The sequence below is a fragment of the Natrix helvetica genome (genome assembly GCF_964273705.1).
Source record: "Natrix helvetica genome assembly, chromosome: 1".
Taxonomy (NCBI): domain Eukaryota; kingdom Metazoa; phylum Chordata; class Lepidosauria; order Squamata; family Natricidae; genus Natrix; species Natrix helvetica.
In genome coordinates, this window is record NC_138548.1 from 125,829,125 (window position 1) to 126,117,482 (window position 288,358).

Here is a 288,358-nt window from a genome sequence, read left to right on the forward strand (position 1 = left end):
AGACTAACATCAAAGAAATGGTGGAATAGAATCGCCAAAGAAAGGATGCAAAAGAAGGGTGCAGAATGAAATGCAAATGGCAAAAATTAAAATATTTTTAAATTTATTTTAAATAATTAAATAGAATTGTTAAATTGTCCCGCAGTGAATTGTCCACCAGCAAGTTGGCCATGGCAAGTTGGCCATGAATGTGGCGAATTGGCCGTGGCAAATTGTCCCATTCTGTCCATAGGTTGTTTCTGGTTGCTGCTGGCCATGAGGGCAGAACTGGGCTTCCTGCCATTCCCACGCAGTTGAGAACAAGTTGTCAGGGTTCCAAATGGCATCCTCTATGAAATAATAGCTTGAGGCAAGAAGTTCCTCAAAACACCAATTTACTAGAAGAGCCATGTTGGCACATCTGGGAAAACCCAAATCTGAAAGCTTCCAGATTTTCCCCACCCTGTTGAAAGTTCAAGACCCTGCCGCAACACCCACAAGCCCATCAAATGGTCCAATCAGTTACTGCTGTGGAAGATTCCTCCCATCCACATCTGACCAGGTGCAGGGATAAGGTGACCTTGACTTCCTGAGAAGAAATGTTATTATGGCTACACATCTCCCAAGCTCCATACCACCCCCCGTCCCAGTTTCCCATAGTAACTATGTTTGAATATGTGGCAGGCTTGAGGCCCTATCCCCCAATGGCTTCCAAGCCTGACACAAGTATTGCTTGGCTTTGATTAATCCCTCCCACTTCAGCCGAGCCTTCCCCTAACCCTAACTTGTAACTTGTGGAATAGGCTATGTCTGGATCCAGTAATCCAATGGTCTTTCAAAAGAGTGCTAAACCTATGATCAAAAATAGCTTGACTGGCAGGTCCTGTGCATGGCCAGCAGTTAGTTCAGCAATTTGACAGGTATCGAAGCAGGCCATTTCAAGTGCCCTTGCCAGTCTTAACCTGCTCCACGTTGGCAGAAACACTTGGTGTGAGAAAAAATGAAGCCGTGCAATGCACCAATCGCTTCCTTTAATTCATTCCACATTTAAGCAGTAAGGATAGCATCGGTTGCAGCCCTTATTCCTGAGTCAATATAGAACGTTCAATTGGGGCAGCAAATTTATGTAGCTCCAGGACTGGTGGATTGCACTCTAACTCAGCCATCTGGCTGTTCCCTTATATTTCATGATTATACGAGGGATGATGAGAATCAATAACACTGCTTGTTCAGGGGTGAGAAGGAAAGCGAGCAGTGCAGAATTTAGCGATGTTCTCTGCTCCTGTATAGCTTGCTATACACAAAAATAAATAATGCAATATATCAAAATTTGAAAGGCGTTTTATCCATTCTTCCCTTGATTTAATCAATGTCCATTTCAGTTCCTCCTTTGTAATGACTCTGCATTCGTCTAGCTCAGGAATGCGCAATCAAGAGGCTGTGGGCTATTTATGTGGGACCCAAAGCCCCCTGATATGTTCTCTGTCCTCAATGAATTGAAGTGAAATGTCCTGCTCTTTGGGGGTGGAGGGGTAAATCTAAAAAACAAAGACAACCCCCCCCCACACACACACATTCTCAATCATTTGAAAATGCCAGTTTTGTGACATTGTGGCCTCACAAACCCCCATAGTTTGACTGCTTTAGAAAGTACTATAGCACACACACATGGTGGCCTGCTCTCTTGTAATTTCAAGAGCAGCAAGGTCATATATAGCTATAATATGCTTCATGCACAACATACAATATCTTTGAAAAGTGCCTTCCTTATGAAGACCTTCAGCCATAAGGAATTTTGATGAAAACACAGATGAGGGGCCTAACAGGCCTGGAATCAAATTCTTAGTCATGGCACTTACAAGGTTATGTAAAGAGAGTGCTGGCTCCCCGCCTAATTTATTCCACTGAATTGAGGAGAAACGCGTAGCTCTATATTCTAAAGCTTCTTTTGAGCTGAACATCACTCGTGGGGATTTTATAAGACACCCAAGTAAATGTCTTCGCCACAAGATGTAAAATGGCTTGCCATGTCTTCTAGGAAAATTATTTTCCAGTTTCTATCTAGACTACAGTCTTCAGATTTCCTAATGGTCTCCCATTCCAGGGTTGGCTTCAGTTTTATCTTTCCAAAATCACCTCAGTCACTTTATAACGTAAGGTAATGTAGCTTCTCCCCTCCCCCCCCCCAGGGCTTCTTGTGTCCAACACAGCTGATCGTGGGTTAAAAAAAAATTACAAGTTTGTGTATTTATGTTGCAGGGGGTGGGGAGGATGGGGTTTAATTTGATGTTATTTGAAATCTGTACGGATGTCTCTATTATTTCACGTATTTATTTTTGTTTATAAAGCATGTAGGAGAAAACAAGTATAAGCAGGAATATAACAAATAAACATATAACTATAAGCAGGTATACGTATAAACATGAGAAATGAATACAAATAGATGGGAACAGTAGGACAGGGACGGTAGGCACGCTGGTGCGCTTATGCACGCCCCTTTACAGACCTCTTAGGAATAGAGTGAGGTCCTCAATAGACAGTTTAAGGTTGAAGCTGTGAGGGTTTGAGGATGTAACAACGGAGTCAGTTAGAGCATTCCAGGCGTTGACCACTCTGTTGCTGAAGTCGTATTTTCTGCAATCGTGTTTGGAGCGGTTTACCTTGAGTTTGTATCTATTGTTTGCCTGTGCATTATTGAGGTTGAAGTTGAAGTAGTCCTTGACAGGTAGGACGTTGTAGCAGACAATTTTGTGTACTAAGCTTAGGTCAGACTGTAGGCGGCGTAGTTCTAGGTCAGTGGTGGGCAACCCGCGGCTCGGGAGCCACATGCGGCTCTTTACACCCTTTAATGCGGCTCTTCTGTGTGCCGGGTGCCCGCTCCCCTCCCTCCTCTCGGGCTTCGGAGGGAAGCTTCTGCAAAAGCCCGGGCGAGTGACAACCAATTTTGGTCCTATGACTGCAGAATGCTGCAAAATACCATAAATGCAGGCCAGTTGTTGAGTGTTTCAAATGTGATTGGAACACTCAACAAGGTGACCACAGTGTGTGTGTGTGTGTGTGTGTGTGTGTGAGTGAGTGAGTGAGTGAGTGAGTGAGAAAGACGAACAGAGAGAGGAAGAGAGAGGGAGTGAGGGAGGGAGGGAATCAGAGAGAGACTGACAGACAGACACACACACAGACAGAGAGAGACAGAGAGGGAGAGGGAGGGAGAGACAGATAGACAGACAGAGAGACACACACAGAGTGAGTGATTAAGTGAATGAGTGAGAGACAGACACACCCACATACACAGAGTGACAGAGAGAGAGGAAGGGAGGGGAGAGAGACAGAGGGAGAGACAGAGACAGACACACACACACACACAGTGAGTGAGAGACAGACAGACACACACACACACGGAGAGTGACAGAGATGGGGGAGGGAGGGAGAGAGAGACAAAGAGCCAGAGAGAGAGAGAGAGAGAAAAAGAAAAAAAGAAAGTGGGAAAGAGAGATGAAATTAAAAACAACAACATACAAACCTGACTTACTCAAACTATCCAAGGAAATGCAAGGCCCATGTTCACATTAGTGGTTGTGACTTTGTCAGTCAATGTCAGGATGTAATTTTCTCTACATTGTAAGGCAAATTTTATGGAATTTAACGTTATCGATAAATAATATCGTTCTAAAGTTTTTGTTTTATTAGTTGTGTTATTTGTATCCTCCCGACCTATGTGGATACTTGCATGCAGAATATTCTCAATAAAAACTTATTGAAACTAAAAACAGTGTACCATCCTATGTATTTTCGGTTTTAAAAATGTGGCTCTCAAATTTCAATCGTGGTTTTGGCGAGATTTGGCTCAGTTGAAAAAAAAGGTTGCCCACCACTGTTCTAGGTTGTCCAAGCCCAAACTTTCAAGCCTGGTGGCATAAGGTAGAGTGGAGGACTCTTCTCATAAAATACCTCTGGACCTGCTCAATTGTATTAATGTCCCGTTATTCCAGGCAGATGAGCTGTATTCAAGAATTGGTCTGGCAAAGGTTTTGTATGCCCTGGTTAGCAGAGATTTATTCGCTATTGGTTTAAACGTTTATAGAATTCTATACCATATTTCTATTTTCTATGCAAAGCAAGAAGGGGGGGAAAGAGGACCCCGGGTTTGTTTTTAAAATAATATCACAAGCATTCCCTCTCTGGAATGGCTTTGGGGGGTGGGGGGAGACACTGTAGACAAGGATGGCTTCTCCTCAGTATCTCTTCCCTTCTCTGCTTTTCATCCGGTATGAACTGAGCAGCTGGAAGTATCAACACCGCAATACCTGGCGACAAAAACGTAACGCTGGCTCGTGGCGGAAGGACGTGGGAGGGGAAGGTCCTTGGGGGCCCTTTTCTTGCCTCCTCTCCCCGTCGCCTGCGGCTCAGCCTCGCGGCGATGTGTCTCCACCGCACAAGAGGCGCCGCCGCCGCCGCCGCCGCCGCGTCAGTGGGCTTCCTTGTTTTCAGCGGGCTTCCATTTCTTCTAAGCCCTTTCTCAACTCTCCTCTTTTCCCTCCCAGTTGTTTGCCCAGCCCTGCGGGGCGGCCTCCCCTCAACAGCCGGGAAATCAGGCGGTTCAGACGGCGGCGCCTGGCGGACAACTAGTCGGATTAAGGAGTCCTGCGTAGTTCGGAGCCCCGCCGGAAGGGACGCCGTGAGCAAAGCGCGCACTTGGGCGCTTTTAACGTTGGAAAGCCTTCCTCCGTCTCAAGCGATTCCCCCGAAGGACGCGCTACTCTGCTGGGGAAGCCGTCGGAGAAGTAACAGCCTGGCAATTTTCTGTTAGCTTTTATATGCGGGTCAGCCTCTCCCCTCTTTCTCTGTCCTCACCTTTTCCTTGAGATGCAAAGCGCACACACACACACAAACCGCACCCCCACTGCCTGGCAATCCTGCTTTGTGGTCTCTGTAAGGTCTCGATCTCTGTGCAACTGGAAAGGCTGACTCAGTCGCCCACCTCTTATTCCTAGATCTGGGCACTTCTGGTGACCTAGTCAAAACTTCTGCAGTGCACCCTTTCCAGTCGTCCCCTCTCCTCCCCCCCCCCCCCCATTGCAATAATCCTCGACTTGGGTCCCAACTGGCACTTGCAATGCACAAAATCTCCCAGGGAGCATAGCTTGTCCAGCAGGCAGAGACGGATGCCCCCTGCCTGCTGTCATGGCAACCAGCCTCTGTCAGCATCCGGGGTCAGTGCAGGCCCATTGTCCTGGTGATCAACTCTGGTAAGCTATTGCTGGCAGAAGATCCGCCCGCAAGCACTCCATCTGCATCAGGAGCGTTATACCAGGCTTTTAGGTAGCCAAATCAAAGAGCTGCCCGCCCGCCCCCCTCCACCACTCTTTGCTCCAGGGAAGGTGTTCTGCAGAGGCTAGAAAAGCTGGGACATACCACTCCCTGGTGAGACCTCTGCATTTGGCTGAGCTGTTCTGGGAAGGGATTCCCAGCCCCTCATGAGCAGGTTCCCAAAGGGTTAACTCATCTGCACTCTGTGCCAAGCGCCAACCAGGAATCCCACTTTTATAGGCTGAATTGGGCTTGGGAACTCTTATTTGTGAGCAAGCCGTGAGCGCCCCAATTATTCCTGGGGAGATAAACGTAGTGGCTGGCGCCTCATTGACATTCCCCAGCCTAGGCAGTTTTAGATTGGAGTTTGCTGGCGCAATGTACGGTAATATTGATAAAAGAAAGCAGCTGGGAGACACAGCAGCCACTGCACTCCAAGCTATGTAAACACATGCACAGACACAACGCAGCCACATGGATTAAGTCATGCACATATATCCATGTCTATTGCTTAGTGCAAATGGACTCGCACATCGGCCTTTTTTTTTTTTTTTTGCATACGTTTAGCTGAATCACGAGGAGCAGAGTGTATGTATCCGTGTGGTGGGCAAATGGCAAAACATTTAGGATGCAAATGTCATCTGCGAACACCTGAGAGTGGGATTTGCAGGATGACATTCCATAGAGGGGTTATTATGCTTAGCTGTGAATGTCACTGGAGATGTAGTGCGAACAATCTATCCCAGACAGGGAAGCCCAACACTTCACAGATACTGTGCGCATGTGTGAAAGCTTACCAAATCAGTACTATTATAAGTGTAGGCGCTGGGGGCAGAAATTTAAAATCCCCAATTTTCAAAAGTGATATGATTAAACTTCTCAAGAGCATGGGTGCATGGTAGGAGATGGTGTATGAACACAAAAGGGTGAATTCCTCCAATCTCTGAAATGGCAGGCAGGACTCACTTGCGCGAATGGTAAATTGCAGTGGTGGGATTTAATTTTTTTTACTACCGGTTCTGTGGGCGTGGCTTGATGGGCAGGGTGTGGCTTGGTGGGCATGGCAGGGGAAGGATACTGTAAAATCCCCATTTCCTCCAGATCAGCTGGGACTCAGAGGCAGAGAGTAGATGGGGATGGGACTAGTCAGAGGTGGTATTTACCGGTTCTCCAAACTATTCAAAATTTCCACTACCGGTTCTTCAGAACTGGTCAGAACCTGCTTGATTCCCTCCTCTGACCCCCTTCTTGCCACAGCCACCAATGCCTCCGTTCCACCCTCCTGTCACAGAGAGAGCCAAGAGGCTGGTTTGATTTGCTGTGATTGGAAAGCACCAAATAATTTTATCAGTGGTGACCTGTGAGCCCCTGGCATCTCCTCCTTACGGTTATATTTTGGCCCCACCATCAATCTGGGTAAAGTCAGCCCCATGGGTGGGAGGCCAAGGCCCAGGATTACGCAGAGGTAGGAGTGACTTTTCAAGGGGCTGCTTATTTCAAGGAGACAAAGACGAAGTCCACAATGGGGGATCAACGGACTGTGCTATTCTGCCTTCCAGAGAGCCACTTCTATTCATTAGTATGGCAAGCAAGGAGGAGCGGTTGAACTAAAGGACTAAGGAAACTAACTTTCCCTTCCTGAAAGATGCAGTCCTCAGACAAGGTACTCAGCCTGGACTATGGGGAACCCGCTGCTTCTCCATACCTTCTGTCCCAGTTAGTGTTGGCCCAGGCAGCCTCCAGGGGCCAGCTATTGGATTCTGTTCTGCTTTGCTGAGTACAGCCCATTGATCCAGTAGTAATTAAAGTTGCTCCAAACTCCTGCTCACATTCAACTTTCTGCAGTTGTTGGGGTGTGTGCAAAAAGGCACCTATGGGGGACGGAGTGGAGGGAGAAAGCCGATCCTGAGTTTCCTTGGATCTGCAGGAAGCGTGACTTAACTCTATTCCTGCAACCCTTCCACAGTTCTTGGATCATCATTTCCAGAACGCTGCCTTTACGTCTGCGGATTTTATTCCAGATGGAAGGCTTTGGGAACCTCTTCCCTATCTGGAAGAGGTCAGCATGGTTGCTTATGTTCCTTGAAACCCCAGGAACTGGGATAGATCCCCCTGCCCTGCACCCGGGTCGGATTCACATGTTATATAGCCGTGATGGTGAACCTATGGCACATGTGCCTGAAGTGGCATGTGGAGCCATGTCGCCTGGTCTTCCGTTTTCCGGTTTGAGCATGCGTGCCATCCAGCTGATCAGCACATGTGCATGCATAGCAGTAACTGCAAGACTTTCTGGTCGGCACTCATTTGCATGCCAGAAACCAGAAGTTCATTTTCCCGCAAGCACAGGCCCCCTGAACAGCTCCTCTTCCTGGTTGCGGCCCAGACGAGCATGTGCGTGCACGCGAAGCGTGTATGCAAAGCGTGTGCACACGGGAGAAGTGCTCCCTTTTCGGCACTCAGTGCCAAAAAGGTTCGCCATCCCTGCTATATAGTCACAAACATGCTGGAAGTAGGATCAAAATCACTTCTGGATCCTTACGCAGATTTACCAGCCTGCAAAGTGTTTTGTGATTATTACAACCGCAACCTCCCTCCCTCCCTCCCTCCCCTGAGCAGCTTATGGCTGTAAATGTTTACCTTCACAATAACCCTGTGAGGTTGGTTTGAAAAGGACTGATTTGCTGTGCCCGGGGCAAGCTGGCTTCCTATCTGAGAGCTGTTGCCAACTGCACAGCCATGAAAAAAAGCCACCTATTTCAGGAAAACCCTGTTCTCTGATGCGGCCATTGCTTCTGCTGTTTCATATGAATGCCCCCATAGGGAAACCTGCCCCACATGGAGCAGCTACGAAAGACAGCAACACGGAGCACCAGCTAAAAAAAAGAGGTGGCTTTTGACAAAAGGAACAAAGATGTCATGAATTCCATTCTAATAAGCGTTAAGAAGAGTAAGAGTTCTCCTGGAACAAAAACAAGCTGACAAGGAAGTGTCATGGATGGGGAACAGTTTGAGGAGAACCTCATCCAAAATTCTCCCAAGAGCCCTTGGCTGACATCATAATTTGGAGTGAGTCACTGCATCCTTAAGGCTTGCGAGGTGAAGTGTTTTCCCAAACAGGAGAATTGAGGCCAATTGAGAGGGATACAAACCAAGAGCAGGCAAGGGATCCACGCCTGAGGGATCAGGGGGTGGGGTCTCAAAGGGGCATTGGGTCTGTGTTAGGTGGGCAGTATGGAATTGCTCTTCGTTGAAAGAGGAAAGGAGCCACCATGAGTTATTACCTGTTTTGCATTGGGATAGATTCCCCACTTTAGAGCAAGTGATGAGATTAGTCCTCTCTAAATTGCACAGAACCCACTTTGTATTCCTTTCTATTGTGGTCAAGACAGGTGATGTTTCTATCCCCCCCTTTTTTATATATATAGTTACTCTTCTTTTAGAGTAAGGGGGATTGAAACGAGAAGCGTCCTGGCAGAGTAGAGCAAGGGGAATCCGAGGAAGGTGAATGAAACTCGGAAGGGTCATACCGCACCATCGTCAATATATACCCATCCTGTTCTACTGTCCCTTCCTGCAACCACTTGTCATGCAGAGGGATGCCTGTCCCAGAGATGCCAGCCTCAGTGGGGGCAGCACGCACCGTTTCTGTGTGGCAGCCAAGACAGCACTCAGCTCCAAGGACAACATCTCCTCCAGACACAAAGCAAGGGCGTTTGTCTCCTTGCCTTCCATGGTGGAACCTCCTTCCACAGGCCAGCCCTCTGCTAGGAGATCCTGGGGTTGGCCTAGATTTCCTCCCCTCTAATTCAGCAAAGTGTCCTTTGTGCCATACGCTGCTTTTCCAGGCCAAGCAGGAGCTTGAGGACTTTCCCTTCCGTTGGTCAGAGCAATGTTTCTCAACCTTGGCAACTCTTAAGATGTGAAGACTTTAACTCCCAGAATTCATGCTGGCTGGGGAATTTTGGGAGTTGAAGTACGTACATCCATCTTCAAGTTGCTACGGTTGAGAGATACTGAGAGAGAGCGAAGGAGGGAGAGACGGAGGGAGACAGGGATGGGTTGCTGCTGGTTTTACTACCAGTTTGCAACCCGTGCGCAATGCATGCGCGCATTGTTCAATGTCAATTGTTCTTCACGCATGCACAGAACAATTTACAGTGAACTGCGCACGTGCAGTCACTAAAAAACAAAATGGCTGCAGCCCAGAAGCAGAGAGGGAACCGGTTCGGAGGCGTGGCAGGCCTGGGTCACTGCCGGTTCTGCGACCCAGGCCTGAATTCCACTACCGGTTTGGCTGAACCTGGCCAAACCAGGAGCACCCCACCTCTGGAGGGAGGGAAGGAGAAAAAGAGGGGCAGGGAGAGATGGAGGGAGGAACATATAGAGGGAAGGAGAGAAAGACAGTGGGAGGGAGAGAGAGAGAGGGCTTACAGAAAAATGGGAATTTTGAGGCTGGTAGAGGGTGTTCTCAACAGCTGGAAGACTGCAGGAAGCTTGTAATGACACAGCCCCATGGTTAGATAGGAATCAATTCATTGTTTGAACCCGTTTTGTGTGTGGATGCAGTTAAAGGTGGGATTGGAGCAAACCATTCCCACTGTCACCCTGGAGTACCTATTCCTTCTCCCCACCTCAGATTGTTCCAATAAAAGTGTTGAGGCATCAAGGTACATTCTGATCATTCTGTTTTCCTCCATGGCAATTAATACCAGGCAACTACTATCATTGTGTGGCTTTGAGCTCACAATCGCTAGCAGAGAGTCCAAATGGAGAAATACAGCCATTTAGGTCTTCTTAATCATCATCATAATAATAATAATATATTTATTTCTTAGCCGCACCCTCTCCCGAAGGACTCGGGGCGGCGTACAATGAAACATATGAAATAAATATGTGGACAAAACAAACATATAACAGAGACATATACCGAGACACACACAAGGAGGAGGTCGGCTGATAAATAAAAACAATTAAAATACAGTATTTAAAAACCCCTAGATAATTAAATATAATTAAAATACCCAGTTAAAAACCCGTCAGGAGCGATATGGTTAGATCAAAGTTGAGCCAGGCCAGCTGCTTGGAATAGGTGGGTCTTAAGCTTAATACGAAAGGAGCGGAGGTCAGAGGTATTCCTAATATCCGGAGGGAGGTCATTCCACAGGGCTGGGCCCGCCACAGAGAAGGCTCTACTCCTAGGCGCCGCCCCGCGACACTGTCTAGTGGACGGCACCTGGAGGAGGCCCTCTCTGTGCGAGCGAATTGGTCGCAGGGATGTATGGGGCAGAATACGATCCCGCAAGTAACTAGGTCCTGAGCCATAATCATCTTGATTGTACAACAAGGCTGGTTAAAAGTGTGTTAAGGAAGAACTAATCTGTACTGGGAATTTGAGGGTGTGCCTGTGGAAGATTCTGCTTCTATGGTTCACTCTCAAATAATGTGTCCTAAGAATGTTACATTGTCATATAAATCAGGGACCAAGGAGAAAAAAAAATAGCATGCGGGGTATCTGGGACAAGGGGTAGCGAGAGGGAGAGACAATGCACACAAGAGAAGCAGGTTGGTTGTGTTGTGCCATTGTGTAAGTAAAATTCAATACTCAACAGAAAATCAAATGTTTAGCGAGTTGGCTAATAAAAATCTCGATATGGCGACAGTGCCCTCTGCTGGCAAATTGTAACACTGCCAGTTCAAACCCAGTTTAGAAACCCATCTGGTACATAAAAGCAAAGATAGAAAAGAAGCAAAATGAGTTAGATGGGAAAGCATTTGCCTGTGAATTTAATAGAATGGAATAAAATTCTTCTGATAAGCACAAAAGAAATTGCTGAAAACAAAGGAACGGGCAAGTATTGTTAAATCGCTGCTGAAAAGCGTAGATTAGCCCGAAAATTAGACATGGGGGTGGAGATGGGAGCTGCTTCTCAGATGAATTAATTCCTTTTTGTATCTCTTAAACAGATCTTTCCCCTCCCGTTTTCTTCCCTTTCCATTTACCAATTCCCTTCGCCTCCCAGTCTTGTTTTCACCTTTCTCTTTCCATCACTTTACAGTGCAGCTTTCATTTTTCTCCCTGCATCTCCTCCTGGATGGGTGTCCCCCCCCCCTCCTTCAAGTGGTGTGTAAGCCACAGTGTTTGGTTGGCATATGGAGATGGGAATCAGTTGATTATGAAAATTGGATGTTTTGCTTTGTAGGGAATTGGTTTTAATTCGTTCATTCTTTTCTCCCCTTTTTACAGTATAGTCAGGCAAGAACACATACATAGAATACAAGCATTTCCTGCTACTCTAAATCTCATGGCACAGCGGATTCCCCCCCACCCCCACTCGCTGTTTGCTTACCTTTGCAGATGCTCGGTAGCAGGCTCCGTCCACCCACCTTAAAGGTAAGTGGATTTCACCCCTGATACATACATATATACTTTCTATAGAATAGCTGATTTCAATTAAAGGTGGTAACTTTTAGTTGGTAAAGTGGGGGAGAGCTGGCCCTTGCTCACAAGGGAGGAATGTTTGATAGATCAAAAGATCAACTTTCCATCTACTCTTCCTTTGTTGGAGGTGTCTTCCAGATAAATTTACTCAAAGGTAAATTGAAAGAGCTGAGTGCTGACCCAATTATACCACCAATAATTGTTTAAACGTCGCTTTAGTTTTTTTTTTTTTAATTTAACTGTTCAAACATCAAGACAAAACTCTTAAGATTCATCTTTTATTGCTTCATTGGTATTTAATAGAGTTGAAAATGGCTTCATCTGAAAAACTGACATCACAAGAAAGAGCTTTGAAATATCTTACATGTAAGGATAAATTTGTTCGAAATTGGTCATATTTATTGAATGAAGGATATTTTTCTTAATGAATTACCTTCCTCTGCACAATTCAAAAGAAAAAATATATACTGTAATAGGATTTTTTAAAAAATGTATCCTTATGATCATATAAGTGTGTATGTGAAAGGGACCTGCAACCTGAAGCTACTTATGAACCACCGCAATCCCTTTGCTTCTGAAAAGGAATATTACTTTTTTTAAAAAATCTCTTCTGAAGAATGAATTCCCCCCCCCCCCCCAAAATCCCAGAAGGCACGTCAACCACCTTGTCGGGGGAAAGCACTTTTACCAATTCAGGTATAATGCTTTCCCAAGCCCCTTCCTGTATTTAATTTTTCAGAATTTCATACTTTAATTGCTTTTCAATAAGTGTCGGTTAACCTGACATGATAGTCTGTAGAACATATCCAACTCTCCAGTTTTAGGATTCCTTGACAAGCATCATCCGATAAAAGAAAAAGAAGCTTTAGAAAGTAGCTGAAAGTTATATGGATTTTCTTCTTTCACCATACTTCTTTGTTGAAGTTCAGAAATGTTCCTTCCTTCTTTCCTCACACTCCAGAAGATGGCACTATAAGGCAGGGGTGGGCTGCTCCCGGTTCTCCCGATCCTCTAGTGAAGATTACACGTGGTTTGACGAACCCCCAAATCCCACTCCTGGCTGGCCCCGCCCACCCTGCCCCTCCCAGGAGTCTCCATGCGGCCCGTTTTGAATGCCATGTAAATGGAGGGACCATGCAGAAGCTCACGGAGGGCAAAAAATGGACCTCCTGGAGGCTCCGGAAGGCCGGAAATGGGCCTGTTTCCAGTCTCCAGAAAGCCTCTGGAGTCAGGAGGAGGCCGTTTTTGCCATCGCAGGAAAGCCTCCGGAGCTCGGGGAGGGCAAAAAACGAGCCTCCTGGAAGGCTGCAAACGGACCCATTTCTGGTTTCCAGAGGATCTCTGGAGTATGGGGGAGGCCGTTTTCACCCTCTCGGAGGCTCGAGAAAAACATCCGGAGCCTGGGGAGGGCAAAATCGTCCCCTCCACCATGGTGCAGAAGGCCGACTAGGCCATGCCCACACCCATCCAGCAACTGGGCAGAGAACCCGGTGCTAAAGTTTTTGAAGCGCCCACCCCTGCTATAAGGCCAGAATTTAAGCCTTCCATATTGTTGGCAGTGAGTGAAGATTCACCCCAGGGGTGGGTTGCTGACAGTATTACTGCCGGTTCGGTGCTTGGTGCACATGCACAGTTGCCCATAAATAGATCTGCACATGCGTAGAACATTTAAAAATGGGGGGGGGGAACCATGCTGCAGCGACCGGGGAACCAGTTTGGTGGCATGGCAGGCCTAGGTCGCTGCCGGTTCCGGCAACCCAGGCCGGCAAACCACTACCGGTTGGGTTGAATCCATAGGAACCCACCTCTGATTCACTCACAGATTAGGTTAGTCAAACTGTTCTCTTCTGTACTGTTTATATTGAGAAAGATAAATTTGCTCCTTTTTATGTATTAGACTTCCGATGCTGTTAGCAACTTCTGGAAATTTTGAAAGTCGAGAGTGCAGTTTTTCGTAGCAGATACACAGTGCTGGAAGTTTCCCATCCTTGCTAGCTTTTTCCTCTTGGCCATAGCAAAGCAGTTCAATTATGTAGCAATATGTCATGTTATGCCATTCAGTTCCCAGTACCGAGACAATGTCAGGAGACAAGACACTGACTCAGAACTGGACTGATGGTTTCTTGCAACATAAATGTAATTTTCTTGAGCTATATTTACACCCACACACCCACAAGGGGGGATCCAAGGAAAGGAAGAAGAAATCTGTCTATCTGCTTGGAATAATCCTCTCTTCAAAATCATGCATTGCTGCCACTGATCCTATCTCACACTATTTCCCCCAAAATAAGACCTCCTTGGATAATAAGCCCAATTGGGCTTTTGAGCGTATGTGCTAAAATGAGCCCTCCCCCCAAAAAGAGCCCTCCCCAAAAATATTGCCACACAGCAATAGCCATGAGGTGTCCACGCTCGCTGCCTCCTACACCTCAAAAATAATAAGACCACCCCGAAAATAAGGACAAGTGCTTATTTCGGGGGGGTCAAAAGAAAATAAAACCCTGTCTTATTTTGGGGGAAACATAGTAGATTCCTACAATTCCCCTATCCCATCCACAAATCAACAATATCCCTCCCCCCATCAACAATTTTGAAATGGTTGATTATGTAAGGGGGTGGCAAATGCCCAGACCTTTGTGTGGTTTGTGGCCAAAGATTTCCATTTTTGTTTCATCATTTTAAAGTGTTTTTATTTCAAAATGTATCAGCCTTACCAAGGTATATTTTAGACCAGGGGTGTCCAAACTTGGCAACTTTAAGACTTGTGGACTTCAACTCCCAGAATTCCCCAGCTGGCTGGGGAATTCTGGGAGTTGAAGTCCACAAGTCTTAAAGTTGCCAAGTTTGGACACCCCTGTTTTAGACAATGACTGTTAGGGATGAGGTTGGAGAAAAAGTTTCCTTCTGAAAATTTTTCCATGCAGATCACCGTGGTAGAAGCTAATAACCTGTAGGCAACTACTCCATTGCTAGCTTTTCAGCGGGTTGTTCCTGTGATTTATGAGTTCTATTTTTGCTGATATAATCAGTTTGGGGGCAATTCTGGTAGAGGTTTTTCTCAGTCTTCAATCTATTGTCCCAAAGTCAGTGAAGAAACTGAAGCTGCAAAGAGGCTGGGTGTTTTAGCAAAACAAGTATTTTAACCGCACCTCCAAATCAACCATGAAGTACAAGAAAGATAGATAAGTGTACGCAAGGGGAACTAAGAATCCCAAAGGAGCTTTTCTCGAAAGGCAGCTGGACTTTGCTTTTCCTTGAAGACGTTTCGCTTCCAAGAAGCTTCTTCAGTTCTGGCTAAGGATAACTCAAAATCTTCATAGGACCTAAGAATATTTCTGATCTAGGCAATTTCTTCAAGGAAGAGTTGGAAAAAACCCAATAGCAAGACTAGAATGACTCTTGCCTAGAAATACAAATCGTTTGGAAATTATTGTGGTTTATGCCAAAGGGAAGTGGTGACCGACAAAGTGTTGCAACTTCTGTAGCTGCCGAATTCATTTTATGCTAAATGCACAAAAAGCATCAAGTATGCATTCAAGTTTACAGAAAAGTATTGAAATTAATTACGCACAGTGGAAAAGTTGTGTGAGCTTCTGTCCACTTAGGGAGTCACTGAAATATACAAATCAATAAGGGGTACCTAAATTTTACATACAGTGGTGTGTATTTGTGTGTGTGTGTGTGTGTGTGTGTAAAACTCATGTCCATTTCAGAAGCTGCCCTCTTTCCCCCCCCCCCACCAGTGGAAAGAAGCGAGTGGATGAAACTACAGTTGTTGGCAATTTTCCTTCCCTTATTCTTCTACCCTCTTTCTAGGTTTTGTTTTCCCAGAAAGCAAAGATGAGGCTGTTGGTTTTATTGGAAGACTATTATTATTCGTTGATTTTATTTTGCTCAGCTTCTCTGCAAATGCCTATGCTAGTTTTTCTTCTTCTTCAGGATGCTGGCAAATTGCCCCATCTTGATGGATTCTGGAATGAGCCATGGACTTAACTCTCTGTAAATATTCCTGGGGCCGGAGTGCAGCTTTTCTCTTTATTAATGGACATGGCCAATTCTAAACACAGTAGCTGAACCTTTTCCCTCCTCCCCACCACCCGCTCCCATTGCACGGTGCAGAATTTATCAACCCTGCATTTCATTATGCACTCTCCCACTGTTATAAGATCCCCATGGAACTCCTTACAATCTGCTTTAGATTTAACTATGTTGAATAATTTATCATCTGCAAATTTTGCTACATCCCTGCTCAATCCCTTTTTCCAAGTCATTAATGAATGTGTTAAAAAAGCGCAGGTCCCATTATAGATCTCCGAGGCTCCCTATGGTTTATCTCTCTCGGCTGTGCAAATTGACCATTTATGCCTTGCTTTCTATTTCCTATAATTCAGCCACTTGCTTATCCACAAAAGGATGTCTCGCTTATGCCAGAACGACTTAACCTGATGCAGGGGCCTCTGATGGCGGACTTTACAGCCTGATTTATGAAAAGTCTAATTATACACATCTTTGCCCATGTATTTACTGACGTTTCTCTCAAGCTTTCAGCAAAGTTCTGAGCCGCGTTCACCTCATTTCAACTCTGCACTTTCCTCCCTTGCTAGATTTTGCACCTGGAATCGGTTTATATCGGTTTATTAAAAAAAAAATTGCTATTCCCTCCAGCGTTGGCCTACCCAGATAAGGCTTGGCCTGATTATCAGAAGCACCCAGAGAGCCTGGTGGGCACAACAAGCCATTGGCCACGTGGTCAGAGCTCAGAGCAGAGAAAGACTTGCCCACCCCAGCTCAATCCCTGGCATTTTATTTCTTTAATTCCTCCCCTCCCTGAGCCTTAGCGGTGTGTTAAGTACTTTATAATCCCCCTCCCCTCCAGTTTCGCAGTCCAGCATTTGATAGAAGCCTGCGTTTTAGGGAAGATAAAATTCACAATTCCATTAGCAGGGCAGAAGTGTCGAAGGATTAAAACAGGCCAGCTGTCGAATGCAACAGGGGTGGGCACTCCTGAGATGATAGGAAAGGGTTGGGGAGGGTCCAAAGCCAAACTCACAACCAAGGACCCAAGGGCTCTGTCTGGGCAACGGGTGCAAGTAGGTCAACAGCTGCATTAGTCATTTCTGTCAAAATGCCTCTATCAGAAATAAATGGAGAGGTGTTTGTTCCAGATTCAAAGGCCTCAAGCAACATAGCCATAATGTTATCAATTGCACCCTTCCTACACATGCCAACAACCACCCTCCAAAGCAATTACCCTGCATTACACCCTTGGGCTTAAGAGTGCAACTGACCCAAACTTGCCCAGTAATTTCTATGCAACTTGAAACTGTGTTTCCCCAGTGTCTGTCCAACCACTTCACCACTGCTAGTTCAATTTAGGCATTTGGCTTATTCCTTCTTATATATTCAATTATTATATTGGATGACCCGTGAACAATTCTCATCAGAATATGGATAAGATAGGTTTGCATATCACGTGCATGGTGTTATTAGTGACAGGAATCATTTAGAAAGGGGTTCTGAGCAATGTTTTCAGGGGAAATAATGGCTGGCATACGAAGTAGAGCTTCACGTGAAGTGTTAATACCACTTTATAATGCCTTGGTAAGGCCACACTTGGAATACTGCATTCAGTTCTGGTCGCCACAATGTAAAAAAGATGTGGAGACTCTAGAAAGAGTGCAGAGAAGAGCAACAAAGATGATTAGGGAACTGGAGACTAAAACATATGAAGAATGGTTGCAGGAACTGGGTATGTTTAGCTTAAGAGAAAGAGGGACTAGGGGAGACATGATAGCAGTGTTCCAATATCTCAGGGGTTGCCACAAAGAAGAGGGAGTCAAACTATTCTCCAAGGCACCTGAGGGTAGAACAAGAAGCAATGGGTGGAAACTAATCAAGGAGAGAAGCAACTTAGAACTGAGGAGAAATTTCCTGACAGTTAGAACAATTAATCGTGGAACAGCTTGCCTCCAGAAGTTGTCAATGCCCCAACACTGGAAGTCTTTAAGAAGGTGTTGGATAGCTATTTGTCTGAAACGGTATAGGGTTTCCTGCCTAGGCAGGGGGTTGGACTAGAAGACCTCCAAGGTCCCTTCCAACTCTACTATTGTATTGTATTGTATTGATGATTGTGGCTATAAAGTGGAGCCGATGGGTAGATCATCTCCTTCGACCTTTTCTGGTCAAGATCTCACAAGCTGAACTTCACTAAGGAGAGGGTAGGGGGGTCCTGGAGCATGGGAAAACCAGGAGCCAAGGGAATATCGATTCTCAAAGGTGCTTCTTCAAGAGGCAACTGGTTTTTCTGGTTTTTCTTTGAAGATGTTTTGCTTCTCATTGAAGAGCAGAAGATGATTTTTAGATGAGAAGCAAAATGTCTTCAGAGAAAAACCAGAAAGTCCAGTCTTAAAGCATCTTTGAGACAACCATGGATGACTGAGAATCTCCATAGACATTGAGCCAAGGGAATTTGTCACATTTGCTCCATTCACAATCAGAGGCTTTCAAAGGGCATCAAGTTTGCATTTCTTTTGCTAATTGCTTTCAGAAATCGGTTACTGATTCTCTAAACAAGTTAGATACTTTCAAAATCACAAGGCTGAAAAACTGAAACACGGCTTGTATCATTCTTAACATGAGAAAATGAAACTATCTTCATAAGTTTTAAGAATTTTTAAAATAAACCACAAAAATGAAGATAAGGTTTTTGCTATAAAAAGTTTTAAGCCGACTAAAGGCGGGGAAAAATTAAATATTTGATTTTGAATATTAAGACTTTGAAATTAATTTTTAAAACAAAAAAAATCATTTTATATGGGAAAGAAAAAATGAGTTTTGATATTGGAGACATAACATGGTAAAAAGTTTGTAGGAATTGCATCAGGACCTTTAATCAATAATGTTATATGTTCTTAGGAACAGTTTGTTCCCAGAAGAAACTGTTACAGAAAGATTTACAGCAACATTTATCTGAGAGCAACATGAACAAAATTTTGTCATTACACATACAAAAAAAAAATTGGACGTGACTTTAAAAATTAATAGGAAATAAACATGCCAATCCCAAAGAGCAATTGGAAAAAAATCTTCTTACTAGACTTATAGCAGTGGCTTTTTAAAATTTTTGGGAAAAAATAAAGACAAGGATAAATAATCTGAACGGACTAAAGCATAAGATTATTTTACGCAAATGGAAGGAACAGAAACTTGGTTTATTTGATCAGGGTTAAATTGGGATGTTACTTGGGGTTAGCTTTTTTTTTAACTTGACATTTGGATTGGAAAGATGTTGTATATTGGATTTGCTTACAATTGACATGGTGCTTAGGCCTTTTTCCCTGTAATTATATTTAATCTGATAGTGTTTAAATTGCTTTGTAATTGTCCTTTTACTTAAGAGATCTTGTGAGCTTGTTCTTCTTAAAGGAGAATTTGTCCCTCTTTGCTATGTTAAATATCAATCTTTTGTTCACAATAGGATTCTGGGACCACTTTATACCTTTTAAATGTGCATCTGCTTACAGTTAAGATTTGAGATATGGTGAGATTTATACTTGTTAATTAATGTTATTACTTTAGGGCCATTTGGATTTTCTTTACTAATACCCAGATTGGAGATGTTACTTATTAGATTTACGAATAATTTACAGTTATGAAATGAAGCATTTTGTATCTGCTAATTAAGAGGAGGTGAAGAGGTAATGAAATTTTATTTATATTTGTCATGATGAGAGTGGGAAATCACTTTTTAAGGGGATTTTTTCACCTTTTATTCTATTTTTTTTCTTTTCCTTTTTAGTTTGTATTATTTTTTACTATTTAAAAAAAACCTCTTAATAAAATAATTTTTAAAAATGTTTTGAGGGTCACATTCCATTTTGATGAGACCAAAGTTAAAGTAGCTAAGTAATGTAGGTGTTATGTGTATAGATGCAGCCTGAAATAATCAACAGCATTATTTGCATCTCAAATTGAGGGCCTCTCAATGTCTACTCAGAAGCCAAGGCAGCCACAAATCTCTGCAAACATATTCACAAGTCTTACTAGTTTCCTTGTGACTTCTGGTGAAGCAAGTTATAACCTCTTTATAGAAAGTAAAGCAAAAAAAAATAATCCTCAATAAATTATAGCCCACCAGTCTCTGCGGCATTCCTTCCACAATTTTTCCATCCAGTACAAAACCATCTAGCACAGTGGTTATAATGCAGCTCTGCAGGCTACTTCTGCTGCCTGCCAGTTGCCTGTAGTTTGGGAGTTCGAATCTCACCAGGCTCAAGTTTGACTCAGATTGTTGGGGGCAATATGCTGACTCTGTAAACTGCTTAGAGAGGGCTGTAGAGCACTATGAAGCGGCATATAAGTTTAAGTGCTATTGCTATCTATGATAGAGATCCCCAAACTTTTGGGCACCGGGAACCGATTCCATGGAGATTTTTCTGTGGACCAGAGGTGGCATGGTTTCATGTGCATCCCACAGATGGGGCTTCGCATGTTTGTGCAGACCGGGTTTTGGCATGCCATGGACCGGTACCAGTCCATGGACCGGGGGATGGGGATCCCTGATCTATAAAGCTAAGTTTGAAGATATTACTGTTCAAACGATACCATCTGTTTAGAGGTTAATCCAATTAAGTTGGATTATTATCACATAAGGATTTCTGCTTTCTTAAACAGAATTAAACAACATGAGCGGAATCAAGACAGCGCTGATTATATTTACAACTCTGATGCAGCTCCTGAAAAAAATAATAATAAAAGCATCCTTCACCACCATCTCCCCTTCTTGACAACTGGCTCCACAACAAAGCATCATCGGGAATAACACATTGATAATGTGTGACTAATGCTGCAGGCATCAAAGCCTTCCCCGGGATTGCTGGGCTCATTTACCAATCGGCCTATTCCGTTTCTAGTCATTACTTAAGCTCTGAGGCCTCTGAGGCAAATAGAAAGCAAACAGGAGCCTCATTCGAGTTCAGCCTGACTCCATCATGGGCTCCAGACAGCAGAAACTGCATTCCTTATGGGATGTTTCTTAACATCCCAATCTAAGCTCCACAGGCACCTTCATGTCCAAGGACTAACCAGACCAGACCTTGCTGTTGTGCCCTGCCAGCGGCCAGGAGAGTCGGACAGTGAGGAGGTTGGGGAGGAGCATGGGCCAGACCTGGAGGCTGGGGAAGCTCGGACGAAGGTTCTGCATTGGAGGCAGAGATGGGGCCAAGGCCATCTGACAGTGATCAGCTGCCTACGGAGCTAGACAGCAGTGAGGCAGAGGAACAGCTGAAGCCTGTTCCCAGTGTGTGCATGCACAGAGCTGCCAGAAGAAAAGAACAACTCAGAAATCAGGGTAAACTTGGGAGCAAAGCCACAGGTGAAAGGTGATTGGCCCCTCCCATAGGAAATAAAAGAGGAGCGAAAGGGGAGTGGGCTTTTGCAGGAAACAATTTGTTCGTTCGGTCGTTAGATTCGTTTCAGGAGTATGAAGATCTGTCCGTGAATCTCAGAGACTCTGTGCCCAGTCTTTCCTTGCACAGCATCTCATTTGGAAAATATTTATATGGCAGCTTTCCGAGATAGATAAGGTCCGTAGTCATAAATATTCCTTTGAAAGACTGTTTGCCAGGCCTTGCTGAATGTGAATGAGAGGAATTCACGCTCGCTTAATAAAAGGGGGTTTGTCGGGACCAGGACTCCGCCTCGTGCTTTTTGGGGAAGCCTATGTCAGAATACTTGCTTAGCTTCAGAGCCCAAATGAAACCAGAGAGGTATTGCTGGCTGCCAAGTTAGTTAACTCTAAACTGCAGACTGGAGGAGGGGAGCAATGAAAGATTACAGGAAGCAATTAGCTAAAGTTGCCAATTTACCATTATCGGGTTCCCTTTGCCATTAACCAACGACAAAGAAAATCATGCTTCCAGTAGCAGGAGAAAGATAAATCCTCTCTTGATAAATGGGTATCCAATGAACACGCCAGGGGGCTCCCTGGTGGGACTCACAGAAAAACCAGCTGGAGATGGATCAGCACAAACCTGTTCAAGGGACAGGTATTGATTTCAGCTGTTTGGGACACAGGATTCTGTAGGGAAAGGAGTTTACAGGGACTCAAAAAAGCCAGCCAATGTTTGGTTAGATTTAACCCAGAAAGCCTTGGAGGGTACAGGGTTAAACTAACCTCCCCCGTCTCACCACTGAACATGATGAGAGTTAAGCCAAGGGTGACCATTCATTCATATTCTCACTGCTAGCACAGAGATGATAACACACAGAATCCTTGCAAAAACAGGGTTTTTCCAGGCATGTTTGTTTCAACTTTCCTGCTTACAACATGGATGACACAGGGTGGGGAGGAAAGAGAGATAAATTTCTCCCAACCTGCTATGTTTTTCAAAGGACATTTTTCCTCCAAATAATAATAAAGAAGCATTGTTTTTGCAAACTCGGTTCTTTTATGGAAAGGTAAAACTGATGGGTAAGGCCTTCTTTCTCCAGAGAAACGAAAGAGAAGTTGGACACCAAATGAATCTAACTGCAATGTAGAAACTTCCTGTGTTGGGAGTCCCCATCGGCTCTTTCCCAAAAGCCTCTGAATAGTAGCAGTGGCAACACTGAAGCTTCAAAATGGCCAGGTCAGCTTCAGGGTTGCTGTGGATGTATTACTTGGACCTCTGACAAGCAGCTTTTGCTCCAGGCCTTATGGGAAGCCATTCCATTCACTGGGATGAGGCAATATACCCAAACCTTTCCACAATATATGTTTTATTATTGGTGATTTCTTACCAACACTTTCTCGTTCGTTTCAAGGTTTCAATTTGCTGCCTGTTGTACACAAACAACCAGCAATTTCCTTAGTGAGCAAGTACACAAGGCAGTGCCAGAGGGAGAAAGGGGACACTACATGGAAGGGAAGGGAGAATGACAGGCCTTTTTGCCATGTGAGCTGCAGGAATGGAGATCTTTGGACTGATGGGATTTAACTGGAGGATGAACAAAGGCATCCGGGGGCCACAGAAGCCTTCAGAGAAGCGTCCTCTCAGCTACAGGTCTTTCTCTGTCAACAGCCTTTAGTGAGGTAAAGTTCGGGCAGGCCTCTTCCTTGGAGATGTTTACTGGCAGTCAAGTCAGGGAAGAGGGGGCAACTCATCTTCTTCCAGCCCTAGAAAGAGGCTCATATTCCCATTCCCTGAAAAAACCCAGAAGGACATTGCAGACGGTACCAAAACCATAGATCTTGGCCTACCCAGATTGGATGAGGCTTGAGAAGGATGTCCGATGGTCACAAATTACATTATTATGACTTTCTTGAACTTTCTGTCCGGAAGTCACCAGAGGTGAATTCATGGCTTGTTAAAGAATGATCTGATTCTTGAAGCTGCGGCTGAGTTCCTTGTGAGGAAGCACGATGGAGTTCAGGATGACCACTTCGGCAGGAATGGTCACATTGCACCCTGTTTGGGGGGGGGGGGGGGCAAAAAGGATCAGCTGAGGAAGCAGGCTGGGGAGGAGTTGTAATCCCACAGGGGATTCCTGCTTAAAAAGGCAGGAAGGTCCCAACTGTTTCTTGGGGAAGGGAGCAACCGGATACAAAACTTACCCAGAATAGTAATGGATGGAGTCAGGCGGCCATCTCGAAAGAGCGTCTCGCTGTCGATCTTTGCATAGGGATCATTTGGGTTGGGATCACTGGGGGTGCCCTCCACACGAGCCCAGCGTCCAATCGTGCTGTCCCAGCCAACAATGCTGTTCAGCACACAGGTATGGTCCTGTGGGAAAGAGAGTCGGGCATTCTATGGGGGGTCAGCCACATGTTGCCCTGGAGCTGCCAAAATTCAGGTCTCCCACAAATCAGGAGCACCAAAGCCCCTGCCTGCCATTTCTTTCCTTTTTGAAAGAACCGCAAATAGCTGAAGCTTCCCAGAAAAGGCTACAGCGCACAAAATTTCAGTGAACTTGTAGAAGAAAGGACATTCAAAATGGGCACCTTCCCAACATTTGGGACATTTTAAAAATTAAATGAATTTTAATTTAAAATCAATGCCTTATGTTACTGAACCACAGACTTTTGGCTAGGTCCAATACAGATTATCCTTGGATGCTGAAAAAAAGCAGTGCAGGGAAACAACCCTCCAACAATTCAGAGTTCATGCATTTAAAGGGAACTGGGCAAAAAGGACAGAAGCCACAGGGGAAGAAAAAGGAGGAAAGACTTAGTTCATTGATACATCTGCAGTCATCAGGCAGCTGGGAAGCAATTCAATCTTTATGAACATTACCCCCACCACCACCACCTGGGCAAGAGATATTGCCTAGAAAGTGGGGTAGCAGACATTTTAAGGGCTTCAGTTCTGCATCTGATCGGGAGAATTTCAGCCCACAGAACTTGGGCCACAAGTACACAGCCCCACAGGAGATTTAATAATCTGTTAGCTTTGAGTTAGCTGCTTTGTTCATTCAGTATAGTACCATATAAACATTTGCAGCGCAGCAGCACCACCTGCTGGGCACTAGAAAAAAATATGAAAAGCAAATACTCCAGATCTGTGATGGCAGGCAGAGTCCAGCTGGTCTTCAGGTCTCTGCCACGCATGCATGTGGGGAGGTGCATGTGGGAGACACGAACATACATGTGGGGGAGGCAGGGTGCATGCGTGGGGGAGGAGAGTGTTGCTCGCATTGCATTTTGGAGCCTTGCCCAGTGCCCCCAGGACCCATTTTGCGCCTGGAAGGCCTCTGTGCACCAACCTGGAAGCCAAAAATGGGCAGGGGAGCAAGACGCATGCTTGGGGGATCACAGGGTGGGGTGGGGGGGTGGGGTCACAGGCACATTGCATTATGGGTGAGGGCGCACTTTTGGCACGCGACAACAAAAAGGTTCGCCATCACAGCTCTACATGCATGAATGGGAGAACTTGCCACGGCCAACTCAATGTGGCCACCTCACCACAGCCAACTTGCCATGGGACAATTCGCCACAGGACAATTTATATCAGTGTATCTCTTGTCCTGCAGTGAGTTGTCCCGGCTGTGGTGAGTTGGCTGCAGCAAATTGTCATAGACCCCTCTAGATGACTTGTTAGGGAAACCTGTTAGAGATAACACTAAATCCCAATGTAACATCCCCATGTGATACAAGGCAAGACTATCCTTGTGTGTGACTGCATTAATGTCCCAGGGGTTGTGTAGGTTGTGATTCATTCCTCATTTGTTCGTAGAGTAAGATTTCTCTCTTCATTATATGTTGTTCTAATCTAGAACCACTTGTAGGTTGGACCAAGAAATAGGAACCAACCAAAAGTCATCCAGCAGGTTTTATGGCTGATTGAGATTTGAACTATGGTCTCCATTTATTCCAGGCCATATTTTCAATGCTGTATTATATTGGTTCTATGAGGCCTGTCCAATTATGATGGATTCCACCAACTCCAGGCAACATTGCTTATGGTTAGGAATGGCGACGGGTGCAGCCAATACAGATAGTCCTTGCTTAGTGACATTAATGAAGACCAGGAATTGCATTACTAAGTGAGGTAGTCATGAGATGCAGTGTCATATGATCATGCCAGCCTATGAAAGCAGTTGTTGCAGTCCCAAAAGCCATTATTAGGCAAATCCCGTGCAGTTGCAACATCCCAAGGTCATGTGGTCACCATTTGCGACTTCCCACCAGCTCCCCCATTGACTTTGTTTGTCAGACACCAGCAGTGAAGGACCCAAATGGCAAAAAATGACTGTGGGATGATGTGAACACTGTAGCTGCGAGCCAGTCTAACAATCATGTTTAACTGTGGGAATGCTGTGATAATAGCAACTATGAAGGCGGTCGTAAGTACCCCTTACCTAATGCCATTGGTTGCTGAACAAGCGAATGTTAAAGCAGCAGTATCAGGTGTGTAGTAGTCTGAGCAAACCTGTGACCAAGAATCTGGTGCTATGCCTCTTATTTATTTATTAAATTTTTATGCCTCCCACCTCCCCTATAAGGTGACTCTGGGCAGCTTTTAAGTAACAGACCAGAAGAAAAATAATTAAACCATTAAAACCACATAGATGAAGATTACAAAAACTACACTAACACCAGAACTGAGAGACGGACGGGAGAAAAATGCTCCGGAGGCTTTTTTGTTGAGCCACCCTCAATGCCTCCAGATGGAAGCATCTAGGCAGCACCTCAAAGCAGAAGGCTCCAGCGCTCGGAGCACCATTTCACTCAAACCTCTAATAACATCTAAGTGGGAGATGATGGATTATCTTTCCCCCATTTCTTAAACAGGAGGCCTGGAGAGGAAATGAAAGAGGGGAAATGAAATTGCATCGTTTCAGAGAAGACAGGGGCTTGGTTTAATAATAAATATGCCTTTCTATTTTATTGTGTTTCATGTGACCCAATATCTAGAGAACCACAGAAGAATGCTCACTAATATGTTTTTTTAAAGTATCTTTGGGACAACCCTTCTATAATTAGTGAAGACATGCCTATAAGTAAAATAAGAAGTAGACTGAGGAGTTAAAGGTAAAGGTTCTCCTCGCACATATGTGCTAGTCGTTCCCGACTCTAGGGGGTGGTGCTTATCTCCATCTCAAAGCCGAAGAGCCAGCGCTGTCCGAAGACATCTCTGTGGTAATGTGGCCGGCATGAGTAAATGCCGAACGCTGTTACCTTCCCACCAAAGGTGGTTCCTCTTTTTCTACTTGCATTTTTACATGCTTTCAAACTGCTAGGCTGGCAGAAGCTGGGACAAATAACGGGAGCTCATTCGGGAGCGTTAGGGATTCGAACCACTGAACTGCCGACCATTCTGATCATCTTAGTCACTGAGCCACCGTGTCCAATGACTGAGGGGTTGCCGTACGCTAAATAAACAAATGAAGGATAAGGATTTAATTTTCCATGGATGAAATGCCATTATTTAAATTGCAGGAAGTTTATGGGATGCCCAGCCACAAAGATATAAAACGACTGCATATTTATACTCCTAAAAAATGCAAGTCATGTAGGTACTAGGCTATGGCCTACGGGATTTTCAGAAAACACCTTACCTGGAGAGAGGCCCCATGCAGAATGATGGATTCACGCACTCGGACTCCAGCACCGATGGTCACGCCTTTCCCGATGGAGACATTAGGACCCAGCTACAGGGGAAAGCCAAGGGAGAGACACCCATGTCACTAACCCGGCAGGCGAGAGTCCCTCCTTAACCCACAGCTTTCTTTTGTCCTCAGGGGCAAAGAACGGGGGGGGGGGGGTGCAGATGTAACAGGCTCTAAAACCTGGCCCTACCCCACACATGCTAAAGCGAGGGTGGTGAGGGGGACTCCTTTTAAGGTATCTCTATAAGCTCTCCCTCCCACCCTTTTAAACCAGTGATTTCTACCAGGGCTGGGGTAGGAGGAGTCCTGATGGCGCAGTAGTTGAAATGCAGTATTGTGGGCAAACTCTGCCCACAGCCTGGAGTTCAATTCTGACCAGCTGAAGGTTGATCGAGGTTGGCAGAATGAGGACCCGGATTGTTGGGAGTAATACGGCAAATAATGCTTGAATTGTAAACCACCCAGAGAGGGCGGTAAAGTGCTATGAGGCGTTTTACATCAGGGGGGTCAAACTCAAGGGCTGCGGGCCAGATGTGGCCCATGGGGGGTGCTTAGATCTGGCCCGTGGGGCTGCCCTGGAAACAGCAAAGGAATGGCCCGCAGTGCCTCTGCCAATGTTAAAGGAGCTGGCCCTCCCGATCTCCATTTTAATTGGCAGAGGGTTGCGGGAGACTGTTGCAGCTGGAAACAGAGCTCGGGAGCCCACTTTTTGTGGCAGAGCACTCGGTCCATCACAGGTGCCCCTGACCCAAATGATGTCAAGCTGACCATGCGCCCCCTAACCACCACCACCACCACCCCCGTGGTCAAAAACAACCCTGATGCAGCCCTCAATGAAATAGAATTTGACACCTCAGGTTTACACAGTAAGTATAAATGCTACCACTACTGCTATTTTTAAAACCCTACATATTATTATCGGGAAGGAGAAAGGGTGGGTGAAGGAAAGACCAGCCATTATTCTCCCTGTCAGTCTTTTGAGGTAATCCAGACAAGAAACCTAAACCATGAATACTAATAGTATTGCTATCATGGATCTTGCCAGTCTGAAAGCACTTCACACCTTTCCCTGCCTTTACTTTCCAGAGAACTAGGGAAGGTCCATTCTGAGGCGCTTTCTCTGCCCCTAATCCTTCTGTGAGATGAGGTAGCTTTGGTCTGATTTTGTCTACGCTCCTCTTCCTCCTGTCTGCCAAGGTTATTCTCGCAGCCCATTACTGCCAAGGTTATTATCACAACACCCTCAAAATCCCCTCACAGCATCCTTCCCTTCATACTGCAATTAAGTTCAAGGTGAAAAAAAAAACTACCGCATTTTTCAGAGTATAAGACGCACCTTTTTCCCCTCAAAAAAAGAGGCTGAAAATCTGGGTGCATCTTATACACTGAATACAGCATTTTTTTGCCTCCCGAAGGCCCCCCTTCACCAAAATGGCCATGCAGAGCCTGTAGAAGGCTTCCAGAAAGCTCCTGGGGGCGGGGGGGGGGGCAGAAATGAGTGGAAAAAAGTCCTTTTTTGCCCCCCCAGCCCCCAGCAGCATTCTATAAGCTTCCTAAAGGCTATCCACGCCCTTTTTTTGACACAAAACGGGCCCTTTTTGGAAGGTTTGCAAAGTGCAAAAACATTTTTTTCCTCTTCAAAACCTTGCTGTGTCTTATACTCCGGTGCATTTTATACTCTGAAAAATATGGTAGTTTGTTTATACAGATGCAAGTATACACAGGTGTAAATAACCTATTTGTGCACACGGAACCCTATAGCCCTGGCTCTGGCCCTACTCATTCCCACCAAGACATTGTGGCACTGGGTCCTCGTTCTTTTGTGGGAAGCAGCAGGCATCCCCCAGCCCACAGACTTACCACAGCAGTGGCATCCACCGAGGCCGTTGGATGAATATAGACATTCCCTGCATGGAAAAGAAGCAGCAATTACTTTCGTTCTCCTTTCTCCTCTAGGAGTCATTTCCACTCCTGCTTTACAATATGGGCTTCCAGCTCTAGCACTGAGTTACTTTCTGATCCCTGGACACCCTCCGCCACCTCACACTGAATGCCTTTCCCCACGCAGGGCTCAGCTGCTAAAATCACTACTTCAAACTGGCCAAACTTGTGGCAAAGCAAGAAAGGTTCTTGCCAGAATGTTGGAGATGATGGAACCAAATATACGGGGAAAACAAGACAATCCCCCAACTTAGGGAAAATCACCTTCAAAAACATTTCAACATTGCAGCAGTTGATGGCTGAAACGGCAAAACTGATTAAAGAAAAGAACATACCGTATTTTTCGGACTATAAGACGCAACGGAGTATATAACCAAGATTTTGAAGAGGTAAATTTTTTAAAAAAGTTTTTGCACTCTGCAGGCCTCCCAAACCCTCTGCACTCCCCATTTTTTTGTGAAAAACGGGGCATGCAGAGAGTTTGAGATGCCTGCAAAGTGCTCCTAGGGGCTGGGTAGGGCAAAAATGAGCAAAAAAACGGCCCATTTTTTGCTCCTTTTTGCCCTCTTCAACCCCCAGGAGCACTTTGCAGGCCTCCCAAAACCCATGGCTGTCCATTTTTGTGAAAAATGGGCGGGGTTTCGGGAGACCAAAAATGCTGTATTCAGTGTATAAGATGCACCCAGATTTTCAGCCTCTTTTTTGGGAGAAAAAGTTGTGTCTTATACTCCGAAAAATACGGTAAGTACTTTTGTTTCCACATGAAGACTGCTTCTGAACTTTGTGCTTGATGTAGAAAAGAATGAAACTCTGACTTCTGGTTTTACCGATTAGCCTGATAGATCTTTATAGAAATGGCTTGTTCATATTATTATGAAAAAGCAAAATGCTGTGATTTGATGTTAATGCCTTATTTTGCTGTAACAGAGAGAGTTGGAAGTATTTTTTCTTTCTTTTTTCTTCTTATCTTTCCTCACTTCTCCTTCCCCTTTCTCTCCTCATTACTTTCCTATTTACCTTGCATTTTGCATTTTACCATACTTTATAACTCAATAAAAATGTTAGTAGGAAAAAAAACATTTCATCCAAATAATCCAATGTCGCATTAATGAAACCCTGTCTGATCCCCCAGGAGCCAAAGAAAATATGCCAGACATTTTAGAGTCCTGGGACAGATGTGAGAGCCTAAGAAACTGATCTGCTATTATGGTTTGTCCAGCAAGACATCTACACCAGGGCCTCCCCAATCCCTGGTCTGTGGACAGGCACCGGACCATGGCATGCCAGCAACTGGTCCACACAAACAAGCGAAGGCCCATCCATGGGATGCAAGCAGCACACAAAATCACACACCCCTCCAGTCCCTGGAAAAACCTTTCTTCATGGTCCATGGTGCCCAAATGGCTGGGGGCCACTGATCTACAGGACTGATGGAGCTGGATGCGATGACAGCATTTCCCCCATGACAACACAAAGAATGTGCCTTATTCCTGCCCATAAAATGTACTGCCTTACAATGTAACATGGAAGGAGGAGATACCTCGGATGCTGGGCCCATCGGGTTGGTTCTGGGCAAGTCTCTCCGGATGACACTGGCTGTAGCAGCTCAGATAGAGACGATTGGCATAGATGGCAGAGCTGGCAAAGAGAATGTGGGATTTATTAGGTTTGGCCCCCAACCTTCAAGCAGCATACTTAACCTCTTATCACCTGCCTCTTGGGAGACGAAACAAGAAATCAAACGGCTCTCAACCGTTTCTTTTGGGAATCATAAACAATATGATAAGGGGATAATTTACTTAACAATATGTATTATTACGGCAGCAAGAACGGTCTTTGCCCAAAACTGGAAAAACAGGGAAATTCCACAAGAAGAAGTAATTAGGAAAATTCTGACTTGTGCTGAAATGGATAAATTGACTTGGGAATTGAAGAACAAAGATGAATCAGAATATGGACAAATTTTATCAATGGTTGGAACAAAAAAAGGAAAGGCCCAAAATAAGCAATGACTAAGATTTATAGAATGGAGATTAGAATTATGTACGAAACTATAATAGTGAAAATGTATAAGATAAAAACAAAGCAACGTGGTTGGAAAGACAATATTTTTATATTTGTAAATACTGAATAGACCAAATTATTTATAAGCATGGTAGTTATAATGTATAACTTTGTATTATAAAGTATGTATGGCAAAGACTTCACCAGGACGGTTACACTGTGCCAACGTTTTCGTTTGTGTTCAATAAAAAATATTTTTTTAAAAAAATGGGTCTCAACAGGAACACACACATGCACACACACACACAGAGAGAGAGAGAGAGAGAGAGAGACTTCGTAGATGAGCTTCTATCAGGCACAGTATCCATATTTACACCAAAAAATTCAGACTTACTTTCTTTTTTGCTACGGTCCTGCCATCTGTCTGACAAGCCACAGGTCTAAACCTGATGGATGCTAACCTACGAAATCAAGGCTTGTTAAAGTGATGCACACACCTCAATTCATTTGGATGCTCTTCTTTTTTCTAGAGTAGACTTAGAGAAAGAAGAAGCAGGGCAGAGATTTACAAGGGCTCTACAGCCGATGAAACAAAAGGCAAGGAGAGGAAATGAACAGCCAGGCCCAGGGTCCCTCATCTGCTCTGACTTGCCTGTTGGCTACTTCAAGAGAAGGGGAACAGTTTCTCTTACCACGGCAACCCATATTTTTCACGGCGCCTTTGGAAGTCTCTCCCCCATTTGCATTATCTGCATAATTGCTCAAGGAAGAAACAGCCAAGTTTTATAAAACACAACGTTGTAAAAAGACAGCGGAGTCAACCCTCGGCATGCTCATAGATACACTCAACTCCAATTTGCAACCACTGCCTGTCCACCTCACGTGCCACTGAGCAGAGGGAACCCTGGATTGAGAACTACAACTAGGGCCACAATTTCTGTTGCTGGGCAAGGCGGTCGTTAGGTAAGTCTCACCCAATTTTACAACTTTTTTTGGGGGGGGGTCATAGTTGTTAAGCAAATTACTCACTGCAAATGTTAATTGAATCATGCAGTTGTTAGGCAAATCCAGCTTCCCTCGTTGGCTTTGCCTGTTGGAAGCCAGTTGGGCAAGGTCACACATGGAAAACACGTGAGCCCAGAACACGGCAACCATGGTAAATACACGCCCGTTGCCAGGCGCCTGAATTCCGATCATGTGAGGGTAGGGATACTGGGATGGTTATAAATGCAGAGACCGGGTTACGTCACTTTTTTCAGGACCATGGTAACTTCAAATGGTTGCTAAATGAATGGTTATACGTTGAGAATGACCTCCATGAATCTGCAACCTATTTGTGTGTCAAATAAAGCCCCTCGCTCTCCCTTACCCAGCAGATTTGATCTGGCTCCAGAACCCTTCCGTTTTGTAGGCAAAGAGGCGTCCCTGCCCAGCAAGGGCCGTAAAGATGTCTTGCTCCAGTCGGATGGCCTCAGCCCTCTGCCAACCGTTTGTGTTCTCCTCTCTGTGGGAATGAAACAAAGACAAGCTGAGGGGCAGCGTATTTGCTTCCGAGAGACAGACAGACAGAGAGAGACAGAGAGACAGACAGAGAGAGAGACAGAGACAGAGAGAACATATCAAGAGCTGGGGTGGCACAGTGGTTAGAGTGCAGTACTGCAGGCTACTTCTGCTGATCACAGGCTGCCAGCAGTTTGGCAGTTCGAATCTCACCAGGCTCAAGGTTGACTCAGCCTTCCATCCTTCCAATGTTGGCAAAATGAGGAGCCAGATTGTTTGGGGGGGCAATAGGCTGACTCTGTAAACTGGTTAGAGAGGGCTGTAAAAACACTGTGAAGCGGCATATAAGTCTAAGTGCTATTGCTATATCCAACTAGGAAATGAAGCTCTCAAGCCGTAGGAAGAATGAATATGGGAGCAGCACAACTTCCTCCAGCAATTGGGAAACTGAAAAAAAAACTAGCTCTCTATCTAATGTCTAAATTCTGTAGAGGAAATAAAAGGAACATCAATGGCTCTTGAAAAAGGCACATGCAGCAGGATGAAAGGGAGAGATGGAGACTTACCCAAGGTATGAATACCTGCATGAGGGCAAAGGTTGGCAGGAGGAGGAGATGAACAGAAAGAAAAAGAGAGATGGTAGATGAGTGACCTGCCACTATCCAGAGCAGGAAGGACCCAAACACAACGCTGGGAAAGACACACTCACAAGAGCAACTCCTGCTGGTTACGTTGGAAGACTTCCCCAATGTGATGGAAGATGGCTGGGGTAAATAGGTAGATGCCACAGTTGATGAGCTCGCTCACAAAAGTGCTGGGCTTCTCCACATAGTGTAAGACCTGGAAAAGAAAAGGGGGACGTAGGTGGAAGTGACAAGAGCAGAGGTCGGCAACCTTAAACAATCAAAGAGATACAAACGTCCTAACCAGAAGCCCCCGTTCAATTCTAGAGCTGACCAGAAGTCCGGTTCCCTATAGGGTCTCCTCTTAGGGCGTCGTCGTTTCCCCTCTACTTGTCCTAACCGAAAGCCCTATCAATTGTGATCGGCGACAGGGAGCGGCAGCAGAGGGAGCTGCAGCAGAGGGATGAAAGAGCCACATGCGGCTCGAGAGCCGCAGGTTGCTGACCCCTGGACAAGAGCCTTGCCAATGTTCTACGGTGCTGAAAAAGGGAAACCTGAGGGGAAATCTAGCAGGCAGAAGGGCAGGACTCACAGAAAGGCCTTCTCTTTTCGGCTCACTAGTGGGTCCTGCCTCCTTCCCAGACCGCCCCCTCCCCCTTCCGCCTTGCTTCATACCTTCATACCTCGTGTGTGTCAGCATTTGCCACAATACAGCCATAGTTCAGCGACTGCTTCCTATTGGCCTGCAGGAAACAAGATTGCCATGGATGCACTGAGGGGACAGAAAGACTTGAAGCTTCAAAAGAGGATCTTAAGAAGGGTCCAGGCTCTCCTGCCTGGTGCCCCGGGATTCCCCAGGTAACTGACCCTCTGTTTCCCAACTACTCCTTCATGACTGACCCAGTTTGGGAAGGCAGGACTGTCTCCTACCGTGGTGCCCAGCATGAGGAAGCTGTCGGGACTGCCACGCTGACGATGGAAGGCAAGCATCTCTTCGAGAGGGAATTCAGAGCAGACATCAGCATTGAGCACAAAGAAGGCTGCAGGGCTACCTGAAAGGATTTGGTCACGGAAGTGGTAGATACCTCCACCTGTGCCAAGTGCTGCGTATTCCTGGAGATACCTACAGAAATTAGAAATTCGCCTTATTAGATGGCCTTTTGCAGCCTCTCACTTCCAAATAGTGGAAGCTTATAGACCAGTGTTGGCTAACCTTTTCGGCACCGAGTGACGAAACAGGAGTGTGCAGGTGTGTGTGTGTGTGTGTGCTGGATACCGGAAGAGCAGCTTCCTGGTGCACATGCGCAGGAGTGCCATGAACCGGAAGAGCAGTTCCCTGGTGTGCATGGCGCACTGGGAAGCCAAGCTTCCGGTTTCCGGCGTGCACATGCACGCCGATCACATGTTTTTCCGGTTTCTGGCACTCATGCATGTGTGAAGACCAGCTGGCCAACGTGCATGCGCATGGCAGAAACCAGAAACTAAGTTTCCCAGCATGCGCATGCACACCAGGGAGCTGCTTTTTCATTTCCCAGCGCTCCTGCGTGCGTGAAGATCAACTGGCCAGAACGCTGCAATCTAGAAGAGCAACGGGCGACAGCTGGTGCGCCTGGAGAGATGGCTCTGCATGCCACTTCTAGCACGCATGCCAAAGGTTCACCATCACGGTTATAGACTGTCTAATAATGGAAGCTGATAGACTCTCGCCTTTTTCTTTCAGGTAGCCTTTCCGGTACTACATCTACTTCATCCAACATGAGGCACAGTCCTCAGTCCTTAGGGGAAAATTACACATGGATGCAGCCAAGGGAATGGAAAACTTGGAATCAACAGATAAAACAGAATTCAGAATTCCCGGGAGTGACAGGAGGTCTGGCCTAGCATAAGGGTTGGAAGGCCCTAAGAGAAGAAAGATTGAATTACAGCCCAGATGTTTGCAAAGGTGATAACAATGTCCCAATGTATTGGGCTTCCCTCCTCCTCCATGTTTTATTTATTGTATTTATATAACATTCCATTTCCATCCAGCAGCGTGTGCTCCGAGTGCAGTTATTTTTAAATCATAATCCACATATTTGTTGCAGTATTCATCACAATAACATTGATAATATAATAATATAATAACAATAATACTAACAATAATAAAACTCTCTGCATCAATATTTCCTCTTTTTATGTCTCCTCTTTTCTGACTTCTGTTTCTGTTGTCTAGCCATTGATAAAATGCATCCCATATCAAAAAATATTAGAATGCACAGAAATGGACAGATTAACACTTACTATTAAGGGCTTTTTTGGGGGGGGGGGGGAAGGTCAGACTATGCAGTACCAGTGCCTGCGGGACAGATAGCATTGGGGCTGCTTTCACATTTTTTCTTACAATAATCACTGGACACTCACCTGATAGGGATTTTGAACTCTTGCTGGGCAGACACCAGGAAGTGGTTGAGTGCCTCATTGGGTTGATAGAAGCCAATCAGAAGAATCTCCTTCATGTTAGGCACCTGTTAGAAATGGGAGGAAAAGCATTAGGCATAGCTGACTTCCTTTTCTTGCTTGCTTCATTACCGGACTATGATTAAGGTAAGGCAACAGGTGCCGCCCTGCCCTTCCAAAATTTAATCTGAATAACCTCCTTACCTTAGTGCATGCCTCGATGTGATGCTGTATCATGGGTACACCTGCCACTGGGAATAAGGGCTTGGGCACTTCAAAGGACAAGGGCCGGAATCGGGTCCCTGCAAAAAGCAAGACAATTACAGAATCAGGAGCCAACCATCTGCAGAATTTGCCCCTCCTTTTGGTCTGGCAACCTTCTGCCAGAAGCCAGGAACAGACAGTAAAGCACAAAACGGATTACAAAGTGTTATAAGGTGTCGTTGCTAAAACAACAACAACAACAACATGCATCTTTTAGCCAGCCCTGATAAAAGCATGGACAGGGTTGTGGAAATCAGTTCTGCACTCCACAAATCGTCCAGCCTTTTAGGGAGCCCATTAACCAAGGGGAGCCTATCCAGCCACAACTGTGAAGAAGGGTTGAAGTAGATGGGGACGTTTAGCCTGGCACCAGTGGTGTATTAACCATTAAGCAGACTAAGCACCTGCTTAGGGCACCAGGCCCAAAGGGGGCACCACAAAGTTGAGAAAGAAAGAAAAAAAAAACAATGAAGATTTGTACAGTATGTACAAAGGAGGGGGGGCATCAAGATTTGCCAGTGCTTAGGGCACCAGTGAGCCTTAATCCACCACTGCCTGACACAGAGAAGGTTTGGGAGAGACATTACAGCCATCTGAAGGGAGGGTCCTTGCGAAGAAGAGACCCAGCTGCTCTGGACAGGAGGAAAAACAGGGGTTAGTGGGGGGGGGGGGAATACTCTTACATGTAAAAGCTGTTGGCTAAAGGAACACATCAAACCCGCACTTTGTAGGCTCGCTTTTTGGGGGGGGGGGATTTTTTTCACTGGTAACACTATACTGCTAACTAGGGCATACAAAACCTTTGCTAGACCAAGCCTTGAATACTGCTCACCTGCCTGTAATCCACACTGTATATCGGACATTAATACAATAGAGAGGGTCCAGAGGTATTTCACAAGAAGAGTACTTAACTCATTGGTTCGCAATAAAATACCTTACACCACCAGGCTTGAAGTTTTAGGCCTGGACAACCTCAAGCTACGCCGCCTACGTTCGGACCTAAGCACAGTACACAAAATTGCCTGCTACAACGTCCTACCTGTCAACCCACTACTTCAACCGCAATAAATACATGGGCAAACAATAGATACAACCTCAAAGCAAACCGCTCCAAAGTCAATTGTAGAAAATACAACTTCAGCAATAGAGTGGTCAATGCCTGGAATGCGTTTCTTAAGAGGTCCATAAAGGGGGGGGGGGGTGTATAAGCGCTCCAGCGGCTGCCTACCGTCCCTGTCCTACTGTCCCCACTGATATGTAGCCATTTTATGTGTTCATGGCCATGTTATGCTTATTTATATCCATCTATTGGTCCCAATCTCATGCGATAATGTCCATGTCTATACTAACACCTGCTACCTTGTACATGTTGACAAATACATAACAATAAATAAGTAAGTAAATAAATCGCGGACTGGCTTTTCTTTCGGCAAATGGGCTGCCCTGCCGCCTCCAGTCCGAATGGGCATCAGCTTCCGGGAGAAGTCGAGAGGTATCAGCTCACCTTTCTGGGGACCCCCGATTAGGATCACGGCTTTCAGCATGGTCCACTTAGGAGTCTAGGCAGTGGGGAAGACGGTATCAGCTGGGCTCCTCGGCACTATCCTTAGGGCACGAAAGATCCCCGAGGCGAGATCTCCTCTCCGCTGGGACACGGCCTTCTGCTTCCGAGCACGTGAGAACGCCACGTCAGCGGTTCCACCTCTTCGTGGATCTAAGAGGATTTGCAGCCTTAAAGCCGCAGGAGAAGAGCTGCGGGGAGGAAGAATCGGGATTCTCCCGCAGAAATGCCCGGAAAGCTCAAAACACCCGCATCTTTTCCCGTTCGTTGCCGCATCCCGACTTTGCATTCATGTCCCCGCGAAGTTCCGAGGCCCGAAATTCCTGCCACGACTCCAGATGGCCCAAAATGCAGTGCGGGCACCGGCTTCGTTCCCACTACTAGCCGTTTTCGGGTTTAATTTCCTTTGGCCTCGACTCCTGGAGACTCAAGAAACAATAACACGGGACTAATTAGGTTTTGCCTGTTTCTGATTTCTAATCTAGCCTGTAGATTTGGGGCTTGTCAGTGATTCCCCCATCCCAAACATGTATCAGGAATGACCCTACTTAAAATGTTTTGGGCTCAGCCAAGATAGGGTAGATGATGCACCTGCTGTAGATTCCCGTTCAAGAGGACTTATCGGTTGACATGGATCAAAGATTGACAATGTCGATTTCGGGCAGATTTATTTATTTATAATATATAATAACAGTTGGAAGGGACCTTGGAGGTCTTCTAGTCCAACCCCCTGCTTAGGCAGGAAACCTTATACCACTTCAGACAAATGGTTATCCAACATCTTAAAAACTTCCAGTGCTGGAGCATTCACAACTTCTGGAGACAAATTGTTCCGTTGATTAATTGTTCTGACTGTCAGGAAGTTTCTCCTCAGTTCTAAGTTGCTTCTCTCCTTGATTACTTTCCACCCATTGCTTCTTGTTCTACCCTCAGGTGCTTTGGAGAATAGTTTGACTCCTTCTTCTTTGTGGCAACCCCTGAGATATTTGAATATTGCTATCATGTCACCCCTAGTCCTCCTTTTCATTAAATTAGACATACCCAATGTTTTATCTTTTAGCCTCCAGTTCAATTTTGTTGCTCTTCTCTGCACTCTTTCTAGAGTCTCCACATCCTTTTTATATCATGGTGATCAAAACTGTACGCAGTATTCCAAGTGTGGTCTTACCAAGTGGTATTAACACTTCATGTGATCTTGATCCTATCCCTCTGTTGATGCAGCCTAGAACTGTGTTGACTTTTTTGGCAGCTGCTTATATTTCCTTTATATCACGCCTTTATTATTTCTACAAGTAACTAAAAGCCACGAAGTTATCTACTGCTCCTTCCTCCTCCTATTTTCCCCACAACAACAACCCTATTAGGTGAGTTGGGCTGAAAGAGAATGATGGGCCCAAAGCCAGATTCCTAATGAGGCTGATTTCTATTGCTGAACTGGGGAGCATAATTTTTCAGCTTTCCAGTCATTAGAAAGACAGAATAGTTTGGGGGAAAGAAGCGAGGCCTGCAGCAATTCCAGGGTCTGCTGTGTCCTTTTTATAGGGTGTTTGTTGCCAAACTCTTTCACACACACACACACAGGCCCATAATCTGTCCATCAGCATCCGAAGGACATTTTCAGTTGTCTATTGTTCTTGGGCTACCTCACTTCATCCCTGATTTTTCCCAGTCTTTTACGGCTTGGAATGGTGGTGAAATATTCCGGTTTCAGTGGGCTTACAGTATTTCATGAACTGTTTGTAAGATTTCACACCCAGAAAATAGCATTTAATGGATATTGTAAGGTATCTGGCGTGTCCTGCAAGACAGATCATGTGATGTCAAGAATCACGAAGAAAGAACTTGCAAAAGGACAAGGAACAAATGTGCCATTTTGCCTAACCTGAAATGTCAGAAATAAATTCAAGGTTCTGAGGCTAGAACCATCTTTAAAACCCACCTTTAGCCTTTTCCCCAACTGATTTCTCTTCAAGACTTGGCAGGGCTTATCTGTCCATTGGATGGTAACATAACCTGAAGCGTGTCATGAACATTAACTCCCATTCTGCTAAGAGTCCTATAAAGCTCTAGGAATGTTAGAGAGTTGCTAAGTGTTTTCAGATGAGACTTTTATTATGCAATTATCACTCTGCAAAATCAGAATTTTTTGAGGTGGGTGGAGAAGGGTGTATGTTCTTAGTTCTGTGCTCCTCCACAGGAAACTTTTTAAGTAGGGAAAGCAGGAGTAGCTTTGCTGTGTCTTTGAATTAACAACATTAAGAAACTATCTGTCAGGAAATCTGCTTCCGGATGCAATTCAAGATCCTGTTTATCACCTTTAAAACTCTACATGGCTTGGGGCCAGGTTATTTGAAGGACCGATTGCCTCTTCCCTATTGCATCTATATAGGCAGGGCATATCACGGATCCCATAGAATAGGGATTGTCATTTGATGGCACCATAAAAAAGAGCCTTCTCAGTGGTGCCCCCTTCATTATGAAACATCATCCCCCCACCCCCAAGATATGGTTGTTCCCCACCTTCCTGCTTTTCTTTAAAAGCCCTAAAAACATGATTTTGTCAGCAGGCCTGGAAACCACTGATGGAGATGATCAAATAGCTGGTTTGATTGTATTGTTGCTGTCATGGGGATGGGTGGGTGGGTTATTTTTAATGAGCTCATATTATATACATTTTGATATCAATGCGTTTAATTAATAAATAAATGAACTGTTTGAAAACAAACTTTGTCAAAGAGCACACATAACTTGATTTGGAAGGAATGGAGATCATCTGCTCCGCTTCCCCTCATTTGTGTCCTATCATGTGGACAAGGTGACGAGGAAAATTTGGAGACTGAAACAATCCCCAATATGGTCAGGAAGAGTTATTTATATCTCCAGAACAGCTGACTGAAAAGGGATCCTGCAATGTTTCTGAGAACCGGCAGGAGGCAACATTGCCAAGAAAAAGGAGGTGGGTAGACTCTTGGCATCCAGAAGGTGCTTTCTTCATTGAGAAGTCCCAAATGCGCTTGGTCTTCAGGAACCTGCTGTAATCCACAGCCTGTGCCCTAGATATGCTAGGGCTGCAACTCCCACCATCCCCAGCAAATATATACAAAGCGCACAGGTTGGGAAAGTCACAGAATATGGACTCGGAAGAACTGCAAAACCTTCTGATGAATGTGTTAGCTTGCTTCTCCACAATGCAAGTTGAAACCTCAGCTAGTAATTTCATGGGCAACCATGGTGCCTTTATGCCAGGGGTGTCCAAACTTGACAACTTTAAGACTTGTGGACTTCAAAGAGTTAATTCAAAGAGTTGAAGTCCACAAGTCTTAAAGTTGCCAAGTTTGGACACCCCTGCTTTATGCAAAGTGTATTCATCCTAATTGTCTTTGATTCCTACAATACACTTAAGTCGCAAAACCCTGGTTTTCAAACCACACTGGGTTGAGACATTACATAAAGCCAAGTCAAACCATTTCATAGCTCAGTGCAGCATGGAATACCGATCCCAGCTATTAGCAGGAGAACGGATCCAACCAAAAGGCCGAGGAAGCATACCAGTTCTTATCCATGGCAAAAGTTATGTCAGAAAAAGAGGGAAAAGTTAGGTTGCCTCAGCCTTCCCTCCTTCCGAGGTGGGTAAAATGAGGACCCAGATTGTTGGGGGCAATATGCTGACTCTGTAAACCACTTGGAGAGGGCTGTAAAAGCACTACGAAGCGGTGTATAAGCCTAAGTGCTATTGCTGTTGCTAAAACACTGCATCAACACTGGAACAGCTAATGATGACTTTAAGTCGCATGCGGTGTAGACGGGGGCTGAGGCAAAAGTTTTGAGGAAACATTTAACGATAATAATAATAATAACTCGATAGGCGGCCAAAAATGCCAAATTCAGTAATACCTGGCTGACTTTGCGATAAATCATCATAAAAACTCTCAAAACAGTATAGAGTCATTTGGTTTTATTTAGTTTGTCAAGCAAGAAAATGGGCCTGGAAGAATCTGGAGGCTTCTGGGATGGCTGACTGCCTTGACATCACTGGGGAAAGACCCCTAGTGTGTAGTCTCTGCCCTACCCCTTTTGTGCCCCCACCTAGATGGCTTTTCAGTGAACATTGCTTATGTCATATTGATGGCAAAGCTACTGATAAGCTGATAGTCCTGCCTGTCCAAGAAATGGATGGATCCCTGGAGCAGAGTAGTGGAGGAGTTATTCTTGCCAGCAAGTCAAGGAAAAGTTGTGCCCTCATGGAAGCTGTCCTGTGTGAGTGAGAGACCCAAAGCAGCAGTGAGAGAAGTAGCTGGGCCCTGGGGTATTGCAGGGGAACAGAATATCCATATTGCTCCAGTTTGTTTGTTTTTAATTGCATTCCCCAGCTGTGAAAGCTGGGTGCAGGAGAGTTTCTTTTGGGGTGGGTCAGACCGTGGGGAGACGAGAGCTCAATTCACATCAAGGCGTGCAAAGGACTGATCCATGCCCAAGCTGTTCTCCACAAAGATCTCATACTTCCCAGCATCAGCTGGAGTCACTTTCTTGATAGTGAGAGTTGTTGAGTCACTGCCAATGTTATAGTACACTCTGCAGAGGAAGGAAAGGGAATCAGAACCCAGGAACCCATTTTAAGGCCTATAATAGAAAGAAGTTTTTTCCTGACTTTATCAGCTTCCTACTAGGGCAGTGATGGCTAACCTTTTTTTCATCGAGTGCCGAAAGTGCGCATGCACCCATAATGTAATGCACGTGTGATCTCCCCATGAGCCCCGCCCCGTGCATGCAGGCACGACACGTACATGCGTGGCAGAGACCCGAAAACCAGCTGGCCGGTGGGAGGAGCACGCGCATGCACGGTGGAGCTGAGCTGGGCAATGGCTCGTGTGCCTGCAGAGAGGGCTCTGAGTGCCACCTGTGGCACATGTGCTATTGGTTTGCCATCACAGTATTAGGTAATCAGCAGTTATCTGGACTAGGTTGCCTCCTCCTTCATGCCCTGTCAATGCAAAAGATCCTAATCAAAGGGTAACAGGCTTTTTTAAACCGGACAATCAGTAGAGAAAAAACTGGAGAAAGAGGAGGAATAATAATTATACTGTTGGATGTTGCACACTATACACTGTACTGTAAGCATTTAAGCATCATCTATGCTTTTTCTCTGTGCCTAAAAGTTACCAGCAAGGGCTTGCTTGTATGATCAAGGAAGAAAGATCAGAAATTCTTATTATATCTTTGTTCTAACTCAGTTACCTCCGATCTGAGGCTACTCATCTAATGCCAAGGCTGAGCTTCACTCACCGATCATCCTCTTCAATATCCTTTCCATCCTTGGCCCAGCCGACATCGGGGGCTGGCTCCCCAATGATGTGAGCTGTCAAATTGACTGTGCTGCCTTTCTTGGCTTTTAAACTGTCTGGGCCTTTCTCTATCTTGGCAGGTACTGCAAGAGAAAAAACAAACAGGTAGGATCAGAGCTGGGCCCTTCCACCAGGCATTTTCTGCCTGGAGAGGACCTATTCTGGGACAAAGCACCCTAATGTGATGTGAGTCTTCTTCCACTTGTTGGCATTGCTCTTCCTGTAATGGTTGTTACTGCTGAGTAAACCCAATTTAGCATCTGCAGATGTTTTTAGGGATTATATATTGCAAAAAGAGCTGCCATAGCCACTTCTCGGTGCATCAGAAAAGATTTCTGCGTACTTCCAGCTAATTTAAGTATTTCCTCTCTCTCTTCCTAACATAGGCTGTAGGGACAGAAAGGGTGATTATTCATTTGCTGCCTGTGTAGTCTTCCTTTAAAAACAATTTAACTTGCATTCTAAAAGTGTAAAATAATCCAAGTATTCAATTAAAAAAAAACCCTCTATGAATTCATTCTATCTAAAATCGAAGAAAATGGAACTGCTATAAAATACAAAATTTGTTGAATGGTGCTTCTATTTCTAATCTTTTCTGATAAATTGTTAAAAGGAAAAAAGGAAGAAAAGAGGTGTTAGCCGATAATTAACATAATGCAATATTTTTTAAATGCCTCTGTGACATTACTGAATAAGCTATTGTCAATTCGCATTAAGACCCACCTGAAAGGAAATCTGAGATTATTGGGATTGTGAAAAGTGACTCTGCTAAATTTGTCCTGGAGCAAAAGAGTCCCACTTTAGAGCATGGCTAACCTTTTCTATGTAAAAATGCAAGTAGAAATGCAAGTAGAAAAATAGGAACCACCTTTGGTGGGAAGATAACAGCGTTCCATGAGCTTTTGATGTTTTGTCATGCTGGCCACATGACCACGGAGATATCTTTGGACAGCGCTGGCTTTTGGGCTTTGAAACGGAGATGAACACCGCCCCCTAGAGTTGGGAACGACTAGCACATATGTGCGAGGGGAACCTTTACCTTTACTTTAACCTTTTCTAAAGATAAGGCAGGACAGGAATCCTGCTCTGGATCAGTGAAGGATCAGTGATGTAAGGAAGATACTGTATGTTAACTTGGTTAAACAAATAGTATGATTATTATTGTTGTTATCAATATTAATATAATTGATATTAATGCAATGGATATTGTGGTAAACACTCTGATTATTTCCTAAAATGATTTGTACCCAGACAACAAACACACTGTTCAATGGAAATTGGAATTTTTGTATGCTATAAAATAAAATAAAAACTTATTATAAAAAAAGGAGTTCTGCTCTCTGGATTGCTGCTCTAAATGTTCTTCAAGATACTTCCTAACCATGAGAACAATTGATCAGTGGAATGATTTGGCTCCAGAAGTTGTAAGTGCTCCATCACTGGAGGTTTTTAAGAAGAGATTAGACAAGCCACTTGTCTGGAGTGGTGGAAGGGCTCCTGCTTGAGAAAGTGGGGGCGGGGGGGGGGGTTGGATTAGAAGACTTTCAGAGTCCCTTCCAACCCTGTTCTGACACAACGGAGGGCAAGTAAATGACAGTAGTAAATCCTATTTCCATTTTTTTCTAGAATATTTTAGGACAGACCTAAATTATCTCGGGGCACTCTGCAGACTTGAATTAGTCTGCAGCTATTTTAAGGTATTTGGCTGCTTATAAAGATGGATGGTGCAGTCTTTTTGCCTAGTTCTATTTCTTCTCTCTATTCCTCTATCTGTTCTTCCAATCATTGCAACAGACAGATGCATGATTATGGAACAACTATTCTTCGGGCATATAGTTAGAAACTCTAGTATCTAGAATTTAGGATACCTTCTTGAGATTATTACTCCATTTTGTTTGCTCATATTCTTTTCCTTAGTAATAGAAAATTCCCATTGAATGGTCGAGGTATCCACCAAGGAGCTTTTGAGGTTTCGGGTTCAATGCAATAGAGGAAGAAACACTGGGGTTAGTTACCTTCTCTTCTTGTGTAGCATCTGGGCAACTTTTAGCCATGTAGTGCTCAAAGTACTGTATTTTTGGAGTATAAGACACACCAAGATTTTGAAGAGGTAAATTTTTAAAAAAAGTTTTTCGCATTCTGCAGATCTTCCAAACCCTCTGCACACCTCATTTTTGTGAAAAACTGGGCATGCAGAGAGTTTGAGAGGCCTGCAAAGTGCTCCTGGGTATTGGGGGGGGAAATGACTTTGCCAAAAAAAAGGGGGGGGCATGCGTAGCCTTTAGGAGGCTTGTAGAGTACTCCTGGGAACAGGGAGGGGGGAACGAGCAAAAAAAATCCAATTTTTCACTCATTTTTGCTCTCCCCAGCCCCAGGAGCACTCTACAAGCCTCCTAAAGGCTATGCACTTCTATTTTTGTGAAGGTTTTGGGAGTCCAAAAATGCTGTATTCAGTGTGTAAGACGCACCCAGATTTTCACCCTCTTTTTTGGAGGGAAAAGGTGCGACTTATACTCCGAAAAATACGGGTATGACCACTCAGCAGTTTCTTCACTTAATGCAGAGTTGGAGAAGTAGGATATTGCAGTATCTGAACTATTCTGAGAATTCAACACCAAAATCTCCCACTGCTTGACCTGCATCTCCACAGGACCACAAATAGCTAGACAAACAGCGCCACTTTATTAGAGGGAAGGAAGGGAGGGAAGAAAGGAAAGCAGACGGGCTCTGCCTTGGCAGAGGCAGGGTAGGGTTAGAAGCATTTGGCTTTTTGCATTAGACAGACCTGGCCTATGAATAGAAAATGGGTAGGGCTACAACTTGAAGCAGTGAAGCAGACAGAGCAACCTTTCCCAGTCAAGGGTGCCAAAGTGAGAACACTCTCTTAGAGAAGAAACTCACTAGAATGTCTTCATTGCCCAGGGGATACATGGCTCTATGTTTAGCAGGGAATGTGGGAAGAGGGTCGCATTACCTTCTATGAGGAGCCGAGCTGAGTCAAAGCACTCTCCAAAGGGATTCTTCACAGCGATGGTGTACTTGCCCAGGTCAGGAAGGGCTGCATCACGCACCACCAGCGCCACAATGTCAGGATCCTCAAAGACATAGCGGTACTTGGGCCCGTCCTTGAGTTCCAAACCATCTTTGGACCAGCGGATAAAGGGGTCAGGGAAGGCACTGATGCGACATTCTAACTTGGCTGCACTGCCTTCTATCAGCATCACATCTTTGAGGTTCTGTAGTACCCGTGGAGGGCCTTTGTCTTTCAGTTCCTTGCGAGACCTGAGAGTGGGGAAGAGGAACAGCAGGCATGCAGAACTTTGCCCCCAATCTTATAGCTCCATTGCCCCCCCAATCCAATGGTCTCAGAATGAGTTAAGATTGCATCTCTTAGAATTCCCACGTAGCATGAGCATCTGCTCTGTTGCCCTGGGAATTCTGGGAGTGGTAGTCTCAACAGAGCTAAAGAGTAACCATGACAACGAAAACTTGTTATCATGAATTGTGCAGTAGCAAACTGACATGAAGCAAGATCTGCAAAAGAGGCAAATGGTAACAGTTCCTGGGCAAAATCAAATTATGTGGACATTTTTTAAAAATATTGGGATATTTGAAGGGGGTGAATTGAACACTTAAACTTCCATTTGTTTCTGCACTTAAAAATTAGCATTATTAAGCTGCAGTTAATTGAGCAACATTATTTTGACAGCAAATGCTTTAGGTATAAAAGGTCAAAACCTGACTAATTATAATTCCTCTTGTTAGATACCCGTTCTTCTCTGTTCCAGAGAACTAACTCTAATAAAATTATGGGTGTAAATATTATTAATGAAGATTAGTTTAAATGATGCTCGAGCTCGAGCTTACTCTTGAAATGAAATAGCCCACTTTGTTTATTTCCTATAAACAATTCTAAGCCTATAAGAGTATTCAACAGTTATGTTGGGGGCTTAATTGCAAACAACTAAAACACTGGATTGTGCAAAGGGATTGTGTGTGTGATGATAAGAACTAATCCTAAGGCTCCATCAAGGTTCTGTATTATAAATATTCAGTCTAAATGCTGAAGCACAGGAAAAACTCTTCGAGGAAACAAAGTCTGTGTAATCTTCTCTCGGTGTGACCTCTTTGTAACCTGAAAAATTTAGGATCTTTATGTTTCTTAAGTCCTAGTTTTTGGAAAATACACTGAATTGGATTCCTATCAGAGTATGTCCTTCATGTCATATCTCTAGCACCAGTCATAACATCATAGAATGGAAGAATTGAAAAGGGTCTTGGAAATAATCCGCTTTAACCCTTTGCTCATAGCAGGAATTGAGGGTATTTGTTGTGATGACTCTTATTCTCTTAAAAGTCTTCTTTTTTACCACTTCTCTAACAACCCTTCCCTGTCCATTTCATCACCACCATTTCTTTATACTACTTCAAGATCCAGTCACCTCTTACTGTAAATTTTCCCAATTACTTCTATCTTTGTCACATACTCTCTTTTTCCTAGCTGAATCATTGAGGATAATATATTCAGCTTCCCATACTGCATATATACCAAAGATACTTTCCCAAAACATCAAGAGATATACCAATATATCAATCTAAATTTCCCTTTCCTGTGTCTTGTATTTGCTGATCTTCTTTTCCAAATGACTTTTTGAGACCAAAAGTATAATCCATACAAAGTAGTAAATTATATATATATTTAAAAACCCTTAATAATAGCATATAAAAGCAAGATGAACCCAGTTTCCTCACAAAGAGCTCACGGACATAAACGTCTTTCTCCAGTGTCTGAAAGACTACAGAATAAGCAATGGTGTAAGCAATAGGCTGGAATGCTTCACATCTGGAATGCCTCATCAGAGAAGATTCTCCTTTTGGTTATAAAATGCTAGACGAGGAACGCCAAATTACAAGTTAACATAGAGGCAGGCTAAGGTAGAGGCAAAGAGTCCCAAACTTTGGAGAACGATGACATTAAGAAGCAGCACCAATCCTGCCCTGGAATTGTTTCTTCATTTCTAAAATATGTATGTAGCACACACTAACCCAGAAAGGTTGCTGTAATTTTTAGGTGTGTGTGTGTAGTGTGTGTGTGTGTGAGAGAGAGAGAGAGAGAGAGAGGGAGGGAGGGAGGGAGGGAGGGAGGGAGAGAGAGAGAGAGAGAGAGAGAGAGAGAGAGAGAGAGAGAGAGAGAGAGAGAGATCAAAGTCCTCCCAGACAGTCTTTCAAGAAACCCTTTCCTCACATTGTCATCCTTCCACTGGCTGACCTCCTCACCTGTGCCCACGATAAGAGGACTGGATGCGAATAGCGGCATTCTGCACCTGAGGATCATTAATGTCCAGAGAGCATCCTGGTGGGGGAGGGGCTGCTGCTTTCTTGGGTGCAGTTTTTGACATCTGCAGTGCAAAGGGAAGAGGAGGAGGAATGACAGGTTAACAGGGGAGAGAAAAGTCCCATTGCCAAATGGTACAAACTCCAGCCCTCTCTTTGCTTCCATCACCACTGACTGGTGATGGAAGCACAGACTCCTTCTGACTGTCAGGGGAGGACATTACATTTCCAAGTATGTATCCCCACCCCCCATAGACTGCCAAGAAATTTCAATGGGTGCTCCCCTCCCACATCCAAAATCTTCAAAGTATTCTGGCCAAACTGAAGTGACCTTCCAGGTTAGAGAGCTTCCTTTTGACATTCATGCTACACACTAGTCACAGGTTTGCATGAGGCAAGGCTGCTAAAGGTCCCATCCATCTCCTGGCCATCACAAGGGAAAAGTTTCCCTTTGAAGCAAGGAAGAAAACACTTCCAGGTAGATGGATAAGGCAGAGCTCCACCCCGGCCCCCGATTGCAGAGGAAGGTTCTCAAGTAGAGTAATGTTTGGGGGGGAGGGTCATTAAGTTGGGGCAGAAGCCCTAATATCCTATTCTTTTTCCACAAAAAAAGTTGGAATCTCTTACCGTCAATTCTACCACTGCAGCTCTACTGGGATGGAAAAGGCCACAAGCCTCTCATCCCACTCAAATTTATATCTCTGGAGGGGAGATCTCAAGTCTGTCCATGCCCCCAACTGCATTCCTACCCAGGCATCTCCTTCTTTGGCTGGGGTGGGGGGTGGCAAGTGTGCCCCCTGCTCAGAGGGGAATCTTGGCACGCCCTTATATAGTCTGCTGCCAGGTACCTGTGAGAATTGGGGCCGCGCTGATTGCAACCCAGTGCTGTGTAATCAGATTGACCAGCCCAGAGAGACTGGAGCAGCTGAACCATTCCTGCCTTTTGCTGAGAGACAGAGAAGGGGAGTGGCAGACGGACACATATGCACCCTCTCCGGGTTGCTACCAATATGTGCTGCTGTTTGGAGGACCAAAAACACTGGACAGGAGAGAGCACCAGGTACTAGGATCAAGGGGTAGTCAAACAGCTTGTAAGAGTCGAGAGATCTACTCCAATGCACATATTTGGTCAGGAAAAGTGATTGACGTGTGGCTTTCACAGATAAAATGGATGCAAACCTCCATTCATCACACTGAACTATGGAATGGGACAACTCACCACAGCCTACTTTCCGTGGCCAACTTGCCATGGTCCACTTGCCATGGGACAATTCACTACAGGACAATTAAACAATTCGATATAATTATTTGAAATAGTTAAAAAATAATTTTTGTCATTCATATTTTATTTTGTCCCTCCTTCGGCATTCTTTCTTTAATGATTCTATTCCACCATTTCTTCTATATTAGTGTAACTCTTGTCTCCCGGGGAGTTTTCCCCGTGGCAAGTGGGCTGCAGCGAGTGGTAGTAACTGTGTTATTGCAACCAGTGGTGGGATTCACTTACCTTGGCTATCGGTTCGCAAATGTGAGCACTCCCAAATTGGTAGTTGAAATTTTCTATTAAAAAAAAAGGTCCGACGATCGGCTGTGTGACAATCAGCTATGCCGTGCAATCGTCTGAACTTTTTAAAAACTTTTTTTAACGTTTAGCTTAAAAAATGCTTTAAAAAGTTTTTAAAAGTCCCGACGATCAGCTGTGCCGCACAATTGTCGGACCTTTTAAAAACCTTTTAAAGCATTTTTAATGCTTTCTCCTAAAAAGGCAATTAAAAAATGCTTAAAAAGTAAAAAAGAAATTTGGCCACGGCCACCCAGTCACATGATTCCCCCGCCAAGCCACACCCACAGAACCGGTGGGGAAAAATTTTGAATGTCACCACTGATTGCATCCAGTTTTGGTTGCTACAATATAAAAAGATGTTGAGATTCTGGAAAGAGTGCAGAGAAGAGCAACATGATTAGGCTAAAACATATGAAGAGCAGTTGCAGGAATTGGGTGTCCAGTTTAATGAAAAGAAGGGCTGGGGCAACATGATAGCAATGTTCCGATATCTCAGGGGTTGCCACAAAGAAGAGGGAGTCAAGCAATTCTCCAAAGCACTTGAGGGCAGAACAAGAAGCAATGGATGGAAACTAATCAAGGAGAGAACCAACCTAGAACTGAGAAGAAATTTCCCGATAGAACAATTAATCAATGGAACGACTTGCCTCCAGAAGTTGTGAATGCTTCTCCAACACCGGAAGTTTTTATGAAGAGATTGGACAACCATTAGTCTGAAATGTTATAGGATTTCCTGCTTGAACAGAGGGTTGGATTAGAAGATCTCCAAGGTCCCTTCCAAATCTCTATTATTCTCTTAATTGTGGTATTGTACATGTGCTGTGTATTTGGCACCATTTACTTCATTTGCAGTCACACGTTCTGTACCAGTTGAAGTTTTCAAGCACTCTTCGAGGGTGGCTCCATGTAAAACATGTTGCAGTAATATAAGCAGGAAGTTACAAGGGCCTGGATGACGACGAAGAGGGCTTCCTGGTCCAGGAATGGATGCACCTTCTATACCACCTGAAGCTGTGCAAAGGCTCTCCTAGCTACAATTACCACCTATGCTTTGAGTAGGAGGTATGAGAATAGGAGACCCCCAGATTATATACTAGAGCTGTATACACAAGTTGTGCTACTCCATCCAGACTTAGAGACAGAAATACCTTGTCTTCAAAGGTCCAAATACCCACAGCTGCTCAGTCTTGCTAGGGTTGAGTTGGAGCCTGTTTTGCCCCATTTAGACCTGAGCAACCACCAGACACTGGGATAGGATATCCACAGCATCGCTCAAGGGGCCTGGACTAAAGATATAAAGCTGTATGTCATTCCCATTTTTAAAAAAATCAAAAGGGCTGAGTCTGCACATCAGATTAAAAAAATTTAGCCAAAGGTAAAACTAAGCAAGCTTAGCCTTCTATGCAAATGCATCCACTATAGTTTAAAAAAAACAGCTTGGTTAATTTTGTTGTGTGACATGCAGCCAACATGTTAAAAAACTAACATCTATTTTGCCATCAAGTGACATATCGAAAAACAGACACCAAAGGTGCCTTTCGAAAGATAAGTAAATTATGAAACCATATTTATTTATCTAACTTTATTAATACAACTATACTGTGGTTAGGGTATGTGTATTTTCATTGATTCATCATTCATTCATTCCAGGATATTTTAGGATGAGATGTTCCTGAGCAGTGAGTCTACTGACTTATCTACACATTTCCAGCCCTCTCCTATCTTACTATCATCACAGTTAAGAGAACACTCCATTGTCAGTCCACCGTAGAAAGGGATTATAATCCAAGAAATCCAAGGTCATTTTAAATGTATTGGCTTTTAAGATGTTAAAACACTCCGCTGAAGTTCTTTCAACATGTTTAATATGATTACTGAATTAACCATTGTGGGAGTTTCACAGCATGTTGAACTGCAGTATAAACATACAAGTTGAGTTCAACCAATTTACAAAAGCAGAAAACAAAAGAAAAACAGAAGACTAACCAACCTGAGCATGTTGCATGCAATCTCAACCATTTGATCAACTGATTCACATAAGCTTCTTATGCAAGCCCTGCCCATGCTACAACAGATGAATGAAGCGGTTCTTCAGAAATAACCACTGTATCAGCTATGAGGAATTAATTCAGGGGAGGTTTAATTACAAAGATGAAATACTTTGACTTGTTTAAGAAAACTTCACTAGTTTGCAGTTTCAGTATAGCTTGTCTGATACTTTCCGGTATGTTAGTTGGTTTAAAAGTAAACATAAAGGACGTACAATAGTTCAAATGTTTTAAAGGTGTTTGAGAAGGGCTGAGTGTACCAGATTTCCAGAATGGAATCTGAGCCACATTCCATCTGTCATTGCAGATACAGCTTCAAGGACTTGGAAGGCTACCTCTGACTTACTCATGTGAGTGGGAGGGTGGGCATGGATGTCATAATGAGTTTGAGTTTTGAGTCATCTGGTTAATACTGAACTTTCCTCATTAGCAATTCTTAATATTGCAATAAAGAGAGCTCCTAGCATAATAATGCATTGCCCTGCTTTCTTTGCTCTCGTCTGCTTTGCTACTTTGTTTTGTGGTACAGAAAGCAACAGGATAATGTTAAGGAAATGATGGCCTGAGAGGGAGATTGGACCGGATCAAGAACATATGACTAAAATCGGGAACTCCATACTCTTCTCCTTTAGTGTAAACTAGCCAATAGCCCGGGGTTGCCCTGGTATTTATTTATAGCGGGAAAATGTCCGGACCAAATGTAATTTCTAATGTTGGATTTCCCCCTTACCAGAGGGAGCCCCCTTATGGAGTACTGTGAAGCCATTACCATGGCAACTCCACTGTGCTGTACAGTAGAAGCCATTTTATGGCAGTGCGGTAGAAGCACAACAGGCTGCAACTTAACAGAACACACACCCTGAGGGGTGTTAGGGGTGTCCTACCCCCGCAGTATTTTTCTTCAGAGAGTAAGTCATCTGTGTACCAAGTTTGGTTGAAATTGCTCAAGACATTCCAGAGTTATGCTGGAACACACACACACACACACACACACACTTATCTATCTATCTATCTATCTATCTATCTATCTATCTATCTATCTATCTATCTATCATCTATCTATCTATATTTGTGTTGTATTTGTACTGATAAATAAATAAAGGGAGACTAGTATAGATCTATTTCGAGCTAATTAGCTCTCATTTATCAGTACAAATACAACACAAATATAAAAAGGCAACATTAAAAATAAAAACATGGTCTTCTGTGATGAGCCGAAGGACAGAAAGAGGGAGTAGTGACCTTCCTCCCATATTTAGGCATACCAGGGGTTGTAACACAAATACATATATATATACATATACATATACATATATACATACATACATACACACACACACGTACGTACGTATGTATGTATGTATATAGTAGATAGATAACCAGGGTCTTAAATGGGAACTTAAGGCCCAGGTCTGTCTGGAGTACTGTAAAGATCAACCTTGAGCATTTCCACATGCTAAGTGTGAAATCTCTAATACTGTGATGGAATGTGCACTGGAGAACCAGTGCAGGCAAGTCTCGGCAGCCCAGAATTTTCCCCAGAGAGGAGACCGTATCTTCCCTCAGAGAGAAGCCTGAATTAAAAGATTTCATAGTTCAGAGCTGAATGGGGAGGGGAAGCTGAATGGGTTCAGGTTAGGCACCCCTAGAATCTCAGCATGTATCTGGTAGGTTGGAGGATTATAGCTTGAGTTTGGCAGGACTCTGTCCATTAAGTGTAAAAGATTGGATTTTGCTGTGTTATCTGTGAGCTTGTGGTCCAATCCTATTCCTTATTTGTCTGTTTGGTCTCAGCACAGAACCTACCGTAATTTCAAAAGCCCTTCTTCCATATGAGCCAACCAGGATAGGGTCATCATGATTCCTCCCATAAGAAGAACCTCATACAAAATTGGTTAATTGTTGAAATGTGTAACAAACGAATTGCCAACTGTGTTGTTTCCACCTATTCTGCAAAGGTGGGCCTAAAGAACCCCTTACCTATGCCTGAGCTCAAAGGCAAGGATCATTGAGTTCCTTCAATCCAATTTAATTTAAACTAGAACTTCTGAAAACTTCAGACTTGTGGATAAATGTGTATCCCTAACAGTGGTGAGATTCAAAATTTTTACTACCAGTTCTGTGGGCGTGGCTTGGTGGGCGTGGCAGGGGAAGGATACACAAAATCTCCATTCCCTCCCCACTCTGAGGCCAGCCAGAGGTGGCATTTGCCGGTTCTCCAAACTACTCAAAATTTCTGCTACCGGTTCTCCAGAACCTGCTGTATTTCACCCCTGATCCCTAGGAAGCCTGAAGATATTTGCCTACTCGGAATCATGGAAGGAGACCACAAGGACTGAGCCAAACCTTGCAGTTGTGTAACTACATCATTCTAGAGTGAGATCCTTTTGCCCGTGGGTGAGGTTCGGCAAGTTCAGGGGAAGGAGAAGGGTGAGGATTAAAGCACTGCAGTGAGGAACGAGTATGTTTGACAGGCTATGATATGGGGATTATTGGTACTTTCACACTGGCAATAGAGAATTTGAAAACCAGGAGACCATTAGAAAGTGTGTAAAACCATGTTTAGTAGTAGTAAATTAATCTAAATTTAATAAGTGGTTAAGAACAAATGAGGAATTATAGGCTGCCTTCATCCCCTGAACACATACCATTACCACTGCCACCCACTCCTCATCCACACCCACACCCACACACCCACGTATCACCATCGCCAGCACCTTCTACTTATGGTGGCAAACAAGATTTTCAAGGATCAGCTGAAGTTTTTCATAACATGGTAAAAGACATCAATTTTGATTCTTTTTGTAAGTCCAGCATTACTTATGGACCATCTTTTTTGGAAGGTGCCTCCTAACTTCCACACTGCAGACACGAAAATGTGTTTTGCTTCCTTCCTCCCCATAAGACCCAGTGCGAGTTTGTGTGTGCATTTTTATGTACTTAAAGTACCATTTGTATTTATGAATTTAAAGTTAATTTAATACTATAGCCTTTTGGTTAATTATTTGATTATGCATCCTGAGAAAATGTGATGATTGCATTATTTTTCTAAATTTCTATCTGAAAGGGAAATAATGCATATCAGACCAAAAATAGTTCCAAGGCAACTCCACTTTTTTCTTTCTTTTTATGACCCTTTAATGCCTTTATTCTGGGTGGAGTGAGGGCAACTGAATGTTTACTGGCTGGATGCCCTTCCTGATGCCTAAGATGGGGTTCATGTTCACAGCAGATATTTTTTTCTTGGTGCCCTAGAGGAGAGAAACATCCGCCACTGGCTAGGATTGAACTCTCAACCTTCCAGGTGGGAGATAAGCATCTTCACCTCTAAGCCACTGCTCCACTCAGCAACTCCACTCATATTTTTAGATAAATTCAAACAGATTCCAAGGGATCTCTATTGACATTCATCCTTGTCATTAATAGAACACCCAAATTAACCAGCTCAATCTTTTTACTAAAATACAAAATATATACCTTTCTTTTGTAAGTCCCATGAATCACATCAAGCCATTGAAATTATTCTCTGCCTTTATTTTTACTGGTGAACTGCTTCCACACAAGGCATTTATTGCAGATTTCCCCTTGTTCACTCACCCTTCGGGAAGGAATTCAAACATCTGTAACTTTTTCATGTTTTCCCACTATTGTTTCCACTTTTCTTTCAAGAAAAGGACTAGCACAATCTCAAAAAGTATATGTATCCTTTTTTTTTTTGGAGGCCTAGTTCCAGTTTGTGTAATAGGGTATTGGAAAAACTGTACCCTTTACATTTCAGCATACTTTTAATAAAAATTGTGTGGTACACATCCATTTGTAAACCTTAATATTTTAAAATTAGTGCCAAAATGCATTTCCAATGATATATTTTAAAAATGTTAAAATATCACTACAATACTAATTTTAAAAAGAAAAATCTTTCCAAACCTTTTTTGACACATAAGAAGCACTTAGCACTAATAAACAATTTCTTTGAATTTAAAAAAAAGGTTACTAGGATACCCCCATCCCCACGATTGCTTGGGTGAATATACTTCCCCCCCTTTCCATCTATGACATTTATGCCGTAGCTTTGGATCGACATTAAAAAATAGTGAGATGAGTTTACAGGAAGACTGCAATATCCATAACAACATGGAAAGTCATGTGTGGTTCCATTTATAGTTGCAGCAGAAGAACAGTGATTGATTTGTGATAAATCATCCATCTGGAAGAGACTTGCTGTTTTTGCTTTTCCTGTGCAAGAGGGAAAACGTGTATCATCTCCGCATTTAAAATACATTGGACAGGGTGAGAAATGAACTTGGGGGGAAATCAGAGGCATGGATTTACATACCCAAGGCAGGACAGGATAGTTGGATTTATGCAGTATGATGCTTGGGTTCAATTTTCTCTTCTACTCAACTGTCAACGTCTGATTTCCACTGTCCTACCAAATTTAGGTTTGTTAGCTCCTCTCTACCCCAATACACCAGAGATGGTAGAACCTGTAGATTCTAGTGCTCAGAATGGCTTCCATCCTTTTCAGCAGGACCTGAAAGGTTGATTGCTATGGATACTATACAGGCCAGGCAGGGTAGAAAAGGAACAGTCTGCATCTTCATTCCCTCTTGGGAAGGGAGACAGGTATTAATATTCTCCTGACTGTGTGAGTGGCTTCATTAGTGAATTTCTACCACCGCAGAGATACAGTCAGCCACCGTCACCACAGCAAGGCTAACAAGGAAAGGGCTGGGAAGAGCACAGAGGCCATTCCGTTTCTTTCCTCGGCCATAAAACTGACACACCATTTTGTACATCCTGAGAAAGCCGACTGCAAAAGAAAGAAAAAAAGCAGCATAAAAGTGGAAGCTCTCCACCTGTTTGACCAGGTGTTTTGCAGGGCTCAAGAAGATGCACTTTGGCAAAAGAGCATGAAGGAAAGAGTCTTGTGTAAATGTAAATACTTTGAGGAGGTGGGTGTTGTGTAGAAAGCGTGTACTTGATTCATGAAAGTGGGCAGGAAGACGAAGTGTCTCCTGCACAAGTTCTGAAAGGGGGTGGGGGTGGGGGAAGGATTATACCAGGGGTGTCATAACTTGGGAACTTTAAGACTTGTGGACTTCAACTCCCAGAATTCTGGGAGTTGAAGTCCACAAGTCTTAAAGTTCCCAAGTTTGGACACCCCTGGATTATACTTTTCAGAAAAGCGTGTGCAAAATGCAAGGAGAGATTATGGCGAAATTGTGAAGGTTTGAAGAGGAAAGATCTTCTAATGGGCGTCTTAAAACCAGCGTTTCCCAACTTTGGCAACTTTAAGATGTGTGGATTTCCACTCCCAGAATCCCCCAGCCAGCTTTCATTGGGTTGTTGTAAAATCCTAAGACCATAAAGTTGGAAGAGGCCAACGAAGCCCTTGAATTCAACCCTGATGCGTGGAGAAACACAAATTAAAGTCTCCCTATCAAACAGATGCGGACTTAATACATGCCCCGCTTCCCTATTTCATGTCTTGGAAACCCAAACACCCATCACGATGACCACAGACTATTCCACAACTGCACCGCGCATCGGTTACACAGGCGGGGGGGCACAGTTTCTCCTTCTTGTTGTGCCTTCGCACAAACCTAACTCTAGCAGGGCTGACCCCTCTTTTTCTCAGTTCAGGTTACTCTGTAAAACAAAAGAATGGGCCACTCCACAGAGCTATGTGCCAGGCAACTGAAGCCATCCATTGGGCACAATGCAGAAAAAAAAGCCCTCTGAATCTTCCAGGGAACTTTCTTCCGACGAGGAGAGGTCCCCGGCTTTTGCGTCTTCAAAGCCCCTCTCAGATTTCCCAGAGCACCTCACCTCTTTGTGAACCCAACCCCACAGTCGCAAGCCTTGTCACCAAGCCCTGTTTCATTCCCTCTAAACCGGCTTGCCCCGCTGTGAGGATTGTGGGAGAAGGGGAAGATCAGCAGCCAGCGCCGATGACTCTTTTTCATCCATGAGGTATATCAACCAGTCCCACCCTGGCTGGGAGGACAGGTACTTGGCCCATTACGCCCCCTGCTGGAATGTTTTGTGGCTCCTCCGGCAGGGCAGGCGGCTAGGGCACGTGGCTGCTAGCGCCATGGTAGGAGCGCAATAAGACCTTGTGCTTGGTAGCCACTTCATTGCGCCGACGCTGGTGCTCCACCAAGAACTCTTTCAGGCGACTCGTGGTGAAAGTGAGGGTCTGACGCCGTAACTTCATGAGATAGGCATCCTGGAGCCACGGATTGGCAAAGCAATCCTTGAGAGTCGGGCGGCTCCTGCCAAGAGATAAGACGATTAGAAGGAGCTTTCGGGAGCCCTTGTTATAGTCCGCGTGGAAGTAAAACCCCAGACTGAAAGTCAGCGGAATGTAAAATGCACAGGATTCCACCAATGCAGACTCCTGGCTCTTTGTCTAGTTCTGCATTACAGGTGGCCCACGACTTACAACCGTTCATTTAGTGACTGTTCAAAGTTACAATGGCACTGAAGAAACCTGACTTATGACGGTTTTTCACACTTACGATGGTTACAGCATCCCCATGGCCACGTGATCAAAATTCAGATGCTTGGCAACTGACTCAAAATTTATGACGGGGGGGGGGTCACCTTTTTGTGACCTTCTCATGTGTGAAGTCAATGGGGAAACCAGATTCACTAAACAACTGTTAAGATTAACGTAACCTCTTTTGTGGTTTCACTTAACAACTGTGGCAAGAAAGGTCGTAAAATGAGGCAAATTCACTTAAGAAATGTTTTGCTTCGCAACAGAGATATTGGGCTCAGTTACAGTAGTAAGTTGAGGACTTCCTGTGTTTGTTGCTGCAGCTCTCCAGAGTTTCAAACCAGAACTTTTCTCAGCCTTACCTGGAGATAATCTCAGCCTGCACTTGACACCGGATTTGTATAAATTATGCGCTCTGATATTGAACCCAAACAGGATACAGCCAGAATTTGCAACAGAAATAAGGCACGACTAACGCAATTTCAACATCTTGCTCCTCTAAAAACCATATCGCCCCCTTTCCACAAAAGTACTGGTGAAACATACACAGGATAGATTTTATTTTTAGGAAGGATGTTTAGAACGATGCTATTGATCACATCGGATGACCGTTCCAATATTTGCCATGGATGACCCTGACCCTAGTGGATTTCTGTAAGGTGCTAAAGATCAGGTCTCCCTTTAAGCATTTGGACTGGGGACACTGTTGATTGGTTTGCCTGCTGCTTGTCTCTTTGCTATTGATTTGTAAGATGGACAGATTTAGCTGGACCTCTGAGACCTGATAGATTAGTTATTGCTATAGTTTCTTTCTTTTTTAAAAAAAAATGCATTGGATTCTTTATTGGCTTGGTGATCAATTCATTGTTAGCTGCCTAAGGCCCAGTAGCAAGATGGGCAGCCATAGGTCAGGGATCTGCAACCTTAAACACTCAAAGAGCCATTTGGACCTGTTTCCCACAGAAAACAAAACACTGGGAGCCACAAAGTCTGGGTCGGCATGGCCAACTCGATATCACTGTCTCCCATCCAGTCACATGACACCCTCCACCAGCCATGCCTACCCAGGTTTTGTGGCTCCAGGTGTTTTCTTTTCTATGGGAAACAGGTATCTCTCTCTCTCTCCCCTCCTATCTCTCTCTTTCTCCCTCTCTCTCTATCTCCCTCTCCCTCCCTCTAGAGCCACAGATTGCTGACACCCGGTTTAGGTATGCAAACAAACAAACAAATAAACATTTGCTTCCTCTTGCAATCCTCTTGCTTCCTCAAGCAAGGCCCTGTAAATATCCTAAAGCTTCTGGTGCATTTATAATCTTCACACTATAACACTATGATGATGCTATGAGGAGTTTGCAATCAAGATGCGCTTCAGATGCCGCTCAACTATGGTGACAAAATCTATGCTGCTCTCGGTTTCTGTCATTTTCTTTCTCCACCATTCACTCACCATGGATGAGCAGAGAGGACCTTGCGGATGAAAAGTGCAGCACTCTGGGAGACATTAGGGTAGAGCTTGAAGGCATCATAACGCCCTGCGAGGATCCTGCTCTCTGTCTCCAAAGTATCTGCTTCAAAGAACGGTGAGCGACCACTGAGCCTGATGGGAACAATTGAGAATAGAAGGAATGGACAACATAAATGACCCGTTTGTCTATGGAACTAACATTCCCCAGTGAGGTACCACTTTGTGAGCATGGTTATTACAGGTTTATACATAAGAAGGATGTGTCTTTAAAACTTTACAGAGCATATTGCTTGTATCCTTACAATTTATATTGATATTGATTGTTTCTTGATTGCTTATTTATACCCTATGGCTATCATTAAGTGCTGTACTTTATGATTCTTGACGAATGTATCTTGTCTTTTTATGTACACTGAGAGCATAGGCACCAAAGACAAATTCCTTGTGTGTCCAATCACACTTGGCCAATAAAGAATTCTATCTATTGGCCAGGTCAGCAGAATATCAAGGAACCAGGACTATGGGCTCCAATTGGAGATGGATATATATATACCAGTGTATGTATGTATGTATGTATGTATGTATGTGTGTGTGTGTGTGTGTGTGTGTGTGTGTGTATGTATATGTATGTATATGTATAAATATATATATTTGCATGGAATTAATCAGAGGAAGATCTTTAATTCTACTTGACACACTCAATCCCCTGCCACCACTCATTTCATCCATACTTACATAATATACGTGAGGACTCCTATGCCCCAGATGTCAGCTGCTGAGCCAGTAGGATCCCCTTTCACCATTTCTGGAGCTGCATAGAAAAGAAAGAACAATTTCTTTCTTCTTTGCAGATGACACGCAGTGCCAATACTGTGCCCAGAAGAGCCTTCACTTAACATACTGAAGAAACCCATCAGCTTACTTGGGTCACATCTCAGTGCTTCCCTAGTATACCTCAAGTGGCAAACAAAGCTGGGTGTAATAAACAGCTTTACAGCTGGAGCTGAGAATACAAAGAGTTAGATCTGCAAGCTTACTATTGCCATGTTGCCTTAGTGCAACAAGAGGGAAGATGTGAGTCTCCTGGATAAGAAATCTTAAAGCCAATCCATGATTATGGAGTGGAGGAGAGGAAGAAAGTTCAGAGCAAACATATTTGGTCCAACCCATCAGAGACAGAATAAAAAGGAATATGGACTATAACCTAGTAAAATATGATCACAAGAAGGCTGATATTCCGCTGATTATTCATTTATTTATTTTTTATTTATATACTGCCTTTTGTACAGGAGCTCCGGCTGGTGCGTGTAGGGTTCGTTCTTCCCCATTTTCTTCACAAGGAGTAAACCTGTTTAATAGTTGAAGTGAGAGACAGAAGGAGCAACTGCCCAAAGTCATCCAGCGAGCCTATATAACTGAAAGTGGACTTGAACCAGGATCTCCCTACTCCTAGTCCAGCACTTAACCATTACACCATACTGGCTTTTGGTTATTTGTTGCCATATGTTGCAAGCTGCCCAAGAGTTGCATGACAGTGAGATGAGCAGCATATACATTAAATAAATAAATAAATAAATAAATAATTCAAAAAAGAAATGTAAGTTGTATGAGTGAATTGTGGGATTTTTGCATGTCTTGAGATCTTTAGTTATGGGAAGATATCTAAAACCTTAGCAGGAGGCTATTTGCTTGGCAGCACAAGGAAAGTCCTTCCTCCACCTCCCAAACTTAACTATGCAGAAGATGGGGCCAACTTAGAGTTAGGGTCTCACCAAAGGCTCAGTAGCTAACTTTTGCAGTTCTTTCCTTCCTGCTCTGCTTTCAGTCTCCTTAGCAATCTGATTGTCTGCAACTCCATTCAATTACCTACATTTCTAGATCAATCTAGGCATCTCAAAGGTTTATTTCACATCGTGCCTCTTCCACAAGCAATTTGCTTCCCTTATCCCCTTGCTTATATAATACAAATAAATATAAAAAAAATAATGCAGGCTCACCCATGTACTCTAAAGTGCCAAGACGGCGCCCTAGCTGTCGCAAAACCATTGGATTGTACGTCTGGGCACTACCAAAGTCAATAATTTTTATTGAGTTTGTGGTGGAAACAATGATGTTCTCAGGTTTCAGGTCAAGGTGAATGATATGTCGTCCATGAAGATATTCTAGACCTTGAAGGATCTGCGTTATATACCCCACCACATCATCCTCTGAGTATCGGAACCTGCAGGCATAGAAATGAAATTAAAGGGATGGTTGGGAATTCGAAACTCAATTCCAGATGTATGTCCTAGTATAATTATACCATACTCCCAATTTGAAAACAATTAGCCCTTACATAAGCACATGGGAGAATTTTTTCCCCAGCCTTCATCCACCCTTCAAGTGCATTGAGAGTACAGCTCCTAGAATTCCCAATCTGTGGCAACATTATGGCAATAATGTTGTTTGCCAATTGCCATAATGTTGTTCAATCACGGTCATCGTATTACAATATAATTGGTCATCATCATTATATTATGTAATTATTTTAAAATAAATGTAAAGCTTCTTCCTGCCTTACTGAAGCGAGATTTCCATTTTTCAAATTATGACCATGCTAGTATTCTGGAAAGCTATGGCAAATCTAGAGAGCATACTAAAAAGCAGAAACATCACCCTGCCAACGAAAGTGTGTATAGTCACAGCTATGGTTTTATCAGTGCAATGTATGGCTGTGAAAGTTGGACCACAAGGAATGCTGAGCGCCAAAGAATTGAGACCTTTGAACTATGGTGCTGGAGAAGACTCCTGCGAGTCCCTTGGACAGCAAGGTGATCAAACCGGTCAGTCCTAGAGGAGATCAACCCTTTTTAAGGTTGCTCTTTAGAAGGCCATATCCTGAAGATGAAACTCAAATACTTTGGCCACCAAATGAGAAGGAAGGACTCACTGGAGAAGAGCCTGATGCTAGGAAAGATTGAGGGCAAAAGAAGAAGGGACGACAGAGAATGAGTTGGCTGGATGGAGTCTCCAAAGCAGTAGGCGTGAGCTTAAATAGACTCCAGAGGATGGTAGAGGACAGGAAGGCCTGGCAGAATGTTTTCCATGGGGTCGTGATGATTCAGACACGACTTCGCAAATAACAACAACAACAAAGTATTCTGCTTGAACATCAGTTTAACCAATTTATGTTTACATGTTTAGATCAAGCAGGAATGTTCCCTTTTTGTTCTTGCAATTCAGCGGCTGATATAGTAAGCACCTTATTTAATTGCCTGCTTTGAAAAAATGATAATCTCCATTATCAATTTCTCTGCTTATTAAATCCAGTTCAGGCTACAAAGGATTCATCGCGAACAACCAACATGTTATGACCATATTGTTTCGAAGCTCTTTAACCTTGGCCTGGTAATATTTCCTTATGGAATTCTCTACTTGCTGTCCAAATCCTACAGGTTCCTGTTTGCCTGTCTTGGACACAAAGCTTTTCTAACAATCCAAAGTCTCATTGTCAGCATTAGCACTCCCAACAAACCTGTCAACAAGATGGAAGAGGATCTCTTTCCCAGTGCAATATTCTGCTATCAGCACCAGGTAGCGAGGAGTAATATAGGCTTCATGGAGGGTCATGATGCGTTCATGGTGAAGGCCCTTAAGGATCTCATACTCCTGTAGAACATTTTGCTTGCCTTCTGTCTCATAGGGTACAATTTTGGCCATAAAACGCTTGCCTGTGGCATTCTCCTTACATTCCCGGATCACTCCAAAACGGCCTCTGCACAGAAACATATGATATGCATTTAGTGCATGGCTGGATGCTGTTTAGTGCAAGCTAGGTCTACCTTCACATGCAAAATACATCAGTTGGCCCCCTAGCACCGCTCTCCAAAATGTTTAGAAATCTGGCCCCAAATTGTTGGAAGTGTAAAAAAACACCAGGCACCTTTTATCATATGTGGTGGACATGCAATGAGGCCAAAAGATATTGGAAAATGATTCAATCATGGTTGGAACAAATAGTGGGAGACCAAATTTTGTTTAAACCAGAAATTTTTCTCCTAGGCATAATACTGAAAGGGTTTAAGAAAAATGTACTCTATCTAATTATACATGTACTAACTGCGGCGCGCAAAACTTTTGCACAGTATTGGAAAAAAGAAAATGCACCATCAGAGCTAGATATAACCAGAAAAGTGTTGGACTGTGCGGAAGCAGATAGGCTCACTCCTGAATTTAAAAATAAAGGGGAATCATAATATTTTGAAGTCTGGAACATATTTTATGATTGGTATAAGTCAAGGTGAGAAGACTGGAACAAACTGTATATATTGTGATTGGACAGAAGGATAGATAATGCACTAAGTAGTCTGATAGTGAATGGTTGAGACTAATTGTGTATAATGTGAATGTAGGGTCACTTCGACTCCACGGTACTGCATTGCTTTAAATGTAAAAATAATAAAAATGTATTTCAAAATAAATCAGTCGGACGTCCAGAGCCATTCCTTGTAAAAACGTGGTGAATTGGTATTGACTAGCTTTACTTACAAACTTGCAAACTGCCATTACAACTTGCTAGAGAAACAAGAAGGGTGAATTATGTATCCTGGTCCTCACACTTCTTTTTGAGGTCCCAATGTGTGCAATCCCACATAACCCATTAAAGAGGTGGAGGTAAATATTCTGGATATTATAAAGGATAATACAAAACAGGGAACAGGAAATGCAAATCTTTTTTCTCACTTCTACAAGAACCGTCTGAGGTTGTTTTGAGCTTTACTGCTCAAGACCAAGGTTGAAAATGCTTAGTTAAAGAAAAGGGTGTGCAATGTCCAGCCTATCATGTGAACTCCTTGCAAACTGATGTTTGTAATACAGAACTGTAGGTCAATAATCCCTACAGATCTTGAGAGATTAGCAACAGATTTCACATGGTCCCTCACAAGCTCCCTGACGGCTTGGGAGTTGTAGTCTTATAGATATTCCTAATGAGGAAACTATATATACTTGTCCTTAACAAGTGTGAGAATCTCTTCAAGTACCTGAAAGGATGTCAGAAAGATGTTCTTCCTTCCTAAAATGTAGGGTATGAAATTATGACAAATTATGCAATAGCAGGGGACGTGGTGGCTCAGTGGCTAGGACGCTGAGCTTGTCAATCAGAAAGGTCGGCAATTCAAGCTGTTCGAATCCCTAGCGCCGCATAACGGAGTGAGCTCCCGTTACTTGTCCCAGTTTCTGCCAACCTAGCAGTTCGAAAGCACATGAAAATGCAAGTAGAAAAATAGGGACTCCCTTTGGTGGGAAGGTAACAGCGTTCTGTGCACCTTCGGTGTTTAGTCATGCCGCCATATGACCATGGAAATGTCTTCGGACAGCGCTGGCTCTTCGGCTTTGAAACTGAGATGAGCACTGCCCCCTAGAGTCGGGAACGACTAGCACACATATGTGCCAGGGGAACCCTTACCTTTACCTATGAAATAGCAAATTCCCACTGGCTGTTAAGAAAAATGGGTAAAACAATTCATCAGTGAACCCAATTACCCATTGAGGGATTGAGTTTCCCTTTGCTAGCTTTGTTCCAGAAGAAGCTGGATAACATATGTCAGATACTTTAATCTAGATTCTTGCATTTACTAAGGGACATGATGAACCAAATTATCCCTGGACTAATCCATGAAACAAACAATAGAGTTCAGTTCATTGTATTGCAATGATTTGGGAGCTACAAGATCTATTCAACTCAATCGGCCCCAATTTGCCATGGTACAAAACCCTCTGTTATAATTTACCGCAGTTTGAAGCTGCACAGTACCATCTAAAACATCATATTGCAAAAATAACTCTATGAAAGATTTCAGTCTCAACTTCTGGTATCTCTGGCCAAAAAGCTCCAGGGGAAAGGAAAAATGTCATCTTATGAGCCTATTGGACAGCTCACGTTCACGTGGAATACTGGGCGAAATGGCCCAAGGTATGATTCAGTACAAGGCAGCTTTGTTATTGATGTGAATAGCTTACCTCGCTTTCTCATCCAAGAAGGTGTAAGGTTTTTGAGGAACTCCTTGGCGCAATGCAGATTCATCTTTTGAAGTAAGACTACCTCGGGTTCCACTACTAGTATCCTTACTGGAGGAAAGGTTCCGCTTTAGAAAACGTGTGTGTGAAGGCATTTCCTCTGTGGTGGGGGTGACTGAGGGGCTGGGGGCATCATCTGTTGTGACAGGTGGTCTTGGTGGGATGGAAACAAAAGAGGTGGCAACATATGACGCGGTTTTAGGAGTGATGGTCCCTGGCGAGTCCACTGTGGAAGTTGGAAATGCAGGCTGGACTGAGGAGAACTTGGAGAGAGAAGAATCAGGGGATGATGTTGGGGCAAGCAAACCCTTGGCGGTAGTTGAGACGTTATGGGTGGGGAGGGAAGATGTTGTCCTGGAAGGCTTTAATGTTGATTCTGGGAAAGGAACTTTTGTCATGGATGGACCTTCCAAAAAGGAGGAATCCTGGGAAGATGGAAGGAGGGCTTTAATTGGGAGCTTTTCTTTCTCTGAAGCCATAGATGCCTCCTCACTGGCTTGAATCTCTTGTGGCACAGGTGGAACCTGTCCTAAAACTGGCTCGGGGGTCGACAGAAGACCTGTGCTTTTCATAATTGGTTGGGGAGTCTGATCAGGAAGTGTCTGAGTAGATCTGGTAGAAGCTGTTCTATTCCTCTTGGCAGAAAGAACTGAATGGGAAGCTGTGGGTTCTGAATGGGAGGAAAGAAAAAAGAAAAACAAAAGTGAAAGATTGTAGGCTCACTTTCCATCCAAACGTCAGTGAGAATGCCAAGTTCCTCTCCAAAATAGGAATGCCAACAGTGATAGAATGAGGTGAAGGAAGGAATGCTGCAGTGGTGGGATTCAAAAATGTTTTACTACTGGTTCTGTGGGGATGGCTTGGTGGGTGTGGCTTTGCTTGGTGGGCGTGGCAGGGGAAGGATACTATGAAATCCCCATTTCCTCCCGATCAGCTGGGACTCAAGAGGCAGAGAGTAGATGGGGGCGGGACCAGTCAGAGGTGGTATTCACCGCTTCTCTGAACTATCTCTCAAAATTTCCGCTACTGGTTCTTCAGAACTGGTCAGAACCTTCTGAATACCACCTCTGGAATGTTCTCTGTATTAAAGACAGATAACGTGCATTTTGCTACCATGGGATGGACTTATGGTCAGTTGAAGGCATAATCCAGAATGTGGAACCTATATGACAAGCACTAGCCATACAAGATAGAACAGGGGGTTGACTGTTATAAGAAAACAAGCTTGATGAGATACCACCAAACAACCTCTACTGGTATCTCTTTTGCCTCCTGCTTTCTGAATTACCCACAGAAGGACGTCTCAAGAACTGTATCACCATGAAGGGGCGTTAGGTGGGGGAGGGGATTAAGCCTAAAGACATGAATAGAAAGCAAAGGTATTGCCACCCTGCAGCGAGATAGGCAGCAAGCAAAAAATAATGTAACCTAACATGATTTAATATGAGCCTTTCCTCCTTCTCACCTGCACCCTCAATGAATACTTTCCCCGAAGGGTTGCTGTACGGGCCTTGTCCAGCTTTGTTGGCACAGGCAACACGGAACTTGATGGTGTTTCCAACAGGAAGATCTGTTGCATTGAAGTAGCAGTCAGCAATGCCTGAGTTAATTGTTTTCCAATCATGTTCTCCTGAGGGAGAGAGAAAAGGGATATATATATATATAACACAAATACATACCTATTTCCCTGGCCTAGCTGATGAAGACAGCCTGTGGCTTAGTGGCAATTACATCGGCCTAATATGCAATACAGCCCTGGTTCGATTCCCAGTAAGGGTATGGCTAGCTGATGAGACCTAAATAGGTTGAAATAGATCTATACTAGTCTTCCTTTATTTATTTATCAGCACAAATACAACATACATACATACATACATACATACATACATACACACATACATACATACATACATACATACATACATAAAACAAAGCAGATCCCATGAATGGTCTTGACTGTCATGTTTCATGCCACCTTAAGGATCTCAATTATTTTCAATCTCATAAAATTTCCTTTGCAAATTTAATGCAAATATGAGCTGGGTACATATATCGGTGATCGAATGAAAGTGAAAACAAGAAAATTTTTCAAGTCTCAGAAACTTCCTCATTCCATTTAGATGGATTTGTTTTTGGCCACTGGTCAAAATCTGGTCTAGATACTTGGACTTAGTCCATTGAATCAGAGATAGCAATGGCAATGGCACTTAGATTTATATACCGCTCCACAGTGCTTTTTACAGCCCTCTCTAAACAGTTTACAGAGTCAGCATATTTCTCCCAACAATCTGGTTCCCCTTTTTACCCACCTCGGAAGGATGGAAGGCTGAATCAACCTTGAGCCTGGTGAGATTTGAACTGCCAAATTGTAGGCAGCCGGCAGTCAGCAGAAGTAGCCTGCAATACTGCACTCTAACCACTGTACTACTGCGGCTCATAACCCACAACCCCAGAGTTCTTTCTGTCACCAAATGTCAGAAGCACGGTTGCTAAAAATGGACAGCTTGGTTTTCTCCCAGTCCAAAGCAGGAAACACCTAAGCTGCAATGTAACAGGCAGTTAACTGATATTTTGATTTAAACTGCAAGGAACCACATCCCCCAAATGCAGAAAACCCACCCCTTCCAATATATGACCATTTTGTATCACTGCTCTTTTCACTGTGGCTTCCCACTCCCCTTCCCCAAAATGGTGCGAATATCAGCCACGAAAGAGTTGCACAACAGATGAGTTTTACTGAACGCAAAGAGCTAGAGAAGGGAGACCAGGAAACTCATCCTCTCTTCTTTGTGTTGTATTACCGGTAAAGAAGAGAAAAATCAGAGTAGACAGGAGGGGGCAAGCAATTAAGTAACAGAGTCATTAGAAAGAGACAGAATTCTTTAAATAAAATGCAAGAATCCTCCCAGGTAGAGAACAGCTGCTCTTGAGAATGTCTGCAGCGGGGACATTTTGCCACATCCAATAGGTGCATACCATCTATCTTGCATTCCAGTGTGTATGTGCCGCCAGGCGCCTGAGTGTCTGCTGGCCTCCACAGCACCAGGACTGTGTTCCTGTACTTTTGAGGAATTTCTGGAGTGCCTGGTCTCCCAGGAAGACCTGTTCCAAATGGGTTTTAAAAAAGAGAATGGACTGAGCAACATGAAACAGCAACCGTATATACGGCAGAGATATCAATATTGATTCGGGGTGGGTGGGTGGGTGGTGTGGTTAGAAAACCTTTGTTTACTCTTACGTGCCACAGCAATGGTGCAGGAGCTAGTTGCAGTGCCCAAGGCATTTGTAGCATTGCATTCATACAGGCCTGCGTCCTTCTTGGAGACTTTGGAAATGGTAAGCAGTTGACGGCCATCTTTACATGCCACAATATTAAGAACTCCCTCTGAAACCAGGGTACGTTTATCTGTGGGAGACAGAAAATGACCATTGTCTTACCTGAAGGGTCCTTTTCAGGGCGCTGCAACGGAGAGTCCAAAGAAGGGTTAAACACAGCCAATCTGCCCAGAACTGAATTGAAACTTTAAGCCACGCCTCTGGTGCCGACTCTCCCCAGATTTATTCAATGAAGACGTGGAACAGTTGCGCGCTGAAACTTCAACTGGAAGTCTAATATGGAACAAGTCAAAAATAGTCCAACAACAATAACAGAAACAACAAACAACACTGTGACTTCACAAACACCAGCGGAGAATAGACCCCAGGGCGGGGTGGACTCTCCGTTGCAGCGCCCTGAAAAGGACCCTTCAGGTAAGACAATGGTCATTTTCCAGGGCGCTGCTCTGGAGAGTCCAAAGAAGGGACATGCCCAAGCTAACTGTCACTAGGGCGGGAAGGCTCAGCCATCAGGGTCGCTCCGCTGGTATGGATGCCCTGAAGAACACGCCTCCCAAAGGCCCCTTCCGCCGATGCAAAACTGTCCAGTTTGTAATTTCGGACAAATGGAGACAGAGGAGTCCAGGTGGCCGCCTTGCAGATCTCTTCAATCGGTGCCTGTGTAGACCAGGCAGCTGTGGTGGCGGCGCTTCTAGTCGAATGTGCTGTGATATTGCGAGGCACAGGAACGGACTGTAAAACGTGGGCAAGAGCAATGCAGGCTCGCAGCCATCCGCCGATGGTAGATGAAGAGACCTTCTTGCCTTGAGAAGCTGGTTGAAAGGAGACGAATAGAGATTCGGATTTCCGAAAACTGGCCGTGCGCTTGATGTATCTGCGAATAGTCCTGCGCACATCCAGCATGTGCCAGCGCTTTTCCCTCGGGTGCCGAGGATGCGGACAAAAATCCGGAAGGACCACCTCCTGCGCCCGATGAAACCAGGAATTGACCTTCGGGATGAAGGAAGGGTCCAGCCTCAGGATTACTCTGTCGTTACGAATGAGACACAAGTCCTCTCTGACTGACAAGGCAGCCAGTTCCGATATGCGACGAGCAGACGTGATAGCGACCAGAAAAACCGTCTTGAATGTGAGGTGTCTGAGACTGGCCGTCTTAATGGGCTCAAACGGGGGCCCGATGAGGGACCGCAACACTACACTGAGATCCCAAGATGGGTATCTGTGGACCACTGGGGGTCTCAGGTTGGTCGCTCCCCTGAGGAAACTGCGGATGGTCGGATTCCGGCCAAGAGATGCGTAGCCCTCAACTGAGAGGATGGTTGACAGGGCTGCTGCCTGGCGCCTCAGGGTGTTAGGTGCCAGGCCCTTGTCCAAACCTTCCTGCAGGAAGTCCAGGATGACAGGAACCGAAGCAAGGGGCGCAGGCGTACCATGAGCCGTGCACCAGCTGGCGAAGGATTTCCAAGTGGCGTCGTAGATGCGCGTCGTGGACTGCCGTCGTGACGCTTGGATGGTGCCAATCACCTTGTCTGACAACTTGCCTCTGCTTAGGAGATCCCTCTCAAGTGCCAGACGGCCAGCTGCAGCCACTGGGGTTCTGGATGTTGAAGGGCCCCCTGGCTGAGAGAGATGTCCTGTGGAGGAATCCGCCACGGTGGTGTGATCGAAAGACTCACCAAGTCTGCAAACCAGGTTCTCCTGGGCCAGTACGGTGCTACCAGCAGCACCTCCGCCTCCTCTGCTAGGATCTTCCTGATGACTCTGGGAAGAAGAGGTAGCGGGGGAAAAGCGTAAAGCAGACCTTTCGGCCACGGGCCGTGCAGCACGTTGACTCCTTCCGCCCTCAGGTCGTGGAACCTTGTGAAGAACCGCGGAAGATGCGCGTTGGCCGCGGTGGCGAACAGGTCCACCAGCGGGAGGCCGAACCTCTGGACAGTTGCTGGAACAGCAACGGATGTAGACGCCACTCCGAGTGGTCGACTGTGGATCTGCTCAGCCAGTCCGCCTGGGTGTTGCTCGTGCCCGAGATGTGCTCCGCCTGAAGAGAAAGGAGATACCTCTCCGCCCATCGACCCAAGAGCTCCGCCTCCTTCATCAGGGATCTGGAGCGCGTTCCCCCGTCGATTGATGTGCGCCTTGGTGGCGACATTGTCTGTCATGATGCGCACGTGGTGGCCCTGAACGGTGCTCTGGAAGCGCTTCAGCGCAAGCCTGACTGCCCTCAGCTCCAGCCAGTTGATGCTGTGAGCGGCTTCGGAAGGGGACCACCTGCCCTGTGCGAGCTGGTTGTGGCAGTGGGCCCCCCAACCGAACAGGCTGGCATCCGTTGTGATGGTGAGCCTGACTGGCTCCTTGAATGGCGACCCCTTTAACAGGGCCGGAGACAACCACCACTTAGAGACCGACGTACCTCTGCTGGAACTGGAATCAGTCTTGTTGAGCTGCTTTCGTTTGTTCTTTGATATGGGAGCAGGAGCCACTGAAGGGGACGGGAGTGAAGTCTCGCCCAAGGCACGATTGACAGGCACGAGATCATCTTGCCGAGGAGCTGTGAGAGCTGAACCACCTTGACTAGACGTGACTGCTGCACCTGAACGACCATCTCCCGAAGGCTGGCCACCCTTTCCGGGGACAGGGATACTGTGCCCGAGGTGGTGTCGATGACGGCCCCTAGATGCTTCAGTCTGGTCGTGGGAACGAGATGACTTTTTTCCAGGTTGATGGTGAACCCGTGGTCCCGGAGGTAATGGAGGCCCGCGTAAGAGAACCTCAGGAACTTGCGGTGGGCTTTGCGGATAGGGATGTGGAGGTAGGCCTCTTTGAGGTCTATGGACGTTAGTATATCGCCTGGCCTGATGCCCCCAAGATGGACTGGAGGGACTGCATCTTGAACCTGCGATATGTCACGTGGTGATTGAACCTCTTTAGATCTAATATCCCCCTCCACCCTCCTGAGTTTTTGGGGACCAGAAACAGGATGGAGTAAAACCCTCTTCCTTCCTGGCCTGCTGGGACAGGTTCTATGGCCCTGATCTCCTTGAGGTGCCTTATCTCCTGTTCCATGAGGGATCTTTTGACTAACCCTGAGGGAACTGGACACCGGATGAAGTGGCGGGGAGGGGGGGACCAGAATTCTAAAGTGAGACCCATGCGGACCGTTTGAAGAACCCACTGGTCCGACGTGGTCTGCTCCCATTTGGCGTGGAACAACTGCAACCGCCCTCCTATGGGAGCTGACCTGTGATGGTCATTTATACCTCCTAAAGGGTCGGGAGCCGGAGCCCCCCCGAAATGGCCGCTTGGAGAAGGGCTGCTGGCGACCTCTGTCTCGAAAGGACTGACGGTCCTGAGACCGCTCACCCTGCTGGGGATACGCCCGATGATAGGGGGTGGAGCTGGTGGAGGGCTCATTGTTCCGAAAGGCCTGCCTCCTGTAAGAGCCAGGACCTTTACGATCAGGCTTTTTGGTGACTGATGGCATCACTTTCTTTTTGTCCTTGTTTTCCACAAGGACTGGATCAAGGACCTCACCAAACAGCTTGTCCCCTTTAAAGGGGGCAGTAACAAGCTTCCATTTGGAGCGCATATCCACATTCCAGTGCCTAAGCCACAGGAGGCGTCTGGAAGTAACATTAGACGCTAGGGCACGCGAGGCAAACTTAGCAGCATTCAGAGTGGCATCAGCAGCGTACTCTGTGGCTGCCATGATTTTATTGATATCCTGCCTGACTTTAACGTCCTTGGCAGGTATCTTCCTCAACAACTGCCTCAGCCACAGGAGAGCCGCCCTGGAGAAAAAGGAGGCTGAAGCGGAGGACTTAATGGCCCATGCAGCTGCCTGATGGGTCTTGTGACAAGCAGTTTCGGTTCTCTTGTCCTCAGCCTTGAGCCCCTCCAACAGGTCAGGAGGGAGCACAGAAGAGGAGGTAAGAGCCGCTACAGGGGGATCGATAGGAGGGAGCTTGAGCAGCTCCTCCAGGCTGGCATCCACCGTATATAGCTTCTTGTCATGGCTGCTGGGGGTAGCCATGGTAGCTGGCTGCGCCCACTGTCTTTGAACTAAATTGAGGAACATCTTGGGTACAGGAACTATTTCCTGGACCGAAATGGGTTCCTCAAAGAGATCCCCAGATAGATCATCAGGGTCTACAACCACCTGAGCTGGGGGGGTGGACCCCATGTGAGTTGAGATCTTAGCCTTATCTAAAATGGTTTTGAAATTATCCAAATTAAATAAGCCTGAAAAGGCCGGCTTTTTGGCGGGGCTTGCCTCATCCCCAGAGAATTCAGCTTCCTGCCTAGGAAGAAATTCCTCTTCTTCCTCCCAGTCTGACTCATCGGAGGCCACTGAAGAATGCAGGGACGGAGGTGGAAGGCTAGGAGTCATCTCTCTGGAATCCTCCTGGGGTTGCAAATGGTGGGTCTTGCGAGTGCGCTTGCCACCTTTTCGCATGCCTGCCTCAATGCCAGGGGAAATGGCCCTGTTAATTATTTCCTGCATTTCAGTGGATAGGTTAGGCCCTTGGTCCTCAATGGGGCGAACCCTTTGAGTGGGCCCGGGGATCGGCTGTTGAGGGGCTAAGGGCCCCATTGGAGCTGGTCCCTCATCCATATCAGAGGGACAGGCAAAGAGATCAGCCTGATCAGCCATGGAATGGCCTGGAGAAGTTGCCATGGCCAAGGAATCCCCTTCCTCTTCACTATCAGAAATGGGGCCTCCCTGGGCTGGAGGAATTTCCCTGGAGGGCTCCCCAGGAGACACCGAAAGGGAAGATTGGGCCTGCTGTTGGGCTTTGGAAACCTGTTTTTCTAAGGCCTTCTGTCGCCTTAATGCATCTTTGTCTAGGCCTGAGCCCTGCTTGGGGCCATGCCTGGAGTAAGGCTTATTCCCTCTAATGGCCTCCCTGGCAGCTTTCCCGGCCTGTCTTACAGGGGCTCTGGAAGAGACACCCTCAGAAGCCTCAGGGGCCTGATCTGCCATGGTAACAATCACTGGTTGGGGCAGTAGGGGGATGGGAAAACCACCACTCACCACCTCCAGAAAGCCCACCGCAGCACGATGCTCCTGAGGAGACAGAGAAACTGCAAGGCCTGAAGTAGCTTGGAATCTTTTAGGCGCGAGCAGAATTCGCTCCCAGCGCCTGCAGGAGAGTAAGGGAGGCGACCCAGAAGGCCACGATCCCACGCCGCTATCACTTGCTTGGATTGGGGCCCAGGTCGCCGGTCACACCGGCCAAGTCTGACTCCACGCGGCTCCTGCAAAGAGCCAGGCACCAGGCAGCTGCGGCAAAAAACTTTTAAAAGTAAAGCCGGAAGATTGCGCAATCCAAAATGGCGGCCGGAACTCACCGGAGCTCTGCGCGCCAAATTTAAAGAGGGAAGAAGCCAAAATGGCTGCCCTGGGAGCCCACGCAGCAATTTGACTTGCTAGAAGCACAAATTGCAACGGAGGGCTTCCAGTGGGAATCGGCCCCCAGTAGGGGTGCCCCAACAGCGCTGGCGTCGGCACTCCGACCCACGTGCTTCCCCCAACAGCTGCCTGTGGCTTCTAGGAGCCAGAGCAAAGCCCCGGACTCCAGGAGAGCCGAAAGGGTGAGAAAAACCCAATTAAAAAGGGAAAAAAACAAACTTAAATTTAAACTCACCAGCCTGCTCTAAAAATCCTTAAATATGCTGTTTTAAAAAATTATTCTTCCTCTGGAGAGTCCAAGGAATCAATCTTAGAACTGGAGAAAATCTTAAAGCGTCTACTGGGCTAGCTGAATTGAAAAAATCTGGGGAGAGTCGGCACCAGAGGCGTGGCTTAAAGTTTCAATTCAGTTCTGGGCAGATTGGCTGTGTTTAACCCTTCTTTGGACTCTCCAGAGCAGCGCCCTGGAAAATAGTCAGTTCAACCAAACTAGGGACTTTGAGGATTCTGTCTGCTCTTCATCAGATTTTCAAATGTACGCTCCATTGCTATTGCTTCCCACATCCGATAACAATGCATCCAAACATATACCATATTTTTCGGAATATAAGATGTATAAGACGCACCAAGGTTTGGAAGAGGCAAATTTAAAAAAAAAGTTTTTGCACTCTGCAAACCTCCCAAAAAACGGACTGTTTTTTGCTCATTTCTGCCCTCCCCAGCCCCCAGGAGCTCTCTGAAAGCCTCCTACAAGCTATGCATGGCCATTTTGGTGAAGGAGACGGGCTTTCGGGAGGCAAAAAATGCTGTATTCAGTGTATAAGACGCACCCAAATTTTCAGCCTCTTTTTTGAGGAAAAAAGGTGCGTCTTATACTCCGAAAAATACGTTAAGTTTGATACAAAGCTAAACCATGTCCCTCTCCATGCCCCTCTCCATGCCCTTCAACGTCTGGTTCTGAGTTTCCCAGGTGGATTTCTCTAACACTGAGTGACTATACAAGTGGCTTTACAGGACAGGCTTAACACGGTCATTTGTAGTTCAGAATCAGTCCTCAAAGAACCCAGAGTTAAATTGGCTAGTTTGCATCATGTGAACTCAAAAGTCTGGTTGATTGAGTTGATTCTCCTGCCCACCCACAGATTTAGAAGCCTTGTGGCCTTATAAGAATGGAGTGTTTCTTTTTAAAATGTATTTCTTTAGTTGCCTTTTAAAAAATCCCATATATGCACACGTTTAATCACATATAGGTGCATGCACCCACACAGAGGGTTATAAAATTACAGGGAGGGAGGGAGGGTACATTATAAATAGCATAAAAGAGACAAGGACATTGGCCAAGATGACTGTTATCCATATAACAAAGGCTATTTGCATTCCACTGGCGGTGTGCTACATCACAGAGAAAACCAGGGCTGACGGAGGCTGAATTAGTCGTCTCATGTAAACACACCCAGAAAGTCGGATTTAACAGAAAGGACTTATTTTTCTTGATGCAATTTAATTCTGGATTCCAACTCTTTGTAGCCATTGGGATGGCAGTTCAGGCCAAAGATTTAAGACTTCTGCCATAAAATTCTAATTGAGCCACTTCAGCTCTCCCCCCTACAGTTGTGCCCCCTTTCTGATAAATTTTAATTCAATGATGAAATTCCAAAGCTGAATATTTACTAAACTCGGCCAGCACTGCTATCGCTTGCAGCCACCACAGCCAATGGCTGAGCTTGCAGACAATGATGGGAGTACAAATGTGTACTCCCACACATTTGGAGAACACTTGACTGAAGATAATCCTTTCAAGGCAAGTCAGAATGAATCAGGTTCCCCCTTTCTTGAACTTGGGATCTGGGGAGCTCCTTGGCCTATCGCAGCCCGCATGCAGGATACGTCTCAGGGTTCCAAGTAATATACCCATAGCAAACAGAACTCCGGGACAAGCAGGTTCCTCGAAGAACAGGTTTATGGGACATATCATATTGGCACAGACTGGTGAAAACCGACTCTAAAGGTTCCCATGGTTTTCACCTAATTAAAAGTTTCCCCCCTTTCCCAAACAATCAGTCACATGGTCCAATCAAGGTGCTGTCCGGTTGCTTGGAAACTTCACTCATCCTCTCTTCCGCCTCCTCTGGCAATGTCCTTGGTTCCCAGGGGAAACTATTTTGTTTTGGCTACAAAGTCCAGCTATCTCTACTCCCCCCCCCTCCCTATCCTTCAGCACCATTGCTGCAACGTTGAAGCCTCCAAGATGGCCTCAGTCAGGCCAACTTCAGAGTGGACAATATGTGCCTCTCCTTGTGGTGCAGAACTTACCTTTCATCCACAGAATGCAAGGGGCAGGGCTGGCGGCAGGAAGGCAGCAAAGTTGCACTGCCTCTCCCTCCAACAATACCTGGTCCTTTAATTTTATGTGGAAGACAGGAGGGAAGTCTGGTAGGAAAACAGATAAAAGGTATTCATTGGAAACAGGCTGTGAAATACCACCTGGTTGCTACTAAAGGACTTGGCAGGAAACTAATTCTTATTACTGGGATAGGAATAATTCCCTCTAGTGAAAGCAGGTCATTTCACAATCCTCAACCTCTTTCTTGACCTCCTTCCTGAACTGCAGCCATAAAACCTAAGTGGCAAATCATACAAAATTGCAACGCAGCTTTCCGCCAATGTCTGATGGGAAAAACTGAAGTGGCCAACTCTGTTGGGGATGACTTAGTGCACCTAAAATAGCTAGAAAAAGGACAAAACAGAACAGAAACAGTAACAAAAATAGCCTTAAAGTTGGGAGGAAGAAAAGAAGGACAAAAATGGCTCCGTCCCCTTACGTGACATCTGAAATGTCCTTACCCCATCTCTCCTCCTGTGAAAATAATGTTATCATAATTATAATGTTTTATTAAAGTGCAGGTCCCTGTTGCAAGCAAACAAAGAAAAAGACCACCCCTGCTATACAACTTCAGGTGATGAAAGACATGGGGGGAAAATACCTGAACCTGGAGCCTTCAGTATTGCGGGGCTTCTTGCAACTGTGAAAACTTCCTAACACAGCAAAATAGGAGTGAGCTCATCAGGAGCGCTCTCTCCCTGACATCAAAAGGATGCAAACATACCCGATTCACTAAGCATGTAAGGTTGACTGACAATAACAACACCTTCTCCTCTCAGGCTGGCAGGGAGGTTGGGCTGAGAGGCCACCTTGTCCTTCTTGGTACGGGATAAACTCCAGCGTTCCCAACGAGAGCTGCGGCGTTGGCCATCACTGGAAACTGCAGGGGCAACAAACATGAGCTGGCTCTTTCTTGATCAGAACAACAGAATTAACCTGGATTCCCTTCTGATGAATCTGCGAAATCGTGGCTTACTCACACGTGCTACATATGCTCTACTTCCCCATAGCCATGCTTTATTCTTTTGTATATCCAGCTCTTCACTCTTACCCTTCAGCTCAGAGGGATCTGGCTTCCCTAAATTCATAACACAGGAGATGCTACTTAGAATTCTCCTTGGGATGTCAGTCTCTCTCCTGGGCTTTTACTTAATTGCATGTTGTGGCCATCAGTCCCAAAGAACAGAAAGCCTGGGAAATGCCAGTACTTTCTCGTATTTTTCTTATTGTGAATTGTGCCCTCCCAAATCTTTTGGGGACTGTATAATCCTTGATTATATTTTGTGCTGGTTGGAACTTTTGGGGTAGAGTGCAAAACATTTGGAGGACTCATGATGGTCTATCGAACTCCAGATGGCAAAACAAAACAAAACATCTATGCAAGTCAGATGAAGGCTTATCACACGGCGTTTGCATAGTATGCTGAAAGTGTCAGTGTTAACCATGGCTAGTTTTTTTGTAGACCAACAACCATGAGAACTTATGGTTTAGAGTATTATGTGAACGCCCAAAATAGTTATTTCAGCAATCATGCTTAGGATAGTGTGCAAGGTTATATATGGCCAGGGAATATTTCAATGGGGTCACAAAAAATGCCCAAACTTGCAAAGTTAACATGTTGCTTACGTTGTTCTTCCCTACTAGATCTTCAGGAATAAAGATTATTTGAATATGGTGAAGGATGTGAATCCTATCAAATGCATCTTACAAAATGTAGAATGCAGCAGCAAGAGCCCTTGGATATAAGCCTGCCTGCCCATAAGTTCAATTTGAAATCTGTCAGTGTATATTCATGAACTGGAATAAGACATGGTAACAAGGTCAGCCAATGAATAGACATGGCAACTGGGTCAGCCAATGGGGACTGTTTGGAAACTGAAACAGTATTTGCTGGAGACAGTTAGGAATCTGGGCATGGCTTAGTGCTATGCAGCTCTGAACCTGTGCAAAAGCCCAAACTAGTCTGAGCTCTGAAACTGTTCTCTCCTCTGCTTGTGTTTGCTTGTACTCTACCATGTTGGAAGAACCAGCCATTGGTATTGTATCAGTGGTGGGTTCTGGATCCCGTCGCAACCGGTACGCTGTGACGGGGTCAGACGTTCACCTCAGGCACGCCATCGCCCTGCGATGCCGCAGCTGCTCAGCGAGATGTACGCTGTGCGCGCATATGCAATTGTCCCATTTCCCTCGAAAAAGAGGTAAGGAACAGCGGGTGGGCCCACCGAAACACCATTCTGGTATGGTGGCCACTGCTGCCAGCTGCCACCAGTACACCCGTACCGGGCCGTACCGCCCGTATCCCACCACTGTATTGTATAGGATTTATGTGTTATTAAGTATATAAAGAGAAGTTAATGAATCCTGCTGCATCAGGTACCTGTGTATGCTTTCTGGATTTGATTTCTGCAACAAACTCTGACACAATCTTTCCCTTCCCATCCCAGGTAATGATTTGTAGCTCACCATTGCCTGTAGACGACTCAGACTGGAACGATTCTGTGGAGGGGACCTTGGCAGACTGGGCTGCCAACTGGTTCTGTGGGATGCCCACCTGACACAGGTTTTCACCCTCAGAGGTTGCACGGCGTATCTGAGAGAGAAAGGGAGCTCTCTTCTCAAGCTGCCGGACACGGTCACCAGTAGCAACCGGCTGGTCGTCATCAGCCTGTTGCTGTGAGTGGCTACGTAGATGTGTGGAGAGGCGGCCTACTTTACTTCCAATCTTCCGGCGTACGGCCATGATGGGGCTTTCACTGGAGCCAGACTTGGATTGCTGGCCCTCTGTGTCCTTTTTGTCCTTGGAAGCCAAGCCCCATGAAGGTCTGCGCCCCTGGCCCATACACCCCGTGTCCTCCTCCTTGAGCTTCTTTCTCTCAGCAGGGGGAGTGCGACGCAGGCGCATCGACATTCTGCGGATGAAGCCTCCTTCCTTCTCCACTTCATGCAGGTCCTGTACTGAACGAGAGCGTGCGCCTAGCTGCTTGGGAGCCGGAGACTTGCAAAATTCTAGCGGAGCCCCTACTGGTCCTGGCCGATAAATGCCTTCTTCATGCACCAGGGGCTTGGCCAGGTGTCGCTCCTCAGATCTGGAGATTAGCTTGTAGCCTCTGCTGAAGGAGCCTTCCCTGCCTCTCTTGAATTTGGCTTCAAAGACTTCTTCAGAGTCAATGTCCGCAATATGCTCGGATAAGGAGGAGGGAAGCTCTTTCTCTTTGCTGGGGACCACAGCAGAGGGTGGCATTTCTGTGGGGGATTGCTGAGGCACGCCTTCAGGAGCAGCAATGGAAGGTTCAGTGGTCTCTTCCTGAGGGCTTTGGGAAGATTCACCAGCCAAAGACTTCATGACATCAGCATAAGCAGAATGTTTTGGAGCAGAGCTGCCGGGGATGGGTGAGATTTGCCTGGATGGTATTGATTCCCGTTTGGAGCTCATGGCTTTCCCAGCCACTGGAGCATCAGGTTTGGCAAATCTGGCTGATGGCTTCTCCTCAGATTGTCTGGGGATAGGTCTTCTCAGGCTAGACCTAGTGAGGGATTTAGTTCCTACCTCCATCTCAAGGCTGGATACTTTGGAGACAGCTTCATGTGGTGTGTGAGGCCGGGACTCATTCAGTGCTGAGAGGGATGGGGTCTCTTTTAATTTCTGAGTCTCTGCCTGGACCAAGGGGATTTCCAATGGTGCCCCAGAACGCCGGTGCAGGATGACAGGCTCCCCATCACCCTGGCTGAAGGAGCTACTTTTTTGGAGGAGACGCCCCTCTGGGGGCAAATGCTGTGGGGCTGTCTCACTAGAGGCTGCACGCACCATCTTATGCCCTGGGGACAGCTGTTTTTCTAACCGGGGAGGCCTCGGGACCTTCTTCTCAAGGCCAAGGGTCTCCAACAAGGGCCCCCGCAAGCCACTCAGTTTGCCGTCCACAGGACTGCCTCGCAGTAAGCGCTGGCGCATGAGCTCCAGGCGCTGAGCATATTCTTCCTCGGGGAGGCCACCTTTCCTATGATACAATGTTCCAGGGCTGGGGCTGCGACGGGGCAGCTCCATGGAGGAAGCTTTGGTCAAGATTGGACGCGAGGGGGACTCAGCTTCATCTGAGGGAAGGTTGAGCAAAAGGGCACTATCTGCAGAACTGCCTCGGCGCAATCCCGCCTTCTGTGAGGCTTTGTCAGAAGCATCTGGAGACTCCAGGCTGGAGCCTTTCTTCAGTGCCCTCCTTTTCTCTGGCCTTTTCTGGGCATCACTGGTCTCCTCTTCAAAAGAGCCCAGTGCTTCAGCCTCCGTGGAACGTTTTTGGGGCAACTTGCTCTTATGCTTCCTCACGGATGACTCTACATCTTCCTTTCTCTTGGTTCCTCTCTGCTCTTCATCCTGCCAATCCATGGATGTATCCTCCTCCGTCAGAGCCCCATCTGGACCCACGGACTCCTCCTCTGTGGGAATCTCAGTCAGGGACATCCGGGAACCGGAAAATTCAGGCTGATGGGGCATGGGAATATAGGGCAGCTCTTCAGGGTCATCAGAATCCGAAGAAGAGGATAGGACTGATGTTTCCTTTAGGAGACGTGGCACAGCAATAGATAAGTGTGTGGATGTGTCCTCTAGAAGCTCAGGGATAGGTCGTGGCACCATGTTACACTTGTAGCTAATTTGGGAGCGCTGTGTAAAAAACAGTATAGGAAGGACAAAAAGATTGAATGAGCTGGAACTCAGGCAAAAATATATAAATCTTCCACCTCTTTGGTTGCTGTGCCTCTCCAGTAATAGTATCCCCTATCCTGTTTCGTACAGACTAAGCAGGTAAAATATTTGCTAGGCTAAAATATTTTATCAAGACCCATTTAACTAGAATAAGCTGCCCATTCTTAAAACAACACAATTTTGGTTAGCCTTGGAAAACGTAAACATGTCTCTTACAAACATGTAACACCACGTTTGTACTTTTTGTGCATTAATCGTTTCTAAAGATGTCCATGAAAAACAAATAAGTGTAACACAAAATAGACAGTAAAAAGTACGTGACTTATCAACATTCCTTGTCACCAGAAGTTAGATTTGCAGCTAAAGATCATTGACCAGCTAATAGTGCAGTTCTGTATTTTGATCTTTGCTAGTTAGCTATCCACTGACTTTTCTATTGTTTTATAGTCTTTTATATCAAATTTAGCTACTTTTTGTATATATCACCCTGAATGCTGTCACTACGTATTTTAAAGATAAATAAAATATAATTCAGAATTTTGTTTTGTTATATAGGTACATATAATTAAGAATACTGCTTTGTTTTGTTTATTCCTACAATATCAGTTGGGTATGAGTGCTAGGTGAGAAGAAAAGTGGCTTTTTGCCTCTGCAATGCCAGGCATTACTAATAAATTCGTAAATCAGCACAAATATTACAAAGCATTGCAATTTACTGGGATTTCTCTGTTTTCCCATTTCTCTGTATGAAGTTTTCTAAAGTACAGCATGGAGTTTAGAAATGGAATTCATCTTTTTCTTGAGGAGCAGCTGTGAGCTGTTGGGATTATGCCTGGTAGAACTTCTCTTCTTATTCATTCCTCACCGGGCTTTTTTGGTTGAGAAAAATGGCAGGCTCCAGTTAAACAACCAAAGAACTACCACCACATTGCTAGGAGGTATTTACCTGCCACTTCCTGCGAGATATGAACAGTTTGAGATGATCTGTGCTGATACTCTTGCCCTTGGCCAGTGTCTGGAAGAGAAAATGGGTAGTACAGAGTGAAGCAAATGGACACAGTGAGTTTTGTTCTCAGTATTTATGGGAGAAGCCGAAACCTGCTGGGCTTCTGATAGAGATAGAGATAGAGATAGAGATAGAGATAGATAGATAGATAGATAGATAGATAGATAGATAGATAGATAGATAGATAGATAGATAGATAGATAGATAGATAGATAGAGACACAGAGAGAGAGACATAGAGAGGCACCCCTCAAAACCCTAAATGGGCTTCCAGGTCTTTCCTAAGAGGCAGATTATAGTAGTAGGACTTACCTTGAACCAGGGATGTTCCAGGGTCTGCTCTGCATTAGGCCTCCTATTTGGAAAAGGTAAGAAGAATTAATGTGCAGATTAAGTGTCATTCATCAGTACAGGGGAATGACATCGTTGGAGCTAGACCCATTCCAGCCAATAAGATTATTTTCTTCCCAATTTGATCACCCCCAGCTAAATATTTTGTTTTGTTTTGTTTTACCAAAAGGAGAATGTCTTCTTGTACAACTTTTCAGGAAGGGGAAGAAATGGCTTTAATTCTCACGGGAATGTGACTTCATTTAATTGCATATGGTATAACCCCGGTTAATGCATTATTCTAAATGTCGTGACATTGTTTGCTAAAATAATAAGGAAAACTCTGTAAAATGTTACAACGGCACTGAAAAAAGCGACTTATGGCTGTGTGTGTGTGTATAAAATTTGTTATGGGTGACCAAGCAAATTGTAGTGAAAATTATCAGTTGTCAGTAAAACTGCTTTCTTCAGGATCTTAACTCTCAAATGTTTGTAATGTATGTCCAGATTTTGTTTTCACCCTATTCAGAGCTTTTTTGTGGCTTTGGGAGAAGTTTGTTTTCTATCCGTCTATTAGTATGGGGAAGTGATGCAACTTACAACCTACACACACACACACACACACACACACCACCACCACCACCACCACGTTCCTTGCAGCAACTGTTACTTACAGGCGATCGTTAACCAGCACTTTGATAACAAAGCCCTTGGCCTCCCTGGTCAGTCCTGTGAACATGCTCTCCTCAAAGGCCACGTTGTAGTTGCGGATGTTCATGAGTGTGGTCTTGTCATTTTCACCCACAAACGGGGAGATCCCTGTGAGACTAGGAGAGGGAACAGTCAGCAAACCTCAGCAGGCACTCAAACGTCATTTGTGGGATAAAGTCTGGGGCTTCCTTATCTGCTCAATGTATACAGGAAACAGTGGGGCCAATGAATTGGAGTAGCTTTTCAAGGTTTCCCCAAGCATGAAAACACTCTAAAGAGAAATGAATGCCAGGCCAGACTATAATTAGATTAACAAACAAAACCCCAATCTTGCTCACTGTGCCACTTATTCACTATTGTATGGGAGGTGGAAACGTTCTGAGTCTTGGATTATCTCTCCAAACTTACCATAAATAGGTCATGACTCCCACAGGCCTGCAAAGAGAGATGACAGAGAAAATTTCACTGCTTTGCCGGATCATCTAGTAATGGCATCTATACCTGGAAAATCTTAAAAAAGCTGATCAATATAAACTCAGAAGCCCTGGGATTTGAGTCCCTGTTTTTTTTTTTAAAAAAATGGTTTGACGGGGGGAAAAATACCCAACTCTTAATTCAAACAAGCACACTCTAGCATGGTGAAGAATGCTGTGTAGCATGATCTAATTCCACAATCTAGTCTCATATTCCCCAAGGCAGTTTTAGTTCTGACATAAAAACCTGATTTATGTCACCCCGAAGGCCAAGTTATGAATGCTGTATAATCTGTGGAATTGAGCCAGCTTGGCATTTTCTCCCAGCTGGCTCATCTTCATGAAGCTAGCAATCCTAGGCAGAGATACAAAAACGTTGCCCTAAGCAGTCATTGCCCTAGAACCATTTCTGAGCTGTAGTTGTTTTCCAATATCTTAAAGCCTCTAGATGATGCTCTTTAAGTCCCTTCTCCCTATCTATATTCAGGGATGCCCACAAAAATAAACATCACAGTGTGTAGTTGCCCCAATTTACCAGACATCGGTGACCACGGACACAGGACTCTGGCTGACAATCTCGGGACCAACAAATTCAGGGGTGCCATATTTGCAATACTGCGGTTCATCTGGAGTCAGTTCTTGGGCATTGCCAAAGTCACAGATTCTCACCTGATCACTGCCAGGTTCAGCCAGCAGTAGGTTTTCAGGCTACGGAGGAAAAACAAAATGGAAATAGTTTACAATTTTAAAATAACATTCGTGTCAAAACCAGACTTTGGATTCCTGTTAGCTGACCAGAGATTGCCACAGTTACTTCCTTCTCCAGAGGATTATCTACAGCTTTCCTTCTGTGCATTATTTATCCCATGGACACTGATAAAAATGCATTTCTTAGACCTATAGCCAATGTTACTGTAGGTATTTACTAGAAAAAGGAAAACTATTTTGTTTTTATCCTCACCACCTGATTAATCTCTATTTCTGATCAAAATTGGAGAAAGTGATAGAAATTATCACTGATTTTGTTTCTCCCATATCTTCCTTATAGGAGGTTTTAATGCCAAACATTCTTTTACTAGAAAATCTCAGAAACTCCCTTATTAAACAACTTTTCATTTTTCCTCAGTATGTTGAACAATCTGAGCTCCTGCAATCTGACAAAAATGCTTTTGAACTATTCGTTTTCCATGCTTCAGGGCTAATTAACAGTTTCAAATCCACACTACCATTTCCATTTCTGGTATCCCAAAAATCTGATAATGGGAAAGAAAAAGCCCAAAACTGTGAATTGTGCCATAGGCAAGAAAACCTGGAAAAAAAAACAGGAGAAAAGGCCTTAGTTTCTTTCCTAAAAGAAAACTATTTATGATTGGCTATGTTTATATGTCAACCATTTGTGTGACTAATTCTAAAATCTGTTCCTGAAATTCCAAATGTGTAACATTAGCCCAAAATGTTGGTGTGCGTCTTTCTCTACTAGTTGTATTCAACCTTCATGAATTCTGTTTTTTCCCCACAGAATGCCTTCAATTTTTGCTAGTAAATACAAATTAATGGCAACTTGCCACAGAAGGTATAATTCCTATGACAGTTGAAATACTATTACTATGTTAACCTATCTTAGAAACATTTATAGGAAGAAAAAAATGGGGCATGGGTGAATAACATGGTGATGCCATTTCAGTGCTATCATTCATCAGAAAGCAGCCAAACTGGCAAAGGAAAATACATACTTCAATTCTTCCTACATATCAATTTAGCTTTTATCTGCAAACTTTAGCAATATAATTTGAGGCAATGGTTCATAAAAGTGGTTGCCATCTTGAAATGATAGGAGTACTGCAATGCCCCTGTTCCCAAAGGCCCACCTTCTTCTGTTTGATAGTCATGAGGTAAAATTTTAATGAGGTTTATTTTAAAAGCAAAAGCTTGCACAACAGCAGGTAATTTGATTACTTCTTCAATTTTTTTCCAGCCATTCAAGACCTGTTCTTTTTGCTTCTATTCAAATTACAATTCCTACCAAGCACTGTGTTCAGTCTTATTAAAAGGATAGGCCAGGGGTGTGGAATTTGTAGTCCTCTCTGCTTAATTTAAGACACCTCTGCTAAGAATCAGCTCATACATCTAGCAGTAGGAGTAATCTGTTGCTTCCCTGCTAACCCATAAGAGGAGATGAAAAAGCTCCAAAGGAAAAGCATATCATAAAATGAACAAAATGAATTAAACCACCTAGTTTGTGCCCCCTCAAATCCTCTCATCTAAGGCAATATAGCCCTAGAAATAAGGAGAGAGAGAAAAAACAGAAAACCATCATTTTGATTTATGCACAATTATTTTTTCAAAGGCAAAGTCTCATCATTAGCTTTGAAACCTTTGTTCTCAGAAAACAAGTTAACATTAACTTCTATTGGCTTTTATTTCCTATGCTGATCACAACTTTTTTACAGATCATTCACTAGCCTAGTATTCCTCAACTTTAAGATATGTGGACTTCAACTCCCAGAATTCCCCAGCCACAGTTCTGAAGTTAAGAAACACTGTCGGACAAGTGGCATGTCCCCAGCTAAAAGTAAATCCAGCCTACTTCTTCCTTTCACTAAACAATAAAGAGTAAGAGAAGCCACCCAAATCAAAAGCTTAGGGACGCAATAAGCTTTTCCAGATACTTCTGTGCAACTGAATTATTTATGGACTTGCCATGCCATGCATGGCTATTAGATTATAGTTAGCATCATGGCACCCTAGGGCATGTCCCTTTTGACATAAAGTTTCTCTGTGTGTAGTCAAAGGTGCTAGCCAACATAAGATTTAGCTGGCAATTTCCACTGCCTCTGCAGAGAGGAGAACTGCATTCACTGAATGAATGCAGTGAATATTTAGCCAGCCAGAGAATTATACTTTCATGCCAAAATAGGCTAAACATTCAGAAAACCAAGTAAGGCTTCAAGCATGCTGGAACAGACTCACCTTAATGTCAAGATGCAAGATGCCATTGCGGTGCAGGTAACAAATTCCCTCCAGGATCTGCCTCATGTAGCAGCGGATCTGGAGGGAGAATTGAAAAGACAAAAAACCAATGGCATTAGAAGTGTCCATGCAATCAAGTGTAACTCCATGTTCACTATCAAGCAAGCCGGTGCTTCCCCTTCCTATCCCTCACCCATCCAATACTTTGTGCTGAGACTGGTGCTGAGTTTACTTTGGTGGCCTAGCTGAAACCCTTTCCTGGAGGAGGAGGAGGAGGAGGAGGAGGAGGAGGAGGAGGAGGAGGAGGAGGAGGAGGAGGAGGAGAGGAATGAGGTGTTGCTTTTCCCCAGCTTTCTGCATTATTATCCTTTTGCAGGGATGTCAAACTGGTGGCCCACGGGCCAGATGCATCATACGCAGGCCACGCCCACCCCAGCAAAGGGGGAAACCGTCATGATACATCACGTGATGCAGTGGAGAAATTCATTTTTTAAACTACTGGTTCTGTGGGAGGGGCTTGGTGGGTGTGGCAGGAGAAGGTTACTGCAAAATCTCCATTCTCACCCCACTCCAGGGGAAGGTTACTGGAAAATCTCCATTCCCTCCCCACTCCAGGGGAAGGATATTGCAAAATCTCCATCCCTAACCCACTCCAAGGGAAGGATACTGCAAAATCTCCATTCCCACCTCACTCCAGGGGAAGGATACTGCAAAATCTCCATTGCCACCCTGCTCCAGGGAAAGGATACTGGAAAAACTCCATTCCCACCTCACTCCAAGGGAAGGATACTGCAAAATCTCCATTGCCACCCTGCTCCAGGGAAAGGATACTGCAAAATCTCCATTCCCACCCTGCTCCAGGGGAAGGATACTGCAAAATCTCCATTCCCACCCCACTCCAGAGGAGGGATACTGCAAAATCTCCATTCCTACCCCGTTCTGGGGACAGCCAAAGGTGGCATTTGCCGGTTCTCCAAACTACTCAAAATTTCCGCTACTGGTTCTCCAGAACCTGTCAGAACCTGCTAGATTTCACCCCTGGAAACATGATGCTGTGAGTTTGACACCCGTGTCCTTTTGGATAACCTGCCTGCAATTGGAGCAGGAACACTGTTCTAGTTTTGGTTTATCTGGAGAGACCTTTCCAAAATCCAATGCCAATGGAGTGCTCCTCTCCCCAAAATTCAAAATGAGGTGTCATCAGTAATACTAAATATCTCCATCTCTAAATTTCCATTCATAGGATGTAATTCATATGAAGTCACCAAAAGTTAAACTATTGTTGGGGATTAGTCAGAGGCAAATAACAAGCAAACTGCAATAACAATCCTCAATCATGACAAGGCAGAGGTTATGGTGGCGGGAACTTCATCCGGCATGAGAGATGGTATCACAATCCCTCTCATCACATTCATAATTTTGACAGAGAGAGAATGTGGGACTCAGCTGTGCCGAGATAGCCCAAATGCTTAATGCTTAAGTTCTAGTCACACTTCTTTTGGTATTTTGCAATATATACTATCAGTTTTAAGAGACAGTTTGGTGTAGTGTTTAAAGGAAGTGGATTAGAAAGCAGCGGATTGGCTGACTTTAGGCCAGCCACTACTTCCTCAGTCCTGGGAAGGGGGAATGGCAAATCACTTTGAAAAATATTGCTGCAAATTGCATAGACATGTCCAGGCAGTCACTAGAAGTCAAGACTAAATTGAGGGAGGGAGGGAGGGAGGGAGGGAACAAAAATTCCAAGGGTTTTTTATCTATTCCCAAACCCTAAGAGCTAAGTGACTCTGGATACTTAAAAGCCACATCAAAATTAAGATCCCTCTTGGGCTCTTGACCAGATCTTTCTGGCACTGAAAGTAGAGCAGGTGGTGTTCAGAAATTGGATCTTCTCTAAACTACATGCGTTATAGTGATATATCAAGTATTTTCTTTGTTCTCTCTTTTTTGCACAAGATAAAACATCTTTTTAAATGTACTAATGGATGGTTACTATAGATCTATTAATCCTGAATATATTCTGACACAGGAAGATTATCTGCATGATTTGTGTTGTGATTTGGCACAAAAGGCTCTTTTGCATTTTCAATTTACTGCAAACTACCTGGGATGCTTTATTGGCAAAGACTGTGGTGATTTGTTTTTTTAATTAATAAATCCCATGACAGTGAACAGGTAGAAAAGCTTAGGAGAATCTATATTGATTATCTGAGCTGGCACTTACTTCAGATTCGCTCACAGAGGACTTCCTCGCAATGCGCTCAAGCAGTTCGTCTCCAGTGCAGCTAAAGCATCCATTAAAGAAAACAGTAGGTTTTAAAAGTCAGTGTGGATGATTTTAAAAGTACTGTGGATGATGTATTTGCTGTGTGGACTGTACACCGCCCCGAGTCCATTTTGGGAGAGGGGGCGGTCTAGAAGTGCAAAGAAAGAAAGAAATAATAATAATAGTGACCCGTTTCCCTTGGCAATATCCTAAATTATAGATGCTTAAAAATGTCAGGACCAGCGAAAGCCTATCCAGGAGTTCTCCACATACTCTTACCTAAATGATACCAAAACAGTCAACCTTGAATTTCAACCTTGAAATCCTCAGCAGGCACTCAAACGTCATTTGTGGGATGAAGTCTGGGGCTTCCTTGTCTGCTCAATGTATACAGGAAACAATTCTAGAGTGGGGCCAATGAACTGGAGTAGCTTTTCAAGGTTTCTTAGAAGAGAATAACAGAGTGGGAAGGGATCTTGTAGGTCATCTAGTTCAACCCCTTGCTCAAGCAGGAGACCTTATATCAATTCTTGATAAATGCAGTCCATTCGCTCCTTGAAAGCTTCCAGTAATGAAGCTCCCACAACTTCCGAAGGCAAGCTGTTCCATTGGTTGATTGTTCTCACTGTCAGAAGATTTCTCCTTATTTCTAGGTTGAATCTTGCCTTGATCAGCTTTCATCCATTATTCCTCATCTGGCCTTCAGATGCTTCGGAAAATAGCTTGACCACTTCCTCTCTGTGGCAGCCCCTCAAATATTGGAACACTGCTATCATGCCACCCCTGGTCCTTCCCTTCACTAGACGAGCCATGCCCAGTTTTTGCAACCGTTCTTCATATGTTTTAGCCCCCAGCCCCCTCATCATCCTTGTTGCTCTTCTCTGCACTTTTTCTAGAGTCTCAACATCTCTTTTGTAGTGTTGTGACCAAAGCTGGACGCAGTATTCTAGGTGTAGTCTTACTAAGGTAAGGTTTCCCCAAGCCATAATCAAAGAGAAATGAATGCCAGGCCAGACTATAATCAGATTAACAAGAAAAACCCCCCAAAGAAAGTAAGAGATAACAGAAGGAAATATTCCTTCTTAGCAAAAAAATTATACAATAAGGGGGTCTGGTTTAGGTGGCTGTTACCAGAAGGCATGTTGATTTTCTGGGAGGGCAGTAGAATTAGAATCAACACAGTAGTGGAAGCAGAGGCTTTCACTAAAAAACACAGTGCTCTCTTAGGTGAAATGGGGGATGTTACACAAGAAACAAAGGAGGGAGGGGCTGAGGCTCTGCCAGTGGACGGGGGGGGGGAGGATGGGACAACTAGAAGACTCAGATCACAAGTGATTTGAAACATTATTGCAATTATTGTTACAATGTACCTTTATGGAAGTGATACAAAACAAAATGATTGAAACATACTGATGATTTTGTGTTAAACTCAAAACTGCTAATACCTATGTAGATGTTGATATTTTTCTATTTTTGTTTGTAAAAGTTGTGAGACCTGGGAGGGCTTCTCCCCACCGCACGATGTAGCTGTCAAAATGTTCTATAACCTTTTAACCCTTTTTCCCTGTAAAACTTTTAAAATCAATAAAATTTGAACAATAAAAAAGAAAAACCCCAATCTTGCTCATTGTGGCCTCAAAACAGGCTATTGCCCAGATCATTGCACTGCCTACACGGCCTTACAACTGAAAGAGGATACAGCTCAGTAACGATGATGAGGGCATTCCTCTTCTCAAAGGCATCATGGAAGTACACAATACGTTCATGGTCCAACTGAGCTAAAATGCCCAGCTCACGACGGGCTGATTTTTTGGCTTTGGCCCGGCATGGGATGAACTTCGCAGCAAAAGCCAAGCCGGTGCTTTTCTGGGTCACTCGCCGAACGTATGAGAAGGCTCCCCTAGAAAACAGGACATCGTGAAACATCAGGCAACTTTATTCCTTCTTGCTGTGCTCATTTTTACCAAGCCCTGTCACTCTACGTCTGGCTCCAGGCCAAGGAAGGGGAAGATAAAGTGAAAAGATGGGGGAGTCGAGCAAAAGGTTATGTTCAACTTAGATGGAGATTTGATACAGAAATGAGGAGCATTGCTTAGAAGAGAACAAAATCCAGGTTATCCAGCCCTTACTAAGACGCTTCTGAAAGATTTCACGTAAATATTTTTCTCTCCAACGTGTCACATTCATTAATATGTCACATTGATTGATAGCTCTGCCATCCACTGTTTTATGTCTTTAGAATGATTTGGAAGGAGGGGGGTTGTTGGCACCCCCTAAGCTTTGGAGCCCTAGGCCAGTGCCTACTTGGCTTTAGCCTAAACCTGTCTCCATCTCCATCCCTATTTAAAAAAAGTCCCAACCCAACTAGTCACAGTTGCTGCCTGTCTTATCTTCCTCGTTTTCATTCCCTCTTTCTCTCACCTGCAGATCTCCTCATGGGCATCATAATAGTCAGCAAGACGGCGGGCTGTGTGTGACTCTTCTTCTGCTCGTGCAGCATCCGAATCTGGTATGGCTGAAAATCAATAAGACATCAAAGTGGTAAAGGAGAGATATGCAAGAGATCTGTCATCAGTCACTCTGCAGGTAAAACTAAGATATTTAGGTGTTTCCACATAAACCTAATCATCTGCCCTTAATAAAAACAATCGGAACTTTTGCCTTCCAAATTCCAGTCTTGAGCATCTAATTTCAATAAGTGACCTCAAAAACATTGGGACTGATTAAAGCAGCAAAAAGCGTAGACTTTCCTGATATCTACCATGGTCCAGGAGCAACTGGGAAACAAAGCTGTTTGCCTATTCTTGGTGTCCAGGGCTTCCAACGATGCTCATCCCTATTAGTATCACATACCTGCATGAACCACAAGTTCAGCCTTGCAAGACACTTCTCCAGCCAGGTTGCGTGCAGTACATGTGTAGACTCCACTGTCCTGCTCTGTTGTGTTCAGCACAACTAAAGAGCATTCACTTTCCTCATATACGAAGCTCAGGTGGTTACTTTCAGTCAGGAGCACCTGATTCTAATGGAGATAGATTTGGGAGACAAAGGACTTGTAAAAAAAACAGTCTGGAACAGAGGATCTCCAACCTTGGCAACTTTAAGCCTGGGGGACTTCAATTCCCAGAATTCTCCAGCCAGCTTTAGAAGCCAACCATATACCAGACCTACAGGACACGGGAGGGGCCGGAGCTCTGCTGGCGGGGGGAGAAGGGGCAATACCAAGAAAACTCAGATCACAAAAATGAGCAAGAAAATCTGCTTGATATAAATTGATTGAAATCATTTGAAGATAAAAGTTTATATGCTGACAAAATATTATTTAGTATTAAATTAATCTATGTATAAGTGGAAATTATGAGCACGGAGGGAGGGGACACCTCCTACATATTGTGACTGCCAAAATTTGTAACTTATTCCACCACGCCTTTCCTTTTTATTTTTTAAAAAACCAATAAAACTTTGTTTAAAAAAAAAAGAAGCCAACCAAATAATACTTCCTCTGTATTGGTATTTTGACAGGGCAGGTGATGAAATAGCTCAGCCTGGCTGTTAACAAAAAAAAAAAACTATGCCAATCCAAAAAAAAAAAATCTGGAATGAACTAAGATGAATGCATCTAAGATCATCTGGGAAGGAAACAGGCCCTGCCAGTTAACATTGAGAGGCATCATCAAGAACTTCTTAAAATCTGAGAACATTCTGCAGGTATTCTTAACCCAAAAAATCTTCTCAAAATTGGATACATATTCACCTTGTACCACATAATATCTGGAATTGGTTTGCCTTCTACTACCACTGCGAACTGTGGTGTTTCACCTATTCGAACTTCGATATCTTCCATGATTGATTCAAAACGTGGTGCCTCTGGAAACAGGAAAAAAAAACATACTCAGCTGGACCAGGGAGAAGTTTGCCAGAAAGATTCTCACTCCTTTCCATGGGGAGTATTGTCCTGCAATGTGTGAAAGTTCAGGGCTTTACTAACCAATAGGACCAGGAATCTCTCATAGTTGGTGACTCTGTACTTGTGACGTGAGTTTGTAGGGTGTGCATGCCATAACCCTACTTATGCACTACACAATAGTTTGAAAAGCAGCCCTCTCCTAATAACTTGATTAAAAACGGTCATGGGACAGTCTTCAGATGGAATGAAGTGGGATGATCTCCCATACCTGCCAGCTCCACGCTGATGAAGCCATGATCATATCCATGCTGGTTGCTCACCTCGCAGGTTATTTCCCCCACATCTCCCCTTCCCACCCGGAGGAATCGCAAGGTGTGCTGATCATCATCAGGCATGCTCATCTCACAGTTGGGATCACCATCCTTGAGCACTATGCCAGCCCTGGGAGGAAGAAGGAAGAAGAAGAGTTTTTGGTAGAAAGCAACTGTGTTCAACATGTATCCTGTTTTTCAGCCTCTTCCATAAGCAGCAGGCTTCCACCAATGTCCCTTGGTGGACAAATATCACCACTTGACTTTAGGCTGTGGAACCTAATTGTAACTTCTCCTTTCACATGTTCCAAAACACACAGGGTTTCCAATCATCTTGGAAAGCCCATCTAATTAATTCCACAACTAACTTGGTCCATATTCCGGGAGAAACGCTGCACAATAGCTTCACAGCATTTCTCTGGAGCTGTAGGATGGTGTTACTTCCAAAAGTCTTGCCTTATGCTGTCTCCTCTCCTTCAATTTATACTCTTTGTCCAGAAGCCAAGGGGGACACAGTACCTTGACTGGGGGAATGCGGACCCCTACTTCTGTGCCAAACAGAGTAGTGACAGTGGTGGGCTTTTCCCGCCTCCTTCCCATAAAAAGCTAACAAAAAATGTAAAAACAGATTATGGGATGCAACTAGCTCCACTTTTTTGGCACTCCACCTTTGGCTAAATAAAGTGCTGGCTGCTACATGAAGGGGAAGGAGAAGGAGAAGGGGGTGGGGGGGACAATTGCTAAGCATTTTACAGCAACCTCAAGTTGATAACTATAGCAAGGAGGCAAACATCAACATGGAAGAGGCTTGAAGCTTCGTATGTATGGAAGCTCAGCAGTAAGAACACAATTCACGATTCTTCTATATTTTAAGAACCTAAAAAGTATCTTCCCTTGGATCTTTGCCTCCCTTCTGCAAAGATGCTTAACAGTTTTTCTGTCATCTCTAGCAGCTTCTGAGCCTCCTGCACACTCACCTGGGCAACTGTGAAGTAGACTTAAAATATATTGGGCGGCTGACTTACCTCCTCCAGGTGACAGCAGCCTCAACGTGGTTGAGAGTTATAGTGATGGAAACCGACTGTGCCTCTACTGCAAACACCACATCTGGCTTGTCCAAGATTATAGGGGCCTCTGCCATATACGGACCTGGGAACACAACCCATCACATTAGAGCCCCCAGCACAGATCCAAGAAATTCTACACAATCACCGCAGGGAGAGATTTCATGCTTCTCAATTTGCTGGGGTACATTTCCTTGAACTGTATATTAAATGAAGTTCATCTACGATACCACTTCCATATACACGTAGTCCTTGACGTACGACCACAACTGAGCCAAAAATTCTGTTACAGAGTGAGACATTTGTCATGTGAGTTTTGACTCATTTTACGACCTTTCTTGCCTCGGTTATTAAGTGAATCACTGCAGTTGGTAAGTTAGTAACCTTGTTGTTAAATGAACCTGCCTTCCCCATTGATTTTGCTTGTCAGAAAGTCACAAAATCTGATCGCGTGACCGAGGAATGCCAAGCATCCGAATTTTGAACATATGACCATGGGTATGCTACAGTGGTCAAAAGTCACTTTCCTCAGTGCTATTGTAACTTTGAACAGTCACTAAATGAACTATTATAAGTCAATAGCATTCCCTTTTCTTAGCCACTGGGCCTGAATCACCTTTCTTAGATCAGATTGTACCAAAGGCATTCTTAAATAGCATCTCAGCCAAATGCTGCAATGGGTAGACTTCTTTCCATTCTTATATAAAACTTGTATTGCATGAAGAATGTTCTTCACAACTTTTCCCAATAGGACACGTTCCAGATGTGTTGGGGACACTGGCTAGGAATTCTGGGAAGTGTAGTCTGACACATTTGAAGGACACCACTTGGAATCACTGGTTTTAGCAAACGTTTTTAAAAGATCCATTTGAAAAACAATATTATTGTGACAGGATTTTAGAAACAATGGTTTACTACTAAAAAGGTCCTGCTTATAATGCTGACCACTCCTCTTGATAATTTAATATTCAACTACCAATAGGAATACATTTCACAAATAGAAATAATTTAACATCCATCTTCCCTGGTAGGAAAGAAAACTTTCTATCTTGAAACAGACAGTTGGATCAACCCCAAAGCAAGCCAGACATAAATTATTCTTTTGCTTATGGTGGTTACAGATTTAGAGCCTCCAGTGACTTATAATTTTTCCTATAAAACCAAGGCTTTTGGAGCGGCAAGTGTTCTCAAAAAATCTGAGGGCTGTCATCAACTTCATATTGCAACAAAAGAACAGCGAGCAAGTTTCTCTGAAGAAGGCGTCCACAGCCTTTTGTATGAAATCCTGCTTGTTGGTTTGTTTGTTTATTGGATTTATATGCCGCCCTACTCCCAAAGGACTCAGGGCGGCATACAACATTTAAAAAAAAACACGTATTACAAAAGTTAAACAGGAAATTAAATAAAGTATCCAAAAACAAACCCAATTAATATTAACAATAAAATTTTAAAAAATAAATTAAAATTAATTAAATTAATCATATATTTTATTCTGTTCAGGCCAGGCCGGCTTGCTGGAAAAGCCAACTTTTTAGGGCACGTCGGAAGGACCAGAGGTCGGGGATTATGCGAAGCTCCGGGGGGCAGCTCATTCCAGAGGGAAGGCACTCCCACAGAGAAGGCTCTCCCCCTGGGGGTCGCTAGCCGACACTGCCTGGCCGACAGCACCCTGAGGAGGCCAACTCTGTAGGATTGCACTGGACGGTGGAAGGCTACCAGTGGCAGTAGGTGGTCTCACAAGTACCCTGGGCCTAAGCCATGGAGCGCTTTAAAGATCATAATTAACACCTTGAATCGCACCCGGAAAACAACTGGCAACCAGTGCAGGCCGCCTAAAAGGGGTGTAACATGGGAGCACCTAGGTACCCCCATGACAACCCGCGTGGCCGCATTCTGGACCAGCTGAAGCCTCCGGGTGCTCTTCAAGGGCAGCCCCATGTAGAGAGCGTTACAGTACAGGCAAGAAAGGACGAGGGCATGAATGATTGTGCACAGAGCACCCCGATCCAGGAAGGGGCGCAACTGATAAAATCCCCCCCTGGTGACGGCCATCAGGTGTTCTTCTAAACTAAGCCGCATGTCCAGGGGGACTCCCAGATTGCGGGCCCTCTCTGAGGGGGCTAAAATTTCTCCCCCTATCATCAAAGATGGAACAAAATGCACAAATCAGGATGACGGAAACCACAGCCACTGTCTTGGAGGGATTGAGCTTGAGCCTGTTCCTCCCCATCCAGATCCGCACAGCCTCCAGGCATCAGGACATTACGTCGAGGGCATCGTTTGGGTGGTTTGGGGTAGAGATGAAAAGTTGGGTATCATCAGCATATTGATGATACCGTACCCCAAAATCACGGATGATCTCGCCCAGCGGTTTCATATATATGTTGAACAGGAGGGGTGAGAGAACCGACCCCTGGGGCACCCCACAAGTGACGCGCCTTGGGGTCGCTCCCTGTCCTCCAGTCAACACGAACTGCAACCGATCCGACAGGTAGGAGGAGAACCACCGTAAAACGGTCCCCCACCACTCCCAACCCCCCGAGTTGTTGCAGTAGGATACCATGGTCGATGGTATCGAAAACTGCCGAGAGGTCTAATAGGACCAGGACAGAGGAGCAGCCCCTGTCCCAGGCCACCAGAGATCATCAACCAATGCAACCAATGCCATCTCCGTGCTATACCCGGGCCTGAAACCCGACTGAAACGGATCCAGGTAGGCAGCTTCATCCAGGTACAAAGCAAAGGTTGGAGATTGGACGATAGTTGGCTAAAGAAGCTGGGCCCAGGGAAGGCTTCTTAAGGAGGGGCCTCACCACTGCCTCCTTCAAGGCGGTGGGAAAGAACCCCTCTCTCAGTGAAGTGTTGGTAATCGCCTGGAGCCACCCTCGTGTCACCTCCCGGAAAGCCGAAACTAACCAAGAGGGACATGGGTCCAGCACACAAGTAGCAGCACTGAGTCTCCCCATAATCCTGTCCATGCCCTAAGGGGTTACACGGTCAAACTCATCCCAGATAGTCTCCACAAGATTCATCCCTGTCAACTTGCCCGAATCTACCCAGTCAGAGTCCAAGCCTGTCTGGATCTGAGCGATTTTATCCTGCAGATACTGAACAAATTCTTCAGCCCTACCCTGCAAGGGGTCTTTCCCAGTTCCTTGGTTAAGTAAGGAGCGGGTCACCCTAAACAGGGCGGCTGGGCAGTTATCTGCAGACGCGATAAGAGTAGAAAAATGTTGCCATTTTGCCGCTTTTATTGCCACTACGTAGGATTTAATATGAATTCTTACTAGTGTTCAATCAGATTTGGACCGGCTGGCCCTCCAGCCACTCTCTAGGTGTCTTTTCCAGTGTTTCATCTCCCAGAGCTCCTCGGTAAACCAAGGAGCTACCCGGGATCGACACCGGGTTAGAAGCCACAAAGGCACAACAGGATCCAAGGCCCCAGTGGCCGCCCTATCCCAGGCTTCCACTAGGGCTTCGGTCAAGCTGTGAGCAAGGGATTCAGGAAAAGTCCCAAGCTCAATCAGGAACTTTTCAAGGTCCATCAGGCGCCTGGGGCGGAACCATCTAGTTAGTTCCGCCTCCCTGCAGCGAGGGGTAGCAGTATGGAAGTCAAGCCTGATGAGGAAATGACCAGACCATGACAAGAATTGGATAGAAATATCCCCTAAATCTAGATCATTCATCCACTGCCCAGAGACAAAAATCAGGTCGAGGGTGTGTCCCCTGTTATGGGTGGGGTCTTGAATTAACTGAGTTAGGTCCATAGCCATCATGGAAGCCATGAACTCCCGAGCTGACTCGGATGTCTCGCCAATGGAAGGCAGATTGAAATCCCCCAGGATTATAAGCCTGGGGAAATCAACCACCAATCCAGCTAACATATCCAGCAGCTCCGGCAGGGCCGATGAAACGTAGCAGGGAGACAGATACGTAACAAAAAGGCCCACCTGAACTCCAAGGCCCCATTTCACAAAAAGGGGCTCACACCCGCCTATCTGAGGCACAGTGACCTCCTGAAGTCCGAAACTTTCCCTAATAACCACCGCCACCCTCCCGCCCCTGCCCTGGGCTCTCGGCTGGTGAAACCCCCGGAAGCCTGGTGGGCATAATTCACTAAGGGGAACACCCCCCTCATGGCCCAACCAGGTCTCCGTAATGCATGCCAGGTCTGCTCTACTCTCTTGTATGAGGTCATAAATGAGGGGAGCCTTATGTACCACGGACCTGGCGTTAAGCGACACCAGCTGGAGACCAGGGTCCTGTGATCCCGAGCACCAGGGGTGCGAGAAGGGCGATGAGGGTCGGAACGCGCGGTCGCTCTTAAACAGCGAACCCACGTACCCTGAACATAATTTGGCCCTTGGCCCCCACCCTATCTGCCTCTCCCACAAACAGTAGAGATGGTGAACCCCCCAATGGAATGGCTTAATGTCTCCCCCGGAATCCCAGGTAACTGAATTCTTTTGAACTGGAACAACCATGGTCTAAGAAAAAATGAAGAAGTAGGAACATACATTTTTCTTCCATTGTTATAAATGCCTTTGATCCTCCTGAATCTAAAGAGACATTTTTGGGTAATCATTAGAGTGTCAGGCAAGGAGTTGATTCCCGAGTTCAAATTTCCCTCCTAGCCATCGATACATAATTTACCCTTAGTTTTAATTGTGCGAACAGATGAGATGACACCTCTTCCTCCTCCCAATTCCATTCTTGACTACCTCTTCCCCTTCTCCTTCCTCTCCCCACCATTTTGGCTCTCTTCCCACAGATTCACTGTGTGGCAGAAAAAGAACAATTTCCTTTTGCCAAGCAGTTCCATTTTTTTTTAAAAAAAACTTGAGCTCCCCTGTTATTTCAGCACGGACCATGTATCATTGGATTGTTTTCTTTGGTTTCCTTTTTGAAGTTGGGCTGATTCCTGCCTGTGTGTGTGTGATTTTTAAAGGCTGCACTTCTGGGAAAAGGGTCAGGATTTGAGAAAAGGAGTAGTGGTAGGAGAAGAGGTGACTGGTGGTACTTTGTTTTTGTTCGTTGCATTTTGTTAGCTCAGCTGCCTTTGCTTCTACGAGAAGGCAGGAGTACTTTTAGTAGGATTTTACTCTCTCATGAAAAATAGCCATTTCCTTGCCTTTTATTCTTTGGGTGCCTTACCGTGATCTAGGAGCTGCACTGGTTCTGTGGGTGGAGAAGGCTTGCTGTTAGCCTTAGCCGTTGCTGTGAGTACACGGAACATATAGAAAATGTTTTTTTTTAGAGCCAGAATGGTATGGCTGGTTTGATGCAAGCCTGTAGTAACAACAGTCCAGTGGCTGGACCCCAGGATCTGCTGCTGGAGAATATAGGTGACAGAGGCAGGGTCTAAGAATAGAGGAAGGAAAATGCCAATAAGCTGTGACTCTAAGTGAGAGCATTCTGGACTAGATCACAGGAACACACAAGAGAGATCAACATTTTGTGAGTAGGAACCTGCCACGGTCTGCAATACGGCAGTCCATGAGAGAAACTATACAATGCATATTCTGTATAAAGTGTTTCCCTTCCCCCTAATGAGCAGCCTTGGATCATTATGAACCCTGGCTGAAATCCAACATTTCCTGGATATATTAATGGTATACCCAGTTGGTGTCGGTGGTGTGGAAATAGCTAAGTCTGGGTTCTAGCCATTAATCATTCTGTGTGTTGTTTCTTTTTGTACTTTTCCAGTTAAGCAAGGTGACAGGAACTTTATCTAGTGCAGTGCTGCTATACATAAAAGAAGAGCAATGCTTTCTTGGCTGCCTTATATGCATTCCTCTTAATCATTCTAAGCAGGGAGTTTGTTCTTTCCTTAAAGCATCCTTACACAAGGCAGACATTTTCTACTCCGATTCCCAGAATCCTTTTCCTGATCAACCAGAGACCATTCACATACCATTAATATATCCAGGAAGCTTGGTTTATTTGAAAAAATTGAAGACTCACCTGTTCCGATTAGCGGGCCTGGCATAATTACAACTGTTCCTCCTGGTAAACGTACTATTAACTGGTTATTTTAGGGGTATTGTTTTTAATTTAATTTGTGTGTGTCTTAGGGGTTTTAAAATTATATTTATATATACTGGCTAACTGTACAGTTCTTTTAATTCTATTTTTAACCTCCTCCACATTTAACTGTACATATTTAATTCTTCTATTTATTGTATTCTGATATATTTTTGCATGGACTGTACACCGCCCCGAGTCCCTTTTGGGAGAGGGGGCGGTCTAGAAGCACAGTAAAATAAATAAATAAATAAATAAAATTTATTTTTCTTCCCATCAGTATCTATTCCTTGGCATTTCTTTACATTGAACTGTTTTTGTTATTTTGGTGGGCATTTCTCAAGTGTAGAAAAATTCTTCAAACATTGTTTACAATCCTGCTTTGATTTTATTATGCTGAATGGTTTTGTTCCATTAGCAAACCTGACTGCCCTGCTACTCACTTCTAATTTGAGATCATTTCTAAGCAAATCATATAGCTAGCAACATATACCCTGGGAGGAATCCACCACTCCTTATATGCCCTGACTGCTGCTGAATCTGTGATGAACCTTACAAAATGCTTTTTGTAAGTCCAAATTCACAGGATCTGTTGTATCACCCTTGCCCATAAATTTCTTGAAAGGTTCCTGTTTAGCAAAGTCATATCAGCACTGGATGGTATTTGCTCTCCAAAATCATGCCTTCTGCAAGGTAAAATTTAATTTAATTTAATTTAATTTAATTTAATTTAATTTGTTAGCCGCTCCCTCTCCACAAGGGACTCGGGGCGACGTACAATAAAAACATACATAAATACATATAAACATACACATACACACATACACATACATATACATACACGGAGGAGGTAACAATTACATATATCACAATAATAATAATAATAATAATAATAATAAAATTAACCATTTAAAAATACCCCAAATAAAATTACAAATTTAAAAGGACTGTCAGGAGGAGAGGATAAACTACGGTTGAGCCAGGCCAGATAATTGAAAAAGGTGGGTCTTGAGCTTTACACGGAAGGAGCGGAGATCGGAAGTAATCCTGATGTCAAGGGGGAGGTCATTCCACAGGGCTGGGCCCATCACAGAGAAGGCCCTGTTCCTGGGCGTCGCCCCCCGACACTGTTTAGCGGACGGCACCCGGAGAAGTCCCTCTCTGTGTGAGCGGATTGGTCGTAGGGATGTATGGGGCAGGATGCGATCCCGCAAGTAACTAGGTCCTGTGCCATGGAGCGCTTTGAAGATCGTAATCAAAACCTTGAAACGCACCCGGTAGACTACAGGAAGCCAGTGCAGCTCGCACAGGAGAGGTGTTACATGGGAGTACCTAGTCCTCCCCATAATTACCCGCGCGGCCGCATTCTGGACCAACTGCAGTCTCCGAGTGCATCTCAAGGGAAGCCCCATGTAGAGAGCATTGCAGTAGTCCAGGCGAGACGTCACCAGTGCATGGGTGACTGTGCGTAAGGCATCCCGGTCCAATAAGGGACGCAATTGGCGCACCAGGCGAACCTGGTGGAACGCCCCCCTTGCCACGGCTGTTACATGGTCATCCATGGACAGCCGGGCATCCAGGAGGACGCCCAAATTGCGCGCCCGCTCCATGGGGGCCAGTTGCTCGCCCCCGATGGCCAGAGATGGAAGCAACTGGTTGAACTGGGGAGCCGGAAGCCACAGCCACTCCGTCTTGGAGGGGTTGAGTTTGAGTCGGTTGTCACCCATCCAGACCCGTACGGCTTCCAAGCACCGGGACATCATTTCGACGGCCTCGTTGGGGTGGTTCGGGGTGGAAATGTATAGCTGAGTGTCATCAGCATACAGATGGTATCCCACCCCAAAGCCACGGATGATCTCGCCCAGCGGTTTCATATATGTGTTGAACAGGAGTGGCGAGAGAACCGACCCCTGTGGCACCCCACAAGTGAGGGGGCTCAGGGTCGATCTCTGCTCTTCTGCCAACACACGTTGCGTCCGGCCGGAGAGGTAGGAGCCGAACCACCGTAAAACGGTGCCCCTAACTCCCACCCCCTCCAGCCGGCGCAACAGGATACCATGGTCGATGGTATCGAAAGCCGCCGAGAGATCCAATAGGACCAGGATAGAGGAACAACCCCTATCTCTGGCCCTCCAGAGATCATCAACCAACGCGACCAAGGCCGTCTCCGTGCTGTGCCCGGGTCGGAAGCCGGACTGGCGCGGGTCTAGATAATCATTCTCATCCAGGTGACGTGGAAACTGTTGGGCCACCACACTCTCTACAACCTTCGCTAAGAAGGGAAGGTTGGAGACCGGACGATAATTAGCTAGCTCCGTTGGGTCCAGGGAAGGCTTCTTGAGTAAGGGTCTCACAACCACCTCTTTTAAGGCGGCCGGCAGAGACCCCTCGCCCAACGAAGCATTCACTAAGCCCAGGAGCTAGTCGCGTGTAACCTCCCAGGATGCCAGTACAAGCCAGGAGGGACACGGGTCCAATAAACATGTGGTAGGTCGCAGACGTCCATGTAACCTGTCCAAATCCTCGATGGCAACCGAGTCAAACTCCTCCCAGGATGGTCTCTCAAGACTCGCCTCTGGCGTCTCCACTGGACCACTGAAAGGGACCCATTCCCTCCGGATTTGAGCGACTTTATCCTGCAGATATTTCCCAAATTCCTCTGCCCTGCCCTGTAGGGGGGCTTCCCGCGGCCTCTGAAACAGAAGGGAGCGGGTCACCCGGAACAGGGCGGCAGGACGGTTATCTGCGGACGCAATAAGAGCGGCACAATGTCGACGTTTGGCCGCTCTTAATGCCACAAGGTACGTCCTAAGGTAGGTTCGTACCTGTGTTCGGTCAAATTCGGAGCGGGAGGATCTCCAACGACTCTCTAGGCGTCTCTTGTGGTGTTTCATCACCCTTAGCTCCTCAGTAAACCAAGGGGCCAGGGTGGTTCGTTGCCGCAGGAGAGGCCGCAAAGGCGCCACTCGGTCTAGGGCCCCGGCAGTCGCACTGTACCATGCGGCTACCAGGTCCTCTACCCGGGGGCGGGTCAGGTCTACAGGAGGTGGCCCAAGCTCAGTCTGGAACTTATCTGGTTCCATCAGGCGCTTGGGGCGGAACCATCTAATGCCTTCCGGTTCCGCCTCCCCGCAGCGGGGGGTAGCACCAGGGAAGTCAAGTCGGAGAAGTGAGTGATCTGACCATGACAGGGGAGTGATAGTTAAATCCCCTATTCCCAGATCACTCATCCACTGGCCGGAGACAAAAACAAGGTCCAGCGTGTGGCCTCCTTCGTGTGTAGGGCCCTGAATTAATTGAGTCAGGTCCATGGCTGTCATGGAAGCCATGAACTCCCGAACTCCCTCGGATGCTTCTCCCATCGACGGCAGGTTGAAATCCCCCATCACTAAAAGTTTGGGGGTCTCAACCGCCACCGATGCGATCAGCTCGAGGAGTTCGGGCAGGGCCGCTGATGTATAGCGAGGAGCCAGGTATACTATCAGCAGGCCCAACTGCCTCCCTGGGCCCCATCTCACGACAAGGGACTCACACCCGGATGTCTGCGGCACAGTGAACTCTCTCGGCTCTAGGTCTTCCCGGATAATCACTGCTACCCCACCGCCCCTTCCCTGGGCCCGAGGCTGGTGAAATGCTCGATAACCTGGTGGGCACATTTCCACGAGGGGTAGACCTCCCTCGTGGCCCAACCAGGTCTCAGTTATTCCTGCGAGGTCCGGCTCCCCCTCCAGAATCAGATCATTGATGAGGGGGGCCTTGTTGACAATGGACCTTGCATTGCATAACAACAGCCTCAGGCCCTGGGTCTGTAGATCCTGACCACCTAGTATGCGGGGGTTGGTACAAGCGACCGGGTATGACCAAAAACCACGGTCTCCCAACCGACTACGTGTTCTTAATCTGTCCTCGCACCTGCCCGTCCCCACGACCGTTGGTATCAAAGAGCCCTGTATTGGAATGCTGTCTTCCCTCTCCTCCCCCACTCCGCTCCCTCCTCTCTCGACCACACCTATTCGCCTGGCTCTACCATCACTCCTGACCTGATCCACCCCCCCCAACCCTGGAACCCCTTAAAATTTTTAAAAAACATTTTACTAAAAAACCCCTAATCCCCCGCTTCCTCCACCTCTCTGGGTTAATAGTCTAATTAACAAGATTTTACCTTGCAGAAAGCATGATTTTGGAAAGCAAAAACCACTCAGTGCTGATATGGACATAATTGCCAATTTCGTGCTGCTGAGTGATGCCTTTTCCCTATCAGCAGGACCCAGGTTGAGTGGGATGCAATAGAAACTTCAATGGCAGCTATCAATTAGAGGGGACTTTGTCACAAAGACCACCCCATATTGTGCACACAAATGCCCAAGAACAACCCGGTTTCTGCGGCATGTGCTATGGCCTGCCTTTGAAAACCCATTAAACTCTAGAACAGTAGAATCTGGGGGTAAAAATTTCCCTTTGCATCCCTGTTGCCTTCCTGTCCTTGCCTACCAATAGCTGAATCCAGCCACTTTGGCGCATTCCAGTTCAGTGTGACACCTCTGCCAGTGACAGCTGCTATGGTTGGTGGACCATCAGGAGGTGTGGGTACCACATCTGTAAAAGACAAACATAGGGAAAGGGAAAAATAGGGCTTTACCTCTGGTCTTCCTCCCTTTCATCAGCTATATCAAGAATTATGTTGTTTTATTGTTAAGTCACTTTATTGTGTCCAAGTACTGTATATTAGGTGATTTTCTACACATACCAATCAAGAAATAGAGGACTAGGCAGAATCTCATGTGCTATAGGAAAATAATCTCTGCGAGGGTTACAGACCAGGAGGAGGACATGTCCTTTTTATGCTCATGTCCACTCAGCAGGCATAGCCTTAAAACCAAACAGATGTAGCCTAACACACCTGGAATGCTTAAGCAGAAGTTTGTCAAAAATGAATAGGAACCTCTTCCCATACCCCAGCTTCTTTCCTTACCTGTGACATAGAGGTGAGCATAGCAGGTGGCTTTGCCCACTTTGTTGGCAATAACACTTTTATACACTCCAGCATGGGCATGATTGACAGAGTTGAAGACCAAACGGTGTACATCCTTATCTGCAAAGAGGAAAGACAGATGAAGAGGTGAAGGGTGGGAAAAGGGCAAGGGCACAAGATGAGATCACTATTTTTAGGAGCAGGGAGCCAACAAAACAGCTACAGAGAGACTGTAGGAAAATACTGCTGAGGAAATAGTATGGAGAATATAACGGGCAAACTGGCAAGAAATGAGTATTTCCAGGGCTATTTTAAGATCATTCTTCCTTACAAATTTGGAAGGTGAACCACAGAGTCAGGTGATAACAGAGCTGTGAGTTAACTTACTCTGCCAGCTAGCCCATATCCAATCCTGAAGCAAGTTGTAGCAGTAACAAACCCAGATAATGAATTTTGAATGCCATGAATAGGAGCAAATATATATATATATTTTAGGACACTTCCATATTCATCAACACTTCAATTCTTCATCCCTCAAAAGTAGCTTCAACCTCACCTGTGGTCATTTTCATTGGTTTGGCATTTCTTAATATTTTCAAAACACCATTAACTGGGCAATATTCCCACCAACTGACCAATCAGAGAATAGCATTCATCAGTTCTTCAACCCCCTCCCATCTGGTTTTATTTTCTGTTGTATACAGTTTGGCTTGAGTTTGGCAGTCCCCAGCCAACATGTGTAAAGCTGACTAGAACTTTCCTTCCTATTGCTGCACATGACTGAAGTGCAACTAAATTTGACAAACTAGACCAGTGTTTTTCAACCTTGGCAACTTGAAGATGCATGGACTTCAACTCCCAGAATTCCCCAGTACAATTTTTATATGATGAGTGGCATTTTGGTAACATAGTAAATTTCTATTAGGAGAAAAAGCATAGCATATGCAAGAGTGTGACCAACTTGGAAAGCTAGAGGACTAAATGTTACTATGGCATTTTGGTAACATAGTAAATTTCTATTAGGAGAAAAAGCATAGCATATGCAAGAGTGTGACCAACTTGGAAAGCTAGAGGACTAAATGTTAAAGAATTAATTACTCAATTAATTGATGAACTAGAAGGAAGGAAAATAGATATTTGCTATATCTGTGAAATAAGAGAAATAAGAAGGATGTAATAGATATGAATGAATCGATATGAATCTTGTTCAAAGGAATTGACGGATATATACGGAAGAAAGTTAAGGCATAGATTATGAATGAAAGAGCTAAATTATATCAGGTGACATGAACTGATATCACCTAATGTTGAGGAGATGCATAGAAAAATAGGAATTCATAGGTTAGGGATAATTGTTTGTTAAACTCTAGTGAACAGTGATAATTAAAGGTGTGCAATATTTAGATCCAAGTAGATCAGGTTGATTTGAATCTAGCATGGACATCCTAACCGCTCTAAATGCGCTAAAGGAGTCAATTCTTTCACTAGGTTTACAAAGGAACCACATGGGACCAGGAACATATATTTGAATTAAGGAACTGATGACAAGATGGTGACTGTCACCACCTCTTTACTGCCTTCTAACTCAGAAGGTGACCTTGGCAAGTACTCAAGAGATGTGTTGAGACTATCACAGAAGCCAATTGCAAAAGTCACTGAGGGAGAACCCCAGCTCCCAAATGCTGCATACAATCTGGTCCAGCGCCAGCATTTTCTCAAAGGCCACCCATGTCCACGCAGAATTGGATCAAGTGTCATCCTCCTCAAATTTGCCTGCAATCCCTTAAGGGATACAACTCACAGTTTGAGGACAAGGAGCAAGAACGTACACAAAAATTACAGGCGTATTAGTTTATGAAGTATGCTTAGGAAAATGTTTGCTTGAAAAGGTATATAAGAGGTGACAATCTGCAAATCTGGGAAGTGGAGTGAGGCTTTATGCCAGGCAACAAATGTGTAGGCTCTATTTTTGTTGTTCAGCAAATCATAGATAAATAGAGGAATGTGTGGAAGAAAGTTTATTCTACCTTTGTCAATTTGGAGAAAAACTATGATAACATAAATATAGACATGAATATGGCCTATACAACTATGGAGTTGATGATGGGGTGCTATCTGTGGAAAGTGGAAACATATCATATAAATGGAATATTTAGTGAATAGATCAATAATGAGCAGGAAGTAAAACTTGGCTGTTTGTCACCCTTTGACTATTTAATGGATTTATGGATGATTCTTTAAGAAATGCTTAGGATTGTCATTAGAGATGCCTTGGTTTGGGATGTGAAGCTATGTATTTTTGGATGCAGATGATACCATGTGGTTGGTATCAGTGAATGAATCAGTGAACTCAAGTGATTTGCAGTGAATGGTAAGTAGATTGTATGATGCAGCAAATAATATGGATTTGAAAATTGAGATGGGGCGACACCGAGAAAAACCAGATCACAGAAATGAATAAGAAAAATTGCTTGACATAAGTTGACCGAATATATTAATTGAACCTATATGCTGACTATATGTAACAATTTAGTAATGAAATTCTTTGCAAATGTATACTTTGAGTATGGAGGGAGACAGGTATACAAGGCAACACATTGCAACCATCAAAATTTGTATTTACCCATTACCTTTTTCCTTGTAAAACTTTAAAAAAACCAATAAAACGTTGTTAATTTTTTTTTTTTTACCAAATAACAAGGAAACTATGTTGGCAGGAAAGTGGAATACCTAATTTGCAAATTACAGCTAAATGGCAATATATTAAGTAAGTAGATGACTTTGCATAACAAGATAGAATATTTATTAAAGGAGGGATTTTATGACTTGCAAATGCTAGTTAAAATGTAGTAGAATGGAGTTTGTTGCAAGAAATGAATTTATTTAAACTTATATCAAATATAGACTACCACCCATCTCACCGACTCAGTACAGTGTATAATTAAAAACATAAAAACCATGTAAAAATATTATATTTCAATAGGAGGAGGTTAAAACAAGAATAGTATACGTAATTAAAATGAAAAAGGGAAGGGAAGGGCATTCAAGATGCTAACCAACCCCAAGGTTGCATTATGTTGAAAGAAGCAAAAAAAAAAAGGCTGTTTTTAAGAACTTGCTTCTGCCCATTTTAGGTAAAGAAGTAGGGTGTCTTAGAAAAACATAAATGTAAATTGAATGCAGGGGGGCTGAGTACTGAAGACAGTGTATGTGTAGAGAAAGAAGGGGATAGAGTCAAGAATTCCAGTGAATATGGAATACAGTTGAATGTCTATACTTGGTGTGACAGGCAGCCTGAATGAAGAGCAGATGTATTTATGAATGACGGGTGAATGGGTCAAGAGGAAGAAGGCTGAGAAAGTTATAATTGGATAAAGCTGATGAGATCCTATAAAAGGGAGAGGTTAGAAATTTAAAGTAAAAAAAAAAATCACCATATGAACTTGCAGATGGATATATCTGTTCACTCAGTCCAGAGTGCACAGGAAAAAATGGTGGTATGAAGAAAGAAGGAACTGCTATATAAGGCTAATTGCTATTGCTACTGCTTGTTCATTCACACCCAACCAGCTGGCAAGGAAGCAAGCAGGCAGTAGAGCTCAGGGCTAATAATAGACAGAAAGTCTGATGGCTATTGCTGATAAAGATGGCAGGGCCCTTGGAAGGTTACTTGCCCAAGGACCTCCCCAAAACTTGGAACTGACCCTATTTCGTATAGGAATTCCCATGTGTGCAAGAAAACCTGCAGGGTGGAACATACACTGTGTCATTCGGCGGTCCTCGGAGCTCTCGATGCGCCGCCCATTGTGGAACCAGGTAATGGTTGGATAAGGAAGACCAGCCACTTGACACTCTAGCACAGCTTCTTTGGATTCCACCACATCCAGATCATGCAGCGGTCGCAAGAAATCCGGCATGGTGAAGCGTTCAACTTCACCCTCCCCCTGTTCTGGTTCTTCAGGGATCGATGGCATCTTTTCTAGCTTGGAACTGCAAGAGAAAGGAAGAAGAGAAATCTGGCATTGGGGTTCTGGCATATTTCTCTGATGCTTACATATAAATAAAAACTTTCAATGGAAAAATCTCTACAGCAATGGTACAGTCTGCCTATGGAGGAACTGGTTCTCCATTCTGGGAGGCATTTAAGAAGAGGCTGGGTAGCCACCTCTTATGGATGTTTTTAATAGTTCCACTATAGACCAGGGCTATCAAACTCACAGCCCCCGGGCCGGATGCGTCACGTACTGGCTACGCCCACACCTGGTTTAGCAAAGGGGGGGGGGAAGTCCCAATACATCACATGATGCTACCGTGACACCGTGAGTTTGACACCCATGCTATGGAGGGTTAGATAAGGCGATCCTTGTCTAGTGAAAGAGTCTGTTGCTGAAAGAGGAAAAATCCTTTTTGTGAAATGAACTTGACATTTCATTTAAGAGTATAGGCTGACAATGCTTAAGCTTTTTACTCTGAGGCCTTTTTTCCCTTTTGGTTCACCTTTTTGGACAAAAAGGGTCATGCCACAGATTTCCAATTCTGTGGCTTCGCATACAGGTGTAATGTTTCTTTTTCCCTTTTGAGCAAAGAGAAAACTACCTCCTGTGGACCAGCCACAACTATGTCTCAGAGAAACAAACATGGAAAAGGCAAATATCTATTTCTAAAATACATCACATAAAAAAAGAAGAAAAAGCACAGGGAAATCTGTTGCAAATATTCCCCGAGGAGAAAAAGTATGAAAAGAAATTGAAAGACTTTTCATGGTTAATGGAAACTCAAGCAATCCCAAAGGGACTGAGTTCAAGGCAAGTAAATGTGGGTTATGATATTATTGCATGGAAAATATGCTGGATCGATCCTGTCTTTTAAATGGAGTATAAAGGCCTTGCTTTTATCCCAACCTCTGGGTTAGACGCAGGACGTGTGTTCTGTTGGATATGTTGGTTCTCTGGTTATCACCTTTTTTATTTGCTTTGTTATATTGTAAGTTTTTATCTTGTATGCTGTCCAGAATTACTGTGGATTGGGTAGCTCTATAAATATGATTTATAAACAAATGCATTTTATCCTGTTTGACTATGTGGGGATGGACTAGGGAGCATGAATCCACAACTGATTTGTTTCGCAATGTATGCATAAAGATAGACAGAATTACAAGAAAAATCAACCAGGTTTGGGATTATGTATTAATGTATATTAGGAGATTAATAGGAAAATCTTTAAGTGTTAAAAGATGTTAATGTAACGTTGAATTCTGTAGCACAGCTGTGGAATTTGACCGTTTATCAAAAATCGTGGTTATATTGAGCAATGAAGGGGGACGATAGCAAAAATAACTGTATATTAAGAAATTGGAAAAGTGATATTATTCTAGATGTCAAGGAATGGTTGCAGGAACTGTGTCATCTATCTGTTTTGGAAACGGCAACATTTTCTACCAAAAGATGCAGCAATATGTGATATTATGGTAGAAATTTTGTCATATTTTACAATAGCATCTTGCATCAGCTATATTATTAGTGAATTCATTGGTTAATAAGTGATGATTGATAAATATAAATTATAAGATAGACCTTTTTTCCCTCTCAGTTTGTATCTTTAATTTTTTTACAGTTTTTTTTTTTTAAAAATTGTACAGTTATTGTTTGTTACAAAAAACCAAGAAAAACCAAACTGGTAAAATCAGTGTTGCTGTTCCTCTCAAGCAACTCTTTTTAAACAAAAGGAAATTATAGTATTGTAAGATAGGAAAAATTAGTTAACATCTCCATATTTTCCTTGAGCAACATATAACATATACTGTAGCTTGTGAAGTTTTCAATGGCCACAGGAGAGCTTTCAATTGCATCCAGTAATATATTACAGGGATCCTATGATACCAAAATGATTTCAGACTATGGTCCACATTGGAAAGGGGAACCGTTGAACCCTTGTCAATGAAAAACATTCGTTTTTAATACAAGATAAGGGGGATTGCACAAGCTAGATTAATTTTTTTGATTGCCTGACTAATACTTTCCATTATCCAGGATACCTTAAAAACCTTTGTTTTTAAGCAGTGGCAAGGACATTCTTGGAGACAACGGGTTCACTCTTCAGGGCTTTTTTTATATTACATGTAATTGGTTCAATTGGCCTTAATAGAAAATGTCTCTATTTTGTCTTGATAATGTCCCTGGCCTCAAGCAAGCTAATTATAGTTTGCTGATGCATCAGAAGTTCTGTGCTCTGAAGCATCTATAAAACCTGGAACTGGAAAACAGGAAGGGAATCCTCTGAGAAAGCTTGTAAAACCCACAAAGCTGGTTGGTTCCCACAACTTCTGTCTGTCTGTCTTAGGGTTTATGTGTGCATTTAAAAGCTACACACAGTATTTTAAGGCAAGCAGCTAGGCCATGTTGAAGTCCATCTTCCGGAATTGCACATGAGACTGTGTTAATCAGAACAGTAGCCAAATCTGGTTCCCAGATTTGAGTGCAGAGTGAGTCCCAGATTTTAAACTGTATTTTCAAGAGTTGCTATTAATTCTCTCATGGGCATGAAGAGAAAGAAAAAGTCCATCATTGGTTTTATACTTGTCAAGACAGCAGCCTATTTTAATGCATGAGCTTTCCTTTGGGTTCATTGGCTAATGGAAAGGCAGAGATGGAGCAAAAATATCACTGGGTCAAAATCGAAGCCCAGCAAAATAAAATACACCCATCTTTTTACCTAAGAGGATTTAAAATAACCAAAGAGAGTTAGAGCCCCATGACTGGGGATCAGGTCATAAATGCATTGCCATAACTAAGGATGCTTAGCTGACTTTCTGGCAATGTCACGGCTGTACGGCATATTCAATTGTACAAAAGTCTCTAGGATCTTCATTGGATGTTTCCATAACCAATCCCCACTCAGCCCTTTTTCCTCCTCCTCCTCCTCCTCCTCCTCCTCCTCCTCCTCCTCCTCCTCCTCCTCCTCCTCCTCCTCCTCCCACTCACATCTGGGAGCTAGCTGCTGGCCGCGGTTCCTCCACATACAGCTCTGCGGTGCACTCAGCTCGGCCGTGCTCGTTGCTGGCACTCACCCCGTACTGACCCTCATCCTCGGAGCTCACATGCAGGATGACCAGAGAGTGAAGTCCCGCATCTTGCTGTATACGCATGTTTTCCCCCTCTTGTACAGGCTGGCCTACATCAGACACATGACAGTCAGAGTCTGACACAGAAAGGAGTAGAAGACACAAAGGGGTACCAATTTATATGGAAGTTAAACAACCTAGCATTCAGGGCCCATGGGGGAAGAGGCGATAATAACATATAGCTCTCTAGGTCTTAAGGCCATAATTAAGATCGCTGGCAGAATACACTAAAAAGAATCTTCTTGTTCCCTTTCCATAATCTTGAGGGATAGAGAGAGAGAGATTAAAACTTTTTGGCATGGCAGCAACCATATTTTTCCTGCAACTACTGTCATCGTCAGCGACTGAACATGTTCTCATTACCAACCGGTAGATTAACAGGTCACTTACCACCCCAGAATAGAAGCCAAGCTCTGTTGAGAAATGGCTATGCCGAAAGGCCACTGCAAAGAAACATGTTAACAGTGAAGGGAAGGCTGCAAGATGTGGATATGGGTAGTGTGGACACCTTTCACCTCAGTAGATTTTGGTGGGATTCGGGCTCAATGATGTCTGAAGCCAGGGCATTTTTCCCCCCATTGGTTGTTAACAGATACATCACTAGGAGACCAAATACTGATTTCTGATGTGGCAATTTATTGCAAGTCTGGCTATAGATATATCCACAACCTTTTGAAAGAGAATAAGATTTAGAATCTGTGGCCTTCTGCCTCTTTACCACCAAGCCTGGACCAAGTAAGTGGACAACCATCCATGTATGTTGATCCTCCCTCCATAGCCATGTTGCCTGATCTTAGAGCATCTTGTAAGCCGGTCTCTCTGAAGAGATGGGGGAGAGAATTACCAAAGCGGGTCCAAACGATGGTTGGCGGGGGTTCCCCACTGATCTTGCAGTCAAGCCGTGCCGTTCGTCCTTCCACCACAGCTACAGTTTCCAGTTTGCGGGTGAAAAGGGGATGGCGTGAAGGCCACACTGTTAGTTTGGCACTGCAGGTCAGCTCATCTGCAAAGCACAGTGGACAGTCAGCAAAGTATCCACAGGAATTTATCTTTTCCTTGCCTTTAAAAGCTTGGGAACCTAGCAAGACTATAGGGCAAAGAAAGCAGCTTGCCCTATAGTCTCATAATATATGAATAAGCATGGAAAGATATTAGGGGAGGGAAGGAGAAAAGAGCCAGTTTGGTGGAGTGGTGAAGGTGCTGAACACAATGAGTTTTAGTCCCATATTAGGCATGAAATCCAGCTGGGTAACTCTGGGCCAGCCTCTCTCTCTCAGTCCAACTCAACTCACAGGATTTTGTTGTGGAGAAAAAGAGGAAGAGAAAGGAGTATTATGTATGTTCCAGGGGTGGGTTCTGGCATGTGCACGCACATGTGCAGTACGATTAAAATTGTTCTGTGTATGCGCAGAACTGAAAAAGAAGATGGCATTGCCTATGGCGTCACCCGGGGAACCAGTTCGGGGGCGTGGCAGGCCTGGGTCACTGCCGGTTCCAGCAAACCCAGATCGCCAAATCACTACCGGTTCAGCCAAACCGGGGCGAACCAGTAGGAACTCACCACTAGTCTGTTCATCGTCTTGAGTTATTCGTAAAAAAATAGGAAAGGCAAGTTTTTTAAAAAAAACCTCTCCAAAAGGTAATAATAACCAGAAAATGAAATTAAATTGCTTTTACTTTTTCTGTACCCTTCTTAAATGCTGTTCCTGCCTCTGAATCCCAAATTCTTCTTGGAAATGGAATTCTAAAGATTGGCATTTGGCTATGGATCCACTCTTGTACTTGAAGTTGCTATTTTGCTGACACATGAAATGAAATATCTGATAAATGTTGGCATGGCAGATTCAGTGGTGAGTTACAGGCGGTATGCCCCGGTATGGGCGTAAGAGAGCCAGCCCGGAGCACCGGACACCGTTCCGGTACGGTGCTCCGGAGGGCCCACCCACCCGCCCGCCCGAGCTCCTTACCTGTGTTTTAAAGCTGCTGCGCTGCTGCGCACATGCATGGCGCATACAGCGCCTGCATGACGCGGAGCAGCTGGAGCGTCGCGGAAGTGCTAAGACGTGTGCGCGTGTCCATGAGGACGCCGCCGGCCCCATTCCAACTGTACCAGTTGGAATAGAATTTGAAACCCACCACTGGGCAGATTGTTGGTGAGGCCAGACTAGAACTAATTTCATGGCAAACCTGCTTGGAACATTTCTCCCAATTCAGAGCCACTGTGCTTCCATTCCTACAGAAACAGAATCCATTCATCTTGATCGTATTAGACAGGCTTAAAGTTTTCCAGATCCCTTCCAGCTTTCTGCTTTACAATATTTTTCCTCTCGGTCTGGGAGTCAAATGTAAATAAAGTGTAAATTTTATCCCTGTAAGAATGTTACAGCTACCACTACCAAAGCAAGCTGGTTTATTTAAATAATTTCATAATATTACTTCAACAAGGAATCCCTAACTCAATGTATGTATACCTAGGGTGGTCTGCATAAAAGAATGTTACAATAAAAACCAACCTACTATAAAGCTGCCATAGCTTGTCACAAGGGTGAAGGAATTTTGAATAGGGTTTTTAGTATTTGCCCTTTTTTCTCATGCTGTACTGCTCCAATAACCTGGGAAACATATTTGACCAGGGACAAACTCAGGTCAAAAGCATGGAATATAGTATCTTTTTCAACTTCTATTTTGAACTTCCTTTAAAATCTAGGCTCCCTTCAGTTTGAAAAGCTCTGCAATCACATTTCTGCAATACATTAAGCAGTTTCCTAAGAAGTAATTTAGATGCTATTTTTTGGTATTTTGTTTTATTATTGATCTGAATTTGTGTGATTGTGCCAGGTGTCAGACTAGAAAACATGTGTAGATGCGCTTTTCAGTGGTGACCTCCATGTTTACCTCTCCTTCCCAAAGGAATATACATCTGATTCCAGTCTTGTTTTCAATCTGTTTAATTGTTTGGGCTGTTTAGCTAAGTTACATGTTTTATACTGTTGCTTTAGTTCAAGAACAAATTATCTGCGCATGTACATTTTAGCATACTTGAGTGTAAGTTGTCTGATGATGATTTCAGCTTCTAAAAAGCGGAATAATAATTTTTAAAAAACAAAAATAAGCAAGAGTGCAAAACTGTTTCCAAATAATGTTCTTTCACTCCAACATTTTCCAATTTTTGGAAATAGTTGCCAGAAATATACACTTTGAGCTCTATTACATAGAGCTTCTAATCATGATGTTCTGCCTACTTTTTGCTTCCCAACTGATTTACTGCCAGGAAGGAGAGATACCTAGCTAGAGGGAAGGACATTGGCATCTTGCATATGTAGATGTGTTGATTTTTAGCTAGATTTGGGCATGGGTGCCTCAGAAGACGAAAATACAGTCAGTACAGAATCTACAGTCCAGAGGTGGGTTGCTAATTTGTTTACTACCGGTTCAGGTGTGCTCCCATGCGTGCGCGAGCAACGCTACTGCGCATGCACAGAAGTGTCTGGGCAGAGCCTCCCACCGCCACTACTACAAGGCTGATCCAGGCTGAACCGGCAGCAACTCACCTCTGCTACAAATTCTGATAATGGCAGCACCTGATTGGTTTTAGTTATTTAAAAAAAACCCAGGCAATATTATACCTGGATAGCAGACCACTACAACATCCCAGGGTTGTCAACTAGAATGGGAAGTTGATGAAAGATCCTGGAAGGAGACGGCAAGCTACTTCCACACTAAGAAAACTATTGACATGCTCGCGGAATCACTAGGACTTAAGCACAACTCAAAGGGGATACTGCTTTATCTTCAGCGTACGCCAGTGGACTACAAAAGCCAAATGATTTCTTCTGCAAACATGTGCTCAGGAATTTTAGCTTCAAAAATAATAATCTAAACCTCAATTGATAAATTTAGTTCTGGCTGTGGGTATCCTTTCACTCTTCTCTTTTCTCAGTTTAACCCATTTTTCATTGTGTAAACAAATGCCAAATGACAATATTGTCTGTATTGCAAAGATGGAGAATGTAGGGCTTTCAAGCTGTTGCTAAGCTGTTCCCAGCTCCAATTCCCGCCCTTTGCAGTACAACATTTCACAATGTACCCTGTCAACATCCATCAAAATACAGCTCAAACATTGTAAGAAAAATGGAATTATAGTCCAGCATTACTGGAGGGGGTGTGGCTTTTTTTTTTTTTACCAAACTGCTCTGCATCTTTCCTAAATCTGCTGATTGAGCTTCTCTCTTTGCTCATTCTCACAAGCTGATGCTTTTCTCCAGCTCCTGGCAGAGACAGGCTACTTATTGGCATTCCAAAGGTGATGGGTAATATCTGTGGTTGGGTGTTTGAAACCATCACTGTTGCCACCCAGGAGGAAGCGTGACAGAAAGGGGAGATAAACAGACCAGCCCGGCTTGTTCTTATGCTTTTAATGGGGATTTGAAGTGGAAAAATCAGCATTCATACTTTTTAAAAATAAAATAAACTATCAGACAGATGGAAAAAAAGAGGTTTAGTGACTTGATGAGAAGTTAGCACCTCAACCATCCAAGTGTTCTATCTATGGCTTATTTTAGGGATAGGATTAATATCTCAAGGTTACAGGGTTCTTGGGCCTTTGCTTAATGTGTTATGTGGATACAACCACTGATTTGTAAACTATGATTTATGACTTACAATAATTATGTATCGAAGAGGCGTAACCTCAGTTATTTATTGCGTGAACCCAGTCAATAATGGCTTAACAAATCAAGATTAAGTCAGTGCGTGAACCCAGATCCTTTCACCTATGTCTTCTTCACCTCTGCTTGTACAGCATTTCTACCATCCTTACCTTTAGCTGTGCTTAACTTGCATGTGTAGATACCACTATCATCTTCATGCACAGAGGTAAGCAGCAGCTTGCACTTGCGCCCGTCAAAATGCATCTTGCACTGGAGCAGGGCAGGCTGCAGAAGGCGCCCCCGCCACAGCCAGTCCACATCCACATCCGATGGGCCAGCAACCAGGCATTCGAAGATCGCTGCATCCCCAGCCCCCACCACCACGTCCTGCAGCGGGGTCAGCACTGCCAGGGAGTGTGTCTCAGGGTGCACTGGGAAGGAGGAGGGAACAGGAAGAGGAAATGGAAAAAGAGAGAAAGAGACGTGTCTCTGAGCAATGGGAAAAAACGGGACAGGATGCAAAGAATAAGGTGTGGAAAGCATGCAATGGATATGTTTATGGTTAAACTAAATTGTCATATTGCTACAACCTGTTTGATTTGCGAAGTTAAGGCTTGGATTATGCTACCCTAGCTGGCAACTGTTACACACTGTTCTCATAAAGAAGTTAAATGCAAACGTCAATTTCAGAATTATTCTCTGGCCTCAGCTGCAGATAATTCACTTTCCCCATTTCCAGGAATTCTGAATGTCTGTCCTTCAAAATCATAAAGAAGGCAGAAATCTGTGTTCCTGCATTCTCCCAAGGTAGGGAAAACAACTGTCATCCCCCCACCCCTTTGCAGATGACCTTAGATGTTCAAAATGCAAAGGAACAGAAAGCATGTGTAACCCACAGGCCCTTTTCTTTCTATATCTTAAATATCAAAGCAACCACTCCATTCAGTGTTTGAACAGAAAAATCCAACTATCATATAGGATTCCTGCAACCTGGTCCAATAGCTCTATCTACCTCACAAAAGGAAAATGTTATCAAGTTTTCCAGTGAAGCCCTTCCTGAGCCAAGAGGAAATAGCTAACTTGCCCATTTCAAAACTGGAAGTTTTAGAGCAAAACAGAGCAACATTTAATTTATGTATGTACTCTGTTTCCAATATCTCAGTTAAACACTGTAAACCAGGCTCATTTTTCCTTTCTACAAATGAACAGATTGTACAGCTGTGGATAAACAGCAGTTATTTATTTAGATCAATATTTCTATCCCACCCTTCAGATGCAAACAGACTAGTTAGAGTGGCTTTCTCCTAGTATAGCTAGCAACTCATTAACCACTGCAATAGAACATGAATGGAGACAAAGCAGTCATAATCCAAAGCAAACTCGATCTGAATGGGAAACCATGATGGGGTATGAAGAACACAAAAGCATGATATGAAATAAGAAGGGGACATGGGGAGAGGGGAACAAGGATCTGTGCTAAGAACAAACCACACAGTACTTTTACCAAACAAACAGACTTTATTTCATCTACAAAAAGAGGATTCTCTATAGCCCAGCTTCTGTGAGATACTCTCAGAATGGGAGAAGAATGATGGTAAGAGACAGCATCCTTGGCCTCCATTGAAGATGCCTGGAGACCAACATCTAATGGCCTCCCATTGTTTCCAAAACCCCTCTTCATTCTACACAGTTCTGGCCAAGGGGAGGAGGGGATCTTTCCTGGTCACTTTATGTTTCCCAGAGGTCGTGGTTGGATAAAGTGGCCTTCTAACTGAGAGGTCTTGGAATTGAGGCATAACAATGTCCAGATGTGGCCTGTTCATTACAAAGCTACCCCATTTTAACGTGTTGGCTCCATGGATGAGCAGAAGCCTCATAAGAGACCAGCAAGGGAGAGGACAAGCTAGCATTCTGCTCTAAGCCCCCAGGAGGAGGAGTGGGCAAAGGCAGAGGAGGCAAGGAGACATGGACATATGAAGGAAACAGCACCACACACTGGCCACAGTGTAGGTCAGACAGCAGTGAAGGCCAGAATGGGCACTGCACACCATCAGCACCTGGATGGGGAATGCCTGGTAAGCAGGCATGCTGTCCACTTTTGAGATTCTGTGCCTAGCACAAAACATATGGAGATCCATCTGGATGAAAGCTTCCTGCCCAAACACTAAGGAGGTGCCACAGATTAATTCAGCTCGTGTAGCTATAGGGAGCTCAGAACTGCTCAGACAGCTAAAGGGAGTCCCCAACTACTTTCCCACCCGCTGTGTCCCATTCCCCTAGCAGCAACCAGGCTCTGCGTCCAAGGTGAGTCTCAGCGCTGGCCATCCAGAAGCCAAGCCTTGCCAGCCTGGTTTGTTCAGTCGTGCCGGGAGTAGAGGCAACTGCCCAGGTTGTCTGGCTAGAGTGGCCCAGGGGCCAGGAGTACCTTAGCTCACTCTCCCTGTACAGACAAAAACACAGTCAGCAAGCGAAGGATTAGTGTAGCATGATGGACATAAAAGCAAAGCACAGACAAATTCATACATGCTCAGTCTAAGCAAAAGATGTTCACCACGGCACAAATACATTTGTAGCTACTGGCTGACAAAAGCAAATGAGTCAACACAAAGCAATTGCACACATAAACTCTCACACCTATCTCACAGTATCATCTTGTCCATAAAAATCAACCCCAAACTGAAGCTGGGCAGAACACCCAATTCCCCTTTTACTAGCTTGGAAAACATGTCATCTAGAAACTCTCTGCAGATCCAAATAGTGGGTCCAGTAAGCACACTTGTAAGGAAGCCTGCTTCTATTTTCTCAAGAGTGATGCAATGAATCAAAGCAAAGAGCTAACTGTTACTTAGGAAAAGGAGACAGCAAGAAAACAGATTAAACTACACCAGGACATCCTCAAAGGGCAGCAGCTATTTTAATGCAGAAGCAGTGATTATTTAGTTATATTTCTACCCCACATTTTTAATGGCTCCAAAATGGAGATAGTGCAAACACCAAATTTTCTTAATTGCTAGAAGAATGTCGATCCAGCTACTTCCTAAACAAAATATAGGATCGGGCAACTGAAACCAACTTTTTTTTTTACTACAAGCTACATGAAGAGACAGACTTATGGTTCCTATGCATCACCCATTACATCCAATTTGGGGCTCCCAGCTCCCTTGCCTGATGATGATGATGATGATGATGATGATGCTTTATGAGAAAGGTGGAAACATACTGGAGCATCTAATTCCTGATGAGTATTAACTGGAAGGAAAGAAGCAAACCCAACACCCATGTTTTAAATAACAATAAATAAGTTAAAAAGGGGAAAAAATCCTGCCACTTTGTGGGAAAATATGGTGGGGATATATAGTCAGGCAGATTATTATGTACCCCACTTCTTGTTGCAAGTGGAACTCACTGGTGGCTGATGTAGAAGGTATTACCAAAACTGGCAATTATAGCAATGTAGTTACGGTACATTATAGAAAGCCAGTTTGGTGTAGACGTTAAGGCGCCAGACTAGAACTGGGAGACTATGAGTTCTAGTCCTGCCTCTCTCAGCAAGCAACGGCAAACCACTCCTGAAATCTTGCCAATAAAACTGCAGGAATTATCCAGGCAGTTGCCAGAAATCAAAAACTGACTCAAAGGCACATACCCAAATGTTACTTTATGTGCAACATAGATAGAAATTGACCTATGAATAACATAATTCTTGCTTCAATTTTTCCTTTCGGTGGCAAGCACAAACTCTTATGAAAAGAAGAAGAAGCTAGTACCTCTTGGACTTCCAAGGGGATGAGGATGACCCTGACCAATCTGCAAGGCTGTTGTGAAGATTACCAAAAGCTATTCTATCAAAGACCCTGAATATTCAAAACCGTTTTATAAATGCAATTAATTCTGTACTCCTGAGTGTTTTCTTTTTTTCACGTGTTCCCCATCGTTGCCCCTCAAGATGGCTTTAGCCAATAGCCATGAAGCAGCTACTGATGGCTAGAGAGATAATACCAAGATTATGCAAGCATGTTTACATCAGGGGAGCAGGATGGTTGATGAGTGGAAGGAAGAAGCAGACATGCAGGTGGGATCTCTTAGATCATCACATGACTGGCAAAGCATTACTGTAATTCTCATGCTCTGGAAGCTTCCAAAGATACCTTGTATATCAAGCTTGGCTTCGCACTGTCTGGTGCCATATTCATTTATGGCCTTGCAGGCATAATAGCCAGCATCTGTGCATTCCACCATGCGGATATGGAGGCAGAATGATCCATCCTCTTCTTCCATAGCAGAAATGCGCCGTCCATATTTTACGGGATGCCTGTTCTTCAACCTACAGTTCAGAACAGAAAGTCTCTATGTTTGCAGCGCTTAACATTTCACCCATCTTCAAGAGGTAATTCGCACACTTGTTTCTCCACTCCTGCATCCCCCAGAAAAATACTGCATATGCTCGTTCTGCCGTTACCCCTGGTATGTTACAGGGCAGTCCAAGCTAGGAGATTAGACATCCATTTCTTTCTATTTCTTCTAGACAATATATCTCAGATCTGAGACCAATATTTCAAAAAAACAGGGATAGGGTACCATTTGTGCCCCATCTGGTAGCAGTCCAATTTCACATATTTCTAGGAGCACAAAGCATTCACACCCTTTCCATCCACCTACTGCATCTGACAAAAAAAAAAAAAAACCAGAGCAAAAGAGAAGGACTTCATTATGCTTCCATTATAAGCAACAGTGGAAAATGTGTGGCTTCTTTCAAGTGGGAAGAATACAGATCAGATACCTGTCTTTCACTGTTGCTCGCAGTGGAAATGCAACAAATTTGAATGCTAAAATGTCTTTTTTGTGGCATTTTAGTACCATTGCTGAATTTTACTAACAACAGGGATCCACGATTGCACTTTCTCAGGCATTTCCACCATGCAGATATAAATTAACCTTTCCCGTTTTGATTTAGTGCCTTCTGAAAATGAAAAACCAATAATGCAATTCTACAAACCTTTTAAAATATCATGTCAACTGACACATTGTATAGCGGTTAATTAGATGTGGAACACTGATGGATAGGATGGGAGAGGGAAAAAAGTACAAAGGTTGCTTGGCTAAATGCCTGAAGGCAGCTGTTATTTTGCAAGACTGGAGCAACTCCCATCGCTGCCATCTTACCCATTAAGAATAGTGTCTGGAAGACAGGACAGGAATACTTTTAAAACCATACGGAAACATATGACCCACTTACCAGTGGACAATGGGTTTGGGCTCTCCTTGCACCTGAATGCGCAGGACCACATCTTGTCCTTCCAGTACCATCTGGTCATTTAGTGCTATCTACAAAAAAGAGCACAATTGACAAGGGGAGTTCAAAAACTTACTCCCTTCCGTCTTTCTGCTGGAATATAAGAGACCATCACTTGTTCCTTGTCACATGCAGCAAAAAGACCCAGATTCTATTCCACTCACAATCTAGAGGTGTATTGCTTACACCCTTGGACCTATCTATCCAGGTAGGTCAAAGCTGCCGGCTTCTTTTCTTTACTGTCATGTCATTCTCTCACCTCACCTCAAAACATGGTGCAGCCTTGAAGTTAATGTCTGCAGGTGCTGCAGTTGGGTCAATCTCAGAGCGGGGCTGTACTCTCATAACAGGATGGTGTTGAGGGGTGACCGACTCAGGGAACTCTTCCAAAGGGCTCAGGTACTCTTCATCTGAGGTGACAGGGCTGCTGACTTCACGGCGGGGCATCAATCGGCTGTGGATCTCTGCGGGACCTGGACAATCAGAAGAACGTAATAGTACAGATTGGGCAGAGCCCAGCAAAGTGGGAGAAAGGAGAAAACATAGCCAAGCTAACAGAAGGCAACTGAGTCAGCCACATATAACAAGCAAATCTAACTTCGTAAATGACATCCCAAAGTATTATCCCCCAACCCCCACCATCTCACAGTTCTGAGAATTACGGTATCTGTCTGCCTTATTTTATCTTATGATTTAATTTAACTGTATGTTAGGATTTATGATGATTGTATTTTATGATTATGACCACGACATATCAATTGTTGCTTGTATGTATCCAGAGGCAAATTACTTGTGTGTCCAATCACACTTGGCCAATGAAAAATTATATTTTAAAGAATTATATTACTAAAACGTGGAAACACGGACAAAGCAAAGGAGGGACTATTCATCTGCCTGGACTCTTTTTTGAAGTAACTAGAGTAATAATGTTCCCATAACAAAACAGGAATTCATCATATCAAGGATGATTACTTGCTTATAACATCTTTTATGATTAATCAGAAAGGGCAAACCACACATTGTCTTATTATATAAAAAGTAAAATTATACGCCTCCATAATTCTCTATTTTACTATGTGAGATACAACTATATTGTCAACTCTTCCCTTGTTAATTTCCCTACTTGACTATTACCAGAGAATGGTAATGGAGAGAAAGTCAGGAAGACAGCCACAGTATAATATAACAATTCCTCTTAACACAAACATTGGCCTGAAGAGCCTAAGCTAGATTGGCTTTGTTGCTTTTACTTTGTCCCTTTTCTAGGATATTAGACGCCAGGTGTTTTGCCTCTATTCAAGCCCAATGGCAATATTTCCTTTTCTTTGTTCTGAACTATTCCACTGGGTTTTAGGATGCAGTTAGGTATGCTGTAAGAAAAGTGCCCACCTTCAAGCATCCCCACAGGCCATTGTGCTACCACAAAAAACATTACCTCAACAAGACTACTTTCATTTCTACTAAAAGGAATATAGTGGTTGACGTGAAGCAGAACAACAAACTCAGAAACATTATACGATATGCAATCCTCCCAAGGCCTGGATATTTCATAGCTGAGATGCTCGCACGTTGAAATGCTACCCCAACTGGAAAAGTAATCCAACCCACATATGTACAAAAATCGTATTTCAGAGGAAAAGTTAATGCTAAACAGCCTCTCCTAAATATACCAGCATTTCACAAACAGGTAGGATTTTTTTTTTTGCTAGAATATGGCAGTACATTTAAACATGTAATTTCCTCCATGTTGATCCTTAAGTGATTATTCTAACATTTCCTAGTAAGACCTTTGTGTGAAGTGATAAAGACCTTATGCGGATTTCATCCACATCACTTCAAATTTATCATTTAAAAAAAACATCCAGACTCTCATCCAATTACTGACAGGACAGAGTGCTAGTTAACAATCAGGCAGTCTCCTCAACAGGTCAAGCTTCCTCAGCCTGACTTAATTTAATCAGCAGCTGTGAGGACTACCAAGTATTGGGAGAAAGACCAATGTCCTAAATTCCCCCAAGCAATGTATTCAGGGAAGTGCACAATACTATTGTCCATTTTTACACATCACTTCAGATTTCCCACCAGCAGAGTTGACTCACACTCAGTAGCCAACTGCAGCCAACTTCAAGGACATGGCAATAAGTAGTTTTTTAAAAGATCTTTTTATCGCGCCTTTATTATTTTTTATGAATAACTCATTGTGGCAAACATACTTAGTGCTTCTTTATCCTCCTGTTTTTTCCCACAACAACATTATAAAATGTTGGGCTCAAAGACAGTGACTGGCCCAAGGTCATCCATCTGGCTTTCAGGCTAAGGCAGTACCAGAACTCACTGTCTCCTGGTTTCTAGGCCAGCACCTTAATCATTACACCAAACTGATTTTATTTTTTAATGTATACAAAATAAATCAGATATCAGCTTACGTAAAGTATAGGAATCAAATATGTGTATATGTCTGGAGAGAGCGAGAGGTGTCAGAGACAGGGTTTACAATTTAAAGCATAAATTCTGTCTTTTTCCCTGCCTTTTTTATTGTATTTTAGCTGCTCTTTTCTCAACCCAGGCGGCCAACATCCACAACAGTCTCTTATCTAGCCATAGTTCAGGCCTTGTTGGTGTCAGTCCTTATGCATGGGTATAAAATGAGAAACAACTTCTACTGTAAATCTGATGTGGCTAAAACATCGTGTGAGAACATCATCCTTTCAAGAGCTACCTGTATGAGTTAATCAACAAAATCTAATACGATAAAATTACGATTTGGCATAAAGCAGCAGACATTTAGAACAAATGCATAAAAATATGTAATTCTCTGAATTATAGAACTTTCACTCTGCAAGAAGCAACATAAGCATTGTCAACAACACCTTCTGGTAAAATATTTTGAAAGATACTACAGCCAACGCTTTCAGAGGCTCTCATTATTCATGGCTGGGTGGTGGAAGGAATTATAGCCAAACCGTATCAGCAAAGAAAAAGATATCAGCCAAGAATAGGGCACTCCAATCTTGGATACTAACATTATCTGTTCATGCTGGCACCAGTATTTTTGGCGTGTTGTCCCTGAAAAGGGCCAAGGTGACATTAATAGTATGGACAATAAAAGCTTGTACTGCACTGGTAGGACAGAGGGGGATAGTTCTGATCCAGAACTTGATGGGAGAATTCAGTGTAATGGATACAGTTGGAGGCATCAAACCAGGAGAAAGCAGAGTATCGTGATACTCCGTGGCAATACTATCCAATGCTGCCCTATAAAACCAATAGGGAATTATTTAAAACAAAATATTATTTATAGGGACAGAGGAACAAGGAGCAATGTACTGATTCTACCTAAGATCCAAAACTATATGACTTCTTCTCAACTCTTTTATTAAAACTGACTAGAAATCAGAGCATTTTCCTCAGAGGAGGATTACCCCCTTGCAACCTGGAGAAGCTGTGCTGTTTATTTCCTCCCTCCCCGACTCATTACCACAAGGTAAAAATATTAGGCTGCAAATCTCTCACAATTTGATGTACTCCAGCAGCAGGTGAAGATAATCAGTTCACAAAGCATACTAAACGCTAAACTTCAGATAAAGAAGAAACCACGATGCAACTAATATGCCTTGCTCACAAAAAGGATATTTTGGCTTAACATAACAGCCATGTTTAAACAGCAATATACTAAAGTAACAGATTATGAGTCAAAACCCTATAGCCTACTGTAACTATGTTGTATTCTGGATAGAATATACTGCCGTATTATTGAAGGCTTTGGTAATCCACTACGGTTGTTTTTTGCTTATAGGAGATGCGTTTCGCTATCACACATTACTCATTTTCCCCTTCATCCAGATGAACACAAAGGTGTACTGAAAACAAAACAGACTTTCCTTCGGTCCTTCCCGCGATTTCCTAAATCCACTTTCGGTGAATAAATTCCAACTCCAATTTAAGCTCATGACTGCAACGCTGTGCAAACATACCTGAAGTTAAACGCCATTTAACCCAGCGGGCCTTGCTTTTGCGCAAAAGAGCACAGGATTGCGCTGCGGCAAGAGAATCGAAAAGAGACGGCGCGTCCCTCCTGCGCCTGCCCTGCCCGCAGCAAGCGGACTCTCGCAGACATCGCCGGCTGTGCGCTCGCTTTGAATTGAATCCCCGCTACGAGCTGAAGCCCCGGCTCTCTTTATAGGCGATCTCCTCCACGAGGGGAGAAACGGATCCGGCTAACAGGGTGGAGGAGAGACGCCAGAGCCGGGCCAGCCGTCAGCGCGCAACCCCTTCCCTTCGCTCTTCAGCCGAAGGCGGCGTCCGATCTTCAGGCAACCAGCCCAGCCCCGCCGGTCCCCTCTCTCACATTTCAGACCAATCCATGGAGGGGCTGAGTTGCATCCTTTCACAAAGTTTACTCGCACGTGTCCAGAAACCGCAACTCTCCGCCCCGGACTGTAGAATTGGCGGGCCAGGAGCGATAAAGACGCGAAGGCCGAAGAGGCAGCGATTCCCCCGCCCCTCCCGATCCCTCCACCTCTGCTCCGTTGGAGCCGGTCGTCTCTTCCTTCCCTCTTCCGAGCCTGCTGGCAGTTCGTCAGACAGGCTGGCCTAAACCGAGCCTTGTAGGGTAAAGGCAGCCTCATGCTTCGTTATTCAGCAGGAGCAGAAATGCTGGCCTAAGCGCCCCCATCCAGGACACTGAGAAAACAAGCCTGACGCTGCTTCTCACATGCTGATGTGGGAATATGAACCTCTTAACTCCTCTGGCCTTAAGGCACTGGCCTGGCTGCAGCCTCCAGGGCAGTCTGGCTGCTCTGGCACCTTCCCCCCTCTCTGCCCTTACCTGGCCGCACGGTTAAGATGGCGCTGCAGCAGGTCTCAGCCACCTCGTTGGTTGCACAGACGGTATAGAGGCCGGCATCAGTCATGCGGGCACTCCTAACCAGCAGAGTGTGGCGTTCGCCCTCTGCTTTGATGGGACGAGTGGTGCTGCTCCGAAAGGGGACGCCATCTTTTCGCCAAGACACTGCAGAAAAGACCCATAGTGAGCAGAGATGTGATATAAGTGAAATCTAAGGATTATTCTGCATTTGTCAAACAGTATTAATTGCCTAAGGAATTGTAGGTTATGAAATCGCACATCGTTCTGCCTTCTCTGTATTTCATCAAGAGACAGCCTATATGTTTATCTATATATCTTTTTCCTAGAACAGGGGTCAGCAGCTAGCAGCTCTGGAGCCGCATGTGGCTCTTTCATCCCTCTGCTGCAGCTCCCTATCGCTCAAAATATGTGTCACAACCGCCAATGTGTGACACCCGCCAACACGCAATTTATTAAGCTTTTCGACCCCCGGTAGGTTTTGGGTCTCCCGGTGTTTTTTTTAATGTAGGAAATGGATCCAAATGGCTCTAGAACATTTCCGTGTCTTCGTGAAGGTAGTGTCAACAGAACATACAGTATAATTTTTATTGAGGGCGTAGATTTAGTGGAGGACTGTGGAAAGCTGAAATTGATTGAGGCAAGTGGAAAAGTAGGAATGATCAAAACATGAAACAGGTTCATGGAATATAAAACATGTTTTTAATCCATTTTTCGTAAGTTGATTATGTTCCTCAACCCAACATCTGCAATTCACTGCTGAATTTAATTTTAATAGCTATCGACAACTGCAGCTTATTGCTGCCAGATAAGTAACCCTTACACAGGTTTGGGTATACACCTCTCTCAGCAAATTACTTTTTATAAGGATAATGCTCTTTTGAAATAATAATTGTAATACATTTTCATTTTGAGGAAAAGCTAAGCATTCCAGAAGTGAAACCCAACAGACAAAGTCTAGTATTTTCCATATGTAAGGTGAAGCAGTATGGGATATATCTTGGAAATAGCTCAGAAATATAGGTAAAATAAAATCAGAAAAGCGAAGAACTTGGTCAGATCACCTTGAGCTGTGTTCTTGAGCAGGATCTTTATCAATGCAAATGGGACAATATTATGTATATAAAAATCACAATTGAATTAATAGAGTATTACTTATACCTGTGGAAACAGACAACTTGGCAAGGGACAATCAGAGATCTAGGAGTAGATACTCCTCCAGCCTCCACAGATTCATAATTTGCTCTTGCGTGTGGTACCCTATGCATTTACCTTGTGGAGAAGGGTTGCCCGTGACGATGCATTTGAACAGCACCTCAGTCCCAGCTATGACGACTGCATCATGGATTGGGATTTCAAAGATGGGAGCCTCCAGGGGATCTTCACCAGCTGAGATGTAGGAATCATCAGAAGATTCTGTACAAGATGATGGAGAAACAGTGGTTACTAGAAGATCTGCAAGGAGGAGGGCTAGGAGTCCAAAGACAGATTTTGCACTCCCCTTGCATGAGAAATGTGTGAAGCTATAGCATCTTTTCACAATAAGGAAGATAAGGGACTGCTTCCAAAAATAATATCCTGAGGGAATCCTTACTTTGGCTGGCATAGATGCTCAAAGCCCTTAATCTTCTTCACTATGTCTCCTGTTTTTGAATCATAATTCTTGATAGGATGCTACCCTGCTGTAATCACTAAGTCCCCAAAAGCAATAAAGTTGGCTTATCACATTCTAAGTTACATATCACTTTTTAATTAGGCGGAAGGGCATACAAATCATTTTCAGTGATATATATTAATGTATAAAATAGAGTGGAAGGCCAAGAAAATGATTCAGTCTAGAAATATAAAATTACTGATCTATAATATTGTTACCGTATTTCTTGAAGCCAATTCTCCTGATTTGGACAATATGCTTGGCTATTGCTTCACAGTGGCAACCACCTCTATACTGTACAGCAGTGGTCCCCAACCTTTGCAGCTTGGTGGCCTGGCTGCGGGGAGAGAGGACAACTGGGCTACCAGAGCGGCGGTCTGGCATGCAGGTGCATGCAGTCCTTGTGCAAGTGGTAGGCCAGTGCACATGTGCATGTGTGCCTGCCAGTCCGGCACTCAGGCAAGTTGAGCTGCTCAGCCATTCATGTGGCCCAATTTCTATTAGACTATGACCCAATAGTGGGCCACAGCCCAGGGTTTGGTACCCCTGTTGTACAATCCTCCCCCGTCCCCGCTTTTGCTTCCAGTCCTCCACACAATTGTGTTCTGATTCAGAGCTCTTTAGTCCTCTTACAATTTGGAGCAGTGTTCAACAATTTCTACTGTTTTCCTAAATCTGAATTATAATTAGCAATAACAGTGAATAACTAAAAGAACGTAGCATGATGCAAACTTTCTCACCTTCACTCACACAAGATAATCAAGAACCTTAGCAGCAAAACACTCTTTTTTAAAACAAACAGCTGAAGTGCAGTTGGACTCAAGCTTAACATAGGCAGCTAAAAACAAGGGAATAATGTTTAAGGATGCAAATCTATATAAAGAACCCAAAGAGGTGGACAGATGGGAAAATGAAAAAATGAGGAAGAGAAGAGATGAGAACAAGTGTGTCCTCAGCGTTTACTAATTATTTTCGCAAGTGCATCCGTGGAGCTTAGGATGCAATAAACTCAGGGCCTCTTTATGTTGTATGGGATGATGAACCATAGGAAAACTATTTCTGCATGACTTTGTCAGGTTGTTTCCCAACAGACCCACAAAACTTACTCTTATTCCCTACCTGGTTCTGGTGATATTTGTCGGGACCGTCGGCCTTTGCCTCTGCTCCGCGTACTCTTCCCTTCTTGAGGTTGCAGCATATTGTCCTTTTTTTCTACCACTTTCCCAATCTTTCTGTCGAATTCTCTACTTGTACCATGGATCCCTGTCTTGCTTCTGTCTGGGCCAGTTTCTGTCTTGGCCCAGGGTAGAGAATGTCCATCCTGTCCTGATTCCCGTTTCCGGCCATGTGAGGCTTCGCTTAGACCCTTCGATTCATAGCTGACTTTTGCTGCATTCAGAGGGCCTTTATCCATGTTTTCCTGGCTATTTAAATCTGATACCTGCAGCAAGTTTTTCTGTCCCTCTGGAGCAGCACGGGAGAGGGGACACTGCTCCACTTTGTGCCGGAGATCTTGGCCATTCAGTTCCGGTTCCTTTTGACCTCTGTTCTGTTCTCCCGTCTCCTCAGTCATGGCTGCATTCCTTGACAAAATCTTTTGGGTTTTTTTGGGCTCATCCCTGGGTCCCACTAATCCCACACTGGACAGAACCAGTTGCTGTACACCATGTGCATTTTCTGTAGCTGGGAAAGCTTTCGTTGGTTTACGTTTCCGTGGTGGTGGAACCTTGGGGAGAGATGAGTCAATGGAGGTAATTGCAGCGGGTGACTTGAACAATTCTTGGGATCGCCGCAGCTGCTGTTGAGACACGGTGCGTTTGATGCGCCCCAATTCTGCAGTGAATTTTTGTTCCAAGTCATGCACATGACTGGAGAAACGGCCACGCTCATCCAAAGAGGCTGCTTTCTGATGGAAGATACGACGCCGAGAAAATACGTCTCCGAGTTCTGAACGAGTATCGTCTTGAAGGTCTTCATGAGAGCCAGCTGAGAGGAAGGGACTGGCATCTTCAAAACCAGCCTGGTCAAAAGAACGTGACTTGCGTAAGGGTTGCCATGTGTGGCCTACAAAAGGATTATCATTCTGCTCCACACTTTTCCTCCGCTCTTCAAAAAATTTGAGCTTGTCAACAATCTTGGAGCCTGACCTTGGCAGTTTGGGAGATGGGCGAAGGACGGACACACGGCTGGAAGCCTCGCTCAGTGGTGTCTGGGGCCGCGACTCTCCTGTGCCAACCTGAGAGTAGCCAGATGATTTGGGGTGCTTCAATTTCTCATCAAGTTCCTCAGATGCCGTGTCTTGGAATTCATTGGGCATCAAGAGTTTTCTGCGAGGAACCACAAGTAGTGTGGTACCATGGCTGGTTCCAGGTGGCTGGACTGGGCATTGCCCTGCTCGAGGGGTTACTGGGCGTTGGGGAATATCTGTGTTGGTTTTGCTGCTGCTGTTGGCATCATCCCTTCGATATCCACCATGGGGGAGGTTGCTGCAGTTGGAAAATAAGATAAGGTAAAGTTTGCTAAGGGAGGAGATCCTGCAGAAATCAAGGGAAGTGAGCAAAAAGGATCAGATAACTTATAGGAACAATGAACTGTGATCATGAGGATCAGGCCTTGCAATGACATCGGAGTTCAAATTACCTAGAAAGAGAAAAAGGGCAAGGAAATTGTCATTTCGTTGAGAAGAAAAACAGCTGTGACTGTATCTTACCTGAATACATTAGCTTGAACTGAAATCTTAGTTCTTTGAGAGTTTGTTTTTTACAGCATCAATGTGGCTTTGGAGTAATTTAAATATTAAATTTTTGCAGTGCTTCAGATTCAATTCTGTAAAGCTGATTTGGTGCACAGGAAGAAGTGAATCCAGCACCTGTCTGCAACTCTTTAAAAGAACTCTCTTTTCCTGACTTTTGTGATTCCATAAAAGAATGCAATCGATTTAACAAATTGCAGGCAGTTGTTATGCCTGTACCCATACCCACATCTTTTTGGAAATGACTAACTAGCACTGCACAGGCCTAATAAGTATGTATAAAAAGGGACACACTTATCTGACTTCTTCTATATCATGTAGTTTAGCCAGCTATGTGAGTCTCCGAGGTCTATTCCTTCCATATTTAACATCCTTTAAATTGTATGAAATGTTGATAGGTTTTGTTTCCTAACCAAGTCTTTGTTTCCCTTTGAGCAATATAATTCTATGATTAATCCAGGGAGATTCCATCTGTCAATCTTATTTGCTAAATGCAATGCATCCAGTTAGTACCCATGTTTGAATATATATATATATATATATATATATATATATATATATATATATATATATATATATATATATATATATATATATATATATATATATATTTGTGTTACAACACAATTGTGTTGTTTTCAACACAAATATAAAAATACAACACACACACACACACACACACACACACACACACACACACACACACACACATATATATATATATATATATATATATATATATATATATATATATATATATATATATATATTCGTAGATTTTCACGGGTGTAGGTATGCTGGTTTTGTTGTATTCGGGTCTTTTCCCGTGTAAGGTTGAGATTGTCTTTGCAACGTTTTGGCTTAAGCCCACGCTTGAAGATGGCAGGCACGTACGTAAGTAAATCAGTTCAGTGGTGATATATCAAATTATTGGGGGTAGGGCTGAGTTGAGTTTTCTGGAAAGAGGGGAAATCCCTTGCATGGCCAGAAAGTAAACAGAAGGGAGGAGAATACATAGCTGCATCCTTTTCAAACATGGTTTTTCCTACAGACACAGTTAATTCAATGGTACGTCCAAAAAGACATTCATTCCAATGTCATTTTAAGCTGTTCCAAGAAATGTGGCTACATTCAGATATGCACACAAGAGACACACAAACAAGGACAATGGTTTGTGTGTATGTGATATTATAGGCTTTGTTTCACTTTGTTACTGCAGGCAGGCACTGTTGATGATAAGCACAAGGAAAAGGTGGGAAAAGCAACCTTAAGAAGGAAGAAGTGGCAAATAAAGGAATCTTTAAGCAACACTTGTTCTTCTAGAATCTAGATACATAACATAGTTCTTAGTTCTACTCACAATTAGACTCTATGTTTTCACTGCTTTTCAATTCATCAGCTTTACTGTCATTTTCAGAACCCACCAAATCTCGTTTTTCATTTTTAAGGCAAATAGCTGGCTGCTTAGTTTTAAAAAAAAATTATAACAGAGCAATGATGAATAGAATCTGTGGGCTGCGCATGCTAATAGCTCAGAAGTTAGAAGGAATCTTGAGAGGAAGAAATTTGGCCATCTTAGCCAAAACCCTTGATTTTGCTTCCTTGCCTTGCTACTTTTCTGACGTCATATAGAAAGGGTTTACCTATTTTATGTATTTGTACCTTACCTTTATTATCTTTACAAATAACTCAGGATGGCAGACATATCCAATACACCTTCCTCCTTCTATTTCCCTCCAAAACAATGGCCCTGTGAGGTGGGTTGGGTTGAGAGAGGGACTGGTCCAAAGTCACCCAGCTGGCTTTCATGGATAAGGTGGGACTTTGAATGGTCACTAAACAAACCGTTGTAAACCGAGGGCTACCCATATAACTCCTTCCATTCACCTCCATTAAGCCAGAACAGAAGAAGGTTCTTGGGTGAGAAGCGAAATGTCTTGAGGGTAAAACCAAGAAAGTCCATTTGCCTTTTGAAAAAGCACTTTTGGTGCAATGTACATAGGAGGCTGGCCTGCCGTGATAGTCATAATTTGGGGAACAAAAGTCTTCCTAAATAGGAACTCCTTGGGTAGCGAATGCCATCTCTTCTCCTAGTTGTGTAACATTCCAGTTTACGTCTTTCAAGGAAATGTTTCTTTATGCTTGATTTGAATATTTCATCCTATCACACAGGGAGAATAATCCATGTGAACTGTGGGAGACATTATGTGGCTCATTTGATGCCAGCTGCAAAGCACAGGGAATTTGCTGCAAGCTATCAAGAGCCCAGGCAGCTGGTCACCCTTAGAAAAACAGGATTAGCCTTCTCCTGGTACTTCAGAAATATTTGTTTGTCCATTCCTGTATTTGCCGGGCAGAGTAGCTGCATGCTGAAAGCCCAAAAAAGTTCATATCTCTCCACAATGCAATGGGAAAAGTGTGTGTGTGTTTTCTTACAAAGTTCTCTGCCCTTCCTCTCCCATATCAACCTCTCTATTGAAGTGCGATTTTGCCAGATATAAACTACAAAATCTATAAACATAGATTTATAATTCCCTTTATTTGCAGTGTCTTGGATATATGCTCAAAATCAGATGGAGTGTAAGGCTGATGAATTCTATAAAATGATTTGATCATGGATGAGAGGGCTAACCCTGTTACTAAAACCTGGTTAAGCATGTGGGGTGGATGCGGGGATGCTTGCAAGACTGTATTCATGTCTCCTGTAGACTACCCTGGTTTAAAAGTATCTCTAGGAGATGAAATAATACATGAGATATGTAGAACATTGCTGGTGGAAAACGAAGAGCGAATGCACTCCAACATAGGAGAGAGTATTTATTAGGAATTATTTTGTGGCAATAAGAGCAACAAAGAGGCCTTACTTCCCTTATTGCATCCACAGGTAGCCATCTAAGGGCCCTGTTGCAAGTGATCAGGTCCTTTGTAGAAAGGGGCCAGGAGGACCTCTTTGGGACTGTTGTGAGAATTATTCTAAGCAGCTGTTGGATAAAGTCACTTGGCTTTTGCTTTGAGTTGGACTCAAGCTGGGGGATCCTATGGGAATGACTTAGGCTCGTCTTTGCTTAGTTATCTGGGCAGAATATCAGCCAGTTGGTCCCGAAGAAGTAGATGGGAGCCTGGTAATTCTGACCTCTGCCCCCTGTGTCCTGAACTAATGACCCTCCAGGTTGATCAAGGCCTCCTGAAAGACGACATGAGACTGGGTCCAAGTGGTGTTTAATGTCACTTTGAGGATAGGAGGGGGGAGGGGTATGTGTATTCTGCCTATTTGAAAAAGATGGTGATTCAACTCCTCGAGATGTCAGCTTTGAACCCAATTGCATTGGACAACCTTTATTCAGTCTCTCATTGTCTCTTTTTAAGGTTATTGAGAAGCTTCTTTTTTATTTTCATGCAGGATCCAACCTGGGTCATTCACTGCAGAGGTGGATTTCTACCGGTTCGCACCGGTTCAGGTGAACCGGTAGTGGTAATTTGGCCTGGGTCGCAGAACCAGCAGCGATTCAGGCTGGCCACGCCTTCGAACCGGTTCCCCAGTCTCCACTGCCATTGCCGGCATGCTTTTTATTAGTTTTTCATGGTCTTCACAACAATTGTCAACAATTGACAATGAACTGCGCACACGCGTGCAACAAAGTGAACCAGTACCAATGCCAGTAGGAACCCACCCCTGATTCACTGGGACCAGAGGTTTAATTCTCCAAATTTTCAGACTCGTGCTGGAGCCCATCTTCTTTATTTCATGTTTTTTAATAATTGTATATCTATTATTGTATATTTCAGGATGGCCACAAAGGATTATGTCAGATAATACGGGAAGCCATATAAAAATGTTCTAATGAAATAAATAAAATCTGAGTCTGAATGACCAAGAACTGGGAAAGATCAGTGACAGATGTTATCCAAAGCATCAGTGCTAATGCTATGCAATTCCAGAATCGTGACTACTATATTTCAAACATTTTAATATTAAATAAGAGAAATGCATAGCAAATGATATCTCTTTTTGTTTCTTTTTCTATTTGTAGTGTTTTATTTCCCAACAAATATAATTTGATTTCATGCCTGATTTTGGTTGGGAATTCTGACTTATCCTACATTGTATTTTCCTGGTAAAGTAATTTGGTGACTTCTGAAGTTTTGGACTTCCATAGACCTCAGCCAATATGTCCCATGATCTCAAATCATAATATTTGCAATTCAAAATACTTCCTGGGTCCCAATCTGCTATCCTTAATCCAGATATTTTAGGGAAAGCAGAGGAAAACACAAAATGAAGCTTTAATCCTGATGAAATGTGTAGTTTTCTCTGATCTGATATCCATTTTCTATAGATATTGACAAGTTGAAAACCTGAAAATAATAAGTGCCTAGTGGTAGCAGATCTGCAGCTAAACACCCCTTGAGTGAGAATTCACTTATTTCTTTTTCTTGCATTATCCTCTCTAAATTAACTTATGATCAACCCAATTTAAACATAAATTCCACTGAAATGTGGGATATTTAAACTTAATTTTCATATGACCTACAAGTAACATATGTGCCCTTAATATGGGCTAGGATACAAATTTGTGCCTATTATCAGGCATTTCAAGATTAAAGCAGTTTACCACGCTTGGATTCAAACCAGAATATAGCACCACAGTTTTATAGATATCTCTAATAAATATAGTCTTTGGATGTTTTTTTTTCTTTTCAGACTGGAAGTTTGATGATAATAATAATATGATAATAATGCAGGAACTAAACTACAAAAGCAAAGGAAGAGAGCCAGGGTGGGATTGCTAGGGGAGATGACAGGCTTGGGTGGGTGGGTAGGGATGGTAATATCTACCTGTGTAATTTTATTTTTTGGTCCCACAGCTACAATCTTTAAGAGTGATAGTAGGATTGTAGGGGTAAAGAAAGAGACTGCAACAAAGGAGGCAGTAGCGGAATACATGATATCAGAGTATGGGAGGCCTCAATGGATTGAGAGTGCAGTCAGGGCTGTGAAAGAAAGGTGCTATGAAGTGGGGCGGGTGGGATTGGGGTTAGGATGAAGGGGCTCAGGAGGGATTTAGTGGTGCATAATTGGGGATTATGACTGGGGATTAGGGAAAATGATGGTCCCAGCACAATGGCCCCTGCACCCCACTCCATGGCCCCGTGGCTACTTACACGTGCAGGGAGAGGACACGGCCCCGGTACAGGCTGAAGGCACTGCCGTAGGGGTCGCTCCCCAGAGACAGGCTGTCCTCGGTCCCCGGGGCCACACCAATCAGCTCCGCCCGTGATGCCCGTACCAGCGGCTCCACCCCCAGGTGCCGGGCCTCGGCAGGTGCTTGCCTTGGAATGCTGGGGTGTAGGTAAGGTCCTCTTGCTGGGGGCCCAGCCTCTGGATCCTTTTCCAGTACTGTGGTCTGGCTCTCTGACCAGCTGGCCTGCTCATCTGGGTGGCACAGACCTGGCGCCGAGGTCGGCGTTGTCTTCATGGAGGCATCCACCAGAGTGTCCGACTCCCCTGCCAGAAAGACAATCAAGACCTGATCAAAGGGGGCGGGAACTGCCTTTCCTCTGAGGAACAATGCAGCTTTGGGCTAGAATTGGGAAGCCTCGAGAGTCATGGATGGAGGGCCGGAACTGGGACTGCCTTGCACTGATTGACAGGACTGCAAGAATTAGGAAATGAGTGCTTGTTTTCCCCAGAAGAACTTGTAATGTTTCATGATTTCACACTGGTTGCTTTGTTCAGAATACATATTATTTTCCAGCGGAAAGCAGCGCCGGTGCAAAGCTAAGCCCCTGGCATTAAAATAAGTATTATTTTAATGATTGAGAAACACTGATCTCAAAACAGGTGAGAAGAGCATGAAAGTATCTCAGGAAACAAAGTGCTGAGAACAACAGAGTAACAGCTGCGCTGAAGGTTGGCTAGAGATCAGAAGGGAGGAAGCTCATGCAGAGGACCCAAGACATTCCAAACACCTCTGCATTTCATCCCCACATTAATGGGTGTAAAGCAAAGTTCCCCAACCTTTCCAGCTTCGCCAACTGGCATATGGTTCAGTTCCAAGCGGGGAGAAAAACACTGGAAACATGGAGGCTGATTGGAAAGATAGTTTATTGATGAACAGGACCACAGGGGTTTGAGGTCCTGGTGTAGTTGGAGCACATGGAGTGGAGAATAAGAGTTATTTATAGCCTCTCTTGGGCCTTGCCCTTGAGCTTCCTGTTCCTGTAGCAAGAGCATGTATTCTATTGGTTGTTGTAGTCAGACTCCCATGTGGCCATGTGGCCGTTTGTCTGAATCAAGTTTGAAGCCTGCTGGTTGATGAAGAGGCTTGTGTTCTGAAAGGGTGTTGGGCCATTCCTATTGTATTTCAATGTCTTTTCTGGTTTGGATCTTGAGTGAGGGCTGATCCTACCATTCTACCTAAGTCTGCCTTTGTTCAAAATACCCTGTCTTGAATGGCTTACCAAATCTGCATTTCTAAAAGCTGGCCTCGGCTTAGGATCTGCTTGGGGGAGGGAACTGTGATTCGGAGTTTCTGTCTCCCTTAAGATTTCTATTTCTCTTTTAGGGGAAACATAACATTCTGCCTTTTTAATATTTCCTAAAACATTTCATTCTTCTAGGAGAGGGATGGGTGCTACCTTTCTACACATGCAAGCCTGCCGCTCGGGTAAATGGAGCATGTGTGCATGTGCTTGTTGGCTGCTCAGGCAAATGGGGATGCACCAGGGGTGGGTTCCTGCCACTTCTAAGCTCTTCTATAGAAGAGGTTCCACAAATCTACAGTGCCGTTTAGAACCGGTTCCAGCTCCCCTCCCCTCCGCACCATACCTGCCCTGCCCATCACTCACTGATTGGCTGGCTCACCAATCGCCCCTCCCACCTCTAAGAGTCCTATCTAAACCTTAAAGTCTTAAAGCTGTCAGGTTTGAACATCCCTGGAGTTTTTTTTCTAAAGGGTTAGGGGTGCAAGGGTCTTGACAATTGATAATTGTCAAGACCCTTGACAATTTTAAGACTTGCACACTTCATTGCCAGAGTTCCTGAGCCAACATGACTGGGAGGAGGAATTCTGGGAGTTGAAGTCCACAAGTCTTAAAGCTGTCAAGTTTGAACACCCCTGGGTTTTTTTTTCCTAAAGGGTTAGGGGTGCAAGGGTCTTGTAACTTGACAGCTTTAAGACTTGTGTGCTTCAAATGCCAGAGTTTCTGAGCCAACATTTTGGTTGCTAAGCCAGAGCGTTGTTAAGTGAGTTTCACCACATTTTACAAGTTGGCCACGCCCACCCAGTCAAATGACTGTCAAGCCACTCCCACTCAGTCACATGGCTGGCAAGACACCTCCCACAAAGCAGGCCGCACCTACAGAAGAGGTTCTAAAAAGTTTTGAAACCCACCACTGGGATGCATGCAACACATGCTCGCTCGGCACTTCTGCAGCCCGCTTCCAAACAGCTCAAGGCCCAGTCATAGGCTGCCACCCCGGGGCTGGGGACCCCTGGTGTAAAGCATATATTTATATTTATGCCTTATATATATTTTGTTGGATGTGAAAATATTTTTTTTTAATCAGTGCAGATAATTATGACTTAACCTATTCCTTCATGGATTGGGGGTGAAATAAGGACAATGTTGCGGGACCAAAGGAAAGACCTGGTAGGGCACCAGAGGTGATCTTCTGCCAATTCACCCTGGTTTGGGCGAACAGGTAGCGGCGGCAGCGGGAGGCTCTGCCCACCCACCCAGACATTATGGACGCTCTGTGCATGCACAGAAGCACTGCCTGTAAGCGAAGGAAGCGCTCACACATGCAAGCGAAACGAGTGTATGCACGCACATGCTCCCAGTTCCAAACCAGTAGCAAAGGTAAGAGAAAACCATTACTGGAGGGCACGCTTGTGTTGTGAACCCACTACTAGTTTCCTTACTGAGAGTACCTTACCAACACTATCTATTTTGGATAAGTACAGAGTTGAATTCAGCAGGGAGGAATCTTTAGTCCTCATATAAATAACACCCTACCAGGCCCTGAGGATTATTTTGCTCGATATCCAAGTTTTTAAATGGCACAGGGATGGTGAAGAGAATGGCAGACCTCTCTTATAACTGATTACGGCTCAGTAAAAAGAGTATTGAGAGCACAGAAAATGCCATCTTCAAAATATTTCAGGGGGGACTGATCCAAAAAGAGGGACAGATGGGCTTGCCCATTAATTCGTTTAGAAAAATTCCATTATCATGGAGTTGCTACTGAGAACATTTGCATTATTTTGATCTTTGAATGCATAACCAAAGGCATTTAAGACTTTAAAGAAATGAATCTATCATGCTGCATTAAAAAGCAGCAGGAAATGTGCTTGTCAAAAGATATTCTTAACAAGTCATTTCTGGTTGATTAGCCCTTGCTTAGGATGACACCCTATAGAAATATGTGCTCTGGTTTCCAAATCTCAGAGCAAAGCCCTTGTGCGATTTTATTTGTTAATGCTATTAGTGAGGGAGCGCTCTCTCTCTCTCTCTCTCTCTCTCTCTCTCTCTCTCTCTCTCTCTCTCTCTCTCTCTCTCTCTCTCTCTCTCTCTCTCTCTCTCCCCTCTCCCCCTCTCCCCCTCTCTCCCTCTCTTTCTTTCTCTCTCCGTGACCAGCCAAACAAGAATTAAGGCTCCATTTCTTGGCTGTACTGATTTATTATAATTTGTTCAACTGCTGTATATATTTATTTTTCTACTGTTTTTAAGTGTTTTCATTTTTTAAAAATTGTTCGCTACCCCAGAGTCCCTGAGTTGAGATTGTCAACAATAGAAAAATAATTGATTAATGAGCTCTGCAAAATAATAACAGCAGAAAGATCCCCTGAAGATGTACTGGGGATGTGCAATTTTGAATTTCTGAATGTAGATAAGAACATAGATAAGGGTAAAGGGGACTATTTCTACAATAGAATATTTGTTCACCTAAACCATGACTTCTCCTCCATTGGCAATTGCTTTCCAGAAACTCAGGTAGAAATTCTCTTCCATTCTTTGGTATTTAATCTTTTTGAATAAAAAATGTTAGGAAGCAAAAGGGGAATCTTCTCCATGCAATGACACGTTCAGTTACTGGCTGTGGTCCTTCTTGTTGATCAAAGTCACAACAGTTGCTCAGTTGCATCGTTTACTTATACGTTTTATATCACCTCTCTTTATCCAGAACAGTTTGATGCCTGATGCTTGATTTTCCAGTTTTAGAAAACCACAAAGTCTGCAGGGACAACAGTACTGTTACTTTCCTTAAAATAATGAATGAGCTCATTCACTCAGTTGTATAGATATACAGTATCTAGAAGAACACTGAATTAGCAGCTAAGTTTAATACCTGAGTGATGGTCTCAATCCTTGATAATAAACCAGATTCTATCTATGTAACCTTGTACCTGAAAATGGCATGCTGGAGCAGGTTAGAAATGTGCATGTTCTAAAGATAATATTTTCCAATAGATGACAATCCAAACTCTCAAAAACCCACAAGCAGATCGTGATCATTTTATTTCCCATGAACTTATATAATTCCTTTTTTCATAATTAAAAACTCCCTATATCAACATTTCTTCCTTCTATCAATCCTGAAATCACTATTGGATGATTCTGGGTTTCCCTATATTATAAAAATGAGGGAATTATCATTTTTTTTCACATTTCAAAAAGTTCCTCACCTTTCAAACAAATCAAAGAGACTGCCTTAATTAATTCACTAAAAAGGGGAGCGGGAAATTTATCTAATAGTTTTCAACCTTCTCTATTTATGCCAGATTAGCATTAAATATACTTTTCTGACATTGATGTTGTTCCTGTTTCCTTGATCTTGCCCAGATCAACGGGTTTGACAGTTGGCTTAATTCTGTGGGGTTTGATAATTGGCTTAATTCAAAATTGAAGTCTGGTTAAAAACACATTCCTCTCTGGGATGTGTAATGATCTTTCTAATACTCTTTCTCCTTGTTATTCTGGAGAGGATGTTTCAGAGGCATATGAAATAAGGACATTCTGCAGGGAATGAAAAGAAACTGTACTGTGATCAATGGTGGGTTTCAAAATTTTTTAGAACCTCTTCTGTAGGTGTGGCCTACTTTGTGGGGGTGGCTTGCTGGCCATGTGACCGGATGGGAGTGGCTTGCCAGCCATGTGACTGGGTGGGCATGGCCAACTTGTAAAATGTGGTGAAACTCACTTAACAATGCTCTTGCTTAGCAACCAAAATGTTGGCTCAGAAACTCTGGCATTTGAAGCATGCAAGTCTTAAAGCTGTCAAGTTACAAGACCCTTGCACCCCTAACCCTTTAGAAAAAAAAAACCCCAGGGGTGTTCAAACTTGACAGCTTTAAGACTTGTGGACTTCAACTTCCAGAATTCCTCCTCTCGCTCTTCATCTTGATGATGTGCAGACAGGCGGGGGGAGGGAGCTAGAACCGGTTCTAAACGGCACTGTAGATTTCTGGAACCTCTTCTATAGAAGAGGTTAGAACTGGCAGGAACCCGCCCCTGACTGTGATCTTCCCCTTTGATTTCTGAAGAAAATCCATAAATGCTGTTATAAAATCACTTTATTTATTAAAGTTCTGTGTTGGTTACTATGCCTTGGCTCTTAGGGAAGATGCTGCCAAGCCAGTAGTCTCACAGGGAAGCAGTAACTCTCATTAGTGACCATCAAGAGGCTGAACAGAGACCTATTGTCAAAGAAACTCAGATACTACAGACAAAGGTAGGCAGGAATATCCTTTTTGCCAGTTGTGGACAAGTCAAATAAGTATGGTTTCTCTGTGTAGACACTGTGCAGCCTGTAATTTATGTTTAAGGTTCCATCTCCTTGAAGTTCAAAAAAAATATTCTAGACAAGAAATGGAAATTTGGATGGAGACCAGAGATTCCCAGAGCTGCATACAGAACTGTAACCTCCATTTTTTGTGTGATTGTAGCTGATGAAAATAGGTGTCAATGTCTCATTTCATTTTGAAGTGGGAATCACATCAACACTGTGATACAAATCATAAGGGAACAATACAGGAAAGTTGCGGGCTGGAATTACTGTGGCATTGTGTGTCAGGCAGCTTGGGACATCAGCACAATTTTCTTCAGGGGGTTCAGATATACTTTTAGTTCTGCTCATAATATTTTGCAACTCCCTGCCTGGCTTCTGCTCACCTGTAGGGGAGCTGTAGGTTGTCTCATCCTGGAGATGGCTGCGTTGGGTCACCTGTGTACTGCTGGCATCATCTTCTCCCGGCTCCGAGTCTAAGCAAGAGAAAGTACAAGGTGAACAGAGGACCTTGCTGGAGAAGTTGTTGCATATCTTTATCCTGGGTACTCAATCAGATTTATCAGAACTAGACAAGACAGCTATGAAGAAAGTCCATGGGACTCAGATGTCCTTGATAAGACTTTGAAAGTCCAGCTTTTAGCACTTTGAAAAATGAGAGGAAAAGACAAATTTCTAACTCTGCATATAATATACATGACAAACATTAATTTGAAAAATCCAAGCATATATCTTAGATTTCATAACACTTTTTTTGCTTCTTTTAAATAATTGATTTAGGATTTGAAAGGTAACAGTTCTTAGGTATCCAGCCTTTGATTAGGCATACAAAACATTTAATGTAAATCAGATAGATATACATATTCATATAGACATGATACCCCCACACGGACATACAGTAAATGTCGAAACAAGCATGGAATAAAAGACAAACATTCTTTCTTGTTTAGATGGGAAAACAGCACCAAATATATCCTTTTCAGAAAGCATCTGCTATTTAAGATGTGTAAAAGTCTGTATTAAACAATCCAGCAGGAATACCTGAAGATAGACAGATATACAGAAATGGATATAAGGGCAAATAGATGGAGATCATTGCAAAGTGATTTTTTTTTATTTACAGTGCACTGCCAATGATAAAAGACATTTTGGTGGCAAGCTTCCTTCTTAGTTGTTGTAGGAATGTTAATGTTAAATTATCCCATAATTTCTCATCTTAATTCTCCTCAAAAGTTCTGATATCAATCCAACAAGCTCAACTAAAACTATTTTGGACTCTAGTGGTCACAGCTGAAATGTTGGCAGCAAAAAATGTCTGCCTTTATTAAAGAATGTCCAGCTAAATATTGGGAAGCTGACAGAAATGTCAAAATGAATGGAGTGTGTTCAATTAAGAATTAGCAGTCTACATTAATTGAATTAAATTGTCCCCTTCATTGATTTTTATGTAGGGAAGACACATTTTCAAGGCCAATTATACATAACCGTTTTTCATTATTATAAATGGAACCTTCATGTTATTTATTTCGATTGTCTTTTCTATTTTCTCCAAGAGTTTTGATGAAGTATTGAGTAGCATCAGAAGGGAAAGTCATTCTGGGAAACAAACCCTACGTAAAATAGTACCAGGTAGTTCAGTACTCAGAATCTGATTTGGAAAGTTCAAAACTGCCTCCGGAAAGGTTTGGGGTTTTTTTTTTTTTAAGAAAGGAGAAAATAGCATCATTTTCCATTTGTAAATGTTCCATGTCTGCTTCGTCATCGAATGATTTACCTGAATGAGGGAAAGACAGGATAGGTGCAACACTTTTGGAATGTAGTGGCAGGAGCTTGTCATCTCAATGTACCTACCAGGAATTGACCTCAGTTATTTTCACTGTGGCATTTCCATTTTTATTTTAAATTTGCCCTTTTTGAATTATCATCCAAAAACAGGGAAATGGGTTTAGAACATGAATGGTGGACTTACAGTTCATGCTCCAACTCTCAACAACTTGCCCCTCTATTAGGGTCTTTGTATCTCAGATTGACTAGGGCTGTAATGGCAAACCTAGGGCATGCGTGCCCGAAGTGGCACATGCAGCCATGTTGCTTGGCACACGTGGCATCAACATTTCCTCTTCCTGCATGCGCACTGATCAGCTGACCTTCATGCATGTGGCAGTGTCAGAAACTTGGAAGAGCTGGTCTTCCGTTTTCCGGCGTGAGCATGCATGCTGGCCAGGTAATCGTCATGCACGCCATTAACTGAAAGACTAACTGGCTGGTGTGCATATGTACGCCGGAAACTGGAACTTCATTTTCCGGTGTGTGCATGACCACTGGGCAACTCCTCTTCTGGATCGTGTCCCAGACGAGCGTGCACGCATGTGCGTGCTCCCTTTTCAGCACTCAGTGCCAAAAAGATTCAGCATCACTTGACTAGAGAGTGAAACTAGAAAATTAAACTGCAAAGAACGCAGGAGACCTTCTCTCCTTGGCAAATATCCTCAGAAGATAGTGTGGAATGAGCATCTCCTGCAGAACTCCAAAACAATGTATGCGCACTAAACAAAATTCAAGACTCCAAAACAGGTAAAAGCAGCAGGAAGGAAGTTTTTAGAAGAAAATCTATAGCAAGAGAAGGCTTAGTCATTTCCTTTCTTCCTGCCTCTGTTCAGATCCAAATCATTACCTTTTCAAGGTTTTTCACAAGGTCAGAAAGCTACTGTGGTCCAGATTAGATATTGCGTAACATTTCACTTCTGGAATAAACTGAATCAGAGGACCAGCTGATGATTTAAAAGGCAGTTTTCCCTGCTATTTTTCAGTTCAGGTCCACACCAAAGTTCTTACCTCCATATCAGAGGATGGAGAAAAATAAGGGCCATACACATTTTCCATACAATGATTTTTGGGTTTGTTTTGTTTCGGGGATAGAAAAATAAGGAGTAGGAACTGGATGAAGTTCTCTCCAACCAATTTTCCTCCAATTCATTGGATCTTTTGTGATATTTTTTTTAATTTCATAAAAAAGGCCAGAGGAAAATGACCCGGAACATATATTACTTGCTCTTTAGACAAGCAGCAATTTCAGAAAACATAAGACCATAAAAAACCCTGGTGGGTCTGGGCAACAATCAGCCCAGCCCAGCCTGCTGTGTCACATGCTGCAGTCCACCAGATGAACAAGGGAAGCTCATAAAGCAGCACAGGAAAGGAGCAGCTGTCCTCCACTGTTCTTTATGCTATGACACGATTAGCAAGGTGAAAGAGTGTATTTGTTGTTTTTTAGACATGGAATTTGCAATTTTTTTTCAGAGGTTATGTGCCACATTTTCACTGACCTGATTCTGGGATCCCTTCCTTGATCAGTGCATGTCGGTTGTATTAATATATGTGAATGTGGAAAATAATTCAGGAGGTGGAGTAACACACTTTTCTTTCTACTTTCTTGGACTAAACTGCGTTTGCTGCTTTGATAGCTACTAACCCAGATAGAGAGATATTTTTGGAGTCTCAGAATCCCCCTTTGATTTTATCACCCTGAACTGTTTTATATGAAGAGCAAATCTGGCCTCTTCGCAGCTTACTCTTGATTCCTAATTTGTTTCTACACAAACTAAAAAAGTAAGGATCCCAACTCTAATTCCAGATTAATTCCACATTTTTCCACCTTGAAAATTATCTATTTAATGCTACTCAGTGCTTTCTGTTCTCTAGTCAGTAACCGATACATAAAAACCACTGTCCCCCTATACTGAATTTGTTCAGAAGCCTTTATGAGGGGCTTTGTCAAAGTCTAACTATATACCTATTAAATAATGCCATTCTTGTTGATTTCACCCTCCTCTCCATCTCAAAAAATCTAGAAGGTTATTAGGGAGATTCAGTGCATTCTTTAAAGGCATTTCCTTTCCAAGTTCAAGTTGGGAAAGAAAAGACCACTGCAGATTTCCAGAGAAGGGCCAGAAGAATTATTAAAATGTTGGACTCCAAAGTTGAAAAACATATGCAGCTGAGTAAACAGCAGTGTCTTGGTATCCCTTTTTTACACAATACTTTTGTATTGTATAAAAATACATTTGTCTGGAAATTGCAGATTTCCTCTGTGTCTTTAAAGAGCAATGAGAAGTCACAATGGGAAAGTTTAAATGATAACTGATAGGCAAGGTGGCAGCTGATTGCTCATCAGCCCCAGAAGCCCCAGGAGTAAACAGTAGTCAGATCAAGAACTGAGCAATTATGATACATAAAACAAAGAATTGGAAGAAAAAATATGTGTCAAGTTGTTCCTTCAACCATTTCCTCTCAAAACCTGATTTTTGTTGATAAAAGAAGATTAAAAAGAATGCCACATGCTTTGGCCTCACTGGCTGCAATTGCACAAGCTGCTTTGCCCATGGTTTATACAACCAAGCATTCATTTGGAACCATAAGCTACCTATATGAGCTGTATCTTTATAATACACTAAGTAAAAATGTAGTTATGTAATTTGCAATTAAGAGTATCATGCAAACATAGCATTCATTCATCAGAATCATCAACCTTAAATGATGAAAACTTTTAATGAGGAATTGATGCCAAAAGGGTTGGCTGCATATTTACATATACAGTATATTATCATAGATTCTTCAGCATAAGAATCTTCCTCTCCACACGCCAAAGAATGCATTCAAAACATAATAAAATACTATAAAATGGCAAATTAGGAAAACAGCATGGTTCCTACCGTAACTTTGCTTTCTGCAGGAGCGGAAAACTTCGCTTCCATAGGGGCAGCAAGAAAGAGAGACACACATCAATGAAGTGCGATTGCCAAACCAGCCCAAGCTTAGAGTATCCCAAAATATTAGGGAATGCAACATATACAGTATGTTGTGTAAACCTCAAAGAAATCTCTAATGCAATACGCAGGGAACATTATTAGACCAGCAATGCATATAAATATAACAGAGAAAGCTCGGATGTGCAAAACCCCAGACATGTATTCATATAAGAGAACATGTCTGAAAAATAGAATTTAACAGCTATGCTAATTTCAGAGAAAGGAAAACAAAGAAGCTGACCATCCAAAAAGCATACACTGAAAGAAGGGGAAGTTTGAAAGACATGTCCCTAAGAATTGAATGAGTGCTTTAGAACGCCTATTCAAATGTACCTATACAAATTGCATATTATTGCCTCCCTCACACCATTTCCACCTCTCCCACAGGCTACACCTTCCCTTCTCAAGAAAGTGGCATGCAGATAAAGTAAATAGCACTCTTGAAGAGGTGCTGGCCTCCACATTACGTGACTAATGGAATATTTTATGTGCCGACTCAGAAATAAGTTTCACTGATTCAGTAAGACTCTTTGCAAATGCGGATAGGACGACAGCCTAATAAACTTATTAGGTCAAGCCAGATTTCTCCTGTAGTATTTCATTTTCAAAACTGGCCAAGCATACGCTATGATGAAATTCATAGGGAGAGCATGAAGGTGAGAAGCAGCCTCTGTATGTGATCCCTAACATTGATAATGTAAATTGCACTGATTCTGATGACGTGGGTTTTATTTTTAGTCATTATAGCTAATAACTATATAGCTCTCCAGATCTCTCCCTCTTTGAAATTGTCTAACCTAGAAGTGAAAATATTTGGCTCTCCAGGCAAGTTTTAGGGAACAGTGATGTACCTACAGGATTCCGCATTCCCAATTTTGTCTAAAAGTTGAATATGGAAGCTAATGTCATTCTACATAGAAATAAAAAGCAATCCTTTTGCTCATAAGGGGACACAACACACATACAGTCCAATTTCTATAGTATGGAAATATCTTTATTAAGACTCAGATTCTGGAGAGCTCAGAGGGTTGTTCACTATTTTATTACATTTGGAATGGTCCTATTAGACCAGTGTTTTCCTAATTGTGATCCGTGAAACTCTTGGGTCCTACTGAAGCTGAACACATGCTCCTATTCATCCCAGATACATTTGCTTCCTGAAGCATCACTATACCATGCCACAAACTAACACATAGTTTAATTCAATTAATTAATTAATTAACCCATGGATTAACCAATGGATTTATTCACACATCCTAAACTATAAAGTGATTACCCATAGATTGTTTGGACTGAGGTGAAAATGGGGTTTGCCTTCTTTTTGCAAACACAACCAATGCAGGTTGCTAAGGGGAGATATTTCACAGCCTTCAAGCCCATCTAGAGTCTTCCTAGTCAATCTCTTCCATTAAGAAAGACAGGTGTTAAGAAGAAGAGAGGCCCTGTACTTATAATGGTGATGTGGTAACTACAAGTGACATGATGCATCGTGTCCACACAGTCATGTAAAGGTGCAAAGCTGCACCTTCTTTTGCATTTGGCCCCTGGCCACCCTTCTGTTTTCCTCATCCACCCCAAAAGGGACCGAAGGGCAGAAGTAATACAACGCACCATGCGTGAAGCGTCCAAAACGCCGTGAGTGACCGCTTTTCTGCAAAGGAAAAAGAAGAAACAGGTGGAATTACCTCAGGATGGGCAGAACAAGTCGTAGAGATACGCTGGAAGTAAAGTGACATAGAAAGGCTCACACACAAAAATAGCCTATTCCCAATGAGAGACAAATTCAAGTATGAGGGCAACTTCAGGAAAAGATCAACCAGTCAGATAGTTCTGTTTCTAACGTATATCACTTCCCAGCAGGGTCCCTTCCACATAACAAGTAGAGCCACTCTCTAGGCCTGGGTGAAGCCTCCTTAGGCCTCCATCTTGATGCACCAGCCTTGTCCAGCTGAGAGCTGGCCTCCGTTGGAATTCCCTCATCCTCATCATTCCAGTCCACTCAGCAGAGTCATCCCAAATTCAGGAAGCGTGAATTTCCACCCAAGTCCTTATCCTCTCTATCCTTTTATCTTTCCAGGCACCATAATAGGCACTCTGCACGCACAACATCAGGCTTCTCCTGGTAAAAATCACCCTCTCTCTCCAATTGCCAGGAAGTCCTCCAAGAGATCTCCATGCAGGAAGCAAGAGTGCCAGGCTTCCTGTGGAAAAGAATTTCAGCCCTGACTAGCAACTCCACAGGACTGCACAAAGGACAAACCATGGGCGCTTTCCATCAGGAAAAAGGGAAGATTTTGTAATTCAGGAATAGTGATGGAACAGCACGTATGTGCTTGTAAACACATATTCATATGCACACACGTGGAGCAGCTCAGGCACAAAGCCACCCACTCCCCAGCTTTCCTGCTGTTCCATCTTCCAGCAAATCTGCTCACTAACTTGATTTTCCCATGATACTAATGCTGAGGTGAAATACTCTGGGCAACGGTGAATAAAATAGAAGTGACAACATCAATCAGTGAGACGTGAGAAATAGGACACTGATGTCACAGAGAATGGAACATCCACACAGACAACTTGCACCATCCACACAGACAACTTGCACCAATTACAATGGCTAATTTTTTCTCTTTTGCACTGGAGTCCCTTGGATTTGAAATTGTAGGAGGAGAGCTCTGTTAGTCTATGGTGACAAAAAAAAAAACAAAAAAAAAACCCAGGAGCTCAGTAGTTGTCCAACTAACACATTTTATTAATAATCTCACCCAAAAAAGTGGAGACAAGCTCCTGATTTATTGGGTTAGAGAAAATCTCCCATTCCTGAAACTCCAACCCTAAGAATGAACTGCTCCCAGGACGCAGATGCAATGTCTGATCAGCTCTGCTTGGATTTGTATTCTGGTCAAGCCAGTTTGCCCCCACTGTGACTGGTGCTGGCTGGCAGCCCATATGCCTCGCCAGGAAGATATATGAACAGACAAGCTCTGGTGCTGATGGATAATTCCTCCATCAAGAAATGAAAATGTAATCAACAGCCATTAACAGGTATCTGGCTAGCATCCCCATAAGTCAGGCACATGGCAGGCAGCACAGTCTGGCTTCAAGATTACAAACGATACTGCTTGCAATCCAAATACTGGAACATTAGAAAACAAGGCATCATCTGGATAACAAAATTAAATCCATTACATGGTAAACAGTTGCCCAAAAATAAAGGCTATTTATCATATTCCAGAGAGCCTGCTCAACTAAGGCAATAGTAAAATGAAATAAAGCAGGGGGAAATTGGCTTGATGGGGCAACAAGAATGGTGTCATCCTCACCAAAGACAGAAGTGCTTCAGGTTACCTTAAGGCAAACGCAGAACTGGCGAGAATCTTCCCAGGATTGTGAACCTTGGACATATCTACTAGCAGCAACCACATATCTCTTTGGAAAGCGACAATGAACTCAAGTAATATCATTTCATTGTTTTGCCTAGCAGTATGTGTCAATCCCTTTTCTTCATGATGGTTTGGGGATGCCATCCTTCTCAGCATTTCTTGAGATTAACAGCACCTCAGCCTTGTCTGGCTATAGACTGCTTCTGTTCCCGGATCCCCCCTCCCAAAACTCCAGATAAAAAGATCTACCCATCATAGGACGTCTAGGGGGAAGCTCTTAAGACCAAGGCAAACAGTCACTCCTGGGGCCCTTGCTTCCCCAGCGCTCCTCTGAAGAGGACTAAGATGATAGAGCAGCCAAGGAGCTCAGAAAGGGAAGGCTAACAATCAAACGAAGGCAAAGTGGGGGCGGGCGGGCAGTCAACTCCCGACGGCGCCTGTTTGCCTGTTCGATCCCCGTTTCAGGAGCAACAGGGAGCGACCCCTCCGCCCGGCTTGGAGGCCCCCGAGTGACGTCGACGCCACGAGAAGCCGCGCTCCAGCCAGGTATTGACGCACGGGACCTGATGACGCAGGTGCTCAGCCTCCGTAACCCCCGGGCTTTGGGCTGGAGCGGGACGGCCTGCCCTGCCTCCTCCGCTTTGGGCATCTGAGGTGGAAGAGCCGGGTCCCCTCGCCAAGATTCCGGCTTGTTTCCACGCTTTCCAGACCCAGATTGCCACCACCCCAGATTGCCACCCCACCCCGCCTGCCTAGCAGTGGCGCTTCTGGCGGATGGGCAGAGCGCTACAGTCCATTCCCTGGCACAAACACACGCATACACGCGGCACGCACCATGTTGTGGCGAATCCCACCCGTCAGAGCGGCAGCGGAGAGGCAAAACCAGCAGGGGAAGCGGCGAGCATCGCACCTTGGGAACCGGCCGGGGTGGCTGGTTTGGATGTCTGCCTGCCTGGGGGTCCGGAGCTTTTCCCCGGGGACAGGCACCTCCTATGACCTCTGCCTAAAAGCCCCCGGGACCCTTGGTCGACTCCTCAGGGACCCGCCCCTCCCTCTCCCCTGGGTGAGATTCGTTACCTGGAGACGTTTCTTCACCCAGATCTTCTTCATCTCCCCCAACTCGTGCGCCCTGGGCGTCCCCGTCCCCTCCCCGCCCCAAGATCAGCGCGATGCGGCCACCACGCGGCTAGAGGGCCCGGAGCGAGCGGGCGGCTGGGGAAGAAGGCGCATCCTTCGCACGATCGGCGGACCCGAGCTCGGTCCTTTGCCTCCCCGCCTCCCCGCTCGCGGAAGGGCCAGCCAGCCCGGAGCCTCGCCCGCCGAGACAATGACAGCGCAGGCGAAGAGGTGGGGTGCCGAGAAGAAGGAGGGGCCGGAGGGAGGGCTTGGAAGGAGGAGCCGGGGTGGAGAGGTTAGAAGGGGTGATGGTTGCCTCTCCCCTCGCCGGCAAGGTACTCCTTCGGAGCCATCCGCGGTCTTTTCCCCTTCTTGGAAGGCGAGAGTGGGAGGGAAGTGGTCTCGTGATACCTGCGCAAGGGATCCAGCGGGCAACAGCACCGAACTGACCTTGTTGTGCGCCCGCCTCTTCCAAAGCTCACCTGAGGAAGCTGGACTACCAGAACCATAATAAAGGCATCTCCAGATTTGGAGGCAATATATAGCCTTTCCCTGAATACTTTGGACGAAAGAGGGGGGAAGGAAAACTGTTTAGGAGCATCTCACAGAGGCTTTAACCATTGTTAGGAAACTGTAGTTCCAAAGGATCTGGGGTAGAAGTCAACTCAGGCGTTGGGAAAGGGAAAGGAGAGGGGAAGTTGTGGTTTTCAGTCTTGAGAAAATAAAAAGGATGAGAAAGAGACTCAGTAGTAGGAGAAATAGGGCAAGTTTTGGACAGAATCTCTTGCTCCTTTCCTGGCCACCAAAAACAACCTTGTTTGTCCGCAAACAACCTTGAAGACATTCTACATAATACAGCTGTCCTATATTCATGGAATTGAGTTTTTGAGTAATGCTAGTTTGTAGAACCTGCACCTGTAAATTTATCTGCTATTGGGGGAAACTTTTTGGGCTGAGATTTTATTGATAGTAGCAGGCAAAAGGAAAAATAAAGGGGGAAAGGGGGAAAAACCTGGGCAGACTTTCAAAGTTCTGTTATTTTATCTGATTACAATAAAAAGTATTTTCATTAAAGAAAGCCATGACATAAGTTGATAGTGTAGACATGACCAGAGCATTAGGATCAAGTCATCCTAACAAAAGGTGAAGAAGACTGGGGTGATCAGCCTTCTCTTCTCTTCCATGAAAAGAAAACAGTTTATGGGAATTTCTTTTTGTATCAGAAACTTAGTTTGCACTGCACACTCTTGTAAGTTGGCTAGCGTGAACATCCCCAAAATAACTTTTAACCCCAAAGTAACTTTTAACTAGAAAGTAACAAGCTAAGTCAATTGCTCACATATGAAAACATACTCAAGAAGTTATACACCATGGTTCCTGCCTTCAGATTAAAACAGCATTATCATAACCAAATATAGTATAAATGAGATGCTGATGACAAATAATTGAGGGGAAAGACTAATATAAAACAGACCCAGCAAAGAATATATGAGTCAGGAATGTTATGTAAGTACAGACAAAGAATCTATCTTTGTGGGAGAGAGAAACTGAGGCTTAACTCGTACACATTTGTAGAGGACATAAATATATTTGTTTGGATAGCAGTCTTTGATGCACTCATACCAGCCTCCCAGAGGGTAAAAGGAATTTATTATTTTACAAAGTACATAAAGTGTTCTTATATTAAATCAATCCAGGATCTGGCCACTTGGCTTAAGTCAGCTATAATGTGAACTATCATCCAAGTTACCATCTAAGGTTAAAGATGGTAACTTTACAATCAGTTAAAGTCATACAAATCCCAACACTGGAAGTCTTTAAGAAGAAGTTGGATAGCGTTTGTCTGAAACGGTATAGGGTTTCCTGCCTAAGCAGGGGGTTGGACTAGAAGACCTCCAAGGTCCCTTCCAAGTCTGCTTTGTATTGTATTGCAATTCTAAATATCTGCTTTATTGCTTTCTTTCTGTTCTATCACAGGTATTTCTTGTACATTGTACTATTATAAATCTTGACTATCTTTATTACATAAGTAACTATTCTCACAGCCACCCTCATGCATATTCACGTAAAAATTACAGTAAGTCCTCTGGATTTAAATGGGCTTCATTCCTAATTAAGTATATCAATGATTTAGGTTCCTACAATTAGCAAGAGAAAAATCTGCCAGTGGCTCATTATTTAACATGGTTATGTTTTTATAATCGTGGCAGAAAGAGCCAATGATTTGGGATTTCTATCTTAGGTGCCAAAATAATGCAGTTGGCCTTCAGTGAAGGGAGCGCAGGACACACTATTTGCTGCTCTGCCTTGCAAAATATAATGGGCTGGTTTTCATAAGCTTGCCATCTTAAGGCACACTAAGAGCCACAGAATTACTTACGTGGAATGTTATTGAGGCGAAATGATCAGCAACTCTTCCTCTGTAATATTTTTACGAAGGAACATAGGCACCAAACCAAATTAAGCATATTGGAGTCCTCCTGAAATAATGAACTCTTAACTACCATACAGTATTTCCCAATCAGCTTGCTGGACATAATGCTTGTTGATTATCATTTAAACCAGATAGGCAAAGGTAAAGTTCATGCATATAGTAAATGATGCCAGCAGATGGGGCATTTAAAGTAATTTATTTATGTCCCAATGTTGCTTTTTCCAAAAGGCAACTAGACTTTTTTGGGGTGTTTTTTTTTCTTTGAAAATGTTTCACTTCTCATCCAAGAGGCTTCTTCAATTCAATGGAAGAAACTTCTTGGATGAGAAGTGAAGCGTTTTCAAAGAAAAACACAAAGAAAGTCTAGCTGCCTTTTGGAAAAAGCAGCTTTGGGATAACCATGACCGGGATGATTGAGAATCTCCATAGATAATTCATTCAGAGGTCCAAAACAGGTGACAAACTCAAGAGGCCTCTAGATGCCAGTGTTTCTTCTTAGAAAGATACCAATATGTCGGAATGGGCTTTACACAGAATCAAAAGAGGCTTCAGTTTAAAGGGAAGTTTTTATTATTTTGGTCATGAATGCAGTGGACCTCTAAACCTTCCAAAAGTTACTACATCCACTCAGTGCTACCTCTCTGTATTAATTGAATTTTTTTTTCTGAGATGACAGAGATAACAGCAATGACCTGATTGCTTTGGGAAAGAGGTGATGGATTGTAGTGCATCTACAGTGGGATGTAGTGATCCCAAAGGTGCTTTTTTTTAAAAAGGCAATTGGATTTTCTTGGTTTTTCCTTGAAGATGTTTCATTTCTCACCCAGAACTGAAGAAGCTTCTTGGATGAAAAGTGAAACATCTTCAAGGAAAAACCAAGAAAGTCCAGTTGCCTTTTGAAAAAAAAGCACCCTTGGGACAACCATGACCTGAATGATTGAGAATCTCCATAGATATTTGGGATGTAGTGGGTTTTTCATTCTGAGGAGCCTTGATGGTGTCCATCAGTCATTAATTTTATTTGGAGTACGCTACTTCATACAAGATGGATTCGGACATTAAGACAATCATAGCATGGCTTATTTTTAAGTTAAAGTGACACACGAAAGCAGCCATTTTGGTCTGTAAATCATTCATGTATTAATTTAATGTGTGAACCTAGTCAGATTCAGCTTATCCAACAAACCATAGCTTAGCACAAAGTATGTGTCCAATCACAGATTTCACAATAAGGTTGCAACAAATGGAATATATGCTCACCCACACAGACGTACACACACATTATAGATATCCATATCTATATGATTAAATATATAGAAACCTACCTTATATGGGAGTCATCTCTAAAGGAAAAATCAGGAAGTGTCAGATTGTGAAGGTTACATAAATTGGATTTGAGAGAAGTCCCCCCACTCACTCTCCCCCCCCCCCACTCCGAATAGGTCATCTTTATTACTGTTTCATTTCAGGATGGTGTCCTGATAGCCCCATACAGGACTGATTGTAAGAGTGGCCACTGCTCTGTTGTGAGAAGTATTTTAAATGGGAGAAATAGTGACAAACAGAAATCAGGCACGTTAGCCGTCTGTGGTCTTGTTTACAGAAAACTTCTCAAAGTCAATCACTTCACAGTCCATCACTTTTTGTAACAGCGTAACAAATTGACTTGATAAGAAAAATGTATCCATGCAGGCTGAAAAGCTTTCAGAGGCACTCCCATAAGACATTTTTTATACCCCCCCCCCCCCGAGAAATGTGGGTTAGACAAAACAGCCATCAGCCGAGTGCTCAGCTGGTTGAAAACAGCACTTCTCCAGCCTGTGTTAAGAGGATAATGGCAATCAATATTTATCTAGTCCCAATCGTTTCTCCTCATAATACTCCATGTTCATTCAAGCAACGCGTCAGAGTCAAGCAACATCACCTCTTCCTTGCATTACTCAGCACTCATGAAGGAAAAGAGGAATATTCTCATTGGACATTTGTTTTTCTCCCCCTGTGGTCAAGTTCATTTCCAAGTGCCTACAGAGACATGTTGTTTTCTTGACTACAATATGGGTTTCCTTGTTTCTTCTACAGATTTTTGTATCCCCATCTAGCCCACGATGCTGGGATGTTATAATGGTTTGATAAATAAAATAACAGCCATACATTTTACAAACTTTACTTTGGTAGTTGTAGAGGAAACAGCTTTTTGGTGTCAGACTTCCATGAGAATTCATTCACCAGCTTAATCTTGGATAAGTGAATTCCCATGTATTTTACATCCATAGTTGGTCTTGTTTAGTGGCTGCCTTGTTTAGCAACCATTTGCAATTATGACTGTGATGAAAAAGTAACCAATCCTTGCATTTACAACCTTCACAAATCTGTAGAGCAAAGGAAAGCTGAACTAAGATCATAAGCACAGTTGCAATAGCAACCGCTTCATTTAACAACTCAGTTGCCAGACCCAATTGTGGTTGCTAAACAAGGATTACCTGTATTTATCTCATGCCCTGGGGCAATCAAATATTTCTCTATTACAGAATACGATATAATTATACAATATCATTATTCACAGTGCACTTAAAAACAGCATTAACATCAACTCCCTCCACCAATGGAAACCATAAACAAATAACAAATAAACCATATAAGAAGTAAAAGGTGGTGCAGTACTCAGCTTATGGGAATGCCCTCCAAAATAACCCTATTTTTAATGTTTCCAGGATGGCCACTTGTAATGGGCTGTGAGAATAACCTTGGAAGACAGGACAGGTTTTGCTTTTCTGCCTGGACCACCTCAATGAGCTGATATCACTAGAGATTGCTCTAACCTGATCCCTGTGGAGAGCCTATTCCAAAACATTGACTATGCCATAGGGCAGCATATTTACACTGTGTTTGTGCTACGACTTGATAAAACTTAGCTTTTCCTCCAGTGAAGCAGCAGAGCCGTCTTTTCTCCTCTGGAGAAGGTTTTGGGGTGTGCAAGAGAGGCAATACTGAGAAGACAATGGAAAGATGGGAACTGGCATTGGATGTAGCCGGCAATTATTTTTGTAATTTATGTCCCCCGGGTTCGCACGTGCATTTGCATATGTGCAATCTGGAGACAAAATGTACCTATCTGAGGAAGGGGCTGAAATTCCCACAGGATCAGCTCACAAAGTTTCTTGTCCTAGGAGGTGTATTAATTAAAGTAACAAGTCTGGGATGACAGTAATAATCAAGAACAGTTGCTGTGAAGGATCGTTTATCTTAAGCTTCGGAGAGAGTTTCAGATAAGTAGCCTTTTCATTCCATGCCACCAGTCCCCTGTTCATAGTTTCTCCCTATATTCTCTGTTCATACCCAGCTGGGAATAACCCTTCATACCTCAGGTATCAGGTGCTGATCCACGAATGCTGACACTATTTTAAAAGCATGTTTAGTCTTTAGGTACTAAGAACTGGTGAGGGGCAGAGGTTATAGTTTCATTGGTACCAGGGAGACTTATGTTGAAGTCCAGCCAGGGGTGAAATTCAGCAGATTCTGACAGGTTCTGGAGAACCGGTAGCAGACATTTTGAATAGCTCAAAGAACCGGCAAATACCATCTCTGGCTGGTCCCAGAGTGGGGTGGGAATAGGGATTTTGCAATATCCTTCTCCCAGGAGTGGGGAGTGGAGGGGGATTTTGCAGTATCCTTCCCCTGCCACGCCCACCAAGCCACAGAACTGGTAGTAAAAAATTTTTGAATTTCACCACTGAGTCCAGCCACATGACATTCACCCAAATGACAAGAAATAACCATGATTTCTTGGCTTAATTTATCTCACAAAGCAAGAACTGGAAAGGGAAGTGTAATGCCTGTCACCTTGAGACTCTGGAGAAAAAGAGGGATAGAGATTTAATCAATCAATCGTATTATTTAAGCAACACCTAACATTCCCCCCCCCCAAATAGGGACCATTATTTATTGGGGCGAAAACAGGAGTTAAGGACTCAAGGAATATGATTTTCTTCTATTCAGAGAAATTAGCTCGTTTTTTCCCTAAATTGACAGCAATTTTAAGGGACTTCAAATAGAATGAACCTCTAGTATGTTCAAATATGAGCCTTCGCAATAATGATGCTCTCAAGATCCTTTGGGGCTGCTGTTTCAACTTCTTATTGTAGAGCCAGCATGAGGCTGATTTCCTTATTATATGTTCTTGGGAAAAGGCTTGGCTTACCTGGGGCCTATTTTTCCTACTTGGCTCTTGTGAGAAAGATCTGTCAGGCAGCGACTATGAAGCCCTAAGAAACCACCAGTTGTAGAATCAAGCCACCATCAATTGAAACTCGATAGTTCTCTTTGGCCCTCTGGCTTCCTGTTCATTAGCCTGATTACAAGACTTATTCGAGATGGGCTTCCCTATAGCGCAACCTTATTAGGATTTCATGACCTTTCAGGGCCCATCGCAGAAAAGGGTAAAGTTTTCACCATCGTAAAAAAAACCAACAGCATAATATAATAGGGGAGCTACATTAATGGTGTGGGATTGGAGGAGATGGCCTCTACATATTTTCTACCAGCTATTTTATAGGTATATAACAGGGGTCCCCAAACTTGGCCCCTTTAAAACTTGTGGACTTCAACTCCCAGAATTCTCCAGCCAGGCTGGCTGGAGAATTCTGGGAGTTGAAGTCCACAAGTCTTAAAGGGGCAAAGTTTGAAGACCTCTGGTATATAATATCAATTACATGTGAGCCAGAATTTGGTACTTTAAACCTATCTCTCTAAATATACCAAACTGACTTCAGGCAATGGCATTTCCCATCATGATATCTTTCAGGTTTCTATCAATTCTTCCTTGGCTTTACATATATTTAAAGCCCAGAGAGAATGGACCAAACATGAAAGGTTTCAGGTTCTCATTCCAAAGTTCATGAAACATTTGAGATTCATTCTTATCTCATTGTCAAGTTTTGGGGTGAGAACATCGAACTGTCTTTCAAAAACGGATTACAGTGGCAAGCTGTGCTAATGCAGAAGAGTACTGGTAAGATTGCTCTTTGCCATCTTTAGCCTTCTGCCGGATGATCTGTACCTCAGCTAACTTTGCCCCTTTTTCCATGGAGACAGAAATATATTTTGAGACAATACACTGGAGTGCAGTTTACCAACCATGTTTTTTTTTTAGGAATGTCTATGATACAAACCTTGGGGGAACAATAAGAGAGAAGCCACAAACTGGGATAATGATGGTATCATGGAGCAGGAGCTTACCAGCACAAATTACCAGGTAGTTACAGTATAAATTTAATTCTGTTCATATTTTGAAATTCCCTGCTTTCTTCTGCTGATTTGTAAAGATGCTACGGTTCATGTCTCATCCTGGATATGGGGAGACCCAGAGCAAAATTGACTTTGGGGGCTGGCACTGCGTTATCGGGATGTTGGCTCCTCATTTAATTTATTTAAAATTATGATAATGTTTAAACCATTAGTCAAGTGGGCAAAGAGCCTTGTGGATGCCACATTCTTTGCAGACAGGCTGGTGCCAGCAGCAACACAATCCATGATGATGCCAAAGTAATAAATCAGATGATGACATCATTATGCAAATGTTGCAGTTACATTGTGACTCAGATATCTAAGTCATGGCATTTGTAAATGTCATTACGCATATGTTGTCCTTTGCCCCCTCACTGTGATTGCCCATAATTGGTGCCTATAACACCATACCACTTAAACCTGCCATATTCCTTCATCAAAAGAAACATGCGCAGAACGTTGCCTCACATATTCTCTTGTTTGTGTGACTAATGCTAGGCTACAGGTGAAGCATTTTACAGTACACTACATGCATAATTATATGAAGATAAACTAAAGAATAGGTGTGTTTCTTCATCTCAGGGAAAGTAATGAAGAACCCCCCCCCCCACGGTGCATCAACATTTGTCAACAGATGAAGCTAGAAACAGCTTGTTGTCCTGCTGATTTTACATGAACGAAGACATAAGTTGCCAGCTGAAGTCGTTTACTTTTTCTCCTGGCAGAAGCTCCTGAAATAGATGCATCTAAGACAGGATTTCTCCCGAGCGCTCGATCTCTATATCCCATGCCTGCTACTCTATTTCTTGACTGCCATGCAAGAATCAACAGCATTGATTGTTGGGCCAAAAGGGAGCCTGAAACAAAACTGAACAATCCTAACTCCAATGTAGCTCCCTTAGCAATGACTTTCAGAGGCACACGCAAAAAGACAAGGTTCTATGACAGGATGGAGAATCATTTCATTCCCAGGGACCAACTCAATTCCCTAGTCCCCATGGCAATGGTGCTTAGAATAAAAGACACCCTCTGTCTGCTTCTTCCCTTTTCTTTCCCGTACCCAAATGCATCCTTTCCATTGTCTTTTTTATTTTTTTCTCAGTCTTCCCCCACTTGCGCCCGCATACCTTCTTTGCCTTCTTTGCTTCAGAGCTGCCAACCCTCTTCCTGTTTCATTATTAATTAAGCCAGTGGTTCTCAACCTTCCCAATGCCGCAACCCTTTAATACAGTTCCTCATGTTATGGTGACCCCCGCAACCATAAAATTGGTGTCTCGGTTCCTAAGACCATTGAAAATATGTGTTTTCCGATAGTCTTAGGCGACCCCCGTGAAAGGGTCGTTCGACCCCCAAAGGGGTCCTGACCCACAGGTTGAGAACCACTGAATTAAGCCATCTGGGACTGAAAGGAATTAGACTTCACCAATATCAAGATGGTCACTCGTTCTGCAGGCATCTCCTTGGTTTTGAGGCATGTTTTTCCATGCCTCACCTTTATGGCCAGGGAATGAATTTGGGAGCTCTGCCAACCTGGTTGCACAGTGCCTCCTGGTGGCCAGTGTAGCTGACAATGCCACTCAAGGTATAAAAAAATAGAGCAATTCCACTCCTTCCAACAGGGAGTGTGTGGGAAGTCAAGTAAAATCCCGAGCATGGTGTAATGCAATATCCATACTGATCCTTTCAAAGAACTTAAGATAGTGTTTCTCTGCCTTGGGCACTTGAAGGTGTGTGGACTTCAACTCCCAGAATTCCCCAGCCCCAACTGGAGTTGAAGTTGCCAAATTTGAGAAACATGGCTTAAACTGTTATAAGCAGCAGCAGCTCCATCAGAGGTAATTCAAACTACTTCACAAAGCACCACAAGTGATCAAAGGCGTGTCCTTCTCCCTACCACTTTCAATCATGCCCACGTCATTCTGATTTTCTTTTCATCTTTCGAACAATGTTATTAATTTTAAGTGTGCAATTAAGTGCTCTGCCTGTATTACATTATGCCAGTGGGAGTACTAATTCAGGTCTAACTGCTTTAAAGACCGTTCCCCATTGCTGAGTTAAAGTGCTAACTACCCATCCTTGGGTTGGCAGAAAACCTTGCTAGCATGAAATTTGCTTCTCCTATTGTCAGTCTCTACCCTGCAGTTACTGTGTCCTTTCTGAATCATTGCCAAAAGATGCTGTTCTGATTTTGCACTTGCAACATATGACAACCAGAGCAATTTGTTGACTTGTCTAGCTTGGCTGTCCTCAGCTTCTGCATTTCACCAAGTAGGAGGAAAAATCTGACAATCAGAGCACTGCAGAAACAATGGGTAGAGTTTGACTACTAACTCACTGGCGCATCAAAATCCTTTCTTCCAGTCCTTGAGGTCGCAAAAAGGATGCTAGCATAATTTGCATTGCCCATCTTGGAGATCTCTACCGCCAAAGAGAGTGGTGACATCCTTACCGTTTTATTTTGCCCAAGTTTGGAAAAGCAATTGATGGATTATGCTGACTTGTCAAATGTCACTAGCCAGCGAGAAAAGCATTCACCAATCACTTTTCTTCATTTGGGAGTCAGAGGGGCTGAAGAACAGACACATTTTGATACATGGCCAGACCAGTAGATTTAATCACCTTGTTTTGATGGATGTGGATGCAGCTCAGTTCCAGAATGTAGCCCCCCCCCTTCCATTCAGTCATGTTCAATTCCGAGAGAATGCCTGGATGAGTCCCTGTAAGATTTTCAACAAGGTTTTTCAGAAATGATTTACCATTGCCTCCTTCCTAGGGATGAGAGAAAGTGACTGGCTGAAGGTCATCCAGCTGGCTTCATACGCTAGGGCAGGGGCATCAAACTCAAGGGCCATGGGCTGGATCAGGCCCACGGGGTGCTTAGATCTGGCCCATGGGGCCGCCCTGGAAACAGCAAAGGATTGGCCTACAGTGCCTCTGCCAGATAAAAGGAGCTTCGTTTTTGCTGGCAGAGGGTTGCAGGAAGCCATCGCAGCTGAAAACAGAGCTCAAGAGCCCATTTTTGCTGACATCACATGAGTGATGTCGAGCTGACCACACCCAACCTGGTCATGCCCACCCCAGCCCCCTGAGGTTAAACACAACCCTGAATGAAATCGAGTTTGATACCCCTGAGCTAGGAGATCTACTTCTCCGTGATGCCTTTAACCACTACACCAAACTGGCTGTGTAGAGCTATTCTAGAACAGTGCTAAATCCGAGTTTGAAAGTTACTGAAAAACTGGTTGGCATGAGTGACAGTTGCAAGTTGAAATGTGAAGGATCATTGAGTGGGGTGGGTGAAGCGCTGCTTAGTATATTTCAGTGGTCAAAAAATCCAGGCTGCTTTAAAAAAAAAGTAATAAAAGACAGGAATGAAAGAGTATAATAATGAGAAATCCGATGATGGGGATATGCATGCTCTGTTCCCTTCCCCTTTGGTGTTGGCATGGAAATAATTCAGAATGGATTTCAACTTTGGGGAGGGGGAGAACTTTTTCTCTGGTTAATTTCTCTGCTTGGTTAACACACAAGCACTTACAATTGCAAGAACCATTGTAATCACGTGATTTTCCACTTAGTGACTGCAGTGGCTTGTCCCAACGATGGTCGCTAAAGAAGGATGACATATAAACCCATTTTGCCACCTTTTTGAAAAGCAAAAAATATAATATGTAAAAAACATATACAAATATATGTTTCTTTGCAGAACAGGCTTTTGCAAAGAGATTTCCAAGAGATTGTTAGTTACTCCTGGTTTGCAAAAGAAAGGCTATTTTTTGTTTTTCAAAAAGGTGGCAAACATGGGTTTATATGTCATCCTTCTTTAGCGACCATTGTTGGGACAAGCCACTGCAGTCACTAAGTGGAAAATCACATGATTACAATGGTTCTTACAATTTTACACAGGACAACACATACAAACTGGTGATAATGGCAAATACATGGCTGAGAGAGAGAGGCGGCAAAAGTCATAAATGTGGGCATAGGTTGTAAAGTTACTTTTTCTTCAACCCATAACTGCAAATGGTTGCTGTCCAAGGAAATCACTAAGTAAGGACTACCTGTATAAGAATCCCAAATAACACATTACAATGTTCAATCATTAGACCTGCAGATATTTCCAGAAAAACCAAATATTTGCTTTCTTCCTCTAAGCTGAAATGTTCATTTTGGCCAGTGCTAAATGAGCAGCTAGGAGAGATGGTGCCCAAATCAGCCTAAAATAGCCAATAAAAGCGAGACAGATTCTAATTCATCACCGCCATAACCATTGAAATGTTTAGATTGTGTCCATGGAAAGATTTGTATCAGGAGAAGGAGGAAATACTGCTTTTAAGTTTAAAAAGCTGAGAAGACTAATATATGCGGCCTCTATGATTGGCTGGGGGATGAAATGAGGTATCAGGACAGGAGGTCCTTTGAGAAAAGTTTTTGGTGCATCTTTAGGCCATAGTTAGAGGGATGTGAGAAAGAGCCCTCTTATTCCCTTATTCTATGACTCATTTTGTCATATGTTGAGATACATGCAAACATTCATATGTACGTACATATTCAGAGTCACAAGGGGAGCCGAGTCACAACATAGCACTTTTAATTTGGATTTATTTCCTCTTTCTTTTATTTACAAGTAACCAAATTCTATATTCCTCTCTTTGAGTAGCAACAGTGAGATTGATTGGTCACATCATTCTATTGCTTGGCTATTTCAACCTCATGAAAAATTGATAACAATCACATATAACCCAATACCGTACTACCAGCTGAGCAATCTAGTGCTATTATGCAATTCTGATAGACCATCAGCACAGCACATCCCTTTGGGGAGACAACAGCAGAAGGAGACCCTATGAGGTTGACCAAGCAAGAGAAGTGAAGATAGAGATATCAACCTGACCTGCTCTGATCCCACCTACACCTGCCGCACAACTTTGTCTACTGTAACAAGTGGCAAGACCCAGCAGATTTTACACACCTCTCAGCAGCTGTTGGATCTGTCAGCTTAAGCAGGACAAAAGTATTTGAATATTAGTACAGCTAATAACCCTTAAGGTTGTCTCACTCTGGACCTAGGGAGTGAGATGAAAGCAGAAAAAATAGCAATAGCATTTATATACTGCTTATATACTGCTTCATAGTGCTTTACATAGCCCACTCTAAGTGGTTTATTGAGTCAGCATATTGCTCCCAACTGGGTCCTCATTTTACTGACTTTGGAAGGATGGAAGGCTGAGTCAACCTTGAGCCTGTCAAGATCAAACTGCTAGTAGTTGGCAGAATTAGCCTGCAATACTACATTCTAACCACTGTGCCACCATGTTGCTAAGGCAAATTCTGGGTTAGTTGCAAAGAAGAGAGATGCTCTCATAGCTTCTGCCCCAAACAGTTGCCAAAGGCTCATAATATGGCCAATTTGAATATTTAGCGTAATCAAATGACAAAGGGTTCTTTTGTGGAAGGAGTAGCTGGAGGTGGTGAATTCGCACTTTTGAATATTCTTCCAACTAAAATATTCTCAGTCTGCATACTCATAACATTAACATTCAAAGGGAAAGTTTTGATTTAGCGTTCTCACACATTTGCTTTTTTAGTGTGTAGTAGTTCCCCTGACCCTTGGAAAGAACATTTAAATATATACATACACATCTATAATTGTACCATCTGGAAAACAAGATTCGCTATTTTTGTTATTCTTTTTAGTATGAAGCAATTAGTACATGAAAACAAAATAAAATACTAACTGCGTACAAGGATCTTCCATTTGATGAACATTCCAATTAGTGCTTCCCATTCTCTCCTGGTTGTTGATCATGTTTTAAAAAAAATCTCTAATGCTTTTCTGGTTGTTCCTTTCAGCCAGGAAGAAGCATCTGTGCTGTGGAACCTTCTTGGCCCCTGGCGGGCTCCCTGGTGTCTCTGAGTTTATGATTTTTTAAACCATGTTCTTTTAAATAAAACATCCCCACCACCAGCAAAACAGGAAACTCACATGCTGCAAAGGAAAATGGTATCCTCCTTAATTCAGAGAAGATACTATGGACATACACATACTGTGCACATCCTTATAAAGATGTGGGCAGTTGCACTTCAGTGCTTTGTGTAGAAATCTCCTTCCATGTCTAAGGAGAAAGTGTGGTGTACAGAGCACCAAATCTTGAAGAAGTGAGAGTGGAGGAAGAACAATCTCACAGATTTGCCTAATGCTAAATGGTGGACCAACCACACTCAATGTGTAGTCCTCAATGCAACCAGTATGCAGTGGAGTAACCCAAGGCTGTGTCTTAGGACCATCAATATCTTCATCAATGATTTGGATGAGGGGATAGATGGGGAACTCATCAAATCTGCAGATGACACCAACCTGACAGGAATAGTCAATACTCCAGAAGAGAAGCTCAAGATACAGAAGGATCTTGATAGACTTGAACATTGGGTGCTATCGAACAAAATGAAATTCAATGGTGAAAAAAGCAAGGTTCTACATTTACACAAGAAAACCCAAATGGACAGGTATAGGATAGGTGGCACCTGGTTCAATAGTAGTAACTGTTGTGAGAGAGATTTTGGAGTCCTAGTGGACAATCACTTAAATATGATTTCTGCTGCAGCTGCCAAAAAAGCCAATGCAGTCCTAGGCTGCATTAACAGAGGGACAGAATCAAGATCGCGTGAAGTGTTAGTACCAGTTTACAATGTCTTGGTAAGATCAGCACTTGGAATACTGTTCTGTTCTGCTGCTTTGTGTCTGGCCGCATTCTCCATAGCAGCCATTTTTTAAACAGGCAGGTTTTCTATTCCCCACCATGGGAGCCATTTGTGAAAGTAGCCATGACACATCCTTAACATTCCAAATAAGTGTTGTGACTCAAAAGGTTGCCTAATTTTGCCTCAGCATTCTAGTTTTTTCACTTAATGGAGCTTACACACACACAAACACACATACCACACACACACACACACACACACACACACACTTCTTTCCAGCCTGTGCTTCTGCTGATGGCCTTCACCATCACCAGGATGGAGAGGGAAGATGTCACTTGGTCTAACAAAGCCAAATGACAGACCCACAGCAATCCTTTCCGACTTTCCGAGATTTCATTGGAGTTGTTCTCAGAACTGTACAAATAATGAACTATAAGAATTAGAAACATAATTTAGGATTTAAAAAAAAGAGAGAGAGCAGAGAGTTTTATGCTCAGCTTCATGATTTGTTGATGGGCTAGGTCAGGGGTGTCAAACTCAAGGCCTGGGAGCTGGATCCAGCCTGCGGGGTACTTAGATCTGGCCTGCGGAGTCACCTTAGAAACAGCGATGGACTGGCCCGCGGTGCCAGCAAAAATGGGCTCCGGGCTTCATTTTTGGCTGTCATGGCCTCCTGCAACCCTCTGCCAGTGAAAACGTGTGCGGCCCTCCTGAGCTCCGATTTCCCTGGCAGAGGGTTGCAGGAGGCTGTGGCAGCCGAAAAAGCCTGTTTTCACTGGCAGAGCGCTCGGGCCACCACCAGCGCCCCGACAAGAGAGACCTCGAGCTGGCCATGCCCACCTTGGCCACGCCCACCCCAGCCCTCTGAGGTCAAACACAACCCTGATGCAGCCCTCAGTGAAATCGAGTTTGACACCCTTGGCCTGGATTCATTTCTGACTGTAGGTATTAACATATGCTGCGATGGAGGAGGAAAAGAAGTAGTGATTCTGAGTAAACATCTTGATTCTGTTTACATTTTACATCTGCACATTGGAATTGGAGAAATTTGCAGTAGTGTTTGGTATACTGACCCTGAGTTTTCTAAGCTGCTGCCATTTCTGCCATTTTGTACCTGGGTTTGAAAGCAAATCAGGAAGGCTGCTTGCAAAATCCTGCTCCTTTCCCAAAGGGTTGAGTTTTACGCATTGCTTCAAAAGTGCAACAACGCAGACAATACCAAGGTCGTCATGCTTGCAGGTGTTCTGTGCTTTGAGCTTATTCAAAGAAGCGCAGAAGCCCAAAAGAATCAGGAGTATCCTTTTCGAAGGTTGGAGTTTATTTCGGTTCTGACATATGTATCTCCGGGAGGCTGGGACTATCAGAACAAGAAGCCCTAATTCCAGGGGTGTCCAAACTTGGGAACTTTAAGACTTGTGGACTTCAACTCCCAGAATTCCCCAGCTAGCCATGCTGGCTGGGGAATTCTGGGAGTTGAAGTCCACAAGTCTTAAAGTTCCCAAGTTTGGACACCCCTGCCTAATTCTTTTCTCCTTGGCAGAGAGAACGACTTGGCCTTCTTCTGCTACTTCTGACAAAAGAAGCATCAAAACTTTCTATTATAAGTAGCCTCTGACTTACAACCATTCATTTAGTAACCTTTCAAAGTTACAGTGGCCATGAAAAAAAAAAAAAGATTCAGGCACATGGCAACTGACTTATATTTATGACAGTTTCAGGGTCCCAGTATCATGTCATCCCCTTTTGCGACCTTCTAACAAGCAAAGTCAACGGGGAAGCCAGATTCATTTAACAGTGTGTTACTAACTTAACAACCATGGCAAGTAATGTTGTAAAATGGGCCAAAATTCACCTAGTAACTGTTTCTGCTTACCAGCAGAAATGTTGGGCTCATTTGTAGTCGTAAGTTGAAAACCACCTGTATTTAAGTATTTGAGGGGATAGGCGTTTTCCCCATAATTGCTGAGTAGCTCTTGCAAAGTGCAGTGCAAATGCCATAGCTATCAGTGGCTTCTTCTGTGTTCCAAGATTGAGTGCAACCTCATTTGTCCAAAAGCACTGAATGTGGGACACCCCCCCCCCCAGCCCTAAGGCTTCCAGGGCAAACCCCCATCCTCTGGATCGAGCACAGACCTCTTTTCACGTGTCAATAATACAGATTTGGGTTATTTCTATTTTTTGTCATTCCCTCTCTTGATAGAGGAGATTAGGATCAGGGGTGGGTTGCGGCTGATGTTGCTGCCAGTTCTCTTCGCGCGTGTCTTTGCGCAGTTTAGTTTAGTTTAGTTTAGTTTATTAGACTTCTAGACCGCCCCCTCTCCCCGAAGGGACTCGGGGCGGTGTACAGGTACCAAATTAAAACCATACAATCGATAATAAATATAATTAAAATCGGATTAAATACTAGACCCCTGTACAAGTTTATAAAAATTAAAAACTTAACCTTAAAACCAAACCGTAAAATTTAAAAATACAAACCGAGGTGGGAAAGCTGGAATTAGGCCAGGCCGGCTAGATGAAACAGGTGGGTTTTGAGCTTCTGGCGGAAGGAGCAGAGGTCCGTGGTCGTTCTAATGTCAGGGGGAAGGTCATTCCAGAGGGTCGACTATGAATTGTTCTGTGCATGCACAGAACATGAAAAAATGACTTTAAAAAAAGCTGGCAACGGCAGCAGCGACCAGGGAACCGGTTGGGGGGCATGGCCAGCCTGCCATTCCTACCATTTCGGTGACCCAGTCCCAATTTCCACTACCAGTTTCCCCTGAACTGGTGCGAATTGGTAGCAACCCACTTCTGATTAGAATACTTTTCTTACTGTTGCTACCTGCCAGGTTCTTCCAGATGTAGACGGATGGAGAGACAGCTCTTCCCCCTACGACTGGAAGTATTGAAATGATGGCAAGAGCCAGGGAAGATCACAGTCAAGGGCAAGGAGGGTAGCGGAGAGGGCAGCCAGACATTTTCTCAGACAGGGCGCTTAGAGAAAAGCCAAGATGCCTGAAGACCCAGTACAATGTTGCAATGTAAGCTCTATATTTATTCTCCTTGTGGACCTGATACTTGCTCTCCGCCTGATGTGTAACACAAGACCTGATGGCCCTGCTAGAATCTAAGAGACTGGCACATTCCGTGGCAAAAATAACCACCCAAATCCAAGTGAGAGGCTGACTGACTGGACAGCTGTGCCCGGCAGAATCCTCAGAGGGAAATTGGGACCCACAGGGCCTTTGGCTACCACCTCATTCAGAGGGCAACTCTTCACCTTTCCTGCCTATGGTTGGCCACGCCGGAGGAGTCTCCTCAGGGACACCACCAAAAGATCTCCATTTTGTCCCTTATGCCCCAGGACTATTATAGAAAATCTTTAATCAAACCTCTGTAAACCTACCATGCATTGATGTACTTGTCCTCCCCTTCGGAGTTCTGGAAAACAAACTCATACTCTCTTTCTTGTGACAGTCCTTCAAAATTGAATGTCTCCCCTTAGCCTTTTCTATTTTAGGCCAAACATACCCAGTTCCTTTAACCATTAATTCTTCATAGGATCTACCTTTCAAGTTCTTCACTATCTTTTTAACTCTTCTCTTCACTTTTTCCTGTTCTTCAGCATCCTTGTGGCAATCAGAAGTGGACATAGGGTTCCAGATGTATTCTGAATGGAACTATCCATTCCTGTGACCACAATGCTAGTGTTTAATAAAAATATAATGATCCCAACTTACTAGCCCAGGAGAGTTCCCTGAGATACTCCATTAGATTCCTCCTTCCATGCCGACAAAGAATCATTGAGGACCTCATGTTGGGTATGCTCAGCCAGCTGGAAATCCATCTACTTGTGGGGTTATCCATCCCACATTGTTCCATTTTATTAAGAAAAGGACTATGGGCAGCCTTACTGAAATCTAAATACAACACATCCATAGCATTCCCTTGGTCTATAAACTTAGCTACTCTGTTTTTAAAAATGCACTAAGATTTGTTTGGCATAACAAGTTTTTAATAAGCTTACGCTGTAGTCTAGCGGTCACTTTGTTCCTCTGTAGGTATTTTTAAATCCACTATTTGATTTTCTTTCCCAATATTTTTCCAAGCACTGGTGATAAACTGGCAGATCTCTAGTTTTTATAGACCATTTTTTCAAAGATTGCAACATTAGGTCTTCGCCGGTCTTCTGGCACTTCCTATGTTCTTTAAAAGTTGCAGTCAATGGTTGTGAGATCACGCTCTCCTTTCCTTTAGAACCTGGGACATAATTCATATGTTGCTAGATATTCAAATCTATTCAAAACAGCTAGGTGTTCCCTTCTCATTTCTTTATCTGCATTATCTTCTATCCCTCACAGTGTGGCCACAGGTTGGATCACTCTTTCCTGATACAAATAGAGATACAAAATAGGAAAGCAATTCAGACTTTTCTGTGTTGCTCAGCACCATCTCACCATCTTTTCCAATTAACTGGTCCTTGATTTTCCACTTGTTCTACATTAGGGGTGTCAAACTCAAGGCCCGGGGACCAGATGTGGCCCGTGGGGTACTTAGAGCTGGCCCACGGGGCTGTCCTGGAAACAGCGAAGGACCGGACCAAGCACTCTTCCAGTGAAAATGGGCTCCCAAGTTCCATATTTGGCTGCTACAGCTCCTGCAACCCTCTGCCAGTAAAAACAGAGGGTTGCAGGAGGCCATGGCAGCCGAAAACAGAGCTCAGGAGCCCATTCTCGCTGGCAGAGCGCTCGGGCCACCACAGGCGCCCCCGATAGGTCAAGCTGGCCCCACCCACCCTGGCCCCGCCCACCCTGGTCCCCTGAGGTCAAATACAAACCTGATGCAGCCCTCAATGAAATCAAGTTTAACATCCCTGTTCTACGCTAATGCTAAGAAGGCTTTTGTTACTGTTGTTATTTATGGTGTTCATTGCAAACTTCAACTCATTCTGAGCTTTAACTTTCATGATGTGATAGATTCAGCTATTCTTGGATATTCTGCTTTTCTCATATGCTCCTCCTTCCTTTTTAAAAATATGTCCTTTTTGTTTCTCAGCTTATCAGAGAGTTGTTTGTGCAACAGTACTGGTTTAATTTGTGGGCTCCCGTTTTTCTTTCTCTTTAATACGATGTGTCTTAATTAACACATTTTTCAGAATTACCCAATCCTTGTAAACTTTGTTTTTCCTTCATAAAATCTATGTTTTCCCTTGGCTTACTGAAGTCAGTTGCCTTGAACTTCCTTCAGTTCTCCCTGCCTATAATATGGTGATTTCCAGCTAGTATGGCCACTGTTCCTCAAGGTCTCTGCAAATTCCATGTCCTCAATCTGTTAGTAAGGATTAAGTCCAATATAGCTGATCTCTTAATTCCTCCTCCATCTTTTGAATGATAAAATTCTCTGCAAGGCATGTCAAGAACCTGTTAGACTTCTCTCTTGCTACACAGTTTGATTTCCAGCTGATGACATCATGAATGTCCATATATAAAATGGTGCACAGACACACACCTTGTCTTTTTCTGATTTTTCCCCCTTTTAAGTAGATTATATTGTTCTGATACTATATTCCAGTCTTGAATTCCATCCCACACGCTTTGACCGACAATGTCATATTTCCCCCTTAGATTAGGATTTGAAGTTTTTTCTGTTAGCGCCCCCATGCTTTGGACATTAGTGTATAAGCATGATTGCCCTTCAGCATGGTTTTCCAAGTTTGCCTACTGCATTTCCTGGGGTATTTCCAAGCATCCCTTCTTTTCTTGTTTGGCTTAGTTTTGAGTGTGGTGCTACATATCGGTCTCCCTGTCCTGCCCTTTCAGATTAGTTTTAATACCCACCAAACAGACTGAACAAAAGAATTATACCAAAATTAAACAAAAAAAAATTAAACCCAAACCATTTTGACCCTTTGAATAATAATTTAATTTGCTAATTGCATAGGCTCATTTTGACTTATTGATTTGTATATATATATATATATATATATATATATATATATATATATATATATATATATATATATATATATATGTATATATATACACATTATTACGCTCATTTTTGCACTGTAGTATAAAAGATTTATGACAAGCATGGAATTCTCCCATTTTATCTTCATATCAAACCTATGAGGCAGATAGATTGAGAAAGTTCATTCTGGTACAGCTTTGAAATATTACTGGAAGACAGTATTATAATGACACTCTTTTCATTATTTCTCTACCACTGCATTTACAAATTAAATTTTCATAGATGGGCAACTAGATCAATCGGTAACCCAATTTCTTTGAAAGAAAAGATGAAATGTTACATGCATTTAGCCTAGATAAAATTAAAATGAGACACACTGACTATTTTTGAATATTTGTAGAGCTGTTGTACTGCAAATCATGTCTAAAAACTAATGTACTTTTTTGCTCAGAAAGTCAGAACAGGGGGGCATGTTAACAGAGAAAAGCATTGAACATTGCACAGAACTTTCTACACGTTGTTTGATAATGGAACAAGCTACATTTTGCAGATTTTATTTAGTTAAAATATGTGTATGGCTGTCCATCTTGAGAACACAATTCTGAGAGTTTCACAACACTACACCCCCTCCCCCAAATTAAAACAATAAAACCAAAAACAGAACCTGGAGCTTCAGACATCCTCCATGGATGCATCCTACAGAACAATCCATATGCTCCTAGTTATCCCAGAACTTTGGGGGAAGACCCAACTCCACTTGAAGGCTGAAAGATTAGAGAATCTCTTGCTGGATCCTAGGGAAAAGTGTTGATGAGACTTTCTAATGTCTCAAAAGATGTTGACAGAGAAAGAGTACAGAGAAGAACAACAAAGATGATTAGGGGACTAGACGCTAAAACATATTAAAAATGGTAGATGATGTTTAGTTTAATAAACTTTAAGAGAAGAACTAGGGGGGACATGATAGCAATGTTCCAATATCTAAGAGGTTGCCACAAAGAAGAGGGGAGGAGGGGGAAACTTATTCTGCAAAGCACCTGAAGGTAGGACAAGAAATTATGATGGAAATTAATCGAGCAATGAACAAACCTAAAACTAAGGAGAAATTTCCTGACAGTTAGAACAATTGATCAGTGGAACGACTTATCTCCAGTGGTTGTGAATGCTTCAACACTGGCAATTTTTAAGAAAAGATTGGACAAACATTTGTCTGAAATGGTATAGGGCAGCGATGGTGAACCTTTTTTGGCGTGCCACAAGTGGGGGGAGCGCAGGGGGGTCGTGTGCGGGCATGCCGCACCCATAATGCAATGTGCGACCCCCCCCCAGTGCGCATGCACGCACAACAGGTGCTCGCTCCCATTTTTACATGCTTTTTTCGCCCTCCCCAGGCTCCAGAGGCTTTATAGGAGCCTGGGGAGGGCGAAAAGAGCCTCCCCCGCCCCGCCCCCCGGAGGCTTCAGGGATCGTCCGGAGGCTTCCCTGAAGCCTTCGGAACGCTTGAAATGACCCTCCGAGCAAACTGGAAGTGATGCCTACGGACGGTCCCTGAAGCCTCCGGAGGGCCTGGGGAGGACACGGGATGGGGGAGGCTCTTTTTGCCCTCCCCAGGCTCCTATAAAGCCTCTGGAGCCTGGGGAGGGTGAAAAATGGCTTTTAAAAATGGTGAACTCAGCTGGCCAGCTGACAGGGCAGCGCCTCGCGTGCCCTGACAAATGGCTCCGCGTGCCACCTGTGGCACGCGTGCCATAGGTTCACCATCACTGGTATAGGGTTTCCTGCCTGAGTAGGGGATTGGACTAGAAGACCACCAAGGTCCCTTCTAACTCTGTTATTCTGTTGTTCTGGGTGTTGCACAGGACAGGGGTTGCTACAGGAAAGCCATGCTTCTTGGGTGTAATCACTAGATGGTGACTAGTAAGGGAAGACTCTGCCCATTCTATCCAATCTGGTGGGGTGGGCAGATACCCTCAGGAGGATGTGGTCCTGCACATAACTTCACCACAGACCATGCTGGACTTTAAAGATGATAGCCAACACTTTGAATTTCACCCAGAAGGAAGCTGGGAGCCAGTGCAGGTCATGCAACAGCCAGGGGTGCCAAACACTGCATGTACAAACACATGCATTCTGGATAGTCTTCCTAATGGTCTCCCAAGTGGTTGCTGTATCTCTTGGAGCTCCTCAGTACACAATAGTACTCTATGAGATCTGTAGCCATAGAGAGGCATCGTGGATACAATGGGTCCAAAGCTTCTGCTACATGCTCATTCCAAGCCATGTCAAGGGCCTTGGCTGAATTGTTCACCAGAGTTTTGAGGGAAACCTGGAGGTACCTTCACATTAGCCATCAGGTTCTCTCCCACACCAATCGTCAGCATCTTTTTTGCATCTCTGTGTGGTACCTCACTTTTCTTTGCTTGAGTCAGCCTGTGCTCTCTCTCTCCTTAAGTTGGCAGATGCCCACGAGGAGAGTGTAGAGAATCACAGATGATATATATCCCTGACTAGCTACTTCTTGAAAACATCTGGTCAATGGGGGAAAAGGTTGGCAAGATGAAATGGTGCTTTATCGCACACCAGGAGGGAAGAAAATTCCTGTTGGGAAGGGGACAATGTTGGTGCCCTGCCAATGTAAACACCTGTCTTTCACTCTGCAGGAAATGTTGCAACATTTCCTCTGGAATATTATTGAATCAAAACATGGCTCAGTTTCTAAAGCCCACAGAAAAGGCACAGTATAGGAGCACATTGTAAACCTGGAGGATGGCACTGTGAATAGAAAGGTCAGCTGCTCCTACGTGGGACTCAGAAATATTTAAGTGGAGAATTGACAGTCAGTTATCAGAGATGTTCCATCCTGCAGTGCTGATTCTGCCTTGAACAGGGATTGGATGGACTCCAAGATCCCTCCCAACTACGGTACATTTTTAATAAAAAAAATTTTATAGATACGGATGACATACTGTGTTTATCCATAAGGAAGACAACCATGAATTTAAAATGAACCTTCTTCAAATGGAAGATTAGTCAGAAAGAAATTATCTGCCTCCAGTATGGCATTCTCACAATCCTAAAATGATCTTCTCATTTTTAAAACTAAATGATTATTTTTCTTTCAAGTAAGTTATTAGTAGAAATATCCACAGATGGAGTTTGAATTATTGCAGATACTTGGCCTTAATAAATTTGCTAATGTTGGTTTCTGAGATCACGTATACCAATGTGAGTTTATAGCAGAGATATTAGTCACACAAAATGCACCATATTAAACAATGAAAAATGATACGATAGGTAAAAAGATAAGGAATGAGAATCTAAGAGTTGGAAAACAGTCTCCATGGTGAAATATCTAGTTTCTAGGTCAAAGAGACAGATAAAAGAAAGCCTAATCTTAATCTGTTGCCTGTTAAGCAGTTCCATAAGAATTAAAATATTATTCGATCAGCCCTGGATCCTAGCCTATAATATTATAAGAAATACTAAAGAACACACATTTCACCATACATTCTCTTACTACATAACAGTCATAATAAAACCACATATTTCTAGGATTACTGTAGATGATAGAATTTACTGGGCAAACGGTATTATCTATAAACAATTTTATCCACACACACACACAAAATGGGTAAGAGTATCGGCATCAAACACTTTCCTTTCTTCCTAATTATACCTATTTTTCCATTTTTTTCAAACAAATGCATATAAAACTTCCTCACATTCTTGTACAAGAATGCTGAGCACATATGCCAGCATGCCCACGCATAGACATATTTTACTCACACACGGCATACACATTTATCGAAACCCACAGTTCTATTACACGAGGCTTCTTGATGGGAGTCGAGTCAACATTTCATCATGCCTTTCTGGTCTTAATTATTTGCTTATAATTTGGAAGGTTTTCTTTAGTTCAGCCAAGGCAGCTGTTAGCCCTTGCAAAGCCCAAAGCCAAATTCTTAATTGCTAGTTCCTTGCCTATCTATAAGGGAAGCCGAGGAAGCAGAGAGCATTATAGCTAGTCCTCTAGTCCTCGCCTTGCAACCACAATAGAGGCCAATTTTTTTCATTGCTAATCAAGACAGCTGCTAAATGAGTTTTGCCCCATTTTACAACTTTTCTTGCTACAGTTGTTAAGTAAATTGCAATTGCTAGTGACATGGTTGTTAAGTGAATCTGGCTTCCCCCGTTGACTTTGCTTGTCAGAAGATAACAAAAGGTGATCACATGATCCTGGGGCACTGCAATCATTATAAATACATGCCAGTTGCCAAGTGTCTGAATTTTGATCATGTGGCCATGGGGATGCTGCAACAGTTGGAAGTGTGAAAAATGCTCATTTTTTTCAGTGCCATTGCAGCTGTGAATGTCACTAAATCAATGGTTGTACATTAAGGATTATCTGTTTGGTTTCAGATTTGTGCAGTGTGACAGCTACAGCTATCTTCATCTACCAATTTCTCATGTTAGGTACCAGCTTCCATCTGAGAGTCACTGGCATAAATCTTTGCCCACATACCAAGGAAAGGTCAGGAGGTAGCACAATGCCACTGACAGATAAGTGATCAGGTGCCCACAGTTATCTTCCGGCATGTATTATAAATACAGAAATGCCCCGTTTCCTATTCTTCTTCTATAGATAAACAGATGAGTAGAGTTTAAGATTACAAACTTGGTTTAAGATTTTTGGAAATCTGAAATCTTGTCTTTGTTGAATTAAGAAAAACCTCCAAACTAGTTAAATAGAAATTTAGAAAGCATGGCAAGATTTCATGGATAATCCCCAGAAATGTTATCAACTGATTGGTGAGGTTGTAATTCACTCCCCAAGAGGATTTGAAGAGATTTCATAATTAAAATCTAGATAAATTTATTACTCCCATAACTAATTGTAATGATGGAATCTAACAATCTTTTCGATAGACTGATTGTGATAAATATATATATAATCTATTTAGGGAGTATATTTTTCACATATAATAGTCATGCATTTGAAATCAAGAGATTTTGCTTAATCCATTACAAATTAGTGACTGTATTTGTACAATATTTGAACTTTGGTTCAAGCTATTTGGTTATTTCATTGCTCAATGTATTGTATGAACACAAACAAGGGTTAAATTAATAAACTGGTTAAACTGCGTGAATACTATAAATCCAATTGGTTTAGAGGGAATTCCTGAGATAGATTTGAGTAATTTGGAATTAACAGACTGGTTTACTATTTTGTAGTATTAAATATACCATGCAGGTTTCTAGTAACTATTTCCAGAAAGAGAATAAAGATGCTCTGTCAATAGGTATTTTGAATTAGAATACATCAACCCTTCCAAAGTCCCAAGATACTTCCTGATGTCCTCCCAATATTCTGATAAGCATCATGCCGGCCAGTGTTTTTCAACCCTGGCAACTTTAAGATCTATGAACTTCAATTGCCAAAATCTGCTATCATGCTGGCTGGGGAATTCTGGGAATTGAAGTTCACACCTCTTAAAGTTGGCAAGATTGAGAAACACTGCTCTTCCCAGTAGGGCGCGGAGTAAGTAATAAGTTAAATCCTGTTAAAATCTCAGATCAAGAGCAGAGCTGAACAGCTTAATAGTGAAATCTGAGGTCTTAGTGTATTTTTTGTGAAAATATACTATCTTTTGGTCAAGCAACTTTACTGGATTTTTGGCCTGAATACTACATTCCATTAAACCATAATATATCGTCCCTAGACCAACTTAAATCCAAAAACACTAGGCAATTCCTGGAAGGTTGGCTTTCAGACAAGTCAGCCATCAATAAACACAAAGAAATAAATCACTTTTATAGACCTTTCAAAGGAGACATAAAAAATAAGAAGGAACAAAAAACTAGAACACATTCTCACAGAACCAACAGATAAGTAATACCAAACAAAACAGAAAATAATACCCTAATCAAGGAACTACCAAGGGAAAAAACTACACTCCCATCAGCACTGGTAAACTACAGTATATAAGCAAGAAGAAATCTTATATTCGATAACACTGATGATGTTACATAGTTAGGTAATGATGAGCAAACATGTTCAGAGAACATCAAGGCTCCACAACTATAACATGGTAGGATTTTTGTCTTAATGTATCACCTAAACCATGTGCCTTATTCGTGTTTACGGTGGTATTTTCTTTTGCTATTTTTTTTAAACATGAAGTAGGGCAGTCTTGTTTCTCCACATGCAAAAACCTTTGGCCTCACTCCATCACCTAGACCTAAAAACAGTGTAACCATTAGTCTGTTCTGTTACCCTCAGTCTCCAATAGAGGTTTGTTTTGTAATGTATTTCTGGCAGTCTTTCAACAACAATTTTAAGAGCATCAAGTTGGCTGGTTCCCTGCTGCAGAAGAGAAAAAATTGCAAGGCTCTGCAAAGTCTCAGAAGGCCTGGATCAATTCTGGGCAACATTTCCCCACTTCTGCTGCTGCAGCAACAAACATCTGCATTTAGAAGTATCGTGAACATCACCTGGCTGCAAAAATGACAACATGTTCTCCTTCTTTTTACTGTTTGTTCTCCTTTTAAACAAAATAAATATATATATTTGCAGCTGGGTAGGTTCTCCTCATAGTAACCACTCAGAAGTTTTACAAATGGACTTTTAACATGTACGAAAAACAAGGAGGGGTTGGCAGCCCCCCTTTTGTGCTGCATGGGAGTGAGAAGAATTTTGTTACTAATATTGTAGGAACTGCAGCCGTTGGAAATAGTGGTTGGTTGTCACTTTTTGTATTTTCCTGTCAGCTGGAGGGAATGCCTCAGGGCCTATGGTGTCCTGTGCTTGTTCTCAGCAGTTCTAACTTACTCAAAGACCAGATGTTCAGAGAAGCGGCTTTGAATTATCTTTGAGGGACTGTGGTAGTGTTGCATGACATAGAACTGCATATGTTACAAGTGCAAATAATTTTGATTTATCCATGGGCCAGAAATGCAGCCTCCATTTCAAGATTGCCATTGCTGCTTCAGAAATGGTACAGTACTGCCTCAGGCTTAAAGGGGAGTGTTGTTTCTCTCACAGGATGTATTCTTGGCTCACCTCACCTCACTGTTCCTGGGGCTCCATCTGTGCTGATAAGAGTTTTACCAGCATGTGAGCATTAGGCATCTGGAAGGCAGCAGAGGCAGCCAAGGCAAACTCAGAAGCAAGAGACAATATTAAATTAAATGCTTAAAGTAGGATCTCACATTTTAAAATTATGTGTTTTAAAGCCGTAATGGAGGGGGTTATTTTTTTTTATCAGAGCAGCAAAAGACAGACTGACAGATGTTCCTTTAGATCCCATCTTTAAATCACTTAACTCTGATGTGAAAAAACCCCTTGCATTTGCAATTGTGTGTGTGTGTGTGTGTGTATGTATGTATGTGTATTATGTGTGTGTGTATACACACACACACACACACACACACACACACACTATATTGCAAAAAGTATTCACTCACCCATCCAAATAATCAGAATCAGGTGTTCCAATCACTTCCATTGCCACAGGTGTATAAACTCTCGTATCTAGGCATGCAGACTGTTTTTACAAACATTGGTGAAAGAATGGTCGCTTTCAGGAGCTCAGTGAATTCCAGCATGGAACTGTGATAGGATGCCACCAGTGCAACAAATCCAGTCGTGAAATTTCCTTGCTCCTAAATATTCCACAGTCAACTGTCAGCTGTATTATAAGAACGTGGAAGTGTTTGGGAACGACAGCAACTCAGCCACGAAGTGGTAGGCCACGTAAACTCATCCAACATCAGTGTGTGACCTCACAAATGCGCTTCTGGAAGAATGGTCAAAAATTCCCATAAACACACTCCCGAACCTTGTGGACAGCCTTCCCAGAAGAGTTGAAGCTGTTATAGCTGCAAAGGGTGGACTGATGTCATATTGAACCCTATGGATTAGGAATGGGATGTCACTTACATTAAGTTCATATGCGAGTAAAGGCAGGTGAGCAAATACTTTTGGCAATATAATGTGTATGTATGTATGTATGTATGTATGTATGTATGTATGTATGTATGTATGTATGTATATTGTGAATGTCTATGTGTTTGCTTTATCCCTTGCTTACAGCAAGTAGAAATCTGCAGGATTTATTATGTTGGCAGCTGTCCACAATGTGGCAACTGTCCAATTATATATTCTTCATTTATGATTCTGGAGCTACTGGAGGCAGGCAAATTGCTGAACTCCAGAGTTGTGCTCTAAAAATTCTCTCTCCCTTTCCTTCATTGCTGTACCTGAAAAATCCAGATGGAGAAAGTGATTCTTCCCACTTCGTACACACAGACACCCACCCACAGATAGAGAGACAGAGAGAGAGGGAGGGAGGGAGGGAGGGAGGGAGAGGGACGCATGCACACAGAGAGAGAGAGCTTATAGAACAATGGCAAGAATATAAGGAAGCAACTGATATGTGGTATGGAAATTCTGCATCCTGCCCAGAAATATGACCATTCTTAATTATAGGATAACAAAATCATCTATTTTTCCATGAACAGGTACATTGGAAACGACTGTGGTCCTGAGTGCAGAATTAAGGAAACATGCATGGAAAGTCCTTCCTGCCACTCTTCTTCAACTAAGCCAGTGAAGAGTGAAGGTTGAGAGGACTCAGTCCGGAACTAGGTATTTCTGCGGTGTTTTCTATTGGGATGGTACTTCAATGAATAGATCCAATGGCTAGGTACCAAGTTGGAGGGCAAAAATAAAAGTCAGGTGAGTCCTTAAAAAAAAAGAAAAAGCAGAGAGGCAAAATGAGGACATCAGTGATTGCTGGTATAGCCACAGAAACTCAGCAAGTAGAAATAGATCAGTGAGAGGTTCAGTACACATATACAAAAGATAGAAAGGGCTTAAAAATATTGATATAACAAAATAATCCTGCTCACAATTCCATTAAGATGAATAGGTGTGGAGCACTATAATAGCATGAAAGGCCTCCCACAATGTACTTTCCACCCCAAGCAAGATAATTAGGAAACTGGAGGCTAAAACATATGAAGAACAGTTGCAGGAATTGGGTATGTCTAGTTTAATGAAAAGAAGGACTAGGGGAGACATGATAGCAGTGTTCCAATATCTCAGAGGCTGCCACAAAGAAGAGGGAGTCAAGCTATTCTCCAAAGCATCTGAAGGCAGGACAAGAAACAATGAATGGAAACTAAATAAAGAGCGACCCAACCTAAAACTAAGGAGAAATTTCCTGACAGAACAATTAATCAGTGGAACGACTTGCCTGTGGAAGTTGTGGGTGCTCCATCATTAGAGGTTCTTAAGGGATCGGACGGCCTGAAATGGTAGGGTCTCCTGTTTGAACAGGTAATTGGACTAGAAGACCTCCAAAGTCTGTTCCAACTGTGACATTCTGTTAATTCTGTTAACCATCTTAGATTACCAAATTATAGAAATAAATTATAGTTATGGGCTAAATGAGCCAATGTGTAATCTACATTGTGAACCTTCTGTCTATTTTGGGCAGGCTATTAACTAGAATAGTCTGCAGAGAAGAGTTTTCATCTAAATGAAAAAGAATTAAATTTGAACAATGAAAATCTCCTCTTTCTCCTATTGTCATATTTAAAAAACTGCAATATGGATACTAACCATACAGGTAAGTCACGTTAGTTTTGCTGCGATAATGCAGCTGAATTGCATGTGGGAAGTCCCATTTTCAATCTGATGTTATCACAAGATTTAAAAAAAATCTGTGATGAGAAAGGCTTTGCTCCTTATCTGGAGACTCACTGTCAACCAGAGAAAATCATAACGGGTTGGCCTGACAATGAGCCTGTTCATTTAAGTATGTGCAAAATTTAATGTTCCAGGAATTCTGGAATATTCCATTCCTCCTCCAGATCATCCAATCCAGCTGTTCTGGGTTGATTTCTTCAGCTGAATAACTTAATTCTGTGAATCCAAAGTATTCCAGGTGAAATAAGCCTACTTTAACCCTGGACCATATCTGTAATGCCAGTTCTAATTCAATGGATTAATTTCTGAAAAAAACTGCTGGACTACCTCAGGACAGCTGAATTGGCAAGGTCTGGAGGAGGAAGAGAATGTCCCAAGTCCTCCAGAACATTCCATTCCCACAACATAATTTTTGCACATCCTCATGGTTGTCTATAAGGCATCTTTCTATAATCACTAAACTACTGCCCCTCCAAAATGTAATAAGCTATTTATAAGAACTGATGAGTAACTGAAATGGTTTAGTTACTGTAAAATATTAGAAAAAATAAATATTAAATACATGGCCTCTGTAAATATTGTGCCCTTATTCAGTATGTGTGAATGAGGTCAGGGTCCCTGACTATCAATAAAGCAGATACTGAGTTGACTAAAGTCACAGGGCACTTCCAAACTGCCCTAGTTTCTTTACAATCCTACTAAAGCTTTTTGAAGGCAACCAACAACCATCTGCACTGCTGCTGATTTTCAAATGTTGGAAATGAGATCACCACTGCTCTTTCCAGTTGACCAATAAGAAAGTGCAAAACACATCTTTAGTTAGTGCCCCCTTTCTATCTGTTCTTTTAAAAAGTTTACATGGTATGTGTTTATCTAATTTTTCCATTACTCTTCAAAGACGTAACAGCAATGTCTATGAAAGAGGTGGGGGCAAGACTAGATTCAGCCCAAGGCAAGGCAAAAGTCCTTGCCAAAGAGGAAAAAGGTCCCCCATCACCTCAGAAGAGTATTTCAAACAGATTTTCTTCAGTGCAATTACAGAGACATCACAGCTAAGCCAGAAATAAATGAGTTTGGTGGCTGAAACAGAAGAGGATGTATTAGGGCCAATTTGGCAGATCTTAAATGATGCTTGTAAGACTAGCCTATGAAGATCAGAAAAACTATAAAGCATGAGAGTTTGAGGGTCACCCTTTCCAATTCAAGTTCAGAGATAGTTCTGGAGTAGTATAAAGATCCCATATGGAAATGGCCTTTTCCCCTTCACAAGGCCACAGTTCTTCCTCCTCTTGGCCCTAATTTGTTCACATCTTGTTGCCTTCTTTGTGCTATATAACTACCATATACTGTATATAATTATATATTATACAACTATAATACTGATAGCAGTGAGGACAATTAAAAAGTGGAACACCTTGCCTTCAGAAACCGTGGGCGCTCCATAACTGGAGGTTTTTTAGAAGAGTCTAGAGCAGTCACTTATCTGAGATGGTATAGGTTCTCCTGCTTGAGCAGGGGGATGGACTAGAAGACCTCCCAGGTCCCTTCCAGGTCTATTACATTCTAAAAAAATCATCTGGAGCTTATTTAACCTTCATTTCCAGTGAATACATAATCTGGATTATGTATATATAATTATGAATTTTGGGATGATATTTATAACACTACATATTATAAAAATTATGCTGAATCTTTTCCCATAAAATAAATTGCTCACAACGAAAGGTTGCACAAGAATTTCCATCATGGGACCCATGGATACCAAGCCCACCTCTGAGGATTTCCATGGTGCCTGGCATGCCACTGTCCTTAGCACCGTGTTATTTGTGTAAGTCAAAACGAACAGGAGAATAAATGCATGCATCGCAGAACACAAGAACGCAGTAAGAAAAAAAGAAAAAAAGTCCTCCCTTTTCCAACACCTTAAAGCTACAGGACATGAAATTAATTTTGAAGGAACCAAATTAATCTCCAAAACTGAACACTTCAACAAGAGAATAATTATGGAAGCTATCGAAATAGAGAAACACCCCCACAACATGAATAAACGTGATGATACCTCCCGCCTACCAGACATCTGGAAACCAGCCCTAGTCAACAAACGAGCCCCACCCACCACCCAGGCCGTTACAACACAAACAACAAAGGACACACAGCCAGCACCAATCAGCACCAATCTACCAATCATGATACAACCACACAGCCAATCAATCCACTTACTGAAAGAAAACCAGCACTCCACACACACCCCACCAAGATTTATAGAAAGACGGCAGCTCCGACCACGCTTTAAGCCGAAAACACCAGCCTGAAGATGGCGAGTGAGACCTCGCCGAAACGTTGCCAAGACAATCTCAATCTTATATATTTATAGTGATTTTTTAAAATGCAAAGTTAGAAGGGTTTCTTTTTCTTATTTTTTAAAAATCTGTCTTTTGTTTCTTATGAATGTGGAAGATAGTTGTCTTTTATTTGAGAAAAAAAGAGTTTATTGCTAATAATAGTGAACAGATTGGTAAATTCTAACACAAAGTATTGCGGCTTTCGCTCTTCCTTGGGTTACCAAAGAAATATTCTCTTTTCCCAACGGGACAAGCCTGCCCAACTTGCGCCAGCAGAAGAGGCCTGCTATGGATCCCGTCTGCTAAGGAATTAAAGCAAGCAGGGTCAAGGCCTTCTCCACTGTGGCCCCATCGCTCTGGAGCATTCTACTTCCAGAGAAGAGAACGCCTCCCTCCCCCTCCATTTTGGTCTTCTGGAAGGGTATGAAAACATGGCTTTGCCAGTTGGCCTGAGGCCCTGAGTGGGGCTTTCACTGCTGGAGGTGGCTGATGGGAATAAGAAGCCCTCATTCCTGTCCCGTCTGTCTCTTATCTCACTTAGTTGCAGTCTTACTACAGTTTTAATAATATTTTATTCTGTATAGCTTTCATCTTTTCATTATTTTTTTAATTGCTTTATCTTGTAAGCCAGCCGGAGTCACATTGTAGGGAGGATGGGTGACATAAAAAATTAATAAAAAAGGTAAATAAATATTAATAGCTAGGAATTAATAGTTTATTCATAGCCATTACTATTAATGAGATTGTTGCAGAAAATGACAGGCTTTAGACTTCTCAGGATACAGGAAGAGTTTATTTGGCAGCCAGGTTCAGAAACGTTAGCCCATGGCTAACATTGCAAATTCTGAACAACCTTCATTATTGAAGCACGCATTCTTATACATTCTCTAAGACAGCGTAACACGGAAACACTTAACTCATTTCTTATTAGTTACCTTGAGGAAAAAGCCTTATAAGGAGATGGGGGGTCTTACTTCTCCTTTTGTTACAGGTATGGACTGCGTGTCATTAACGAACTTTAATTGAACCTTGTGGTTTTGGACTTTTGTCATAGGGACGTTTGCTGGAACATGTTGTGGTTGAAGGCTGATGACATTTCCCTGTCCCTTTAAGCAAGCTTCTAACTGTCCCTTTTATGCCACGTCTTCATTCTTATATTTTAATCCAATTTTATTCTACTTTAAGATAATAGCTGAAGGTTGTATTTTTCACAGATTAGGTTTCCTCTGGGTTGTGAGGAATAGTGTGCAATAGCAGCTACTTATTTTGTCTCTGTTGAAGGGGCATCAGAGGATCCTAGGCTGAAAATGAATTTGCCGTGCCAGACTAAATGTTCCTGATTTAGAAAGTAATTGTTACACTTGGATAAATGATGTGCTTCTGCGCAATCAATGAACCTTCAGGATCACCTCTGTGTTATCAGTGTAAGCCAGGTTTCTGCCTGTAGTCAGAAGAATAACATTACTTTTGCACTGAATAGTTTTTCTAAATAAAGTAGGCTGGCATGAGACAGAAAATTATTCCAACCCCAGGAATTTTTTTAAGGTAAAACACACCACCACACTAGTTAAAACAAGGCCTCCTCATTTCACACTCCCCCAGAGTTGAAGGGTCTTAAGAAATGTCATTTACATATGAAGTTATGAGAAAATGTGTAAGCCATATCAAGAAATGTTTTCGAAATTCATCTCACCACTGAGTATTCTGGAGCTTTGAATATAGATTGCTGGAGTAGGTACTGTATGTTAGTACAGAGAATTACTTTTATATTCAGGCACCCACCCAAAATTTTCAGTTGCCAGGCGACCGAGGAATCAATTAACTTCTTCACGGAGCACTTATTCAGCTCTTGCAGAACAGTGATTCTCCACAGAATCAGTGTTTGGGGCTGTTTGGTATTTCCCTGACTGACAGATGTTTAATAGAGTTTGGGAAGACCAAATAGGAAGACGAGAGGAACCTCTTGAATGACGGGAGGAGTGGCAGGAGGGCACTTCATCATCTCCATGATCCTTTACAAATGGATTCAAACCATGGATCCTCCAGAATAGGACCACGACATTTGAGCTACAAAAATGCAAAAGACCACTAGCGACCGTCACATGGTTGGAGACATTATCTGGTAGTCAAAACAGCTAGCGTAGTCCTCTGCTAAAGGTCAAGAAAGCCCAGACTATTAAGCATGACTTGATGATTTGAACCTGTGGAGTTATGTTCTCTTCTGTACACATTGAGGTGCCAAACTCAATTTCATTGAGGGGCGCATCAGGGTTATGTTTGACCTCAGGGTGGATGTGGCCAGGGTGAGCATAGCCAGCTCGACATCACTCATATTGGGAGCGCCTGTGGTGCAGTGGTGGGTTGCCAATTTTTTTACTACCAGCTCGGGCGTGCTCCCACGCGTGCTCGCATGCGCAACACTTCTGCACATGCATAGAAGCGTCCGGGCGGATGGGCAGAGCCTCCTGCCACCGCTACTACTGGTTCGCCCAATCCAGGCCAAACTGGGAGCAACCCACCTCTGCTGTGGTTGCCTGAGAGCTCTTCCAGCCAAAAAGGGGTCCCAAGCTCTGTTTTAAGCTGCAATGGCCTCCTGCAACCCTCTGCCAGCAAAAACGGAGCTTGGGAGCTCCTGAGCTCCATTTTTGCTGGCAGAGGCACTGCGGGCTGGTCCGCTATTTCCAGGTGGCTCCGTGAGCCAGATCTAAGCACCCTACGGGTCACATCCGGCCCCCAGGTCTTCAGTTTGACATCCCTGGTATAGATCAAGGAGAAGGAGAAATTATGAATTCCCCTGAAAAGGCACTTGGCTCTTTCTACATGAATTAATTTCCTACATAGCTAGCACTGCACATGGCAAGAAGCTGTGTAGGCATTGCCATATGTGAGTGTGTTTTTCAGAATAATCTATGTTGCAGTGGCCATGGGGTTTGGGGCTATTGCCTACGCACTTTGCAAAACAGAAAGCTGAGCCTTTGTTTCCATGTGTGGTGTTGTAGAGAAGCAATTTCCTTCACAGATGCAATCTCCTAAATAAAGCAAGCCGTGTGTGAAGCGGTAGCTATTAGTTAGGGTACTGTATTAAATAGAAAATACACAAAACCAAATTGGGAGTTCCAGTGGCCTTCTATAATCTGTCTTAATGGCTTGGGGTGTTTAATGAAGATGCTGGGATCAGCATAAAAGAAATGTCAGTCAAGAAACCATGGAGAGGTAGCAATAAGACTGGGAAGAAGCAATAGCACTTAGACTTATGTAATGCTTCACAGTGCTTCACAGCCCTCTCTAAGCAGTTTACAGAGTCAGCCTATTGCCCCCAACAATCTGGGTCTTCGTTTTACCCAGCCTTGGAAGGATGAGAGGCTGAGTAAATCTTGAGCCGCTCAGAATCAAACTGCCAAACTGCAGGCAGCCAGCAATCAGCAGAAGTAGCCCGCAGTACTGAATTCTAACCACTGCACCACCATGGCTCTCACCACTAGCCTTCGCAACCCAAAAGCAGAAAGTGAGTCTGTTAGTCTATTCACTCCTACCTGGCCAAGCAGGAACACAATTTGCTGAGCAGCCTCACCTCCTCCACTCTTCATTCCGCAAACGTCACCTAATAATCTTACCTAGGAATGAAGGATTCCCTGGGCAAGGTGGGTGTAGATACATCATTAGCATTACAGCTCCACAAGGTAATTATAGTTCTAATGAGGACAATAGAGTAAGGCATAGAGGACAGATTAATATCGCTGAATTTTATCTTTCATCTCTCTCTCCAGTGAGTTCTCAAGTTCTTATCTGAGCATTAGTTTATCTGAACTGTCCACTGATCTGACGTAGCTTTCCTCTGAAATAAAAAGGCTACTATGTGAGCCAAGGAGGGCCAGTTTAGTGTAGTGATAAGGCTGGAAACCGGGAGACCATGAATTCTACTCCTATCTTAGGCATGGACCTAGCTGGGTGACCTTGGGCTAGTCACTCTCTCCGGGGGTGGTTTCCGGCTGTTGCTTGATGCGCGTTACATGCGCATGTGCAGTGCTAAAAAAACCCAAGATGGCGGCATCTATGGCAGCGCAGAGAGAACCAGTTCGGGGGCGTGGCAGGCCGAGTTACTACCTACTCGGCAGAACCGGTCCGAACCAGTAGGAACCCACCTCTGACTCTCTCCCACCCTTAGGAAAAAGACAATGCAAACCGCTTCCAAACTATCTTGTCAAGAAAATCGTAGGACTTATCTAGGTAATCTTTAGGGGTCAGTACTGGCAACAGGGAGGAGGAGGAGGAGGAGGAGTATAGGAGGGAATAGGGTGCAAGGTGGATAGAGGATAAACCTGAAAGCAGTATGTTTACTTCTGCTCCTTATATTCTTCCATTTTCTGTGTAGCTGACTTTGAAGATTCTTGTTCTTAAGGTCTGCTGTGAATACTGATCCAGATATTCTATGTACACCGATCCCCTCACTGTTTCTCTGGAGGCCTTAATGAGCATTGTGCATGAATAAGTAGCAAGACGGATTGCACAGCCTCTCATAATAATAGCCAAAGCCCAACAGGTAAGCATTACACCCATAAAGGCCAGTTGATTTTGTTTTCAGTGAACTGTGATGTGAACTTGCTGCTCCTAACGTTACAACTGTCCTGTCCATCAACCTTGTTGTCTCGAAGCCCTTCCAATTCCATTCAGTACCCCGCTCAACTGTTTTGAGACTGTTTGGGCAATTGGAAGGCTACAAGGCTACAACGGGACAAATTTGCATGCAGGGAACCAGCAGCCAATCAGCCCTAAAGGGTTTTTTCCCCCTGTAGTAGCTAAGGACGAAGGAGTGCCACTCAATCACTCCTTGCCCGCCATGCAGAAATTGATTGCATTGTACTGTTGACCTGGCTTATCCTTTTCCTCTCATTTGACAAATCAAAGAAAAGAAATGCATGCCATTCATACCGTTGCCTGCTTCCAATCTTCTTAAGCCTGCAGATACTGGCATGCCAGGATTACCACATGTTTGGTTCCTTTATCCTAGTGTTTCTCAACTTCGGCAACTATAAGATGGTTGGATGTCAGCTCCTAGAATCCCCCAAGCCAGCATGCTGGCTGGAGAATTCTGAGAGTTGAAGCCCACCCATCTTAAAGTTGCTAAGGTTGAGAAATACTCCTATTGCCAGATTAGCCAACGCAAGCACATGGTAGGCAGAGAATGTCTAGGACAGTGATGGCGAACCTTTTTTGGCTCGCGTGCCACAAGTGGGGGGAGCGCACGGGGGTCGTATGCGGGCATGCCACACCCACAATGCAACGCGCGACCGCCCCAGTGCGCATGCGCGCACAACGTGAGACACCCCCCCATTTTTACATGCTTTTTTCGCCCTCCCCAGGCTCCAGGGGCTTTATAGGAGCCTGGGGAGAGCGAAAGGAGCCTCCCCCGACCCCCCGGAGGCCCTCCGGAGGCTTCAGGGACCGTCTGGAGGCTTCCCTGAAGCCTTCGGAGCCCTTAAAACCACCCTCCGAGCAAACTGGAAGTGACTTCTGGGTTGCTCGGAGGATGGTTTTAAGCGCTCCGAAGGCGTCAGGGAAACCTCCGGACGGTCCCTGAAGCCTCCGGGGGCGGGGGAGGCTCTTTTCGCCCTCCCCAGGCTCCTATAAAGCCTCTGGAGCCTGGGGAAGGCGAAAAATAGCTTTTAAAAAGGTGAACTCAGTTGGCCAGCCCGCGCATGCGCGCTGGCCAGCAGACAGGGCAGCGCCTCATGTGCCCTGACAAATGGCTCCGCGTGCCACTTGTGGCACGCGTGCCATAGGTTCGCCATCACTGGTCTAGGACTCTCTTCTATCCCCTCAAGTTCAGGAGAAGGAAACCCCAGACAGCATAGAGCAAGATCAGAATGTCATCTTTTCCATTATTATATCTGTGGTGTCCTTGGCACATTCTGGGTTTGACTGCACAAGCAAACGGCCAAGCTCAGAGAGCACCAAGGAGCCCACGAGGACCCCACAGTTCAACCCTGAGCTACAAATATTCTCTTCTGTTAATTACAGCATCATACAGGGATGGGGAGAAAAATCAACACAATCCCTTGTTGACTCTTCATTTCTATCTGGAAGCCCCTGTAGCCTTTTGTTTACCAGAACCAAAGCAAACAGAGAGCAGTGCTATCACCTTAACTTTTGCCTCTTCATTTGCAGATTAGTCACTGGCAAAAGAAAAATCACACTCACAAAATTAATCCAAGAGCAATTTTCACACTAGAAAGTAAAAAGTACAAAATCCAGAAACTTCTGTCTCCATGGGTAGCAGAACAGACTTCAGAGAAATAAACATTTCTTGTCATATAAACACGCATGCATGCACGGTATTTGTATCATGCATGCCACATGTCACACTTTAAGGTTCATTACAGAAGTTTTTTTTTTGAACAGTGAGAGATATTACTTGCTTTCTAATGTACTCAGTATGTTAATTCCATGTTCTTGACTTACTTTCTGTCAGGTTGCCAGAGGGCTACTGTGTCTTAAGGGCAATGCCTTCTTACATTATTTCACCAGTTGGAGCATTTGAATCATCCTAAACACTAGAGCTACCACATCTGAACTGCAAAAATACAGATGAAGACTAAATGGCAACAATGAAAGTATATAACTTGGATGCCATCTAATGGTTGTTCAGATTTTTACAGGTTTTAGTCATACTGACAACTTTTTTATGAATCAAGAGTTCAGCAACACTGCACTCTTGTCCCAAATCCACAATCGTGTTAATGAAATGGTCTCATGCTTCTTCTACCAACGTGAAAAGGACAGGGATTGCATCTTGGTTCATATTTTCTATTGGTGCACTGTAACTCCACATGCTTCATAACATAATTCTTTCACTCTGTTCCAAGCAGTATCCATATCACCTCTCTTACTTCCATTCTGCATTCATTCCATTGAGAGAACGATCAATCTTTTACTAATTTTTTTAAATACAGGACTCATTTTTTCTTCTTCCTGTGATTGTTCTGTTTCCCTGTATGACCACTGCAAGTCTGTAAAGCAAAGGGGAGTTGAAGTAAGACGTTATTTCACTTAGCAATTCTTTGCTTTACGACTGAGTTGCTGGTCCCAACTGTGGTTGCTGTCACAGGCACACAAGAAAGGAATGGGGCATGTGTTGCAACAGCCCAACACAACTTCCATCATTTGGACAAAAGGCTCCAATCCTGCAGATTCCCAAATCTGTGTTGCCGAAATAACGGCACCATTGTTTGTGCTGAAAGACAAGAGCATCAGTGAAGCAGGATAAATGCCTAATGAAAAGTTATGATTGTAAAGCAGATCTTTTTGGATCGTTTTAAGAGTGAGACTTGAGAAAAATGAAAGAAATTGCAGTGAAAAAGACCTGTCATAAAACATTTTATTCTCCAAGGCACCTGAGGGTAGAACAAGAAGCAATGCGTGGAAACTAATCAAGGAGAGAAGCAACTTAGAACTGAAGAGAAACTTCCTGACAGAACAATTAATCAGTGGAACAGCTTGCCTCCAGAAGTTGTGAATACCCCAACACTGGAAGTCTTTAAGAAGATGTTGGATAGCCATCTGTCTGAAACGGTATAGGGTTTCCTGTCTAGGCAGGGGGTTGGACTAGAAGACCTCCAAGGTCCCTTCCAACTCTGCTATTGTATTGTATTGTATTTTCATCATTGCCATAATTGAGAACGATTGTTGAATGAGGCCGTTGCTAGACAAGGCCTAACTGTATACAAATGGGGCACAACCTTCTTTTCATCATTGATCCCTTGGCCCCTTGACCCCACAGATATCTCTATCAAGAAATCTGGGGGGCAGGGATGGAATACACGCTTCCCACCAAACAACAAAGAAAGTATAGCTACCGTGATTGGCTACTACACCATACATTCATGAGACAGGATCATATATTAAATTCATGGAAGACGCAAGACACAGCTGAAGAGTTATAAGGCTCTTCCTTTTCTAACAGGACTTCCATTAGGCTGGGCTGCAGAATCTGGAGGGCCTTAAGAGGGGTCACTGAGAGAAGAATTTCCTATCTCTTTCCTGCCATCTGCTGACCGTCTGAATTTCTGCAGCCTGGATCTGGTAGTCCTTATAATGTGAACAATCTTTCTCTCTGTAGTGGAAACAATTGAGTACACTGGGCTTTCTGTAGATTACGGGCATTATATTATACATGTGGTGGTGTTTACGATAGATGTTCATGGAATGAGAACTTTCAGATTCTGATTAGATGGCCATCTGTGCATGATTGTTCTGTCCTCCAGGTTTTGGACAAATATGTGCAAATAAAAGTAGGGTTTGAGACGCCACCTGCAATATTAAACTTCCCACAAACATACAGCAATGATGATTTGAACTTTACTTATTTTAAAGTTCTGAGACAACCTGAGAATGTCCAGACCTTACAATATTTATCTTCGCAAATATTAAACATAGATTAGATTTGTAAGACCCTCATCTAGATAAGCTCATAATATCCTTGTCAGAAACAGCCTTCTGAGACCTATTGGCTGTGTTCACACAACATAAAATGCCTTGTTAATACATTAAGCCTAGCTGTGGTTCAGCACATCATGCAAATGTGGCCCCTGGAATTGGCAGGGTTTTCCAACAGGGTTGTGAACCCATATAGGATATGACCTTCATCTGCTTGACTACATGACTGTCCGTTCCATTTTGGAAAAAGAAATGCCGCCGTGTGATTCTCTGGTTCATTGGACCATCCTCAGAGAAATACAATCTTGAGTGGGTGCTAAATCCAAATGCATTACCACACGTATTGTAGATTTATCTCTGGAAAGGAATGGAGTACACACTAAGGGGGCCAACTTGGAGCAGCTTCACCAAGCAGGTCAAACACTAGACTGATTTAATTTGAAAGAGTTGCTCTGTCTTGGGAGACGTTTCAGCCTAAATGTCTTCTCTTTTTTTATGTGTGGAAATATGTTTGCTTCTATTTAGTTACTGATTCAAAGAAACAGGAACTCCCTCTGGCTGTCAGTCTCATAATCTAGCACTAGTTTGGCAGGCGACTGTCAAAGCTGTAATGCAGGATACTAGAGCCTCTCCGCCGCAGCTCATTGGACCATGCTGATTTAAGAGTGACTTCCACTTTACAATGTGTCCCTTTGAACAGAAGCCTCCACCATATTGTGCACAATGACAAACACACTTGGAGTACTGTAGGTAGGACTAAGGCGGTTGGTGAGCTGGTAGCAGTTTCTATCACGCCCTCAGCACCGAGAAGAACCAGATCATACAAAAGCTATGTGGGAAGAGGGGATGATTCAGTTGACAAAGTGAGTAAAAGCAGCCTTTCCAGGAGTGTGCTGGCCGGACAGGAGGCGGTTTAATTTCCTGAAAGGGCTCAGGTTGCAAATGTTAATGATTGCCCTAACTTGGGAAAGAGGGAAGAATGGGACCGGCCCACTACCCCACATAGTTGCACATTTGCTGGGCCACAAAAAGAGATGCTTTGCTATCCCCTACAAAGAGCCATAGAGGCGCAGAGGTTAGAATGCAATATTGCAGGCTAATCTGCCCACTGCCGGGAGTTCGATTCTCATTGGCTCACAATTGACTCAGCCTTCCATCCTTTCGAAGTCAATAAAATGAGGACCCAGATTGTTGGGGGCAATATGCTGCAAATGGTAAACTGCTTAGAGATGGCTGTAAAGCACCAAAGTGATACCGGTATATAAATCTAAGAGCTCCGTGCTATTATGTAATTCCCATCCTGTTTCTAAGAGCTCCAACAGCCTCACCAAGCCTTCCCTAACTTCAGAATGGAGAGGTCTCCCTGGCCCACTTTAGCTTTCAAGGGGTTTTACCCTAATGCTAATAAGCAACTGTGGTTCTGTAGATGGGGGTGTTATTCCCCTCTTACTTGTTAACGTTTCATTCTTATTCTCTAATAAAAGACAAGGGGTGAGATTAAGGGTACAGGTTCTCAGGATGATAAATCTTCCTCTGAATTAAGACCAGGAAAGGCATTCATTCAGGCTTCCCTTTTCCTCCCAGTTCTGTTCATTCCACAAGATCCAATGACTGGGAAGGACCAGGCTTAGTTAATGGCAGGTGTTCAGCGTCTACAGAAGTTCCCCGTTCCTGTCCTACACTGTGACCCAGAGGGCTGTTCAGTTTATGCCAGGGATGGATTTCTAAAAGAAAGAAATACAGGAGCTAAGTCCTGTAGGACCAAACTCCCTGCAACAGGAAACCTGATTCATTGGGAGAAGCCATATTTACTTATCAATAAGGGTGATGAATTTGATACACAATCAGGCACCCAGTTATCATCTTACCAGCCTGGCACTGGATTACAGACCCTGCCCTTTTGCAGTGCTGCTAAATATGACTCCGATGTGTTAGGGCTGAAGAATTGGGTCTCTTGGGAAAGCAGGGCTGATTATTTCCCCTTGGGAAGCTTAGTGGTCATTGTTAACGCAGCAACTGTTCTGCCCAGGTAGGGCTCAAGCATGCAGTCCCACAAGAAACCACCCTCCTCCCACTTTATCCATACCTTCCATATCGGTGACTGTCACGGTGGCTGTGCTGACGGCTTCACCATGCTTGTTCTTGGCCACACAGCTGTAGATTCCAGCATCAGCCACCTTGCTGTTGAAGATTTGGAGGCTGCCATAGTCTTCCTCTTCTTCTTCTTCCCCTTTGACCTTCTTCTTGATGGAAGCAAGAGGTTCCTTCTCCTTGTACCAGGTCAGGCGCGGCCGGGGGTTGCCGGTCACGGCCACCTTCAGCAGGAAGTCATGGCCGATGCTAACAGCTGTGTCTTTCAGCTCCTGCAGAAAAATCGGAGCCGCGGGGCCTCCTTGCTCCGCCGTGACTTTGGCTCTCTTAGGAGGGATGGCAGGGCTTGGAGGAGCTCTGCCGGGCACCCGTCCTGTCTGCTCAGCTTCTTCTGTGCCATGGATGAAAATATTCTGCTCCTGAGCTTTCTGCATGGTTTAGGGCCTCACTGACTTTTGCACGGTCTTCGGTTGCAAGTGATGTTGCATAAGACACCCCCACCCACCCCCAACCTAGGACTCTGCAATCTCTCAGCCAGATAGGGCCCTGCGCAGCCCCCCGGGCAGCTGTTTCCCTTCCTTGATGTTCACCCTCTCTGTGTGAGACCCCCCAATTGCTGGGCATCTGCCAGGGGGCACTGACGCTGCTCCAGGTGCCTGCCCACCCAGCCGGACAAGTCCCAGAAGGTTCCTTTGCTGCCAGGCAGGGGGTTATTTTTAGGATGGTCTCAGGTTGCAGCCAGCCCATCTCAATACACTGAGAGAGCTAGACTCTTTGCAGAGGGCACAATCCTCTCCATTCACACAACACCCCTGCCCTCATTCTGGAACTCCTAACATCTTTACTGTCTTTTTACGGTCCCACTGCTCCTCATTCCACTGAATTACACCCCCTCCCTTTTAGAGGAAGGGAAATCCACAAGGAAAAATCCTCCAGCCCCCATTTAGTTCCTCCCTCCCTCTCTTCCTCCCAAGCAGCAGCTGTTTTCTGACATGTCACATTCCTTGACCGAAGCTGAGAAGAGCCAAGTATATGACTGGAGTGGCTCAGCTTCTCTAGCAAAGATAAAAGTGGGTGGATACAGTTTGCCAAATTGGGACATAGGGGGCCTCTTTGGGCCAGCCCTCCCTTTCCTCATTTCTAGACAATTCACGCTGGGCACACTTCAAATGGAGGATGGAGATAAAATGCTCCCTTCTATGACCCCAGTGGGAATATTTGAAGAAATGATCCTTTCCCAAATTCTAAACAAAGCCCATTTCCCCCTCTATATCACTTTAAAAAAAAAAAAACATCCCACATTTTGTAAGAGGAGTTGCAGGCAGTGTGCATAGTGCTCTCTCCTATTTTTCCCCTGTGGGTTGAAGATGTTGGAAGTTATCACCCAGCCCTCTCCCAGAAAAATGAAATATCCTAGGAAATATTGAAAAGGCAGAATATTTCTCTGGATGTGAAAAGAAACATGTTTCGAAAAGACAAGGTAACTCTCCCCGCAGCTTCCTGCCCCCACCTTTTGTCCATGAGTCATTAAAGGCCAAGCTAGTCCACTTCACATAATAAAAGACTTCTCCCCTTCACCTCCATGGGGAAGGTAATAAAGGCATGGTAATATAACTGACCACATGGCATCTGAACTCAACGAAACCTGGATTTAAAACAGCCTAGAGGATTGCCCCTGCATGGGCCCATATGAGTCTGAAACCAATCAGAATACATTTCTTACACAGTAACAGGAAACAGAGAGGTGGGACCGAACAGATTATAAAAAGCCTTGCAACTCCTTCTTCTTCCCTTTTCTTCTTCATCACCCAACACCTGGAAGCATGTGATCACCTTTTTCCCCAGGACCTCCAGCCATGCGGTCCTGTCCTCCATTAAACCATCTTTGTAAGCAGCCTCCATGCCTCCAGTGTATTTTTCCCCACTTGGGGGCGAACCCAGAAGGACATTTCTTCCAACAAAGAGATACAGATTGTGTGTGTGTCTGTGCACGCCAGGGGTGGGTTCCTGCCAGTTCTAACCTCTTCTATAGAAGAGGTTCCACAAATCTACCGTGCCGTTTAGAACTGGTTCCCGCTCCCTCAAGATGAAGCGCGAGAGGAGGAATTCTGGGAGTTGAAGTCCACAAGTCTTAAAGCTGTCAAGTTTGAACACCCCTGGGGTTTTTTTCTAAAGGGTTCGGGGTGCAAGGGTCTTGTAACTTGACAGCTTTAAGACTTGCATGCTTCAAATGCCAGAGTTTTTGAGCCAACACTTTGGTTGCTAAGCAAGCGCATTGTTAAGTGAGTTTCACCACATTTTACAAGTTGACCACACCCACCTGGTCACATGGCTGGCAAGCCACTCTCACCTGGTAACATGGCTGGCAAGCCATTCCCACCCAGTCACATGGCCGGCAAGCCACTCCCACAAAGCAGGCCACACTTACAGAAGAGATTCTAAAATTTTTTGAAACCCACCACTGGTGCATGCGCAGGGGTGGGTGGAGAGAGAGAGAGCATAAAACCTGTGTCTCCTTATTCCCAGGCCTTAATCTCGTGATGGCTAATCTTTTCATCACCGAGTGCTGAAAGTACGCACACACCCATAATGTAATGTGCTTGCAACACCCCCGCGTGCCCTGCCCCCACACATGCACACATGACCCTCCACATGTGCCCTGCCCCCATGCATTCACACGTGACCCCCCATACACCCACCCCAACCCTCCCACATGCATGTTTGACCCCCCTGAATGTATGTGCGACCCAGCATGTGCACCACTCCCCCTGCATGTGCGCGGCAGAGACCCAAAAACCAGCTGGCCAGTGGGAGGCGCGCATGCATGCGCAGTAGAGATGAGCGGGGGCAAAGGCTCGCGTGTCTGCAGAAAGGGCTCTGTGTGCCACTTTTGGCATGCATGCCATAGGTTCGCCAACACGGCCTTAACCGCTACACATCACACTGGCTGTCACACACAGTTGTGTCAAATATTCTCCAAGATCCATAGGGTGAAGTGAAGAAGATCTAGGGGCTTTAGGCTGAAAGAGAAGTATGATCCGAGGCATGCAGGGTCATGCAGGGCAAATGGAACATTGAGAATCCTGCCAACTAGACTTCTAGGCAGCAGAGGTCCATGCGTTCTGGTGACGAGACAGGCAGGATGGAAAGGTCTGAAGCCAAAGGTATAAAGGTGGCCTTGGCTCCATATTTGTGTAGAGGAGAGGAGAAGATAGGAAAGGGACCAGGGGTGGGTTGCGGCTGGCATTACTACCGGTTTGGTGTGTGCACAAATTTTGCGTGCGCATTTGCACATAGATAGGTTTGTGCATGCGCAAAAAGTTTTTAAAAATGAAAAAAATGTGCAATGAAAATTGTTCTGCGCATGCGCAGAAACAAAAATCAAGATGGCGCCGCCATAGGAGAACCGATTCGGGGCGTGGTAGCCTGGGTCCCTGCCGGTTCTAGTGACCCAAGCCGCCAAAAAACTAGCGGTTTGGCCGAACCGGTACGAACCGGTAGGAACCCATCACTGAAAGGGACCACCATCCCCTCCATCCGTCACCCAGGAAGAAATGCATGGGGACAGAGGGATGCAAAACCCCAGTTGGCCGTGAAGCACTAATTGTAGCTCTTTGGAGCAGCAGCAAACATATAATATGTAAAGAAAGCTAGCAAGATCGGGGAGAGATGGCTAGTTTGGAAGATTCCAAGCTAGTGGAACTGGAGAAAAAGATAAACACAGTATGATGAGAAAAGTTGTCTGCTAGAACTGGCTGAAAAAATATTGGCTTCAAACTAAATCGGACAAGATGCTCATATCACACAAGGATGAGTTGTATGAATCCTGGCATGATGACACAACAACTAATTTCCAGTCCTGGGCTTTGTGCTCTGCACGCCTTAGAACCGAGAGACTTATGAATTACTCAGGGGGGAAAAAACATTTTGACATTATCCATTAAAAGACAAACCAACAGGAATTACAGCCTGGAGAACGGTTGCTTTACCAGTATATCATGAGATTTGAATGATGCTGCCACCTCCTGGAGAGGATAAATTTTGCTTTTCAAGTGGCTGAACAGAGCTGTGAAAAGCTTACAATACTCAAGCATTGTACACAGACGAGGAAGCAGGCAAGTTGGTGAAATAGATGACAAACCATAGTCAGTGCACTAATATTAAAACCTCTGCATTGGTCTTCAGTTTGGATCCTAGGCACAACATTAGATTTATGCATCATAAAAGGTGCATGTAAAGTTTCCCCTGTTCAGTGAGATCCGACTCCAGGAGATCAATGCCCATCTCCATTTCCTAGCCAAGGGAGACAGTGTTGTCCAAAGACACTTCTTTGGTCAAGTGGCCAGCCTGACTGTATGCCAAGGCACATGGAACACTGTTACCTTCCCACCAAAGTGGTACCTATTTATCAGTGGTGGGTTGCCAATTTTTTTACTAGAGGTTTGGGTGTGCTAACGCAATGCTTCTGTGCATGCGTCCGGCCGGGTGGGTGGAGCCTCCCACCACCGCTACTACTGGTTTGCCAGATCCGGGTCAAACCAGGAGCAACCCACCTCTGCTTTTAACCTACTCACATTTGCATTCTTTTGCTGGGTGGTCAGGCCTTGGGGCAAAGGTGGGAATTCACCTGATTATACTATGCTCATGCCTTGAACCCAGGCTGTCAGCTTTCCAACTGACAAGCTCAGCATCTTTAACTGCTGAGCCAGTTAAAGGCTTAGCAGAACCCGGTTCAATTCCAAGTGGGGAAAAAGACACTGGATTCATGGAAGCTGCTTGGAAAGAAGGTTTATTGATGAACAGGATCGCATGGCTTGAGATCCTGGGCAAAAAGGGAAGAGATCCTGAGAGAGCCTGGGTTTTATGCTGTTGGAAGAAAATGTCTTTCTGGTTTCAGCTCCAAGAGGGGGAAAAGACACTGGAGACATGGAAGCTGCTTGGAAAGATGGTTTAATGGTGGACAGGATCACATGGCCTGAGTCCTGAAAAGAAAAGCTGATCACATCCTTCAAGATGTTGGGTGAAGAAGAAGAGAGAGAAAACAAGGGGCTTGCTGGGTTTTTTATACTCTGTTCAGCCCCACCTCTCTGTTTCCTGTACCTGTGTAAGAAATGTATTCTGATTGGTTGCCAGACTCCCATGGGGCCATGCAGTGGCAACTCTGTAGGCTGGCTTGAGTCCACGTTTGGTTGAGCATTGCTTTTTCCCAGGTGCCCTGTGGTGGGATGGGTAAAGAGCTAATACTAGCATGCCTTGATCCCATCACCCTGGAGCTGAAGGGGGAGATCTTTGTTATGTAGAATAGACTGCCTAAAAACATGTTTCTCCATTTCTGATCCAGGGAAATATAGTATTCTGCCTTTTCAATATTTCCCAGGATATTTCAGTTTTCTAGCAGAGGGGTGGGTTTTAACTTCCTACAATGCCCTCTGTTGGGTTTTGAATTTGAGCTTGTGTTTTGATTGATTGTCAGACTCCCATGGGGCCATGCAGGGGCACCTCTGTGGGCTGTCATGAGCCTTACTGGGTGATGATGTAATGAATTCCTACTATGGCTCTGCCTGAAGGAGGTAGTTCTTTGTTATGTAGAATAGGCTGACCCAGGCCTTAATGGCCCATTGACAAGGGTGTGCGTGTATTTTTGCTTCCCTTTTAGGGGAAATTTAAACAAGCCTGATCTGGTTTGCTGATGGCATTACCATGTAGTGCCAACCTGGCTATTTTGTTTTTAAATCATGGTTTATGGCTTAATGTGCAGTATTGTGCAATGCCAGTTTATTTAGAAAAGTATGCTTGAATAAAATGTAATGCATGAAATCAAGCAATACATGCAAAATACTTTCAAGGCTCTCTATTAATTCTAATATTGCTACATCTTGTCCAAGAAGATGGTGCAGTAAAATTTTTTTAAAAACAACAAAGCAGAAGAAAACTAAGGAAAAATATAAAGACATCCATTTCCTTTACTTTAGTTATGTGGGTTTACATGAAATCCTTCTTAAATTAAAAATGCCTTTGCAAAAAAATAATAATCACCTAATCCCATTTTTAAAGAGGTTTTTTTTTTTTGTGCCTTCATGTCAGAACTCGCCTGAATTATCCTGCAGTTTTCTTGGCAAGATTTCAGAAGTGACTTGCCATTGCCTCCATCCTAGGGCTGAGGGGGAGTGACTGGCTCAAAATCACCTGACTGTTTTGTGCCTAAGGCAGGACTGGAATGCATAGTCTCCCCATTTCTAGTCTGGTACCTTACACCTTATTCCAAACTGATGAATCCCGTAGCAAATTAAATAAACAAACCGAGAATACAGCTACCAAAACTCTACTTCCAAAATCCAGACAACCACTAGATGGCAAAATGATATTTTCGTTGGATTAATGACATGGTTACAGTCACATGGCTATCTGCGGAAGTCAGGCATCGTATCTGTCCAGAAGTCAAAATAGCCATGCAGGACAGTGGCCTGCAAATAGAGGGGACAGGACGTGATGACTGTATCCGATAGGAGCTGGGCAGCCCCCTACTTCTGACTCATTTTCTTCCATCAGGTTGCAGAACACCAGACGTCATTCATGAAACAAGGCTTATGTTAGGTGGCAACCACCTTCCCATCTAAATCAGCTAACCATGAAGGTAGCCAGTCTCAGATATGGCTTGGGAATGAAATCAGGACAGAGCCAAGAGCATAACCTCTTAAAATATAATTAGCAAAATACCTTCATGCTACAGTTAGAGGGAACTGTACAAGAGTTAAAAGATCTTATTTGTATAGGTCCTTATCAGCAGGGACGTGCGGTCATGGGAGGCAGGGGAGGCAGAGCCTCACCGCTCTCATCATGAAAAAAAAAGGGAAAAGGGAAAAGGTGCTGAGGAGCCTCGGGGAATGGGACTGCAGGTGTGCAGGACAGAGGGAGGTGCAGGAGGCTCCTCTAGCCTCAGCCTCCCTCCTGCACACGTGGTCCCATTCCCCGCCTTTGCCGCGGTCCCCTTCATGTTGACTCAGGAAGGCGGGGAATGGGACCACGTGTGCAGGACAGAAGGAGGTGCAGGAGGCTCCTCTAGCCTCAGCCTCCCTCCTGCACATGTGGTCCCATTCCCCGCCTTCTGTCGGGTTCTGACGCCGGAGATCATGTTCCAAGGTGAATGCGCATGCACGAGCGGCTACCTTCCTCGCACTGAACAATGGCAGGTTTACGGGAAGTTGCTCGCGAAAGCAGAAAGTGCGACCGACTTTTCGGACCGTCGGCTACTGTTTCCCTGCCAGCTCGCTCGTGAAAGGACCCTGGAAGCTGAGTCGTGGCCGGCGCCTTGTTAAGAATTCCCCACCTTCCTGATGACATCACCAGCCTCACCAGCCATAAACCTCACCACACATCACTGCTTATCAGTGTTGGGTTCCGGGCGGTATGGCCTGGTATGGGTGTACCGGTGGCAGCTGGGAGGAGTGGCCAGCGTATCGGAACGGTGTTTCAGTGGACCCATCCGCCCACCCGCATTCCTTATCTCTATTTGAGGGAAACAGGCCAATTGCGTACCCGCGCACAGCATACGGCCCCTGTGCGACCTCGCCAAGCAGCTGGGGCTTCGCAGGGCGGTGGCACGCGCGTGCATGTGCAGCACGTGTGCCTGAAATGGATGTCCGGCCCCGTCACTGCGTACCGGTTGCAACAGGATCCAGAATCCACTACTGGCCCTTGTATATCATTTATGGGTAATCTCAGAGTCTCAGAGTCTCATGAGGTAGTAGGCACTTCCTAAACAATGTGGATAAAGACACAATTTCTAAAATGGTGATTTGGGGCAGATTTAGTGTGACTGTGCACAACTAGAGCACTGGGAAGTGTTGATTGTGCTAAAGCGGACTTACATGTGACAGGAAAACAAAGCTGCAATCTCTTTGGGTTTATATGGGATGTTTCTGAAGAATAAGAGGATGTAAGTCTACTGTAGAGAACTGCCATTTAGATACCACTTGATGTCTCTTTCATAGCTGCAGAGCAAAGAGCAGAACTTTTAAGTGTCCCTTCTCCTGTCCTTGGCACCATTAAGAGGCTGGGTTTTGAAGCCAGTGCCAAGCAGAATCTGTACAGGAGGCCCTTCCATAAATGAGGGACTGTGGTGGAAGCACATTTCCAAAATGCAGCTGTGGACAGAGTAGAGTGAACAGGAGGGTGCCTGGAGTAAACCAGGGATAATGAAAAACACGCCAACAAAATGGAAGAGAAGCAGGACACATTAGAAATGCCTCTGCTATACAGGAGCCTCTTGGAACCAGACAGACTCTCCTTCTCCTGCTCTTGTTTCCTTCTCCTTCCTCCTTTTCCTTCTCTTCCTTTCTCCTCCTCCTCCAGTGTGTGATTGAATTGAATCAGATTTGCTCTGCCAGAGCCAGCAAAGAAAGAACATATAAACACATACAACCAGTTTTGTGCTGCATAGTTTATTTATCTCTTTGCAGGACCAGTATTGTGTTGGGGGTGTAAGGCTAGGAGTATTCATTCTCTCTCCATGTCCTCTCTCTCCATTCATTCACAATTACTAACTGTTCTTGGCTCTCTCGCTCTCTCTATCACCTGATCACCTGCCAGTTCCTTCTCTTCTACACACTTTTGCAGGCCTTTCAGCAGTCCCTGTGGGACAGATTTGGGATGTGGCAAGGGATCATACTCCAGGCAGAGAAGCTTTCACTCGTGGGTGCGTTGCCCCTGGCATCTTGCTCCTCTTCCTGGTGGCCTTTGTATCCCACCTCCCAAATTAGGAGCTTCACTTCACAGCAGGAATGTGGGAGGGCTTGTCCCCTTCTGGGCCCAAATCTTCTACTCTTAAGAGGCCTCGCTCACTTTCTCCTGTAGAGATCCTAATTTTCCTAGCACCCTTGCCTACGCTTGTAGGAAACCACCCCCCCCCCCCCAAGACAGGAAGGGGAAAATCTTGTCCACCAGAGCTTCAGTAGCATAGCAAAAGGGACAGGGGCAATCACTGAGCTTTAGAGAGGCAAGCATCACCCACCCACAAGCAAGGAGTCCTGCTCCCTGAGGGTAGGGGCAACTCTGTGGCTTTGGTCCCGGAGGCAAGACTGGGCTGGTGGCTCAGCCTCATTCTCTGGGCTAGGCTCACACGTCCTCCCTTCTCCTCTGTCTGTGCATGTGGCCTGCAGGTAGCTCTCATTACTGCTGCAGCAGACGGACCCAGAAGGGGCAGGGACCCACAGTGGGGTTGGGGTTGTAACTACACATGGCTATCAGAGCGCACACATATGTGGCTCAGGGCACGTGTGACGATGTAAAGGCAGATGAGAGTTTTCTTTTCAGGCAATGGTCAGACCCTGTACAGAGGCAGGAAGCCTCACGTCTAGCACATGCATGCACATACCACACATACACACACACACCAGAGGTGGTATTCTGCCGATTCATACCGGCTCAACCGAACCGAGAGTGGAAATCACAGGTGGCCCTGCCCAACCACCCCGGCTGTATGACATCCCGTTTAGGCCCTTTTTTTTAGCCAAAGCGCATGGGCGGAAGGCTGAGCGCATGCGCTGATGGGGCATGTGCGAGCGTAGCGAGCGAGTGCTCTCACACTTGCAAACCAGTAGGGAAGGTAAGTGAATACCACCCCTCACACACACACACAGTTGCACCCCTCTTTCTGCCCTTCTCCTGCCAAAGGGCAGGAAAAGAAAAGAACAAAAAAAAAGGAAAGGACAGGAAGGGCAGAAAGGGAGCCGGAGGAGAGAGGCTTTGGGGAACAGAAGTCTTCTTGTACATTCACTTGGGCGGGTGAGGTTCTCCAGTGACGCTCTTACAAAAGGGGTGTGAGGGAGAAGGTGTGGGAACCGGCATCCCCTGATTTTTTGCACACAAGATGGAGAGGGTTGCGATGGGCCAAGTCGCTCTGGGAGTTACAGCATTTCGTGCTGCTGCTGCGTGGCTTCGCTGACCACCTGGAGAAAGACAGAGATTTCAGTTAAGAAAAGCCCCAAGTCCAACCCTCCTGGGCCTTCTCCCGATCAGATGAGGCCTTTGCTTGTTCCCACCATTGGCTTCCCTATCTCTGCTTTGTAGGGACAGAAGAACAAGGAAGACAACTACATCCAGCTATGTCCCTTCAGATGCAACTCCCGTTCCTTATTCTCAGTAAGGCTCACACCAAGAGGATGTGAGCTGTTCTCAGAATGTTCCCCTGCTCCATAACATTAAGGAATGACACATTCAAGACTAGCTTTATTGATTTTTCCTGGGGTTTTCTATTGGGCAGCAGTGTTGCTAACCCTTCTGGATTTTCATCAGTGCTCCCTGTCAGCTTACCTCCCCATCACGTGTCTCGATGGTTTTGATGGTCACTGTTTTTTTGGTATGGACCTCAGAGCTCCTCTGATCTGGGCTGGTCTCTGTGGGACAGAAAGGAGCATCAATTGATAATGAGTGGCATGCATTTCATGGGAGAAAACAGCATTCGGAGAATTTGCTTGTGGCTAGGGATGTTTTCTTACAGGCTCACTGTTCTCCATCACTTGCTCACACCAAGAACTTAAGAGGAGATAGGTGTTGTGGCTTGCCAATGACCAGCAGAGCTGGCAGCAGATTCGGACAGTGAGGAGGTTGGGGAGGAACATGGGCCAGTCCTGGAGTCTGGGGAAGGCTCTGATGAGGGCTCTGCATCAGAGGCAGAGATGGGGCCAGGGCTGTCGGACAGTTATCAGCTGCCTTCAGAGTCAGACATCAGTGAGGCAGACAAACAGTTGGAGCCTATTCCCAGTGTGTGCATGCACAGAGTTTCCAGATGAAGGGAAGAGCTAAGGAACAAGGGTCGACTTGGGAGTAAGGCCACAGGTGGACGATGAATGGCCCCTCCCAGAGGAAATAAAGAGGAGCGAAAGGGGAGTGGAGTTTGCAGGAGACAATTCGTTCACTTAATTGGTTCGTGACTCTCCGAGGCTCCTTGCCAAGTTTTGCAGATATCGGCCTGGCTGCTCTCTACGCCACATAAGGTCTGTGACTATAAATCCTCCCTTGAAAGACTTTGCTGGATGTGAATGAGCAGAATTCACAGTCAATTAATAAAAGGGTTTTTTGTTGGGACAAGGAGTTTGTTTCATGCTCTTGGGAAGCCTCGGTCAGAACATAACTACTAACCAGATGTGTTCTATATCACCTTCTATAGCTCTCAAGAGATTACTGGGGGTGTGCCCAAACACCTACATGGTGATAACAGATCTTTAATGTAGATTCATTTACAACTCATCCTCTTGAGCCTACATTATCAAGTCTAATTCTCTTCTGTCCCTCCCCTTTTAGAATCCCCAGCTAGCATAGAAGAACTAGGAATTGGAGTCCATACTCATTCGCTCCATCTTTAGCATTACAAAATATCCCACGTGATTTGCATGCCCACAGAACCCTTTAACCACATAGACCAGAACCATGTCACTTACCTCGGAAGTTGATGGCAGAAAAAGTTTGAATGGGCAGTGAAATTCTGTAAAGAAGGGGAGGGAAAGGGAGGTTAAAAGAGCCTTGTCTTTTCTTTTCTGCTTTCAGATTTTCTCTGTTTTAGAGCAGTGCCCCCCTCCCCCCCAACAACCATCATTATCCCTTATGGTCCTTTTATAAAAACACCACTTAAATTTGAACTAATTGTATTCTTCTGGGTTGCATCCTGAAGTGTGGTTTCCAGTCTTCCTGTTGCAATTCTAAAATGTCATCTTCATGCAAATTCAGCGTTATCGCAAAATGGAAGCCCCATTAGTCCAAACTGCTCAGCCAAAAGGAAAAAAAATAACATTTGACTGCAAGAGATTCACTGGTCTATTTCTTTCCCAACTGTCACAACAGAAGGATGGATTTCCTTCTTAGTTATTCTTTGGCTGTCCCCAAGCACAAAAGCAGAGTTCAAATTCTGTGATAAACCACGTCCCTTTTACTAGTGTTTCCTCACACAAACAGGCTAGGTTCAACACACAAAGCCACAGAAACGGTTGAATTCTCACAATAAACCAAACCAAGAAAGCCACTTTTTGGCCTCGTGAGGTGTCTGATCTCAGTACAGAACTGCAGTAGAATATTGTGTCGCAGTGATAGACTAAGGCTTCACAATCAGTGTAAAAGCCTGCTATTATTCCATCAGAAAAACCGCCTCCCACAAACCATCTTTCAACCTTAATTGACTTAAGCAGCTACCCTTACAAGACACGTAGTCTTGCGGATAATGCTCACCTGCTCTCTTCACCCTCCAGCAGCTTGCGGTAAGTGGCAATCTCAACGTCAAGAGCCATCTTGACATTGAGCAGGTCCTGGTACTCGCGCAGGTGCCGTGCCATCTCATCCTTCAAATGCCTGATCTCCTCTTCAAGCCTCTGGATTGTGTCCTGGTAATTGCTGGCCTCGCCAGCAAAGCGCTCCTCCATCTCCCTCATCTGCCTCATCAGAGAGTCATTCTGGAAGTCAAAAGGAGGAAAGCAGTGAGGAGAAAGAAAGGAGGAGATTTCTAGCATTTTTGTTGAATATAAAAAAGACACCCCGTCCCCCTCGCATCCATTCAAGGGACATAAGAGATTGTTGATCGAGGCCACAGGCTGAAATTTTACCAGGCAGTCTACGTGAGGGTCTTCAGCTGACCATGGAACTTAAACAGATTTTCTGTCAGGTTCCCTCAGAGATTATGAATGGCCACTCCATCTGACAGCTTTGCAAAACTACAGCTGCCCCCTCCCTGGGCAGTTTGCTTTTTCCATGCTTCATTTGTTATCAATGAGCATAGGGAAGAGGAAAAAACGTTCCTCGCTGAAATGGTTCAATGCAAGTCCAGTATTCTGAATTTGACTCCATGATTAATCTGGCGTGGCAGCTCACTCACCGTGCCCTTGAGCGCATCAATCTCACAGGTGAATGATTGGATTTGATGCCTGTACTCCATCATCTCCTGCTTGGCTTGGCGAATGGCATCGTTGTTCTTATTTGCTGCCTGAGTCAGGTCAGTCACCTGTACATAGAGGGAGGAAGAACAGATGAAGCACAAATGTAGATTAATCCGAGTGAATCCCATGAGTGAAAACTTACTCCAATCATCCCCAGTCTTTTAGCCAAGTGCTACTGCTCGTTCTCCCTACCTTAGATTTGTACCATTCCTCTGCTTCTGATATGTTCTTTGCAGCGATGTTCTCATATTGGGCACGGATATCACGCAGTGCTGCGGTCAGATCTGGCTTTGACACATCCATCTCTACCTGGATTTGTTGCTCTTGCAGCTGGGATTGCAATTCTCTAATTTCCTGGAGAAGTCACAAAGAGTGTGCCATCACGCCAGTGCAGTAGCAGAGGCTTACCAGCCACCTTCCCTAATCCATACTGGTTAGGCACAAAAGTCCTTGTACTGAAAAATATTGGGGACCATCAAACTGCAAAAGAAGGCTTTCAGGTGTGACAAATCCTTCTCCAACACGATCTTTCAGGAAGTTATAAACTATTTCACCCCACACGCTCATCTATGGTGGATTAAATCGTTGGGTTACTAAATTAAGCCAGTTCCCTGAGTTCATACAAGACATTGAACCTATTAGGCTAAACCCAAGGAGGACATTCCGACAGAGTTCACTTCTTTATTTGCTTATCACACCGTAGACAGAATCTTGACAGACTAAACCCTTACTACTTTCGCCTTAATTGATACACCCTGGGAGATTCTAGCAAGTGGCTAGCCTTACTCTTTTTCTCTGTCTCCTATCCAGTTCCCAGCTGTGCTGCTTTTTGTCTCCCCACCACCACCCTTTTTGAAATGTGCTCCCTCCTCCTTGGGAAACTGCTGCTTCACTGTACAGTAGTCCATCACATCAACTCCTGCTCCATAGGCACCATCTCTTACAGAACCCAAAATGAATAATACTACCTTGGTTTACATCATGTGTTGGTAGGTTTTGCCCAACACGTTAGGAAACTTTGTGCCGTCGTACCGAAAATGTGATGCAAACTAGCAGGAGAAGGCTGGTCTGGTGACATGAAACCTTTGATACTTGATACCATCTTCCTTTTTTTTCCAATTAAAGCTGCTGTTATAGCTTAAATTCTGGGCTTGATCCTCAGCATCCCCTTCAACAGCCCGACCCTTCCTTCCATTCTAGAAGCCATCATTTTGAGAACTACTAAGACGCATGTACAAGACAGCTGCTTACCTCTTCATGCACTTTTTTGAGGAAAGCAATTTCTTCCTGCAATGATTCGATACGCCTCTCCAAGTCAATACGGGCCAGAGTGGCTGCGTCAACATCCTGTAACGGCAGAGAAAAGAGGAGCATGACCTCAGCAGTAATAATAGACTCAAGAGGTTGGTCCCCATTAAAAGAGCACAACTTCACAGAATAGGGAAATGATCTTAATTGCCATTTAACTCCTGAAAAGGCTGAGAGGTTGCTCCCCCTCCCTCTCCTCTGATTTTTGACTGACAACATCTGGGAATCTGGCCAATGAAAACAATACTGGAAGTTCTGGAAGGCCAGGAAATGAGTGGGAAGGACCCCAACTGAACCGATTCACATGATCTTTGAACAAAAGGGCGACTAAAATTTTCTAGCATCACTCCAGATTCTGGCAACCATAACAATGGTGGGGCAATTGCCTGAATCTCAAATCCAAATTCCTTGAAATGGAGGGCAAATGCTGCTCCATTGTATTGTATGTATCCCTGAAGGAGCACTTAAACCACTCCCTGTGGTCTATAGATCAGAGGTGGTATTCAGCAGGTTCTGACCCGTTCTGGAGAACCGGTAGCGGAAATTTTGAGTAGTTCGGAGAATCAGTAAATGCCACATCTGACTAGCCCCATCCCCATTTATTCTCTGTGTCCCGAGTCCCAGCTGATCGGGAGGGAATGGGGATTTTACAGTATCCTTCCCCTGCCACGCCCACCAAGCACGCCCATCAAGCCATGCCCACAGAACCTGTAGTAAATTTTTTTGAATCCCAGCACTGATATTGATCCTATTATGAATGACTCAAAACATCAGATCATTTGGAATATTCTAAATATTCTAGCGGAACTATAAAGTTCATATGCACCTAAGGTTGCACAACGTTGTAGACAAAAGAGTAAGGGGCATTGCAATTATTCAGAAAGGAGGCTATCGAAGGCTGGCAACTTGATGTTCTCCAGCAATCTTGTCTTAATTATAAGCCTAATAATTGCTTATATTTAGGAATCCAAATACCAATTGTCTACCACTTTGGAAAAGATCTGAGAAAGTGCTAAGGGGTGGGGGGTGGGGGGTGGGGGGAGAGAGACACGCACACAGTATGCCTTCCCAGAAACAAGGGGGCAAAAGAAAGCTAAGCAGGCACTTTTAAATATGCCAAGTGATATCCCCTTTGTGCTATTTCACAAATCTTTTCCTCATTTTCCAAGACACCCTGGAGGAAACATTTTGGACTTACAGCTCTGAAAGCAGCTAAGTTGTTTTCTGCTTCTTCTTTAAGATGGATCTCCTCTTGCAACCTTTGAAAAAGGGCAGAAAAGTGAGCATTGGGCAGACTGGAAAAATCACTCAGTGGTCTATAAACAGCATTGCCTTTCTCCCATGCTTTAGAAGTCAAGGCCAGTGCTTCGCCCTAAACCTCTGACACACTCCCCAGCCACTCTAGTAAGATATACATCAGGAACGGGCAATTCTCCTGCATTCCAAGGGGAAGGGGTGGGATCTGGCGGGTGTCCAGGCTGGGAATGGAGCAAGAACATGTCCTCTCATTGCCTGTTTTAGTCAAAGCCTTAAGCACAAAGGCATGAGCTCACTGATGGATAATGCTTACTCCCCCTTCCCTTTTAGGGTAGCACAGCTTTGCTCTAGTGAGAAAAGCTGGAGCAGGAGTTGGAGGCTTGCAAAGAAGCAGCATGAAAACTCTTGGGACGCCCCTCAGCCTGGGATTCTGGAGATGACCCAATATAAAAGTTATATAGGGTGTTGGGAGACAGGCTACTAAGATGCTGAAACTCTGTCTTCCGGATATTTTGGCATGGGATTAGTGTAGCATCACCCAAGTCCATTTTTTTTCCTCACACAGAGGATATTCAGAGTGTGGGATTATAAAGTTTTATCACAATCAGCAGGGCAGTCACTGTTCATAGTGGCTGAAGAAATTGAAGCTGTAACCTAATATTTCTATGGGATTTGAGATTGGGCAAGGTTCAGCTTCAGGATATGGACACTAAAGTTAGTGAATCATGGTCCTGGGGTTCTAGTTTCCATATTCTCAACTATTGTATCCATATTGGTATATTTTTGTGTTTATAAACAAAGCACCCACAAACCTTCAGATCTAAATTGTCCAAGTTCCTGACATCTTAAACCAGATAGGAGCCTACAATTACAACAGCTGTCACTTTCAGCTGTTGTCATCTAGTGATAAGGCTTGCAGAGGCAGTCTTCCATTTAGGAACTCTTTCATCAGCTTGACCCCATCTCATGCCTTCAGATGTTGGCGTGGAGGCTGATGAGATATGGTTCCCCAGATCATAAGGTCCCCAAGTTAGGAAAGGCTGTTTGGTAGCCACTTCCATTCCTTTTTATGTGGTTTGGGGGGAAAGAGCACAAGAAAAGGATAATGGATACTATTTGCTATATTGCTATAACCTTCAATTTGCTACAACCCAAACTAGAAAGGAAGTTCTTTTTTTGATTTTCCATAGTGCTAAACACTCAAGCCAAAGATCACAGTTGGTATGTGCTATAAAGAACCAACAATTAAAATGATGATTCCCAAATTCAGTGCATATCTGCTCACAGTTCCAGGACATCATTCGAAAGATATATTTATGTTTTTATTGTCCTGTAAGTTACTCAGGCTCACTTTCGATAATGAGGTGGGAGGCTTAATAATTTTAATTAATGAATAAAATAAATATCTGATTGAAAGACGGCCCCTTGATTTCTTTGTCTGAATTTCCCTTCTCTTATCTATATGCACTTCCTGTCGACATGCTCTGCCTTGCTCTCTGGCTGTTGCCTTCTTCTAGCAGGGTCCACTTGTGACCTGTCAATCACAGGGGAGTTAAATCTGGAGGAAAAAAAGAAAGCCTCCAAGAGGATTGGCCACAGAGTAAGAGCCTAGGGATTATCCTTCCAGAAGCTCTCCTAATGAATAGACCATTTTTTCTCCCAATTGTTGGATTGTTTTCATCTCTCTCCTGCTGTTCTAGCATTATCCTCTTCCATTGCTAGTACGAGGTGTGCCAGGGCACATCCTGTGAACCCAACTACTGAGCCCTACAGAGAAAGGAAACCGTGACTTAGCATGATTTATTGACCCAGCTATTACATAAGCCAAGCCAAGTGATGATCATTAGGGCTGCAAAAGCTGTTACTATACTGGTACAAACTGCAGGGGGTTATGAAGAATTTGCTGACATACCGTGAAGCCCACCATTGGATGACTTACTGGGAATCACGTTTCCTAATAAACCGAAACTGGATTTCCACACACACACACACCCTCCTCATGACTAGAAGAAAAGTTCTAAAACAAAGATTTATAGACTTGGAAGATGTGCTGGATAATATGGTATCTTGGCCCCTGCACTTGCATCAGCTCTTTAATGTACATTTTTAAAATGTACGACGAAGGCACTGTAGAAAAAGGATTTTATTACTAAACCACTAATATATTTAAGGTGCAACCCCAGAAGGAAATTGGTTTCTGGCTCTCACATGGAACTAATTCATTTAAAAGTTTTAAATCCCACCCTCTTTCTAATCTTCAGGATATCATTTTTCTTTATTTCAACTCTTTAAAAACTCCTAGAAATAAATCATCATCGTATGCTTGTGGCACATATATCCTGAGCTAGACAAGGACTTAGTTGGGACATAAATAGACAATTTACATCATGGGGGGAGGGGGGGAATCAGAGCTACCTCATGGAAAGAGGCAACCATAAGTCATCCTCACCCTACCATAAGAAGTCAAGAGTTGATCTGACGAGAACTTGCAAACAATTGTATAGAGTATTACACCTCCCACCCCCCACTCCCACACATCCCCTGTGCAACTCAACAGGAAAAAGCACACCTAACTGGTATGGAATTAAACTAAAGCTACCCCTCATTAGAAAAAAGAACGCCAGTGTTTGATAAGGAAGAGTCATCCACTCCCTGCATAAAGAAAATTACATGTGTCATTTTCCATGAGGTCCAAATCCAAACAAGATGTTTGACAAGTATAATTTAGTCTTTTGATCCATTTTTTTCTAAAAAGGCAGGGGGATTGGTGACCTTACTACTGATTTCTTCACCAGCACACAGCCCTGTGCCAAAATAAACCTCACAAATATTTTCTCAGCAGACTTTAAATACTGTGCTAGCCTTCCTAGTCTGGATGATCATTTTAACCCTCAAAAGCTTTCTTAATTTTCTAAAGATGGACATGTTTATAAGGAGAGGAATGTCATTGGACACATTCTGAGCCTTATTCAAAGAATACATTTTGTTGGTTCCCAGTGAGACAAAATATCTCTTACTAATTCCGATGGCAATTTCAGGTTAGAGCACAAGATGTTTGCAACCTCAAGGTGAAAGTTGCTCAGTGCCAGTTTACCCAGGGCCTGGCAAATATGACATTTGATGAGAGAGTTTTGGCATTGCTATTTGGAAGGTCAGAGTTGGAAGACCACTCTCTCTGGCTGTGATTTGCATTACTCTTTTCTGTTTCCTCCATCTCTGCTCTAGGAAGTATTGTACCTGTTCACGACTAGGAAGAAACTTTAAATTTATAGGGATGAGCTTAGAGAAAAAACAACAATATGGTAGCAAGTCATGGGCCTCAGTCTCACCTCTGCTTCAGCTTCTGGAGATCATCTATCAGGTTGTCCCTCTCCACATCCACCCGCGCTCGCTGGTTAGTCAGCAGCTCCACCTGGCGCCTCAGCTCCCTCAGCTCTTCCTCATACATCTCGGCGATGCGGGTGGGCTCCTTGCCCTTGAGTCGGTTGACTTCAGCCACCATGAGGGCATTCTGCTGCTCCAGGTAACGGACCTTCTCAATGTAATTGGCGAAGCGGTCATTGAGCTCCTGCAGCTCCACTTTCTCATTCGTACGGGTTTGCAGGAATTCCTGGTTCATGGCATCAGCTAGGGAAAAGTCGAGGACCTCGCCGGCACCTTGATAGGCCGAACGCATTGGGGCCGAGTAGCTTGCGCGGAAGCTAGAAAGGGTGGGCACTGCGGAACTACGGGACACTTGGTATACCCGAGAGGAGACGGAGCTGGCAGAAGAACCCTTGGTGCCGAAGGAAGCCCTTGGGAAAGAAGGGGATGGGAAGGAAGGGGTGCCTGTCCCGCCGAAAGTACGGCGGTACGAGGAGACCCTCTGGGTGGAGAAGCTCATGGTGGCGGCAGCTCAGTGGGACAGGCAGGAAGGCAGCAGCTGTTCTGGGTGAGAAGACAGAACTGGGACGACAGCCGGAGCTCTGCCTATTTGTATCCCTGAGTCTTGACATCATCATCCAACAGCCCCCTCCTTCTCCTTTCCCAGTTTGGAACAGCTGTGGATTCCTCTGTTGAGTAAGGGAGGAGGGAGATAGATGGCAGCAGCCAGTAAATAATCATCGGACACAGTCTTTTTTTTGGGGGGTTCTGCTTGGCAATTACAGCTGGTCCTTTCCCAGGAGCAGGCCTAGGAATTGACTCAGAACTCCAGAGAGGATGATGATGAGATTTGAAAGGAGATGCAAGGAGGGGGATATAGAAAACTCTCCTTGGAAAGTGGAAAGGAGGTGGGACAGAGATTGTTGTACAAGACAGAAGAGAGCAGGAGATGTATTAGGGCAGGGATGTCCAAACTTGGGAACTTTAAGCCTTGTGGACTTCAACTCCCAGAATTCCCCAGCCAGCATAGCTGGCATAGCTGGCTGGGGAATTCTGGGAATTGAAGTCCACAAGGCTTAAAGTTCCCAAGTTTGGACATCCCTGTATTAGGGGGCATCCCTGTATTAGGGGGCATTTATAGTCAGGGGTAGGTTCCAGCCAGCACTGCTGTTGGTTCGCTCGTGTGTGCACTCTACTCACATGCACACTTGATGCACACTGTGCGTGCATGTGCAGTGCAATTAAAATTGTTCTGCGCATGCGGAGAACTGAAAAACAAGATGGTGCTGCTGATGGCGCCAACCAGGGAACCAGTTCAGGGGCGTGGCAGGCCTGGGTCGTTGCTGGTTCCAATGACCCAGGCCGCCAAACCACTACTGGTTTGGCTGAACCCACCACTGTTTATAGTTCTCCAAAGCCAAAGAGATAAACCTCTTACAATCCACGCCCAGTGTGCCCAGACACCAAGATATTCCAGGCCAACAAGCTCTCCCACCCTGAAGTGAAGCCGATCTGAGAAGTATTTATAAAAGACACTGAATAAAGTTTTCCCAACAAAGCAGAATCCCAGTGAAGCTACTCATAGCTCAAGTCTAAAGAACGGAGCACAGGGGCTCCGCAGCCATTTCCTAACTACAAAGTGATGACAGCTCGTGCCTGTCCTGTCCCGGAGCCACTTCTGTTACCTTTCAAATCACAGTTTGAAACGGCTTTTTTTTCCAGCAAGCGGAAGAAGAAAAGCCCGCCCACCCCCAGGCCTCCTTTGTTCAGTGTCATTTTAAGCGGAGCCATTTCAGAGAAGCTGAATCACTGACAATTACCCAGCAAGATCCCTGCAGGGTGAGGTGGATCACCCTGTTTATCCATGCGTCCAGAATGGAGCCTGACAACTAGCAGTCAGAAGTTCCTGATTCTCCTCCTCTTTGCATTCTCCCAGGTAGTAGCCACAAGACCTAAATAGTCCTGCCGCCCTGAGCTGTCAGAGGCTATTCGGAGCCAGGAGGAAGGAGCAATGTTAACCCTTTCTGCTCTTGGCTCGTAGGATTACTCAGGATGCCATCTCTTCAGCCCTGACAGCTGCTCAGCTTGTTGAGGTTCAGGCATTCATGTATCCCCCCTCACAGCATATACCCCCATTCCCCTCTCTGCCTCCTGACATCATGCTACCCCTTATTTCCCACTTAAACCCACTCATGAATCAAAAGGGCCTCTTCCCGCTGCATTTTCTGGTTCTACGGATCCTAGAAATTAACCAATAGCGGTCACTGAATTGGTCAGTAGCCAAAATTGACGGTCTCCCTGTCCTCCACAAAGGGCCCTACCTCTTTGTTTAAGGCCAGCAAAACTGGCAGCTACTCACTTCACCTCAAGGAAGTGAATCATGTAATCTGCCTGGATATCCCCCCTCACAGCATATACCCACCCACCCACCCCTCCCTCCTTCCCTCTCTCCCTCCCTTTCTTTCTTCTTTCTTTCTTTCTTTCTTTCTTTCTTTCTTTCTTTCTTTCTTTCTTTCTCTCTCTCTCTTTCTTTCTTTCTCTCTCTTTCTTCTTTCTTTCTTTCTCTCTCTCTCTTTCTTCTTTCTTTCTTTCTTTCTTTCTTTCTTTCTCTCTCTCTGTCTTTCTTCTTTCTTTCTTTCTTTCTTTCTCTCTCTTTCTTCTTTCTTTCTTTCTTTCTTTCTCTCTCTTTCTTTCTCTCTCTCTCTCTCTCTTTCTTCTTTCTTTCTTTCTCTCTCTCTTTCTTCTTTCTTTCTTTCTTTCTTTCTCTCTCTTTCTTTCTTCTTTCTTTCTTTCTTTCTCTCTCTCTCTCTCTTTCTTCTTTCTTTCTTTCTTTCTTTCTCTCTCTCTTTCTTCTTTCTTTCTCTCTCTCTCTCTCTTTCTTTTTTTCTCTCTCTCTCTCTCTTTCTTTCTTTCTTTCTTTCTCTCTCTCTTTCTTTTTTCTTTCTTTCTTTCTCTCTCTCTCTCTTTCTTCTTTCTTTCTTTCTTTCTCTCTCTCTTTCTTCTTTCTTTCTTTCTTTCTCTCTCTCTTTCTTCTTTCTTTCTTTCTTTCTTTCTCTCTCTCTTTCTTCTTTCTTTCTCTTTCTTTCTTTCTTTCTTTCTTTCTTTCTTTCTTTCTTTCTTTCTTTCTTTCTTTCTTTCTTTCTTTCTTTCTTTCTTTCTTTCTTTCTTCCATGTGCTCAATTGTCCAGGACCTCAGTGGTTCTGTTCACCATTAAAACCATCCTTCCAAGCAGTCTCCATGTTTTGGAATTGAACCCAGACGGACATTTCTTTCAACATGGCCTTGAATCTTCCCTAGTCATGTAAAAAAAGTAAAGTTTTCTTCACTAACTTTCACTCTGTACACACAATTCACTCTGTATCAATGCAGGAAATCCGCTGATGCCACATCCCAGACACCTGGTTATCTGAATTCAGTGTAAGAACATCTAGTTAAGAGTTACTTTACCTCTCACCGGATTTCCTTAATGTAAGAGAAAAATAAAAGCTGCCAGTTTTGTAAATGGGAATCGCCCTGGCACCTTCATCATTTGGTCTGTGCCCTTTTCTGAATCTTTCCTAGTTTTACAATATTCTTTTTCAGAAAAGAGCATCTGAACAATCTATTGTACGCCGCCCCGAGTCCTTCGGGAGAGGGTTGCGGCTAATCAAATAAAATTATTATTATTATTATTATTATTATTATTATTATTATTATTATTATTATTATTATTATTATTATTATTATTATTATTATTATTATTATTATTATTATTATTATTATTATTATTATTATTATTATGGTATTCAAACCGTAGTTTTCTAGGCTCTAAAAAATGCAACTTGTCCACATATACCTCCAGAATTATTCACAGAGCATGATTTAAAAAAATCAAGATATTGGCTATGATGGAGCAATTGAAGCTTTGCCTCTTTTTTATGGGTTTTGCATTTACAACTTTGGAACTTTGATCGCATTGTCATGCCACCTACAGACAGACACACAAAACTTACATGTCTTTAATTCCCTGCAAAGTGGGTAATCTGTTAATATTGTAGATGCCAATCTACAATATTACAAGGTAGACCAGGGGTGTCAAACTCGCAACCCATAGGCTGGCTGTGTCAGGTTCTGGCCACGCCCATGCCCGGTTTAACAAGGGGGGGGAAGTAACCATACGTCATGAATCCATGACACGAATCCATGACAATGGGAATTTGACACCCCTGATGTAGACTATTGTTCCAGTACAAACCAAGAAAATAGAGTGTACAAAACATTGTATTTTGTTTGTTTATATCCTGTCTTTATTATTTTTACAAATAACTCAAGGTGACAAACATATCCAACATACTTCTTCCTCCCATTTTATATTTGGTGCCCTCAAATTCTTGAACAAAGTTTTAAATAAGGCAGTTTGGGATCTCAGTCTGGTTATTAACATTCAGATCCACCCACTGATGACTTTTGTAAATGCACAATAAGACTCTGTGGGAGAATCAAGTCATGTTCAATAAAACACCCCCACCCCAAGAGAAATAGGCTACTTCTGAAAAATATATATGAATAAATGGCTTTGGCAGCAGATTTGCTGGGAAACTTTAGTAGCCTATTTGGGAAACTAAACTAGCATGATATTGATAATTTTGAAAGGACATTTTGTATACACTACTGTAGATATTCAGGTACTCTAAGTATGAATGTTAGGGATTAATTGGCCAGAAGAACATATGTCCAAATAATAAAAGAACAAAGAACAATCTAAATCATAGCATAATGGTCAAATTCATATGAAAAAAAGACTAGATATGCTTCCCTCTTTCTCACACTTTACTTTTTCTAAACAAAACCCAATAATATGAAGGTGCATATTGAGACTTTAATGCAGAGTTTAGATTTCACAAGATTCCATAGAATGCCTCTCTTCATCGGTGGCTGTAACTTTCTTTCTGGGTAATGACCCATCTTGATCTGGGTCAACATTATATAGCCTTTTATTTTTTTCCCAAATTCAAAATTACATTCCATTTCATTCCATATTTCTCCCTAGTTTTATGGCATTAAAGCATAATCTGCTATTTGGAAAATCTGAAATCTTGCAAATTAAAGGCAAACAGATTACGTTCATCAGGTTATGTGAATCAATAAGGTACTCAAGAAACAAAATAAGAACAAGGTCACCTGACACCTTAATTCGGTTGAGCAGGCCCGATTGTGCTTTGTAAATATAACACGAGAAGCTGATGGTTGTGTAGCAGTTGTAATAGAAGAAGATAGAAGATAAAACCATGTAGGAAAAACAGTGCAGATACAGAGAATTTGTAATTTGTAGGCTGCGACTTCAGCCACTGGTTTATACCACCTGCCAACACTCTACAATCATTCTCCAGAGGTTTATGGTCAAAATGGCTGAATGTAAGCAACATGGATTTTGTTTTGCTTGACTTCACAAAATCAAGAGTAAAAATAAGGAAATAGGAACATTTCCACCCTTAAACTACTCCCAAAGTCTTCAAAATGGGCTGAAATCTTTGCTTTTTCAGGACAATTTCAGCCTGAAGGGTTGAATGTGTCAGCTCTCCCAGGCAAGCCAGACAGGAAACATAACAAAGATGTACTACTTCTACTTTATTATAAGGCTCCATTAGCAGAATCTTGCACGTCGGAAAGTACAAACTTCCTGCCGCTACTTTTACCTATTTGATCAATTAGATTGTGTCCTTCCTAGGTTTTTGTCTCTGACTTTTAAGCTGCTGGGCTCTTGCCTCTCTTGTTTGATTGCTTCCTAGGCAGCATTTCTTCCACCATTTCTCAAGATCATCATCCTCATGTTTCATTACAGCAGAGTTCCCCAACCTTTGTGGACTGATGGGGTGGGGAGAAGACAGAATGGTTCTGTGGGAGCGGTAGGCATCTGCACCTGCTGCTTGTGCAAATGGAACATGCTCATATGGGCTTGCCCATTGCTTTTGCACGTGGGGATACATGTGTGTGCTTGCCAGGCACTTCTGTGGCCCAGTCCCAAATGGTTCAAACTGGTAATGGGCCGCAACCCAGGGATTGGGGACCCCTGCATAACAGAACAGGAGCTCCCTTTCTCATAACTAACTGCCCTCAAATCACTGAAAAGGGGCCTCTCCTTCTGATAATATCACCATGTCAATAGGTATCTTGGGCCTATCTAGAAAGACAAGGGCCTTTGATGCTCCCAAACATCGCCTGACCCACTTCATAAGCACCAAGATCAATTTTTCCACTAAGTGAATCCATATTAGTACAATGAAAGCTTGGATCATTGGTCTTTTAACACACAACATAGTATATTTTATTTTTTATTGCTGGATCAAATACATTCCTTCTTAACTTCCACAAGATTCTTGTGGAACCTTCCACAGTTATGCAATTGCTATCAGTCATATATATGAATCTTGGATGATACGAAACAGCCAACCAATCTACAAACATCAACTCCATTTACCAATCAGGATGCAACTGCACAGCCAATCAACCCACTTACAGCAACAAAGCCAGCACTCCACACATCCCCATCAAGATTTATAGAGACGGCAGCTCCGACTATGCTTTACTCGCAGAAGCACGAAGTCGAAAACACCAGCCTGCAGATGGCGAGTGGGATCTCGCCGAAACTTTGCCAAGACAATCTCAATCTTACACGGGAAAGACCCGAATACAACAAGACCAGCATATCTACACCTGTGAAATATATATATACACACATACACACACATATATATATACATATATACATATATACATATATACATATATACATACATACATACATACATACATACATACATACAGGGAGAGAGAGAGACTAAAATATTTGTTGGGGAGGATGTGGAGCAGAAACACTACTATGTGGAAGTATTCTCTGTACTTCTCTATATTTGTGATATACAATGAATTGTTCAGTTCCTTATTTTATGAAGATAATTATTCAAAAAATCATGTCCAAAACCGTAAATTGGAGCAGAAAGCTTTAGGGGTTGCTTACTTGGGAGGCATTCCTCACTCATCTGCCTAACAAAAACCTAAAAAAGACTACAATGTAGCTGCAAAGAATCCATCTGTTAGCAAAGATTTTGTACGATTTGCTAATGTGGTCCTGGATTAATCCTCCATATTACCATTTTCACAAAGAAGAGTTGTGGAGGTAGAGTGCATCAGCCCAGCGTCTGTAGCATATTTTACATTCTCCATCATATCTAAAATCGTGGCTGAGAAGACAATGACGTTTTGCTAATTGCCTCCTTACATCCTGACTCCTTTAGTTCAGCTAGAGCACCTCCAAAGAAAGGCTCAGATTAAGCTCATCCCCCTGGGGCAGTCTGTGCTTTCTCCCTTACTGTAAAAGGGAAGGTATTTCTTAATGGGGATTGCCTCATCCCAACATTGTATGTGAGAGGAGGAAAGAATGAAGACAAAGACAAGTTGCTATCATGAACACCAACATCCTTCAATTCACCCTAGATGCTTGCTCTTTCTTTCTTTCTTTCTTTCTTTCTTTCTTTCTTTCTTTCTTTCTTTCTTTCTTTCTTTCTTTTTCTTTCTTTCTTTCTTTCTCTTTCTTTCTTTCTTTCTTTCTTCCTTTTCTTTCTTTCTTGCCTTCCCACCTTCCTTCTCTTTCTTTGCTTCCCTCCTTTCTTTGTTTCTTTCTTTCTTTCTTTCCCTCCTTGTTTCTTTCTTTGTTTCTTTCTTTCCTTCCTCAGTTTTCTTCCCTTCCTTCCTTCCTTCTCTTTCTTTCTTCCCTCCTTTCTTGTCTTCCCTCCTTCCTTCTTTTTCTTTTTTCCTTTCTTTTTCTTTTTTCCTTTCTTTCTTTCATTCCCACCTTCCTTTTCTTTCTTCCTTTCTTTCTTTCTTTCTTTCTTTCTTTCTTTCTTTCTTCCCTTCCTTCCCTCCTTCCTTCCCTACCTCCTTCTCCTTTTCTTTTCTTTTTCTTCAAGTTTTGTCCTTTGACTAAAACTATCACCTCTCCCTTATCCTGTTTTCTACTTCTAGACTCCAAAAAAAGGACCTTATTTTTTTTAAAAAATCACAGGTTTGTTAATCCATAAAGCCATTGTTTTCAAGACAGCTTTCACACTAAATCTTTCAGAAAAATAACACAAGCTATGGCATTGGTAAAACATGAGAAGAAAGTTGGTGGAAGTTTATTATTTGCTTTACAACAAAATGCATCCTTATATAGTTACCAGCAATCATATTCTTAGTGTTTTTCATAATTCAGTACTGCAAAAGCAAAATGATGCAACTAAACAAGGCAATATTATTGATATATGGTAATTAATTCATGAGTTGCAATTCCTACTATGATTTATGTGTTAGCTAAGCTATATAGTCATAGATTCCTCTGATGTTGCTGAATGCCACATTGAATACTTCAGCAACTCATTCTGGATATTTTCAATGATTTAACAACATTTAAATGTTGAGACCCCGCCCCCACCCCGCTCTAACCTAGAAAAGAAGAAGAAAAAGAAGTTGTTTAATTGTAAATAAAGCATTTTATGTACATGAAAGGAGATTCTGACCTGATTTCTTGGAATTTTGTTGCCTTTTATGGACTTTAGCAGTTGTCTCATTTAAACAGATTGCTCTTTTATCATTTAGTTTTCTTAAGCTGCATTTTAAAGATTCTTTGATTAATATTTATATTATCCCCCATTCAGTGGTTGAATTATAAATATTATGATGACAGAATGAGCTTGGGTAGAGTGGTTTGTACTGAAGAGTGTCATTGGAAAGCTGGTTGATGGTGCCTTATTTTCTCTTACGTTCCTATATGCAATTTGCACCACAGATTACTGCTTGGTAGTACCAGTAATTATGTTTCTGGCTCAGAAGTCCAAGAAATGTTTGCAAAAGTATTATGTTAAGCGTTAGTGAAGCAGAGACATGCAGAGACTGTGATGCTAATCAGGTAGTTCTCCAGCCCATGAGTGAAGGTGGCCTTAAAATGTCACTCCGTAAGTCTTCCCTTTGATGCACTGTTATTGCTTCTTTGAAATTTTGCATCTGTTTTATCATACAGTTTTTTTTATTTGTTCTGTCTCTGTATCATATTTAAATAGCAATTTGTAGATACATCATAATACATTACCTTGGTTCTGTATAAGTATTTTACATTCTGTCATCTTCCTTATGCTCCCTCCTTCTTCTTTTAAGATTGTTTTATATTTTTCCAGTTATTTGCCAATACATTAACCCATGGCAGATTTCTTCCTTTACTGAGCAATCTTTGTGGTTAATTTTTGTGGTTTTGTGGTCTTGTATCCAGATGTATTATATCGGATTAAATAATCCAATTTTTCTGACTATGATTATCTTAGAACTAGAAAACATTTGATGGTGGTGTTAGTGGTGAAATAACTGGACTTATCTTTGCTTTTAGGGAAACCCCATTTTTTAACCAATTTTCTCTCATATGCCCCTTCAGATACTTAGCTTTGTTTTCTTTACACAATGAGTGTCTATGTAGCCCTTTGGCTAAACCTGCTCCTTTTATAGATGCTATTCTGTTATTAGGAAATATTGTTGATACTGTCTATAGAGATTCTCAGTCATCCCAGGTCATGGTTGTCCCAAAGGTGCTTTTTCAAGAGGCAACTGGACTTTCTGGTTTTTCTTTGAAGACGTTTCGCTTCTCATCCAAGTAGCTTCTTCAGCTCTGACTGGATGGCAGGGAATGGAAGGATGTATACTCCATCCAGGAAGCTGGACATTTGCATTCTTTTAGTGAGTTGTTAAGACCACCTGGATGACATCTGTGTCATCAGGGTCACCTGAGTGGCGCAAATGGGTGTGGAGCAGGGGTGAAATCCAGCAGGTTTCTGGAGAACTGGTAGTGGAAATTTTGAGTAGTTCGGAGGACCTGCAAATGCCGCCTCTAGCTGGCCCCAGGGTAGGGTGTGAATGGAGATTTTGCAGCATCCTTCCCCTGCCATGCCCACCAAGCCACGACCATAGAACCGGTAGTAAAAAAAAATGAATTTCACCAGTGATGTGGAGCCTTCTTGGAACTGTTGAAAGGACTGTGTTGTAGATTGGAGACAGTTAATGTCGTATTCCTCCCCCTCTGTTGAGGGAGGGCTGCTCAATTTTGACATAGATGGCCCCTCTGGCCCCTCTTTCAAACCAATAATCCCCTCTATCCAAAATGTGGACTTTGCTGTCTCCTTCCATTCCCCACCATCCAGTCAGAGCTGAAGAAGCTTCTTGGATGAGAAACGAAACGTCTCCAAAGAAAAACAAAGAAAGTCCAGTTGCCTCTTGAAAAAGCACCTTTGGGATTGTCCATACTAAAATCCACGATAAACAGCTTGCTCTAAAACTACATTAGTATGGACTTCCCTGCCTCTGTTGCACCAGTTCTAGACTGCTTAAAGGGCTACTGAGTACGCATGTGCAGTCCCTGAGAATCAGGGTGGATGGTTGTTTCCTCTTGCATCGCTGCCTCTCCTATCCAGCATCCTGTTCATCAATGAATGAGACAGAGGCAAGACAGGGATTGGCAATGGGAACAGTGCATTTGAGGCCAGCATTGTTTATTTCTGGTCCAAGAAGGATCGGAGAGCAGGAACTCTATAGTGGGGAGAGGTCTCAGCACCTTCCTTTCCCAAGCCATTGTTCAGTGAGTTTCCCCCCACTTTACAATCTTTTTTGCCACACTTTAAGTAAGTCACCGCATTGTTAAGTTAGTAACACAGTTGCTAAGTAAATCCAGCTTCCCCAATGACTTGTCAGAAGGTTGCAAAAAGTTATCAAATGACAACGGGACATTGCAACCGTCATAAACACATGCCAATTGCCCAACATCCAAAGTTCAATTGTGATGCTGTAACAGTTGTGTGAAAAACAGTCATAAATCACCATGTTTTTAAAGTGCTGTTGTAACTTCGAACAGTCACTAAATGAATGGGTATAAGTTGAGGTCTACCGGTAATCTACTACCCCATGGCAAACTTGTAATAGTAAGAAGAGGTGACAGAGGAATTTTAGCTTCTTGCCATGTTGAGTGAAGATTCTGGGTTTTTGCAACGTACCTGTAAGGCACAAGATTGAGGAATGATTTGAGGTCTAAAGCAGAGGTCTCCAACCTTGGCAACTTTAAGACTTGTGGACTTCAACTCCCAGGATTCCTCAGCCAGCTGGCTGAGGAATCCTGGGAGTTGAAGTCCACAAGTCTTAAAGTTGCCAAGGTTGGAGACTCTAAGTCCACAAGTCTTAAAGTTGCCAAGGTTGGAGACTCTTATTATTCCATCTGCTGCGTAGGACTTATTGTGCACCTAACAAGTCATATTTCACAGGCCTTTACATGAGCTCAACCAAAGCAGCAGGTTTCTTAAATTCATCTTTATAGACATTATTACCACAGGTAGTCCTTGGCTTACAAAAGTTCACTAAATGGCCATTCAAATTACAATGGCATTGAAAAAGGTGACTTATGAACATTTTTCATAGTTACGACCTTTGCAGCATCCCCATGCTCATGCGATCAAAATTCAGATGCTTGGCAACTGATTCATATTTATGACCATTGCTGTGTCCCAGGGTCCGGTGATCACCTTTTGCAACCTTCTGACAAGCAATGTCAATGAGGAAGCCAGATTCACTTAGCAAACAGGTTACTGATTTATCAACTGCAGCGATTCCCTTAACAACTGTGGTAAGAAATGTCGTAAAATGGGGCAAAGCTCACTTAACAAATGTCTCCCTTAACAACAGGAATTTGGGGCTCAATTGTGGTAACAGGTTGAAGACTGCCAGTATATTTTTTTCCATCATTTGGGCGATGGTTTCTAAAAATACTACCATCAAAGTGAGAAAATATAATATTTAATATGTGTATATCATCTTTCTCTTTCCAGATCATTCAAAACAGCATATACTAGCATAGGTCAGTGATGGTTAATCTTTTTGCCGTTGCCTGCTGAAAGCGCATGCACACAATAGCACGCACCTGTGCACCCACACTCATAATGCAATATGTGTGCGACACCCCCCTGCACATGCACCCACGACACCTCTGTTCCCCACACATGTGTGTGCGTCTCCCACATGCAACCCACTCCCCACGTCTGCGTAGCAGAGACCCGAAAATCAGCTGGCCAGCGGGAGGCGCAGGCAAATGCGTGGTGGAGCTGAACTGTGGCGACGGCTTGCATGCCCGCAGAGAGGCATGGGTGCCATAGGTTCGCCATCAGGAGCATAGATGGATTGAGAGCTGTCCAAGGAGAGGGCAAATGATGAAAGCAGAGTTGTCCCATCATGATACAAGCTCCAGTTTGTCACATAACATACAAAAAGGATGGAACTCACTGCATGACATCGCCTTTGTCATTTTGATGCCTCTGGATGTCTCCAATAATTAAATCAATGAGGAAAAGCAAAATACATTTGACCATCAACCCTGGTTTTTTTTTCCCCCTTCCCATCTAGGAAGGTAGTGTTTAGTCACCCATTCATTCAAGGCAAGAGGACAGTTATTCTTTGTGAAAACTCTGCAAGGAACAATGTCAGGGAAATGTTCTGCTCTGGCCCTGCTCTGGCTTCAGAGATTCTCACATATAGGCAATAATGAGGAGAGAACAAGGCAGCAGAGACATTTCCAACTTAGGGAAATGTTAATGGTTCCTTTCATGTCTCTAAAAGGAACGAGAACCAGGGGTTGAAAAGGAGTCAAGTTGGAAGACAGCAGACGGATGTTCCATCTCTTTGAAACGAGGCATGCAGGCTTGAATAAGCCAAAGGAAGCATCATTCTTGTCAGGGACCGTGGCAGGGTTTAAAATACTGGCCTTTAGATCACCGTGACTGCCTCTGATGTGAGAAAGAACGGGCTCAAAAGCCAGAAAAGAGGGTCATGAACCAAAGAATCTTGGCGTGGAAGGGTTAGAAAGAGATTTGAGGATCCTCTAGTCTAGTGTTTCTTTTAAAAAAATTCTCTGGAGGCTACTTCCTACCTTTAAAAAAATACAGAAGACCCCTCAAAGAGCTTCCCCTCCCCTCTTCTTTTGGGTGGGCTATACTTATCCACCATAATGAAACTTAAAATAGATGCCTTTGTAGAATATTTATTTTTTTAAAAAAATATTTTAAACTGGTGGAATAGGTAACAGTATGTGGGAGAGACCATGGGAGGCAGAAAGAAGAGCCACAGTCTAGACCAGGGGTGTCAAACTCACGTCATCACGGCGGTGTCACGTGATGTATCAGGACTCTCCCCCACACACACCTTTGCTAAACTGAGCATGGGCGTGACCAGCACATGATGCATCCAGCCCACGGGCCGGGAATTTAATATCCTTGGTCTAGACAACCAACACACACAGGGTATCTCAGCCCGCAGAAGCAGAAGGGACACAGGCAGGGGTGGGTTGCTGCCGGCATTACTGCCTGTTCGGCACGCACAAAATTTTGCTCGCCAAACCAGCAGTAATGTGCGTGTGCATTTGTACCTAGAAAGGTTTGCACATGCACAAAATGTTTTAAAAAGGAAAGACCAGTACATTTCTGCAATGGAAATTGTTTTGCGCATACGCGGAACCAAAAATCAAGATGGTGGCGCCATAGGAGAACTGGTTTGGGGGCGTGGCAGGCCTGGGTCGCTGCCAGTTCCAGCGACCCAGGCCATCAAGTTACTACCGGTTTGGCTGAACCAGTCCAAACCAGTAGGATCCCACCTCTGGACACAGAAAACACCTTGGGAGGGACTCTTCTTAGGGTTTTTTTTTTTTTGAAAGTAGATGCAGAGGAGTGGAGAAGTTCTTTCAGATTAGCAAGATTCTGTTACTGTACCCTAACGATGAAGATAGTATTTAGAATCGGATTTATGCTTCTTGTCTGGATTATCTCAAAGGGTTGACAATAAAAGTGAAATACCCATACTGCACCGACCTCACATCCTCATCCTCCCCACCTCGTCACATCCCCAAACTAAAAGGGCCCATCTTACCCAACCATAAACAACACGGAATTAGATCCCAGCCAGGTTACCTGCTATATGTTTCTGAAACCATTCAGCAGCATTTCCTACTCCTCATCCACACCATCAAACTTATTCATTCCTCGCCTAGCCTCACCTCTCATCAGGGCCACTGGAAACCTCATCTTTCATTGGCTTGGCAGACTGGAGCTCATTCCTGCCTCAACCTCCCATCCAGGGCAGAAGGCAAGATCAGCTCTATCCGGGTCCCACTCCGAGAAAACTATCCAAAATCCACCATAACTACACCACTTCAGGTCTTTCGTTTAGCTCATCAGCCATTAAAAGCAAATCAAAACAGTCCAAATGTTGACTGTTGTAGTTTCCTCCTACAAAGAGGAAACAAGAAGCTACTAAGATGCTGATGGACAATGTGGCTGGATAGGTGGCAGCCACAGGACAAACATTGATTCTCCCACATTACCACCATCCATTTCTGCTTCCACTTCCACCATCTACTTAACCATTTCGGTCCTCCATTCAGCCTGGATTCCTCCTCCAGGGCTCTAGCTACAATCATCTCACTGCATATAGACAGCCAAGTCAACTGCTGTCCTATTCCCAGAGTGGACCAGAAAATGAAGGATGGAAAATAGGCCACATCCACTCAACCTCTGCCCTGTTGGGTCTCAGGAGCCAGGCCAAAAGCAATCTGTTGCCTTGTCAGCCTCCATCCCCAACCCACTACAACATTCCATGCTTCTGATGTCAAGATATGCCAGTGGCACTTCTCAAATAGTTTGATATGATTTTAATAATCATTATTTTTCAATATAGACTGGACTTTACAGATCCCTAAGTCAGCTTTGGGGGACCCCCAGGAGACCCCAGACAATACTGAAACACTGTTTTAGTCCTGCCCAATGCAGGCACGAAGCCAATTTGTTGACCTTGGGCTAAATGGGCTAATGGCTTTCTTTCAGCCCTAGGAAGCAAGCAAGGGCAAACCACATTTGAAATCTTGCCAAGAAAACTGCAAGAACCAGTCCAGGCAATTTAAGGCACACATGGGTGCACACAAATACACACACACACACACACACACACACACACACACACACACAAGCTTGGGAATACAGATGAAATGGTGTCCAAGATTTGGCACAAGTGGTTTTTTGAACATGCTTCCAAATGCTTGGGGAAGAAGCTTGAATCAGTCAGTGTCACAAATTGCTCCCTCCTTGATTCTGCTTGTGTATAAACAAGCTTCCATAGAATTAAGCCAGAGTAGGCTGCTTGTAACTTTTTAGAAGCATTTTCAAAGGAACCAGTGGCATTAAAAATGCAAATACAGTTCTTTCAGAGTTCTACCAACATTGACAATGTCTATATGACACTAATTAAAAAAAGAAAATAGAAAATAGATTTTAAAAAAATTTAGAAAAGGAAAATAGGGAAAGAAAAAGGGGGATAGCCTGAAAATCTATATTATAAACAAAACACCAGAAAATTTTACCAGTTTTCATTATTTTTTTAAAAAACCCTCTTCCTTGCTTTTCTGTTGGTAAAAAAAAAATGTTAACAAAATTCACATACTACCAAATAAATGACTGATTTTTCTATTGATGTATGACAATTATTTGTCCATTTCCCCAGCCCAAAGGGTCATGGATATATATCAAATATTGGAGATAAAATCATCATCATGATGATGTTAGCCATTCAGTTGTGTCCGATTCTTGGTGATTCTATGGGCCAGTTCTCTCCACATCTTCCAATCTTATATTACGTTTTTGGGTTGTTCTATTCTCTGGCTGGCGTCAGCTTTGATAGTGTCCAGCCATCATGTTCTTTGACAGCCTTGGTTTCCTTTTATTGCCAATGCTTCCAAACACAATTGCTTTCTCCCCCACGACATGGCCAAAGTAAGTGAGACACAGTTTTGTGATGTTGCCTTCCAGTGACATGCCTGGTGTTATGTGCTCCACTCTCTGCTGGTTAGTCACCTTTGCTGTTCACAGAATCCACAGGAACATCGACCAAGTCTACAGTTCAAACAAGTCGATTTTCTTCCTGCCTTGCTATTTTTAAGGTTCAACTTTCACAACCATTGGTAGCCACAAGGAACACAGTAGAGCAGACCAATCTACATTTGTCCCTGCTTTTCCATATTCAGCTCATGCTCATCATTGCTGTGCGACCGAGTGCAATCCAGCATTTTATTTCTGTGCTGCATTCTCCGTTTTCAGCTATCCGTGATCCTAGGAAAGGGGATTTCTCCATGCATTCTATCTCTTCACCGTCAATTTCTATTTTGAGGTTTCCATTCCCTGAAGTGGTCATGAGCTCGAGGTTTTTGATGTTCAGAAAGAGATGACAACTTTCACTTTCTTCTTTGATTTTCTTGATCAGCTGTTCCAAGCTTTCTTTGGTTTCTGAGAGGAGAGTTGTATCATCATGCTGATGATATTGAAGACTCTTGGATATTTCTTTCACCAATTTTTACCCTACTTTTTAGCTTCCTTGTGATAATTTTGGCATACGGGCTAAATAAGAAAGGGGAGAGAACACAACCTTGTCAACTCCTTTCTTATTTTAAACCAATTAGTGTCTCCATATGATGTTCTCACAGTGGCTTCCTGATTTGTGTAAAGTAATTGCACCAACTTGACCAGATGTGCTGGTACCCCCCAAGTCTTATAGGGCTCTCCATAGCTTCTCCTGAGCAACACAATTGAAGGCTTTCTTGAAGTTAATGAAGCAGATGTAAATGATATTTTGATTTTAATGGCATTTTTCCACGATCCGGCGCAGATTTGCAGTATAGTCACACATGCCATGACCTCTGCAGAAATCAGGTTGGACATCTGGTAATTCCCCGTTGATAGTTGGTACATTTGTTGTATAATTTTAAGGAGAATCTTGCTGATGAGAGCAATTGTGCAATAAATAGAGCAATTTTTAAAGTCACTCTTTTTCAGCAGTGGAGTGAACCCAGAGCAGTGGTTGGTTTCAAATTTTTTTAGAACCTCTTCTGTAGGTGTGGCCTGCTTTGTGGGAGTGGCTTGCTGACCATGTGACCAGGTGGGAGTGGCTTGCTGATCATGTGACTGAGTGGGAGTGGTTTGGCAGTCATGTGACTGGGTGGGCATGGCCATCTTATAAAATGTGGTGAAACTCACTTAACAATGCTCTTGCTTAGCAATCAAAATGTTGGCCCACCAAACTCTGGCATTTGAAGCACGCAAGTCTTAAAGTTGTCAAGTTACAAGACCCTTGCACCCCTAACCCTTTAGAAAAAAAACCCAGGGGTGTTCAAACTTGACAGCTTTAAGACTTGTGGACTTCAACTCCCAGAATTCCTCCTCTCGCTCTTCATCTTGATGATGTGCGTACGGGCGGGAGGAGGGAGCTGGAACCGGTTCTAAACGACACTGTAGATTTGTGGAACCTCTTCTATAGAAGAGGTTAGAACTGGCAGGAACCCACCCCTGACCCAGAGCATTTCCAATCCTATGGCCAGGTGTTGGTTTCCCAAATTTTCTGGCACAGGTCTCTAAAGACCATAGGTGATAAGGTCTCAGTAAATCTGCAGGGACAGTGTCAACACCTGGAGTCTTGTTGTTTGGCGGTTGGCTCATCACCCATTTGATCTCTTCCTCAAGGATGGCCAGTTCTATTTCTACTTCTCTTTCCTCCTCATCCTGAGACTGGGCCTCTTTGCAACCTGCATACAGCTCTTCTGTATATTCTTGCTATCTGTTTTCGATGCCTTGTTGCTTAGACAGTTCTTTCCCTTGCTTGTTTTTAATGATGCCTTTACAAGCAATAAATGGCACTCGGATCTTTTTGACTTGCATAAATGCATTCCTGGTGTGTCCCTTTACATAATCCACTTCCAACTGTTTACATTGTTTGTCCCAGTAAACGTTGTTATCTTTCCTTGCTGCCCTCTTTAAAGCTGCACTCAGTCTTCTTATATTTCACAGAAGACGTAGAAGAAGATACATGTCTTTGCAAACAGCAGTCATTCTAAAACCATGTTGGCAATCCTGTTAAATCCAGCCCAAAATATGATCAGAATAGGACATATCCAAATTCATCTATGTGCGTTAATGTTTCATCTCCTAAATTACAGTCTTAAGAACAAGATCTGTATTTGCTGAAATGCCAGGGCATTTTTACTGTGCAGCACAACACCAATATTTAGCAGATTGAATGTTTCTTTCAATGCTTGATTTAATAAAATAAATATTATTCCCACAAGAGGATTTTCTAGAGTCTTTTTTCTACTGGCACTTCATCAGCATAAATGTGTCCTGGAAACCCTTTTTCTGTGTAATATCACCATCTGGTCTTCATTTCCTAGAAGGGGTAACTTCAAGTCCTTAGCTGTTCTGATTCTAAAGTAGAGTTTTCCCTCTTACTCTGATACTATTTTTCCAATGGGTATAATCTGTAATACTTCATTGACATAGGTGTTTCGACCAGCACCTATTGACCATTTTAAGTCAAGTGGCATCCTCCTTTCCTCTGGTTCCCGGGCACTGTCTTCCAAGGACATTCTGGTTAAGTCAATCAGGAGAGTCCAGTTTCTTTCAATCTAGTCTCTCTCTTAACACCTGCCAGGTCTCCAAGCCGATCCCCAATTCAGTCTGAATGGCATCTGACCAGCAGTGGTGGGGGCTGCACATCAGCTGATATTTGGGCTTCCCCTGAAGATGAATTTAGTATTCTAGTAGAAGTACGAGTTCAGGTCCTTCTGAACACACTCATGTAAAAAAAACATTTGTGCAAAACCAGAATAAATATTGGCAAATATCTAAACCCACTAGTCTTGCCACCTGTCAAAATTCGTCTCCTTATCTTGGGACCTATCCCACATTAAAGAGAGCAATTAATGTATGTTTTCATTCTGGCTGGTAGGGAAACAAAGTCTCTGGAGTCTTCCAATTCCTATCCCTAACATGCCCTGTTATATGCCCTGTACAAGATAAACAAAGAAAGCACCCTTTGTTAGCATTATCCTGGTGATGGCATATGAATCACCAATGGAGGCAGCAAACTTTTATACTATACTATTTTTTTGTTAGTGGTGGTGATAATATGGTTGTGATAAAGAGCCTCTGGCCAACATTTCTATTTTGTCATCAACCAGCCTCAAATAGAGAATCTTACAGTAGTCCAGATAATATCTGCCTTCTTAATTCTTTATTGTTTACTTACTGCTTTATCCCTCTTCTTTCTAGCCAGAAAACGATGTCTTTTTAGGAGAAAGGAAGAAATCACAGAACATGATAGTACTAAGAGCCACTGACGTGAATGCAGGCTGTTTATTGGAAACGTGTTCTGACTAGCCACGAATCACCTAATTTCATGAGATCACAGCCTCTTCTCAGCTTGATATTTTGTTTCTTTCAGAATTATGAATTTTCAGCCGATGTCATCTGAAGAGTTTATTCTTGAAGTATCAAATGACCGAAAGCTAATGTTATATCTCTGCTGTGACATGGAAAAGTCTGTCTCATTTCTAGCCACAGATGGATTCTGCACCATTGACTCATTGAGTTATGTTTCTGAAGAAAGTATTATGGATAGTGAAACTGACATACTATGCCTTGGAAAATGTAACTTGATTATTGTGTGGCATGAAGCCAACTAAGAAGGCATTTGAATTTCTGTGTCTGCTAACTCAGAACAACTGTGACAGGCATGTGTCCAAATCAGAATGTGCCTAGATTGGTTTGGTTTGGTTTGATTTGATTTATTTGGATTTATATGCCGCCCTTCTCCAAAAGGACTTGGGGCGGCGTACAACATTAAAAAACACACATCCCAAAAGTTAAAAAAGATTAAATCCATATCCAAAAAAACCCAAACTGAATTTAAAAAAAACCAATACATTTAAAATAAGTTAAAATTAAAATTAACAGGCCATTTAGATTCCTCTAAAGCAGGACTAGGAAGTTTTAAAGTATAGCACTGTAGTAGCGAACAATAAATAACTATTGAAATTCTGCCTCTCTTTTGTAAGATAGAAAATTAGTCCCATAAGAAAGAAGAGAATGGGCGGAAGAGAATGGTTTTAGCAGTTGAATATTCTGGAGAATATTTTGGATAATTTGGCTATTATTTCCCACATAATGTGCATAGATGCATGGTTATTTATGTATGTATGGAGTGTGAGAGAGGCTCAGAAAATGTGAAAGAGAGGTTAAAAGGGGGCCCTGCGAGCTGCTGACAGCCATTGGATTGCAACAGGGTCAACATGCAATAAATAAAATGAAATAAAATTGAATAATGGGCTGGTCAGCCTTGAGCTCATATTCAGTGCTGAGAGGAAAGTTGAACACCCAGCTGGGTTGGTAGGACTTGCTCAGAAGTGCCCATTAGCACGACAGAGGACATTTAAGAAGTTGCAAGTCAAGAAAATGAAGGAAGCCCAAAATAATGTCAGCCTTCTCACCCCAAGGCAGCCCAGAGAGGCAGAGAGTTGAATGAAGTGCTAACCAAACTGGATTCTGGCTGATCACGTCATAGAGAGCCCACTGCATCTGCAACCTGTCCTTCCTCTGTGAAAATGAAGCTGCAACAGTTGGGCATTGTCTTCTGCAACTCCAGAAGCTGCACACAAGCCAGCAAATGTGAAGTGCTGTACAGCCACTTGGTTCAAGCATATCCTGCTTTAGTCTGCAAACTTCTGTGATCACATCTTCAGAAAAAGTTGCATTTTATCTCTCACTGGAATCCACCTGGATCAGATTCTTTGACCTTTCCCCCTCCGAAACCCCTAAAGCTTATATTGCTTTAGTAAGATTATTTGCTATGGTATTTCCTGATAGATTAAATTCCTTGTATTCTGGGATTTAAGGTGCATTTCACTGACAGAATTGCTAACTTTTAAGAGTGCTGATTCCACGTTTATCAATCAGTCCTAAATATGTCCGCTGCATCAAGCAACGTACTTGTTACTAGCAGGAAAACCACAATGGATTTGAACCAGAAGAAGTTGTGAATGAAGGTAAATATACATGTCCAGGATAATGTTGCAGAAACCTTTGGTTCCAGTGACCGACTCAGACTGGATCCTGCAGAAGAAATTGTCTGCTTCATTCGGAAGGGTTTTCTTTTTGCTATCCAGAGACATATATGAGAAGCTCAACAATGTCATCTGAAGTGGGGGAAAAGAATATATTCCTCTTTCAGATGGATGAAAGAGATGAAAAAGTCCAAGAGAAGAAAGGGACCGAGCAGGAAGACAAATAGGCAGGAGAAGGGTAGAAACTTTTACAAAACTGGCACATTTCTCTTTCCAAATTAAATCTGGGAATAGCCGATAACACTGTCAGCAAACGTCCAAGGGTGATGAATGAGTTATCCACAATATCTTTCTAACGCTAGGTTGGGAAGAGTTCCATGAGACAATTTTAAAAAATTGAAGCGAGCAAGCGAGGAAAGATAATCCCAAAAGAGAAAATTCTTTTCGGTGGGTGGGGGAGCAGGAGAGGGCTTTCCTGGAAGCAATTTTTGTTACACTGTCTGCGGGAGAAGCAATAAAAGTTGGACATCAAGGGCACAGAGGAGTCGGTTGCTATGTGAGGTGAAAGCTGTGTTTTGGAAACTGGTGTGCGAGTCTCGCATGCATATGCGCACATCACTGCTGAGGTTGCCAGATACCTTTTATCTTCCTGACGAACAGGTGTCCCTTATTTCATCACTTCCATAGGGCAGGGTGGACACACACACCCCACACCCTTATTTTGTTTCAAATGCTACTATTCTAAAGTGTCACGCTGGATAGTTAGCTTTTCAGATCCCAGTAGGGGTCTGTAGATTACTCTGGACTTGTGACAGATAGGGGACAGCCGCGGATGGTGGAGGTGGGAGTTCTGTTTTTGGCAGCTTCCCTGCCTTTGCCTGTTCTTAAAATAGACCAGGCAGAGATAGGGTAGGGACTAGGGAGAGGCTGCAGCAGCTGCCGCCAATCACCCCTGGGCAGTAAAATCCCGGAAATAGAATTTCCCATTGGGATTGTTATACTTGGAAATCAGCAAGTCATTGAACAGACATTGAGGCTAGGAATTCCCTCAAAGAGCCATCACCCCACCCAGATAATCCTCCCCTCCAATCCCTCATTGCCAAAGCCAGGTGTTTTCAACTGGTTTGGGTGCCTTGACCAAGACTCAGAAATCAAATGCAGGTAGTCCTTGAGTTACAATGGTAATTGGAAGCAGGATTGCCGTCACAAAGAGATGCAGTCAGAAAGGACTATGCCATGGGGGCTACACGCTTAGCACAGCAATCCCAGCAGCCTCAGTTGCTATTGTAACTGCAGGACATGCAGGTTGTTAAATGGGAAGAGGCAGGAAACAACAGGTAAGCAGTTTGGGGGGAGGGGCTCTATGGGGAGGGGCTAGGGAGAATGGGCAGGTCTGTGGAGTCATGGGAAGGTAGGCAGAGACTGCAAAAGAACTGGTGGAAGCCTATGGAGTGGGGGAGTGTTATATAGGATTAGATCCCTGGGATCCATAGTGGGCTCCTCAAAGGAAAAGTAACTTATTGGGGCAAGTTCTCTCCTTGCTTCCCCATTGACTTTGCTTGTGGGATGCCGGCAGGGAAAGTCACAAATGAGAATCACACGACATGGCTCACTGCAAGCTGATCACGTGAGTGCCTGGATTGTGATCACATGACCACAGGGATGCTGAGATGTCCAGAACTTCAAGGGCCAGTTGTTAAGTCCATTATTTTAGGGTCACCACTGAACAATTGCCTTACAAATAGATATAAGCAAACCCACTTCAGTGAATACAAAATAAATACATTGCTGGCTCAGAAAATTCCGTATCATTATAATGTCTAATTAAAAGTGTTCCAAAGCGGTGTTTCACAAAATGAACCAAGAGTGAACAAAACCACCTTTCTTTGAAGCACTAAAACAACTACCTTGTAGGAAATGACCAGGCTGAGGGAGGGGTCAAATGCGTCGTAAGTCTCGAGTCCCTTCATGATGCCAAAAGCCCAGCCCACCTTGAGTTTCATTTATCTACTTCTAATTTGCTTTGACTTAGTAGTTCAGATTCATGTAGAGAGCTGAAACTTGCAATAAACCTACATATTCATTTGAACTGCCTGGACTTCTGATTTCCCGCGCTTGACACACCTCCTTTGCAAAGATGCTGCAGCCGTTTTGAAGATTGTCCCCGATTGTCTGCACAGTGTATTCATGCCCAGTTCTTTCTTGCTCTGATACTATCAGTGGAAAGAGCATCAATGGAGATGATCAAGGACACCCTTGAAAGGAGCTTCATAGATTTTTCAAAGGATACTGCTGCTTTAATACTTCAGAAATAGATGCTTAGGCCACCATAATGCATTTTGCAAACCACCTTTTCCAAGTGCTTTGAACAATCCTAATATCAATGTGTACATATTTGCCTTTGAGATCCCACCCTGCCTCTCTTAAGAGTCTCTAAAAACTGTCTTGCCAATGATTTGTTGTTTGTGGCATTATCTCTGAGACAGGTAGAGTTTCCTGCAATCTAAAAGGTGGTGATGGGGAGGACTTTACAGCATTCAAAAGCAGCTTTAGATGCAGCCAATTTGAGCAACTATAGGCTGGTATCCAATATTCTATATTTAGCCAAGCTGATGGTAAAAGGAACTGGCACAGAAGCTCTAGGAACTGAATTATCTAGACCCTCTTCAGATGGAGGCTTGGCACAGAGACAATTGTGTGTGTGTATGGGGGGAGGGGTGATGCATGCAGCCTTCAGCCACTTGTCTCCCATGCTTACATTGACTGGAAATGATGCCAATTTATGAAATCCCTTTCTGGATTTCAATTCCAGTTTTGGCCATAATAATGGCTGTGTATTTTGGACAGAAACCATTCAGTGGTGGGATCCTGCTGGTTTAAGAACTGGCTCGGTGATTGTGTGCTCTGCACACGTGCACCATTTTAAGAATATTTACCTTCTGCGCAGTGGTAAAATTCAATTTTTTTTTACTACCGGTTCTGTGGGCGTGGCTTGGTGGGTGTGGCAGGGGAAGGATACTGCAAAATCCCCATTCCCTCCCCAGTCCGGGGCCAGCCAGAGGTGGCATTTGCTGGTTCTACGAACTATTCAGAATTTCCGCTACCGGTTCTCCAGAACCTGCTAAATTTCACCCCTGCTTCTGCATTACTGCTAGGGAGTACCACAGCTGAGGCGTGGCAATCTGCTCTGCTGCGCAAATCAGTTGAGAAGATATAGGCCAGTATATCGCAGGGGCGGGTGGGCCCACCTGATTGTGGGAGCGAACCGGTTCACCTGAACCGGTCCAAACCGGTAGAATCCCAACCCTGCCCGTGTTGCTGAATTATCCTGCATCCTTTCCCTTCCCATTCATGCCAGGAAAGCAAGTGCAAACTGCTTTCCATTCTGTGCATTATTATTATTATTATTATTATTATTATTATTATTATTATTATTATTATTATTATTATTATTATTATTATTTATTAGACTTGTTAGTCGCTCCCTCTCCACGAAGGGACTCGGGGCGGCATATGCCTCTCAATGACCAGTAAAAAACAACAGCAATAATTCCATATCAGTTTAGAAGGGGAATCTTGGCAGAACTTTTGCCAATTTCACTGTGTTTTTAAAAAAGAAATAGGAATAGAATAACAGAGTTATTGGGAGGGGACCTTGGAGGTCTTCTAGTCCAACCCTCTGCTTAGGCAGGAAACCCTAGACCACTTCAGAAAAAAATGGTTATCCAATCTCTTCTTAAAAGCTTCCAGTGTTGGAGCAAAAGAGACCAACAGTCAGCATTTCACCTTTCTGCTACTGAATCTGGGAGAAAAATGTTTAGCCTTTCATGGCAGGCACCCAGTAGCTCTGTATGAAATCGCCACGGAGGGCAAAGAGCCAGGAGGACGGGGTTGGTCATGCCTAACAGAGGACATACCAGCCAATTGGTAGGGAGGCACATGACATAACATGGAAAGGAATGAAGAGCAGCCAGCAGACCAGACTGTTCTCATTGTGCTGGCAGAAAAAAGCAAAACGCGTCTCACTTTCTGATGAAAACTCAGATTCAGGTCACCTTCCCAACAAGTCTAAGATTGGGCCGAGCATGATTTTCTGCTCTCCCGGACGACAAGGTATGCTATTTTGCAGTGATTCCACTCTTGTCTCTTGGGATGGGATAGGATGGGATGGAATGGAATAGAATAGAATAAGAGGAGAGGAGAAGAATAGAATAAAATAGAATAGAATAGAACAGAACAGAATAGAATAGCTTTATTGGCATCTCCCCTCCTCTTTCCTCACGGCCACCATTACATTCCATCTCAACTGCAGTGCACTTTTGTGGGCGGGGCCTTTGAAGATGGAAGATGGAAATGGAAGCTGGCTTAGAATGTGTCAAAATGGATGGTGTGTGGTATACAGGTAGTCCTCAACGTAGTGACTGTTCAAAGCGACATCATCACTGAAAAAAAGTGATTTATGATCATTTTTCACAGTTTCAACCATTATAGCAGGGGTGTCCAAACTTGGGAACTTTAAGACTTGTGGACTTCAACTCCCAGAATTCCCCAGCCAGCTCTGCTGGCTGGGGAATTCTGGGAGTTGAAGTCCACAAGTCTTAAAGTTCCCAAGTTTGGACACCCCTGCATTATAGCATCCCCACGGTCATGCGATCAAAATTCAGATGCTTGGCCACTGACTCATATTTAGGGGGGTTGCAGTGTCCAGGGATCATGGGATCACCTTTTGCGGCTTTCTGACAAGCAAAGTCAGTGGGGAACCCAGATTCACTTAACAACTGTGTTACTAATTTAACAACTGCAGTGATTCACTTAACAACTGTGGCAAGAAAGATCATAAAACGGGGCAAAACTCACTTAATAAATGTCTCACTTAGCAACAGAAATTTTGGGCTCAATTGTGGCCATAAGTCGAGGACTACCTATATATTTTTTCCATCATTTAGTATTAAAAATACTACCATCAAAGTGAGTGGCTAGCTGCTCTCTTGACCCCATTCAAGGATCACATTTGAATGTATAAAACCTTACATGGAGAACCAAGAATACTTGTGCTGTCTCCTCACACTCTTAGATTCTCAGGCTTGGTCATAGTTATATGTAACATAAACAGCAAATTCTGGTTTTTTTCTAGAGTGGGGATAACAGAATAAATAGCTGTTGGGATTGACGTGCCCCTTCGTCTTCTTATTACAGTTTAGGAAGATAATCGAGCCTCTTCTTTTTCATCCAGGGCTTTTAAAACTTTAAAGTCTTTGAAATTGTTTAAATATTTAACTAGAACATTAGGATTGTTCTAATTAGTTGCAGAATTTTTAACTATATTACAGAGGTTATAGAGAGAGAGCTATATAGAGACACTGGAGGGGGCCATAGACATCTATAACTGACTAAATAAGAAACATTACTTACAATTATGAATACCGAAAGCAAAACTTATGAGTCATTTGCATAATTTAAAGCAAAGATTATTCTGTACCCTTTATTTGTTATTCAACGATTCCCCTGCTTATGGCAAAGTAGCCGAACTGCGCCTCTGTTGTTAAGGGAAAAAAAAGGCATCAGCAAACAGGGAATAACCCTGAGGCCAACAGAAGGATGATAAGGAAGGAAAGCTCATTTTATTATTTAATTTTGTCACTTTTTTTTTTTTTGCACCGCTGTAATCTAATAAGGACTCTTGGTGATTCACCACAATAAAAACATTTACATAATAAAACATCCATGGTACGGATTTAAAACTTCCACAGTAAGTACACAAAATCAATTAAAAACAATAAAACTAAGCATAAAATGAAACCATTTTTCAAAAAGAGTATAATATAGATCTTACCGGCAGTGCCACCATCAATTACCCAATGCTTTCCGGAAGAGCTAATTTTCTTTCTCACTGATGTAGCTGCTCCTTATCCCTCACAATTTATAATTCCCCCTTTTGCTCTTCTGCAGGGTATTAAACCTCGGGGTGTTGCCCTCCTCCCTTCTGCTTAGGACCATTGCTTATCCCCAATTTACAATCATCAGTCAACAACTACTCTTGCACTCTCGCTCATCCAACAATGAATTTGGGAAAAGGGTTCCTGAAAAGAAAAATCCGGAAATTCAAATATGAAGAGTTAGAAAAGCATAACTTTATTGTCTACTGATCTTAAAAAAATATTAACCAATATTAACCAATTAACCAATATATTAGGGGAGCTTCAACCTCAGGTTTATGGGGCGATATAAGCTCAAAAGTAGCGCAACTCACAAACTCACAAGTTCCCAGGTTCAATCTGCAATATCCCACACACACATTTCAATGATGTCCACTTAGAAGACCATGGCAGTATAAAGAGGACCCAACACAGTGATATAATCCCTCTTAGTTGCTCCTACTACACAGGTGGTAGGGCTTCCTTGGATTTAGATAATCTAAGGGTGGATTAACATGCAAAACGTAACATGTATTGCTAAATAGTGATGGGGAAATGGGCTTATTGAAGATCAGCTGCCTCAGTTTTCAGATCCTGCGACAGTTACAACACCAATTCCATTTAATTTAGTAATTTAAAACTCAATATAGCTTCTCATGTCTTATATTGATTGTCACAGGTCAGGTTGCTGGAATGAAGGGCTCTCTGGATGTGAAGCAGAAAAATTGTCATTATATCTGATGCATACCAGTAATAGATTTTTCTGCTACTAGGAAAAATCAGAGGTAAAGGACTGCAGGGAGCCACAGTTACGACCTTGAGAAAATAAGCAGAAGCAAAAACATTCAAAAATCAAAAAAATAAAAGTATGCTTTAAGCCCAAGAAACAGAGAAACAGTTAGAAAGAAGTTCCAACAGATTCTACCCCCTAGTTTACTAGGTTATAAGAGGGAGGGAAAGGAAAACATTGCCAGGCCTTCAAAATTCTGTTTCCATTTTATATCAATAAATACACAGTAGTTCCAATCAAATGTAAAATGTCTGTTTCCTCCTCTGGCCCATTTCAAGAGGCAGACATCAATCTTGAAATCTGACTGTGTTTTACCTGTTTGGCTGCATCAGAGGGACTTGATGTGAATACTGGAAACAGAAAGGATTATATACCCTCTGTTCTCAGGCAGCAGCACCAGGACATACAGCCATTCAATGAGAAGTTTAAAAGAATTGACTAAGACATGAGTGGTCTTTGAATGAGTTTTCCAAAAAGAAAAACGGCCTTTCCTGCTGTTACAGAAATAACTGGTTCAGTTTAAATCACAAATGATTTAAATTTCAGCCTGTTGTCTTATCTTTTCATACTTTCAAGGAGTCCCTGTCTTCAAAGGAAAAACCCAGGTGCAGAGAGGAACCCAAGCAAAACATCTACAAGCATTTCTCCAAAGTTGCATCCTTTCAACCTTATCTAAAACAGGTGTTGGAATGTGAACATTTACTGTGAAGTCAAAGACATCTTCCAGCTGTGCCCTCAAGTTTCATCGAAACTTTAGCACTTTATGCATCACTGTACATTTACACATGAATGGCATTAGAAAAACTTGCACTGTTCTGAGCATCTTTTGTACAATTACTCAGACTAGAGCAAGCGGGAAGCCGTGCTTCTTCTCCATTCAGTTCTAGCCATATGATTTTAGGTCCCTTGTATTCTGCTGCTCTTGCCTTCTTTCTTCTTCTTCTTCTTCTTCTTCTTCTTCTTCTTCTTCTTCTTCTTCTTCTTCTTCTTCTTCTTCTTCTTCTTCTTCTTCTTCTTCTTCTTCTTCTTCTTCTTCTTCTTCTTCTTCTTCTTCTTCTTCTTCTTCTTCTTCTTCTTCTTCTTCTTCTTCTTCTTCTTCTTCTTCTTGCAAGGGCCTGCTGGTTGCTGCTTGGGCAATGAACAGCAATGTGGCCTATTTCTGTCTCTTTGATGTTTGCCCAGGTTGTCTTTGGTTGTCATGGAGATCTAAGCAGCTGAAATGACATCTTGAGTGGCAGCAGGGGATGTCCCATGGAATGAAAGCGGGTGGGCATAACGTGTATGTGTGTGTCTCCAGCATCTGATGGAAGACTTCTCAGCTTGAAATGGATTGGATTTCAGGGTTGGTCTGCTATTCTGAGTTCTTCAAAGAGTGGCACTTTGCCCTCTGCTCCACCCCTGACTTAAATCTAGCATTGGTTTTTGAGAATGGTAAAGGATGACATCTATCATAGCTGAGATAGCTTGTGACACCCTTTGCATAGATAGACAACAGAAAGTTAAGGAGGTGGGAATTGATACTCTTGGAACTGAAATGTGTGAACTTCAGGTCAGCATTCTACTTTTTCTTCTGTGCTGCATAGAGTATTGCCTTCTTTAATCCGAACAGAAAATTGAAAATCAAGAAGCAAACGAATGCTACATCGGCTCTTATTCACCCACTATAGGAAAAGGATATTGGGTGGTGAACGAGTTGATCCTTGGGGTCCTGGAAAGTATGACTAGTTCTCTGTGAATTCACCGAGATACGTTCTTTTGCATATATTAGATCCAGGTTATAGGGCAGTAATGGCAAACCTTTTTCTTACGGCATGCCAAAATTGTGCACGCTATCGTGTATGTGCCCACACCAATTTATTCATCCCCACCTATCTGCACATGTGCACCCCCCGTACATGCATGCATGACCCCTCCCCAGGCTCTAGAGGCTTTCTTGATGCCTGGGGAGTGCAAAACGGCCTCCCCCAGCCCCCTCGAGGCCTCCCAGAAGCCAGAAATGGATCATTCCTGTTAAGTTCGGGCAACGAGAGAACAGACTCCAGACGATAGTGACAACAACAGCTCTTTATTTAGTAGTAGTAGTGATCCAGCTTGGCTTTGGGTCTAATAGCTCCCCTTTTATAGGGATCGGGTACACCTCCCGTCCAATCAGAACAACCCCTTGTTCCCGCCCTAGTGGCGGACCTGAGTGGAGACTTACAGCGGTATATGTTAATATCTAACACCCCTCCCTTCTTAGATGGAGTGTTCCGGTTTGTGACAAAGTCCTGTAAGTATGCCGGTTTCTGCTTTACTCGGGTGGACCGTCGGATTTCGGGTTGAGTTGGAACGGGCGTGAGATCGGCGTGTTCCTCCTGTTCCGTTTCGCTGGCAGGGGATGGTCGGTTCCCCTCGCTCGGAGGCTGTTCCGCTCTATCGTTGATCTCAGGTTCCACCCCAGGCTCCGTGCTGCTGAAGTCCTCTGTGCTCGGATATTCGGGTTGTTGCATTGGCTGATTTTCCGACGGAATGAAGTCTTCGTTCGCTGATCGTAGGTTGGAGTGCGTTAGGCGACCTCGGAGTTGGTCTATGTGCCTCTTCCAGTTCCTCCCGTCCTCTAGTTCCAACAAGTATGATCGAGGACCCGTGATACCAATTGCCGGAATCCACAGCGTCCCCCCTGCATAGTTGTGGGCGTATACTGAATCCCCTATGCTAAAGTTCCGAATTTTGCTTGTGGAGTCTGGGGGCGATGTGGCAGAGTAGTTTTGGTGAAGCCGGTCCAGGTGAGACCGTAAACGGCGACCCATGAGGAGTTCAGTGGGGCTCCTTCAGGTCGTGGCACTAGGGGTAATGTGTTGGATTAGTAAGTAATGGTCGATTCGTGTTTGCCAATCACCTGGGCCCATCCTAGCGAGGGCCTCTTTTGCAAATCGCACCATTCTCTCCGCCTGTCCGTTCGATGCCGGATGGAATGGCGCGACGAGGGCATGCTGAATTCCCTCACTCGCTAAGTATGTTTCGAATTGCATGGCCGTGAATTGGGGCCCGTTGTCGGAGACCAGGAGGTCGGGCAGGCCGTGAGTGGCGAAAAGTCGCCGAAGTACCTTAATGACTGCCTCTGCCATGATTGAAGTCATTAGGACTACTTCCAACCATTTGGAGTATGCATCCACAACTATTAGAAACGTTTGCCCTTGGACTGGCCCTGCGAAATCAATGTGTATTTGCGACCAGGGTGCTTTTGGTTTGTCCCATTCCGTGGCGGGCGCTTCAGGGGGGGGCTGGTCTGGACTCTTGGCACGGATCACAAGTGGCTACCCATTCCTCTATCTCCTTGTCCATGTTAGGCCACCAAACGCAACTCCTAGCTAACGCTTTCATCCTTACGATCCCTGGATGCCCAACATGTAAAGCCTCTAATACATTTCTCCGCAGTGCGTATGGTACAACAACTCGATCCCCCCACAATAAACAACCTTGTAAAACCGACAGTTCATCGCGCTTAGACCAAAACAGTTTGAATTCGGGTCCCACATTCCCTTTGGGCCACCCCCTCCATACCCAAGTTTGTACCTGTCTGATTACATTGTCCTTAGCATAAAACCTAGCAATGTCCACAGAAGAAACTGGTCCTGAGTCCAAACAGTCAATCAAGAGAACCGGTATTTCAGGAGTGGGGTCTGTTAACAGTTCTGGTAGTGGGCAACGGCTGAGTGCGTCTGCGTGCCCTAATGTGGAACCCGGTTGATGTATCAACTTGTAGGAATACGCAGCCAGGAAAACAGTCCACCTGGTCATGTGCGGGGAGAGTGAGACCGGTGTGGGGCGGTTTCCCGCCAAAAGACCCAGCAATGGTTTGTGGTCTGTGATAAGTTCGAAATCGCGGCCGTAGAGATACTCGTGGAAACGTTTGACTCCAGCCACAGCGGCTAATGCTTCCCTGTCCATTTGGCTGTAGTTTCGTTCAGCCGATGATAAAGTCCTTGAGTAGAACGCTATGGGTGCTTCGTTTCCGTTTGGCATTCTGTGGCTGAGTACTGCGCCGACGCCAAAAGGTGATGCATCGCAGGTCAATACCAGTGGTAGAGTTTGGCTGCATTGGATGAGTAGCGAGTCGGTCGTGAGTAGACGCTTGACTGCGGCGAAGGTGGCCGCCTCGGAACGTCCCCAGTTCCATTTCGCGTTCTTGGCTAGGAGTCGGTGTAGCGGCTCAGCGACGGTAGCTTTCTGTCTTAGAAAAACGCTGTAGAAGTTAAGAAGTCCAAGGAATGCCTGCAACTCGGTCTGATTTCATGGTGTGGGGGCGTCCTGGATCGCCTTAATTTTCTTCGATGTTGGGTGTATACCCAGCCCATCGATTCTATACCCCAGGAATTCTACGCTAGGGACATTAATTTGGCATTTTTCCTTTTTTAGGCGGAGACCCTTTTCTCTGATTCTGGCCAAAACAGTTCTAACACGTTTTAATAGTTGCTCCTCGTTTGCAGCCGACACCAAGATGTCGTCAAAATATGGGACGACTCCTGGTATGCCTTGCAAAAGCCGTTCCATGACGCTTTGGAACAAACCTGGAGCGATGCTTACGCCGAATTGTAACCGGTTGCATTTGAAAGCACCCCTGTGCGTCACTATAGTTTGGGCCTCCGCCGTGGCGCTATCCACAGGCAGCTGCTGATACGCTTGTGCCATGTCTAACTTTGCAAATATTTTTCCTGGCCCCAACGAGTGCAATAGGTGTTGGACTACGGGCACAGGATACGCGCTCTGTTGTAGGGCGACATTAATTGTGCATTTATAGTCCGCGCAGATGTGGACTGACCCATCTGGTTTAACTGGGGTCACGCTGGGAGTTTCCCATTGCGCGTGATCCACCGGTTCAAGGATCCCTTGCTCTACGAGCTTATCGATTTCCTTGTCAATCTTGGGACGGAGTGCAAAAGCACTCTTCTAGGTTTGAGTCGGATTGGCGCCACTTTTGGATCTAGATTGAATGATATTGGTTTTCCCACATACTTACCAAGGCCAGGGTTGAACACATCCTCGAACTCCTTAAAAATCTGCTCAGCGCTGCTGTTCTCCACGGCGTTGATTCCGGTGACTTCTAGCCCCAGGGCTTCAAACCAATCCAGTCCCAGGAGGCTCTGTAATGGCGCGCTGGTGACGGTCACGGGCAGCTGGGCTATGATGTCTTTGAACTGGACCCAAAACGTGCCTTGACCCACGATGGGGACTCTGTTCCCCTGGTAGTCTCATAGCAGGATGTCTGGTGTTCACAGTTGGCGCTTCTTAAGGCTCGGAATTGCTTTTTCATGGCTGACCACGAGATGATCGTCAGGGACGATCCCGTGTCGACTTCAAGCTCGCAAGGGGAGTCCTCCAGGAGGACAGTGAGTTTCAGCTTTTTAGGCCGCTTTGTGCGGACCTGACCTATCGTTGTGAGATAGGTTCTCATGGGTTCTCTCTGGGGATACTCTCTCTCAGTTTCCTGGGAATACTCTCTCTCGGCTCTCTGTGAATACGCCCTTTCAGCTCTTTGGGGATACTCTCTCTCGGCTGACTCCCTCGGTTCTCTCTCTGGGCGCCCTTTGTTTTTCCGCCAAGCCCCTGGGTTGGGCTTCTGTCTGCGGTACATAGGAGGCTGCCATTGTGTGGCAGGGACTTCACTCCGGCACACTCGTGCGATGTGCCCAAGTTTGTCGCAATGCGAGCAAACAACGTTTCTGAAACGGCAGGTAGACCGGGGGTGGTTCCCTCCGCAGCTTGCGCATGGTGGCAAATGGAATTCGGGTTTCCCCACCGGTCTTGTGTGACTGCTCCGCATGCGATGGCTGTCTTCGAATTCGCTGTCCTCGGCCTCTTGATCGGTGGCCTCATAGTGCACTTTGGCTTGTCTGGTTCCCGGCTGGGTCGCGCTGTATCCCCGTTGTATTGTTTCGGAAGATTTGTCCACTGATTCAGAAGCTCTCGCCTCGTCTAGCGCGATTTGCAGGCTTAGGTTGGGTTTAGCCAACAATCGTTTTTGTAACAAAATGTCTTTTAACCCGCATATCAGGCGATCCAGGATTTGCTCGTCCAGATCCCTGAAACCGCAATGCGTGGCTGCTTTCCGAAGTGCTGTAACGTACTGGTTGATGGTTTCTCCCACCTTCTGGTTCCTCGTGTTGAATCCTTGGCGGCAAAAGTGGCGGGAAGGTTTTGGCGCGTAATGTGTTTGCAGCGTCTGTTGCAGCGCCATCCATGTTACTGCCTGGATGGGGGTTGGCTCTGAGAGATCCCTGGCCGTCTCGAAAACCTCTCGACCGCAGTAGCTCAGGAACATATTCTTTTTCCGGGAGTCCGGTACTCCCGTGAGATCGTTTGCCTCGAGGAAACACTCAAATCTCAGCATGTAGGATTCCCAATGCTCGGCGATTGGGTCGTATGGAGTTGGAGGAGCATGCATCGACATCTTGTCTGCGTTTGAATTTGCTGAGATGGCTGCCGGAACTTCTGCCGAATTCCGGGGCTGGATCGGATCCGTAGATTTTGGAGGTAGCTTCTTCGTCCTATCTGTCTCTCGATCCCACCTTCGTCGCCAATGTTAAGTTCGGGCAACGAGAGAACAGACTCCAGACGATAGTGACAACAACAGCTCTTTATTTAGTAGTAGTAGTGATCCAGCTTGGCTTTGGGTCTAATAGCTCCCCTTTTATAGGGATCGGGTACACCTCCCTTCCAATCAGAACAACCCCTTGTTCCCGCCCTAGTGGCGGACCTGAGTGGAGACTTACAGCGGTATATGCTAATATCTAACAATTCCCGAACTTCCGATTGTCCCGTTGGGGCTGTTTTTCGCCCTCCCCAGCCTCTGAAGACATTCCTGTAATGGCCTCCCCCGGCCCTCCGGAAGGCTGGTGTGCCACCTGTGGCATGCATGCTATAGGTTCGTCATCATGGATATAGGATCTAAATTCTCCACAAATTCCAATATTCCTTTCCCAACCATTTGCAAACTGTAGTTTGGGAGAATCCGTTGCATATGCTGTTGTTTAAATGTTGAAAGTCTGAACTTGGCATTCAGTGGGCTAACGTTTGTGGCATGAGAGTTTTAGCAGTTGAAAAATCTCACATGACTCTGTTCTAGATTTTCGAGATTATCATTAAAGCAAAGTTTCCGTTGAGAGAAACTTTGAGTCTTTCTGTACTTACTGTAGCATTTGTACCAGACTCATCTCAATGCCACACAGACCATTGTGCCTAACAATGTCTTAGCTGTGGCTCACCTCAATTTACAAAGCTTCTCTTTATCAAGGTTCAGTGCTTGCTCTCTATAGAACTGGGTGTCCCAACAGATGGGAATTGATGTCATGAGCCTCATGGTAAATTATTGCATCACGAAAATGATGCAATCATTTAAATCATTTAGGGAATGTACCTAGTGCAAATCCAATAATTATATCGTGAAGTTATAGCAATTGCTAACAGATACATATGGCTTGGAGGCATATGGGAGGCTGTTTTCCCATTAGCTAAAATTCTTGCCTTACCCTACTGTTTCCTGATATCTGAATTTGGATTTCTTTAAGAGATTTCATAGTTACATTTATCACTGGGTATTATTATTTATACGGGAACATGGTGGCTCAGTGGCTAAGACACTGAGCTTGTCGATCAGAAAGGTTGGCAGTTTGGCAGTTCAAATCCCTAACGCCACGTAACAGAGTGAGCTCCAGTTACTTGTCCCAGCTTCTGCCAACCTAGTAGTTCAAAAGCATGTAAAAATGCAAGTAGAAAAATAGGAACCATCTTTGGTGGGAAGGTAACAGTGTTCCGTGTCCCTTCAGCGTTTAGTCATGCTGGCCACATGACCACAGAGACGTCTTCGGACAGCGCTGGCTCTTCGGCTTTGAAACGGAGATGAGCACCGCCCCCTAGAGTCAAGAACGACTAGCACATATGTGCAAGGGGAACCTTTACCTTTACCTATTATTATTTAAACAATAATGACAACTCAGGGAAGTTTACAGTAACAAAATATACAGTTAAAGGAATTAAAAACATAATAATGAAACAAAACTGTCTGGATTAAAAAGCAACCATAACAATATAAAGACACAACACAAATACACTGTGTCCCTGACCCGAGACCAAAGACATGTCTTAAGAGCCTTCCAGAATCGCAGAATAATGAGCAGTACAAGGGGTACTCCTTCAGCAATCACAATTAGGGCCAGTAATTTGTTCATTAAACCAAGTAATTACTAAATGAAGCCGCAATGATGCTTATGATCTTACTTCAGCTTCTTGCAAAAGTCATAAATCTGAGGCTTGGTTGCAAAGGTTTTTCGTCGTTTTCATATCAGTGAGTGGTCACTGTCTGAAGTAGGAGGGCGGGGAAGAATATACGGGGCAACCATTTGTCTGAGATGGTATGAGGACTCCTACCTAGGGCAGGGGGGTGGATTAGAAGACCCCCCCCCCAAGTGGGAATCAAATTCTTTTACTATCAGTTCTGTGGGCGTGGCTTTGTGGGTGTGATGTGACTTTGTGGGCGTGGCTTTGTGGGCGTGGCAGGGGAAGGATACTGCAAAATTTCCATTCCCTCCCCACCCCACTAAACTGCTTTCCAGCTCTGTTCTCCTGTTCAGGGCAACAAAAGATCATCAGCTGGGAGGCAGCAGGGGTGGGGCCAGCCTATTTGCCGGTTCTCCGAACTACTCAAAATTTCCGCTACCGGTTCTCCAGAACCTGTCAGAACTGGCTGAATACCACCTCTGCCCAAGGTCCCTTTCAACCCTATGACGTGATGATTTTTATCACTATCTATATAGGTGTCCCTGAGAGGTGTTGTTCCAGGGTGGGATAGCTAACTTTAGCCTTTCTAATAAAATTCACAATTCCTATTAAAAACTACCCAACTTGGTTTTCTCTTCTTAAAACAATATTATGCATTCAATTCGCCCCATCTCGCAGCCTTTGGTCTCAGCAAGCCATTTCTCTACACTACCACACATGCAGTGAAAAGGCTGCACACTGCAACCTACAGCCATGCAGCTGTTGGAGGGGAAATGTTGGCGGCAGTACTATGGTGGTGCATCACCCTTGCAGCATTTAGCGGGAATGTATATGCAGAAAGAATGGCAGATTGATGACCAGGCAGGCCTCCCATCATACCAACAGCTTAGATTTCTTGGGAAATTGCCACACACACACACTCACACAGAATTAGTCCTTGATTTATGACCATAATGGAACCTAACAATAACGGCCGTAATTTGTGACAGTCATAAAGCGGTTCCTCATGTGACTGATCCAGTTTTATGACTTTTGCAGCGGCTGTTAAACAAATGCCACAGTGAAAGTTGTAAAGTGACTGCCACGGTCATTAAGAAAACACGACAGTCATTAAGCAAAACCGTGGTTCATTTGGTCTAGGACAACTCACTGCAGCCAACTCGCCATGGCCAACTTACTGTGGCCCATTTGCCGCAGGATATCGACAGGACAATTCAACAGTGCTTTCATTGTTTCATTCAGGTACGTTTATAATTGGTGATCACATTTTCATCAAAATTATTGCAATTCTTGCATTTCGGGATTCACTACATTTTATTATTATTGGCCACGGTTCTGTCAAAATTAATTTAACTTTTGTATTTATTGAATTCGAGTTGTCCTGCTGTGAATTCTCATGGCAAGTTGGCCGTGGTGAGTTGTCCCCTTTTGTGGTTTGCTGTGAGACATGTTTGCCAAAAACTGGAAGTAAATGCTGGTTTTCAGCAAAAATGTTGTGACTCACAATCAAATGACCATAAAGGTAAAGGTAAAGGTTCCCATTGCATTGCTAGTCATTCCCGACTTTAGGGGGCAGTGCTCATCTCTGTTTCAAAGCCAAAGAACCAGCGCTGTCCAAAGACGTCTCCGTGGTCATGTGGCCGGCATGACTAAATGCCGAAGGTACACAGAACACTGTTACCTTCCCACCAAAGATGGTTCCTATTTTTCTCTTTTCATTTTTACATGCTTTTGATCTGCTAGGTTGGCAGAAACTGCGACAAATAACGTGAGCTCCCTCCGTTACGCAGCGCTAGGGATTCGAACTGCTAAACTGCAGACCTTTCTGATCGACAAGCTCAAGGTCTTAGTCACTTAGCCACAGCATCTGACCATAGGATGTGCACAGCATCTGACCATAGGATGTGCACAGCATCTGACCATAGGATGTGCACAGCATCTGACCATAGGCAAATGACCATAGGATACTGTAAACAGCTGTAATTGTGGGCAGGTTGTCGATTGCTCAAAATGCAGTTACCTGACCATGGGGAGTGGAAGTGCATGGCTTGCCATTGGAATTTTTTGGAATTGGGTTTTGGGGAAGGGGGGGATCATAACGTTGAATAGTTGCTAAGTGACCTGTCATAAGTCAAGGACTACCTGTACTTTTCTCAGAAACGAGGGGATTTTTTTGTTTGTTATTTCTACAGCTGAAGCAGCTCAGAGAGTGTGGCACAGACTAAATCATGATTCATCAATCCTTCTATTGGTCTGCTGAAACAGAAGTGGAGACAAAGTTAGGCTGGTTTCAGAACAGTCTGATGGCCTTCAGAAGGGGACAGGATGCTTTACAAAATGACCTTATCCGGTAACAACTACACTCACTTACTTATTGCTGGGGGGGGAGGGACAGGAGGGTTGCAAAAAGATTTGCAAAATTTAAATGCTGCACTTTGACGTTGAGACTGTGTGGAGAAGGGAGGAGTATCTTGAGAAAGAACAATGGAAATGCTGGAATATATGCTTTTTACAATGTCTCCTCCCTGGGCCACATGTTCTGATTATTGATTTTTCATTGCGATATAAATTGTCAGTCTTTGCTTGCTTGTGCCAGTAAAGTATCTAAAATCAAAGTTAGATTGATATGAAGAACAAGCAGAACTGTCAGTTTCCTAGAATTTACCATCAGGAAAAATTATTGTTGCAACAGCAGCTCCCCCTAGTGGGGCAACAGAGTCAGCCTCAGGGAACAAGAAGCAAAATTTTAATTTGTATTTAATTTATTCTATTTTTTTTAAAACCACCTAAAAGCCAAAGTTATTGGGGAAATGACTTCTTAAACAGCTTCCAGAATATCTGTTGCTTCGCAGTTCCCTTGATCCGAAACCAAATGTTTCCCTCATTTACCACTTTCCCAAAGTTCTGTCACAGAATTGTAATTTTGAATGTGATCAAAAAAGAAAATGAATTAACATGCAGGGGGCCATCATGCTATATTTTACAAATTAAAATTAAATTGAAGTTGCTTTATTAATCCACATTTAGTTTTTGGAAGCATCTTCCCTATGTATGTGTCTGCTTCTGGGTAGGTTACTTTTTCCACAGACTGAAGAAAACATATGCAGATCCTAAATCAAGATCAAGCTATTTTCCAAAGCACATGAAGGCCAGACAAGGAATAATAGATGGAAACTGATCAAGGAGAGATTCAACCTAGAAATAAGGAGAAATTTTCTGACAGTGAGAGCAATCAACCAATGGAACAGACGTTGCCTTCGGAAGTTGTGGGAGCTTCATCACTGGAGACTTTCAAGAAGAGATTGGACTGCTATTTGTCAGAAATGATGTAGGGTCTCCTGCTTGGGAGTGGGGTTGGACTAGATGACCTACAAGATCCCTTCTAACTCTGTTAATCTGTAAAAAATACGGTATATATTGTTAAGAATTAAAATTGCCAAAACCTAATCTGGTATCTCTATATTCTGCTCAGTTCTGTAAATCAGCTGCCATGCCGTAGTTCTGACAATGTGATTTGAATCATTTTCTTTTGCCCTTACTGCTCCTGCTACTGGTTTGAGCATGCAAATTCCAAAGTGATGGAGAAACCTCTTTTTAGTGGGCGAGAGAGCTAGCAGATCTGAACTGGAAGAATCCAGTTAGCCACTAGATGGCAGCAGACATTTCAGTGGCTTTAGCCCTACACAAGATTCAGTATGTGGTTTCTTCTTTTGACCTTTTTTCCCCCTTGCTTAAAAAAGCCACTTCCTTCCCACAGTGAGTTTTCTTCCAAGGCTTATATTGTTCTTGCACACAATGAACTTGCAAACTATACACACAATTTCTAAATCAAATTGTCATCACCAGGGCCACATGGGGACTAGTTCATTAACCTGAGAGCTGCAATACTGAGGCCTTCTTTCCATTTACACAAATGTCCTTAGTGAGTCAGAAATGAAGAGAATTATGCTATACCATTCAACATACATTTATTAAATTTTAAAAAAAAATATTACTGCAAAACTTTCCTGTGAAATAGTGCCATTTCCCTTGGGCCACATGGCTGCCGGTGTTTTTCATTAATCAGAACTTCAATATTAAGCTTAATTACTGGATTGAATCAGTAAATAATATTTTTTTCAAAATCATATCCATCAATAATTATGTTATGCTGATGCTACTACTCTGAAAGTTGAAAATGCAAATGATGTTTGCACTTTAATAAAGTCAAGGAGCACAGTGAAAAAAATGATTGATTGTATAATGTTATTCATTGTATAATCTAATTCCAAAGAAGATCAAAATAATGACAGCAGCAACAGAATTGCATTTTGGAGTGATTATCAATAGTAAAGGAAGCACAAGTCAGAAATGTGCCATAGACTTGCATATTGGAAACAATATTCAGATGTTGTGATATTGTGAAAAAAAGACTTACGTAAGCAAGTCTTTTGTTAAAGAATCATAAGGACAGTTGTCCTTATGATTCTTTAACAAAACAAAATTTGGAATCTGAATATGCAAGATAGAAAGATACTTTTGAACTTTGATGTTGGAGAAGATTCCTGAGAACAGGATGGCCTTCCAAAATAAACAAACAAATGGATCATAGATAATTCAGAATGAAGTGTAAATGATCGGGCTGAAATAATTTGCCTTCTACAGAAGGATGTCTCTGAAAATCTTCTGACGACAAGTGACATTCTAGCTGCTAGGCCCTCAGCCTGTAGTAAAACCCTTTTCAATCCATACCGGTACTAACTGGGGAGAGATTTGTGGGACTATTTTAATATTCAAAGGTCTATACCAGTGATGGCTAATCTTTTTTGACTCCTGTGCCAAAAGCGGGGGAGCGCAGGGGGGTAGTGCACTGGTGTGCCACACCTATAATGCTATGTGCATGACCCACCCCATGCGTGTGCATGCGCGTGCATTCAGCACACACAAACCGGCTTTTGGCTTGGTTTTGTTGCCCTCCCCGGGCTCCTGAGGCTTTCTACGAGCCTGGGGAGGGCGAAAACAGCCTCCCACCCCCACCCCAGAGGCCCTCCGGAGGCTTCAGGAGCTTCTCTGAAGGCTCCAGACAGTGAAAAACAGACCTATGGGGAATCCGGAAGTTCAGGAATGGTGAGTTCCGGTTTGTCTGTAGGGCCGATTTTTGCCCTCCTTCAGGGGTCTTCAGGAGGCTTCCCTGAAGGCTCAGGAGAGCAAAAAACAGCCCTACGAGGAAACCGGAAGTGACTTCTGGTTTGTCTGTAGGTCGGTTTTTCACCCTCCGGAGACTTTAAGGAAGCCTTTTGAAGGCCTCTGAAGGCTCCTGAGGGCAAAAAACGGACCTACGGGGAACCCGGAGTGTTATGTCCTAGCTTCGGAGTCGTGGCTTCGTCTCCGAAGTTTGCCATTGGTTGAGACGCGTGTGTGTGCCAGAGTGGGAGAGTCTCTGTTCTCTGATTGGCTAACCGCAGGACTGCCTGCATATAAGTTGCTGTCAAGCAGGAGCTGTCCTTTATCTTGGGTTCTGAGTTGCTGTTGTGTTAGCTGTTTAATAAAGCCGTGTTAGTCGGGCCTTGCCTCACCTCAGTCATTGCCACCCATCGAATCTAATACTGGCGACAAAAGTGGGATCCTGCTGAGGCGTAGGAAGAGTGTGTCACGTAAGGCAGACTTTCGTTGTTATACAAGACTCCCTGCTAATCGCTGAGGCAATCTCCTCAGATCGTGTCTCCCTCAGAATGTTCACCTTGAGCAACTTTGCCCCGTTTGAGCCAGCGTTAGAGTCCTGGGAGGCTTACATTGATTGTTTTGAATGCTTCCTCGAGGCAAACCATCTGGCTAATCTGCCCAGTGAGGGAAAGAGGGCTCAGTTCCTGAACACGTGTGGACGTGAGATGTTCGGGACAGCCAGGGCTTTGGCAGTCCAGTCTCTTTCATGGGAGACCCTGTTGATGAGACTGCAGAACCATTATGCCCCAGCTCCGTCTTGCATAGCTAGGCACTATGCGTTCCAGCAAAGGCTTCAGAAGGAGGGGGAGTCGGTGAATCAGTATGTGGCTGCCCTCAGGGCTGCAGGACTGCACTGTGAATTTCCTAATTTAGACGACACTCTATTTCAGCAATTCGTGTGCTGGGTGACCGATTCAAGGCTGCGTCGCCGTTTGCTGGCCCGTTCTGAGCTCAACCTACAAGCGGCGTTGGATGAGGCTCACACCTCTGAGATGTCCAACGAGTCCTCCGCCGAGATTGCGAGGGGTCAAGCCGCAGCGGGGCCCGCATTATCATCTATTAAGACTGTGCCTATTCATCATGGGGTGGTGGATGAGCATTCTTCGTCTGACGCCGATGAGGCTGAGGTTGACCACCTCAAAACAGCAGGTGGCGGTGCGGGGTGATCACGAAAATTTTTACCTCAGAGCCATTGTGCTGGTTGTGGTGGGAACCATGCCCGTGCCTGGTGTCATTTCAAATCAGCTATTTGACACAAGTGTGGAAAGAAGGGACATTTAGCTAAGGTGTGCCGCGCACCATCCTCCCCCCCCTCAGGGTCAACCAGCTGACCGATCATATAACCACAAGCCAAAGCCACGGTCTTATCACACGTCGGAGGACTGTTTCACAATTGTCCGTGAACAGGGGCAAGCCATTCCACTGACCAGCCAGGCCAACACAATGTCGGGAAAGAAGATTTACCTCAGCATCCAGCTCGAGGGCAAGCCCTGCTGCATGGAGGTGGACACCGGCTCCTCCAAGTCTATTGTCTCCTGGCCCACTATCAAGCGTTTGGTGCCTTCCTTAGCCCAGAAATGCCTGTCACCTTGTTTTATGAAGTTGCGGGACTATCAGGGAAACTATATCCCAGTAGTTGGCAGTGGCCGGTTCCAAGTGGTCACTCCAAGTTTTAAGGGCAGGCTTCCTCTCATCATTGTCCAGGGCAACCTTCCCAGTCTACTCGGGTTAGACTGGTTCGATGCCCTGGGCCTCAGCATCGCTGGCGTGCATGCAACAGCAGGCCATGATCAGTTCGAAGGCCTGATGAAGGAGTTTGCTGCAGTTTTTGATGGGTCGTTAGGTAACTATAAGGGAACCCCCATTAGTTTTAATTTGGACCCTCAGATCATTCCCATCCGTCTCAAGCCCAGAAGGGTCCCCCTGGCTCTGTGTCCAAAAATGGACGCTGAACTAGACAAATTGGTTGCCCAAGGGGTCTTAGAGCCCCTAGATTACTCCAAATGGGAGACCCCCATCGTGATTCCCCTGAAATCCGATGGCTCCATTAGATTATGTGGAGATTTTAAATGTACCATAAATAGGGGTCTCCAACCCAATCCCTACCCTGTCCCTGTAGTACAGGAACTGCTTCATACATTGGGGCAGGGCTCCATTTTTGCCAAGCTGGACCTCACCCTAGCATACCAGCAGCTCCCTGTGGCTGCTGCTGCTGCGGAAACACAGACCATCGTCACCCATAGGGGAGCTTTTAGATGCCGGCGGCTCCAGTTTCGGGTCAGTGTAGCCCGGGCATTTTCCAGAGCCTCATGGAGCAACTGCTCCATGGCATTCCGGGGGTCGTCCCATACTTTGATGATGTGCTTATTTCTGCCAGAAACAGCACTGAACTCATGGCGCGGCTGCGTGCCATCTTATCAAAGTTCCTTTGGGTGGGGTTGAAACTTAAGCCTTCAAAATGTCATATAGGGGTACACGAAGTGGAGTTGTTAGGGTATCTGATTGATGCCACAGGCATCCATCTGACCCCCTCTAAAATTGCAGCCATTAAACAGGCTCCTGTACTCAACAATAAGGCCCAATTGCAAGCTTTCCTTGGCCTCCTCAATTTTTACTCTGTCTTTTTGCCCCATAAAGCATCTGTTGCATAACCCCTGCATCGGCTTCTTGATAGTGAGACCACGTGGAGGTGGGGTCGGAGGGAAGCAGCCGCTTTTATGGCCATCAAGGACCTGTTAATTTCCAACGCTGTCCTCGTCCAGTATTGTGACGACCTTCCCCTGATGCTCAGTTGTGATGCTTCTCCTTTTGGGGTGGGTGCTGTCCTGAGCCACAAGCTTCCTAATGGATCTTAGGCACCCTTGGCGTACTTTTCCAGAACACTGTCCCCTCCGGAACGCAACTATAGCCAGTTGGACAAGGAGGCATTAGCAGCAGTAGCTGGAATTAAACGATTCCACAACTACCTGTACGGATGTTTTTTTGAGCTAGTGACAGACCACAAGCCTTTATTGGGTTACTAGCAGGTGATAGACAAACTCCTGTGATATTATCGCCTCGCATGTCCCGTTGGGCTGTCTTCCTTGCTGCTTACAATTACAAACTTTTCTATTGGCCCGAGAAGCAGGTGGGGCATGCTGATGCCCTAAGCCGTTGCCCCCTGCTGGCATCCGGGGATGACCTGGATCCTGACCCCCTAGTTTTACTGATTGAGGACCTCCTGGTTCCCTTGACAGCCACAGACGTTGCCACTCATTCGATTAGGGATGCTACTTTGGCTCAGATTTTAGACTGGGTAAGGAGGGGTTGGCCGCAGACACCAGTTCCCTCACAGTTCCTGCCATTCAAACACAGGCAACATGAACTGTCGGTACTAGGGGGGTGCCTGCTGTGGGGCCATAGGGTGGTCATTCCCCCTCAATTGCGGGAACCTATCCTCCACTGTCTGCACGAGGGGCATCCTGGGATAGTAAGGATGAAGGCCCTCAGCCGGAGCTACATGTGGTGGCCTGGTTTGGATCAGGATATTGCGCAGTGGGTGACTAGGTGTCAGGAATGTCAGCAGTCCAGGCCAGCTCCCCGCAAGGCAAAACCTAGGAAATTGGAGGACCCCAAGACTCCCTGGGCTAGGATCCATGTGGATTTTGCAGGGTCGTTCCACGGCCAGATGTTCCTGGTAGTGGTCGATGCATACTCAAAGTGGGTGGAAGTCGTCCTAATGTCATCGACCACTACCGAGGCTATCATTATGGCATTGCGAAGGAAGTTCGCGACTCATGGGTGCCCGGATGTCCTGGTGTCAGATAATGGCGCCCAATTGACATCTGCATCTTTCCAGATGTTCCTAGTGGGTCATGGTATCCGCCACGTTCTGGTGGCCACTTACCATCCCTCCTGCAATGGCATGGCTGAACGGATGGTGTGATCTGTTAAAGAATCCCTAGCTAGGCTAGGGCCAGGGGATTGGCAAGCCCGAATTGACAGATACCTGTTAGTACAGCACACAGTTCCATGTCCCCAAACCGACCACAGCCCTGCAGAGCTGTTAATGGGCCGCCGCCTCCGGACTAACCTAGATCGACTTCACCCCAGCTACTGCAATGACAAACCTATTGTCAACAATAACCCCGCCAGGGGTTTCGAAATGGGGGATCTGGTTTTTGCACAGAATAATGGGTGAGCAGAGATGGTTACCGGGGCGCATTCTGCAATTAACAGGTCCCTGCTCTTACAGGGTTGGCCTAGGCGATGGGCGCATTTGGCGCCGCCACATTGATCAGCTGCGACCGCGGATGGCCTCGACATCGGCGCCAGCTGATCTCTTCCCAGTTGAGCCTATAGATTCCCTGGTTACTGTGGACACCTCCGTTGAAACTCAGCGTTGCCCGTCCCAGCAGTCTGGTGTTCCGGCAGCAGACTTACCTGAGCCATCAGAGTCGCATCCAGAGTCGCCGGGGAGGGAGTTAGTACATTCACAGGCAGTTCCCCTGGAGAAGCCTCCTCCTGCCCCTTCTACAGCGTCAGTTCCAGCCAAGCCAAGAAGATCCGACCGCAGGCGCAGGCGGCCTGCATATTTGCAAGATTACGCTTGTATCTGACTGGTGGAGAGAGGAGTTATATCCTAGCCTCGGAGTTGTGGCTTCGTCTCCGAGGCTTGCCATTGGTTGAGACGCGCATGTGTGCCAGAGTGGGAGAGTCTCTGTTCTCTGATTGGCTAACTGCAGGACTGCCTGCATATAAATTGCTGTCAAGCAGGAACTGTTCTTTATCTTGGCTTCTGAGTTGCTGTTGTGTTAGCTGTTTAATAAAGCCGTGTTAGTCGGGCCTTGCCTCACCTCAGTCATTGCCACCCATTGAATCTAATATGGGGGTTCAGGAACGGTGACTTCCAGTTTGTCCGTAGGGTCGATTTTTGCCCTCCGGAACCTTCAGGGGTTTTCAGGAGGCTTCCATGAAGGCTCAGGAGGGCGAAAAACTGACCTACGGACAAACCCAAAGTCAGTTCCAGTTTCCCGTAGGGCCTTCGGGGAGGCTTCTCTGAGGGCTCAGGAGGGCAAAAACCGGTCATACGAGCAAACCGGACGTGACTTCCAGTTTGTCCAATCATAAGATGAGGCAATTCTCTGGTAGCCTCAAATAACTATGAATGGCATATCACTGGTGCTTCACTCCCACCCACCAGTGCGATTATATGTAAGATGACTTTCATTTTTCTATCTGGGTCTCTATTCCAGTTTTCCCAGAAATGTGTTGCCACTGCTCTGTTTTTAACCTAAGCTGTTGGGTGCTCAAATAATAGACTTTTAACAAGACGTGTTGCCTAGACATACATTGGTTTTTACATATTGTATTTTATATATTATTGATTGTTTAAATTTGTGACCTGTCTGGAGTCCCTCAGGAGTGGGATAGTGTCTAAATCTAAGGAAAGAAATAAATTAGAAGAAAACGTTCCTAAGAGGAAATTCAGATCACACCTTTTATCCTAGACGCTCCCTTGTTCCCTTGGCTTGCAGGCTTGGGGCGTGGAAGTATTGTATTAACTTATTTGTTCTGCTTGAATTGAATGGGACTGAGTAATCTGATTTCCAGTACAAGCCTGACTGCAAATGAAGCCGATGACCTGTTGCTATCATGTCTACAAAAGAAAAAAAGAAGCTGATTTTCAACAGAAAACTGAGGCACAAGTGCTGGATGTGATTGACTGTTCAAGTGTTTCCATGTGCTATCCTGCCTTTATATAAGAATGCACATAGCATAAGCCAGTTCCTCCTTATAGGGCATTAGGACTTGGCAGTGAAGATCATAGATCTGGTGTATCTGTGTGGACAGACTGCTCTGAAGCAAAACAAGGGTCACAGCTGCTTTTAGATGCAGAAAATGCTAAAATCAAGTTGTTACGAATTATGAATATGGAGGTAAAACTTACACTGCCTAGAAAGAATTACTATCTGTTCTGACTTAATTACTATATATCAAGTCATCCACTTCTATTTTTACTCAGAAATTCAAATACATTAACTCTTTTTCTTAGTGAACTATATGGTTTTTTTTTTGCCCGTTTCTTCCTTTTTATGTGAGCACTCTTTATTAAAGGTTAGAAACATTGCTAAAAGAAATTATCATCTTGGGTAGCGTAGGCTTTTACAATCTCCCATATTCTGACTCAGTGCAAATAATACAAGCATTTCTTTTTAATTGCCGGAAGGATAGCGCATTCATCTACTGCAGAAAGTGTAATCTTGTAGCACTGTGAAGGTTTAACTATTTATAATACATAAGTTCCTAATTAATGTCATAAAACAATTATCATTATAATTACTTCAACTGGGAAAAGAGAGGGTCAAGGGGAATCTCTCGGATTCAACAAAATAGCTCAGTTATGGCTTTTTCAAACCATTCCTGATACCTCTAGCAGTGCAGGTTTTGGATTAACTGCGAGCTGGGTGGTCTCCTGTTTCTTTAAATAGGAAGGAAGTTTGTTAGGCATTCTCATCTTTTAAATCTTCCCAGGAACTGTGGTTGACTGTGAAGAAGACAAAGATTTAAGCCCATTCCTATTAAGGTGAAGTCATCCATGATTCAGGAATTCCATGTACTCAAATTCCTAGTTGAAGTCTATAACCATTCATTAGAGTTTTGATATATATTTTTTGAGGGGGGAGATATTCTTGGATCTTGTCCAACTCTTGTCCATTTCGTTTCAAAAGACAATTTTGGTATCAATTTGTATCTTTAAGTGTTCTAACCTTATAACATGCCTTAGAAGGCTTAGGTCAGAGTATCACTGACTACTAGATATTGGCTGAAGATATATTGGTATTTTTCATACAAAAGAAAGGTGAAACATTTTTTTCTTCTTTTGGAAGAAAAATGATGCTATAACCCTGGATGAGAAGAAAAGAAGATGATGGCAGTGAATATTTGTTGAAGACAATAACTTCTACTTTGTCTTTGGATGAGGCAGATTCTGTGTGAGGGGATATTACAGTGACACTAAATTTTTCAAGTGCTAGAAACAAGATCCTAAAGATCCTTGGTGAGAATACATAATAAATGTTAACAGAATAGAAAATGTGATTAGTAACGCAGACATAAAGCAGACAAATGAATTGGCAATCTTTGGGGTCATAGATGGTGGGCAGACTACAAAAATGGCACCATAGGCATTGAAGGACAGACAATGGTGAGCATGGCAACTTTCAAATTATTTCCTTAAACTGGAAGATGAAGTAGCTTTCTATAAGACTTTTTTCCATGCTGAAGACATTGCTGCTGCATGACACTAGAGGTGATCTCCTGCTTTGCAGCTTCAAAACTTCCTACATCAGTTTTAAAAATTAAAACAGTCTTCATAAACGTCAGATAGGGAAGAGAGACTAGGAGGGGCCAATGGAAGTGTTTGGGACCCACAGATAATATTATTGCCTACCCTTGATTTGAAGGAATGCATTGGCACCAACATTAAGCAGGAGTTAGTTTATACAGGTCTAAAGGGCCTCTGGGAACTCAAGAGTGGGATGGAGGTGAAAGCAGACTTATACTGTAAATGTCTCTTGAGTCAAGCTTAATTCCTTGTGACTTCATACAGTTTAGGAGGCAGAATAGGCTAGTGCTTTGTCACTGCCTTTTACAGGCCTGGGATATCCTGTTGGCCTCCCATCCAAATTCACACCAGATCTGACTTGCCTAGCTCTTTTGAAATCAGCCAAGATCGGCCAGCTTCTGTCACCTTACCCCGAAACCAGTCACGCATCAGGAATCAGACGCTCTTAGAAGAAAGAAGAAGGGCCTATAATAGCTTGGGGAATTTTCCTTCCTTGGTTAAGTCTAATAGCCAAACGGCCGTACCCAGGGACACCTGCAGAGGGCTCCGACCCACAGCTTCCCTTCCCAAGTCCCCAGCAGGCCGAGCGGTGCGGGGTGGAGCCGATCGCACTCTTTCCGAGGCGGGGTGGCCCCGGGTAGCGGCGTCCTGTTGGTCTTGTGGGGGGTGCAGAGTCGGTAACAGCATGCAGGTAGAGGAGAAGCGGGAAGCGGTTTTCGCGCTCCCAAGCTCGTTCGCTGCGGGAAAGAGCGGGCGCTCGGAAAAGCTCGGAGGGCGGGCTCCGTTTGGGTGGGCGATCGCTAGTTCAGCGGGGAGGCTGCCGTAGGGGAGACCCGTTTGGAGGGACCGGGATGGGGCGAGTGAGTCCCGCCTAATTCGACTGCGGTATTTTCCCCCTTTCCAGACCAGCTCCAAGCAAGCGGTGCAAGCGGCGGCGCAAGAGCTGCTGAAGTTTGTGCACCGCAGCCCGTCCCCTTACCACGGTAAGAAAGAAGCATTCGGCGAAATCGGGACCTTTGCCGCCGACCCCGGTGTCACCAGAGGCCTTCCCGGGGTGGCTGTGCACCCTTGCCCGGCTGTTAACCAGGCTTACGATGCCTTTTCTTGAATCTTAGGCCTGGTCTCACAGTTAACATGAAAAACCCCATTGCCCCCTTTTCAGATTTTTTTTATCCAGCATTGGAGTATTCGCGCAGGATTAAAGTTAATGTACTAAAAGCAAGTAGAATGGGGGATATTTCTGAGTTTGATTTGCCAGTATTGTTACCATTTCTTTTTCTTACTCCTGTGGTTTTCCCTACTATTGTCTTTCCATCCTCGCAAAATAATCTTTTTTTTAGTGTCCCTATTCTTCTTTGCCACTGCAGTGTGAGAAATTATTAACTTGTCTTTTATCATACTTGTGAGCATTAGGTAAGACAAAGGATAACATTCTTATTTCTTCCTGAGCCTTCATAATCTTTTTTTTTTTTTGCAGAACTTTGCTCCTTGTCTTATCTGCAAGCCATGCTTAGCATAATTTTATATTGTTGAATCATTAATGGCACCTTAATTACTTCTTTGAAGCAGAAGCTCACACTTTTTAAATAATATACAGAGACAGCAAATACAATTTTTAATATCCTTAATCTTCTCTTCCCTACGCCCGTAGGATTTACTATAATTTGATAGTTGGCAGAGTCCATCTTTAGAATGGCACGTTATCAAACAACAAATTAACTATTTGAATAAAATTCATAATTTTGCCCAATCCTTTTCATTGCTGTTTTTTCTCTCCTTCCTGTTTAAAAAAGTTAGAAATTATATGCGCATTTTGCTGACAGATCTTATTCTTCCTATCTTTTATAAGCTGCTAGTAGAATGTTAATGTACTTCTAATGTTCATTTTTGTACCTGCATCAGAATTACTGAACTGTAACCTCTGAAGCAAAATAACACAATTTCCAAAGGCTAAACACAACGTCCATATTATACAGGTATTGTGGGCAGGAGCATCTGCAAGGGAGGGCAAAAGGGTTAGATGATGTAAGCATTCCCCCCTTTTGTATGTGCATTGTGCCATCACAATGTATGAAAAGGGTGAAGCTTGCAGTAAAACAGCTGCTTTCGTCATTTTGACAAAAGTATCAGATTCTGCAGACGTCTCTGACTGTAGGCACATTCACACAAAAGATTAAGTTACTCAGGCAGTGTAACATGAGCATGCGCCATGGATACAAATTCAGGCTAATGTTAACCAGAAATGGTGGCTGCTTCAAAATGGTCAGGAAACTTAACAGAAAAGCCACAAATTGGTGCTAGGGAGTTGCATGGAAATGACCCTAAATATTCATATTAAATAGCCCAACTGGTTTTAGCATATCTGCATCCATGTTTAGCATCCAGGGTTATTGGTTAAGGTCCGCTCTCCTACATTAAAATGTTTTTTTTTAATCTTTTAAACCTGTAAGCCACCCATCTCACTTGCAGCAACCTTGGGTAGCTTATAGACATTCAACTAAAATGCACTGTAAAAAATTAATAAAATAAGGATCATAAATTTAAAATTCAAATGAAATTAAATTCAAATAAATTTGAAGTCAGTTAAAATTAAATTCAAATAAAACTAACCAGAATGGAGAGGGAGGGAGAAAAGTATATACAGGGAGGGCAGTGGGTGTTACCTACTCCATTAGCCACCTCCAAAGTACTATATCCCCAATGGGACCCCAGGCTGCTTGGCAAAGCCATATCTTCAAGGCCTTTTGGAAGGCCAAAACAATCCACTTCAGGGGCCATGATCTTCCAGAGGGTGGGAGCCATAACAGAAAAGGCTCTTCTGGATGTCGCCAGCCCCAAATACTTGGCTGACAGGGTCTGCCGCGTGTCCCTTCTGCCTTTGGGATTGGGGTGGAGCACTCCCATTGGGAATATATTCTTATACTCTTTTTCAAGCATGGAATCATCATAATAAAATAAAAAGCTCTGTTCTTAGAAATTTTGAAAAAGAATCTAAGAACAGAGCTTTTTATTTTATTATGATGATTGAATTAGGGCACTGAAATTATCACAGGGAAATTTGGGAAGAATTTTTAGTAATACATTCTCTAACACGAAGCCTAGAGTAAATATTGAGGTTTTATGCGGATGAGGAATCTATTTAGAAATCCAAGGTGCAAAATGCATTGTATTTGCCCTATACGTATATGCCTCTCTTGCATGCACATATGTATTTCCGATGTAACCACTTTGTTTCTATCTAGCCTCTTTGCTTCTTGTCTAATTTCATTTTGTAAGCATCTTGTACCTTCTGTCTTGATCTGCCATCCAAAATGTAATAAATCAAAGTAAGTGCATTAGACTTGACAGAAGAAGATCACATCTTGAAGCCTTAGGGTCAAAGTTGTGTTGACAGTCTCAGGACAATCTTCCTAATAATTATAAAACCCTAAAATTGCTCTCCAGGTTTATTGACCTCCAACTTCGTTGGGACTGCAACTTTCAGAATTCTCAACTAGCTTGCCCAAAAGCTGAGTTACAATTTGGGGAATTGCAGCCCCACCCAAGTGGTAGAAGGCTGCCTGAGGGTAGCCAGGATAAAGTTGTCATCACACCATCTATTCCTAAGCTGGGTCAAACAATTCTGTTAGCCTGACGAGCACCAGTAGAGTCACATGGCATCCTGTTAATTTGTAGGTCACCCAGAATTGTGGATCTCTGGAGGGATTTTAAAGCAAGCTTTCTTGCCCACATGCCTTTGCTGTTTCCTTTTGTGATTACTTCTGCTCTTCCTTCCGGCAGTGGTTGCTGAATGTCGGAAACGCCTGCTTCAGGCTGGTTTCCAAGAACTGAAAGAAACTGAACACTGGGATATCAAGCCTGACAGAAAGGTACGGAGAAGGATGGACATAATGACTTTTCTGTACCTTGCTTTGATTTATAGTTGTGTTGCCTTTCACAGTAAAGGAGGGTGGGGTGAAAGTACCGCCAGCTAACTTCCCTGAGGGACAAAGCAAAATATTGATGTCTCCATCTCTTTCTGTACTCTTTTTTTTCCCCCCTCAGTATTTTGTGACCCGAAACTTTTCAACGTTGGTTGCTTTTGCTGTGGGAAGACAATTCCAGCCAGGTAATGGCTTCACATTGGTTGGAGCTCACACTGACAGTCCCTGTCTGCGGGTAAGCAATGATGTAATCCTTGTCTGACAGTTTTTGTTCTTGGCTGGATCCCCCCCTGCCCCCGGCTTCTACTGATTGTCTTAATTTTCCCTGATATCACATTCCTCTGATTGTGCTTCAATCTGTACGGCTTCATCTTCTTTTCCTCTTCACAGCTACAATTATCTGTATGGTGGCACTATTTCTGATACTTGTTGGAAGGATTTCTGGTTTGGTACTTAGAGCTTCTTTCTTTTGAAAATGACATTAAGATGCCACGTAGTAATTGAACATGGTTCTTGGGGGAGACTTGAGATTGTGGTTGTGTCTCTTCTAGGTGAAACGGTCTTCAACATGTAACCAGGAAGGTACAGTCCAGGTGGCTGTGGAAACATATGGAGGTGGTATCTGGAACACCTGGTTTGACCGTGACCTCTCTGTGGCTGGAAGAGTAATTTTCAAGGTCAGTCCTGTCTGAATTACTCTCCTTCTACATTTTTAGATTTGTACAATTGGAAAAGAACTTGTCTCCATCCAGTATTAGAAGGATGTCACATAAAGATCTACTCTTCTATTGCCTCAATGTGTGGCAACAACTGTAGTGGATTTCTTCCCACGGATCCCAAGAAAACATAACAAAAAAGAGATGCCCCATGGGAAAAAGTTAATAGGGCAATTTTCCCATCTTAGGTACCTTGAGAAGGTATATGTTAACTTAAGTAATCTGATTTACCTAACTAGAACCAACTGCTCATGATTTTTAGTTAACTTTTGGCAGTTGCTTTGTGAAACAGTCACTGCTCTCTTGGAATGAAGATGATGGAGGATTAAATGCAAACGTATAAATGTGTGTTGGCATTTAATCCTCCATCCAAATGTCAATGTGTTGTAAAATAGATTTTCAGAGCCTTATTGTGTAGAAAGCCTGTTTTATATTCATTTCTTGATTGGAAATAGAAGCATTAATATTACAGAGAGAGTCTGCAAGATCATATGTATGGTACAGAGCCTGATTTTAATATTGTTTGAGTGGAACTAAAACCAAAAATGACTAATACATTCAAAATCTGATGTTGCTTCATATTGAAGATGCAGGTTTGTCCACCTCCACCTGGGCACAGAGCTTCCAAACAAAGCCGATTTTGTTTTTGTATTGAATTGTGTTATTAAGACATGCTGGTACAAGAGGAGAGATATAGTGTGATTACGGTACTAATGTACTGGAACATGTTATTTGCACATGTTCAGAGAAGTTAATGTTCTCTTCATTTAATATGCCTAGAAACAAAAATTGCTGCTGTTTGCAATTTGGAACATACCGACAAGTGACGGAAATTAAAATATGTCCGGTCATTTTCTATCTGTATAGGATGAGCAAATTGTTCCTAAGTTATATTAAATTGGGTGCCAGATACCTTTTTTCCTTTTGTCTTTAAAAAAATTATGTTGCTGCAAATGCCCATTTTTAAACTTTAAAAAGAGTCTTTTTAAAGGGGTGCTCTGCATACCTAATAAATAGATATTAACTTTAGGTAAAAGTGCCCTTCGCATATATGTGCTAGTCATTCCTGACTCTAGGGGGCAATGCGTATCTCCGTTTCAAACCCGAAGAGCCAGTGCTGTCTGAAGACATCTCCGTGGTCATGTGGCCAGCATGACTAAATGCCGAAGGCATACGGAATGCTGTTACCTTCCCACCAAAGGTGGTTCCTATTTTTCTACTTGCTTTTTTACATGCTTTCAAACTGCTAGGTTGGCAGAAGCTGGGACAAGTAACGGGAGCTCACTCCGTTACACAGCACTAGGGATTCAAACCGCCAAATTGCCGACCTTTCTGATTGACAAGCTCAGTGTCTTAGCCACTGAGCCACTGCATCCTAAGCCACTGCGTATCAACTTTAGATAAATACATTTGTGTATAAAAAGTTGCAAGACTGCTGTACGTATCAGGTTTAGTTCTGAAACCATTGTGTGACATCAACAAAACCTCTTAAGGATTCTCTGGGAATTCATTAAAACTAAGGATTTAAACTGAAAGTTTAAAGTATTTGCCTTTTAGTGTCCTCTCTCTAACTTGCTTCCCATTTTAAGTTTCCAAAATTAGGTTTCCCTTGTTACTCAGATGAGCAAAGCATATATTCTACCATGAAAAATACTCCTCTGGTGTCAAATGTTGCTTGGGTTTCAAAACTCAAGAGGAAAAAGAGAAGAAAATCTTTTTACCGCATCTTAAAAATAATTTCAGCAAGGCTGTGTTTGATTGCTCTTTGAGGAATGGTGGGAAATTAATTTTACCTATTTAGGTTTGAAAAAATAGTATAGGAAATTGCACGTTGCATCTGATAATAAATAGGGAAAATAAAATTGCAGCTAGAACCTGTTTATTATAAACAGATTACTTTTGAGAAGATTTGCACACAGTGGTTATTTTTGCCAGATTATGAAATGAGTTTGCCTTTATTCACATAAGTTTCTTGTTCTCATGTTTTTAAGAACATCTGAAAATACATTCCAAATTTATGCCTAGGGATATGCAGTGCTTTTTGGATTGGAAACAGAAGGGAACATGAAAGTGCATGTTGCGCATAAGCTTCCATGTCCCTTCCAAAACACTTGTTTTCTGCTTCAGATTTAAACTGCTGCACACCAATGCAATGCCCTAGAAGGATAGGATAGGAGATTTCAGCAATTGGCAAAGATGCACTCTGTGAGCTGCTAATCTTTTTGTGTATCAACACTTGTCCCTCTTGATTTGTGGTTTCTCAAGTCCATGCTGGGTTTTTATTTCTTTAGGTCTGCTGTGTGAAAAGGGGACTCTTGAAATCTTTAGGATTTTAATATGTATAAGGAATATGGAGACATAGAAAACACTGAATCAAGCCTTTTGACCTTCCAAGTTTAGTAGAAACAAACATATCAAGAGTTTGCTGATGGGGCAGGTTTATGCATCAGATTATTTGAATATATAGTATAAATTAGGAATTGCAAACAATAATGATTGCATTTGTACCAGAGGTGGGTTGCTCCTGGTTCGGCCCGGTTCGGCCAAACCAGTAGTGGAATTCAGGCCTGGGTCGCAGAACCGGCAGCAACCCAGGCCTGCCACGCCCCTCAACCGATTCACTCACTGCTGTTGGGCCGCCACCATTTTGGATTTTAGTGACTGTGTGCGCAGTTCACTGTAAATTGTTCTGTGCATGTTCAAAGAACAGTTTACATTGAACAGCTCACACGTGTGGGGGGTGCGAACCGGTAGTGAAACCGGTGGCAACCCACCCCTGATTTGTACAATATGCAATCGCTTGGGACCAGCTAACCTGAAGGATTGCCTTTTCCCAAGAGTCTCTAGCCATCCCAACTCAGTCTAGCAGAATGGGCATGCTGCAGATCCCGTCAGCCGAAGGGGACGAGATGGCCTTTTTCTGCTGTGGTTCCTGCCCTGTGGAACATCTTCCCTTTGGAGATTAGAATGGCCACAACCCCGGTAGCCGTTCACAAAGCCCTAAAACCTGGCCATATTCTAAATTCAGGGTGATGAATGTGTCAAGAGCCCCCTTTCCTGGTTTTATTGCTAACTGGCCAACTCTCTCTGCTGCTATGTACATTTAGTTTGGATGTTTTCATTGTTTTTCTTGTTTTAAAATATTTTTTTATGTCTTGTAATATATTTTTTGAATTGTGAGCTTTCCAAAGATTGAGATGGATTCCATTGATTGAGATGGATGGCTATGGGAAATGGAAGGAAGGAAGGAAGGAAACCCCAAAGAAGCCCTGTTACAGCCTGCATATAGCATGCCAACTATAAAAATATGCCAATAAGAAGTCTGCAAGTGTAGATTATCTCTTCCTTGCATTCTCCAGATGTGATTCCCAGAATTTCCTGCCATCAAGATGGGTGGCAATTTTGGGAACTCCGTTCCCAATATTTCTGGATAACCAAATTATGTGAAACTGGTGTATTAAGGACTTGAGAGTTTATTAAACAGTCGATAACTTCTAGATGAAGAGCTGAAGGTGCTAAAGTATGGTAATATCCTTGCTGAATGGAGATGGATAAAGATTGGTTCTAAAACTTGGTATTTCTTCCCGTGTCGAAACCAGCACACATTTCGTTATGTGCCACCTCGAGTATTTCTGCTTAAGCAGACACATCTCTGAAAAATAAAGTATGTTGCGCGCACACAAAAATAGAATCCTGTGGAATTTTTGTAGCTTTGTAGGTCAATAATGGTCAATGAAAAGTTCATCTTGAAAAGCACTTGTGGCTGAAATAGACATAATACAAAGGCTCTGTCTTCCAATCACCAGTTTCCTATTTGGTAGCATTGTTGTTAAGGATTGTTACATTTCCTCTTTAGCCAGCCACTAAACACTGGGCTTGGGAAATTAAAAATAAAACTGGTCTGATAAAAATCAGAGCCATGAAATTCGCCCCATCTGTTCTTAGTTAAAAGTTCAATGGTGCATTTATTCAGGCCATTGGAATTGATTTTCTTTTGACAGCCTCTAAGACAGAATTACTTGCTGGAGCTCTTTCCTGAAGAAACTTTCCTCTATGCTATTCTTTTTTTTTCTTTTCTTTTTTAATAAATATTTTTATTTCAACATTTTTTAAACAGTTAAATCACAATTACGCTTTTACAGCTTTCCGTTATCGATATTTTTTTCTAATTTCGGGTTTTCCATTCTACAACCAATTGTCATTATATATATTTCTCCTTGTTTCATAATTACTCATTTTACAATATATGCATGTATATGTATATGTGTGTGTGTGTATGTATGTATGTGTATATATATATATGTGTGTGTGTGTGTGTGTGTGTGTGTGTGTGTTGTTTCCTTTATCAGCTAAGCCAGGGAACTAAGTATGTGTTTGTGTTACAACCCCTGGTATTATATTATATATATATATATGTATTATATATAATACATAATATATATATATGTATTGTGTCACAACCCCTGGTATGCCCAAATATGGGAGGGAACACACTGCTTCCTCTTTCTGTCTTTCGGCTCACTCCAGGAGACCATCCAGGCAGAAAACTATTTTTAATGTTAGTTTTGTTATATTTGTGTTGTATTTGTGCTGCTATTATTTATTTATCAGCACAAATAAAACACACATACACACACACACACATATATAATTTACATCTCTATTACTTTCTGAATATATACATCTCCTTTTATTATATTTTCTATGTGTTCATTATGCATTGATTTTACATCTCTTCAAGCCAATTATGGCACCTATTCCATGTCTTATAGTACTCTGTTTCCTCTCTTGTCTCTTAGTTCCATCGTTAATTTGTCCATTTCCGCGCATTCTAGCACTTTTTTTTTATAATCTCTGCATTTGAGAAAATGGCTACCCTTTTTTTCATCATGAGATTTATAATCATGGCGATCAAACAACAAGGGTTTTCTACTGCTTTCTTTTTCACTGCAGGAGCTGTCCACAGGGCGGCTGGAGCAACAGCTAGTGAAGGTGGAACAGCCCATTCTCCACATCCCAAATTTGGCCATCCATCTCCAGCGCAACGTGAATGAGAGCTTTGGACCAAACACTGAGAAAAACCTGTGAGAGAGTAAACAGTCCTTGTCCTGTACTGTCTCAAACAAGGAGCCTTTCTTGGAAGCTGTTATGTTGGGTCCAGTCACCTAGTCAGCCTTTAGGGATCTCGGAAGCCCCGTTTATCGACTTCCTTTCTAGCAAGGGCTGCAATGCAAAAGAGCTTTGCTAGGTTAGACCAAAGCCATATTTATTGCAGTATGTTATTCCCACACTATCAAACTAAATGGCTGTAGGAAATCCACAAAAAGCAGGGCACAGGTGTGATAGTCTAGTCTCCCTACTATTCCCCACCAATTGGGGAACAATCTTGTTTGTTTCTTAAAGGTATATGTGTACTCTGTGCTATGTCTTGCAGTACTGAATCCTATAGATCAAGGGTGTCAAACTCGAGGCCCGTGGACCACATCCAGCCCACAGAGTGCTTAGATCTGACCCGGGGGGCTGCCCTGGAAACAGCAAAGGACCGGCCCATGGTGCCTCTGCCAGCGAAAATGGAGCACGTGACCCATTTTCTCCATTTTCACTGGCAGATGGTTGCAGGAGGCCATCACTGAAAATGGAGATCAGGAGCCCGTTTTCACTGGCAGAGCTCTTGGGCCTCCACAGGGACCTCCGACGTTAAGCTGGCTATGCCCATCCCGGCCCATCTCGGCCACCCGAGGTCAAACACAACTCTGATGTGGCCCTCAATGAAATCGAGTTTGACACCTCTGCCATAGATTAACTCTATGCTGTGGACAAAAGTTCTTATTGTCTCGCATGAATACACACACACTCACACAGAGAGTAACCTTTTATTAGGTACGATTCTGGAAAAAAATGTTGCTGTTTTATCATAGTTTGTAGGTGGGATTCAGGAAGGGCTTTTGCCAATGTGGCATTCTGAGTTGCTAAATACTTCTCCAAGAGATCTGCCTCAAGGCTTTTTCCCCTGTACATTTTCTCTTCTCTTTGAATCAAATCATCTGGCAAACAAAGTATGAATTACCTGCTTTCAATACGTATATACCGTATTTTTTTGGAGTATAAGACGCACCAAGATTTGGAAGCAGTAAAAAAAAATTTAAAAAATTTTGCACTCTGCAAACCTCCCAAACCCCCTTGCACACCTCATTTTTTATGAAAAACGGGGCATGCAGAGAGTTTGAGAGGCCTGCAAAGTGTTCCTGGGAGCTGGGGGGAGGGGCAAAAACGAGCAAAAAAACCCAGCCCTTTTTTGTGAAAACAGCCCCGGTTTTTGCCAAAAAAGAGCATGCATACCTTTAGGAGGCTTGTAGAGTGCTCCTGGGGGTTTGGGGGGGGGGAAGCAAAAAACGGTCCATTTTCCACTCGTTTTTGCCCTCCCCAGCTCCCACGAGAACTTTGCAGGCGTCCTAAAGGCTATGCACGTCTATGTTTGTGAAGAGGACAGGGTTTCGGGAGGCCAAAAATGTTGTATAAGATGCACCCAGTTTTTTACCCTTTTGGGCGGGGGGAGGGGGGGGAGAAGGTGCGTCTTATACTCCAAAAAATACGGGATATGATACTGCTTTTATTACGAGCCCATTTGATTTCTCTGGGTTAAGGTAGTTGCTATTAAAGTACAGTCCACCTTAAAATAAACATATGTAAAGTTACAGTGTTTGGACCAGATTTACTCAGAGTAGATTTCTTGAACCTGTGGAATAATAAGTATTGCTATTCTGTCCAGTTCCCTGCTTGATACAGTAAATCATGAGCAATTTAGAGTATCCTCATTCAAGAGCACCCAACGTAAAGACTACTAGAAAGGGAGGGCTTCATTCATTTCTTGGCAATTCACTCCATGGGTTTTCTACTTTTCCAATGATCTTTTCTACTTTTCCAATGATCAGAATGCTCCCACCGATGGGAGTGGACCTTTAGTGATTTCCCATCTTCCTGCCTTTCAATTTATCTTACTGTCCTAGAGGACCTACAGTCCTATGGAGCAGTTACCGAAGTGGAGATAGAAGATTACAAGTTCAGGAAAAAGTTACGAAGGTTGTCTCTTCCTCCAGTCATCCAGCAGCCTTTCTCCTTTGGCTTGGAAACCTCTCGGGATCTGACCACGATCTTCACACTTTTACTTGAGGGCTTAGTTTGCATTTGTAGTAACTGAATAGAAGGATAGAGTCAGCCAGGGGAATAGAGTTCATCTCACAGTGATAAGGGGAAAAAAACATGTTCACATTTTCTTTCAGAAAACTGCATCTGTATGCAGAGGAGCCTTGTTCTGTTAGAAGTGGTGAACTACTAGCCCGGCTAATCTTCAGCTCTTGGATGCTTTGGCAGTACTCTGAATGTAATGATGAGAGAGCATCCTGAGAAAACTAGGAGAAATATCTAGACTAGTTTTCCAAACATCACACCCTTTAGGTCAGTTCGGCTAGATCCCCATCTCTCCCCAGTATTTTGCAGATTGAGAATAACAGGTGATGTAATCCAGGATTTGTGATACACTACCTTCTATGGGTGATAAAAAGTGTATAACTTACTAGGTACATGCAGGATGTTCTGCTTGCTTCCTCAGCTGTGAATTCTGCTGGCTCTGTAATTTTAGCTTCTAAGATGCTCCAGGGAGCAACTCATAACAGCCAATTCATTGGCTTTTCACAGGGTTCCAATTCTCGCCACTCAAGCCCAGGAGATATTGGAGAAGGGAGACTCCATAACAGAAGACAGCTGCACCCAATCTTTCCAGGTAAGAAAGATTGGAGAGGGGTTGCAGTCAGGGATGGGTTCCAGCTTCTGTTACTGCTGGTTCGCTCAGGGGCGCACTTGATGCGCGCTCTGTGCGCATGCACAGTAATAAAAAAATTGCTTATGCGCATAAGCAAAAAACAAGATGGTGGTGCCTATGGCGCCGCCAATAAAACTGGTTCGGGGGGGTTCCAGCCGAGTTACCGAAGCGGTAGGAACCCACCTCTAGTTGCAGTAGAATCATCAGTCTGTTGTCAGTCATAAACTGTTGGCTGGGAAAAGGGACGTGTGAGGGAAAGGCTGTCTGTCACCATAGAGTGTTTGCCAGAGTTTTGCGCATTCCTAACTTCTCTTTTTCTACCAGAATCGCCATGCTCCAATTCTGATCTCCCTTCTCTGCTCCCAGCTGGAAGTGAAACCTGAACAACTGGTGGAGATGGAACTGTGTTTAGTAGATACCCAACCCCCAGTAAGCACAGCTTTATTTTATTATTATTTTTTGCATTGCTAAATACCATTTTTTTTCGGAGTATAAGACGCACCGGAGTATAAGACGGACCAAGATTTTGAAAAAGCAAATTAAAAAAAAAAGGTTTTGCACTCTATAGACCTCCCAAAAACGGTCCATTTTTCGCTCATTTCTGCCCTCCCCAGCCCTCAGGAGCACTCTGGAAGCCTTCTAAAGGCTCTGCACGGCCATTTTGGTGAAGGTGGGGTTTCGGGAGGCCAAAAAAGCTGTATTCAGTGTATAAGACACACCCAGGTTTTCACACTCTTGGGGGGGAAAAAAGTTCATCTTACACTGTGAAAAATACGGTAATGAGTTGGGGTCGATGTTCATTCAGATAGCTTGTGTTTAAACAGTCCTACCTTTTGAAGGGCTAGTTGCAACAAAGATAAGATCATGTTCTTTTGTAATATAACTTGATTTTCTAGAAATACCATTAGGTGAGATTTGTCAGGAAGTTGAGATTTATTCCAGCTTCACAGTCTCCTTTGTTTTCATTCATCTGCTCACACGTAGGCAGTATGAGAGATACATAGATGAGGGTATACTAGGAAGGACAAAAAGATTTCCCAAATTAGGGTGTTGCAGCTGCCAAAAAGGTAACTGATGTTTAAGAAAATATTAACAAGAACAAAAGAGTCCAGAGTGTGAGAAATAATTCTTGTATTTTGCCTTGGTTATCCCTGCCGTGGTTATACTCCTTTTAGGGTGTTGTGTCCAGTTCTGAGCATTGCAATGCAATCAAAATGGATCTCAAACAATTGAAGACAAGAAAATGAGGGGCTTGGAAACCCAAGTCCTATGAGGAAAGTTTATTTGTTTGATTATGAGATTTGTTCACTGTCTGAAATCTGAAGATTCTAGGCAGGTTGCAGAACTGGGTTAAGATTGAGGGGAAGTATAATAGCAGTCCATGGGGTTGCCAAATAGATTTCTTTGTCATCTCTGAGGGATGACAAGAACCATTGTGTTGAATCTGTAGGGATTTAAACTCACGTTAGATATTCTGAGGAATTTCTTGACAATAGCAGTAGTCAGTGGGATGGGCTACCTCAGAAAGTGATGTATTTCCCCTTAGCAGAGACAAGATAGCCATCAGGCCAAAGTGATTTAGCAGATCCTATAAGCAAGACATTAAACTAGATGTCCTCTAGGATCCCTGTCAATTGTATCATTCTATATATATTTTTTTGCCCCATGACTTCCCAATAGACACTGGGTGGTGCCTTCAACGAATTCATATTCTCTCCTCGACTGGATAACCTCCACAGCTGCTACTGTGCCCTGCAGGTACGTAACTTAAGTGACGGGATATCAGGAGGCAGTGCTGCTTTCTTGTTGCTGTGCTGCTAACTCAACACCCAGGAAAGGGCTACACCGTAACCTACACCGGGTCACAGGTAGTTCCCTTGACTTACGACCATTCCTAGTTACTGACTTACGATGAGTCCTCGCAACTGTTGAAGCATCCCTGTGGGCATGTGATCAAAATGCCAACTAGCATGAATCTACCGTGTTTTCCCCAAAATAACACAAAGAAACCCCCTTATTTCGGGGGTTTCTTTGACCCCCGAAATAAGCGCTTAGCCTTATTTTCAGGGAGGTCTTATTATTTTTGAGGTGCAGGAGGCAGCGAACATGGTCACCTCATGGCTGCTGCTGTGTTGCAATATTTTGGGGGAGGGCTTATTTTCAGGGGAGGGCTTATTTTAGCACATGCACTCAAAAGCCCAATTGAGCTTATTATCTGTGGAGGTCTTATTTGGGGGGAAACGGTACTACGGTTTCAGTGTCCCAAAGTCATATGATCACCATTTGCGGCCGCCCCGGGAGCTTCTGGCAAGGAATGTCAGTGTGGGGGGAAGTCAGATTTGCTTAATGATGGATTTGCTTGACCACAGTAAAAAGTTGCAAAATCTCTGAGCAATGGAAGTTCCCTCCCAGTTGTCGTAAGTCAAGGACTGCCTGTACATGCTGTTTGCTCTCTATGCGTTGTCTGCTTTTCTGCTGTGCATTTCACCAGCCTTTAAATGAAAGTCACTTTGGAGGCCCATATGCACCGGTGTCTTCCTGCAGGTTGAGCTGAACAGGTGAGGTAAGGATCGTAAGCCAAATCCTCTGGTGACCCAAAAGTTCCTGGTGCTCAAGAGGGCTGTACGTGCTCTATTTTGTGTTCCTGGCAGAGGTCTCGGCTCAATATGATCTTCCCTGAGCTTAACAAAAAATGGCTTCGCAGGTTCCATTCCTTGAAGGAGATTGCTACTCTGGAAGCCTCTTAGGAAAGCCATGCAGCTGAGATCACCTGTTTTGTACATAGAGGTGTGTCGGGAAAGGGCTTGTGACCTTCCCATCGCAAGACCTAATGACCACACGAAGCCCTTATAAGCAGAAGAACACCAACATGCCCTAAATTCCACTGAAGATGGTACCTAGCCTGGTAACAAAATGTTCAGAAACCAACCCACAAGCCACCATCGTTCTGTTCCCGAGTTGCAGCTATTTGCCACTATTGCAGGACTTGTAATGCCGGGGGGGGGGGGGGGGATTGGGAAACTAGACTGTTGTTTTTAACTGGGCTTGATGCTTAAAGATAGACCGGATAGATAGATGCAGGGAACACAGAGGGGAAAAATGTTTGTTCTGACCTAGGCTCCCCAAAAGCACGAAGCTGACTCCTCGTCCCGATAAAACCCCTTTTATTTAGTTTAAAGTGAATTCCTCTCCAGCAAAGTCCCGTCCAACAGTCTTTCAAGAGATTTCACAACTGCAGACTTTTATCAGGCTTGGAGATATCTTCCAAATGCCACCCTGTAGCAGACAATACTTGGCAAGAATTCAGGAACAGATCTTCACTCCAATGAATTGAACTAATTGTCTCCTGCAAACTCCTCTCCACTTTCGCTCCTCTTTATTCCCTATGGGAGGGGCCATTCACCATCCACCTGTGGCTTTACTCCCAAGTCAACTCTTGTTCCTTAGCTGTTCCCTTCTCCTGGCAGCTCTGCACATGAGCACACTGGAAACAGGCTCCAGTTGTTCTTCTGCCCCACTGATGTCCGACTCTGGAGGCAGCTGATAACTGTCAGACGACTCTGGCCCCATCTCTGCCTCCAATGTAGAGCACTCGTCAGAGCCTTCCCCAGACTCCAGGACTGGTCCATGTTCTTCCCCAACCGCCTCACTGTCCAAATCTTCTGCCAGATCCGCTGGCCACTGGTGGGCCACAACAATGTCCTTCAGACAAACATAGAAGGGGAAGGAATGGCACAAGGGAAGGGAAGCTACCCATTGACCTCCCTGCAAGGTCCCTTCAGACTTAGTTTAATGAAGGAAGGCAAGATAACAGTGAAGATAACTCCTCCAACCAAAACATCCTGTTCCTCAATGCTGAGTCAATTGCTGATTAAAACATCTAATGCTCATATCGCTGAAGCCTGGCTGAACTGAGTTATTCTGTTAACACCTCCGCCCCTCATCCAGCTTTGTCTCCATGGTGTTGCATGCTAGGACCTGACAGCAGGGAGGGAGAATATCAACTTCCCCTGCACCCCAGGACAGATAACTGGTTTTGAATATGTACTGCTGCTTTGGATAACCAGGAGAGTTTATGCACATTATTTGCTCTACTTTTCACAGTCTCCTCCTGAGCTCTGGAATGACCTTGGATGACCTATGCTTTCTGTTCTAGAGCACCTCTTAACAGAACACGTGTGCTTCAGATCCATGCATGGACCAAATGTACTTCGGCTGGGTCTGTGCACAGATGAAATGTGTGGTTTGGTCCAGGGAAGGCTCATCATGTACATCCATACCTTGCACATCCCCTGTACATGAGATAGATCTGTTGGATCAGGCCAAGGCCCATCTTACTCTAGCAATCTTGTTTCTCTGCAGTACCCATAAGCGGGAGATGGCAGCATGCTCCTTGTCACTGCGGTATTCCTATAACATCTGGAGGAATGCTGCTTTCAACCTGGGGGCCACATTGAGCCTCCCACTTCATTTGGCCTTCGCAATGAATTTTTCCAATCCTGCTTGTTTAAAACCAAGCTATTGGCCTAAAGGGTGAACCATAGCAACTGGACCAATCATTGTTGGTCTGAGATATTTCGTTTGATTGAATCTTCATTGACATATTGCAATGCATTTTGGGGAGAAACCCCTGAAGATGGTGTGGCAAGATTTGGTACATTCCAACAAGAGTCTGCCTAACTAATTTTGTTCTGACTGTTGCTTGGATGAGCAACGAAACAACTCAGATCAACCAAAATTAGTCCAGTTGCCATGATTCAAATGTTAGTGACACCTTTGGCCTCGGTGATTGAGTCTTCATTGACATTCAAGTTAGTGGCCATTTCATGTGTTATGGTAATGAATTCACTGTTAACTATGCCTTGTATGAAGAAACGCTTCCACTCAGTTTTCTCAGATGGACTCTGGTCCTAATATTTTGAGGAAGGAAGACAGGACACACTCCCTATCTTCTCCCTGCCATGTTTTTTATAAAACCCAGCATGTTGCTTTTCTTCTCCAAGGCAAGAAGTTTTCGATGTTCTAATCTATACAGATAATTGGCTGCCCTTTTCTAAGCAGTTCTGCTTCTAATCCTGTTAACCATTTTTCAAATGTGGAAGTCAGAACTGTATTCACTACTGCTAACCTAGATGTATTGCAGCTTTCTATAGATGTTCAAATTTTGATGTCACTTTCCTACACTGTTTCCCCGAAAATAAGGCCTCCCCGGATAATAAGCCCAATCGAGCTTTTGAGCGCATGTGCTAAAATAAGCGCTCCCCTGAAAATAAGCCCTCCCCCAAAATATTGCAACACAGCAGCAGCCATGAGGTGACAATGCTCGCCGCCTCCTGCACCTCAAAAATTGTAAGACATCCCTGAAAATAAGGCCAAGTGCTTATTTTGGGAGTCAAAAGAAAATAAGGCCCTGTCTTATTTTGGGGAAAACATGGTATAATGACCTGGGACATTTGCCTTTTCATAGCTGCCACATGCTGATTTGACATCTACAAGTTCTGTTGCATGATCAGTTATAGACCAAGTGCCGTCAGTGTATATGGGGAGTTAGTGGGATTTCCTCCATTAAACCTGAACTAACTTGAATTGATGTGCCATTTGGTTGACCATTCACCAATAAATGGTAGCATGTTTTGGAGTTCTTTACAAATCCTTGTTCTTTAGCCCTTTGAAAGTTTAGCATTGCATCCAAATGTGTCCATTCATTGCTTATTTCAGAGTCATGATTAAGATAAAAAGTTAACTTAATTAAGTTAAAAACTAATGGTTCCAATTCAAATCCTTGAGGGAGGGATTCCATTTCTTACCCTGTTACTCTAAATAAAGGTTGATGTATTCCTATTCTTTGTTTTCTCTTTAACTAATTAGCAACCCATAAATGGTCCTCTTAGCGCATAGCCACTAAAGTTAAACAGAGCCTTTGATGAAGAATTGTTTCAAAGACTTTTTGAAAATCTAAATAAACAGTGTCAAGTCATGTCCCAGTTGACACTTTATGAGGCTCTGCTGATCCCAGTTGTTTACCAGACATAAGTTAGTCACGAATGAAGGCAAATATACGTGTCCCAGGATAATATTGCGGGATCCAATCTGGGTTGGTGAGAAAGAAGTTCCTTGAGGATGGGCTCCGGCATCGGTCTGAAAGCTCGGAAGACTAAACCTCTGGTCCCAATGACTGACCCAGATTGGCTCCTGCAATAAGTTAAAGTGACGATGCGACTTTTTAAAGCCCTAAATAAAAGTAAGATTCACCTACCTGCCCAATCTTATTCAGCCAGTTAGTTCTTCAGTAGAGTGCCTGCCTTCTGAACACCTTAATGCAGTCAAGAGACCTTCTCCACTGTCACTGCCAAACTATGGAGTGCATTTTTCTCTCATACACTCTTGGTGTTCACAAATTCCATGAAGGTTGAATATATATAGACTATCAAAGCATCCCACAAAGGCTGATTGAACAGATATTAAAACCAGGTTTCTCTGGGAAACAGTCACAAAAAGGGAATAACCTTGCCATTTTAAATATGGAAGTGAAAGTAATTGCACATTTATGCATACAGAGCATTAACATTTAACAACATCTTTAGAAGGACAGAAGAGAAGCAGTACAAACGGAAAGATTTGGAGGAACTGAACAAAACTAGTTGGCCAATGTAGATAGAGGTCAGCATTTTTTAGCAATTAGTACCTATTATTTATAGTTGTATTACCCTCTTCTACCAGTGCAATGAATTTCTGATGTAGAAAAGAGTAGTGTTAAGAATTGGGCGTAGGGGAGCTACTTCTTGCTGTAATGTAGCAGCAGTTCCAGCTTAAAGGAACTGGAAAGAAATCAAAACACTCTATTTTCCTAGGCTGGTATATTTTTCCACATGGGCGTTTTGGAAGAACACTTAGTCAAGACTTACAAATAGACTTCCTTGCTGAGTGGGAGGTATAATTCAGGTTTCTTCTTGTATGAATGATCTAGCTATGAACTGCAAATCCTTCCTGTCCTAGGCTTTAAGCTTCCAGAAGCCCCAGTGTTGTTCTGACTGATACTAACTCATAAGCCAAGGAGAAAGCCGGCAGAAAGTTTTTGGAAATCCTTAGGCGTTACCTGTGTTATCAGTTCACCTGAGTCCCTTGTCTACCTTCAGGCTTTGATTGAATCTACCGAAGGGCCTGACGCTCTTGCCCGAGAGCCAAATGTGCGCATGATTGCACTCTACGACAACGAAGAGGTGAGTGGTAAGCTCTTTTTCTGGATAGGAAGTTGAACATCCTATTCTGATCTGAAGGAATACTTAACATGGTTAAATCTAATAGGGTTGGGAGATTTTTTTTTAGCACACTTTAAACCACTTGACATCCAAAAATGGTAAGAGGCCCTAGCTGGTACTATGAGGAAACGAGTGGGACCAAATATCTCAGCCAGGAGGTGGGGCTCATTTAAGGAATGAAATGAGTTTAAGCCACTCTCAGATTGTTCTGATTTAGAGGAAGAGCATCTCCTACCCTGAAGGAATATATAACATGGTTAAATCTAATAGACAACATAGGTTGGGAGATTTTTTTTTTAGCATACTTTAAACTCCTTGACGTCCAAAAATGATAAAGAGGCCCTAGCTGGAGATGCTGTGAGGTAACTAGAGTGCAACCAAAAATTTTAGCCTGGGGTGGAGTTCATTTAAGGAATGAAATGAGTTTAAGTCTTGTCTCTTAAGCCACTCCCAATGGCTCTTAAGCCATTGTCCTGATTTAGAGGAGGGGGAGGGCATTTAAAAAAGAGATCTGACCCCCAAAAGAAGATTTAAAAGGAGGACGTCAGAAAAGCGTGCCGAAGAGTTCCGTTTTGCCTACAATAATTTATCAATCACTCGGTAGGGGGATTATGGACAAAATAAACTACAGATAAGAAGCAGTAAGGGGATTCTGAAACTGATGTCCAAATTGGGATGGCAATTAAAATTCCGGTAGCATCAAAATGCTTCTCGATAGTTCGCCTTTTGAATGCCATCTTTCCGGCAGGTTGGTTCAGAAAGTGCTCAAGGGGCTGCTTCGCTCCTCACGGAGCTCATCCTTCGTCGCATCTCAGCTTCGCCCCAGAACATCACGGCCTTTGAGGAAGCGGTGCCCAAATCGTGCATGATCAGTGCAGATATGGCTCATGCGGTGCACCCCAATTATGCGTGAGTATGTTGTCAATGGACAGCGTGAGACAGTGTACCAGGGCTGGGCAAGCATGACATTCAGTATTGGATATTCTTGCAGATATATTTCACCACAAGGAAGCAGCTGCTTTCAATGAACTTACTGTCAGGTTCCGTTGTAAAAGTGAGGGGGGGGGAACCCCAAAACCACAGTTCTGAATTGAGTATTTTTTATCTCCCTCACAAGCACTGGCACGAACTCACATCCATTAACAGGCAATTCAAAGTCAGGATTAACCCTCCAGTAACTGTCCCACCTTTTTAAACTGTTCCCTAGCTTCGCCCGCCTTCTATTGTTCCCTAAGCCGAGTCAGTAGCCATTTAGCAGGGAAGCCAGCAGAGCCCCATCATCAGCCACACTCATGCCCACAACCTTCCATTTTGGCTTCAGCCGCTTGGCCGCCCATCAGCTGTTCGGTGTTGATGTCAGCAGTGGCGACAGGTCTGGTGGTGGACTCTGCGGTTTGGTGGGTTTAGCGTCGCGGTAGCCATGTCCCTCTGTAAAAGGCAATCTCTGCTTCTCAGTTCCCCACCGAAATGGCATCCCTGGGTTGCCAGGCACACCAAGGCTGATACTTCCTTTACATGTGTTACCCCCAATTCCATCCTTCGGGTTGTATGAATCTTAACCGGGAAAGCTACTTGAATCATAAAACCCTCAGACTCTTTTGTAAGGTGCTTTCGTTGTACTTTTCCCATATCTGGAAAGCCAGAGGGATATTAGAAATCTCCCTATTGCTTTGGGGTTTCAGGTAGTCTTTGACTTACAACGATTCATTTAGTGACCGTTCAAACACTGGAAAAAGTGGCTTATGACCGTTTTTTCACACTTATGATCGTTGCCCCATTCCCATGGTCATGTGATTTACAGTCGGCTGATTGACAGCTGACTCACCTTTATAATGGTTGCGGTGTCCCAGGGTCATGGGATCACCTTTTGCAACCTTCTGACAGTAATGGGGAAGTCAGGTTCACTTAACAACCGTGTTGCTAACTTAAGAACTGCAGTGATTCGCTTAACAGATGGGGCAAGAAAAATTGTAAAATGGGGCAAAACTCACTTAACAAATGTCTCGCTTAGCAACATAAATTTGGGCTCAATTTTGGTCGTACTTGTAAATCACAGAGGTTCGACGACTGACATTCCTCTCAAAATTATGAATGATTCCCCACTATAGATATGTACGCGCGTATTTAGTATCTATAGTCACCCATATATCTTTAAACAAGTAACTCTAGGCAGCAAGCCATGATAAAACAAAAACAACATGAATATCATTCAAAAATAAATATATATGGCAAGAAATGGCTGAGAAAAAAATGTCATCATAAATGTCAATATATCCAGGAAACAGGGCCCTGAACACGCTCAAGGCACAAACCAGGTCTTCAATTCCTTATGAAAGGCCAACAGAGTTTGGGGGGGGGGGGGTCATTCTCAGCTCTGATGGGAGAATGTTCCAGAGGGCAGAGGCTACGACAGAGAAGGCACATTTAGTCCTCCCTAGCTGATCTTCCTTGGCTGACGGAACCCACAGAATATCCAGCTTGTTGGGACGAATTGGATGCGTAGAAAACGTTAATTTTCCTCCTTGGAAGCTCTGCCGTAACTTCAAACTGTCGCTAAGCAACCAGTCATTAAATGAGAATTGCCTGTATGACGAAAATCACATGAATATGCAAGTGGGTCTATGCAGCCCTACATGCCTTGTGCTTTCTAAGCTTGAGACCTGTTTCAGAACTGGTGCTGAAATGGCCTCCTTCATCCTCTTGCTGATGTGCTACCGAATAAAGCAATTTTATTCTAATCATTTGAAGCACTCCTCTCTCTCCAGGCCAGACGTTCTGTTCTAATGAGGGATCTGCACAGAGGCTTCTTCACTGCCTCTGTCAAAAGGGCTATCTGTCTCATCTATTAAAAATGGCTTGAATGCATTACAGCGACAGCACCTCTTTCCTTCGGTCCTCTGATCTTTGAAATTCAGGCACAAGGAAGCATGCTTATTGAAGGCTGTTTTTTTTTCTCCCCCTCCCGCAGGGACAAGCATGATAAGAACCATCGGCCACAGTTTCACAAGGTAGGCAACGTGGACTGGTTGGCCGCAGCGTGGCGTTGAAAGCCAGGCGTCTCAGCGAGCCGCACAGGAACAACTCTCTGAGGGGCAGATGTCAAATGCAAAACCCGTTCTTGAAATGGAGATTTCTTTTTTCTTATTTGAGAGCCAGCTGTGGGAGTGCCCAAAACAATGCTCAGAGTTTTGAATAGATTCGGGATTGGGGAGGGCTCAGGAGATAAAACTCCATATGGCAGATGACTAGTGGAAAAGCACTTTCTGGAGATTATGCTGTTGTTTTGGTGGCCTAGATATGGGAAAGTATGCTAAAGGTAATTATTTTGATTATCGGAAGATACTTCTTCCTCCTTGTTGAGCGCAAACACGACAAAGCCGTTGTGCTTCGCCTAGATGAAGAGACGGGGGAGAGTTGGAGAGAAGCACACGGATAGGAAGAAAAACTCTTTTTATAGATTCTGTATCTTGCGTCAGTAAATTATTTATGTGGAAGAGATGTATCATTTTAAGAGTTCGGAGTCTGGTGGGAAGCAGCACAAGTCGAGCCCGTCCTGTTAGGATGGAACAATTGCACATCTCAAGAAATTCCAGGCAGAATTAACAAAGAACAAATTTTCAGAGTGGAGAACCTTCCCTTCAGTCTGGTGATTTTCTATACAGGGACCTGCTCTGAAAATAAACAGCAACCAACGCTATGCCTCCACTGCTGTCACAGAGGCATTGATTCGTGAGATTGCCACTCGTGTCAACGTCCCTCTACAAGTAAGTGTTGTGAAAAGTAAAGATTCCCTTTATCCGTGCACTTTCTTTGGAAACACTATAGGGGTGGATCTCTGGTATAGCCCAGTGTTTTCTGTCCAAGTACTAAGCAGACCTGACCAGAGATGGTATTCAGCAGGTTCTCACCAGTTCTAGAGAAACGGTAGCAGAAATTTTGAGTAAATACCACCTCTGACTGGCCTCGCCCCCATCTATTCTCTGTCTCTCGAGTCCCAGCTGATCGGGAGGAAATGGGGATTTTGCAATAACCTTCCAGTGAAGTGGGGAGGGAATGGGGATTTTACAGTATCCTTCCCCTGCCATGCCCGCCAACCCAGGCCCACAGAACCGGTAGTAAAAAAAATGGAATCCCACCACTGGACCCGACCCTACTTCCATTTCCAAGCTTAAGGAAGATTGACTGTATGCTACCAATGCTGCATGGTGCTTCCATGGCACTAACTGGCACTACACTACATCACTGGGTAGCACTCCACTGGGAGCAAATCATCCTACCTGCTAGGAACGGGGGAAATAAGACCATGGATATTGGGGCTTTATAGTGAAATGCTAAATGAAGGGCTTCTCCCTCTGAAGATGTTCCCTTCTCCATTTTCACTTGGTGGTTCAGTCCACGTTAGAAACTTCAACTTGATTGTTGGATTGGACTGGCCAATGCCAAGGATCCAAGAACCCCAGCGATATCCATTCGAAAGATTCAGTTCTATATCCTGCCCCCTCCCCCTTCTCCTTCATTGCTGTCAAAGAGATTCTCAGCAGTCCCGTCCTTTTTTTTTTCTTCTTTCTTTCTTTCTCATGTCGGTTGCAGGAATTTATGGTTCGAAATGATTCTCCTTGTGGCACAACCATTGGACCCATCCTGGCTTCCCACCTTGGTTTGCGTGTTCTTGATATGGGTTGCCCACAATTAGCTATGCACTCCATTCGTGAGATGTGCTGCACCTCAGGGGTTCTTCAGACCATCACTCTCTTCAAGGTAGGGGATGGCTTGGGTGCTTCTGCCCTGGAGATGGGGCTGAAGATGGCATTGCAAAGTCATAGGCTGCCTCTTTTTCCTTCTGCCCTGCACCTCCCAGTGAAGATTAGTTGAGCTAAGCAAATATACCTAGGTGGCTAGCAAAGCTCTTTTGCAGATAAGCACCCTTCCAACCAGGAGTAGCAGATTTGAAGGAGCGAAAGGAAAGAAAGAAATGGGGTTTTTGAGGGGTGGGGGAGATAGGAATAGGTCCTAATCTCTGCCTTCCTCCACTCCCAGTTGCTGGGTTGAGGTTTGGGCTTTGGTTCTTGCAACTCTCTAATTCTTCTTTGTAATCTTGTCTTCATGTTGCCATGGCTACAATGGTGGCCTTGAATCAGTGATGGGTTTCCATGGTAACACTGTGCCTCACGATTCTCTGGCTGCCATGGTGACGCCATTGTGTGTATTGACAGCTGCCTGCTTTTTTTCCCCTTTGAGAGCCTTTCTCTGCATCCCCTCTGACCCTGACTTCTCTCTTTTCTCCTTCCCAGGGCTTCTTCAATTTGTTTCCCACCTTGGATCAGGCACTTCTGAGCAGCTGATGGGCAGCCTGAATGCTGAAAGAGGCTCTCCCTTTTCCTTAGGCTGGATAATAATTAAAGCAGCTTTAATCCAGTGACCTCTGTGCAGTTCAGAGGCTTGCTGAGTTTTGATTTGTTTTTCTGCCTCGCCTCAGAACAGAAATTACCTCTTAGGCATATTTACATTATTATGGCTGAGCCCGAGAGGCATAAAATAACCTTTGAAACCCCCCCCTTTTTTTCCCCCCTTTCTGTCAACAGAAAGACGGTGAAATTTAAATACTGGCCCCTGGAATAATCTTAATATTTCAAGTGGGAAGTAAAATTACAGATGACATTCTGGTGTTGGTAAATGCCAAATGATGCAGACCTCCGTTTCTCCTTCCACTCCCACATCCCCTGCTTGCACAGGCTGTGTGAAGTTAGCAAGGCGATGCTGGCTCATCGAGTAACATACAAAGGTCACGTATGCAGAACTGCTCCGCATAGATTATGTTCTTAGAGGACCTTTTTAAGTATGCAGTCACATCATAATGGGAGAGTGGGGGCCGTTGCATGTTGTACCTCTTTGCATAGCTGAAAGATTTTAAAATATTGCCGTGTGGGGAAAAGAGCAATCCAGAGTCACAAACCTGGATGTTACTAGGAGAACTAGTGCTGCAAAGATGCTAGCAGAACATTTCCTCCCACTATCGCCGTATTCTATTCATCAGCCATCACAGATGAGCGTTCCCTATACCCTGATACCCTGGAGGTGTGTTGATCCAATGCCTTCGTTCTCTAGCCAGCAAAGTTGCAGGTTTTGCTGACAATTCAGTGGTACCATAATCAGTTTATAATTGGTCCTTGTGAACAAAATGACCTGTAGAAGATACTGAGTGGCATACAAGATTGAAAGAAAATTGCTATGACCTTTCAGGTTTTCTTTTTTTTTTTCCCCACCATTGAGAGTAAAAAGACAATATTGTAAGCACTACCGTACGTTTTTACTTGGATGAGTTTCTCTACTTTCACAAACATTTATTATTAAATTATATACTGTCCATCTCATTGTTTTGGGCAGCTCTGGGTAGCTATTAATAGTAATTATAAATTATTTCAGATTAGGACCATTAGACCTCACAGCCACAAGAATAAATGATAAGTGAGCTACTCCAAACACACACAGTACTGCATATTAATTCTTCAGGATATATGAGAGTTTTTTTACAGCTGCTGCTCTGTTGCCTTTCAAAGCGAAATCAAATGGACTTTAAGGAACCCTGTTTAGATAGTTGCCTATCAAATTCTTAGAATCACAGAGATGGTGGCAGTCTAGTCCC

The 288,358-nt window shown here is 43.8% G+C and overlaps 5 protein-coding genes across 8 annotated transcripts; 1 reads left to right on the top strand and 4 right to left on the bottom strand.

The window, feature by feature from the left end:
* Positions 1–21,825: 21,825 nt before the first annotated feature.
* On the bottom strand, positions 21,826–37,460 carry GMPPA (GDP-mannose pyrophosphorylase A). The gene is made up of 12 exons (XM_081935817.1): positions 37,085–37,460; positions 35,521–35,618; positions 35,281–35,384; positions 33,811–34,003; positions 33,564–33,623; positions 32,967–33,097; positions 32,127–32,261; positions 30,294–30,391; positions 28,673–28,719; positions 26,762–26,854; positions 23,319–23,487; positions 21,826–23,172 (listed from the first exon to the last, which is right to left on the bottom strand). The coding sequence occupies exons 1-12, from the start codon at positions 37,122–37,124 to the stop codon at positions 23,072–23,074; spliced, it is 1,269 nt and encodes a 422-aa protein (XP_081791943.1). The 5' UTR covers positions 37,125–37,460; the 3' UTR covers positions 21,826–23,071.
* A 3,636-nt stretch (positions 37,461–41,096) lies between these two features.
* SPEGNB (SPEG neighbor) lies at positions 41,097–48,458 on the bottom strand. The gene is made up of 5 exons (XM_081938370.1): positions 48,445–48,458; positions 47,761–47,882; positions 45,458–45,765; positions 42,425–42,566; positions 41,097–41,713 (listed from the first exon to the last, which is right to left on the bottom strand). Exons 2-5 carry the CDS (start codon positions 47,880–47,882, stop codon positions 41,575–41,577), a joined length of 711 nt encoding a protein of 236 aa, XP_081794496.1. The 5' UTR covers positions 48,445–48,458; the 3' UTR covers positions 41,097–41,574.
* Positions 48,459–54,942: 6,484 nt separating this feature from the next.
* On the bottom strand, positions 54,943–195,264 carry SPEG (striated muscle enriched protein kinase). 4 transcript variants are annotated; one of them, XM_081944106.1, is made up of 43 exons: positions 151,704–152,218; positions 148,855–148,894; positions 147,148–147,177; positions 142,822–142,911; positions 136,978–137,152; positions 130,014–131,380; positions 128,513–128,656; positions 127,205–127,387; positions 122,641–122,849; positions 122,320–122,408; positions 121,232–121,407; positions 117,254–117,514; positions 113,279–113,437; positions 112,295–112,484; positions 109,075–109,304; positions 105,315–105,434; positions 104,834–104,938; positions 99,473–99,679; positions 94,280–94,403; positions 93,212–93,384; positions 92,791–92,903; positions 91,890–92,058; positions 91,458–91,551; positions 90,736–90,936; positions 88,995–89,055; positions 86,771–86,848; positions 84,336–84,508; positions 83,736–83,762; positions 83,291–83,443; positions 82,599–82,641; positions 82,228–82,296; positions 79,049–81,239; positions 77,310–77,465; positions 76,516–76,632; positions 68,689–68,862; positions 68,433–68,558; positions 66,922–67,086; positions 65,400–66,126; positions 62,914–63,153; positions 61,397–61,620; positions 60,135–60,210; positions 59,382–59,531; positions 54,943–57,707 (listed from the first exon to the last, which is right to left on the bottom strand). In XM_081944106.1, exons 1-43 carry the CDS (start codon positions 151,734–151,736, stop codon positions 57,503–57,505), a joined length of 9,837 nt encoding a protein of 3,278 aa, XP_081800232.1. In that variant the 5' UTR covers positions 151,737–152,218; the 3' UTR covers positions 54,943–57,502. The 4 variants fall into 4 exon arrangements, with proteins under 4 accessions (XP_081800232.1, XP_081800230.1, XP_081800231.1 ...); XM_081944104.1 differs by lacking the exons at positions 147,148–147,177; positions 148,855–148,894; positions 151,704–152,218 and adding an exon at positions 194,690–195,264 and having other exon boundaries at positions 68,695–68,862; positions 136,810–137,152; XM_081944105.1 differs by lacking the exons at positions 148,855–148,894; positions 151,704–152,218 and having other exon boundaries at positions 147,148–148,822.
* Positions 195,265–203,119: 7,855 nt separating this feature from the next.
* On the bottom strand, positions 203,120–214,132 carry DES (desmin). Its single transcript, XM_081939531.1, has 9 exons — positions 213,509–214,132; positions 210,121–210,181; positions 208,866–208,961; positions 207,807–207,968; positions 207,554–207,679; positions 206,914–207,134; positions 206,133–206,176; positions 205,006–205,088; positions 203,120–204,641 (listed from the first exon to the last, which is right to left on the bottom strand). Exons 1-9 carry the CDS (start codon positions 214,060–214,062, stop codon positions 204,600–204,602), a joined length of 1,389 nt encoding a protein of 462 aa, XP_081795657.1. The 5' UTR covers positions 214,063–214,132; the 3' UTR covers positions 203,120–204,599.
* Positions 214,133–262,558: 48,426 nt separating this feature from the next.
* On the top strand, positions 262,559–288,010 carry DNPEP (aspartyl aminopeptidase). The gene is made up of 15 exons (XM_081970831.1): positions 262,559–262,689; positions 262,903–262,981; positions 265,779–265,867; positions 266,043–266,156; positions 266,473–266,598; positions 271,591–271,721; positions 274,333–274,417; positions 274,781–274,885; positions 276,137–276,214; positions 281,593–281,676; positions 282,464–282,624; positions 284,684–284,723; positions 285,378–285,479; positions 286,306–286,473; positions 287,007–288,010. The coding sequence occupies exons 1-15, from the start codon at positions 262,684–262,686 to the stop codon at positions 287,055–287,057; spliced, it is 1,419 nt and encodes a 472-aa protein (XP_081826957.1). The 5' UTR covers positions 262,559–262,683; the 3' UTR covers positions 287,058–288,010.
* Positions 288,011–288,358: the final 348 nt, after the last annotated feature.

Excerpts from the sequence above, each read along its gene's own strand:
- SPEG (XM_081944104.1), bottom strand. The coding sequence starts at position 195,128 with ATGCAGAAAGCTCAGGAGCAGAATATTTTCATCCATGGCACAGAAGAA. Across the intron at positions 68,559-68,694 it reads CTGCACCATTGCTGTGGCAC|GTCTTCCTGGGAGACCAGGC; the intron begins GTAAGAGTAAAC and ends CATTTGGAACAG. Across the intron at positions 57,708-59,381 it reads GTCCTCTCTGCTCATCCATG|GAGCCGCCCGACTCTCAAGG; the intron begins GTGAGTGAATGG and ends ATCTCTTGGCAG.
- SPEGNB (XM_081938370.1), bottom strand. The coding sequence starts at position 47,882 with ATGTCAAAAACTGCACCCAAGAAAGCAGCAGCCCCTCCCCCACCAGGA. Across the intron at positions 42,567-45,457 it reads AGCTCGGCTCCTCATAGAAG|TACCTGCCAAGATAGAGAAA; the intron begins GTAATGCGACCC and ends TTTCTCTTGCAG. Across the intron at positions 41,714-42,424 it reads GATATTGAAGAGGATGATCG|AGTGTACTATAACATTGGCA; the intron begins GTGAGTGAAGCT and ends CTTCCTCTGCAG.
- DNPEP (XM_081970831.1), top strand. Across the intron at positions 274,418-274,780 it reads GCTGCACCCAATCTTTCCAG|AATCGCCATGCTCCAATTCT; the intron begins GTAAGAAAGATT and ends TTTTTCTACCAG. Across the intron at positions 274,886-276,136 it reads TAGTAGATACCCAACCCCCA|ACACTGGGTGGTGCCTTCAA; the intron begins GTAAGCACAGCT and ends ACTTCCCAATAG.
- DES (XM_081939531.1), bottom strand. The coding sequence starts at position 214,062 with ATGAGCTTCTCCACCCAGAGGGTCTCCTCGTACCGCCGTACTTTCGGC. Across the intron at positions 208,962-210,120 it reads ACTTAGCTGCTTTCAGAGCT|GATGTTGACGCAGCCACTCT; the intron begins GTAAGTCCAAAA and ends CTGCCGTTACAG. Across the intron at positions 207,135-207,553 it reads TTGATGCGCTCAAGGGCACG|AATGACTCTCTGATGAGGCA; the intron begins GTGAGTGAGCTG and ends TTTGACTTCCAG.
- GMPPA (XM_081935817.1), bottom strand. The coding sequence starts at position 37,124 with ATGCTGAAAGCCGTGATCCTAATCGGGGGTCCCCAGAAAG. Across the intron at positions 35,385-35,520 it reads ACATCGAGGCATGCACTAAG|GTGCCTAACATGAAGGAGAT; the intron begins GTAAGGAGGTTA and ends CATTTCTAACAG. Across the intron at positions 33,624-33,810 it reads TCCTCATGCTGGGCACCACG|GCCAATAGGAAGCAGTCGCT; the intron begins GTAGGAGACAGT and ends TGTTTCCTGCAG.